The 245,418-nt window shown below is 48.8% G+C and overlaps 6 protein-coding genes across 12 annotated transcripts; 1 reads left to right on the forward strand and 5 right to left on the reverse strand.

Annotated features, from left to right (window-relative positions):
• Positions 1-3,839: 3,839 nt before the first annotated feature.
• HYKK (hydroxylysine kinase) lies at positions 3,840-16,140 on the reverse strand. The gene is made up of 7 exons (XM_078612605.1): positions 15,991-16,140; positions 14,999-15,226; positions 11,628-11,739; positions 9,863-10,005; positions 8,028-8,208; positions 6,297-6,603; positions 3,840-4,056 (listed from the first exon to the last, which is right to left on the reverse strand). Exons 2-7 carry the CDS (start codon positions 15,194-15,196, stop codon positions 3,858-3,860), a joined length of 1,140 nt encoding a protein of 379 aa, XP_078468731.1. The 5' UTR covers positions 15,197-15,226; positions 15,991-16,140; the 3' UTR covers positions 3,840-3,857.
• A 9,912-nt stretch (positions 16,141-26,052) lies between these two features.
• Positions 26,053-30,672, forward strand: LOC144731501 (uncharacterized). The gene has a single exon (XM_078612602.1). The coding sequence runs from the start codon at positions 26,554-26,556 to the stop codon at positions 27,376-27,378; it is 825 nt and encodes a 274-aa protein (XP_078468728.1). The 5' UTR covers positions 26,053-26,553; the 3' UTR covers positions 27,379-30,672.
• Positions 30,673-35,127: 4,455 nt separating this feature from the next.
• MSTO1 (misato mitochondrial distribution and morphology regulator 1) lies at positions 35,128-49,955 on the reverse strand. The gene is made up of 13 exons (XM_078612603.1): positions 49,824-49,955; positions 45,743-45,878; positions 43,493-43,559; positions 41,963-42,038; positions 41,350-41,410; positions 40,095-40,233; positions 39,458-39,713; positions 38,708-38,860; positions 38,283-38,414; positions 37,479-37,687; positions 36,836-36,937; positions 36,349-36,464; positions 35,128-35,561 (listed from the first exon to the last, which is right to left on the reverse strand). The coding sequence occupies exons 1-13, from the start codon at positions 49,905-49,907 to the stop codon at positions 35,323-35,325; spliced, it is 1,770 nt and encodes a 589-aa protein (XP_078468729.1). The 5' UTR covers positions 49,908-49,955; the 3' UTR covers positions 35,128-35,322.
• Positions 49,956-53,202: 3,247 nt separating this feature from the next.
• On the reverse strand, positions 53,203-140,422 carry LOC144731505 (C-myc promoter-binding protein-like). 7 transcript variants are annotated; one of them, XM_078612610.1, is made up of 35 exons: positions 137,621-140,422; positions 101,177-101,511; positions 100,354-100,597; positions 98,747-98,816; positions 96,280-96,449; positions 95,012-95,259; positions 93,715-93,781; positions 92,238-92,296; positions 88,544-88,688; positions 87,175-87,350; positions 84,271-84,371; positions 82,487-82,705; positions 81,800-81,945; positions 80,630-80,763; positions 79,478-79,613; positions 78,449-78,655; positions 76,982-77,110; positions 76,460-76,586; positions 73,948-74,073; positions 73,445-73,594; positions 71,061-71,258; positions 69,349-69,696; positions 68,314-68,967; positions 67,619-67,779; positions 67,106-67,316; positions 66,470-66,585; positions 65,417-65,592; positions 64,899-65,066; positions 64,010-64,193; positions 63,226-63,480; positions 62,201-62,318; positions 61,274-61,300; positions 59,582-59,750; positions 58,888-58,952; positions 53,203-57,962 (listed from the first exon to the last, which is right to left on the reverse strand). In XM_078612610.1, exons 2-35 carry the CDS (start codon positions 101,482-101,484, stop codon positions 57,826-57,828), a joined length of 5,949 nt encoding a protein of 1,982 aa, XP_078468736.1. In that variant the 5' UTR covers positions 101,485-101,511; positions 137,621-140,422; the 3' UTR covers positions 53,203-57,825. The 7 variants fall into 7 exon arrangements, with proteins under 7 accessions (XP_078468736.1, XP_078468734.1, XP_078468733.1 ...); XM_078612608.1 differs by lacking the exon at positions 137,621-140,422 and adding an exon at positions 109,438-109,493 and having other exon boundaries at positions 73,948-74,070; XM_078612607.1 differs by lacking the exon at positions 137,621-140,422 and adding an exon at positions 109,438-109,492 and having other exon boundaries at positions 68,314-68,964.
• Positions 140,423-141,215: 793 nt separating this feature from the next.
• RPS6 (ribosomal protein S6) lies at positions 141,216-150,837 on the reverse strand. The gene is made up of 6 exons (XM_078612613.1): positions 150,631-150,837; positions 149,152-149,283; positions 147,739-147,949; positions 146,999-147,145; positions 144,681-144,838; positions 141,216-141,429 (listed from the first exon to the last, which is right to left on the reverse strand). The coding sequence occupies exons 1-6, from the start codon at positions 150,634-150,636 to the stop codon at positions 141,334-141,336; spliced, it is 750 nt and encodes a 249-aa protein (XP_078468739.1). The 5' UTR covers positions 150,637-150,837; the 3' UTR covers positions 141,216-141,333.
• Positions 150,838-169,878: 19,041 nt separating this feature from the next.
• On the reverse strand, positions 169,879-207,612 carry LOC144731508 (sodium/potassium/calcium exchanger 2-like). The gene is made up of 10 exons (XM_078612615.1): positions 206,692-207,612; positions 186,138-186,197; positions 183,441-183,573; positions 181,210-181,263; positions 179,836-179,910; positions 177,164-177,276; positions 176,069-176,266; positions 173,995-174,084; positions 170,766-170,932; positions 169,879-170,128 (listed from the first exon to the last, which is right to left on the reverse strand). Exons 1-10 carry the CDS (start codon positions 207,610-207,612, stop codon positions 169,879-169,881), a joined length of 2,061 nt encoding a protein of 686 aa, XP_078468741.1.
• Between the last annotated feature and the right edge of the window lie 37,806 nt (positions 207,613-245,418).

Below are 245,418 nucleotides of genomic sequence, written 5' to 3' on the forward strand. Positions count from 1 at the left end.
CCGCCAGAGAGAGAGAGCCCTGCCACACTGGGGGGCTGTGTGTGTGTGGGGGTGCCTCTCATTCACTCAGTCATCCTCTCTCACTCGCAGGCGTGGCCACGTTTATTCTTTCTGTGTCGTGGGGTTTTGTTGTTGTTGTTTAAAGGCTGTCAACTAAAGGTTGGAAGCGTTGCGAGCTTCTGCGGGTTTGATCGCCTGATCTGAACCGGTCCTGGGCCTCGTTCCCCCCCTAGGTCGACTCAGCCTCAAATGAGTACCCGCTGCGGTGTGGAAACGTCGTCACTGGGGAGACAAAGGCGGCCGGGCGTGGTGTTGGCCACCCAGCCCCCTCGTGTGCCATGCCGGCCTTCATAGGTGCTACTCACTAACAGCACTTGCCCCAACAGTCTGTGAAGGCTACACACGGGGGATCTTTGTCCTTTGTATTGTCAGTCAGGCCTCTGTCCAGCGATTGATGTCAAGATATAAAGTGCCGGATTTATCCCAGTAGCACAAGTGTAGCTACACATGTGTAGCTACGTAAATATTAAAACACACATTTTTTACTTGCACATTTGCTATACAGCCACAGATAATTAATACGACAAATCGATAACCTTAAACGCCCAGTCGTTCATAAAAGTTGAAGGCAGTTATAGTACTATTATTTGGGTCTTTTGAAAAATTCACGTAGATAGGTTCAAAGAAAACTAAATAACATCAGGATGACGACCGCTTGTGTTGCGATCGAAATGTCGTAGATTTTTGTTATTTTGTTCTTTTCTTTGAACCTATCTACGCGACTTTACATAAAGACCCAAACAATATGAACCACGTAGATATGTTCAAAGAAAATAACCAAAAACTACGTTTCCTCTTCTGATGACGAACGCCTGTGTTGCGATCGAAACTCTGTAGTTTTTTGTTCTTTTCATTGAACTTATCTACGTGACTTTACAGAAAGACCCAAACAATATGAATTCCTGCAGTCACGAAAGCGTTAAGGCAGTATAGTACTAGCTACACATATGTAGCTACACATGTAGCTACGGGCGCCACACTTTCAAGGGCCCCGCGCTGAATGCTTTCCAGGTTTCAATTCCGGTTCAGTGATTTTGCACTTGCTCTATTACTATAGCACTATACTGCCTTAAAGCTTTCGTGACTGCAGGAATTCATATTGTTTGGGTCTTTCTGTAAAGTCACGTAGATAGGTTAAAAGAAAATAACAAAAAACTACGAAGTTTCGATCGCAACAGGAGCGTTCGTCATCAGAAGAGGAAACGTAGTTTTTGGTTATTTTCTTTGAACATACCTACGTGGTTCATATTCTTTGGGTCTTTCTGTAAAGTCACGGAGATCGGTTCAAAGAAAAGAACAAAATAACAAAAAGCTACGACATTTCGATCGCAACACAAGCGGTCGTCATCCTGATGTTATTTAGTTTTCTTTGAACCTATCTACGTGACTTTACCGAAAGACCCAAAGAATAGTACTATAACTGCCTTCAACTTTAATGAACGACTGGGCGTTTAAGGTTATCGATTTGTCGTATTAATTATCTGTGGCTGTATAGCAAATGAAAAAATACAATTACTTTACTGTGCAAGTAAAACATTTGTGTTTTAATATTTACGTGTTTTTTCCTTATTTAGGGCCCCTTTATAACATATGCTACAGTCCCCGCACTAGCTTCATCCGGCACTGACGATACACCGTTATTGTGTTTTACAGAATCCAGAACGCGTCTGGCTTTTGTAGCGGGCAATCCGCTGCCTCGATTCCGACGTCTCTCCACGTCGCATCTAATCTCAGCAGCATTGGTTGGAACATACTATTTGGTTCTTTTTGGTAAAGTCACGTAGGTATAAAATAAAATAAATCACGACGTTTCGGGCGCAACACAAGCATCCGTCATCAGGTGGGAAAGCGTGGTCTGCTGTTGAGGCAGACTGTTTTAAAACGTGACTTTACCGAGAGAAACAGAGTATGGATTCCTGCAGTCACGAAAACTTCAAATCAAGAATGGTTGGAAGAGGCGAGCAGAAAAAAAAACCCATTGGCGGCCGCTGTTAACATTTCAGGCATCTCATCGGCAAGAGTCGGGCTTCGCTTGAACCAAAATGCTCGTGAACGGCCAAGCAACCAGATTTAGCGAATTAGAAAGCGAGTGAGTGAAATCTTGGCAGGATTACCGTAGTTGTGGTTTTTTTAACTTTCTTCTCGTGAGCAACACATTTTATTCATGAGCTTACAAAACCACATTCCTCATTTACCCAATTACAACGTGAATTCCGCATTGAGCAGGCTTCGCTAGCGAGGTTATAGCGATGAAAAGCCACGCTTGTGCGCGCAGTTTCGTGAACTTATTTCGCGGTGCTCTAAGGCAAGCATTATTGCACAATTACTCAAACTACTCAAATATCTTTGCCACGGGAGAAAAAAACACATTTTTACAGAACGTACATAAATGCGGAAAACCATTTAGCGTACACCATATGCGCGCACACTACATATATCGTAAAAAAAACTCACAACAATCGTCATCACACTGCACACTGACTGACAGCTTCGTATGTATGCCCCCCCCACCTCCGATTAGCACGGTTGGCTACGTACGGTGCGAAAGAAGTTCAAATACCTACATATTGAACTTCTTTTCGCACTTCTAAATAAATTCGTTTTCAATTTACAACATCAGCCGAGCTTTGGAAATAAATCCAAAATGCTTTGTTCGTTTGCAACAAGGACGGCGTATCAGATAAGTCAACCAAACATCCTGGTCTGTCTTCATCTTCTTGGTTCTTTCGGTAAAGTCACGTAGAATGGAAATAATAAAGTAATAAAAATAAAACATAATAAAATAATTCTTTTATTTTATTATTTCCATTCTACGTGACTTTACCGAAAGAACCAAGAAGATGAATCCCTGCAGTCACGAAAGATTTAAATCGAAATCCTGGTCTGTCTTGGACAGTCCCCAGGTTGTCCTCCCAACGATTTTGAACCCACGAAATCACCTTCTGGCTTCACGTGGGGCAAAGGGCGGAGCAACCCGAGCAATAGGAGGGGCTAGTGAGTGAGTGGGCGGGGCTAGTGAGTGAGTGGGCAGGGCTAGTGAGTGAGTGGGCGGGGCTAGTGAGAGAGTGGGTGGGGCTAGTGAGTGAGTGGGTGGGGCTAGTGAGAGTGGGCGGGGCTAGTTAGTGAGTGTGGCTAGTGAGAGGGTAGGAGGGGCTAGTGAGTGAGTGGGCAGGGCTAGTGAGAGAGTGGGTGGGGCTAGTGAGTGAGTGGGTGGGGCTAGTGAGAGAGTGGGAGGGGCTAGTGAGAGAGTGGGTGGGGCTAGCGAGAGAGTGGGTGGGGCTAGTGAGTGAGTGGGGCTAGTGAGAGAGTGGGAGGGGCTAGTGAGAGAGTGGGTGGGGTTAGTGAGAGAGTGGGAGGGGCTAGTGAGAGAATGGGTGGGGCTAGTGAGAGAGTGGGTGGGGCTAGTGAGTGGGTGGAGCTAGTGAGAGAGTGGGTGGGGCTAGTGAGTGGGTGGGGCTAGTGAGAGAGTGAGTGGGGCTAGTAAGTGAGTGGGCGGGGCTAGTGAGAGAGTGGGCGGGGCTAGTGAGTGGGTGGGGCTAGTGAGAGAGTGGGTGGGGCTAGTGAGAGAGTGGGCGGGGCTAGTGATTGAGTGGGCGGGGCTAGTGATTGAGTCGGCGGGGCTCACCGCGTGCGCCGGTTGAGCCTCCCAGAACGTTGGCAGCCTTCGTCCAGAATCGGAGCGACAAGCTTCTCGACCATAGGATGTGCAGTGACCAACCACACTTCACGAGAGACTGGGGGGCCCCTCGCCCACCGCCCGCCCCCCCACCCCGCCCACACCTCCCGGCAGCGTGAAGTTAATTTGTCGGGGCGAGAGAGTCGGTGTTTTCGTGGCGTGCGGCCACGTCTGACCACAGCCGCTGCGTGGCCTCCCGCCCCGTGGACCACAGCCGGCGCAGCCTCTCCCAGCCGGTGCGCGCCGTCGTCAGCAGGTAGTCGTCGTTCTCCGGGTGCTGCAGGATGGTGTAGCGAGCGAGCACCAGCGACTGGCAGAACCTGCGGTGGGCGGCGGGCGGGGGGGGGGGGGGTCGAATGTAAAGGTGCAGCCCTGCAAGTGCTCTCTTGGCGTCGCTGCTGGCCGCAAGGGGCCTCCGCTACACAGAGCCCTGGAGGAGCCCTCCTCTAGGGAGGGTGTTTTGACATTTTGACCGACATACCTGCATGCTGACCAGACGGACTTAGGAAGAGGTGGGTGTCAGCCACACTTTAATTCTAGATTTGAAGCTTTCGTGACTGCAAGGATTCATACTCTTAGTTCTTTCGGTAAAGTCACGTACTTAAAAAAATGAAATTAAAATTAATAAAAAAATCACGACGTTTCAGAGACAACACAAGCTTCCGTCTTCAGGTGAAATTGTCACAGCATTGATACAGATTTTTTGCTGTGACAGTTTCACCTGAAGACGGAAGCTTGTGTTGCCTCCGAAACGTCGTGATTTTTTTATTTTTTATTTTCATTTTTTTATTAATTTTTATTTCATTTTTTTTATTTACGTGATTTTACCGAAAGAACTAAGAGTATGAAGCCACACTTTACCCCACCACGATCGACTAACCCGTGGTGCACTCACACACACCGTAATACTGCTTGCTGGCTGGACAGAGGCGGTAGGGAGGATTTAAGAAGCTCACAGCGTTGCTTCTACTGCAACGCCGGCATATCGAACAAACCCAGCGATCACTGGACTGTAATTCAAATGTGCGAACCATTACACCCCCCCCCCCCCACACACTTTAGCAGCATCCCAAGCCAGCACCAGTTACTGGCAGAACCTACAGGCACCAATAGTTTTGTGGGGAGTGGGGAGGGGGTCCGATGCAAATGATCAACAAGGAAGCATTGGCCGTGGTATGTAGCTCGCATTCTCAGCCACCGTGTGACAAGCACCTTCAAGGATTGTGAAATACCAAATACTGCTGCACTGGGAAAGTGCAGGTAGCCACCTTTCAGCAACAACAGAAGGCCGTTGAGTTACGCTCCCAATGTCGAGCGGCTGAGTCTCAGCCAATCATCTTGGTCGGTCAAAACATAACACCTGGGTCTTTCTCATGACCTCCCACCAGCGAGACTTTAAAGACACTTCACGTGGCCTCGCTGTGCACCTAGCCTGGCATAATTGCACGGTCACGTCACTGCCACTGAGTGGCAAATGGCAGTGTTGATTCATGTATGTGTGTGTAAATGTATGCATGTGTGTGCGTGCGCGTATCTTACGCGGTGGTTAGGAATGATTCGCGTACTCCACTAGGAACCTGGTGACCCAGGTTCGATTCCCACTCACGGCCAACATCAGTGTCGAATATCTGAACCAGTCCTGGGCCTCACCTAGGTCGATTCAGCATTAAATGAGTACCTCATACGGCATGTAAATGTCAGCACTTTTGTGGTGCTGGCCACCCCACCCCCTCGTGCGCCATGCCAGCCTTAATAGGCGCTCGCTAACAGAACTCTGCACTTCCGATTAGCACGAGTAGCTACGTACGGTGTGAAAGAAGGTCAACATATACACTATGAGACCTCCTTTACCAGTGGCAAAATATAGTAGTAGGTTTTTACCCTTTCAACTGGTACAAAAACTGACACCTTTATACAAGGCATCATGTTTGCAATAACCACAACACAAGCAGTCAAAATGCAAACAAAAAGAAACAACTCTGATGATGATAATGATATGCACTGTCCTTGAAGTTGATTGGTCAACACCCGAGACAGCTTTTCTTAGAGCCTAGTCTCCATTGGTGTTGGACCAGATGACGCCAAAAGGCGTACAACTCAAAAACAGCGCACCATCAGAGTATTGAGAGCTCGGGGTAAGCATTTACACTATGAGACCTCCTTTACCAGTGGCAAAATATAGTAATAGGTTTTTACCCTTTCAACTGGTACAAAAACTGACACCTTTATACAAGGTGACACCTTTATACAAGGTGTCAGTTTTTGTACCAGTTGAAACAAGGTGACACCTTTATACAAGGTGTCAGTTTTTGTACCAGTTGAAAGGGTAAAAACCTATTACTAAGGTCAACATACATACATACTGCAGCACTGGAAAAGTGCAGGCATCTTAACGCCTGTTTTGTTGCCAGAAAAAAGGAGAAAAACCTATTATCGTATTTTGGTACTGGCAAAGGAGGTCCCATGATATACATACATGCACACATACTAGCTCCAACAGCCTGTGTAGGCTACGCGGGGGGTCATTGTGTCTGTGTATGTATGTGCACGCGTGCCAAACCTGGACGCCACCAGCCAGTAGACAGCTCCCCTCTCGTCCTCCGTCAGCGGCCGCACGCTCTCGTAGCCGGCCATTATGTGCCCGCCCACGTCCATGGGCCGCGAGCTCTCGATCATCATGTACATGACGGCCATGGCGATGTCGTACACGCAGTAGCCCTGCATCATGTCGTTGAAGTCCAAGACGCCCGACAGCTTGTACTGGGCCCCAGCGACATGCTCGCCCGTCTCCGACGACTGGACTGCGGGGGTCGGCCCCGTTTCTTCCACCAGGATGTTGTGGTCGTTGAGGTCTCCGTGAACGATACCTGGAGGCGGGCAGGCGCTATGTGAGTTAGGCCCCATGGCTTAAGACGTGCCCCAGAATTCTTGATTCTTTTTTTTTTATCTCGCAAGAGTCAAAATACCGACTTTTGAAACTGGTCCTCTCTGCCGCTGATGTTTGTTGTACATGGAACATCGCCACATCTGTCTAAACATTTACAGACAGCGGTGTATGTGTGTATGCCTGTTGAACTTCTTTTGCACTGTACGTAGCCAACTGTGCTAACCGGAGGCGTAGGGGGGAAGGACAACAAACTAAACACAGCGGTTCTCAAGAAATGAGTTTTCAATCTAGATTTAAAAGTGCAAAGCTCCAGTGGCTTCCTCATATCGGAAGGAAGAGCGTTCCAGACGGCCGCACAAGCGCATCTGAAAGCGTGCGATGCGGTGACCGTCTTTGTCCGATGGCTAGCCAACAGCCTCTGCTGTGAGGATGACCGAAGTTCGCGTGATGGTTTAGGCCACTTGCTTTTCAGGTCAGAGACACGGAGCCGGCACCGCTGAGAGCCTGGGTACGAATCGGGGTACCAGCCGCCCGCGATTGAACGGCCTTCTCAAGTGTGGCGAGTTGGTGGTCTCAACTTGCTCACCATCAATGGTTGCACGCAAACAAAAAACATCAAAGTAAATTGGGTTCTACACTTAAACTAGATTCGAAGCTTTCGTGACTGCAGGAATGATTCTTTGGTATTTTCGGTAAAGTCACGTGGAAAGAAATTTAATGAAATAATAATAGAATACGACATTTCGATTGCAACACAACGTTTCGATTGCAACACAAGCAACCATCATCAGGCAAAAATGAATGAGAAAACAAACATAGTAAACTTTAAAATATAATGTAATACAACACAGTCGGCCAACTCAAATTTAGCAATCTTTGGAGGAACGTAATCAACCAGGTGGGGTGTTGTCTGTTGTGTTGGCCGACTCTCTGTGTTGTATTGCATTATATTTCCAAGTTTACTATGTTTGTTTTCTCATTCATTTGTACCTGATGATGGTTGCATGTGTTACAATCGAAACGTCGTATTCTATTATTTAATTTAATTTCTTTCCACGTGACTTTACCGAAAGAACCAAAGAGGAATTCCACACTCAAATTGGCTAAACCCTAACTCGGAGAATTAAAATATCAGTTGGACTATCATGCGACGAACATTACTCTCATACGGTAGACTGAGTGGGCAAGTGCTGCCCCATACTACTACGCAAACCGGGTCACCACTCAGGGCTCTGAGAAGGAGCTCCGTGATATCCACACCTCCGGTGAGCATGGTTGGCTACGTACAGTGCGAAAGAAGTTCAACATACGTGACGACCAATCGGGTTTCAAGGTGGCCTGAACCGCCCCTCGCCCCCTAAGCGATGGGGCTACGTCCCGGGTGAAGCTGCGAGGCAAGCGTACATCTGGTGAACTTGTGCAGGTTGGGCTGGATCTCCTCGCGGAACTTGGCGATGACCTCCCTGACCAGACCCTGGTTGGGGTCGCCATCCAGAACGAACAGGTAGGCCTCGAGCAGGTGGGTGTTGGACAGGTTCCAGATGAAATCGTCTCTTTGCAGGAAGCGCAGGAACGGGTGCTCAAACTGCGCACACGTTTAAAAGACGAAGACGCCAAAATTAATTGAAACAATTCTAGATTTGAAGCTTTCGTGACTGCAAGGATTCATACTCTTAGGTTTTTCGGTAAAGTCACGTAGGTAAAAATGTAATTAAAATTAATCTGGCTGTGACGGTCCCACCTGATGACGGAGACTTGTGTTGCCTCCGAAACGTCGTGATTTTTTAAATCCTTTATATTAAGTTCACTTGCTTGCTTGCTTGCGCGCTTACGACCGTGCAAATCTTTCGGTCGTTTTTTAACCCATTTCCCGTGATCCAATCGAACTGACATTTTGCACACAGACTCGTTGTGCGTGACAATTAATTTTCGTGAAAATTTTTTTCCAAATTTTTACACTTTTTAGGAAATTGTTTTTATATTTAATTACCAATTGCTTAATGGTGGCAGGCAATCATCTGACCCATAGGTGGCAGCCATCTCAAGCCAAAGGACGAGAGGACTCTAGCCGCCACGCATATAAAGGATTTATAGTGAAAAACTTAGTTTTTACGGGTTAATTTTTTATTATTTTATTTTTATTAATTTTAATTTAATTTTTACCTACGTGACTTTACCGAAAAAACTAAGAGTTTAATGGAAACAACATCAACAGCGACAACGACAACGCTCGTGGCTGAAGCTGCATTGATCGATGGGTTAGTGTGTACCAATTTAACCGTGCTAACAACCGTCGGTTCGATGAATTGTCACGATACACGACTCAATAGATTATACTTCGTCTCATTTGTACCGTCTCGTGTTCGCTGTGTTTCTATGCTTTTTTTTACCTGCCTTGGACGCACTGTCCCGTTCCGAGTCTCGTTTGTTTCACCTCGTTTATACCGGGGGTCTCATTTGTCTTACCTGTGTTGTACGTTGTGTCTGCCTCAGTTGTACTCTCGTACGTGTGTAGTGTTTATCCCACTCATACTCTCTCATTTGTACTGCCACCGTGCCGTCTGTTCTGCGCGTTTCGTTTGTACTGCCTTAATTCGTAACTTCTATTCTTCTTACTGTCTCCTGCGTGCTGTTGGCTTCCTACCCCTGTTCAACGCCACGGGATGAACGCCTCTTATTTCAGGGCACGTGGATGAGACGCAATCCAAGTGACTTTAGAACTAGTTCGATGATATTCTTGGTTCTTTCGGTAAAGTCACGTAGAAGGGAAATAAGAAAATAAGAAAAATGTTGTTTTATATTTTTATTATTTTATTGTTTCCCTTCTACGTGACTTTACCAAAAGAACCAAGAAGATGAATCCCTGCAGTCACGAAAGCTTTAAATAAAAATTTAGTTATATGATATCGCCTTCCACGGGCTATTCTTTTCTGTGAGAGTTACGAATAAACACGTCTTCATATGATGACGTGACACCAGTAAACACACAACTGGGATATAACTTATTGTACGTGGCTCCTGCTAAGATTGTCGCAGTATGGGGGGCGACGATCGCTACGCGTTTCCCACCTCCGATTAGCGCCGTTGGCTACGTACGATGCGAAAGAAATTCAACGTACGTACGTACATTCAGGTAACTTGCGAGTCTTTTTTTTGCCTTTTTACTTTGGTGAATATTCTCACGTCACGTGTCAAGAGACGCGTCGTGACGCACCCCCTCAGTGCTCGTGGGCTCGTACCTGCTGCAGGGCTTGGTGGATGCTTGCTGCCAGCTTGCCCACCTGGTAGTACAGGCTGCCGTCAGCCAGCACCGTAGACAGCGGCACGCCGGGCAGGTACGTGAGCAGCCGCACGTTGAACTCCTTCTCACCTTCGCCGCAGTCTGAGAATTCACAATAAGCCGTCGCCACCGAGGTCGATGGGTCAAGAGGTCACCACCTCCTACGCATTTCACAAGTAGTACTAATCACATACCTGCATTTCCCATAAATATGCTAAATTCCTCTTGATATGCAAATTATTTTGTCAAGGCGCCCTTCCCCCCTTCCAACCCAGCTTAAATATACGCTCCAAGCGTGGTGGTGTTTCATTCAGACGCTGTCTCCCCGACAGACCTGGTCTTCACCTGAGGACGGCTGCTTGCGTTGTGGCCGAAACGTCGTGAGAATTATTTTATTATGTTAAATTTTTATTATTTTATCATTTCCCTTCTACGTGACTTTACCGAAAGAACCAAGAAGATGAGTCTGAGAATTCACAATAAGCAGTCGCCACCGAGGTCGAGAGGTCAAGAGGTCACCACGGTTAGTGCAATCTCATCGTTGCTTCCTTTCTCTGGATCCTACAGCTGTTTGGAAGCTCAGATCTGACCCTCCGAGGTCTGGCCCAAGTTTCTTATCTGGATTGAGATATTTTTCTTGCCACGAAGATGACCGGTCCTTACAATCTCACTCATCACCACCACTACCATCTGGCTTTAGATCTTCTCCGTGGTTGCTGACCGATGGGTGCCACTTCCGGATGACTCAGGGCGCTTGGGCCACTGAGATCCTTGTTTGGAGTTCAGGATTCGGCCGCCCGCGATTAAACGGGGCTCTCAAGCGAAGTGAGTCGATGGTCTCGTCCCGGTCACCCACGACTAAAACCCATCGCATTCTATTCGAGTATTCACTTAAGTTGGCTAAATTCTATTCCTGTCAGTTTGATTGTTAGGTGAGAAACATTTTTCCGTGGAGGGTGAGTTCGGAATGAGCTACCGCCCCCCCCCACCCTTCCCCACCTCGTGTGCGGACTCGATGTCACTGGAAGGGATTGCACAAGTAGATCTGCGGACGTCTGCTCCCGTTGTCTAGCGCGGGGCGCATCGCGCCACTCGGCGAGAGTTTCTGAACGGCCAAAAAAATTGCCGAGAACGTAAACGGGACGAAACGCACACAGTAGGAGGTCATCGATTATCTGGCGCCTTCGGGGGGGGGGGGGGGGGGGGGGGGGGCGCCGGATGATCAAAAACTCCGGATAATCGCTGATCATTATTTTAAAAAAAAACTTCTTTTTGCATTTTATTGCATGACGTAATTTTTTTAGGTGTTTTCTGTTTTTATTTGTCTTTTAAATTTGTTTACGATATGAAATCGGCATGAATAAACAAGCAAATAGACAAAGAAGCATCCTACTTTTAAAAGTGACTGTATTTACTGTGCCGTACTTACGACTCCAATCGAGAAGACTCTGCATGGGGTGATGTATATACGTGCACCATTTTCATTGTTTGAGCTGTATGTAGTGTATAACGTACTGTATATATTTAACACTGAAACCAATCGTGGTGCCGATCGCCGGACCTGCTAACAGCCTTTCGAGCGGTTTTGCCGGATCGACCCCAGGACCGGCCCGGATAATGTTGGAAACAGCGGGATAATCAATGGTCACCTATGTGATGATAAAAAACAGTTTGCGTGCGCTTGAGGATAGCATCCACACGTGGGCCGGGTCGTTGCATCTCACCGATGCGCTGCAGGGACATGAGGTCTCCGTGTACGGTGAGTCGAACCGTCTGCGTGGGGAAGCCCCCGTCCCTCAGGAACATCATCACCCGCGTATGCACCTCCAGCACCTCCTGCGGACATTGAGGGTGGCGAGCCGCCGGATGGTGAAGGTGAAACGTCAGCACGGTTGGCTACGTACGGTGCGAAAGAAGTTCAACATACTCCATAAACATAACAGCATACGTACGACACGTACAACGCATTCCAACCCTGTGATAACAGACTCGTCAAGACCGGAAACAAAACAATATAATAACGCACACGGTAGGCTGATGTCTAATCATTCCGATTACTGCTACGCGTGTTTACGCAAGAAAGCCTCACCGAGTCTCAAGACTCCTTTAAACAACAACAGGGTCCTGTTATAGGCGACGTTTCGGGCAATCAACCTTCACAGCAAATCGGCCAGAGATGTAGAGTCCACCAACGAAGTTATTTGATATGAAACTAAACTGAAGCTAAGGGGCCGGCCATAAATGACGTCACGCGATTTTGGACGATTTTTGACCCCCCCCTCGTCACACGGCGTCACAAAAAGTCAGACCCCCTTCAAATATGACGTCACAAAGCTCTGCCCCCCCTCCCAAAAAAAAAACATGCTTCAAATCGCTTTAAACTATTGTCATTGTAGTGCGTATTTAATGTGGCGCTGCACTCTGATGTTGTAGGAGAAAACATTTATTAAAAAGTCTATTTAATTGAGTAGAACGTGTTGTCTATATTTATTTAAAGCTGCGCATTTTGATGTGACGTCATATTTCTCAACCCCCCCCCCCCCCTCAAATGTTTCGATTTAAAGCTTTCGTGACTGCAGGGATTCATCTTCTTGGTTCTTTCGGTAAAGTCACGTAGAAGGGAAATAATAAAATAATAAAAATAAAACATCATTAAATAATTCTCACGACGTTTCGGCCACAACGCAAGCAGCCGTCTTCAGGTGAGAATTATTTTATTATGTTTTATTTTTTTTATTATTTTCCTTCTACGAAAGAACCAAGAAGATGAATCCCTGCAGTCACGAAAGCCCCCCCCCCTCGTCACACATCGTCACAAATGTCTGACCCGCCCCCGCCCCCTAGGTGCGTGACGTCATTTATGGACGGCCCCTAAACTCATTGTTATTTTACCAGGTAAGGCCTCACTTAATCTGTACAGCTCTTTCCGCAGAAGATATTTGCCAACAAATGATAGCTCAACTCAGTGGAAATGTGTAGCAGCCAAAATACTCTAAAGGTGTTATTCTTTGGTTCTTTCGGTTAAGTCACGTCTAAAGATAAAATAATCAATTAAATAATAGCATATTACGACGTTTCGATTGCAACACAAGCAATCGTCATCAGGCATACAAGAAATAGCAACAAAAATCTAACTAGAAAACTATAGACAGACATACAACCAGACAGACATCACAAGGACACACAGAGAGAGAACACATCGGCACAAAGAGAGAGGTCGTTTCTGTGACGGGGCCTTAAATATAGAGAGAGGGAGGGGGCAGATAAAAAATTAGCATATCAATGCTAATTGCTTGTGTTGCAATCGAAACGTCGTAATATGCTATTATTTAAATTATTATTTTATCTTTAGACGTGACTTAACCGAAAGAACCAAAAAATAATTCCTGCAGTCACGAAAGCTCCAAAATTAAGACTCTAAAGGTGTGTTAGAACATGCAAATCTTCAGGGGTCAGGCGAGAGCAGGGGTCGGCAACCAAAATAACAAGAAGAGCCATTCATTTCCAATTCGGTACAAAATTCAGTATTTCAAGAGCCGCAATGCATCTATGTACATACGTACATATCGTCAAGAAGCAGCCCGCAAAGAGCCGCATGCGGCTCCGGAGCCGTAGGCTGCCGACCCCTGGCCGCTAGAGGGATCGAACCCACGACCTCCGGCACACCAGGCGGGGACGTCCACGTGTCCAAAACAATTCAGTTGCGTCCAGCCACGTTGCGCGACGCTTCGCTGTAAGAGCGAAGCAGCGAGAGAGAGTCTCCCCCTTGTGGTCCTGCGTCGTTAATTGCTTTCATTGGTTTCATGGCTTTATTTTGGTGATTTCGAAAAGTGTATTGGTTTAGCCATGATAATTGTTTTTTTTTACCCTTCTATCTGGCAACAAAACTGACACCTTTTTACAAGGAGTCATGTTTGCATAGACCGCAATACCTGCAGTCATAATGCAAACAAAAGACATAACTCTGATAATGTATGCACTGTCCTTGAAGTTGATTGGTCCACACCCGAGACAGCTTTCCTTAGAGCCTAGTCTCACATGGGTTGGACCAGATGACGCCTTTTGGCGTTATCAGAGTTATGTCTTTTGTTTGTATTATGACTGCAGGTATTGCGGTCTATGCAAACATGACTCCTTGTAAAAAGGTGTCAGTTTTGTTGCCAGATAGAAGGGTAAAAAAACAATTATCATATTTTTACTGGCAAATGAGGTTCCTATAGTGTAGATGGTTTGGCCATGTTTGTTTGTTGTAGTACAGAGTTAGACTGATGGCCTTAATCTAAGTTGTCTTGTGGTTGTTGTTGTTTGACTTCCATCCCACTGGGATTTTTGCACACAGCGTTGGTGTACGGTGATTTTTTTCTGCAATATTTTGTTGTCTTTTCTTGGATTTTCAGTTTGCACTCAGTCACATATTCACTTTAAGATGTTTTTTGTTCATGTTTTTGTTTGTTGCGGTTGCACCCGATTCAAGAGCCGAATGGCTCACAGGGCTATACCTAATCAATGAACTTGAGCTTGACAAGCGTACCCCTCCCTCTCTCTCCGCCCCCGCCCCCCTCTCTCTATTTAAGGCCTCGACACAGAGACGTGGTTTCTCTGTGTGCCGATGTACGTGTCTCTCTCTCTATGTATCTCTGTGATATCTGTCTCTGCTTGTGTGTCTGCCTATATGTCTCTGGTTCTGTGTTTGATCTCTCTCTCTCAAATTTAGCATTCTCAGGAAGAACGTAATCAACCAGGTAGGGTGTTGACTGTTATGTTATCCGACTCTCTGTTGTATTACATTACATTTCTAAGTATACTAGATTTGTCTTCTTGGTTCTTTCGGTAAAGTCACGTAGAATGGAAATAATAAAATAATAAAAATAAAACATAATAAAATACAATTCTCACGACGTTTCGGCCACAACGCAAGCAGCCGTTCTCAGGCGGAGAACAGGTCTGTCGAGAAGACAGCGTCTGAATGACACGCCCCAGGCTTGGAGCGACTATTTATATTAATGTTGAACTTCTTTCGCGCCATACGTAGCCAACTGCGCTGCGGTGGTGGTGGTGGTGGTGGAGAGCGACCCCCCCACCACCTCCGCCCCACCTGATTGCGGCTCTCCCTGCTGTTGGTGACCTTGAGGACCCACTCGACGCCGTCGCTCGTAGCGGCGCGGAAGTTCTGGTCGTCGTAGCTGTCCAGGGGCGCCAGGCGCTCCACGCCGAGGCCGTAGAGGCGCGCGATCAGCTCCGTCGCCTGCCCCTCGTCCAGCCTCGGCTTGGCGAGCTCCGCTGTGGAGCTCATGGTGTTCGCCTGCCCCTCTTGCCCACGATGCTGCAGCAGGAGAAGACAGGGGCAGCAGCAGGAGGGGGCAAGGGGCAGCAGCAGCAGCAGGGGACAGATTTCAGCACGGACCGCTCGAGACCACAACTTCCATGCATTCTAGATCTGAAGCTTTCGTGACTGCAAGGATTCATACTCTTAGGTTTTTTCGGTAAAGTCACGTAGGTAAAAAATTAAATTAAAATTAATAAAAGTAATAAAATCACGACGTTTCGGATGCAGAAAATCTGGCTGTGACGGTCCCACCTGATGACGAAGACTTGTGTTGCCTCCGAAACGTCGTGATTTATTATTTTATTTTATTTCCATCATTACGTTCATTAACTTTTAATTGAATTTTTTACCTACGTGACTTTACCGAAACAACCTAAGAGTATGAAGCTGAATTGTGTGGAGTCGCGTCGTGTTATTTCATGGCTGCAGCCGAGGCTTGCCTGGGCCACGATCCCTGGCTCTCTGTTTTTTTACGATCAGTGGAAACAAGAAGATTGCTCGGTGTAGTCGGCACTTTGCTTCGTTCATCATTTCGTAATTTTTTTTTACTTTGCTTTATGTAAACCCCCACCTCTCGCTCACTCTCTCTCTCGGTCACTCTCTCGCTCACTCTTGTTCTGCACGCAGCCCTTTTCGCCGTACGTTAACAAATAAGGGCAGCCAGGGGTACGGTACGTCAGCGGAGGGCTCGAACAATGTGGACTCAACAACGATTACAACGCATTCTGCTGCACCCAACACAAGCATCGTTCATCCTTTACCTGTCGAGATGGGTTTTTGTTTGTGTGTGCGTGTGTCTGTTTGTTGTTCAAGAGATGATGTTCCGCGAGAGAGAGAGACGGCGAGAGAGAGAGAGCGGTTCCGCCGGAAAGGCGCTGGCTGCCTTTGCCTGGGTGGAGGAGGTCAAAGGTCGGAGAGTTGCTAGGTGGGTGGGGGCAGTGCCGGACTAAGCTCGTGCGAGGCCTATAGCACATGTTGTTATAAAGGGGCCATGAATATAAAAAACACATTAATATTAAAACACATTTTTTTTTTACTTGCATAGTAAAGTAATTGTATTTTTTTCATTTGCTATACGCCCAGATAATACGACAAATCGCTCACCTTAAACACGCAGTCGTTCATAAAAGTTTAAGGCAGTATAGTACTATAGTAATAGAGCAAGTGCAGAATCACTGCACCGGAATTGAAATCTTGAAAGCATTCAGCGCGGAACCCTTGAAAGTGCGGGGCCCGTAGCTTCATATGTAGTAGCTACTACTGCTACTACATATGTAGTAGCTACTACTGCTACTACATATGTAGTAGCTACTACTGCTACTACATATGTAGTAGCTACTACTGCTACTACATATGTAGTAGCTACTACTGCCACTACATATGTAGTAGCTACTACTGCTACTACATATGTAGTAGCCAGAGGTGTGGACTCGAGTCATGTGACTTGGACTCGAGTCAGACTCGAGTCATGAATTTGATGACTTGCGACTCGACTTGGACTTGCATAACAATGACTTTGTCCCACCTATGAGATGTGGACTCGAGTCATGTGACTTGGACTCGAGTCAGACTCGAGTCATGAATTTGATGACTTGCGACTCGACTTGGACTTGCATAACAATGACTTTGTCCCACCTCTGGTAGTAGCTACTACTACTACATATGTAGAAGCTACTACTGCTACATATGTAGTAGCTACTACTGCTACATATGTATGAGCTACTCCTGCTACATATGTAGTAGCCACCACTGCTACATATGTAGTAGCTACTACTGCTACATATGTAGTAGCTACTACTGCTACATATGTAGTAGCTACTACTGCTACATATGTAGTAGCTACTACTACTACATATGTAGCTAATTTTTGCTACGAGGATAATCCGGCACTGTGGGTGGGGGTTGAATTCCGGATGAATGATTCGCGGTTGGGAATTGCGTCCGGTGTTGATCCAAAGGATGTTTATAAAACATTCACATCAGTGCTCACAACGTTCATCTTTCAAAGTCTCATCGCAAGGGAGAAACACAAATAGACACTCACCACTAGCACACTCACCACTAGTACACTCACCACTAGCACACGCACCACTACACTCACCACTAGTACACTCACCACCACTACACTCACCACTAGCACACTCACCACTAGCACACTCACCACCACTACACTCACCACTAGCACACTCACCACTAGCACACTCACCACCACTACACTCACCACTAGCACACTCACCACTAGCACACTCACCACCACTACACTCACCACTAGCACACTCACCACTAGCACACTCACCACCACTACACTCACCACTAGCACACTCACCACTAGCACACTCACCACTACACTCACCACTAGCACACTCACCACCACTACACTCACCACTAGCACACTCACCACTAGCACACTCACCACCACTACACTCACCACTAGCACACTCACCACTAGCACACTCACCACTACACTCACCACTAGTACACTCACCACCACTACACTCACCACTAGCACACTCACCACTAGCACACTCACCACTACACTCACCACTAGTACACTCACCACCACTACACTCACCACTAGCACACTCACCACTAGCACACTCACCACTAGCACACTCATCACTAGTACACTCACCACTAGCACACTCATCAGCACACTCGCCACTAGTACACTCACCACTAGTACACTCACCACTAGCACACTCACCACTAGTACACTCACCACTAGCACACTCACCACTAGTACACTCACCACTAGCACACTCACCACTAGTACACTCACCACTAGCACACTCACCACTAGTACACTCACCACTAGCACACTCATCAGCACACTCACCACTAGTACACTCACCACCACTACACTCACCACTAGCACACTCGCCACTAGTACACTCACCACTAGCACACTCACCACTAGTACACTCACCACTAGCACACTCATCAGCACACTCGCCACTAGTACACTCACCACTAGTACACTCACCACTAGCACACTCACCACTAGCACACTCACCACTAGCACACTCACCACTAGCACACTCACCACTAGTACACTCACCACCAGCACACTCACCACTAGCACACTCACCACTAGCACACTCACCACGAGCACACTCACCACTAGCACACTCACCACTAGCACACTCACCACTAGCACACTCACCACTAGTACACTCACTAGTACACTCACCACCAGTACACTCACCACTAGCACACTCACCACCAGCACACTCACCAGTACACTCACCACTAGCACACTCACCACTAGCACACTCATCAGCACACTCACCACTAGTACACTCACCACTAGCACACTCACCACTAGCACACTCACCACTAGCACACTCACCACTAGCACACTCACCACTAGTACACTCACCACTACACTCACCACTACACTCACCACTACACTCACCACTAGCACACTCACCACCAGCACACTCACCACTAGCACACTCACCACTAGTACACTCAGCACCACTACACTCACCACTAGTACACTCACCACTACACTCACCACTAGTACACTCACTAGTACACTCACCACCAGTACACTCATCACTAGCACACTCACCACCAGCACACTCACCACTACACTCACCACTAGCACACTCACCACTAGCACACTCATCAGCACACTCACCACTAGCACACTCACCACTAGCACACTCACCACTAGTACACTCACCATTAGTACACTCACCACCACTACACTCACCACTAGCACACTCACCACTAGTACACTCACCACTACACTCACCACTAGTACACTCACCACCACTACACTCACCACTAGTACACTTACCACTAGTACACTCACCACTAGTACACTCACCACTACACTCACCACTAGTACACTCACCACTAGTACACTCACCACTACACTCACCACCCCTACACTCACCACTAGTACACTCACCATTAGTACACTCACCACCACTACACTCACTACTAGTACACTCACCACTACACTCACCACCACTACACTCACCACTAGTACACTCACCACTACACTCACCACTAGTACACTCACCACTACACTCACCATTAGTACACTCACCACCACTACACTCCGCACTGGTACACTCACCACTAGTACACTCACCACTACACTCACCACTACACTCACCACTAGTACACTCACCACTACACTCACCACTACACTCACCACTAGTACACTCACCACTAGTACACTCACCACTACACTCACCACTAGCACACTCACCACCAGCACACTCACCACTACACTCACCACTAGCACACTCACCACTAGCACACTCATCAGCACACTCACCACTAGTACACTCACCACTAGCACACTCACCACCAGCACACTCACCACTAGCACACTCACCACCACTACACTCACCACTAGCACACTCACCACTACACTCACCACTAGTACACTCACTAGTACACTCACCACCAGTACACTCACCACTAGCACACTCACCACCAGCACACTCACCACTACACTCACCACTAGCACACTCACCACTAGCACACTCATCAGCACACTCACCACTAGTACACTCACCACTAGCACACTCACCACTAGCACACTCACCACTAGTACACTCACCATTAGTACACTCACCACCACTACACTCACCACTAGCACACTCACCACTAGTACACTCAGCACCACTACACTCACCACTAGTACACTCACCACTACACTCACCACTAGTACACTCACCACCACTACACTCACCACTAGTACACTTACCACTAGTACACTCACCACTAGTACACTCACCACTACACTCACCACTAGTACACTCACCACTAGTACACTCACCACTACACTCACCACCCCTACACTCACCACTAGTACACTCACCATTAGTACACTCACCACCACTACACTCACCACTAGTACACTCACCACTACACTCACCACCACTACACTCACCACTAGTACACTCACCACTACACTCACCACTAGTACACTCACCACTACACTCACCATTAGTACACTCACCACCACTACACTCCGCACTGGTACACTCACCACTAGTACACTCACCACTACACTCACCACTACACTCACCACTAGTACACTCACCACTACACTCACCACTACACTCACCACTAGTACACTCACCACTAGTACACTCACCACTACACTCACCACTACACTCACCACTAGCACACTCACCACTACACTCACCACTGGTACACTCACCACTAGTACACTCACCACTAAACTCACCACTAGCACACTCACCACTACACTCACCACTACACTCACCACTAGTACACTCACCACTAAACTCACCACTAGCACACTCACCACTACACTCACCACTACACTCACCACTACACTGGTCGGCAGGGGCTCTACGGGGGCGGTGGGGTAGACGACTGCCCCCACGCTCACCACGCCAAAGCTGTCAACCCCTTATCAGTGCCCTACCTTATTGCAGACCAATGCAGACTTTATTGGTCACCCCGTGCCCTCTTATAAATCTCAACGTTCATCCTACAAAGTCCCATCACAAGGGAGAAACGCAAACAAATATAAAAAAAATGTTGCCCGTATTGAAACAGCTGTACGCCATGTGGACCTGAAAACTCAATTTCCGTTTACAAGAATTTCGGGTAAACCGTTTGGGTTGACACAGTATGCATTTAGAAAGACGCGTTTAGATTATTTAGATCCTTTGGCTGCTATAAATTTGCACCAAAAGCGCACAACGGTGCCGAGATGTTAACTACCTCGCCTGGATTACAGGAGGTCGTGGCTTCGATCCCAACCCTGACGCCTGCTGTATATTTAGAATTCGCATGTTCTTCCCATGGTCGCGAGGATTTTTCTCCGGGTCCTCCGATCTTGCCCTCCACATTTAGAATCAACACGCATTGAGAGTATTTGGCTGCAATACATTTTCCACGTGATAAGCCACTTCATTGAGCTGTCATTTGTGGCCAGGTTGCTTCTGAAAAAGAAGCTAATAGGTCAGTGGGGCCTTACCGGCGAAAATAAAATAGTTTAATTTTACTCTTGGGTTTTTTTCGGTAAAGTCACGTAGTTAAAAGTAAATAACAAAAATAAATAATAAAAATAGAAATAATAATAGAAATAAAATAATAAATCACGAAGTTTCGGAGGCAACACAAGTCTCCGTCATCAGGTGGGACCGTCACAGCTAAAATTTACAGCAGTCACGAAAGCTTAAAATCTAGAATTTAATTTTACTCTTTGGTTGTTTCGGTAAAGTCACGCATAAAGAAAAAATAAATTAAATAATAGCATACGACGTTTCGATCAACACAAGCAATCATCATCAGGTACAAATGAAAGAGAAAACAAAGCTAGTAAACTTAGAAATACAATGCAATACAACACAGAGAGTCAGCTAACACAACAGTCAACACCCGACCTGGTTGTTTAGTTTAGTTTCATTTGTATATATTTTTGGTCAGTGATTTGTTTGTGCATTGCTTCTTGTTGTTACCTTCTCACCCCCCACCCCTACAGGAGATGTATGGCAAAAAGAGCTTCATAGCTCATCGGATTCCTCCAGAATAAATATTCTGATTCCGACATTCGTCGTGTCGGACTGCGCGCACGCACGTGGCAAGCCGATTCGTTCTCGAAGCCAATCCCTCGAACCAACAGCGCGGGTCGCGACAACGCCGCTGCGCGATCAATCACCGCAGCATAAGTCGAGGCCCCAACGGCAGAGAGGTTGGAGGCAGAGGTCGCAACCGGGTACCCGATACCCGTACCCTATCCGATACCCGGCTACCCGTACCCGGCCGTACCCGGCCGGGTACGGGTACCCGTTTGCGACCCTGGTGCGGCCGGGTACGGGTACGGGTAAGGAATCAAAACCCGTTTGCGACCTCTGGTTGGAGGGCCCCCCAAAACAAACAGCCGTGATGTGCAATCAGGAGCTCCGTGCGGTGCACGTACACAATTGGCGTTGTACAGCTGTGTGCTCTGTGTATTTATGAGTCGACAACTCACGTTTAGAGACGCTTATGTAAAGCCGGGCATCTATTAGAGGGAGATGAGCTCAGCTTACACACATTCTCAGCGTTTTATTTGCAAAGGTTGTTTTTTTTTAATATGTGCCACTGCCGATTCTGCAAATACCCAGGTGACATTTAATGAGAGCCAGAGCAGGTGACTGGGCGACTCGGAGATTACGGATAACTGAGCCGCCACTGCTGAGACCTGGGTTTGATACTCTTAGTTCTTTCGGTAAAGTCACGTAGGTAAAAAATGAAATTAAAATTAATAAAAATAAAATAAAAATCACGACGTTTCGGAGGCAACACAAGTCTCCGTCATCAGTTGGGACCGTCACAGCCAGATTTGCTGCATCATTTGATTTCATTTGACTCCAGGTTTTGACCGCCCATGATTCAAGACTACGGGTGCCGCGGTACCGAGATGCTAACTACCTCGCCCGGTATGCAAGAAGTGGTATGTTGAATCCTGACGCCTGTTTTATGTTCTTTCCGTGGTCGCGTGGACTTTTCTCCGGGTGCTCCGGTTTTTTCCCTCCACGTTTAGAAACGTGCATTTCGAGTATTTGGCTGCTATACATTTCCACATGATATAAGGCACTTCAACTGGGCTATCGTTTGTGGCCCGGTCGCTTCTGAAAAAAAGCTAGATAAAAAATAGATTATAGTTTTTTTTGTCATGTACATTATTTAGGGTCTCTCACGTTTCCTTTTAAGGCCACAGCGTTCGTTATCCACGAATGTGTTGCGTTCGTGTTTCGTTATTTGTCTACTTGCACCAATGCCAACGCAGCAACAGCAGCATCGCCAAGATAATTTGTTAAGATTCTTGAAAACGCAAATGAATGTCAATTACCATTGTGTCTGGCCTTCGTATGCTCACGAAAGGGGGCCACTTGAACGGGTGTAATCCGATGCAGGCGTCCCAGCTCTCCTCAAGTGAGGGGTTGATAATTGTTTGCTCACTTCTCGATTTTTATTATAATTATTTTATAATTGAAAAAAATAATTTGTATCGACAGAACAGCTCCACTTCAGATTGCATGAAATGTTCGAATAGAATGAGCAGAGAGCCACGCGAGAATATTCTGCTCTCGCCAAGGTTATTCCCAGCGACGTGAGAATATATTTCTCCAAATTAGGATTGGAGAAAATGTAATGACGACTTGGACGCACTTGTCTTGAGATGGTTTCTTTATTAAGGAGCCACGTGCCCACACTCGGGACAGACGGAGACCCCCACTGCAACAGCCCCGAGTCTCCCGCGCATCTCCCTTTTATATACGGTCCGAGGCCACGCCCCCATTCCCGAACTTTCTCTTTGTTTCTAGACCGCTCGCTCCACCAGCAGACTCCACCGTCCTCTTCCGTCACCTGCCAACACTCCTATTCTCGATCATTTCCGTAGCCACCAGTCCATTCGTACTGCAGGCTGACTCCCCTGTCATTACCTCCCGTGGCCACTAGTCCACTCACACCGCAGGCTGACTCTCTTGTCATTACCTCCCGTGGCCACCAGTCCGCTCGCACCATAGGTTGACTCCCCTGTCGTTATCTCCCGTGTCCACTAGTCCACTCACACCGTAGGCTGACTTCCCTGTCATTACCTCCCGTGGCCACTAGTCCACTCACACCGTAGGCTGACTCCCCTGTCATTACCTCCCGTGGCCACTAGTCCACTCACACCGTAGGCTGACGCCCCTGTCATTACCTCCTGTGGCCACTAGACCACTCACACCGTAGGCTGACGCCCCTGTCATTAAACAAATAAAGGCATAAAATATGAAGGGGGAAGGAGCGATTTGCCCGTTTTAGAGTGGTTGGTTTACACCCCCAGTCGTCGTGGCAACCGCGCGATGCTGACGAACGACAGGAAATTATTGAAGAAGTCAACGACGCGGGAGCTGTCAGGTTGGGCTCAAGATACAAAAACAAATCCACGAGTAACACAAAAGTTGTTGCACAACAAGTTCGCTCAAATTAAGGAAATCGTCGTCGGAGGGACCCAATGTGAAAAAAAGACAAAGATCCCCCGTATAGCCTTTACAGAGTGTTGGGGCAAGTGCTGTTATCGAGTAGCCACTTATAAAGGCGAGAACTGCACACGAGGAGGTGGGTGACCAGCACCACGCCCGGCCGCCTTCGTCTCCCCAGCGGCGATGTTTACACACAGCACCAGCCACTCATTTGAAGCCGAGTCGACCTAGGGGAGGCCCAGGACCGGTACAGATAATCGTCACAAGTGTTGGCCGTGAGCGGGAATCAAACTCGGGTCGCTGGGTTCGTAGCGCAGCGTAGCGCTAATCGCGGTGGGAGGAAGCTCTTCATCCAGCAGTGGATTGACACCCGGATATAAACTATGATCATACGAGATGGGAAATGCAAAGTTTTACTCGCTGGCTGGGTGCCTGGGGTGCGGGGGGGAGGAGCGACGGACGGTCATGTCCAATGAATGTTCAGGATGATAACTTTATCTTCTTGGTTCTTTCGGTAAAGTCACGTAGAAGGGAAGTAATAAAATAAAAAAAATAAAACATAATAAAAATTATATAATAATATAATAATATTTTTATGTTTTATTAAAATAAAAAAAATAAAACAATAAAAATTATATAATAATATAATAATATTATTATGTTTTATTTTTATTATTTTATCACTTCCCTTCTACGTGACTTTACCGAAAGAACCAAGAAGATGAATCCCTGCAGTCACGAAAGCTTTAAATCGAAATGATAACTTTGCTTTAAGAAACGTGATTCTTTAATAATGAACGGCACCTTCGTGGACACACAGCTGAATTAATCGGCTGCCAGAGTAAACGGCGGGTCATCCGCTGCTTTTCTGCCAGCGCCGATGCTGCAGCCCATTGCATCGACTCAACGGACGTCTGGAACGTTCTTCTTGCCCGATATTAGCAGGTGCGTAACTAGCGCTGGGGGGGGGCAGGGGGTGCCTTGCCCCCCCCTTCCCCGCTCCACCCCCCTCTCCCCCTCCCCTCGGTGGCTACGAGACGGGGCCCCCCTTGACAACCGCCATGTGATATGTTTTCAACAACAGTGTCAAAGAAAGAACGCAGACGCATGTAATGATGATGTTAGGCGAGAGGAGGCGCGATGTGGAATCGCGCCTTGGTGCCACCGTGCGAGACAAATGGAATATCGAGGCCCCAGCTGACCGATGATGTCCGCACCCTCTGAGTTGATGTAGTCACTTCGCCACTGGAGCTATGCACTTTGAAAACCTCGATTGAAAACTCATTTCTTCAGAACTGCTGTTCGCGTTTCATTGGCTGTCCTTCCAGCGCACCTCCCATTGGCACGGTCGGCGAGGTACGGCGCGAAAGAAGTTCAACTCGCGACAGACATGGCACCGCTACAAAGACATCGCTACAGAAAGAAGAAAACAAGCAATCAAAGCCACGCGGAGACTGAAGGAGGGACCCCTTTGAAGATCACCTCCGCGTGCTGTGGGCGTTCGAAGGCTCAATATCCCACACGGACGGGCGGATGGACCGACGCGAGACGTTTCCACCCCCCCCCCCCAACCTTTGAGCTCAAACAATGATGCTCAATTGGATGAAACGCGCCTTTCATGTAGAAGCCACGCGCAGCCGCCGGTCACCAAGGGTGCTTCTCCCCCACACACACACACCCCCACACTCCCCCCCACACCCCCCCCCACACTCCCCCCCCACACCCTCCCACACCCCTCCACACCCCCCCACACCCCCCCCCCCACACTCCCCCCCACACCCTCCCACACCCCTCCACACCCCCCCCCCACACCCCCCACTATAAGAGGCAACGGGAGGGCGATCATTGCCACGCGTTTGCCAGGAAGAGTCGGACGCGTGGATCGAAGGCAGCGAGCCGTGCGGTCAAAACAAACACAAAAAAACTCGGAAAAAAGCGACGCGCTCGTCGACTCGACGACGTTCGCCGTCGTCGTCGTTCCGTTTGTCCGACGTTTCGAGAGGCGCGCCTCGCTGCAGCGCGGGACGCACGGCGGTCAGGAGGAGCGAGCGAGCGAGCGAGACGGCCCCGGGGTGAAAACTTTGCACGTCGCGAGAAGTCGACGGAGACGCGCTGTCAGCACCGCGTCCGTTACGCGCTTAGCACATTTGCTAATTATTAGAATTATTATTATTGTTGAATTTTTTTTGTTTTACCAACGGCAATTATTATCATTGTTTTTTTAATAATTTTACCACCGGCAATTATTAATATAATTGTTTAAAAAAAAATTAACAAACGCAAATTATTATTGTTATTTAAACTTTGCGAACCTACGGCAATTTTTCTTATTTTTTTTCTTACAACCGGCAATCAACGTCGACCGCGATGCACGCGAGGACTGCCCCTGCGTCCACCATGGTGGTGACTCCCAACAGCATCCCACAGTTCTTCATCCCGCACGCAGCGAGCCCAGCAGCGAGCCCAGCAGCAGCAACCGAGCAGCGGTCCGAGAATCCGCGCGAACACCCCAACCCCGACCGCACCAGAAGAGCCATCGCCCTCTCCTCCTCCTCCACCCACGACCTCCAGGGCACCCGTCTCACCAACATCACAGAGGGCACGTCCCCGCTCCCGCACCTGCCCCGCATCACCACTCCCTACGGCTTCCAGACGCTGGCGCACAGCCCCAACACGCGGCGCAAGGAGTCGTTGTTTTTCGAGCCGGGCGGTGGTGGTGGCGGTGGCTCTCCCGTTGCAGCGGACGCAGTCCTCCTCCTGCAGTCCATGACGCTGCTGCGTGCCGATGGCTCCCGCGTGCGCAGCCGTTCCACGAGCCCTCGCCCGTCCGCCTCGAGACGCGCTCCCGGTACGGGCCGAGCAGCAGCAGCAGCAGCCGGCGACGACGACGATTGCGGTCACCTCCGAGAGGAGCCGGCGTCGTTGCTGAGCGTGCGCGCGATGTCGTGCGAGGTTCTGCACGCCGACTCCTGCGGGCTTCATTTCGACTCCTCTGCCGGTGGCGCCGGCGCCATGCCACTGATCACCGTGTCCCGGCCGGACGGAGGCCCCCAAGTGGCGGGGCCCGGGGCTAAGAAAGGCGCTGGGAAGATCCACCTGCGGGGAATCATCCGCAGGCACATCCCCGGGCTGAGGCTCTCCAGATCGCCGGACTCGTTCAAGGCGTCGCGCTCCGCCACCGGTGACGCGTGAACGTGGATGCCGCGTCGGTGGATGTCGAATAAGTCATCGTGGCCAAAGGCGTTTCTGCCGCCACCACCAGCACCACCACCAATTGCCACCACCGCATCTCATCGTCAACCGCGTTGGGCCTTCCGCTGCTCCAGGACAAAGGACATCTGCCCCGAGAGTGTCATCCCAGCATCTGGCGTGAGCAGTCGACGTGCAATAAAGAAGGTGGTTCTATTGTAACGACTGCCGCTGCGATGGCTGCTTATTGATTCGTCAATAATCGATCAGTTCGAGTGACTAAAGGCGTTTTATTGACAGTAAACTACCGTAGCTTGCGCGGTGTTTTCTTTGTCAACGACGATTTCAAATGTAAACGCGGGCTCGGATGCACACTCATTACATGCGCGGGTGGTAAGCATTGCGTGTTAAAGCAAATGTAAGGACAACTCCGTCCTGTCTCTCCACGTGCAAATTAAATATGTTATAGTCTATCGCCCTACAAGTACAGGATATGGCTTTCCATTGCAATATTGTGCGGCTGCATTTGTTTAAACAGAGAAAGTCTGAGAGTCAGGCTTGTTTCAACAAAGCCTGTTTCAACAAGCCCGACTTCTGCTGATGAGACCCAGAAAGATTGAAACTGGCCCAGGGTTTTGCTTGCTGAAATAAATCCTGCCGGGTAATGTTGGCCCGGATCAATATGTTGGCAGACTCGAGTACAGGTTAAAATTGTCTTCAAATGATATTTAGCCTTTTGCTAGAGGTGGTTAAATATTGATTCTTAAGCTCATAATTACATGCATCTAAACACGTCCGAATCGATGTTTTTGTTTGTATATATTCGTTGATGTCTGTAATTGGTTCACGTTAACCCTGCAGCCACTTGTGGCCGCTACATTTACCACAATGTAAAGAAAAAAAAACAATTGATTCTTGAATCGAATCACGATACTGAATTGTGGCGATCCATAATATCGCTGGGTAGGCGAATCATCACGTACATTCAGTATGTCACAACAGTCTGAAAATATGATATTAATGCGATGCACAGAATATAATAATTATTATAATAATGTACAGCCACTGTGTTAATCTACTGCTGGATCAAGGTCTCCCCACGGCAGTCAGTCATGGGGGTTGTTTGACCATACTTCACCACGCTGGTGAAGGGAGTGTCAGAACGGCTCGGTATTGCTCGCCACTGATGGTGGCCGTGACTGGGAATTGAACTCGGGTCACGCGGTTCACACCGCAGTGCGTTGCGTGCAAACCACTCCGCACAAAATACAATTATTGAAACGTATCCATGACATTCCGAGAATTATGTGTGCCGCATGAGACGCAAATTGGCTGTTGTTTCAACATTTCAATTGCCAACCAGGCATATTATTGTTATTCTCCGTACATTCAGTTCGCCCCAGAACGTCTCCCACCTTAGATCTTTTGCCCGCGGGTGTATCGTGGGTTGGAGATAATATTAAACAAGTAAACCCGTAAAAACAAAGTTTTTCACTATAAATCCTTTATATGCGTGGCATCGGGGCGGCTAGAGTCCTCTCGTCCTCTGGCTTGAGATGGCTGCCACCTATGGGTCAGATGATTGTCTGGCAGCATTAAACAATTGGTAATTAAATATTTACAAAAATTTCCCTAAACAGTGTAAAATTTTGGAAAACATTTTTCACGAAAATGCATTGTCACGCACAACGAGTATGTGTGCAAAATGTCAGCTCGATTGGATCACGGGAAGTGGGTTAAAAAACGACCGAAAGATTTGCACGGTCCTAAGCAAGCAAGCGAACTTAATATAAAGAATTTTAAAAAAAATTGATCCATTTCCCCCCCCCCAAATCTGATGTCGATTGCGCTCTTGGAATCGCATCACGAGACGGGGAGAGCCCTTTCGCATCTCTCGCAGGACACTGCAACCCTTTCGTTTAAGAAAACGGCCCACGGAAATGGCTATCACGGAGTTACGTCTGAGATCTCCTTTAAGGGCCCTCAGGTCCGCACAGTCGGGGGGGGGCACTTTCCCACCCGCTCTGAAATACGAGCGTGATGTGCGTCACGTGACAGTCAAACCGATATTGGAACTCAAATGAAATGCGGAACCGAATTTGATCTGATGTTTGTTTTTGTTGTGGTCCGGTCGAAAACAACAACTCGCTACACTTGCTGTGCTGCCCCGAAATCGGTCCTCGCAAAATCACTTTGCCCTAACGGCCTGCATTTGCTTTAGTCTCATGTGATATACAGAGTCGTCAAGGGAATCTAGCCAGTGTAATCATAGACGGCTTACCTTCATCTGAACCGACCTTCTGACCTCTGAGCCACCCGGCCACCTTCGTCTTGCCGGCAATGTTTAGCGAACGTGTGTCAACACCCCATGATTATATTTAACAGCGCGGGAAATGTTGTTTACCCATTTAAACAAACCCTTCCGGCAATGGCTGTGCCGGGAGATGGGGTACAAGGTTAGGTTTATTGAAAGGAAAAAAAAACACTTGACTATGGAACACAAGACTAAGCCCCCTCCACACAGCCAGCAGGTGACCCACAATTAACCCGGTGTAGCATTGCTATTCTGAATACTCAAAGAATATCGCACGGAATGTTTTATATATATTTTTTATGTTGGGGATATAGCGTGTTCATCAGACCTTTGTTTCAAAGTCGGCACGTGGTGGCTTACACGATGTGCACGGCTGAAGGATCTCTGGAGTGAAGGAGGGTTGAAACTGGTTGGTGCTTGGATGGGTAATGTAATGATACCACAATCATTACAGATGGGTAACCACCAGCAGGCAGTGCAGGAGATTGCCGGTGCAGCAATTGGGGTTTTGGTCCACAGTTCGTTTCGGTCCAGTGACCTCCCGCATGCCAAAAAGCTCGTTAATTGGATTGGTCAAAGCATCAGACTATAGGAGCCTGCTGAAGCAGTCTTGAGAATCAATGAGGCTTTCCTGGGTGTTATACATTTCATTATTATCAATAGAAAACAACCCATACGTATCTTTCGATTTAAAGCTTTCGTGACTGCAGGGATTCATCGTCTTGGTTCTTTCGGTAAAGTCACGTAGAAGGGAAATAATAAAATAATATGCTAATTCGATTTTAATGATATGCCAATTATAATGACATGACACGCATATTATAATGCGTGTGTACATTGAACCCGATTGAACGAGCGATAGCACCAATTATCCCACGCAAACGAGACCATTAAGAATCGAGTCTTGAATTGTTGTCTGAACTCTGAGATCGGATTCTGCAAGGTGTATTGTAGAGTAAAATACAATTAACATCTTACGGGAGGGAGCGGTGGGACAGCGGTTAGCGCACTGACAATACTAATCCAGCCAGTCTGAGTTGAATTTCAGAATATCGGGCCAGGGATAATGTCAGCGGTGAATAATATCCGAACCAAGTAGTCATCCCCACCCCACCATAAACATGACTCGCAATGACCGGCATAGTGAAGTATGTCATGGGACCTCCTTTGCCAGTACCAACATATGAGAATAGGTTTTCACCTTTATTCTGGCAACAAAACAGCTGTGTTAAGATGTTAAAACACCAAACTGAAATCTTTTACAAGGAATCATGTCTGCATTAACCACAATACTTGTGGTCAGAATGCAAACACAAAAACATACTCTGACAATATATGCATTGTCCTTGAAACTGATTGGTACACACCAGAGACAGCTTTCTTTTGAGCCTCGTCTCAAACGGTGTTAGACCAGAGGCTCGAAAGAAAGCGGTCTCTGGTGTGGACCAATCAGTTTCAAGGACAATGCTTATATTATCAGAGTATGTTTTTGTTTGCATCCTGATCACAATCAGTGGTTAATGCAGACATGATTCCTTGTAAAAGGTTTCAGCTTGGTGTTTAAACATCTTAACACAGCTGTTATGTTTCCAGAAAAAGAGGGGAAAACCGATTCTCATGGTGAAGTATGGTCAAACAATCTCCCACGACCGACCACGGCGTGGGAAGAAGAAGACCTTTCATCCAACAGTAGCCAATGGCTGTAAATTATCATCGTAATTGTTTTCTTTATTATCATGATTATAACGCGCGGTCTGTGCCAAGCTGCTGTGTATATGGCCCCCAGAGCCCGCGTCATTATCATTGCTGCGTTGACTGACGATCGCTCGTTGCTTTGACGGCGAAGGCTTGAGAAACGTAAAACATCACTCGCCGCGAGACATTCGCGAGCGAATTTAATTTGCGGAGGAGACTCGTCGTCGGGACGCCCGTGTTTACCGACCCTGCGTTGCGGGGGCGAGCGCCCTTCATTAGCGCGCCGCCGTGTGATCTTTTGTGTCGCTGTAATTAAGAGCGAACGCCACGCAACCCACATCATCATCATCCATAATATTGATTTTTTTTTCGCGGTTGGATCGCGTAAATATAAATGAGGCACGTTCTGTTCACGTGACAAACATTACTAATTGGCTGTGTCGGGTGGTGGCGGGTTTAACGACACATTTTAATATTTACGCGATCTAACCCAAAAACTCTGTATTATGGATATTGGTCGCGAAAGCCTGCTTCGTGTTAAATCATCATCATCGTCATCATCCACCCTCTTCGTCGCTTTGCTGCCACTGCCGCTGCTGCCCCAATCCCCTCCGTGTGATCTCGATGCTGGTGGTGTCACCCATCCGAGAATCTCACCCAGATCCAGAAGAACGCAGTTGTTGTCGCAATCTCCATTCGAATTTTGCTGCAGCTGCTGCAGCGAAATTGCTGCTGCTGCAGCTGCCACCCATCCTAGAGTCTCACCCAGATCCAGAATTACGTTTCCACTGCAGCTGTCCGTACAGCAGCAAATTGTGACGAGGCAACTTCGACGACTTTCAAGCCGAATATTTCCAGGACGGCTTCCAGAAACTACGGGCCCATTTAGCAATTGGGACACATGGGATATTCACACCCGAACTTCTAGGGAGGATGTAATTAATTAATCCCGCGAACCTGTCGTCCGAACCTCGTATTGTACTGGGCATGTATCAAAAAGAGCCTCATAAGCTCATCGGATTTCTCCAGGATAAATAAAGATTCGAATTCAGAAGAGGGCGGCTGCAGTCAGCGCCCCAACATCATTCCCAGGAACGTCCCGAAAAGACGCAGCAGGCAAGCATGTTCACTGCAATAAAAACTGTATTACTCCGGGTTAACACACAGCAAAAAGCAGGGACATTGATGCGTTGTGAAGTAAATATACAGTAAATATACAGTATACGTGCAAAACTGGCTTTGAATAAAACACTTTTTTTGTTCTTGAAATGTTCCCGCGATGTTCCACGGATCGACGATTCAGAGCCGGAACGTGAAGGACTCTCGGCTGTCCAGCCTGGTGTGCCACGTCGCCACCACCACCACGACCATCGCCATCACCGCCATCACCATCACTGCCATCATCATCACTGCCATTACCACCACCATCATCATCACTGCCATCACCATCACTGCCATCACCACCATCCCCACCACCACCGTCACTGCCATCACTGCCATCACCATCACCACCATCCCCACCACCATCCCCACCACAACCATCACTGCCATCACCACCCCTGGCATCTCCACCACCACCATCGCCATCACTGTCACCACCACGACCACCATCCCCACCACCACCATCACTGCCATCACCACCATCCCCACCACAACCACCCCTGGCATCACCACCACCATCACTACCATCACTGCCATCACCACCATCCCCACCACAACCACCACCACCATCACCACCACCACCACCACGATCACCGTCACCACCACCACCACGACCACCATCCACAGTCATCACCACCATCCCCACCACCACCCCTGGCATCACCACCACTGCCACCACCTCCACACACGCCACCTTGTGTACGTGTGTGTGCGCGTGTCCCGCGCGACGTAGAGCCGCGTTTTAAAGGACAACCGTGCCAACACAACCGTGTTCAAACATTCACCTTCACACCTCTGCCGCCACGCGGGGAACCCAAGTGCCTGACCTGGGGCTTGTGCGCAAAACGCCGAGACCTATAATAGATCGTCTTTTACCCAGTCATGTGACCATCGGCTGCTATCTTGGGCTGCCACCAACTGCTGGGTATTTAACGCCACGCACCGATTCGTCGACTCAAGACCGATTATTTTTGCTCCCGATACGCACGCAAGAATGAGCTACCTATCCATAATTGATATAAATAGAACAAAACAATGTATCTTTTTAAATTATATTGCTCGCGTACATCGAGGCTTATGGAACAAACGAGACAGAAGATGCAACCGACATTGACAATGTAAACGCGATAGTACATGAATGATACAGTGGTTGAAATTCCACATTATTGTGACGGGTGCCAGTAAAGGACATTGTACAAACACTGCTGACTGCACCCCAATGTGGTAAAGTACTCACTTTATTGTCTGTGGAGCGATATTGGGCTGAACTGACCCAGCAACCGGATTCAAACTCACATCCTTCCTATCGTGAGCCAGGCACTCTACCGCTGCACCCACTTAGCCAGATTAAATCCACTGGAGTTGGTCTCTGGGCGCATCTTTGGCACTAAAGGTTCGTGCTGCACATATTTGATTCCGTGCTTTTATCACCTTGATTCACCTGGGAAAGATCAACCTCTGTAGGCCCCGCCCATTCTCATTCAGGCCCCGCCTCCTGTTTAGGCCACACCCCTTGCTCAGGGCACGGCTTGTTTGGGTAGCGGTGGGGGTTGTGGAGGGAGGGGGTGGAGAGGGGAGTGTGAGCAGTCGCAGCTGGGGATGGGGCAAGTTATGGGTGGGCGAGGCTAGGGAAGAAGTGGGCGGGGCTAGAGTAAGAGTGGGCGGGGCTAGGGTAGGAGTGGGCGGGGCCAGGGAAGGATTGGACGGGGCTAGAGTAAGAGTGGGCGGGGCTATGGTAAGAGTGGGCGGGGCCATGGAAGAAGTGGGCGGGGCCAGGGAAGGAGTGGGCGGGGCCAGGGAAGAAGTGGGCGGGGCCATGATAGGGGTGGGCGGGGGTAGTTGGGGTGAGGCTTCTTGGGGAGAACCAGAATTCCTCTGGTTGCGCAAGAGCGCAGATTGTAAATGTTGTGGCTTGGCTCTCCAACACACCGGTGTGTTGCTGTACTGGTAACGAATTGGCCACGTTCTGTTTACGTGACAACCCTTACTAGTTGGCCGTGTCGGGTGGTGGCGGGTTTTAACGACACATTTATATATTTACGCGCTCTAACCCAAAAAACCTCTATTATTGACAATAGAATAGATTAAGCGGCCGTGAACCTAATTGTCCAGAGACATTGGTGGCAATTCCACGTTTCTATGACAGATACGAGTATGTATATAAGCAAACAAACGATTCTGCGCCGCATTCAGCCAGGCTTCCCTGCATAAACGTTGACATCGCCCGCCTCGCAGGAGACACAACGCGCACGCCGGCGGATAGAGACCCAGAGTCAGAGGTCGCAAACGGGTTTTGATTCCTTACCCGTACCTGGCCGCACCAGGGTCGCAAATGGGTACCCGTACCCGTACCCTACCCGATACCCGGCCGGGTACGGTTAGCCGGGTATCGTGTAGGGTACGGATATCGGGTACCCGATTGCGACCTCTGGGATGAAGCCATGTTGCAGGCGTGGGTGGGTTGATTCTAGGAACTTGAATTGTGAGAGACAAGACGTTGGGAAATGAGTGACAAACGGTTACTCACCAGTGACTCACGGCCTACCCGTACCCGGCCGCACCAGGGTCGCAAACGGCTACCCGTACCCAGCCGGGTACGGGTAGCCGAGTATCGGGTAGGGTACAGGTATCGGGTACCCAATTGCGACCTCTGCCCAGAGTCCTCTAACCCCCCCCCACCACACGCCAAAACCACGGTTAAGTGCACAGCGGATGAGAGGAATTCCACCGGACGAACGAATCGGCGCTGCCCGCCGCCGCCGCCGGAGCCGCCGTCCTCAACTGTCGTCGTCGTCGCTGCTGTTCGGCTCGTGGCCGCACCCCGAGTGGAAGGCGTCGGCGAGCGAGCGGAGGCCGTGCAGCGCCTCGGGCAGCTCGCCGGGCTCCGTGCCGGCCGCCAGCAGCCCCGGCAGGCGGCGCTCGTCCACGAGGGACAACTCCCGGCACAGCGCCAGCAGCGACGTGCGCAGCGCGGTCCCCGACTGCGTGGCGGTGAGCACGGGGTAGCTCGCCACGGCTGGGCACGGGCAGCGAGGGAGGCAGGGAGGGAGGAGTGCCGTTAGCGAGCGCCTATTCAGATCGGCGTGGCGAATGCAGGGGGCGGTGTGGCCTGCGCCACGTTCCGGCTGCCTTTGTCTCCCCGGTGCCGATGTTTACACCGTGCGCCGGGTACTCATTTCGAGTTAACCTCGGCGAGGCCTGGGATTGGTTCAGATGATCACCGCTGATGTTGGTCGTGGCCGGGAACAGAAGTGAGGGTCGCCGGGTTCGTAGCGCGGTGCTCTAAACACTACGCCACCGGTTCACCCTACCCTACACACAAAGCCAAAGATCCCCCCACTCCCATATAGCCTACACAGCCTGTTGGGGCAAGTGCTATTCGTGAGCACTTTACACAAAGACAAGGATCCCTCGTCTAGCCTTAGCAGGCTGTTGGGGCGAGTTCTGTTAGCGAGTAGCACCTATGTAGGCTGGAACGACACACGAGGGGGTGGGTGGCCAGAACCACACCTGGGCCGCCTTTGTGCGTGTTTTTTTTCGTGTGGAGCAGTGGTGCAGTGATTAGCGCGCTGCGCTACAAACCCGGCGACCTGAGTTCGATTCCTGCTCATTTTAGTGGACCTAGGGGAGGGCCCATGACCGGCTCAGATATTCGCCACCAATGTCGGCCGTGGCCAGGAATCGAACTCGAGTCGCCGGGCTCGTAAGTTAAGAGCTGCAATACCGCACTTTACACACACGCGCACTTAGGCACGCACGCACGCCTGTGCTGTGCCTGTCCACTCGCCCCCTCACCCGCTCACCTTCCTCCTTCTTCCTCCTGGTGTCGGTGAGGTAGCCGCTCCTGTCCACAGTCGGAGCGAAGATGTCGGGGAACGGAGCGGCGGCGCTCATCGGAGCCTGCAGCAGCTGCACAGCGCTGGGGAGAGAATCGGCGTCATTCCATCGATCAGCCGCGATTATCAGGACCGGGCGCACAGGGTGGCGAGACGTTAACTACCTCGCCTGGTATACACAGGAAGGTCGTGGCTTCGATCCCGTAGATAGTTTTTTTTTCCGGTTCTTTCAGGTTTTTCCCCTCCGCATTGAGAATCAACCTGCGTTTAGAGTATGTGGCCGCTATAAATGTCCACGTAATAAGCCACTTCGTTGGGCTATCATTCGTGGCGAAAAAGAGCTCAGTGGGCCTTGCTAGAAAGAAAAAAATTAGTTTAGTTTAGACTCGCCAACTCAGGTGCCGGGGCCAGTGGAGCCGGGGGGGAGGGGGCGGTGGGGTGCTGGCGGCATTACCTGGGCGCGTGGGGGTACAGCCCGTGCAGGTACGCGGACATCACGTCTTGCCCCGTGGAGCACCTGTACAGCGGCGAGTCCTTTGTGCTCCCTCGCTGCGAGCTGCCGGGAAGAGAAGCGTCGGCGCGATCGGTACGCACGGCGTGCGGCTGCCGGCGCGTACAGACAGGCCCGGCCACGTACGGGCATGCGCAGTTCAACCCAGATGCAGGCAAACTCAAGATAAATGAAAAAGCGGACCCATGCACAGCAGAGATCCAGTCACACAGACCCAAGCATAGGCACATCCATGCACAGCTAGACCTACTGCTGAAGTCAGAAACTCATGGCTAAACCCAGGACCCACGTAGCACACGTAGCACACGTAGCACACGTAGCACACGTGGCACACGCAGCACACGTAGCACACGTGGCACACGCAGCACACGCAGCACACGTAGCACACGTGGCACACGCAGCACACGTAGCACACGTGGCACACGCAGCACACGCAGCACACGTAGCACACGCAGCACACACAGCACACGCGGCACACGCAGCACACGTAGCACACGTAGGACACGTAGGACACGCGGCACACGCAGCACACGCAGCACACGCAGCACACGTAGCACACGCAGGTTCCGGGCGCCGCTCCTCCTACCCGGCGGTGTGCCGCGCGGCGGGCACCCCACGCAGCACCACGGACTGGCCGAAGCAGCACGGCGCGGGCCCCGAGGCCGAGGCCGCCGGCGGCGCCGTGCCCGGCGTGAGCGAGCGCCAGGGCGGAGCGGCGCCCAGCGCCCGCAGGGCGTCGGGGAGGGTCCCGTCGGCGTGCAGCGGGAACGGCAGCGCCAGCGACGTCATCGCCACCTGCGCACGTCGGCACCGCGCGCCACCCGTTAGCGGCGGCCTCGAGAGACGCGGGCGCCGCGTCGAGTAGCCGTGGCGGGTGCAGGTGCGGGTGCGGGCGGGGACAGGTGTGGTGGGGCAGTGTGGCAAGATGGTGTGCTGGGAGCGGTGTGGCGATGTTGCGTGGCGGACCAATTATGGTGACGCGGTGCGGTGGAGCGGCGCGGTGGGGCGGTGTGGCGAGACGGTGTGGCGGGGCGGTGTGGCGAGTTGGTGTGGTGGGCAGCTGCTGCCGCGTAGGCCTGCTACGGACGGGTCAAGCGCTGTGGGCCCGGTTAGGCACGGGCAGCGTTGTGGGGGTGGGGGTGCTGTGTGGGGGGGGAGGGGGATTGGCGGGAGGGGGGGTTGGGGGGAGGGAGGGTTGGGGGGTGAAGGGGGGTTGGGGGGTGGTTGGGGAGAGGGGGGGTAGGGGGGGTTGGGAGAGGGGGGGTTGGGGGAGGGGGGGTTGGGGGGAGGGGGGGTAGGGGGCTGAGGGGGGTTTTGGGGGTGAGGTGGGGTTGGGGGGAGGGGGGAAGAGGGGTTGAGGGGAGGGGGGGTTGGCGGGTGCTCCTCCTGCCTTGCGGCCGCCGCCGCTGAGCGAGTCGGCGAACTCGGAGAGTGACGCGAGGCGAGAGTGCGTGCGGTAGGGCAGGCTGCTCGTGCCCACCGCCGCCGCTAGCACCGCGCTGCTGTGGTAGTGCAGCTCCGCCTGCCGGACAAAGACACAGACCGTTGGGGCAAGTACCGTGAAAGAGTAGCACCAGTGAAGGCCGGCACGGCGCACGAGAGGGTGGCGTGGCCAACGCCACTCCCGGCCACCTTTGTCTCCCCAGTGCTGGTGTTTACGCACGGCACCAGGCGCTCATTTCGGGCCGCGTCAACTTCGGGAAGGCCCGGGATCGGTTCGGATAATTGTCACCGACGTCGGCCCGCCCCGTGCGGGGCGGCGCGTTAAACGCCGCCCCGCAGCGGAACGACGGCCGCAGGGACCCCGCGGCTCACGTTGTAGTGCAGGTTGGGGAAGACGACGGGCGGCGAAGGCCGACGGCTCAGCACCGAGCTCACGGACAGCGGGAGCAGCACGGAGGCGGTGTCCGCGAGGCGAGCCATGCCCAGCGCGTAGTTCACCAGCCGGTAGACGCTCCTCAGCGGGCTCTGCCCGGCGGGCACGAGGGGAAAGAGAGAGGGGGGCACAGCGAGGGGGGGGGGGGTGACAGTGATGTCTGGGATCGAGTCACCGAGGTCCGACGCTCTTCAGAACCGCTTTTTGCGTTGAGTTTTGTTGTCCCTCCGCTTAGCGCGGTTGGCTACGTACGGTGCGAAAGAAGTTCCACAAAAGTACATACACTGGGAACCACAGCGCCAGAGGTCGCGAACGGGTTTTGATTCCTTACCCGTACCCGGCCGCACCAGGGTCGCAAATGGGTACCCGTACCCGTACCCGGCCGGATACGGGTACCCGTTCCCTACCCGTACCCTACCTGAAATGAGTGACAAACGGTTACTCACCAGTGACTCACGGCCTACCCGTACCCGTACCCGGCCGCACCAGGGTCGCAAACGGCTACCCGTACCCGGCCGGGTATCGGGTACCCGGTTGCGACCTCTGCACAGCGCCCTAACCTTCCCCCCTCCCGAGGCGAGCCAGCAGTACGACGGTGGATTATCCCCCAGAATTCTCTATTTCCCCGCCCCGACCGACGCCGGCTCGTCCGCCGGTGGCGGGGTGAGGGCGCCGTCCCGCTCGCTCACCAGCGCGGGCGGGGCCGGCGGCACGAGCCCCCAGACGAGGACGCTCTTGGCGCCGTACTCGTCGCGCAGACGCTCGACGGCGCGAGCTCCGAGCCCCGAGAACCCGTCGTGGAGGTCGCACAGCAGCTGGAAGCCCTGCAGCGAGTCGCACTCCTCCGTGAAAAAGTGCAGCCGGTCCTCCAGGTCGTCCGCCACGGGGGGCGAGCGCAGCAGCAGCGAGTCGCCCAGGCCGAACACGTCAAAGCGGTCCACGTCCCTGGAGGGACGGCACGCGGGGGGGGGAGGGGGGGGGCGAGAGACCGACAATTCGATCGTCGTTATTGTCGTCACCGTCATCTTCAGCCAAGGTCAATCCACTGCTGGATGAAGGGTTAGTGACGCTAATGTTGGCATAAAACTATCACGTGGCCTAACCCAAACACAGATATGATCATTCAAACAATAAATCTAGATTGAAAACTAATTTTTTTCAAACAGATTTTTTTTGTTTAGTTTGTTTTCCTTCCCCCGCACCTCCAATTTAGCACGGATAGAGTCAAATTCTGCTTCCAGTTCGACAAGGTTTAGTAGTGTCCCAGCCATAGAACGGTTTGCGAGCAGCGGAATTGTCTGCGAGCCAAGGAACGTGCGCCCATACCCGTCGCTGGTGTGGTCATTGATGAGCGAGACGGAGCGCGGGTGGAGACGCAGTCGCAGGAAGTCGGACCAGACCTCGACGCTCTCCTCCAGGTGGTACACCTTCTGCGTGGGCGGCTCTGCGCTAACCGCCGGGGCATCTGGGAAACGGAGGAACAGCCGCCGCCGCAGTCAGGGACGAGTTAGAAGCTAACGCACGTGCTTGCGCGCGTATTGGACGAATACGTAATGTACATAGGCATTTTAAGAAATATAAAATCCCGCCAAAAAGCATCTTTGATTTGCATTTGCCGTCCCGTCGTGCTGTGGACATTACATTATTTTTTTATTGCGACAAAACGCGAGCACGCTACAATACGCAGATCGACATTGGAGGTGGAGGGGGGGGGGGGATCAGAAACTCTGAATAAGTTCAAATTCGGCGCGACGGGAGGGGGAGTTGGACCCAACCGAGTGGGGACTATGCGTAAGGCGGGGGGGAGGTGAAGATTTATGAGGGGGAGGGGAATGGTTTCCAGGAGCTCGTGGGTTCGACCCCGACCCCGATACCTGTATATTTGGAGTTTGCGTGTTCTCCCCGTGGTCGGGTGGATTTATCTCCGGGTCCTCTGGTTTTCCCTCCACATTTAGAATCGACATCACGCGTCTAGAGAATTTCGGCTGCTGCTTTAAATTTCCACACAATAAGCCGCTTCGTGAGGCTATCACTTGTGGCCAGGTCGCTTCTGAAAATGATCTACGTAGCTCAGTGGGCCTTGCCTGGTAAAATAAAAATAGGTAACAGATTTAAAATATATATTCTTGGTTCTTTCGGTAAAGTCACGTAGAAGGGAAATAATAAAATAATATAAATATAAAACAATACAAATTATCACGACGTTTCGACTGCAACACAAGCAATCATCATCAGGTGTGAAATCCACAGCAAGAATAAAAAAAAAAAGTGTTTTATATTTATTTTATTATTTCCCTTCTACGTGACTTTACCGAAAGAACCAAGAATATGAATCCCTGCAGTCATGAAAGCTTTAAATCAAGATTTAAAATAGTTTATTTTAGAGGTCGGGGGGAGGATATTAATCAATTTCAAGGTCCTATACTGCATGGGCGGTATCGAATATTCAGACGGAAATCACGCACATGCGTCCTACCGCAGACGGACACACTATCTGTGTCACGCACGTAGACGTGTATCACCACACTGGGAGAGTGCGTGCGCATCACGCAGAGAGGGAGAGAGACAGGGTGTCGCGTACTTTTAGTCTCCGGTTTCGGCGCCGGACAGCGGCTCGTTCTCGTCCGCTTCTCCCACTCCTCCTGCGCCGCACAGCGAGCACAGCGTTTGGTTTTGTTGTTTCATTTCATTCTAATTGCATCCCAAGTTCTTAGAGTAACGTCGCTCGATTCTAGAAACACGTGAACCCAGTCCAATCGCGGCTGCGACGGCGCCGGTTGCTGCTAGTCGCTTGAAGTTTTGGGGCCTTTGGGCCTGCGCTCAGCTCAGTAACCGTCAAGTAAAAAAAATAAAGTGAAAAAAATAAAAAAGCTAAAGCATGCCGTGCCAGCGGTGACGCTGATTGGCGGCGGCCAGACTGATCTTGGCACTCGCCTCGGTTGGCTACGTACGGTGTGAAAGAAGTTCACCAGACATGCGTACACGTGGAGTTTTAGAACGCATCGCGCCGCTTGGATTTTTCTCCGGGTCCTCCGGTTTTTCCCCTCCACATTTATAATCGACGTGCGTTTACAGAGCATTTGGCTTCCATCGATTTCCACACCACGATAAGCCGCATTTGTTGAGCGATCGCTTGCGGGCAGGTCGCATAGCTCAGTGGGCCTTGCCTGGTAAAATATAAAATAGTTGAGTACCTCGATGACATCAAGGTCCTGCAGGAACGTGTTCTTGCTAGCGGGATCCGTCCGGTGCACCGAGACCTTGCCGCCCCTGCACGCGACACACGGCAGAGACGTCAGTCCGAGCGAGACGGTCTAAGGACGGTTAAAACTTCAGTCCCGGTGACTTCGTCGCGACCTCTGTGTCCACGGCGTGCGACGCGTGTTTTATACGCCGTGCTAAGCGCATCAGTCGCACGTCTATCAAACCGAAACGTTTCAATTTTTCAGAGCAGGAATTTTGCCAAATTAATTAAAAAAACAAAACGAACTTCACGCGTTTAGCCATCGATCGGTGACGGTGCTGTGACCATAAACTCGCTGCGAGCGGGAACGTGGTTTAGTCAGGGGGCGACCGAAACCCACATTCGAACACACTGCTTCCGTGTGCCACAACGGTTAGTTCCGTGAGTGAACGATAACAAACGCGATCGAGTGTGTCGCCGCTCATTCATTCGCTACTCTTAGGTTTTTTTCGGTAAAGTCACGAAGGTAAAAAAATACAAATAAATAAAAAATAGAATAGAAATAAAATAATAAATCACGACGTTTCGGAGGCAACACAAGTCTCCGTCTTCAGGTAGGACCGTCACAGCTAAATTTACTCTATCATTCATTCGCTCTCCATTGTCAGCAAACGTGGCGAGGCGCGGGGGAGAGCGCGCGCTCAATCAATCAAACTTTCTTTTAACCCCTTCCCATTCCGATGACGTCCGTGTACGTCATCAGTTTTTTTTATTTTGTACAAAATGTTGCACACTTGAGAAATGGGTCCATATGTTATGTATATGTGTGCACTACATCATCGAAAAAATACCTCAAAGAAAATAACTTTATCGCTACATCTTCAGGTTGGAAGATGTACCGAGGCTCCCACAAGGCCATGCGGGAGGGCGCATGGCAGAGTTTGGCGCCAGCTATGGGTTCGCTCCCGAACCCGACGCCTGTATATTTAGGGTTTGCGTGTCTCTCTCTCTGCGGTCGCGTGGATTTTCTCCGGGTCCCCCGGGTTGTTGACTCCCCATTTAGAATCAACATCGCGCGTTTAAAGTATTTGGCTGCTAGATTTGAAGCTTTCGTGACTGCAAGGATTCATACTCTTAGGTTTTTTCGGTAAAGTCACGTAGGTAAAAATAAATAATAAAAATGATAGAAATAATGGAAATAAAAATTAGAAGCTCACTGGTTACAGTAAATTTAGCTGTGACGGTCCCACCTGATGACGGAGACATGTGTTGCCTCCGAAACGACGTGATTTATAAATTGTATTTCTATTATTATTTCTTTTATTTGTATTATTTATTTTTACCTACGTGACTTTACCGAAAAAAACCTAAGAGTATTTGGCTGCTATAAATTTGCACGCGATAAGCGACTTCATTGAGCTCTATTGAGCTTCTCAAAAAGAGCTGTCATAGCTCAGTGGGCCTTCTTACCTGGTAAAATTAAAAATAAACGTTTCGGTCGAAGTTTAGGTGACCTCCAAACACAGAATGCCGCTCTCACCACGTGGAGGTGTCCTGCTCTGGCTGCTCGTACAGCACGCCCTGTTGCCTCAAGGAGCTTAAGTTGCCTAGACAACAACAACAACACATACACAACATTTAATAATGTAATTCATTATAATTAATTATCAAACAAAGTCTCAATAAATGTTTATTTAAAGCTTTCGTGACTGCAGGGATTCATATTCTTGGTTCTTTCGGTAAAGTCACGTAAAAGGGAAATAATAAAATAATATCAATTACAAACAACAAAAATTATCACGACGTTTCGACTGCAACACAAGCAATCATCATCAGGTGTGAAATCCACAGCAAGAAAATTTGAAGAAAAAAAATTCTTGCTGTGGATTTCTCACCTGATAATGATTGCTTGTGTTGCAGTCGAAACGTCGTGAGAATTGTATTGTTTAATTTTTATTATTTTATTATTTCCCTTCTACGTGACTTTACCGAAAGAACCAATAATATAAAGTCTCAATAAGTCTGAATACTTACAAAATTGAAAGACAATGTATACAACAGGTTCACGCGCGGTCCCAATCGTGGTGGTGGCGATGACCGGACACTTGTGGAAAAGAGCATTAAAGCTCATCGGATTCCTCCTCCAGTATAAATAAATATTTCGATTGATTCACACAATAGCCACTTTGTTGAGCTATCAATTGTGGCCAGGTCGCTTCTGAAAAAGAAGGTAATAAGCTCAGTGGGCTTTAACTGAGAAGATAAAATTTTTTTAGTTATTTTTGCGATTTTCTTACCTTTCCTATACTTTTAACTCCTACCATGTTTTTCTATTGTTTGTCGCTGTAACCTCTTGAGCCCGTGCCCCGAACGGACATCTGTGAAAAAGAGCTTTGCAGCTCATCGGATTCCTCCAGCGTAAATTAATAATAAGTCTGATTAATGAGATGAGTCACCGGCAACCTCATTCACTCGAGCGCAGTGTCGAGCTCAACATGTTAATTCAACCCCTGGAACCTCATTTGCCAGTAAAAAATATGATAATTGTTTTTTTACCCTTCTATCTGGCAAAAAAAAAAAGGACAGTGCACATTATCAGAGTTATGTTTTTTGTTTGCATTATGACTGCAGGTATTGTGGTCTATGCAAACATGACTCCTTGTAAAAAAGGTGTCAGTTTTGTTGCCAGATAGAAGGGTAAAAAAACAATTATCATGTTAATTCACCCTCAACACGTTTTAGAGAACCGCGCTACCTTACAAAAATATTGTGTTTGCCGCCTTTCATGGCAGAATGCTTGAAGAGGAAGCACATTGAACAGACGCGAGCAGCGTTGAATAACGACCTCGCGAACTGGAGCCAGTAACAACACGCCGTTCGCGATGAATAACATTAATCATCATCACGCGCGCTTTATTTATCCACGCAGCTCTCGCCGAGTCTCAACGCTCTTCGGCAGGAAGGCTCCTGCATTGGGATATTCGGCCAAATCGAGTCTTCACGGATGGGAGTTTGGCTTTTTTGGAGAGCAACTGGAGAAAGTTCACTCCACACAAACGGAGGGAGGGGAGAAGGGGGGGAAATGCTCGGACCTCAGGGCTATCACGCAGCCTCGGCACTCACCAGGATTAAGCCTGTTTCTGAGATCCTATAAGAACTTTCTGGAAGGTGACATCATCCCCCGGTTCCCCCCCCCTCCCGAGGCCCCGGGGAATGTGTCCCAGGATCTGTTTGCTCGAGTTTGTCGTTGGCCCCTTTTTGGGCCATGGACATGAGCCCTGGCGTGATGGCGCTTACGCCCCCTATTGACGATAAGGGGAAGCTACCAGCCCACAGAGTGGCGAGTGACGATTACCCCTACACTTTCAAACAACCCCCGTGACCCACATGGCGTTGGGGAGGCATTCATCCAGCAGTGGACTGACAAAAGTGGCACGCGGCTGTCATGACAGCTGCTCCTTGTGCCGGCGGCCCGGCTGTTTCTGCCCGCCGGCTCTCTCTCTGCATCTCCGTCCCTCTCTCTGTCCGTGTCTCTCTCTCCGTGTCTCTCTCTCCATCCGTCTCTCTCTCCATCCGTCTCTCTCTCTGTGTCTCTCTCTCCATCCGTCTTTCTCTCCATCCGTCTCTCTCTCTCTCCATCTCTCTCTCCATCCGTTTCTCTCTCTCCGTCCGTCTCTCTCTCTTTCCATGTCTCTCTCTCTCTGTTTACATTTCTCTCTCTCCGTCTCTCTCTCTCTCATCGAAGCGAGCGAGCAACCGAGCGAGCGAGTGAGCGAGCGAGTGGCGCTACCTTTGAGGTCCATGAGGACGAGCCGGGGCGTGTAGGTCGGCTCGCCCTGGAGCGTGACGCCCTCCCGGAACAGAACATCCGAGTTCACCTCCTGGGCGGCAATCGACAGCCGAGGGTCGGAGTTGAACGCGGCCGACTGGAGGAAGAGAAGCCTTGCGTTAGGAAGAGAGGCCTTGCGTTAGCGGCGCACGACAGGGAACGGCCCCTGACTGGGTGACACTCGGCAGAAGCAAACTCCCAACGGTGACTAGATGTGAACTCCCTCGCCCGGTGTGCACAAGGTCGTGGGTTCGATCCCAACCCTGACGCCTGCTGTATATTTGGAGATCGCGGTGTCTCTCTCCTTGTGGTCGCGTGGATTTTTCTCCGGGTCCTCCGGTTTTTCCCTCCACATTTAGAAACATGCATTTAAAGCATTTGGCTGTTATAAATTTCAACGTGACAAGCCACTTCGCTGAGCAATCATTTGTGGATAGGGCGCTTCTGAAAAAGAGCTGTATAGCGCAGTGGGCCTCGCCTGGTAAAATACAAAATAGTTTAATAGCAGTTTAATAGACATTCTGAAGTTCATTCGATAGCCTGTAACTCTCTTTCCTCGACAACATCCTTCAATCCCTCACCTCCAAACTCCAGGTGATCCACAATGTCACTGCCACAATCCTCGCCCACACACAACCTCCCTCCCGTACGAGGGAACACCTCACTCTAACACGCTTCTACCTCTCCCCTCTCATCCCACTCTACTCCCCTCCACGCACTCTCCTACTTATCCCCTCTCATCTCACTCTACTCCCCTCCACGCGCTCTCCTATCTCTCCCATCTCACTCTACTCCCCTCCACACGCTCTCCTATCTCTCCCCTCTCATCTCACTCTACTCCCCTCCACGCACTCTCCTACCTCTCCCCTCTCATCTCACTCTACTACCGTCCACGCACTCTCCTACTTATCCCCTCTCATCTCACTCTACTCCCCTCTACGCACTCTCCTATTTCTCCCATCTCACTCTACTCCCCTCCACGTGCTCTCCTATCTCTCCCCCCATCATCTCACTCTACTCCCCTCCACGCGCTCTCCTACCTCTCCCATCTCATTCTACTCCCCTCCACGCACTCTACCTCTCCCCGCTCATCTCACTCTACTCATTATTTAGTCTTTAAAAACAAACTCGTAGTCCCATGTTGATATGTATAACAGTCTCTGCGTGGAGGGTAGCTGCGAGTGATCACTGTTACATTGCTTATGGCTTTATTTTGGTGATTTCGAAAAGTTTTTTGGTTTGGCCATGTTTGTTTATTGTAGTACGAAGATAGAATGATGGCTTTAATCTAAGTTGTCTTGTGTTTGTTGTTGTTGTTTGAATTGCATCCCACTGGGACTTTTGCACAGCGTTGGTGTACGGTGCTTTTTTCTGGAAGAATTATCAGTTTTTCCTGGATTTTTCTGTTTGCGCATAGTCACTTTAAGATGTTTTCTTGTTCACGTTTTTGTTTGTTGCGGTTGCACCCGATTCAAGAGCCGAATGGCTCACAGGGAAAAACCAAATAAATGAAACTGAAAAACTGAAACTGAGTGAACCATCCGTTGGGAGGTTCGACGCGACACATCATCGAATCCATCGCTCGGCGGTTGATAAAATTCCTACTGCTTTGCGTCGAGTCAACCGTGATCATTCTGCGAAGATAAAACATAAAACGACAGCACCGCGTTTGGCGGGCGTGGGTCTACAGATCGCTGCGTATTATGCAGTGGTGACATCCGATTCCCCCGTCATAGCAACGTGCCATTTCCACCGACGGCCCGAGACTCGTCCATGCTGGGCATCTGCGGAAAAAAAAGCTTCATATCTCATCAGATTGCTCCAGTCGTAAGTGAAGATTCTGATTAACTCGCTCACTGGAGCTCGCCTCGTCGTGTAGACACTCAATTGATTTTGATAACGTTGAAGTGTTGTGTAAAACTAATTATTACTGGCCAAGACTATGATAATTGGTTTTTTACCCTTCTATCTGGCAACAAAACTGACACCTTTTTGACAAGGAGTCATGTTTGCATAGACCACAATACCTGCAGTCATAAAGCAAACAAAAAACATAACTCTGATAATATATGACGCCAAAAGGCGCCATCTGGTCCAACCCATGTGAGACTAGGCTCTAAGGAAAGCTGTCTCGGGTGTGGACCAATCAACTTCAAGGACAGTGCATACATTATCAGAGTTATGTTTTTTGTTTGCATTATGACTGCAGGTATTGTGGTCTATGCAAACACGACTCCTTGTAAAAAAATGTGTCAGTTTTGTTGCCAGATAGAAGGGTAAAAAAAACAATTATCATATTTGTACTGGCAAATGAGGTTCCAATGGTGGCCAAGACTAATTAGAGAATCCATTGAAATTGAGAGAAACAGAAATAACTTCAATCGCTCTGACAGCTACAGCCTTAGTGCGGCCTGGAAGCGTATTATTAAATACAATACACTTACAATTCCTTATAAGGGAAACACATACCAATGAATAACAATTGAATGATTACCAATCGATATAATTACAATACCATCACTCTCTTTGCCTAGAATCACTGCACCAGATTGAATTAAATGAAGACGTCACCCTGCTCATGCTGATGTATTTAAGACCAGGAACAACAGGAGAGCTTCACCATTCTTGCCCGATGAAGCTGATTGTAATTATCAGCGAAACGTCGTACTACTCAAAGTTTAAAATGCTGTTGATTCTCTTCAACACACCGGTTATCTGGTCCAACACCAATGGAGACTAGGGCTCTAAGGAAAGCTGTCTCGGGTGTGGACCAATCAACTTCAAGGACAGTGCATATCATTACCATTATCAGAGTTGTTTATTTTTGTTTGCATTTTGACTGCTTGTGTTGCGGTTATTGCAAACATGATGCCTTGTATAAAGGTGTCAGTTTTGTACCAGTTTAAAGGATAAAAACCTACTACTATATTTTGCCACTGGTAAAGGAGGTCTCATAGTGTAAACATTTTTTACTGTTTGGCCGTGTCGGGTGGTGGAGGGTTACGACACATTTATAAATAACGCGATCTGACCCAAAAACTTTATAATGAATGGGGGGGGGACTGTTGTGTTGAGCTCAACGCTGTTGCTGCTGCTCAGTTTGAAACGTGGCAGGCTTTCGCGACCCAATATCATCCCTAATAGAGTTTTTTTGGGGGTTAGATCGCGTAAATATATAAATGTGTCGTTAAAACCCACCACAGGCAACGACACATTTATGTATTTACGCGATTTAACCCCCCCAAGAAGCCACCTTTATTGTGATGATGCTGCTACTGCTGCTGCTGTCACCAATGACGAGTCAACAACAGTAACTGCAGCGAGGCAGGGGAGCGGTGGTGCTGCGGTTAGGATTGCTGCGTCACGCACTCAGACACCGTGCGATAGCGGGCCCACGGCTAAAATCAGTGTGTGTATATATTATATACACACACGGCTAAAATCAGTGTGTATGTATGTATATATCCATACACACTGATTATATACACACACATTATATACACATCAGTGTGTGTGGATACGTACACACACACTGATTATACACACATCAGTGTGTGTGTAAACGTACACACACGGCTAAAATCAGTGTCTATGTATGATATATATACACACACTGATTATACACACATCAGTGTGTGTGTAAACGTACACACACGGCTAAAATCAGTGTGTGTATATATACATACACACACATTGATGTTAGCCGTGTGTATATATACACACATTGATGTTAGCCGTGTGTATATATACACACACTGAATGTTGAACTTCTTTCGCACCGTGCAAAGCCAACCGCGCTAATCGGAGATGCGGGGAAAATATCGAACGGGTGGCGATCGACGTTCGAACCATTCCTGTGCCCTTCCACCGCTTCACCCCCGCCCGCAACGACCAGCGTGATGAAGTATGGTCAAAGAGAGAGCGCCTTGCGTGGCCGACCTCACGGCGTGCGGGGCGAGGACTGGGCTGCATCCAGCAGTGGATAGACAACGTCTCGTAGTGGTGGGTGGTGGTGGTCACGATGTCTCGCGGTGCAAAGTACCTGGCCGTTCCACCAGTGCGCGCCCACAAAGCCTGCGTAGTGACCCAACTGCAGGGTGACCACCTCCCCGCGTGAGCTGGCCATGACCAGAGGCCGCTGCTGCTGTTGTTGCTGCTGTTGTTGTTGTTGTTGCTGCTGCTGCTGTTGCTGCTGTTGCTGCTGCTGCTGTTGCTGCTGCTGCTGTTGCTGCTGCTGCTGTTGCTGCTGCTGCTGTTGCTGCTGCTGCTGTTGCTGCTGCTGTTGTTGCTGCTGCTGTTGCTGCTGCTGTTGTTGCTGCTGTTGTTGCTGCTGCTGCTGTTGTTGCTGCTGTTGTTGTTGTTGTTGCCCGCCCCTGGTTGAGCCGCTACTGGCAACGAGGAAGCAGCAACAGCGGCGACTGCGCGTGCCCACGTGCTCCGCTGCGCGCTGCCATTGGCGCCGAAGCACCCTACGGTGGCTCTGCGAGTCAAGCCACGCGAGACGTATTTTTAAAACGCGAAACACGTGTGTTTGTGTCTTTGTGTGTGGGGAGCGGTGGTGCAGCGGTTTGCGCGCTGCGATTCCCGCTCAAGGCCAACACCAGTGGCGATTATCTGAACCGGTCCTGGGCCTCCCGTAGGGGGCCGTCCATAAATGACGTCACGCGATTTTGGACGATTTTTGAGCGCCCCCCCCTCGTCACACGGCGTCACAAAAAGTCAGACCCCCCTCAAATATGACGTCACAAAGCTCTGCCCCCTCCCCCCCCAAACAATAAAACATGCTTCAAATCGCTTTAAACTATTGTCATTGTAGTGCGTATTTAATGTGGCGCTGCACTCTGATGTTGTTGGAGAAAAATGTCTTTAAAAGTCTATTTTATTAAGTAGAACGTCTTGTCTACATTTATTTAAAGTTGCGCATTTTGATGTGACGTCACATTTCTCAACACCCCCCCTCGTCACAAATCGTCACAAATGTCTGACCCCCCAGGTGCGTGACGTCATTTATGGACGGCCCCTTATGGATGAATTAATCTCGCTGCACTGCCATCTGCTGGCTGCCACGTAAACTGAGACAGGCAGCCAGGTGGAGACGACGAGATGACACAGTCAGAGTCTTATCTTTTTTCCTGGAAAAATCCGATGAGCTATGAAGCTCTTTTTAACAGATGCCTAGTTTCAGTTTGGGGACTGCTCAGTGAGCTTGGGGAAGGGGGGGGGGGTCGCTAGAAACTTAAACTAAACTACGTTTTATTTTACAATGTTACCGCCCACTGAACTATATAGACCTTCATCTTCTTGGTTCTTTCGGTAAAGTCACGTAGAAGGGAAGTAATAAAATAATAAAGATAAAACATAATAAAATAATTATCACGACGTTTCGGCCACAACGCAAGCAGCCGTCCTCAGGTAAAACATAATAAAATAATTCTCACGACGTTTCGGCCACAACGCAAGCAGCCGTCCTCAGCCACAACGCCTGCTTGCGTTGTGGCCGAAACGTCGTGAGAATTATTTGATTATATTTTATTTGTATGATTTTATTACTTCCCTTCTACGTGACTTTACAGAAAGAACCAAAAAGATGAATCCCTGCAGTCACGAAAGCTTTAAATCGAAAAATATATAGACCTTTTTCAGAAGCGACCTGGCCATACATGATGGCTGAACGAAGTAAGCTTTATCGTGTGGAAATAAATAGCAGGCAAACACTCGAAACGGGTGATGTTGATTTTAAATGTGGAGGGGGGAAAAAAAACCGGTGGACCCAGAGAAGAATCCACGCGACCACGAAGCGAGATGTCGACCTGCGCCGTTGCTGGAGCGGAGGCTGCTTGCACGGACTGGAGTGGAATGAGATGAGAGGTTGGAAAGGGGTAATGCATATGCTGGGCCCGAGCGCCACGCTGGTGAGATGTTAACTACTTCGCCTGGCGTACAGGAGGTCGGTGGTTCGATCCCTGACCCTGACGCAATATTTGGGATTCTAGATTTGAAGCTTTCGTGACTGCAAGGGTTCATATTCTTAGGTTTTTTCGGTAAAGCCACTTAGGTAAAAAAATATAATTCATGTGTTGCCTCCGAAACGTCGTGATTTTTATTTTATTTTTATTTTACTTTTATTAATTTTATTTTTTTACCTACGTGACTTTACTGAAAAAACCTAAGAATAGCAATATTTGGAGTTTGCGGTGCCTCCCGTTGTGGTCGCGTGGATTTTTCTCCGGGTTCTCCGGTTTTTCCCCTCCACGTTTAGAAACATGCGTTTGGAGTATTAGGCTACTGTAAGTTTCCACATAAGCCACTTCGTTGAGCTATTTGTAACCAGGTCGCTTTGGTAACATAGCTGTCTATGTACGTGGTCAAATAAAAAGTTTAGTTAAAGGTACCGGGAAAGGTGGCTGGGCTCACCACGCTACTCACATAGGTGCAATGGTCAGGAACGTGGTATTTTTAGGGGAAGTGATTTATTGTTTTGAACTCGGAGTCAACTCTCGATTACCGGGGTTAATGCGGGGAAAGAGGTTGCCTCCGCCGACACAAAAGTAGAGGCGATTGCGAACGATGTGTAAATGAGGTTGTGCTTTCCCACCTGATGACGGACGCTTGTGTTGCGCCCGAAACGTCGTGATCTAATTTAGTTTCGATTTAAAGCTTTCGTGACTGCAGGGATTCATCTTCTTGGTTCTTTCGGTAAAGTCACGTAGAAGGGAAATAATAAAATAATAAAAATAAAACATAATAAAAGAATATGATAAAATGTTTTTATTTTTATTTTATTATTTCCCTTCTACGTGACTTTACCGAAAGAACCAAGAAGATTAATTTAGTTGTTTTCATTTATTTTTTTACCTTCGTGACTTTACCGAAACAACCAAAGTGTGTGAAAAACGTGTTTATTGCTCCCCGATGGATAATTTGCATCATTTGCCGAGTGCCGTTTTAAAATTGATCTGGGATGAGATTGGGAGCCAGTGGAACGATTGGAGGATCGGGGCGAGGTCACATTTATGGGTGCGGGGCAATTCAAGCGGCAGCATTTTGGATGAGCTGATGTGTGGTGATGAGAGTTTTACAGAAGGTTTGTTCACTGATACAAGGCGGTGGGGGCTGCTCCCTATGAGAGTTCTGAATGGAAATAATAACCATTGCTAGTCTACATTATAGACTGGAAGTACACTCACCAAACTTAATAACCAGGCTACAGTCTACATTATAGACTGCCAGCACACTCACTCCGATTAAGAACCAGGCTACAGTCAGTCTACATCAGTGTGTTTCTTTATTTGTATTATAATTTTTATATTAACGTGACTTTACCGAAAGAACCAAAGAATGTGGAAATAATGTTTAATGAATGCAGTTTAAATGTGTAAAAAACATCAACGACATAACCACCACTACAAGGGGAAGCCACATTCAATTCACGTTTAATTTTATTTGCATATGCATCATCGGTGCGCCCACGCACTTGATATGCCGAAAAGTTTACAAACGTTACTACGCGTGCAACACAAAAACCGCCCCGGGCAAAAGTGAACATTCCAACTTGCACCCACGCCAACGCGAGTGGGCAGCAGCAACAGCTGCAGCAGCAAATGGTCATTCTGTGCGCCTGGCTTCCATAATCCCCTCCAGTAATAATATTAAAAACCAGTCGCACACATTTTGAGTCCATAGGAGCATTATTAAACTCACGCTCCCATCACCTGACACAAACCACCATCATCATCATCGGAGGGGTAAGCTCGACAAGATCGAGTATCTGCATAATAAATTTAAAACATCAGTTCGATTCTCAGTCGAGGGGAGCGAACTGCATATACGCCTCCCCCCTCGCCACGAATTGACAACAGAGAAACTGTGTCACATGACAGGGACGCGATGTCTGCTGCGGGGACAGATGCCTCGTCGGTTTACAAAAGCGGCTTCTCGCTGGCCGTAGATGTCCCAGTTCAAATGGGCAAAAAAACGGCAACGGGCAGCCGATATTCGTGGCATTGTGGTGTCTTCAAGATGCCATAAAAAAAAAACACGAAGCTTTTTTATGATGTGTCCCTAGGCTCCGTTCCAGGCTGTTCGATAGAGTTTAAAGCTTCGTCAACGAGTGGAAAAAATACTTGAAAGTTGTAGTCAAGTACATCACCAACGCCCTGTGGACCGATATTAGTGCGCCGATTAAGATTGTATGGGAGGCATGAGATGACTGCCATCATGGTGCGCAAATGAAGACATTTCCAAAAAATTTCCCAAAATAATATCGCTTCAATCGTTGGGGCACATTGACCAACTGGTGATATCACTTCCCACGTGTTTTAACAACATCAATGGAGTAGCAACACTCGTGCCTATGACCGAGTTCCTGTCCATAAGTGTAACGTGTTTTTTCCTCTCATTCATGCAACTTCAAACTCGTATCACAGACAAATATCTCCCAAGTGGCCCACAAAGACTGTTGGGTCACGTGATGTTAGCGAGCACCTACGAAGACCAGCACCACACACCACCTCCAAAACACCAGCGCTGATAGAAATACAGAGCCAGGTACTAATTTAAGGCCTAGTAAACTTTGGGGAGGCCCAGGACAGATTCAGGTATCGTCCGCCACTAAGGTCAACCGTGGCTGGGAATTGAACCCAGGTAGCATGGTTCGCAGCGCGCCAACTGCTACACTGCCACTCCCTACGACTGGTATCAGGAAAACGCGGGATATGCAGCCGAGGTGTCTTACCGGCAGCCGCTGTCTCTACGGCTCGCGTGTCCAAGGTTACGTGCATTTCAAATCTGTGGGTGCCACTTTGTGGATGGCGAGGTTCTCTCAGAGAGCAGTTTCGACAGATACCAGATTATTTGAGGTGCTTAAGGCATTCTCTGGGAGGTTAAACTATAACGTGGGACAACCACCCCCCCCCCTTTAGAATTTCACATCCCTCCAACAACACAGCAGTGAGGAGCTGGTAGTGCTGCAATGGGGTGCGTCAACCCTTCAGCTACGATGCAAACTCTAATAAAAAAAAACTAAATACAGTGGTTAAGTTTTGGACTACAAATGGGCAATTCACCTTCAGTATACAATAAAATACACTTTGGACTTATACAGCATCATAATACAATCGTACCTCACTCAAGGATTCTGTACACAACAGATCAATAGTTTTGTTTCTAAGCGGATTCGATAACAAAACGCATCGATATGGAACACGTCGGAACGAAGCGGTCAACATTGCTTGGTTTGTTAATGCTCTCGAAGAGGAAATTATTCTCATCGATACAAACGTTACAAGTGCTCTGTGATGCGTCGTCGGCAAGAAGAGCCCACAAACCATTATTGCAGCGAGTTAGGGTACATTTCAAATCTTGTAAACATCTAATATCATCCAAAACAGCTTGAAATTTAAGTGACCAGAGACAAAAAAAACCCCAAAAAAGGCTCTGAAATATACATTCGTACGTTTAAAGCGAAACAGTGGGGAAGGAACTGTAATCTATATTAAAAACATGGGTTTATTTTTTGTTATCACGACAGTGTAATGCGGCTTGTTTATAAAACAGCGAAAATTATAAAGTGAACAGCACGGGGCTCATTTAACAGCAAATCATGGAATGTTCAACTACAGCTGTGTGTGGGGGGTGGGGAGCCAATGTGTTCTTCTCAAGAGTATGACGAACTCGTCTTCCGATCCAGCTATATTTACCTTGACGGCAACAACAACATCGACCCGACGCACTTCTCTCGAATCGGTAACAGACCCACGTCAAGTTTCTTCAACTTCCAGTTGACGAAAAGCAAAGCGGACGCGTCGATAATATTACGAGGTTTGGGGCGACGATGAAAAGACAACCCCAAGAGAAAGAAAAAAAAGACCCGATGCGAGCATCATATCACAACACGCACAGAGCGGATGAACGCCCGCGACTCGCTCAATTGCTAAACAAAAAATGCACCGTTATTCGTATTTGGCGAGAAACAGGCAGCCGATGACCGCGGCTCAGCTACAGTCCAAATCGATGAAGCCTAAGCGAACGAGCTCATTACACGTAGTTTTATTTCTGAAAATGCTTATAAACGCTTTTCGTTCACGACACCGGCTGGACTGCGAGCAGTCGGGGTGGAACCATTCGCGGGGGTTGATATCGGTTTTCAAGACGCGCGATGAATCGCCTAGACTCGGTGTTCTCCGATGTGCGTACGTTGCAATGGCTTCACGTGTTCCCCCCCCCCCCAACGCAGGCTGCTACATTCACCACAATGTTTGTTTAAAAAAAGATTCGTTTTCTTTCGATCCGATTGTGACCATGAATCGCGAGTGGGTTGAGAATTACCAGACCCCCTTCTCGAGCAGCATGACACAGGGTTACCTCCGATATCAAGTTCACAATGGCCAAGACGTTCAAGCTCTTCGTGAGATCAACAGCAGTGGCAAGCGGCGGAAACAGTTCTGGCCAGGGCTGGATCCTACACCCCATGTGTGCCATCCATCAGCACGTGACCAATAATAACCAGGGAAGGAGAGGCCTCCCCCCCCCCCCTCATGACAGAAGTCCTGGCTTAGAGCCCAGGATGGGTCGAAGGCAGGGACGGTCATCGCAAGGTGAGCGGGGTGGGAAAGCACACGCGAGGTGTCGTCTCGCGTACGACAACTCGCGTGCGTCCGATCGAGCGTTCCTTCACATCACCGTGCGGTCCTTCAACCCAACTCCGCCCCCAACCCAAATTTTCTGAAGCAGGAGGTGTTGTTCACGGACGGTTGGGCAAGTGACGAGCTTGTCGTGCGGAGCGACCGGGCTCTGTAGCGAGTGCCGGGGGGGGGGGGGTTCGGGGTTAGGGACCACGGTTTCGCACAAATCGCCGCCCCCGTGGAACGTACCGCAAAGAAATGGGGACCGATGGCAATGCGGACGCGCTCGCCGGAACGACGCTCACCACACCTCCAGTGTAATGTGTGCATAATGCCGTAGATACATTCTCTAAGAGTACCGTTCACGATACAACTAATTAGTACAAGCACCCCAAGCGCCCTCGCCGCCCCCAAACGTCTGACACGCCGACGACTGAAAGTCCTTGGCATGTCCATCACAGTGTGTAACAAGGTACAGCCGTGTTCAACAGGCAGGTGGAGGAGGGTGGGATGAGGGGGGGGGGTTCTGACGGTCCGCGAATTTCCTTCGTTTGAATAGAGGGCCGCGTGACCTTCATGGGAGTCCCGAGGTATCGGTGGGGTCTCTTGGTGACCCCCCTACAACTCCACAGGGCCTCCACTTGCCGTCACAAGTGCATGGCGGCCGTGTGCGACCGCCGACAGATATGCAGTGAAGGGAGATTTACAAACAAAAATTAAAGTCGCACACCCGCATTCATTATCCTGCCATGGTGCTGGACATGGCGATAACCGAGACGCCGTAAATATTTCCTCACCCCCCCTCCCGCCCCGACGCGCCGAGCGAGTCTTTTACAGATCAGTGATCCAGACGAACTTCTTCGAGGGAAGGTCGTTTTCTCAGCGCTCTGTGTGTTTTATTCACCACTAATTCCCGCTGCGAGGTGTCGTCAAGAGGGCTTCCGTCGGAGTCGTCGTTTCATTCCACGCGCAGGTGCCGAGAGCGCAACTCTTCACACGGGCGGCCATTGATCAGTGCCTGAAAACTCGACCGGAAAAAAAATAACTAAACCTCGAAAACAAAATCGCCGAACAGGCGCGTCAGCCGCTCCACTGTCCTGCGCCCGCAGTCTTCTCTTCTCTTCTATTGCTCAAACAGGTGACGGCAAGAAAACCCCCAAATCGAGGTCGTCGGTGATCGATTCTCCGTGGCGGTTGGCACCGTCGAAGTTTCTCCGTCGCCCGGATCGTGGCCAAACCGGCGAGCGGGGGGGGCCCCCCCCCCCGCCTTGGCTCGGCGTTTCGTGACGCTCGCCGAATGAGAGTGAAAATGCGGCGTTTAAAAATGCAACTCCTCTTCCACAGCCAAAAAAAAACGCTCCCTTTTTCCCCACGGTGCGTGCCGTCGGTGCTGTGCTGTCGACGCCGTCTCTGCCGAGCTCCTCACAGGTGCGGCTCCCCGATGGTCCTGCGGCACATGGAGACGCGGGCGCTGGGCGGCCGGTCGCAGTTGTGCGTCAGCTTCACCTGGTGCGGCTCCAGGCGGTCGTAGGCGCGCTTGTACTCGCGGTCAAATGCGTCTGGCGGGGCGGAACAGTGCGTGACGGATTGTGTGGGGGGGGGGGTGTTGGAGAAATGTGAGCAATGCGAGGATACAGCTGGGACGATTAGTCAATCGTGTCGTGGAATCGACAAAACAAATGGTAATGTACCAATTTTGTTGTGGATGATTACTCGGGTCCCTTGAAATATGGTTGCTGACGGATTCCGTGTAAACAGCGGTAAGACTTTTTTTCCACAATTTTTTTTGCGTCATCCGACAAGTCGGGGTAACGCAATGAGCTCGGATGTTGGACACGAGCATTCAGGCCCTCCGAGTGGAATGTCACCATGTGACAATTCGGTGCGCGACAAAGCGTCGATTTATCGATTCAAGTGGATTCTTACACTCGTGCATCGACGAAATGTACATGCGAGGGTCGATTACCTACGAATCGAGTGAATTGTAAGCATGGCGGGGGGACATTCTCTGTGAAAGAAAACCGCATTTCAACGTACTAATTTTACCAACACAGAATTGCCACGATGGCGAGATGTTAACTGCCTCGCGCGCTATGCAGGAGGTTGTGGGTTCGATCCCGACCCTGATGCCTGCTGTATATTTTGTCATTTGCATGTTCTCCCCGTGGTCGTGTCAATTTTTCCCCGGGTCTTCCGATGTATCCCTCAATATTTAGAATCAACACGCGTTTAAAGAATTTGGTTGCTATAAATTTGCACGTGACGATAAGCCACTTTGTTGAGCTATCATTTGTGGCCAGATTGCTTCTGAAAAAAATCTATAATGCTCAGTGGGCCTTACCTGGTAAAATAAAAAAAATGTTTATAACCATCTAATTGTAAGTGAAGTGCTCTAACATCAGCTAAAAACAGCAGGTGTTCTGGTATTATAACAGCTGGCTGCTTATGCCACCGTTCGCTGACCGACCGTACAAAACGACTCACCAATGTCTACGTTATCTCTGCCCAGTGACACCATGGACAGGAACAGGATTTCCCGGTAGAGGCTCCTGCAACAAGACAGGGGGAGGAACATTTGTCGCACTTCCACCACATGTCTTCCAATGATCAAAATGTTCATTGAAATGCTTCGTATTTTTCCTCGGCGTTATTTTCATCGCGTCGTCGGCATCCTGTCATGAGACTACGCACCCATCTGGAACTCTCACAGCACAGCAGTACACTGCCATGCGTATTAAAGAAAGTCTTGAGAAACCAGACTTAATAGAACTTACACCATTGGTACCTCATTTGCCAGTAAAAAATATGATAATTGGTTTTTTACCCTTTATCTGGCAACAAAACTGACACCTTTTTTACGAGGAGTCATGTTTGCATAGACCACTATGCAAACATGACTCCTCGTAAAAAAGAACTTCTTCTGAGATTCCTTCAAGTGATGTTCATCTGCAAATTCGAGGGTGCACTTTCCAACAGAGACACAGAAATCAATGGGCGGGTGAATAGTTGGGCTTGCGCTTTAGCGGTTCAATAAATGGACACCCGAGCAAATATTTAGTTGGGCGAGTCGGTGAGCGAGCGAGCGAGCGATTGAGCAGCCTGGCAGCTGGATGAGTGGGCAGTTGCGTTAGCGGGAGGACGAGCGAACGAGCGAGCGAGCGAGCCGGCGATCGCCTACCGGTGGCGATGGCGGCGGTGAGCGGGGTGCTTGGCTTGCATCTCGAGCACGTGCGAGAGCGGGCGGTACAGGTCGTTGTGCTGGATGCTCGTCACGATGCTCTGCAGGGTGCCGCGCGGCAGCTGCTGCTCGTCCGTCACCAGCGCGTGCACCAGCGACGACTGTTCACCTGGGAGGAAACGCAGACACGGACGCTGACCGTCAGAGGTGCATGTCGCTTAAATCGCACGGAGGAGCCAGCGTGGAACCACCTTCAGGAGCGAAACAGACCCCAGTGACATCAAGTAACCAAGCAGCATTTGTTTAACAGGCAGTGAACTTTCCAATGTGGCTCAGAGGAGTTAAAACCAAAACAAGTTCGCCTGCTGAAATTCATTCTGTTGGAATACATTGGTCTGGATGGCCTATTGGTTTGATGCACTTAAATAGTATTTCGACAATGGCGAAGATTTTACCCATTTTTAATGATTGAATCTGTTATCTGTTTACGTGTGCCCTGTTTACGTGTGCCAGTCGAATAACGATGATATTTCTAGCATCACTCGACAAGAAAGTAAAATAATTCCCGTTTTATTTATTACACACACTTAACTGGCCTGTGTTCAACTGCTAAACCAGCAGTCATTTAACACACGCACGGCGCACACACACGGCGCACACACACGGCACACGCACACGGCACACACACACGGGGTGCACAGCCTAAGGCTTAAGGCAGTCTCCCAAACTCTGGCGTTCGTGACGCACGGAGGGGAGAACTGCATTCAGCCTTTAATTGCAGAATAAAACAAAAGAGAAAGAGGAACACGATGCTTAAAACAATGAAACGTGAAGATGTCTACTCAAGAGGAAGCATGGATGGATACAGTATCTACCTGCGACTGTGTACACCCTACCTGCGATGGGCAGCCAGAAAGCTTAATGAGTAACAAGGCCAAGAACACATCTAGTTGCTTCTACTTGATACGAGCCTTATTTGTAAACCCCACTTTCATATTCGTGTCATTATTAAAAAAGAGACTCCTCATCTCAATGGGCTCTTCATCATCATCGTCATCGTCAGGAATGATCTATCCACTGCTGGATGAAGGCTTCCCGAAACAAATTAAGGTGTTGACTTGATTATATAGAGGGCTCGCCTGTCAATGTAGGAATTGATACATATTTCGAGGGTGTTGCATATTGATATTGGCGGCTATATTTAAATCGAATGTATTCACACTTGTGCTCGTGTTTTGACATCCACTTGTCGCAACTTTCTGACCACCCATCAAATGCAGTTGCGGCAGGAGTGGACCGATGATGCCTCGATTCATCACGTAATCACAATAGTTACAAGCTCATAGTACGCAAAATGGAATTATAAACTTATAATAATCGGCGTGTTTTTGAAACCGAGATGTTGCAACGTATATAATGGGTTCAAGTCAACCCCGCAGCCACCATTCATGGCAATGTGATTTTAAAAAGTATCGATGAATCGAATTGCATCGCCGGAGGGAGAGGGTCGTGGGGGGGGGGGCATAATCCACTCTACCCTCAATGCCGAGTCTAGAAACGGTGACGAGGAGTAAATGGGAGCCAGCGACACAGACAACGTTGACACGGAGTCGCACGAAGAGACGCGTGACGACACGGCACAGACGCGGGGGGGGGGGGGGAGGGAGCCTTTAGACATCAAAAGGAACTCACGTTCAGACATTAGCGTACAGTTTAGACCTGCAACGACACAGAGGCACCACCCACGTGTACGCACCTCTGATTAACACGGCTGGCTACGTACGGTGCGAAAGAAGTTCAACATACGTACATGTATACGGCAGAGCCGAGGGGACTCGGTCAACCTCACCAGGGGGGTAGGGTGGTAACGGGGGGGGGGGGGGACCCAGGCACCCGTCGACGCTTAAGCATGTGCGATGAACAATTGTGCGGTGCGCATTAGCCGTCGAAAGAAACGGACCCAGTGATGCAAGGGTCTCCCGGGCTGTCGTTTCACATTTGGCCATCTCTTCCCTGTTCGAAAGCAAACCACGACGCCGCAAAGCGTGGGTGGTGAAGAAAAAACGGAAGACGACAATGTGGTGGGTGCCACAGGTAGCAGTGTTTCGGAAGCGCTGGAGAAATGGAAGCCAAAATAAAATACGAAGGGCGATGTTTAGGGATACAATTAGGGACAGCGTTAGCCTTGGGTCAGTCATCCTATTGCTGAGAAACGAATGTCCGTACGCGGATTTTGTGACGAGAGACTTGGGACGTTTACACTAAATGCGTAGTGAGCAGTGGAGCCGTTTATTGACGACAGAAGATGAACAAGGTTCGTCGTCTGAGAACGTTACTTTATTCGGTATTTGTCTGTTGAACGGTAGTGTTAATAATGGTGTTAATGGCGTTGTTAACAACGGTGTTAACAACGGGTGTGATGATGAGCGTCTAGACCTGAACTGTGCCGTGGCATAAAAAAAACGCTCGTCAACCAACATCTCCATTTTTTTGAAAACGCATCCCCCGACTTCATTGAAACATCTGACGATTTGACAACCCGCCCTCCATAGACGATTATCTACGATATAATGGAGGTAACGATGGTGACGGGGGTCGTCTCGTGCCTGCGGAACTCACTCTGCGCGTTCCAGTGGATGTACATGGGCTGCCCGGGATCCTGGTGCAGCTTCAGGTTGTCCCACAGCATCTGCACCAGCACCAGCTTGCTGTCCTGAGAAAGCAGCTTGCGGGGCACCTACACAGACACAAGCACGCAAACAGGGTGCCCAAAAATAAAGATCCCCCGCATAGCCTCAACAGACTGTTGGGGCAAGTGCTGTTAGCGAGTAGCACCGATGAAGGCTGGCACGGCACAAGAGGGGGTGGGTAGCCAGCACCACGCCCGGCCGCCTTTGTCTCCCCAGTGGTGATGTTTACACACCGCACCAGCTACTCATTTGAGGCCGAGTCGACCTAGGGGAGGCCCATGACCGGTTCAGATAATCGTCACTGGCGTTGACCACGAGCGAGAATCGAACTCGGTCACCAAGTTCGTAGCGCAACGCGCTAAACCGTTACGCCACCGCTCCCAACACTCGGCACAACAACCGCCATTCGTCACTAAGTGGCGGTGAAGTCACCACGACGCTTGTGCCAGGCCATGTGCACCTTGAGGCCACGTGAAGTGTCGAACGCCCGCTGGCAGGAGATCACGGGGCAGACCCAGATGCCACGGGTCGACTGACTGAGATGACCGAGATGACTGGCTGATGCACCACCTGTGCCCCCTACTGTATCAACTTGCTGTGCGTTAGCCACCCGGCACTCCGCTCGTTGTTGTGAGCGTCGCTCCTCCGCCCTCCGTTGTTGTTGGAGGGCGACTGCCTCCAACTGCTCAGTAGCGTCCTTCACGAGCCTCCTCCACAGAGGCCGATCTTGACACCGCTGGTACCAGTCATCGGCAAGTCCACTCAGCTCCACGTCCTCCTGTACCACATCACTCCATCTTCTCTAGCCCGTGCCGCGCCCGTTTTGCCCCCTCGATCCGGCCGAACAAAAGCTGTTTAGGCATGCGGTGGCTGGGCATGTGGGCTACATGACCCAGCCACTCGGCACATACACACACACACGTACGTACGGCCAGTCACCTCGCGCGCGTGTACCTGCGTGCCCCGGTTGCAGTGCTCCGACGCGAGCACAAGGCCGGGCAGGCTGCTGGGCAGGCCCAGGCGGCGGAAATACCACACGAGGTTCCAGAAGAGGATGGGGTGCTGGTCGACGAAGGGTGGCGAGCTCACCACCTGCTCGCCCTCGTTCTCCAGCAGCGACTCCAGCTCCTTGCGCAGCACCAGCGGGCTCAGGTAGGGCACCGACACGGGCTCGGGGCTGCTGGCGCGACCCTCTAGGCTCAGGCACTCCTGGGAGGTCACACGCGACGACATGGAGGGGGGGCAGTGAGTGCGTGAGTGCGTGCGCGAGAGCTGGCCGCACAATCATCCGCTCGTGCGTGCCTGCTGGCCTGAATTCGGTGCTCTCAAACAGAACTTTCTTCAAGAGCTTGTATGGTGTACGAGTAAAACAGCGCCGCAGAGGTAAATTGAGATCGAGATGAAGATCCCCCCCCACCCCCCCCCCCATAGCCTTAGCAGATTGTTGAGGCAGGTACAGTTAGCGAGAAGCACCTATGAAGGCTGGCACGGCACATGGGGGGGGGGTGGGTGGCCACACCAGAACCGACCGACCGCCTCTGTCGACTTCAGGGAGGCGCAAGACCGGCTTCGGCTACTCGTCACAGCCATCGGCCGTGAGCGGGAATTCGTATGGCGCGCCAACCACTGCGCCACCACTCCCCACGCATGCAGAACATGGCACCGCGTTGACGGGGTGGGGGGCCGGCGGACACGGAGCGGGGGAGAGGGGGGAGCGGGGGGCGGGGGGGTGCGGTACCAGCGAGCCGTTGAGGTTGTTGGGCAGGCTGCCCGTCATGGTGGAGGTTCCGAGCGGCGCCCGCAAGCCGGGCCCCGCGATGTCGGCGAGCGGACTGCGGGCGCTGGCGCTGCGCGGGATGGGGACGCTCAGCGGCACCGACTCCACCCTCCTTGCCGGCGCCTTGCCGTGCTCGGGGGCAGGGCTGGTGTACACGCGCGTCAAACGCTGATGGAATGAGTTGAATGCCCTTCGATTGGGGTTCGGTGAATGGCGATCATTATCACCACCACAATTCATATTAGTCTGTGTGTCTATATAAATATATGGGTCTATTGTAAGTCTATTGGGCTTATATAAATATATGGGTGCAATGGTAGCTAATAGTCCCAAGTAGGTCTACATGCACAATATAAAAGTTGTATCAGTTTTATAAAAGTAAAGGCACCTATTCAAGTGTATTAATGCTTTACAAGAATGTGTTCTTTATAAGTCTATTTGATCTACGTATAAGGTCTTCGTGGACCAATCATCATCCATCAACAATGTCAGTCGTTTGTCAATCCCATGCTGAAATAAATCCTTGGTCATTAAAACACTGCGCATTCACAATCCACCACCTTTCCTATTTGCGATCCATCCCCAATCGCTCCATCTCCTATAAGCGACCCGACAACATAAATAACCACCAGCCTTTGTGTCACCACCTTAAATGCGCGCCAAATATCAACTCCTAATTACAAGGTCAATAGGTCACTGGCTTTCCGACGTTCGACTCACATCGTGAAATGGTAACCCAAATATTCCCGAATGACAAGGTCAATAGGTCACCTGCTGGCCTATGTAGTTTCCCCATGGTAAACGCACGGCATGGAACCTCTCTGGCGGTACGACGACAGTGTGGGTTCACCTGCTGTCCTGCGAGGGCGTCACGGTGAGCGTGATGAGCGGATCGATCGCCGTGGCCACGGCGGCACGGGGGGTAGGCCTCCCGTGCGAGAGTGGCGCCGCCGCGTGGAAGCCTGCCGCGCCGACGCCCTGCACGCTCTCCATCGACGACGACGGCTTCAGAAAATTCCTGCGGTGACCACGGGGGGAGGGGGCAACGTGGCGTTAACGATGCGTCCCTGGCGCGATCGTGAAAGCGGCAATCGCTACATCCCTGCCGATTGTAATCCAGATCCCGTACTAACTGCAGTCGTAAGCTAATTCTGTAGCGGTCTAAGGTCCTCATCCCAGTTTAATCTGCGTCACTATTCCATAAGAGCCAGGGTTAAAGTTCCTGCTAAGTTGCTGTGCAATTGATGATTCTCTCCCTCTGAAAGCTCATCCCAACACCGGCGGGGCCCACAGTTGACTCAGAATTATTATTTGTTGGTTTTTGTATCCGTCTCCCTCGCCGGCAGAGTGTGTGTGTGGCGGCATTACCTGCCGGGCCCGCGCATGTCCCGGATCTCGATGTTGAGGAAGGGCACGAACGTGGAGCCGCAGAACGGACACGTGGTATTGAGGTTCGAGTCGTCGGCCATCCAACCGGCCATCACCTCCTCGTCGTAGACGAGCGACTCACATGCCCGGCAGCGCGAACAGCTCGAGATGAGGACCTGGGGGGGGGGGGGGGGGGCGTGAGGAGCGGGGAGAACGACAGAACCACGCAGCGCGATGATGGGGCCGTGAAAACAGCAGACGTCACACACCTTGGGCTAGTCAAGATTTGTGCGGTTTACATCACGGAAAGCTGTACGCCTCCGGTTAAAACAATTAAAGTTTTAGAGAAATTGGAAGGCACGTGACAGTTAATCGATGCATCGGTGTTAAAACTAATGACAAATAAGCTAAATCTTGCGGCTGAAAATGTATTACTTACAATGTATGCAAATTGTATCCCCGTGGGCTTTCATACCAAGGATGGGATACCCAATGCCCGCAGTCGTCACGAGGCTGACGAGTTCGAAACGACCCGCAGATTATATTTATCCGTCGAACAATGCGTTTCTAATGAGGGCCTCTTTCAGTGGCAGACGTGGCCGAGGTGTCTGCGTTCATGTGTGGCCCGCCAAAGGTGGTGAACATCCTGTTATTCCCCTTCATTCACGAAATGGTTCCCCCCCCTCCCTCCCTGGCTTCAGAGTAACAAGCGAAAGAGAGCAAGCAAGCAAGCAAGACAACGCAGATGGCGGTACAAACAAGGCCAAAAAAAGCCTTAAATTGTATTTGAGTCACGACCCTACATTAAAAAAACAATTGTCACATAGCCAGAAGGGGCGAGGACTCATGGATACTGGAGTTATGCACTTTTAAATCTAGATTTAAATAAAAAATCTTTTAGAACTACTTTTTGTGTTTAGTTTGTTGTCCTTACCCCGCACCTCCGATTAGCGTGGTTGGCTACGTACGGCGAGAAAGATGTTCAACATACACACGCACGCACACTGTGACTTAAGTCTGGTTTCATTGCGGCTAGAGGATGGAACCGCTCACCTCCATGGCGAAGTTTTGGAAGATGCTGCTGCTGCTGCTGTTGTTGTTGTAGCGTGCGGAAGGCGATTCGGCTCGCCTCTGTGCCGCACCGCCCGTGCCGGCCACCGGTAAGCTGTCTGTACAAAGACGGTGGCGGTGGAGAGGATGGGGCGATGGCTTACAATGGGTTTACATCAATGATTCAAAAATTAAAATAAACTATTTTTTATTTAAACAGGTAAAGGCCCACTGAGCTATTTAGCTTTTTTTCAGAAGTGACCTGGCCACAAATGATTGCACAAACTAAGTGGCTTATTATGCAGAAATATATCCCAGCCAAATACTGTAAATGCACATTTTAAATGTGGAGGCAAAAACCAGAAGACCCGGGAGAAAATCGACGCGACCACGGGGAGAACATGCAAAGGTCCAAATATACAGCAGCAGGCGTCAGGGTTGGGATCGAACCCACGACCTCCTGCATACCGGGCGAGGCAGTTAACATCTCGCCACCGTGGCAATTCTGTGTCGGTAAAATTAGTACGTCGAAATGCGTTTTTCTTTCACAGAGAATCTCGCCACCATGGCGCCCCATTGCGTTTGCAGTCTGGCTCGTTAACACGGAGACTTCCCCGTCACGGCGGCGTCACCACTTGCCGATGTGGAAGCCGGAGGCAGCGACGGCTCCGGGCATCTCGTCGGGAGAGCCGTGCTCCTCCCCCCCAGCGAGTGTCGTCGCCAGGCCAGGGGTCCCCCACGGGCGTGGGGCTGCCGCCATCCCGAAGCCAACGTCCACCCTGCGCTCGTTCTCTGCTGCCCCGTAGTCACTTGGGCTCGCCTCCGAGTGAGGCAGACCCGTCGTCGGATCCTGGACGAGAGGACACGGAAAAAAAAGCCGCCGGTTTGGCCTCAATTTGTCGTGTGTTTATTTATTTAATTTTAATTGTACTAGCATTGTCACCACCACCACGTTTTCATGAGACAAAATGATTTACACGTCGAGCATGCGTTGTTTATGCTTCTTGACGAGATCAGCAAGGCACTGTGGTTCATTTGTGGCAAGCACTGCTGGAGTATCAAACAGAATCTTCTTCACCTTGCCGTAAGTCGACGGCGAGCACGATTCAGGATACAAAAGAGGGGTAAAAAAAACACAAAAGCCGGCCTCACCACGCCGTGCTCGCTGTAGCTGGACGCCAGCTTGTTGTACCACTTGCTGGCGACGCCCACCACGCCCGTGGCCGCCAGCTTCACGCTGCTCTTGAGCACGTCCAGACGCGGCCCCGTCAGCAGCTGGGAGCTCGCCCAGCTCTGGCTCACGAGCGCCCGGTCTGCGGACACGCACGGCGACACGCAGCCAGCGACGTCAGCCAGACCGGCGGCAGCAGCAGCAGCGTGAGCATCACTGTCTGGACTCGCAGGGTAATTAGCATTATCAGCAGCACCAACAGCTAAATTGCCACGAGCAGCCAAAATAAATTTTACTAAACAGTGGCAGCTAGACGAGCGGAGAGCACGAGACAAATCAGCATCACTACCAGCAGAACCAGCAGCTGGGCGAACCTCCCAGCTACAAGGACACCCGGTCTGGAGAAACACGGACACCCGCTGCCAGCACAGTCAAAGCAGCAGCAGCAGCAGCAGCAGGAGCAGCAGCAGGAGCAGCAGCAATAGACAGAGCAACACAAAACAGCAGCACCAGAATCACCAGCAGCACCTTTATCAGCTGGCAGCTCATTCAGCTCGAGCTCACGAGAGCAAAGAAGAAGTCTACAGAGACGCGCAGCCACCCATAGCCGGCAGCACAGTCAGCCAACCCGATAGCAGCGCTCGCCGGCGCACCAACATCGCCAGCCGGCGCACACCTGTGTTGGCCTCCGCGTCGGGCTGCGGGTTGGGGAAGGTGAGCGACCGCGGCACGCCACGCTGCGGGGATCGCGACGGGAGACTCAAGCGGCGCTCCAGACGCGTCGCCCTCACGCCGCGCTTCGGCTCCATGCTGGGCGAGCGGCCGACCTCGGCCGTCGACGTCATGTACGTCTCGATCTCCTCCGCGAGGTTGCGCGGGACCGACGGGACGAGCGACTGCACGGAGCTGGAGCTGTCCAGGGACTTCACGTCCTCCGTCTCGGCCACCAGCAGGGACAGCGGGTCGAAGCCCGCCACCACGCTCTTGCGTTCGGCCGGCCGAGTGCTAACCGGTAGCGACGACCCCGGTTTCGCTTCCGGGTCGTCGACGCAGTCGCCGGCGTCGCCGCTGCCGCCACCCTTGGTCAACAACAGCGGAGCGGAGCTGACCCTGGCTTGTGGCTTCTGCGGAGAACGCGCCTGGGGTAGAGGAGGCGGCGGGGGGGATGTCTTCGTGCCCTGTTGTGACTTGGAGGCGCCGACGAGATTCACGGGCTCCGAGTCCAGGTCGTCAAGGCTGAATATGTCAGCAGAGTCGGACTTCTCCAAGTGGGGCCTTGGTTGTTTCTCGGTGGCGAAGTGCTGTGAGCCCAGGTTGTCCGTGCTGGCTGCTAGGGTGGAGGGTGGGGTGGGTGGTGAGTGTAAAAAGACAATCCGGTTAGTGAAAAACAGTTCTCAAGTATTATCAAGTAAAAAAAATATAATCAGGTTAAATCTGAGTTTCAGCCACCTGTGCAGGCGAGTTGATTGGCCTCGACCTGGCTAAACATTTTGTATCTCTTTTAACTTTGTTAAGCGACGCAGAATAAAACAAACTTGGTTTGATTTAAAAGCGATGAAAACTATACAGAGCGCATCTACAGGTGTGACCCTCATGCAGATATCCAACTCTCATCCACCATATCTCTGGCCCCTCTTCTCATGTGGTATGAAGAAGCGCCATCGACACAAAACATCGCCTATTAAAAATCACACCGAGCGTGACCCCCTACCGGCGTTCGCCTCCACCCCGGCGCCTCCGCCGTCGACTCGGCCTTCGGCTCGCATCGCGGCCGTGAGGATCCTCTCGTCGGCGCCCATGAAGCCCGTAGGCATCGCATCGTCCAGGCCGGGCCGCCCGCCCAGCACGCAGCTCCGCTCGGCGAGCGTCCGCTGCCGCTGGAGGGGGGGCGGCGCCGTCCCGTCGTGGACGCTTCGTTGGCGCCGCCGGCCTGCCGAGCCCTTCCCGCCGCCGCCGCTTCCGCCCCCGCCGCTTCCCGCGCTGGCGGGCAGCGCGCCGTCCAGGAAGGAGGGCTCGTCGTACGAGCCCTGGCTCGTGAACAGCAGCCCGGCCGTGCTGCCTGCGGAGACACGCACGAGGTACATCGCCGCGACTGTGAACGATAAAAGGATTAAGCCGTTCTTCCCGTTCTGTTCCGATGATGTACGTGTACATCACCAAAATGAAACCGGAGTAAAAACTAAAATAACTTGATCGGAGCCGAGGCGTTCCACAAGGCCATGCAGGAGGGCGTGTGGCACAGTTTGGTGCCAGCTATCATAGAGTTTGGTCGTGGCGCTATGGTTCTCTGCGGTGAGTTCAAGGTCTTTAAAAACAACGGCGCTACGCCTCTCTAAATAAATTAACGCTGAGCCGTTTGCGACTTGCAGACGTCTTGGAGCGAGAAAGAGTTAAGTGTACCCACCAGAATAAAAATGAATTCCCCACAGATGTTTTGGAGAAAAGGGAGTTGAACTGATCATTAATTAGTTTGAAATTACTCCATGTATCGGTTCATCATTATTAGTAACTTCGACAAATCCATCGTAACCACAGGATTTGCATCAACCAATCAGAATCATCCTATCCGTTTCCCTAAGTGCCATGTACGTTCTCAAAGGCGTCAGCGATCATATGTAAATGGCAAATAGTTAATTCGTGCATGTATTGTGAAAATATATATCGTTGTTAAATGAGAAATCCTGACAATCCAAGTTATTAGTGTCTATAGATTTGCATTAAAAACCTCTCGGAGAAGTACAAGTTAACTTGTTTATCAATCATTCTTTTCCGTGACCAGGGAGATTCTTTTGAAATTAACTTACAGTTATGTCATTTAATGTAAAGCCAATTTAAGAAACGCAAAATCACGCAAATAACATTTCTAAATAAAAAAATGTTTAAGATCTCTCTTCAAGTGGTTGATCTCACGGTTTCTATCCTTTAGTTTTTCGGGTAGAGAATTCGAATTCTGGCTATTGCCTGATGAAGCTGGTTGTAATCACCAACGAAAAGTCACTGAAATTGTCAATTGTGTGGGTTTACTCTCAAACACTCCGGTGTGCTGAAGTAGTAACTAACTGGCACGTTTTCTTTACGCGACAAACCTTACAAAAAATGGCTGTGTCGGGTGGTGGTGGGTTTAACGACACATTTATATTGAAGTCATCTAACCCAAAAAAGCCTTTATTATAGAGAATTCCCTGCGACAACGCCCGCCTTCTGAAAAGCACGGTATCGTGTACGCAATGCAATATCATACAAGACAACGTGTAATCATACACGTCAACACATCAGGAAGACGAAGAGCACGACGGTACTGGGAGAGCTCTTGGCCGACAGCGTTCCGTGGGTTTATGGCTACGGCAAAGAAAGACGGCCTTGTCGGTCCCACGTTGGCGGCCCGCGCTAGAGGCTCACGGGGGATCACATCCCAGTTCTTACCGGCGCCCCCCATCACGTCACCCATGCTGCCCGAGTTGTCGAAGCTGCCGCACGACATCTTGACGATGCTTCGCACCGAGTGGAAGCTGGGCCGCTTGTGCTCGAGGTCGGCGTGGTCGCCGGCAGCATCCGTGGCATCGCTCGCGTCCGCCTGTGGCAGCTGGTCCCGGCTGCCTTGCCGGCTGTCTCCGTCCGACACTGTGTAGGAAGACAAAGAACCCCCACCCGTGTAGCCTTAACAGACTGTAGGGGAAAGTGCTGTTAGTGAGCAGCGCCTATGAAGGCCGGCATGGCACACGAAGGGGGTGTGTGGCCAGCACCACGCCCGGCCGCCTTTGTCTCCCAAGTGGCGATGTTGACACATCGCACCGGGTACTCGTTTGAGGTTGAAGCCATGACCGGTTCAGATAATCGTCACTGGTGTTGGCCTTGAGCGGGAATCGAACTCAAGTCGCCAGGTTGGTAGCGCGGTGCGCTAACCGCAACACTACCGCTCCCCCCACCGTGTACACATACACACACACAGGCATACATACGGCAGAGCCAAATTAGTCAACTGGGATTACACATAGCTATCATTGCCTCCTGCTCCCAGACCAAGTGATAAGCCACATCCTTGGATGAGATGCTGTGTGATGTAAGTCGCTTTATCACGCGTAAAGCCCTCCAAGATGGCAAAGGAATAAAAGGTACTCTATCAACAACGAATTATTATTTTGTAATGTACACAATAGCAGGGTTGCGCATGCTGCTTCGAGGAATTTACCGATGTAGCAATTTGCCCATCCGCTCCACCTCTGCTACTGTGCGTGACAGGCGTTGGGTCACCGCATGCATCGTGAGCATAAGAATCAATTTGAGCAACTTTACTGTGAATTAAACGCATTCAGATGTTCTTCTGAAAAAACAAGCATCGTCCGATGAGCTCATGCTTGTTAATAAAATTCTCCGTAATCAAATCCCAGCTGTGTTGTGTGTGTGGGAGACTTGACAGGAGGGTCATGACTCACAAAGTTGACATGACATCACTCAGTCGGGGTGACATTTCTCAGGCCGCTTAGCGAACGGTGAGAACGCAAGAGTTTATTTACGGAGGCTCGTGGGCTTGGAATACGATGCCTGCCAGAGTGCTCCTACTTACTCATCCTCCAGCCGAGGTTTCATGGGAAAAAAAAACTGTAAGACCTAGCCCACCAATTGAAACGTGCCCATTCCGTGCCATCCTACGACGAGCTTTTTGAAATTATGAATCCGTGAATGTCGTCTCCGTTGCCACCCGTTCCGCGCCATTCGTTTTTTAAAGTTCGTTCCCATTCCGGTGGGAATCCCACGAGAAGAAGTCCATCGTACTGCAAGATCGGACCGTGTCTGTGTCCAGCGCTTGCCGAGCTGAGATGCATCGGCTTCCGGTTGCCGAACGAATACATTCGAAGTTCGAACTTATTACACACAAAGTGCTTGCCACAATTGAACCACAGTACCTCGCCGATCTCGTCATGGAGCATAAACCATCAAGCGAACTCCGGTCATCCTCGCAGCAGCAGCGGCTTTTGGCTGGCCATCGAACAAAGACAGTCGCCGCATCGCACGGCGCTTTCAGATGCGCTTCTGCGGCCGTCTGGAACGCTCTTCCTTCCGATATCAAGAAGCCACTGGAGCTGTGCACTTTTAAATCATCTAGATTAAAAACTAATTTCTTTAGAACTGCTTTTTGTGATTAGTTTGTCGTCCCCCCACACTTCCGTTCACCACGGTAGGCTACGTATGGTGCGAAAGAAGGGAGAAATGCTACGTGCGTCTGAGAGCTGCCTCTCTCTCACACGACAACCCGGCGGAACTGCTTCTGAGATTCATTCAATTGCATTTCTACCCTCACTCAGAGGTACATGTGTTGACATCGCCTGCCACCACATTCAGCAAAGGTCAATCCACTGGTAGGTGAAGGCCTCTCAGGCAGGTTTCCTCCTGCACATATACAAACAAAAACGAGGATCCTCTTGTATAGCCGGACCAGACTGTAGGAACAAGTGCTATTCGCGAGCACCGATGAAGGCCGGCATGGCACAGGAGGGGGTAAGTGGCCAACACCAGACTCGGCCGCCTTTGTCTCCCCAGTGGCGATGTTTACACATCGCACCAGGTACCCATTTGAGGCCGAGTCAACCGAGGGGAGGCCCAGGACTGGTTCAGATAATCGTCACTGGTATTGGCCATGAGCGAGAATCAAACTCGGACCGCCGGGTTCGCAGCGCAGCGCGCTAACCGCTACACCACCGCTCCCCCACACATAGATATGTACATAGAACATCGCTCTCCAATTCCCAACGAACCACCCCCCCCCCACAACCAGGGAATCCCGCCGAGAACGCGTCGTCGCCTCTTACTTGAGCTACTGTCACTCTCGCGGAGGGCTTCGCCCGGTCGCAGGCCGCCCGGCGCCACGCCCGAGAGGCGGCTCGCCATGGAGAGCAGCGCCTCGCTCTTCTGTGCGTCCTCCTTGGACAGCGAGTTGTAGCCCTGGTCCGAATGGCCTCCTGCAATGCCAAGCCGGCCATCGAACGTCCCCTGTTAAAATCTCCGGGGGTATACCGGAGGACTGGACTTTGGGTCGATGGGGCCTATGTAACTCCATGGGTCTCTACGCAAGTCTATGGGTCTCTGCGAGTCCATGGGTCTCGATGTAATTCTGTGGGTTTCCATGCGAGTTCGTACATCTCTGCACTCGAGTTTATTCGTCTCTGTAAGTCTACGGGGCTCTCTACGCATGTCTATGGGTCTCACCTCAAGTCTGTGGATTTCTATGCAAGTTGACGAATCTCTATGCAAGTTGACGCATCTCTATGCAAGTCTGTGGGTCTCTATGCACGCCCCCCCTCCCCAACCATACCTGTGCTGCTCACATCCTCGGCTGAGCCCACGTGCGTGAGCTCGCTGGTGGAGGGCACGTGCTCAGAGCCGTGCGCGTCCGCGCCGCTCTCCAGGCTCCCGTGGCTGCCCGCGTCGCTGCCGTCTGCTGCACGCGGAGGGTCGAAGGGCACGCGTCACAACCCACGACACACTGCACAAGCCTAATGATTGGTAAACATGTCCCATGTGAATGAGAGAGCACCGATTCAAAGTGTGCAGGTGCCTCAGAGTTAACGGATTTCGTGTGTGTGCGTATGTGTGTCCACGTCCCATGTGATATAGCAAGTGGTGATTGAAATTGTGTGTTTCATGATGGGGAGTGGTGGAAGTCAGTTTAATTTGTAGGCTTTCAGGACCAATATCATCCACCCGTAACCTAAAAAAACCCTCTATTATGGTGGCATAGTGTTCGCGCGGTACTGCCATCCGAACCTGGCGACCAGAGTTCGATTCCTAGCGATGGCTAACATCAGTGATGATAATATGAACTGGTCCTGGGCTTCTGCTAGTTTGACTCGGCCTCAAAAATTAGAAAGTGGTGCTGCATGTAAACATGAGCACGGGAGAGACAAAAATGCTGGCAACACTACCCCCTTGTGGTCCTGCCAAACGGCACTACAAGGTCACAAAGTGCTTGCCACAAATGTGCCACAATGCTTAGCCGATTTCATCAAAGAGCATAAACCATCACGCAAACTCCGGTCATCCTCGCGGCTTTGGGCTCGCCATCGAACAAAGATGGCAGCCGCACCAGATGCACTTCTGCGCCCGTCTGGAACACTCTTCCTACTGACATTAGGAGCTATGCACTTTTAAATTTAAACTGAAAACTAATTTCTTGAGAACTGCTTTGTGTTTAGGTTGTTGTCCTTCCCCCACACCTCCGATTAGAGACCATGGTTGGCTAAGTACAGTGCGAAAGGAGTTCCTTGTTACGTTTTGCCTTTTGGCGTTCTCTGGTCTGACACTGGTGAGAGATGAGGCCATAAAGAAGGCTGTCTCTGGAGTAGGCCAATCAGTTTCAAAGAAAATGCATAAATTTCGATTTGAAGCTTTCGTGACTGCAGGGATTCATCTTCTTGGGTCTTTCGGTAAAGTCACGTAGAAGGGAAATAATAAAATAATATTATGTTTTATTTTTATTATTTCCCTTCTACGTGACTTTACCGAAAGAACCAAGACAATGCATATATTATCAGAGCATGTTTGTTTGCATGTTCACCACAAGTACGCGTGGTTAATGCAGACTTGATTCCTTGCAAAATATTTATATTTGGCGTTTGAACATCTGAGCACCTCCTGTTTTATTTCCAGAAAGGGTAAAACCCATTCTTATTTTTCATACTTGTTCCAACAGTCTGTTTCAAGGATAAACGGGAGATCTTTGTCTTCGGCCTCCGTAGCAAGGGAAGGTAGTGTGTCCGGGACTGTTCTAGGTGAGTATCACTAAGAGCTTTGGGTGTTTTGGATAATTGCGGCTTCCGCTAAGCTCAAGTTAATCGGTGACAATGCTGCTTGGGAGAAAGTCTTGGTTGTACAGTTTGGTGTGGACTGCAACAATGGGGCAAATAATGTTGCATTTGCAGCAAATTTGTCCAAAGGTATTATTCAGCTGATCGTAATATTACTGATCGTCCATTTCATGATGGTCACATGACAGCCAGGGCAAAAAGACAGACTCCTAGACGGTCTGATGACTAGAGAGCCAGACGGCTAAACAACGACATGACCGATCCGAGTATGGCATCCCGGGTTGGGTTGCTTTTTCGAACTGCATTTTGGGCTTTTTCACTCTCTCAAGTTTACAACTACTGAAGATGCCCACGCAGTTGTGCACAGCTGAAAGCTTGAGAGGAGTGATGCTCAACACAATGCCCAACGCGGAAGACCGCACTTGGATTACAAGATGCCGCGAAAACGTCTGTGTTACAGTTATTCTAGGTGACCAGATATGCACCCAAGAGGCAGCCATTCAGATGACACGACTGCCAGAAGGTGCAACCATCAAGCGGCCAGATCACATGGCTGCCAGCAGGCCTGGATACCAGAAAGTCAGACAGTGGCCTGATGACCTGCTTGCTAGAAGGTTTAACTACCAGATAGTCAGATGACCAGATGATCTGCATGCTAGAAGGTTTAACTACCAGATGGCCGGATGATCTGCATGCTGGAAGATTTAACAACCAGATGGCCGGATGGCCTGATGACCTGCTTGCTGGAAGGTTTAACTACCAGATGGCCAGATGATCTGCATGCTGGAAGGTTTAACAACCAGATAGCCAGATGGGCAGATGATCTGCATGCTGGAAGATTTAACAACCAGATGGCCAGATGGCCGGATGATCTGCCTGCGGGAAGGTTTAACAACCAGATGGCCAGATGAACTGATGACCTGACTGCTAGAAGGTTTAACTACCAGATGGCCGGATGATCTGACTGCTAGACACCACCCAGACGGTCCATCATGCCACCTGACAGTGTGGGTGAATCACCGGCCGACGGGAGGCGTTTGCGCAGCGTCTGCCGGAACTGCACCACGCCGTGCACCACATTCCGGACCTTCGTCCACAGGAAGTAGCCGCCCCGGTTTCCGGAGGGCCAAGTGCTCTCAAGGACGGCCTGCGGACGCCACACGAGGAAGGGGGAAACATACGGGGCGCGTCTTAAGACACGTCACTGAAAATCTCCCGCAGCGGTGAATTAAACACGTGTAATGGGACACCCTGCGGAATGAGACATCACAGAACTACCTCCAAGATCCCCTTTACGCGATTTATTTTTGTCCACAGCGGAGTGCTACATTTTCCCATAAGCTTTGCAATCGAGAGAAATGTCTGTCACACAGCAATCAGACTGGATTCTCCTTTTGAGTCTGTGGGTCTCCATGTAGGACAATGGATCTTCCACTTAAGTTACTGGCGACCGGGCTAAGACTATCAACTCGCACTACACTCTATTATATCACTGGTAGCCGAGACTCTGCTTCCGCAGATTTCTAAGCCTCGGCCGCCCACCTTGTTGTAGAAGCCGTACGTGATGGCGTTGGGCTGCACGCCCATCTTCTTCATCTCAAAGAGCACCTTGACGGCGAGTACTGGGTGTCCGTACAGGCCACACAGCTGCATCAGCACGCGATAGCACACCTACAGCGTGCAGAGCGGACACACGGCATGAGAACAACCAACGTGTTTCTATTATTACTATGTTTGTGTGTGTGTGTATATAGTTCGATTCCCGCTCACGGCCAACACCAGTGACGATTATCTAAACAGGTCCTGGGCCTCCCCTAGGTCAACTCAGCCTCAAATGAGTACCTGGTGTGGTGTGCAAACGTCGCCACTATGGAGGCAAAGGCGGCCAGGTGTGGTGCTGGCCACCTACACCGTCGTCGTGTGCCGTGCCAGCCTTCGTAGGTGCTCGCTAACAGCACTTTCCCCAAAAGAATGTTAACGCTACACGGGAGGATCCTTGTTATATACAGATAGTCCCCCGAGTTACGATGGTCCGACTTACGATATCTCGATCGTACGATGGCGATAGCGATACGACAAAATTGTGAAATATCATAAATTTCGCGCGGCAGGAAAACGCAGCAGCGTACGAGGTACGATACTGTATGTTGGGACGCTGCCGGGATTGTTTCCCGAAAAAACTTTCTATTAAATTGCAGTTCATATAGGTGGGCTAATAATTTACATTTTTTTTTACTTTACATTTTACTGTGCAATGCAGTATTGTAATTAATAAACACATACAGTATATAGTTTATACAGTACGGTACTGTCAATTGCTCTATTTTGCTAAATTATCACCATTCTTTAAGACTCCTGGGTAGGCTAGGCCATCTTCGACTTATGATATTTTTGATTTACGATGGGGTCGTCGTAACGCATCTCCATCGTAAGTCGAGGATTACCTGTACTTGTAAAGGCTGATGTGCCACAACTTGTTGTCATGCTATTAGCTTTGTCTACCAACCAGATTCTGGAATCGACGACATAATATTGAATACCTTCATGTCTGAGCATTTGAAAACCTATGAAAAGCCATTTGACTCGGTGGAAACTGATTAAGTCATGGCAAGCACTCAAAATGTATGTTATTATACGGCTAAGCAAACAAAACGAGCGAGAGAGAACAAATGAGGAACCACGGACAAAACAACACAAACGGACAGACGCCGCGCACCCACGCCGCAGACTCAACATGGACACACACACACACAGACACACAGTGCACACACACACACACACATAGCCACACACACACACCGCAGACTCAACACGGACACATGCACACAGCAGAGACTCAACACGGCCACGTACACACACGCACACGGCCACGTGCACACATACACACACGTGCACACACACACACACACGGCTACGTGCACACACACATTCACACACAGCCACGTACACACACACACACACGCGGCCACGTACACACACACACGCGCGCATAGACGAAGCTCGCGTCACCTCGTCGGGCGGCTCCAGCTTGTGCGCCTGCATGCGCAGCAGCACATCGTAGGCGGTGCGCAGGGCGCGGCTCTTGGGGTGCGTGACGCGCACGTACGACGGCAGGCAGATGAACCACAGGCTGTAGCAGTGGCCCAGGAGGCACTTGGCCCACATCTGCGGCATCGCCGAGCACTTGCGCGCCTGCTTCTGCGCCGACTTGATCTCCTGCCGGAGGGCGACGCAAAACATTTTCGCGAGGGGTTTGTTTGCGTGTGACAAGACTCCGCGCCTGCGATGGAACTTTTAGGGGTCGGTGGCGAGGCAAGGCCTCTCTCGCAGACTCTGCAAGGACTCCCGCTGACAGTGTAACGACCCTCCAGTGTCTGTAGTATGTACGTTGAACTTCTTTCGCACCGTACGTAGCCACCAAAGGTGGGATTTTAACCATTCGTAGAACTGGAATTTATTCCGCGTGCTGTGATCGGTGACCGAATTGAGACCACCAACTCACTACGTTTGAGCCACCGACTTCATTACAGGAGGCTGAAACTCCGATACGAACCCAAAATCCCAGCGGTGCTAGCCCAGTGCTCCGACCCCGAGCCGACTCGGCCACCTCCCTCGTCAGTGCAAGCAATTTCATTTCATTGCCCGTTAAGACACTTTCGAGGATTGTGCGGACACAGGCGACAAGTGCTATTAATAGAAAGTTGCATACGTTGGATACGTCACTAACCACCAAAACGCGTGTGAACACACGGCTGGGTAGTTCCGTTCACAGGTGTGTGTGTCCGAGATTTGAAGCTTTCGTGACTGCAAGGATTCATATTCTTAGGTATTTTCGGTAAAGTCACGTAGGTAAAACATAAAAATTAATAAAAGTAAAATAAAATAAAAATCACGACGTTTCGGAGGCAACACAAGCCTCCGTCTTCAGGTGGAACCGTCACAGCCACGACAGCTGTATCAAGTAATGAAAAAACCTAAGAATAGGTGTGTGTGTGTGTATATGTGTGGAAAAGTCGTGCCACTCCGAGGCGTGTGTACCTGCTTGGTACGGCGAGCGAGCGCTGGGGCGGGGCTGTTGGGGCAGCTGTTCTTCTTGGCGCAGCCCTGAGGGACCTTCAAAAGCCCCAGGGGCATCTCGAACAGCGAGTGATTCAGCACCGGGAAACCCGAGTACCTGGGACAACGAAGCCACCGCAGTTTAAACGAGGACGCGACAAAAAACGCACGTTAACGTGATTATTTTTTGCTCCGAAACAAGCGAGGTGGTTTTGATTTTTGGGTTTGGCTAACATCGGCGGAGAGTGATACCTGAACCTGTCGTGTGCCCACACCAAACAAAGACCCCCCGTATAGCCTGAACAGACTGTTGGGGCAAGTGCTGTGAGCAAGCGCCTATTAAGGCTGGCTCGGCACACAATAGAGAGGTGTGGTCAGCATCATGCCCGTGCAAGGTTGTTATTTAAGGCCGAGTCAACCTAAGGGAGGCCCAGGAACCGTTCAGATATCAATCACCACTGATATTAGCAATGGCCGAGATTTGAACTCGAGTAGCCAGGTTCATAGTGAACCACGCCAAGCATTACGCCACCGCTCCCCTCCACGTGACAAACACGAAGCACATGCACAGGGCCTCTTGCATCACACACGTTTAACAATCACGTACGTACGTATGTTGAACTTCTTTCGCACCGCATGTAGCCAGCGTGCAAAGTGCAGTGCGTAACGACCCTGGTGGTGAAACCCTGACTTAACTCTAGATTTGAAGCTTTCGTGACTGCAAGGATTCATATTCTTAGGTTTTTTCGGTAAAGTCACGTAGGTAAAAAAAATTAAAATTAAAATTAATAAAAGTAAAATAAAATAAAAATCACGACGTTTCGGAGGCAACACAAGCTTCCGTCTTCAGGTGGAACCGTCACAGCACGATAGCTGTATCTCACTTGATACAGCCTAAATCAGTGTATCTTGATACAGCAATCGTGCTGTGACGGTTCCACCTGAAGACGGCAGCTTGTGTTGCCTCCGAAACGTCGTGATTTTTATTTTTATTTTATTTTACTTTTATTTATTTTAATTTTTTTACCCGACTTAACAACTCCCAAGGGGCAAGGTTGGCGAGAGCCCTATAACCGCGTGAAGGGGTCCGAGCGTCCGCGCGCACGCGTGTCTGCTCGAGTTGCTGGGCCTCACTTGTACGCGGGCTTAAGCGCGTCGGGCCCCGGGCCTGCGGGCGGCTCGGGAGGAGTGATGAACACGGTGTGCTCGCTGCGATACGACTCGTCCAGCTCGATGAGTCGCACATCGTCGGCCTTCTCCACGTCCACCTGGATGGACACGACGGCACGAAGAGAAACAGGGACGGGGTCGGCAAGCTCGTCACGGGAGCGAATCAGAATCGGAGTGTTTATTTCATACGGGAGGAGGAGCCCGATGAACTATGAATATCTTTTTCGTAGACGTCCAGGAGGTGCCGTCCGCGCTCGGCTGGGCCTAATTGATTTCGCGCGGAGTCGGATTTTTGGCCATGGCCAACATTGGTGGCGAGCGAAAACACCCAACCTGTCCCGGGGCTCCTCTTCCCTTCACAAAACGTGCGCTGACCAGCGTGGTGAAGTATGGTCAACACCCACCGCAACCCCCACCCCCCCGACTGACATGGAGTGGGGAGGCCTTCATCCACCAGCGGATTGAGAAAGAGCTCTAAATTATCTTTAAGATTCAATCAAAATAAGTGTTTAAGAAGAACATTAAACTACGTGGTCCCTTACGTTATGGCAAGCTTCGAGGCCACTTCCTGGAGTCGTGGAGTTCTTCCATTACTCGTACGGTACATTTCATTAAAGCGTGTTTTAAAAAAAGTGTTTTAAATATTACTTATTTGAACCGCATCTACCGCATAAAGCAAGGAAACCTGTATATACATATATTTGGGACCTTTTTACTGGCAAAACGGTCCCAAGATATCGCTGCTCAGCCCGAGCTATAAATACTCTTGATATGTGCATTTTTTTTCGCCTTTTGGCATTCTCTGGTCTGACACTGGTGAGACTAGGCCATAAAGAAGGCTGTCTCTGGAGTAGGCCAATCAGTTTCAAAGACGACACGTATATTATCAGAACATGTTCATCACGAATACGTGTGGTTAACGGAGACTTCGTTCCTTGCAAAAGGTATCTATTTGGTATTTGAACATCTTAACATCTTTTTTATTGGCAGAAAGGGTAAAGCCTATTCTTATTTTTCACACTATACTTTTGCCTTATTTTCACCGTCTCGAACAACTCATGTTTCGTTGGTTCCACGAGACATATGCCGAGTGACAGACGGAGGGGGAGGCGTGGGTGGGCGTGGGGACTCCACCTTCTCCACGCAGTCGTCGAAGAAGGCGAGGCTGGCGTCCTTGTCCGTCACGAAGGAGCACTCCTCGATGAAGCGGATGAACATCTGCGTGCGCATCATCTGCGAGTAGAACTTGTTGTACGCTCGGTCGCGGCTCTTCAGGAAGCCTGCGAGTAACGATCGCATGGTCAACATGAGACTTGGTGCCCGTCTCGAGGCTTTCTCACTGCACTACGGTTCCCATGCCCGTGCGGATTGGCCAATGTCATGAATAACAAGAAACCTGCAGGCGCCAACATTGACATTTAACATCCAAAACCTTATTTCGATTAACGATTTCATCATTATTAATCTGACTGGCGATGCAGCATTGGCGACACTCACACTCGTCAACCAAGCCGCTTTAAAAGAAAAACAAATAAAATTGGCGAGGTTTTGGGCAACGGCCCTTCTTGATAGCACAACGAACACAGTGGTCGAGATGTTAACTACCTCGCCTGGTATACAGGAGGTCGTGGCTGCGATCCGACCCTATCATTTGTGGCCCGGTCACTTATGAAAAAAGAGCTCTATAATTCAGTGAGCCTTACCTGGTAACATAAAAATAGTTTAGTTTATATATTTTTTCTTCCAATGCATCATCACATCCACGGAGGCATCCAAAACTTACGCCACACCCCTCCCCCACCCCCCCCAATCAGCTCCCACCTTGCAGGTCGAAGAGCGAGCGCGCATCCGTGGCCTTCTCGGAGGGCGCCTGCGTGATGGGGCGCAGGTACGTGCGGTAGCCCTTGAGGATGGAGGCCATGAAGCGCAGGAACGCCTCCTGGATCTCCATCTCCAGCTGCTGCTGTCGGGCGCGGCGCTTGAAGTCCAGGTCGAAGATGCCGGACTCGAGCACGGGGTCCTCCATGCTGCGGTGGTTCACTGCGCGGGGTCACACGGCGGTGGAGGAGGGGGGGCAGCAGGCGGCGATGGTGGCATTGGCGGTGAGGTCTGGGACTCGCCGATGTTGAAACCGGAGCGATCGGAGCAGAGGAGGTTACACGTCCGTGTGCACCTTACGCGGCATCTTAGCCATCTAGGTCAGCGGTGGCCAACTGGAGTCTCCCGAGTTGCATGGGACTCTTTAATGAACCACATGCGGAGCTATCTAAGGGTCATAACGTTGAACGTACTAGCAAAGTAGCAAAAAATCATGAATGTCTCCCATGCTGTGCTGAAAACTGTCAATTATATATACACGTATATAATACTTGGCTCTTTGCAGAACTCATGGGTATCTGTTTGCTCTTGGTCCGTTACAGGTTGGACGCCCTGGCCTAGGTGAACATCATATTCATCTGAAAGACATCTAAAAGATGATTTTCTAATCTCATTCTTATGAAGGACACCGCATTAGTGAATAGGTGATGCCTATCATCTATCCAAGGGATACGTGGAAATCGCACGCAACTGGAGAAAATGTTTGTTGAGAGGAAAAGTAATGATGTAATTTGCTTGAAAAAAAAAATCAACATCTCATTTCTCTGCGGGTCACATCAATATTTCATTCATCTTGCTATTATATTCATATAGAATACACATTTCATTTAAACAGATAAGATTTAAATATCTCAATCATTTGGAAGTCACATTTAGATTGCATGCATCATTCATCTGAAATAATGATTAATTATCATTCAAATGTATAATGCGCTTTCCATCCTAGTATCCCAATGCGCAATGCATGAACAGCAGGAAACAAAAACAGAACCAGGGGCAACCGACCCAACTGCAGAGGGGAGGGGGCCACTTTAAAGGGATGGGGTTTGAAAGCAGACAAAGCAGAGACATAATTCAAATTATGATAATTGTTTTTTTACCCTTCTATCTGGCAACAAAACTGACACCTTTTTTTACAAGGAGTCATGTTTGCATAGACCACAATACCTGCAGTCATAATGCAAACAAAAAACATAACTCTGATAATGTATGCACTGTCCTTGAAGTTGATTGGTCCACACCCAAGACAGCTTTCCTTAGAGCCTAGTCTCACATGGGTTGGACCAGATGATGCCAAAAGGCGCACAACTCAAAGACAATGCACCATCATACTCTGATACTCTGATGGTGCATTGTCTTTGAGTTGTGCGCCTTTTGGCGTCATCTGGTCCAACCCATGTGAGACTAGGCTCTAAGGAAAGCTGTCTCAGGTGTGGACCAATCAACTTCAAGGACAGTGCATACATTATCAGAGTTATGTTTTTTGTTTGCATTATGACTGCAGGTATTGTGGTCTATGCAAACATGACTCCTTGTAAAAAAGGTGTCAGTTTTGTTGCCAAATAGAAGGCTAAAAAAACAATTATCATATTGTTTACTGGCAAATGAGGTTCCAATGGTATAATTGAAATACGTTTCGAGAACGCAGTTAATGGACCTGGAGGAGGACAACAACATCATCTGAAGGGACACAGCAAGCGACGGTTGTCCACTGCATCTCCACTTACTCGCCACGATCTGCTGGTGGAGGTTGGTGAGCGTGCTCATCAGGTTCTTGCACGGTTTCTTGGGCAACAGCCGCCAGTTCAGAGACTTCCTCTCCTCCGTCCTGGCAATCGGTCACAACCACAAACCCATCAGACTGTGGATATGAGAGCTCTCCAGTCACTGCCAAAGCAAACGCAAATACCGAGGATGTGGTAGAGTGCACTTAGAGGTTTTTTCGGTAAAGTAACGTAGGTAAAAAATTAAAATTAATAAAAGTAAAATAAAAATCACGACGTTTCGGAGGCAACACAAGCTTCCGTCTTCTGGTGGAACAGTCACAGCACGATAGCTGTATCGCTATTGATAGCTGTATCGCTATCGTGCTGTGACTGTTCCACCTGAAGACGGAAGCTTCTGTTGCCTCCGAAACGTCGTAATTTTTATTTTACTTTTATTGATTTTAATTTTTTACCTACGTGACTTTACCGAAAAAACCTAAGAATATGAATCCTTGCAGTCACGAAAGCTTCAAATCTAGAATGCACTTATGAGATTTACTTAGAACTTCCGAGCATTGTTATTTCGGGAACGCGATTTTAATGGCACACTTTTTAATTAAAAATATTCAACGTGCACGGTTACACATGATGCCGTTTCATTACCATTAATACCCAGCTGCAAATTGGCAGCTGGCATACAACCGGGACACAGCCTGGGGGGGTTTTTTTCCCAATTAAATTTTCATATAAAATTAGAAACTTTTTTTTTATACCAGTTTATATTTCTGAAAGGAAATGGTTGATGGGCTACTTTTTAATACAGTCTCTGTTCCCTGCAACCTATTCCAATTATACCAAGTGTATAATGTCTTGGAAACCCCATCGACCAGTGCGCCCCCACCACCCCCACGACACCCCCCTTCTCCCCGTGTCAGAAATTACTGCGGTAAATATTTTTCAAAGGACCTTCCCATTAAAACAAAAAACATTATAGTGGCCTTTTTTTAATCCTTCATGCGATAAACAAGATTGCACTTTTTCATTCACACCCTGCTATGACAATATCCACAAACTTAATTTGGAGCTTTCGTGACTGCAGGAATTATTCTTTGGTTCTTTCGGTAAAGTCACATATAAAGATAAAATAATAAATTGTGTGCCTATGTTTGTTTTCTCTCTATGTATCTCTGTGATATCTGTCTGCTTATATGTCTGTCTATATGTCTCTGGTTCTGTGTTTTATCTCTCTCTCAAATTTAGCATTCTCAGGAAGAACGTAATTAACCAGGTAGGGTGTTGACTGTTATGTTATCTGACTCTCTGTTGTATTACATTACATTTCTAAGTATACAAGATTTGTGTTTCTATTTAATTTGTACCTGATGATGATTGCTTGTGTTGCAATCGAAACGTCGTATGCTAGTATTTAATTTAATTTATTATTTTATCTTTATACGTGACTTTACCGAAAGAACCAAAGAATAATATCCACAAAACTAGTATTGAGGGAGAGGTCACATCTCAAAACTAGCTCTGTGATATCCGCTTCCGTGAACAGTTCCCTAACGTTCAGCGGGGCTCTCACCATACAGGTGGTTTTTCCATTGGCTATTGCGGAGCCTCAGAAGAACCAAACTGTGAAACGCTGGCCGCACAAGACAAGTCAACGCGGTTTGGGGCCAAGCAGGGCCAAGTGCGATGTTAATGACTATTTCGCTATGTATCTTGGTGATATCTGTCTGCTAATATGTCTGTCTATAGTTTGATGATGATTGCTTGTGTTGCAATCGAAACGTCGTATTCTATTATTTAATTAAATGTATTATTTTATCTTTAGACGTGACTTAACCGAAAGAAACAAATAATATTTCGTCTCATGTCGCGTCACTAATATGTTGTATGTATGCTGAACATCTTTTGCACCGTGCGTAGCCAACCACGTTTTTCGGAGGTGCGGGGAAAGGACAACAAACTAAAACACAAAAAGCAGTGATAAAGAAATTACTTGATAATTGGTTTTTTACCCTTCTATCTGGCAACAAAACTGACACCTTTTTTTACAAGGAGTCATGTTTGCATAGACCACAATACCTGCAGCCATAATGCAAACAAAAAACATAACTCTGATAATGTATGCACTTTCCTTGAAGTTGATTGGTCCACACTCGAGACAGCTTTCCTTAGAGCCTAGTCTCACATGGGTTGGACCAGATGACGCCAAAAGGCGCACAACTCAAAGACAATGCACCATCAGAGTATGAGAGCTCGGGGTAAGCATTTACACCATTGGAACCTCATTTGCCAGAAATTACTTTTCAATCTAGTGTTGCGTCACTTGCAAATCGACTCGTTCACTGCAGTGCGTCATCAGAAGCATGGCTCCGAGGTGTTCTGCAGTGGAAAAACAACCATGGCAGTTTCCCCAAGCTGCTGCTGCAGCACAGCCCCGGCATGGCTCAGTTGCACAGCGGCAAAAGAGGCGTCCGTCCCATGACACAGTTGGGATGGTGTTGGGCACATTGGGTGACACCCTGTGCCGGGTCAAAACCAGTCGAGCGGAGGCCGCCGCGATTCTCATACCAATACCCGCCATTGACGGTGACGTCACCACGGTGTCTTTGTTAGACCAGGTGCACTGAGGTCACGTGAAGTGTCGAAGGCTCGCTGACAGGTCACGGGACAGACGCAGACGCGATAGGTTTGCCGACTGAGATGACCGGTAGATGCACCAGCTGTATCCCCCTACTGCGCCAACTTGCTGCCTTTTAGCCGCCCGGCGCTCCGTTTGTTAGCGTCGCTGCTCTGCCCTCAGATGATGTTGGAGGGTGACTGCCTCCAACTGCCCAGTAGGGTCCTTCACGAGCCTCCTCCGCGGCAATTCCACACAGACACACACGCGCGGGGGGGGGGGAGGGGCCCACTCACTGCGAGATTGTGTTGGTGTCGAGGTCGACGCTCACGACGTCGGGCGGGGGCTCGTAGAGGTCAAAGTATCGCGAGTCGAGGCCCACGATGAAGGGGCATGGCGCGCTCAGTATGTCGGCGAGTGACAGTGGGCACAGCGGGATGTAGGGGCACTGCCAGTGGAACGGGAAGATCATCTGCGGGGGCAAGGAGGAGGGGGTGGTAACGAGGAGGAGGTCACGGTGATGTTGACCCCGTGGAGAGACGAGCACTGGCGTACGTTTGTCTTTTAGATGTTCTCGATAGAATTTACAAGGATTCCGTCCAATATGTTAAACCCACAAGCAAGTTAAGTAGCATTAGTAATAGGTCTTTACCCTTTCAACTGGTACAAAAACTGACACCTTTATACAAGGGATCATGTTTGCAATAACCACAACACAAGCAGTCAAAATGCAAACAAAAAGAAACAACTCTGATGATGATAATGATATGCACTGTCCTTGAATTTGATTGGTCCACACCCGAGACAGCTTTTCTTAGAGCCGAGTCTCACGTGGTGTTGGACCAGATGACGCCAAAAGGCGTAGCATTGTTTACTAACATTCGATTTTATAAGATTCTATCTAGGATTCACAGCTAAAAAAAATATAATAATTGTATTGTTTTTAACACATCCCATCAGCTACATGGGATTGTGGGAAGTGTTTTTTTTTTATATTAGCAGGATGGCTTATATATTTATGCTGAACTTCTTTAGCACCGTACATAGGCAACCATTCTAATTGGAGGTGCATTGAAATACACGCAATATTCAGCGTCTCGTCAGCCGAGTAAGTCTTGCTTAAACGAATGCTCTTGAACTGCTAGATGTTTATGGGTAAGGATCCTCACTGTGAAGATACTGCTCTTCGTACAATGCTCGCTTAGTATACAGGCTGCTTCAAAAAAAATGTTAACACTTATATGGGACTATCGTTTTTAAATGGAAAAAATAACGGATAATTCACTGTAACATGATAAAAAAAAAAATGTATGTTAATAGCTTCAAAAAGTCAACGTCTCCACTTGTTTGCCATCATTATCAACGCGTGCCTGGAATCTCTCCAGGTGGTCTCCAGAGCCCGAAGGCACATTTCTTGTGGTATTGTTACAATTTCTCCGAAGTTAACATTTTTTTGAAGCACTCTGTATAAGGCGTGCGCCTATCCCCAGCTTGTGCAGACTTTTCCCACAAAAGGCCATAGGGCGGCGGTGTTTAAACCTCCCAAGGGGGGGCTGCTGCTGAGCCGAGGGTTGTAGAAGGACCAGAGTTTGTTGTGGCGACCCCGTGGGGTCGCGGAGGAAGGTCACGGGAGGGGGCGGGGGGGGGAGAAGGTGTCCCGCTCACCGCGTTGAGGGCCTCGGCAGCGCTGGTGAGCACGGCAGGTCGCAGCGAATGGATGAGGATCTTGTTCTCCGTGAGGGCGAACAGGAGCAGCGTGGCCGCGTTCTCGGGCCCCAGGTTCTGGAGCAGCGTGCAAAACGACGCGCCACTGCACGGGGCATGACAGAAGGCAACCTTGAGCTCGTTGTGTTTTGCGGTGCATTCACTACTGCGTGGATCGCTGCGTCCCTTCATTAATTGATAAGGGGTCTTATTATAGCCTTACGATCACGTCACCATCATCAGGAGCTATGATCTATCCACTGCTGGATGAAGCAACAATACATTGAGCTTCTACTAAACTATCGGCTACCGTCCCTTCTAGCGAAGTGTCCTGCCCAAAATAAACCTAATCTTCAATGAGGGTCAATATGGTTTATGTAACTTATGAATGTTCTCCGAGTATAATTCCATGCAAGCGCATAGTAGAAGCATTGACTCAGATGTGATAGAATGTTTCTATTTTTTATTCATATGACGTAAATAATGGGTTTACTTGACCTCTGTAGGGGACTAGAGCTGCTATCCTTGACGACAACGTAAAAAATAAAGATTTCGATTTGAATCGCAACCAAGGATCGATAAATAATTCCACTTGTAATATTAACAGCGTACAATATCGCAGTTTTGTTCTGAATGGGTTCCATAGTTTAAGCGGAGTGCTCTTGTCAATAACATTCCGTCAGCAGGGCATCATTCATTCAAGAAACCGCACTGTGCCGATGTTACCAAAGAGATGCGAAACCAGTCATAAGGTTTGTAAAATTAAATGCCGACGCTTGGCCCAAATGCTGCAAAACATGTTTTATTTTCACGTGTACCCATATCTAGCAATTCATTTTGCTCCTTTTAGAAAAGTTCAAAGTGTTATCAGGGCTGAAGATGCCGATAAGAGAAGATCACAACACTGCTCATCTGAGGCAAGAAGCCATTTACTTTTTTTATCTTCAGAGAAGTATTAAAAACATTCACTGTATTGTAACGTGCCTGAAATAACTCTGGTATTGTAGCACAAATCTAAGCTTGCATTGAACTGGGCACAACGCCATAGCCAAACATGCCAATTGGAATGTATCTTGCAAACACACACACCACACACACAGGCTGTGTGTATCCCAGGATATTTTTCAAGAATTTGAAGCTTTGGTAAATGATGAAGAAAAAAACCCACAAAGAGTTGCGCCAGACACGCCGTTATCACATTCCAGTGACGTTATTATGCCAACGCTCCGATTTGTTTGAACGCGTGATTGCGGTGACATCACTGCGAGCGTATTGATGGGGTGTCTGGCAATGATTTTTGAATCTTTTTCTCGTTCACAAAGCTTCAAACTCACGTCAGATAGCCCGGAAACACAGCCTAGGTATGTGTCTATACAATAAGTGGCTAATCTGCAAGTTAAGTCACGTAGAAGGGAAATAATAAAATAATAAAAATATTAAACAATAAAATTCTGACGACGTTTCGACTGCAACACAAGCAATCATCATCAGCTGTGAAATCCACAGTAAGGACATTTCACACCTGATGACGATTGCTTGTGTTGCAGTCGAAACGTCGTGAGAATTTTATTGTTTTATATTTTTTTATTTCATTATTTCCCTTCTACGTGACTTTACCAAAAAAAACAAGAATATGAATCCTTGCAGTCGCGAAAGCATTAAATCAAAATGTAATCTGCAAGTTATTTAAGAATGTATGTGTCTTTGTCCAGAGAGAACTCCTGCTAGCTAGCTCCACCAATTTCAATGAAAGAGGTATGTACGTAGAACTGCTTTCCCTCCAAGGAAAAAAACTGAAGGATTTCTACACAAATCTGGCTGTCGCTTGATGAAGCTGGTTGTAATTACTGGCGAAAGAAACGTCGTACTCAAGATTGTAAATGTTGTTGCTTGGCTCTCCCAACACACCTGTGTGCTGTACTCGTAACGAATCGGCATGTTTTGTTTACGTGACAAAACTACCTAATTGGCTGTGTTCGTTGGTGGCGGGTTTAATGACACATTAATATATTTACGCAATCTAACCCAAAAAACCTATACTATGGATGATATTAGTTTCGAAAGCCGACGTGTTAAACAGAACTTCTTTAGCACCGTACGTAGTCAACCGTGCTAACCGGAGATGTGGGACATCTTGGAAGCCTGTGAAATGTTGTGTATGCTATGAAGGACAACATTCCAATTTAACAATTTATCTTCAACCCAATAATTGATCTTATCGGCCCTCACGCTGCCTATCTACTCTATCATGCAATATAATAAATAGCCTGGCAGGTGAAACGAGCCCCACATCTCCGTTTAAATATCATACGACAGATAGGTGTGTGCTGCTTGACAACAGGGTGTGCGCGTTGGATGGTAGGGTGGAGGTTAAAGATTCATCTCAATGGGCCTCCTACGACTACGGTGTAAAGCTGGCGAGTGGGAGTGTCAGGTGAGCGCTGAATAAATGACGAGGGTCAGGTGAGCGTCACGTCTTATGTGACGCCATCCCTAGGACGGGCCGGGTCCATCAGTCTACAATACAAGCACAATGCTTATTTTGGACCGCTCAATGATTTAGAGAAAAAAATGTCCTTCGTCTCCGAATTATTACGACGGTACCACAAATACGTCTCCGAATAATTACGACGGTACCACAAATACAGTGGTACCTCGGTATACGTCGCTAATTCGTTCCAGAAGGTAGGACTGATACCGAAAATGACGTATACCAAAGAATTTTTCCCATAAGATATAAAGGGAAAGGAAATAATCCGTTCCAGAGTATAAGAAATTATATTTTATATGGCAAATTATACATCAATGGGGTTGTGTAAAATAATTTAGACACTACTTATTACTGAAGTGCATACATAAGTTCGCAAAAAAATCGTGACTGCAGGGATTTATCTTCTTGGTTCTTTTGGTAAAGTCACGTAGAAGCGTCTGAATGGGCCATTCAGACGCTGTCTTTCCGACAGACCTGTTCTTCACCTAAGGACGGCTGCTTGCGTTGTGGCCAAAACGTCGTGAGAATAATTTTATGTTTTATTTTTATTATTTTATTATTTCCCTTCTACGTGACTTTACCGAAAGAACCAAGATGAATTCACAGAGAGTTAGAGCAAGGGTTGTGCACTGACCGAGATCTACAGGCAGACTGAGGTGCCGCGCTTTGTTTCAATCGTGAACGGGGCTCTAACTCTGTGAATTTTCATCCCGACCCATACACGTTCTAGCAAGCGCGCCATATCCCAAGCAAGACGTCGTATCCCAAGACATTTTTTGCTCGTCAAAACACGACGTGTACCAAATTCGACGTATTCCAAAGCGGTCGTATACCGAGGTGTGACTGCATTTGCCAACCGAGAACGGTCGCCTGGTTCTCTCCAAGTCGGTGATTCCCAACCTGTGGCCCACAGACCAACCGATGGTGCCTACAAGGGCATTGGAAGCGGTCTTGTGGATACTAAGAGTTACAGCAGTTTAAATCTTGAAAAGTTATACGTGCAGGGTGTGTCTGCAAATTAATCTTGGGGTGGGGGGGGGGGGTGTTGAGTGGTGGTCCGCAGGTCCAGAAAGATTGGGAATCACTGCTCTCAGCTCAGTTACACACGTTGCCAACATGCTCCGCGGGGAGCCTCGGGCCAAAGGAGCGTGGGGGGGGGGCTACCTGAGAGGTAGAGGTGAGGCGATGGGCTGGGACAGCACCAGGGAGTCCTGCATAGACAGCTGTAGCACAAAACACAAATACCATAGCAGCAGCAGCTGCTGTTAGTACGCAACAAAAGCAAAGATCCCCCCCACTGAGTGCGATAGACTATTTGGGACAAATGCTGTTTTGCGAGCATGCCTGGCCCCAAGCGCTGACGTTTCACACCACATCAAAGTTCATTTTCAAAGTTCATTTCAAAGTTAATTTATTAGGTATAGCCCTGTGAGCCATTCGGCTCTTGAATCGGGTGCAACCGCAACAAACAAAAACATGAACAAGAAAACATCAGGCATTGAGTTATGGGTCAATTAAATCGAGAGGCCGATACCTAGTACCGATAGAATTGATCACTGATCTTAGCTGTGGCGGAGAATTCAAATCAGAATATTTATTTATACCGGAGGAATTCGATGAGCTGTGAAGCTCTCCTTCACAGATGTCCAGTAGTCAACTAGTGCGGCTGGTTATGCAGCGCAGTGGGTTAACCAATGCGCCTTTCGATCTCAACCTGGTAAGCACCATGCACACGTATCTGCAGTATATTCTCAAAATGACAGGCCCCTTTCGGGACGTGGCAATCAAGGGAGTGATTTTCTGGCAATTATCCCACTCCTGAACAGAGACCACAATGTGAAAAGTGTCTGCACACATTGCTCCATTCTCTGAGAGGCTGTCACATGTTCTGGCATGTGACCCGAACCTGGTTTGCTCCCAACAAACCCAGGTAATTGCATCGATCCCAGGATGTAACAAAACAAAAACCACGTGAACTAGAGGCACATTACAACAGGAGCCAGCCCAAATGGCCATTTGGGGTGCGATGAAACCAAATGCTAGTTAACAATACTGACAGTTTATGATTCCCATGATAATCGACATCAGCTATGTTCTATCCACTGCTGGATGAAGGCCTCACCACGCTGTTGCCATCCATCATGGCCCAGGAATACCACGCTCATTTTCGCTCTCGCACATTGAGATGCCCAAATCTTGTCGCGCAATCTCCCCCGGTTTATGATTCTCGAGGAATGTTACAATGGGTTGGCAGGATCGCTCATACAAAGTTCGCTTTGCCAGTTGCAGAGGACGTTCTGTGTTTCTCCACGAACCCGTCTCGCAGGTGACGATCGAATCAACGAGTGAACGAACAAACGCTGTTACTTTGATAGTGCATTGTCTTTGAGCTGTACGCCTTTTGGCGTCCTCTGGTCGAGCACCAATTGGGTCGAGGCTCAAAAGAAAGCCGTCCCTTGGTGTGGAGCAATCAGTTTCAAGGACAATGCACATATTATCAGTGTGTTTTTTGTTTGCATTTTGACTGCAAGTATTGTGGTTAATGCAGACATGAATCCTTGTAAAAAGGTTTCAGTTTTGTTGCCAGAAAAAGGGGGAAAAACCCCTATTATTAAACGAGGTTTAGGTTAAAGAGCCTCACCTGGACAAGGATGCGTGGCCGTTGGGAAGAAGGGAAGGGCACGTGGAACATGAAATGGGAGATGTGCCTTCAAGCAAACACCACGAGGCCAAACACACACGCGACAAAACGGGTCAACATTACCGGAGCGAACGCAATCGCACAAACACCCGAAAAACTAAACAAATATCTAATCGCGTTATTTGCTCACGTCTTAAAGCGCAAACAGCACAATTACCACGGGTGAAAGTGAATAGGCATATGGCCACGTATACACGTACGATGAAAATTAATGAGAGCTCATTAAGGCAGAGACCAACACACGTGGGAGTGGTGAGGCTGGCATTACGCGAGCCAAGCTGTCCATCTCCGTAGTGCGATGCTGACCATACTAGGCACATTGCTCATTTAGGGGTTAAGTTGTCCCGAGGGAAGGGCAATGCCATTTTCATCATCGGCTAAACATGACCAGTCTTGTGCGTAGGCCAGGAATGTTAGCGCAATGCAGACGTTTATGCTGCTGCTTGAAAGATACGTACAAAATCGCCCCGTTTAGCCTTGCAGACTCTTAAGAGTAAAAATATATTTGTGAGCACCTATTAAGGCTGGTATGGTATGCACCACACCCGCCTTTGTCTTCCCAGTGCTGATATTTACACAATATACCAAGGTACTCATTTAAGGCTGCGTCGACCTTGGGGAGACTTACGACCGATTCAGACATCACCTCGCCGCTAATGTAAGCCGTGACCAGGAAGTCAAACTCAGGGCACCGGGTTCGAAGCAGTGCGATAACCACTGTACTACTGCTCCCACAAAAGGCACACGTGCCCAAGTACCATCCACTCACTCACTCACTCGCACACACACAATCACACGCAACTATATACACAAAATAGCTATCCATCCACACTCAACCCCACCGCCACACAAGACAAAGATCCCCCATATAGTCTGTAACAGGCTGTTGGGGCAAGTGCTGTTCGTGAGCACCTATAAAGGCCGGCACGGCACACAAGGGGGTGGGTGGCCAACACCACGCCCGACCGCCTTTGTCTCCCCAGTGGCGATGTTTAGACACTGCACCAGGTACTAACATTTGAAGCAGAGTCGACCTAAGGGAGGCCCAGAACCGGTTCAGATAATCGTCACCGGTGTTGGCTAGGTTCGTAGCACAGCACGCTAACCACTACACTACCGCCACATACACCTACACAAGCACCACACGACAAACGCTCTACGAAGCCAAATCGGATTGAGCCCTGCTCGCAATGACCTGCGGCCACAACGACCGACCACTCACGCGGCCGCCGCTCACTTCTCAATGGGCAGCACGTGCGGCCCGGAGAACGACAGCCGGTAGACGAAGAGCAGGAACTTGCGGAAGGCGTCGAAGAACGGCCAACGCGACAGCAGGCAGATGCACTTGTTGGTGTTGACAGAGAACGGCGGGCCAGGCAGCGGCCGTCGGTCGACTTTGCTGCGCAGGCCCAGCTGCACGGCCTGCTTCTCGCTGAGCCGCTCCGCGGGATAGGGCTCGTAGAACTGCACCGCCGCCCCGTACACCTGGGATGGAGGAACAATGTTGATGATCATGATAATAATAAAGTGACGCCAACGTCAAAGGAAACGCTCGCCGAGTGTTGAGAGCGATCGTAAACGTGCAGCAATGGCGTCGCCTAATTTTACGAATTCCGTTCAGAACCGTTTTATTAGAATTTAAAACTACAGGGACAGCAGAGAATAGAACTGTTAATTTGCCAAGAAAAGCTTTCTAGATTTGAAGCTTTCGTGACTGCAAGGAATCATCTTCTTAGGTTTTTTCGGTAAAGTCACGTAGAAAGTAAAATAAAATAAAAACAAAAATCACGACGTTTCGGAGGCAACACAAGTCTCCGTCATCAGGTGGGACCGTCACAGCCAGATTAGCTGTATCACTTGATACAGCTAATCTGGCAAGTGATACAGCTAATCTGGCTGTGACGGTCCCACCTGATGACGGAGACTTGTGTTGCCTCCGAAACGTCGTGATTTTTGTTTTTATTTTATTTTACTTTCTACGTGACTTTACCGAAAAAACCTAAGAAGAAGAAAAGCTTTGCTTCAGTGAACTCGTACAATAAATATCAGGTGAATTAAAAAAAATCATTACGTATTTTCTGTGTCATTGAGAGGGAAGGTCGACTGACATTGTTCCGAAAGGACACTTTCATCGTTTAAATGATAGCGATTATAAAATTGGAATTGTTGGGCGGGAAGGGGGGCAGGGTGGAGGGGGGAATGTACCATGAGAATTAGGCTATGGGTGTCTTAAACAGAGTCCACCCAGAGCAACAAGACCACCACCCAGAGGTCGCAAACGGGTTTTGATTCCTTACCCGTACCTGGCCGCACCAGGGTCGCAAATGGGTACCCGTACCCAGCCGGGTACGGGTAGCCGGGTATCGGGTAGGGTACGGGTATCGGGTACCCGACTGCGACCTCTGCCACCACCCCAACAACGGCAAGGGTTTGCCATTGGTGCCGCACGCCATGCCCTCCGGCCAAACGGACGAGCGCCGCAGGGTGTAGGAGGAGGGGGGGCACCTTGTCCCCGGAGACGCTGGTGAGGATGAACGTGGAGAAGATGGGTGCTGGGCACTTGGTCTTGGGCGGCCAGCACTCGATGACGGCGCCCATGGGCAGGCAGAACATGGGAACGGCCTCGGGCAGAGGGAACGTTTCGTAGTCCTCGTTCGGGTAGCGGCTCAGCTGGCCTGCGCAAGATCACACGCACGCGTGTGATCAAACGAGCAGGGTGCCGGCGCACGGCGAGATGGACAAGCCGGGGTGATGTGGCAGTGGTGGTTGGATGCATTGCGGTTGAAAGTTTTCCACACTTGAAACGAGTGCAGACACACAACTGAAGGCTGCGGGTGCTCCTGACATTATTTGTATGTATGTTGACCTTCTTTCGCACCGTACGTAGCCGATCGTGCTAATCCTGACAACAGGAATGGGCACAGCAGCATCTTATTTGCCAAGCGTGACGTTGTTACGAAAGCAAAAATAATCAGTCATCCTGAGCAGTGGCCTCCATGCATACATACATACAAACACACATAGGTGCATACAACAGCATAGATACATACACACATAGATACATAAAAATAGCATACATACAAAAGAATACATACATACACATACTTTTGTACAATTTCCTTAGGCCAACGAAACAGATGTGCGGGCGTGACGATCACAACATTCTGCCAACGCCTGACCACTGCCACCGAAGGGGTGACTGCTCGCATGAACAAAAAAACTAAAAAAACTCCCCGGCCTGTTTTACGAGGGCTTTTAGTAATGGTGCCCCTCCACCCGACGACCCCCGCCCAGCCCCCACCATCACCGAGCAGACGGCCAAGGTGAGTGCCAGGCGCTGCTGTAAATAGCGGGCGACTGTACAATGGGCGCACACTTTCGACTCGGTCACCGGCAGCTATTTTAAAACTGCCAACGGCACGCCCGCAGGCCCGATGTGCGTGTTGCAACAGTGGAGTGGCGGCTTTGCTCGTGATAAGTTTAATCCACCCTTTCGATGTGCTTTACTTGAAGTGGTTGAGAGGCCGCCGAGAGCGGAGGGCAGAGGTCGCAAACGGGTTTTGATTCCTTACCCGTACCCGTACCCGGCCGCACCAGGGTCGCAAATGGGTACCGGGTACCCGTACCCGGCCGGGTACGCGTAGCCGGGTATCGGGTAGGGTACGGGTATCGGGTACTCGGTTGCGACCTCTGGCGGAGGGTCAATACGAACACAAGTTAACGTCAGAACATCAGCGAATACGGACTGCATCAAGCAAAACGAGCAGTGGCAATGGTGGTAAATTGCACCGCGCTATGAACCCAGCGACCTGATGATTTTGACTCCCAGCCATCAAGTGGAGTGTAATGCCTAGTCCTGACATTAACTACCCTCCGCTTGAAAACCTACACACACCAGCCAAACGAATGGTCAAATAACTCCCATGACCGGCGTGGCGTGGATGGGTTTTCTCACAAGGCATAATCTAAACGGATAACATTCACACGATCCCTCCGTGCACGCGTTATGAACACGTGCGGCCGAGCATCGACAAACCCAGGCACGGGACCCTAAGCGCGACAACCTCTCTTCCGCCACCTCCACCGCGGTTTACTCATTAACCAGCCGGCGACATTGAACCGGTTGCATAATCGGCGCACGGCAGTAAGTCCCACCCGCGCGCGTGTGGAAAAACACTGCCGAGAAGTGAGTGCGCGAGCACGCGCGAACCGCGGCTGGCACACGCCCACGCGGTCACGCGCAACGACGACAGCCGACTCCCGCACTGCCAGCGCCGGCGAGTGGCATCATCGGCGTGACGCGAATGAGTGGCCGAGCAAAGAGCGTGACGAGAGGAGGAGGTGAAAGAAGGTGACAACCTTCGCGCGGTCTTCCATGTGACGCGTGAAAGAGTAACGAATGTCATCTGTTCCAAGTGCTCATATAAGGTTGAGCTGACCTAGGGGAGACCCAGGACCAGTTCTCATACCCATTTTCCACCGATCCTAGCCATGGGTGGGAAGCAAACGCAGGTAGAGAGGTTTATAGCACAATGCGCGGATTTCTGCGGTGCCACTTGCAATACATGGGCTCCGTAGAAAACTATATCCAAGTGTATAAATCAGCGGTGGGAAAGTTACGGTCCCGAGGGTCGGCCAAACATGGCCCGCTGTTTCAAGTTCATACGACTCATGGCCACATGAGAACCCACCACTTAGAAATGACCCACAAACGATATTTATCTGTTACTACAAACGTCTTAGCCGCAAAGAATGGGATTCTAGAGGGTAATATTTTTGTACTGGCAGCAAAACCATGTTCCTAATGTTCGCATGCTTAGTCACTTTCAACCCTGCGAGGGCCTCTTGCAGTCAGAGAAGTGGTTGAGCTGCATGTTCATGTGTGGCCCATGCCAAAGGTGTTTGAAAGCCCTGTTCAGCACCATGTATGGAAAAGGATCTCCACCCCTGGTTTAGGTGATCGAGTTCTCACCGGCTTTGTACGCGATGGAGTTGGCTCGAACCACAGACTTCTTGTAGCACAGGAACACAGAGGCACCCCACTGAGCAAACAAAAACAACGACCATGGATTTAACTTAACACATAGCAGGTTTTCACAGTCAACAGGTACGATTCAAAATTACATTTTGGGTTTGGTCAAGGAACAATTCAGCCGAATTTATGTTCCGAGTATCCTTTGACCACCCGACACAGCCAAACAACATCAAATTATCAGGTGAATGAGTGTTTGAGGAGCCAAGTATTATTGTTTAAATTGGCCGGTTAAGTTGAAGAATTCTCACGACCGAATTTAGGAGTTGGATGCGGCGTTTCGCTTGAAACTGCGTCAAGCGTCATCACGACAACGGAATTTTTAGGCATTCCGCAGCAAAACAGCAACAGAATCCATGAACTGGTGAGCGCTGTTACGATTTCAGAGCCAAGAGTAATATGCGCGCATCTCAAAGTCCGAGTTTTTATTATTTTAGTTTTTATTTGACCAGGTAAAGGCTCACTGAGCTATACGGCTCTTTAAGCTACCTGGCCGCAGACGATAGCTCAACCAAGTGGCTTATCGTGTAGAAATTTATAGCAGCCAAATACTCTAAACACAAATGTGCAGGGAAAAACCGGAGGTCCTGGAGAGAAATCCACATGACCACGGTTGAGAAGATCCAAACTCCAAATATCCAAAGGCTTGAGGGTTGGGATTGAACCCACGACCTCCTGCATACCCAGCGAGGTACTTACCATCTCGCCACCAGGTTTGTTCACCAATGGGGGGGTTGTGGTGCTCTTAAACAGCATCCCAAAGGAGATGACAACGATTTTCTGACCGTATAACAGTGAGCAATGGCTCTTAATCTTATTTACAATTACAATGCGGATTTACAGGGCGCCCAAATGCAACGGCACCTCAGGGTGCTGTAAAGGAACAGTGGGGGCATATTTAAAAGGCGAATGAGTCTTGTTACAGCCTAGTATTTAATGTTCAACAGCAACGCAGAAGGTGTCTCTGTGTACGGTATTGATTTTCACGTCAAACAGGGGTTTCCCAGATTTTTTTGCAGAGTGCTGTTGCCAATAAAATGTGGAAATCCGGGAGTTTAGTTTAACGAGCCTCACTCAGCTGCCAAAGGCCCAGAAAGTCAGAGCGGTCCAGAGTTTGCTTAATAATTCATCAATCCTGGATTTGAACTCGCAACACCTTCCGATGGCGGGCAACTCGCTCCACCGCTGTGCCACCCTGGCTGGTAAAGTATGGAACCAGTGGGTGGTATCCATACACAGATCGCCCTGGATGTGTGTATGTTGAACTTTTATCGCACCGTAGGTAGCCATCCGTGTGAATCGGAGGAGCTGAGTGAGGACGAAACAACTAAACACAAAAATCAGTTCCAAGGAAATTATTTAAAAGTGCATAGCTCCAGTGGCTTTCTAACATCGGAAGGAAGAGCGTTCCAGACGGCCGCAGAAGCGCATCTGAAAGCGCGTGCGATGCGGCGACCTCCTTTCTTCGACAGCCAGCCAGAAATCGCCGCCGCGAGGATGACCCGGAGTTTGGCGCGCGATTGGTTCACACGCTCCTTGACGCTCACCATGCCGGAGTTGAGGTTCTTGTTGACCTTGCAGAAGGTGTGCGGCGGCGTCTCGCCCTTGCTGGCGACGATGATGCAGATGTCGGTGACGGCGAGTGCGTTCTGGCTCGCGGACTCGTGCGCGCGCCGGTACGTCACGAAGATGTGCTGCGCGCTGTTGTTCACGTTGGCCGGGCGGCCGTACGGCGTAGTGCGGATTGTCTCGCAGCCCTGCATCAGGCGCTCCTTCCACTCGTATAGAACCCTGACCAGCACCAGCAGCAGCAGTAATAGGAGTAGCAGTTGCAGTAATAGAAGCAGCAGTAGCGGCAACAACAGCAAGAACATTTAATCATAATACAAAAGTCTGAAAATAATGCCGCTTATAAATGTCATTGCCCTCATTATTTATCACTTGGCAAGTTTGCAGAAGTTTTCACTTACAATTGCAACAGTTGTCAGGCTGTCACCAAAACAATAACAGAGCCAGACGAGTCAAGATGTCTATTAGTACGCATCCAACTCGCTCACCTTCCCTTAAATGCACAGCAACATATTAAAATGTAACATGTATATTATTTATCCACGTAAGACTCACCGAATCTCAAGGTGCTTTTTCATCAGGGTCCCGCTTTGGGATGTTTGACCAGTACCACTTTAACTTTTCAATGCAGCCCTGGCTACAGGGCCGACTGACCAACCGACGGCCGGCCGGACTTAGACGAACGGACGTACTGACTGAGCGAGCGAACGAGCAATCGAGTGATCGAGCGAGCGAGCGAGCGATCGAGTGATCGAGCGAGCGAGCGAACGAGCAATCGAGTGATCGAGCACGTGCCCTTACCCCAGATCAGTGAGCGGCGGCTTGTCACGGCCACGCCGATAGCACAGGTAGAGCTGGGGGCTGCTGAGGCTGCCGTGGTTGAGGTCGGCATCCAGGTTCGTCGGGGTCACTTCGATGCACGTGTAGCCCTGTGGCGGCTCCTCGCCCTGCGAGCGGCACACCACCGCCACGTCCGTGATGGGGTCGCGCCGCCGCACCGCCTTCTGCCGCCCCTCGGCGAACGCCATGTCCTCTTCCAGGGGCTTGGACTCCTCCGTCAGGCCGGCCACCACGAAGTAGTCGGCCACGCGTGGGCCTTTCTCCTCCATGGCTGGGCGCGCCTGCTCCTGCTCGCTCTGCGCGACAGAAAGCGTACGGGAGAGACAACGGGAGAGACGGCGGAACGGTTGGCTACGTACGGTGCGAAAGAAGTTCAGATTACGTACAAGGTAAACGCGAACAACACGGAAACTTTCGATTTAAAGCAGCCGTCCTCAGGTGAAGAACAGGTCTTTCCGACAGATGGGCCATTCAGACGTTGTCTTTCCGACAGACCTGTTCTTCACCTGAGGACGGCTGCTTGCGTTGTGGCCGAAACGTCGTGAGAATTATTTTATTATGTTTGATTTTTATTATTTTAATATTTCCCTTCTACGGGACTTTACCGAAAGAACCAAGAAGATAAACACGGAAACTGTTAATAAAGCCCTTTGTGCGGATCCCTATATTCTGTGGACTGCTGCATCGCACGACGGCTTTGGCAGACCTTTATCCAGCAGTGGACGAATCATGGCTAATGATGCGGATGATTATTAAAATCCAGCCAGGTTTGCTCAGGGATCAAAGCACTGATCTGGAAGCCACCGAGACCATGGATTAAATCTGGGTTTCAGCCAACTGGGATTAAACCGAGCTCTCAAATGTAGCGAGTTGGTGGTCTTAGCTCGGTCACTAATGACTGCACAAAAAAAGCCCTATCATATAAAGTTAGGTGTTTCACCTAATTTCACACCTAATTTGGGTATTTCACCTGTCACACAAATTCCAGCTCAGAATGACAAGTACGGAAAGGCCTCGAAATCCGTGAGGGTTTCTGTTCTTTGAAAATCTGCGTGAAAGTAGAATTCGCGAATTTAATAGACAATGTTTATCTGGGGAAAATGGGGTTATAGGCTCCCGTGTCCGCTTGGACATATGGGAGAAAATGAAAATGTTTCATAATATTAATCCTGTACGCAAAAATGTCATCCACATTATTTAGTAATATGTACAATAATACAACAAAAATAGAAGACAATCAAATACACCCGAATCTTCAGAATCGGAGTCTTTATTTATCCTGGAGAAAATCCGATGAGCTATGAAGCAATTTTTCACAGATGTCCAGTAGTTTTACAGATGTCCAATACATTATACTGTACATTTGGAAGCTTTATTTACCTCGGATTATGATGGGGGTGTGATGATGATGATGGTCAGCAGATGCACTATCACAAGCTAGTCTATCAACAACTCTCCTTTTTCAGCTGAACTCATAACTTATTTCTGTCTTTAACTCTCACTCTTACTTCCTCGCTCGACGCTTGCACCCCACGATCGAAATCCAAAAAGCACCACTTAGTGAGTGGATTCTTAAAATACATTTGTAATATAATTATTTTTTCCCGAGTGTCTGCTGCTGCGTCCTGCACGGCGCGCGTTGGGATCCTTGATGAAAAGCCGCTAAATAAATGGAATTGTTATGACTGAACTGCACAAGGAACCTTTCTCCATGACACAATGTTGCCAAATCGTGAACAGCTGGAGGAGAAAAAGGCGCGAAACGTAAACCATGGACAAATATAAAATCGCGAATAATCTAATTTCACGAAAGAAAAATCCGCGAATGAAGGTTTGTTTTTTAACTGTATTGTCTTGACATCCAAGCGACTAACCGTCTCTACAGCAGGACACGAGGTTAAGTGCCGCCAGCACTCCTCATGTGGATGAGAGGTCACTTGAAGTGGGGGCTTCAGAAGTGAGGGTGAATCACTGCTCTGTAACAGTTTTTAAAAAAACATTTTTTGCAACAAAACAAAAGCCCAGTATAAAGACACAGACCTGTTCTGTAAAAAGTTTATAAAATGGGCCCCTGCGTGTCGCGAAACGGACGCATGACGTGGGCAGCACGGTTTGAAGAAAACTCCAATGGAAAATGCCAAAAAAAACTTTTAGAAAGAGAAGAGGAAAGGCTGCCACACTTCCACGCCTGAGTTGGGTTGGAAGGCCATGATCCCTCCAAGGTCGATAAATTAATGACCACGTTGTGAGACGCTGATGGTGGATCTTATGGAGAGATTGGCCCAAAAATGGCCATTCCAAATATCATCACAACCAGTACTGAATATCTCTCAATGCCCCTAGCGTGCAATAAATAATAATCTTGAGTGGATTTATCCAGAAAGGCCTCAATGCCAGGCAAGACATTATCAGTACGGTACAGCTGTGTATACTTGTTATGTTCCAAGATACTGAGTGGGTATAGAAGAGTACACATGGGTTTTTATAGATTAAAATTGATTATTTTACTCTCACTAATCATGCATAAACCTGCACATATAAGGAGGAGAATAATTAGATGTCCATGCAGACAAGGTGAGCAGCCGACTTTCTGTACTGCCACCTCCTGACCAGGTAACCAACCAACAGCCAAGTAGTTAACGCACATTGAGATCCATTAAGAGTATCGTAGTTAATACACGCAAGAGGTGATTTCTAGACAGCAAAATGTGCGATTGCGATCATAGGATTGATCTTCCTATCGTGCCTTGCACGCCGTGTGACATCATCGCGCTGCGCGTGTAACGCACGCAGACTTGCTTAAGACCGCCATCTCCAAAGAGTCAAAACCGTGGCACATTATTTTATGCAGCTCAAAAGATGTCGAATTATTTCACGGATATATTTTTGCCTGAGCCACCAAACCACTGCCTGCAAAGTGATGGGACTGCAGGCAGCAGCCGCAACACCCAGCGCAATGAACATGACCATGCCAATGACATTAGTGGCAGATGGTATTTTTTGTGTTTATTATACAACTTGCTATTATGGTGTGCGGGTGTGCGCGCGCGTGTCCATGTCTCCATTACAAAAGAAGCATTATGGCTTTGTGAAATGGCCATTCATGTGATAATTTTCTCACCCACGATATCAATTGCTATGCAACGTATATATGAAAAGACTCGTACACGATGTATGTTATGTTCGTAAGAATGCATTGTATTGGAAGCCACTGGCGCTACGAACTATTAAATCGAGATTGAAAACTCACTTTTTGCGTTTAGTTTGTGGTCCTTCCCCGCACCTCCGATTAGCGCGGTATGGTGCGAAAGAAGTTCGACATACAGTAAATGTATCGATTCACCCTGTGACTGATTCTGTGAACATCCGCTTCTGGGGGAAGGGGTCACGATTCTAACCAAACATTTATTTAGCTTGTGTCTCGTCTCAACCGCAATGTTTATATTTATTTCAGTTGCTTGTTTGGTTCCTCCACCAGCATATCATTTGCATTAATAATTGACAGTCAACACACAGAGGTTGATGCATGTACTGTACTGTGAAAGTAAAAAAAGGGTTGTCACGGCTTGATGCATCGTTACACGCATATCAGAAAGTGAATTAAATAAAATGGAAATAATATTTTAAAAACAGAAGTGTTTAAACGGAAATTAATTATTATTCTGGCAACAGCACACACATACACACGTGTAGAATGCAAATACACACCTTTAATACAAAAGGCATGTAACAAATATGACTGTACCATCTTAACTACCAAGCTAACACTGAAATATTTATCTGGTGGCAAGTCACAAGCTCTTGACAAAAACCCACATAAGCCAAATCCGGTTTGCTCACAGTACTTCAAAGCAGAGGCGTGCCATCCATTGTCATCACGATGGTGCGTCGAGATTTCAGCAGCCGTGAACTTTGCAGTCAATGACATCATTCCTTTGCAAACCACCGAGCAGAACTGGAGCGGTGAGTTTTTTTAAAAATGTAAGTCTTTCAATTTCACACATTCATTTCATTCGAAGCGCGTACACTGTGCATGGAAGTCCGTTGCACCGAGAATGTGCAGCAGAAGCAGCAACGACCACGACAAAATATTCGGGAAAGTAAAAAAAATTCTAGATTTGAAGCTTTCGTGACTGCAAGGATTCATACTCTTAGGTTTTTTCGGTAAAGTCACGTAGGTAAAAAATAAGTAATAAAAATAATAGAAATGAAACAATAATTCCATTTATTATTTTATTTCTATTAATTTTATTATTTATAAATAATAAATAATAAAAATAATAGAAAAAATGATAGAAATAAATCATAAATCCTTTTATTATTTTATTTCTACTATTTATTATTTTTATTATTTATTTTTTACCTGCGTGACTTTACCGAAAAAACCTAAGAGTATAAAAAATAAAACTCCTCTGTGCTGCACGCGAACCCGGCGGCCGTGGCTTCCGCGGGTTTCCCAAGACGTTTGCCGAAAGCCCTTCGCGGCACGAGAGAACTCACGAAATGACACGGCGATTATTGCCAACTCGCGAAAAACCCCATCGGGCGCACACAAACTCACTTCACGATGTCGCACACGGTTAGAAAAATTCTCTCGAGCGCTCATTGCATGAGATGGGTTGCACTGGAGCATGGAGGGAGGCGCGGGGTGGGTGGTGTGGGAGGAGATGGCAGCAGCTGTTTTCAAGCCCCCATATGCCTCTTCACGACGCGCACGTAAAGCTTCCGCGTCCCACAGCACGGGCGGTAGATGACACCTGTATGAAGTCACGGCACGTGACACTCCGTGACTTCCTCCGTGTTACCAACAAATAAAAAAAACACTCCAGGGGAAGGCTGTAAAATTTTTATCTGGGTGAAAACTCAAAAAGCGAATTCCGGCCCGGATAAGCAATGGATGGGGGTGGTCGCGCACCATCTTTTGTTTACAGCCTCTGGAGCCAGTGATGGAAATTCCACATTCCTATGGCGCGCGGGGACGGGACGAGTGTATCCATAGGACAAAGCACTGCTGATAAAGCTACTTTGCCCCACCTCCCGAGCGGGAGCTGACATCTGTACGAAGTCACGGCACGTGAGACTTCGCGACATCCTCCGTGTTACCAAAAAAAAAAACACACTCCAGGGGAAGGCTGTACAATTGAAATCTGGCTCCAAAACTCAAAAAGCGATTTTCTGCCCGGATAAGCAATGGATGGGGGTGGTCGCGCTCCATCTTCTGTTTACAGCCTCTGGAGCCAGTGATGGAAATCCCACATACCTACGGCACTGCTGAATTTTCCCACGAAGTGGTGCTCGTTTCTATTGTTATTAACCCCGGGAGGGATGATGAGCCGTATCAATCCCCTACCGGCGTCATCTGGTCGAACACCATATGAGACTAGGCTCTAAAGAAAGCTGTCTCTGGTGTGGACCAATCAGTTTCAAGGACAATGCATAAATTATCAGAGTATTGTTTTGTGTTTGCATTTGACTGCAAGTATTGTGCTTAATGTAAACATGATTCCTTGCAAAAGGTGTCAGTTTTGCTGCCAGAAAAAAGGGGAAAAACCCTATTAGGATTTTTAACTCGCTAACCGCTGAGCTACCTGACCAGATTACGGATGTAAACGTGTGCCGTGCCAATTCATTAAGATCGATACTAATGCGCGTCATAAAACGCATTGAATCGTGTGTGTAAGAATAAAAAAAACATTTCAATTCGTACGCGTTGTTTTCGATGAGTGACCTCTCCATTATGTATTATTTTTTTATTTACACGTGTTTACTCGGGAAAGCCTCGTTCAGTCAAAATACTCCTTTTCAGGAATGTCCTGCCCAGTTCTCAGTAGGTGGTGATATTGCTGCTGCTGTATGTGTAATCCCAAAGGAGTGATTAAACACGTCATTTTTCAGCCAAGGGATGTTTGGCCAATACCAAGCATTATTGTACGTTTTTTTTAGATTTCGTAGAAAACCGGACATCTTGGAGGAAGCCCCCCCCCCACTTCGCACCCAAATGCGATCGGTCAGCAGTGGCCATCATCGCAATCCGAATATTTATTCATACTGGAGGAATCCGATCAGCTATAAAGCTCTTTTTCACAGATGTACAGCAGGAGCAGGTCTAGGGCACCAGGCTTGCAGAGCTGATATGTCACCGCATGGCACGTCCCATCACGCACACTCACGCATGGGGGGGGCAGTTAGATATATTGATCGTGAGAAATGTCGAAATCGGCGCATAACCGATAAACAGACCTCTTCACCGTTGTATTCTTCGTTTCCGCGCGCGATTACCGATGAAGCTCCAACTGGAGAAATGAACAACTATCGTCCGACGGGTGTTCAAAGCAACCAAGCGGGAATGTTGACCGTGACAGCGACGAAATGAAACGCCGGGTCAAAGAAACAACGGCACGGCTCGGGGGGGGGGGGGGGTCACGGGGGGGGGGGGTCCCACAGATTGTGAAAATGTAATTTGCGCAACAATCTGCTCAGGGAGAGCTGGCGGAGGCTTTGTTCGAGTCAAAGACTTGAAAAGGGACCTCTCTTTCTCTCTCTCACCAGTGCCATGCACGTGGACTAAGGAGCTGCTCAAGCGGATGGCGATTTATGCCGAGGGGGGTGGCGCCTTGTGGGCTGTGCGTAAAGAGCTACAGGGGGGAGAAAGAAAGCGTGGAGGGACGGCTCGGTTGCTGTCGACCCGAAGCTGCACACACAGCAAGCAGAAGCGCCGAATGAGTCAGCTAGCTCCGGGCCATTTGAATGAAATGTCGCAATCCAGAGCCCTGCGATATCCACGCAGTTTTGCACCGTCTCGTTCATCATCTTGATCTGTATGGGGGGCTCTGTAAAGTTCTGTTCGCTCCACGAGCTTAAGTCTGAAACGTTCAATTTACGATTTGCATGCAAACTAACGAATGTATTACGTACACAGTCATTTCGCAATCAAATGGTGGAAATAAGTAGGAAACTCTTGGTCAAGTCAATGACACGCTGCAACATTTCGGCGAGATTAACATCTCTGCTATTCTAGATTTGAAGCTTTCGTGACTGCAAGGATTCATACTTTTAGTTCTTTCGGTAAAGTCACGTAGGTAAAAAATTAAATTAAAATGAATAAAAAATAAAATGCCTCCGAAACGTCTTGATTTTATTTTTTATTAATTTTAATTTAATTTTTACCTACGTGACTTTACCGAAAGAACTAAGAGTATCTCTGCTGTTGCCCGCGAGCCGGGCAACGCATTGTCTGGTAACCGATGATTTATTATTAATGCGAATTACATTCTAATTATTATTATGCATGTAGCAGTAACATGGCTCATGAAACGTTGATTGAATTCCAGTTGGGGAATGTATTCATGCTTAATATGCTAATTATATACACGCGTTACACGCAGGCTAATGAGCTGACAAAAACTGTAACGAAGACGGCAAACTACGGAACGGCAAGATGAATGAAGTTGTCACAGAGATGACACAGAGGTAATCGGTGGGTGAAGTGAATCATGACAATTCCTTGAATCGCCTAAAACAAATGGGACGCTAATTTACATGAAGACAGGGGGGCTTTCGCGCTCCCCACGTCCCATCCCCCCACTACCAAACCCTTTCCCCTGCTCTGCGTAAGAATTAAATGTATCGTTCATTATAAAGTTCATGTAGTGGCCTGCACGGGATGATGTTCAATGCTTACATAGCGTGTGTTTGACCACCGTATGAATCATTCCGATGCTAATTTACCTTGCCACAGGGCAGAATAAAGGAGGACAAAACGCATACGATAGCCAATCCAAAGGCGATAGTAAAAACACAAAAACATAAAATTTTGGGGATCAAATAATGAGGACCAAATCGTGACGAATCATCGAATCGCTGTGGTGGAGCGACTTTGCCAAACCCCTGAAAACGAGCTGCTAAAGTATGTTTAGGCAACTGGGAACAGAACCAGACATGACTGGTGGACAGACAACAATAACAGCCGATAAACTGCAGACGGCACCAAACGAGATACGATTCTGGAATGAAATGACGGTCACGAAATCTTGACAACTCATCAAAATCGCTCACTGGGCGTGGTGGAGTTGCCACATGCCGACACATCACGTGGCGGATGGCACCTGGAGGCAACTGGGAGAAAACAAGACGGAGCAAAACACGATAAACACTCCAAGCAAGGCAAACACACGCAACTAGACTCTTGAATAAGAAAAAAAAAGTTCATCCAACCACCCCACCCCAAATCGTGACCAGTCATCGATGTTCATGTGGCGATGAATCATTGCCACTGCTTGAAAACTACTGTAAGACTCCCCTTCCAACGCCACCCACCCACCTACCCCCACCGCTGCTGTGTTAAACTGCGAGCTTTGTGTGCCCAGGCGAACACTGCTGGGGGTACAAACGCAGAACCGGTCGGACCGCATCGGGGGCTTGCGTCAAACGCCCCGCGCTGCTGCTGCTGCTGCGGTGGTGGTGTGTGCGTGCGTTACGGAGTCGAGTTGCGTCTCATTTTCACCTCGCCCCAACCCTCTGAGCCCCCCCCCCACGTCTCTCTTTCGCCGTCCGACTGACCTCACCTCGCGAGCATCCACAGCCACGGATGTCGCACCCCCCCCCCCCACTAGCTCCCCCCAACCAGCCCCCACCAGCCCCCTCCCCAACCAGCCCCCACCACTAGCCCCCACCACCAGCCCCCACCACCAGCCCCCACCAGCTCCCCCCCAACCAACCTCCCCACCAGCCCCCACCACCAGCCCCCCAACCCCCCCCAACCAGCCCCCCCCACAAGCCCCCAATCACCACCCCCACCCCCAACCAGCCTCCCCCAACCAGACCCCCCAATCAGCCCCCACCAGCCCCCCCCAACCAGCTCCCCCACAAGCCCCCAACCACCACCCCCTCCCCGCAACCAGCCCCCACCACCAGCCCTCCAACCATCCCACCCCGCCCCCGCCCCCCCTGTTATCGCACTCCCTGAGATCAATCCCCACGGCTCCCTCCTCCTCCTCCCTTCACCTTCGTCTTACTTAGCCGGCCGAGACCTCATTGCTATTCCCGACGACTTCTGCGTGTGCTCACCGCGGCGGTCGCTGCTAGCGTTGCGCGTGTAGGCACACACGCGTGTTCTCGCGAGTACACGTGTTTAATGTACTTGACCCCCTCTCGTCTCTTCAATCCACTGCTGGATGAAAGCGTACTAACCATGACGCCCGCCCTACGGCAGATGACAGCGTCACGATCGCGGTTCGTGATTTGACTCAATACTGTAATCGATTATTTTAAAAATGGTTTCGTTTTGACCGTAACCTTTGTATTATTTACGATTTTAAATTGTCTGGTTCGTGACGTTTTGTTTTACCCCATTAGCTCATGCCTTGCATATAACTATAAGTTCATCGATGTACATCCACTGCTGGATGAAGGCTTTGCCATAGTGCGTCAGTTACGGGGGTTGTTTGACCATACTTCACCACTCCCGTCAGTGCGAGGGGTACCAGGGCGGGATCAGATATCCCTCGCCACCCGTGCCATTCGTGGCCAGGATTTAACCTGGTTCGCATAAAACTACCCGTCATAAGCTTCCAAAGGACACCTTACTCATTGAAATGTGTGGAGAGGTCCAAATAAAATTCCCCAGACATATGTAGTGACATAGAATCGGTCACTTAACAGCACAGCGCTGGCTGCTGGCAGGGGATGTGCAGCCACAGCAGGCCTGACTGACAGCAGGCCACGTGATAGACCAGATAGAGGGATGTAGGGGAAAGGTCACGGAAGGGTCACATCGAGAAGCCGCTCGTAGGTTCCAGAAGGGGGCGTGGTCGGGGGCGGGGCCAGGCCACGCTGACGGTATAAAAGGGGCCCCCCGGGAGGGGAGCTCGGTGCTGTCGTGTGGAGTGGGGCCCCCGTCGTGCTGCTGCTGGGGTCTTCACCACCTCGGCGTCGTCAGTCAGGCAGTCTGCCAGCTGCCCTGACTGGGAACCGTAGTTACTAAATGTTAACTCTCAGGCCGTGTTAATAAACAGTGCCTCCTACTCTTTGTGTCTCCGAGTCAGTCACTACACATACGTAATACATATTGGCGGCTTAGTCAGGAAATTAAGAGCGCTTGTGATGATACATACAGCGGTTGCAATAGCAGGGGCAAATGCCTACCGGTGTTGTGCCATAAAAGTAAAAGCAATCGTTCCCTTGCTCTCGTGAGCCGTGGGGTGGGGCACGTGTGATTTTGGCTGACGGTGATGGAACAAAACTCATCCCAATAGGCGATTGAGATTAATTCTCGTGACTCGGGGTGAATGTGGCACCATCACCTATTCCCGGAGGATGCGAGCTCATTACAAGCAGCATATACAAAATGAAAAACACCAATTCCTTCTCGCGCGATGCACATCATGTATCATTAGCTTAAGAATCAATACTGTATAAATATTAATTATATATGCATCGATGCAGCGTTCCACCCCCAGTGGGTATGAGGTATGGTTGCGGCTTGGTCACCCATTCATTCCGTGACCCTAGCACAGGAATTGCCCCTAATGAGTGTAATAAGGTCAATGACACGTTGTCTTGTGACCCCTAGCACCTGAATTGACCGCAATGAGTCGAGTCAACCTAATGAGCCCTTATCTAGTGACCCTAACGCCAGAATGACCCGAACGAGCCTATTAAACGTAGCGGAACGCCTTTGTGTTCATACATTAAAATCGAGCGGCATTCGTTCGTCAAGAGCACGCGTTTGCTGGGACGCGTTCATTCACAGCCCCCACCGACAACACATCACCCCCTTCTCGGAGGAGTCTACAGTTATTATGAGAGAGAGTGGTGTGTGTGTGTGTGCTGTCTCACACCATCTACTCAGGAATGCCACGAATGTCGCGGCCACAGTAATACACACTGCTCTGCTAGCTGTTGTTTTATGAGCCGTGTCTTATAGTGGGGGTGACGGAGGGGGGGGGGTTACACCACGCGCCGCATGAAGAGGGTAAGAGGTAAGGATGTCTGCGACCACTGTCGGATAGATAGGGTGGGGTTTGATTGATGGGTCAGCAGATTGAAAAGACTGAGAGATGGACAGTTAAACTGATAGACTGATGTTCACAACGAAGGTTTTTTTTGGGGGGGTTATATCACGTGAGTATAAATGTGTCGTTAACCCGCCACCACCCGACACAGCCAATTATTAAGGTTTGTCACGTAAATAATACGTGTCAATTCGTTACTAATTCAGCCGACGGTGTGTTGGAGAGTCAAGCTACAACATGATCAATTTTAGTACCGTGGAGTTTCGCTGGTGATCGCATCCAGCACCATCGTTGCGATATTGCCGGAATTGCGATCAAACCCCCCAAAAAAACCTTTATTATACATAATAAGCGTCGCAAAAGCCTACGACGTGTCAAACTGATAAGACTAATGGTTGGGTGAATATATTGAAAGTGAGAGGTAGATTTCTATAATATAGTGGAGGCGGATCTAGAAACCTCCCAAGGGGGGTAGGGAGGGAGCTGGCCTGATATTTCAAGATTTCTAAATCGAGATCCCGACATCAATAAAAAAGAGACTCAATCAATGTATTTTCTCTAATGAATACCAACACATTAACAATGTTCATCAGGGTCTCAATGCCAGGGCCATCACACCCAACGCTGCGTCATACAGATGGGTTAGGTCACAAGATTTTAACGATACATTAAGGTGGAAAATTATTTCCATCTCTTAATTACAGTCCCAATGGAGTTGATACTCCGCCGAAGTAAAAAAACTACTTTGTAAATCTACAACTGATTACACACATCTTTAAAGTATCTCAAATGTGCAAAGTCAATATTCTTTGGCTTAAGGGTTCACAATTGAGGCATAAATGGTCAATGTAAATAATTAGGGAACGTGTCTTGAGAACAAAAGCACACGTGCACACATACTGCACGAATACACCGTATCGACAGGGATCAGAGGTGCAGTAATGGTGCAATGGTTAGCACAACGCACCATGAATCCGACGAACTGAATTCGATTCCCGGCCACAGCTAAACATCAGTGGCGAGTGATATCAGGAACAGGTCCTGGGCCCACCCCCCGCTAACCCTTCCCGCTTACCCCAACCAGGGTGACGAAGTATGGTCAAACAACTCCCCAAGACTGACACTGCACGGAGAGTTCTTCATTCATCCAGCAGTGGATCGACACGGGTTTCCCGAAACAGAAAAACATGCGCGGCATCATCAGTTCTACTCTCCCAAGCTTTTGCCGTCACGAGCGGCGGCGGGGGGGGGGTGAATTACCGCAGCGCCGCGGTGTCTTTGGTCGAGTGACCCCATGCCAGGTCTCAAAATAAACCACGTCCATCACAGGCCGTTGGCTTCTGCTGAGAGTTAAAAACAAACAAGGCCCCGCGGGGAAAACCTCCCGCTCGTATGAAAAAAAAAATTCTAAGATGTAAACGGGAACCGTGGAAAAACAATCCGCACAAGGGAAATGGCATTAAAAAAAAAACTTCCAAAACATGCAGCCAATATAGAAGCATGGGGCCTGGGCGAACGAGGGGCGAGGGTCACAGAGACAGGCACCGCTCAGATCTTGGCCTCAAGTCCCGTGTTTTGGCGGCACGTGACGAGATCGGAGATGGCTGGACAGCGTCAAGGGAAGGCGCCACCTGCTTTGAATACGACGCGGGCACCGGACACTTGACGATCAGAATCGGCTTTTGAAGTCATCCGAGTTGTTGGTGTGAGGGTCCGGGTCCTCTCCGATGACCGCAATGTAAAATCCCCGACACGAGCAAACCGTGCGCCAATGCGGCGTGGTGAAATATGGCCAAATATAACCCCTCACCCTCCCCCCCACACCACGACCTGTACAGCCTGGGAAGTTAGTTCCTCGTCCAACAATGCGTTGACAACAGAGCTGTATGTGCAAGTGGACGCCCGGTCACCTGGCTAACAAATGTAAACCTGGCGCCTACTGCAGCAGCGTGAACAAGCAGCGCACCACCGCACGCGCATTGATCCCTTGCGAGTGAACAAGCTGTGCTCACCAGAGCCCACAGCGGCGACGACGAGTGGACGGTGGTTTTGGGTTTCCCGAAGCTGGAAACCTCTTGCGCAATTCGAATCCCACCCCCCCGCACCGCCCCCGCTCGGCCGTTTGCTTGAGAACATTAACAATGAACATCTTCGGTTGCGGGATAACTTACGGAAAAATACGATCTAGAACCGGGGACGCGGCGGTGCCGTGTTTAGTACGACACACTGTGGACCTGGCGACCCGAGTACGATAACCAACGACAGCTAACGTCAGCGGCAGTGACATCTGAACCGGTAATGTGCACCCCGTCCATCTACTGACCTGACTAGTGTGGTGAAATATGGTCAAGCAACCCTCCTACGTGGCATGGGGAGGCCTTCATCCAGCTGTAGATTGAGAATGGGCTACAAGATAGAAATGAGTGGAGCAGTGGTGCATTGGTCAGTGCACTGCTTTGAACCCAGCGACCAGAGTTCGATTCTGATCACAGCTACCACACATACGGCAGGTGATATCGGAATCAGTCCTGCCCCCCGCCCCCCACCATTCCACCCCCACCATCACCACCATTATCAACCTGCACTGACCAGTGTGGTAAAGTATGTACTGAAGAAGGTAGTGGATTGGCGATGGTTGAAGATTACCTTGATGAGCTCAGCTCATAGGCAGGTGCCAGTTGTATTCATCATTATATCGTAGCACCGTGAGGGATCACAAAGGCCTGGAGAAGCCTTCCCTCCAGCAGTGCATAGACCATGACTGGCTGCCGATGATGATGGTCACTGACAATTTATGCTTCATAATAATTGCAGTTGCAATTTAACGTTTGACAAGTTGTACGGTACCGTGAATGTGCTCACACATCCCGTGTCCTAACAAACCCCAAGCGCTCATTTAACAAATTGTGACGCCTTCCAAGGACTCCCCGTCTGCCCTGCCCTCGACAGCCAATCCAATTGCACTGTGGTCCAACTCGGAGGGGAAACTGTGAAGATAGTGAAATGTTGCACAACAGGTTTTTCATGCATTATTGTTTTAACATTGCGGTGAATTTAGTGGCGACTAGTGGCTGTAGGGTTCATGTGAATCCATCTGCACCTTCTTCGTTCATAATAAAATAATATAAAATAATTATATTGTTTTTTATGGGTTTTTTTTTCCCTTCTACGTGACTTTACCGAAAGAACCAAGAAGATGAATCCCTGCAGTCACGAAAGCTTTAAATCGAAACCATCTGCACCTCCCGATAATCACGGTTGGCACGTACGGTGCGCGAAAGGAGCTCGACATACATGTAATCTTTTATTTTAATTATCAACAATGATGAATACACTGATGGATGAAGGCCTGCCCCCCCCCCCCCCCAGTCGTCGCCACGTCTCACGGCCCTGCAATGTCAAAATCTACCTCGCACCTGCACACGAGCGGATTTCATTGCTCCATCTCTACGATGGATGTGCTCCGAATGAAAAAGCATCGACTCTTCCGCGAGCTAAATTCAACGGGCGCATGCATCCTGAGCTTAAGCATTGATAATATAACCTTCGGATGGATTGACAAATTCTTACATACCCAGTGTCAAAAATTCGTTGAATCACAGCCCACACCAACATCTCAGCTCTTACCACATAGATTGCCCAATGCCTTGGGGTGTGAACATCAATTAAGCGAAACAAACCGCACGTTCCACGTGCTGGGAATGGCCCGCATCGGCATTTCTGTGCCGAGCCCCTCTTATCGCCTCCACTTGCACCACAGGAAACGACAGTGTTTACTCACCTGCTCTCAAACCACCCCACCACCCCACCTCTCCACCGAACGTTCACAGAGGTTTTTCTCCCGGTTCGTCACGCACGGTGAATATGACAGGAAGCGAAACTGCCCCCCTCCTGCAGCATTGTCTCATCGCCCCACACAGAATAACAAGAAGAAGAAAAAGGTGCAGCTCGTGACAGCGCCTGCACCGCTCACTTACGAGCGCTACAAACCCTGCCCCGTCGTTCTGTCCGCCGGGACGTGGCAACACACCCAGGATCATTAGCCAAAGCCCCCTCTCGCCCCAGGAGGGAGTGCGGAAAGTGAACGAACGCAGACACTACCACAGTACTCGAATTGTAAACGTCGTGGGTTTACTCTCCAACACAACCGGAGTTGCGTTACTAGCAACGAATTGGCACATTTCGTTTACGTGGGACCATGCACCTTTCCAATTTCCTCTACCTCCAACCCCCCTCCCCTACCTGCCCTCCAATATAGCCTGGCGGCTGGGCTGGCCTTCTCCACCTCATTCATGGGCTATTTGACAAAACTGTGACTGCAACTCGTTGGTCAGTACAAGTTGAAGATCGTGGTGGTGGTGGTGGGTTTCCCAGGACTGGCTCAGATAATAACTCGCCATTGATATTTTAGCCGTGGCCGGGAATGGGTAATTCCCGGGATTGCCGCGATAAGTCGATTTTAACATCTAGTTTAGATTCCTGCCTTCGTGTTACACGCTTCCAAAACCGTGCATGTGAAAATCGTGCGTTTACATTTCGTGCAAAACATACGCTAATTATATTCTCATGTTACATTTGAACAAGAAAAAAACAATTCCAACACGAATGTATGAACTCAGAAACAACGCAACGAAGGCGGCAAAAATGAAATGTAAAAATTAATTGGCCGTGTAATTAATTCACGACCCCAAATTCGTGACAAGCCATCGATATCCCTGGGAGGCGGAGGGAGGGAGGGAGGGATGAATCATTGCATGTTGAAGAAACTCGGCAGGCGAAGGAAGATGCAAGCAATTTTGGGAGTCAGCGCAGTGCGCAGAACCTCCGCCTCGGCTGTTACAACACAGCGTAGATCAAACAAATTGTGCTCAGAATTGCGCCGAGTGTGTCTTGACATTTGGCACGAACATTCACATTTTCCTTAATGCATTCATTTAAAAGTCCTCCCTCTCACTTCCCGCTCACTGGTCACATCCTCAAAGGCTCATCCCTCCAGGGCCATAACTCAGCCCGTAGATCTATAAAGGCACGGACCGAGTGGGGAATATACATCTCGTTTCAAGGCTGGTGGAGCAGGGGTGGAGGGATGAGGGAGGGGGGGTGCATGAATACATGTGGAATTGCTCAAGAGTCATCTTTGATATGGCAATCTTAGGGTCTGTGGGTTTTGCCACGAGGTCACATTTACCACTGGCCAAATGTGGCTTGAGTTTGTGGGTTTCGGTTGAACGATTGGGGCGTAGAACGACTCCACCGAGTGAAATCGATTCTCACACTCGCGATACAAACGTCGCAAACACTGCGTCTACGAATCGAATTAGTTGATATAGTTTATGCAACATGTATGGCCGCCTGTGCCTGCTATAGTACTCTGATGGCATACTGCCGGTTCAAACCAGGCGTTCTAGGCTTGTGCTGCGAGGTGGTCGGATGGAAGCTGGCAGCACAACAGATTCTTGAAGCCATCTGTACAGAGCTTCCCGGATGTTATCCCCTGGTCCGTGTGCGTTTTCTGGATATTCTCCCCGTATCCTCCTACGTGCCAAACACTCATTAACCAACGCAAATGACCACACATCTCAAAGCAGGACCCGTAAAAAATAGACTTGAGACTCGATGACGCTGTCCTGGATGTAAAACATAAATTATACACTGTAACAAAAAAAATGTGTTCCTGGGTAGTAAGTGTCATTTCCTAATTGCTTATGCCTCAAAAGTACAGAAAATGGCGATTATTCCCCACAAACTTTGCTTGTGACCAGGACAGTGATATTTTTAAATGTACCTATTTTCAATGAAAAAACGTGGTGTGCATGTGTATTTCTTTCACGTAAAGTCCTGGTCACAAAAGCAAAGTTTGTGAGGAATAATAGCCATTTTCTATACTTTGTAGGCATAAGCAATAAAAAAAATAACATTTAGTACCCAGGAACAAAAATTGTGTTGCATCGTGAATTATCCGCTGCACATAATAATCATCACCGCTTAAGACAGTTTCCTTCTTGGTTCTTTCGGTAAAGTCACGTAGAAGGGAAATAATAAAATAATAAAAATAAAACATAATAAAATACAATTCTCACGACGTTTCGGCCACAACGCAAGAAGCCGTCCTCAGGTGAAGAACAGGTCTACGTTACCTTCTGTGTTAACTGTGCGTTGTTTTTAAATGGCTTTGATAATCATAATTAACGTGTTTCTTTCTTTGTATTTAGACCTTGGTTTGTAAGAGCTTGGAGGATTTCATCAGTTTACACTCTCAAATGCCCCTTTGATTGTCTACATAAAGTCAGGCACAATGGTACTTAATATTCATTTCCATTCTAGGATATGATTCATAGGAGTGGAGCCACTCTTTGCTAAAACCAGTGCAGCCTCCGTGATTGGTCGGTCTCTAAATCAACCATTTATTCGGTGTTTTACGATCTCCGTGAACAGATGATATACGTGGGGCAAAGGCTAATGGGGTCTGTCAATCTTAACATCGGCTCCCGGTGAGACCACAAGACTCTTTCGCTTGCGGAATAGGGGGCGTCGCTGCCTTCGGGTTAGATTTACAATTAATACTTTGGGGTCACGGTTGATGGGGGTGGTTTAGGATTAGGTATGGCTAATAGTATTGTTCAGATGGGTCAGTATGCCTTCATATTGAGTGGTTAAGCTCATATTCATTTCATGTTCATTTAGACAGTGTAAAGCGTGGCTATAACTGGGGCTGTAATTAAGATATTAAGGTCACGCCATATTAAGGCCAAGCAATAGTTAGGGATTATCACAGTGCGAGTGGCTAGGTTATGATTCTAATTAGCTATAAAGATAGGTGCCACGGTGGCGAGATGTTAACTACCTCGCTTGGTATACAGGAAGTCGTGGGTTTTATCCTGTCCCTGACACTTGCGTATTTGGAGTTTGCATGTTTCCTCCACGTGGTCATGTGGATTTTTCTCCGGGTCCTCTTGATTTTTCCTCCACATTTACAATCAACGTGCGTTTAGAGGATTTGGCTGCTGTAAATTTCCACACGATAAGCCACTTCCTTGAGATGTAATTTGTGGCCAGGTCGTTTCTGAACAAGAGCTACACAACTCAGTGGGCCTTACACCTGGCAAAATAAAACAAAGTTGAAATAGTTATAATTTAGTTTGCGTTAAGTTAACGACTGTTCGAGATGAGTTGTGTTCTTTGTTTGCATTCCGACCGCAGGTATTGTGGTCAATGCAAACATGACTCCTTGCAAAAAAAAAGTGTCAGTTTTGTTGCCAGATAAAAGGGTAACAAAAAAACAATTATCTTAACGTGATTCACCACTGAGTTTAGGCAAGAGATGATGAACCCTCGGCCCACAACTTCATATAATCACACGGCCCATTTCCACACGAGGCGTAACATTTCGAAACGGCCCACAAGCAATATCCACATGGGACTGCAGCTACATTAATTGGGTAGTAGAAGGGAATATTATCTACCAGTCAACAATGTTGTGTTTATAGTTTAAGCACTGTCCCTCAGTCACTTATGTAACTGCAAGGGCCTCTTGCAGGCACAGAAATCATTGTATGCTAATGTCTGTCTCATCATAAAGTATTTGAAAGTCCTATTTGGCCCTCAGTTGTAGATTTTCTCTCCAACACACCGGTGTGCTGTACTAGTAACGAAATGACACGTTCCGTTTACGTGACAGACCTTACTAATTTGGCTGCACCGGGTGGCGGCGGGTTTAACTGGGTTTAACGACACATTTATATCTACGCGATCTAACCCCCAAAAACCTCTATGATGGGTCTGTTCTGTTCGGGGTCCCCAAGAAAAAATTCCACAGCTGGCATGCCAAATCCAGAATACATCTCACCGTGGCTCGCTCAGGGGTCGGTAATCAAAGTAACAAGACGAGAATTTTTTTTTCAAATTCAGCAAAAATAAAACCTCAACATTTGAAGAGCCGCAATGCAATGTGAATGCCAGGGGGCGGTCATTAATAAGTGACGTCACGAAGCAGCAGTCCTTAAAGAAATTAAAATGAATAAAAGTAAAATAAAAATAAAAATCACGACGTTACGGAGGCAACACAAGCTTCCGTCTTCAGGTGGAACCGTCACAGCACGATAGCTGTATCAAGTAAGAGGAATTCCAAGAAAACAGTCCTTGTATATATACTGGTTGAGGGTGGGAGGAGCCAAGGTGGGCCCTGAATATTATTTTTGTGAGGTTCGGTGCGGCTGAAGCACGCTGTTAGGAATGAGCCTTTGTTGTGTAAACTAGGTGCGGCTCCTCCCACCCTCAACCAGTATATATACAAGGACTGTTTTCTTGGAATTTCTCTTACTTGATACAGCAAGCGTGCTGTGACGGTTCCACCTGAAGATGGAAGCTTGTGTTGCCTCCGAAACGTCGTGATTTTTATTTTATTTTTATTTTACTTTTATTAATTACATTTTTTAAATCTCCGTGACTTTACCGAAAAAACCTAAGAATATGAATCCTTGCAGTCACGAAAGCTTCAAATCTAGAAGTCCTTAAAGAGCCACACGCGGCTCCAGAGCGAGCTGGTGGAGCGCCCACTCCAGTCCACTCGCGGACCCGGAAAATAATCCATTGAACAATCGCGCTGCGCGCTTATTAATCAACACCTGTGCAAGCTGATAGCCGATCAATATTGAACAGGATTTATCTCTACAACTGTCATTGCGTTACCGGATTAAGAAGGGGCAGAACAAAGGGACCGTGTTTCGGAAACGATTGCCTCCGAAGGCAGCGCGCGCAAGCCAGCCTGAGCTTTCCACAACACGGGCTTTTGACCCCACACCCCCTCTGTCCGTCAAAAAAACCACGCATTTTTCCGTAGCGGCCGAAGACCGACACGACAACCGAGGGCACTCTGAATTAATGTGGCCTTTCTTGAGCGGACCGACAGGGCACACTGCAGGCATGAATGTCAGCCGTGTAGCAACAAGGCAATGATTACCACAATACACGCCACGTCAAGCCGACTTGGCGCAACTCGTGAGCGATGTGCCACGTAGCGAGTTATTTTCATCTTCTTCTCGTAGTGAAGCAAACTGTCGGTTGCCCGAACGCAGAGCAATTCGCGCAATTCCTGCAGTTCCTAGCCCAGAAACGTAATGCCAGTCGAATGTGATTTTATTCTTACTTTATTTCCCCAATTTACTGCAAATGTGCGCACGGTGTTAAGTCACGAAGTGGAGACTCCATCCTCGAATCTCGACAGATCAGTGCACTTTGCATGTTGGAATGGCCGTGCGACATTTGGTCCACCTTGACTGCTCCCGAATGATCTGACAAGTCACATTTTTATTGTTCACACTGCAGTGGTCACACTTTTCCAAAAGCCTGCTATAACATTGTTTGTTGCATCACGGTCAAAGCTATATTTTACACTGCTCAGAACTGAAATTTGGCCAACAAAAAATGTGCGTAGTCAATGTTGACCAAGCCGAGACCCTCAACTTACTACACTTGAGAATTTGGTTTAATCACACGTGGCTAACAGAATCGCAGCAGTGCTGACCTGTCTGAGCCACTGACCTCTGTGTGACCTCTGTCTGAGCCACTGATCCACCTCTCCAATCCGATTCGATGTAAATTACCAAAGTGTGCAGGGCTATCGGCGATCCCGTTATTTGAACGGAGAGCCGTTGAAATAAACAAATGGGGGATTCTATGGACGAGAGAGATGGAAACATCTCTAGATAAATTAATGGGATTTACAAATTCAACTCAGGACTCCCTTGCAAAAAACACAATGCATCTCAACATTCACTCTCTCTCTCTTCTGGTGAAATCAATCACATCAATCAACGGTTGCTATTGTTCAATAACCGAAAAGTTAATTCTATCGTAAAAAAATAACTGCACAAGACAAATAACTTAATAATCACACATTTCAACCTCTGTATTGTTTGGAGTTATACAGTCTGAATGTGCTAACACGTTAGTGAGCAGCTGTACGAGGGCTGACCCAAACGTAATGCCCCCTTTTTTTGTTCTGAAATACACAAAGTATATAAATATTCTGTGGTTCTTTTGGTAAAGTAACATAGATAGAAAAGTAATAATAAAAAATAAAGTGAATAAAAAATAATTAAAAAAACCACTAATGTAGACTGTAGCCTGGTTATTAAGTTTGGCGAGTGTACCGAGTGTACTGGCAGTCTACAGTCTACATTATAGACTGCCAGTACGCTCACCGAGGTTAAAAACCAGGCTACAGTCTACATTATAGACTGCCAGTACACTCACCAAACTTAATAACCAGGCTACAGTCTACATTATAGACTGCCAGTACACTCACCAAACTTAATAACCAGGCTACAGTCTACATTATAGACTGCCAGTACACTCAGTACACTCACCAAACTTGATAACCAGGCTACAGTCTACATTAGTGGTTTTTTGTTGTTTATTATTTTATTTTAATGTTTATTATTAATATTCACTTAATTTATTATTATTTTTCTTCTATCTACATGACTTTACCGAAAGAACCAAAGAATATGAATTCCTGCAGTCACGAAAGTTTTAAGTCAAAACAAAGTATATAATTTGTATTTAATTTACACCAGATTTGAGATATTAATTTGTGGGAATGTCCCACACCTCCGATTAGCACGGTTGGCTATGTACGGTGCGAAAGAAGCTCAACGTGCATGCAACATTCGGCTCTTTTTCAATGCAGTCTCTATCCTCTTCTACACTTGCACAGAAGTAGAACGAGGGCCAGCATTCATCACTGTGAAAGGATTCACCAGCATCGTATAACCACCTGCGATCATGTGCAGCAGCGTCATTCCCTAAATTTTGGCAATCCTTCACTGGGTTCGAACGCACAAAAATCTGACCGTGCCAGATCTGATCGTCCCGCACCCCCGAAATTAGCCTGGTTGGCAACGTACGGTGCCTAATACGTTCATCATACGTACATACTCATCTGGGCTGTACTATGTATCAGAGGTCGCAAACGGGTTTTGATTCCTTACCCGTACCCGGCCGCACCAGGGTCGCAAATGGGTACCCGTACCCGGCCGGATACGGGTACCCGTTCCCTACCCGTACCCTACCTGAAATGAGTGACAAACGGTGACTCACCAGTGACTCACGGCTTACCTGTACCCGGCCGCACCATGGTCGCAAACGGATACCCGTACCTGTACCCGGCTGGGTACGGGTAGCTGGGTATCGGGTAGGGTACGGGTATCGGGTACCCGGTTGCGACCTCTGCTATGTATTTAATAGCACAGTACACCAAAGCTGTAATGTGTGGATTGGCAGTCAGATAAAAAATGTGAGGGTACCAGATCTGGGCTGTCGTGGTGGATGGGGCAGCATTTCCACCGCGAACGCACACAACGGCTTCTCACGTTTCAGGCTCGTGTGTATTTTAACATTCTAATATTGGAAGAGGGCTTATTACCATTTGACAAATGTTAAACAAAGATTATTATTATTAATAATAATAAAATATTCATGACATTCATGACATATCTGTGAATTAATATACGTAATAATAATAATAAAAAAATAATTTTATAAAGGTATTCAGAATGCAATAAGAAAAATTACTATGGGGCATAATGCAAATATTTGTATAAAGATTTGGATATTCATGGTTTGTGCGTGTAATCCCATTACTGTTTCACAGAACCGCAGTGAAATCACACAGCACGAGCGTGTTATTTTTGGCCATTCCTGAATGTACGATCGTGACTCTTGACAAATATGTGGCTATGTAATAAAAGCGTTTGGTATACGACTTAACCGTTCGCGTGGTTCAAAACAAAGTTTGCGGACCGACTTCTCAAACAACGCAACCGAAAGACATTTAAATTTTTAGGGCAGGTTCAAACTGGTGCTTTAATAGGCGCGGGGGTTGGTGGACCACGCCAATCGATGCGCAAAAGCATCTGGAAGAGGTAGGAAAACAAGGCTGATCTTTGCAGAGTTGGAGTGTTTTCCCCGAGGGTGGGTGGGTGGGTATTCTCCCAGCTCTCCGATTTCTTGAGACGCATTAAAACCCACAATGTTGAAGGGTCAAACGTCTCAAACAGAACTTTTTTTTTTGGTCAGAAACTCAAAAGTTTTCCACGGGGGAAAAATAAATAATTACTTAGAGGTGGAATGATGCATCATTTCGTCACTTAAAATCGATGGTTACATGGGTGATATATGCTTCAAATCGAGGGCGTAAGAGTAAATGTTTTCCGATTTCTATGTGTTGTATGTAATAGGCTAACATTATCCCTGTAGCTACTGGGGGCGCTACAATGTCACAACAAAGTTAAAAACTTAAACGATTCTTTCATAGAAACACTGATCCAGATTGTGACGATTCCTCGAATCTTAAATGCATGCAGGCGAATTTTCAAAGGCCCATTATCATTACATACAAACTCTTTGTTTTTTTCGGTAAAGGCACGTAGGTAAAAAGAAATAAATGATTTAATTTAGTTATTTTCTCATTTATTTATTTTTACCTACGTGACTTGACCGAAAAAACGAAAGAGTATGAATCCTTGCAGTCACGAAAACTTCAAATCCAGCATTACATACGTGTCAAGGAACAGAGTGGAGTTCGATTCCTGGACCACCGTTAACATCAGTGGCAATTGACACCTAAACCAGTCACGGGCCCTATCCTCACCAACCTGTACTCAACGGCATGGTGAAATATGGTCAAACAAACCTCACGGGATGGAGAGGCCTTCATCCAGCGGTGGACCGGCAAAAAGAGGTTGGCATCTAATTTTTTAACAAGGAATCCAGGAGTCCCAACAGTAAAGCTTCCGTCTGGAGACCAAGACAATTGCATCTCTCTCCGAGCAAGGAACTTCCGAGACTGCCGGGTGGTGGCGGCGGCGGTCGTCTGTCAGCCAGCACTGTGGATCGCGCACACATATTGTGGGAACTCCCTTCCCATGCGAGCGTCGAGGTTTCCATAACCGTGGCTCGCCAGAAGGCGAGTGGGCGGGTGGGCGGAAAGTGGACTAGCCGTCATCCCTTTTCGATCTTGACGTGGGATCGAGCGTTGCCCCCTCGCGCGCGTGGGTTTCCATCGGGCGCTCCGGTTTTCTCCCACGTGTACATGACAATAATACTGGTAGGAACCTCCTGGTTCCACCAGCCCACAGGGGATTATTGTGTCCGTCCATCGTGCATCCAAAAATGGGAGGGGTGGGGGGAGAGAGGGGTGGGGCTGGGTGGGGAGGGGCTGGTCACCCCGTGGTGCCCTTATAAAACTCAACGTTTAACCTACTCACGCCGGCTTGTGCCCGCCCTCACAGTCGGGCATATTTGCGGAATACACCACGCCGCCGTTGACCCTGGCCATTGACCGAGCAACCCAACGTTCCTACCAGCTCCCTCCGCAGGAATGTGTTAATTTGGCCGAAGATGGCTTAAAATAAGAAACTCAAAACAGGGCCCTCCTGAACAGAGTCCGATGACTCGGCCGTGGCTTTCGTGGATTAAAACAAAAGTTAGTTATCAATATTACGTGTTAAAACTTGCCGATTATAAAGGCTTACAAGACGGATATATTCAGAAGCCAAGGCACATGGGGCTGGATCCACACACAACATACACGTGCACACGCATGTACACACGCGAATCCCAAACTGGAGTACAGTGTTGTGCTCCATAAGAGTGACAACATCAAACGAAAAATAAAATACTGTACGCATAGAATAAACCCTCTCTCACACCCCCCCACGGTTGTGTACACAGCTTGTAAACGCTGCGGGCAACCTTTGCAACAAGGTCTAATATTTGAATTGCAGAAGACGGGCCTTGAAAATGCAAAGTAAATGTAAGCGATTACTCTACTGTATTTCACCAGTGCACACAACTCTGGAAGGGGGGGGTGTGGGGGAGGGTCAAAGGTCGCAATGCCAGAGCGGTCTCAAGTTGTTATGAATTAATGCCTCCGAGAACACCTGGATGGCAAACGAAGCTGCGTTCACCTGCGTCGAAAGCACACACACCAGTCTCCCAGCATGTGAGCAAATACGGCTGCGTAAAAATGTCACGGCGCGCGTTTTGCGCAACGGGTGCCACCACAGCCTTCTGATGAGATGGAGCTCACCGTGACATCGCCATAGTGTGCCGCTGCGAAGCGCGTGACGTAGCCTCAACATTGTATTCTCATTAACGAGCTCGAGAAAACGTGGCCTAGATGGGTAAACTGCAAGACGAGAGAGTTCCTGTGTTTGGGTTACAGATTTAATCATTCGTGATTCACAGCTTTTTTGTCAATCCCCTGCTGGATGAAGAATCCCTCACCCCCCCACACACACACACCATGTATGTCATTGGGAGTATTGACAATACTTTTTGGGCTTGCGAAGTCTGGGGAGGGAAGTGGGCCCGGGAACCTTTTCAGATGATCATTTGCATCCGACGTGAACAGTGGCCGGGAATCGAACTCAGGCGGGCAGGTTCGCAGCGAAGAGCACTCATCACGGTTTCAGCACCACCACCACCCCCCTTCCTTGAATTGCAGGCACCACGAACAGCAAACTCCTCTCCTGTAGCCCACCCTCCCTGCCCTTCTGCATCGGCCCTTTTCACTGCTTGGCTGCACCTTTGTGCCTGCCCTTTTAGCGGCACCGCATCCACTGCGCAAACCACGAGCAGTCCATGCGGATTCCTGATGCACGAACGGAGAATAAAAACGTTGCAGCAGTGTGCACCTGTGTTCGTCCAGAACGGACCGCACAACGTATAAACGACGCAACGCCCCCCGATCCACAAATACGATGAGAAATCGCAGCGTTTACACTCCGCTTCCCCCGCAACGTGGTTATCTGTGGCTTGACCACTTGGATGCGAAATTGAATTCGTTGCTCTGCATCCACATCAGCAGCCCATACGAAAGAAGAAGCAGCAGCAGCACGGGCTGGCACTCGGTCACTCTTTGCCGCAACAGGCAAGCGTAGCCACCAACACCGCCACCATCTACTACTACTACTGCCGCCCGAGTCTATTTTCGGTGCTGGCCTATTGCCGTGTCCCAATGGAGAGGGAAGATACGGTGTCGCCATCAAAGCAAACTGAGGCGAAGGGGGGGTGGGGGGCAGAAAAAACTGGCCACCCTTTGCGCTGCTAAGCGATGATACCTTGAGCTGTCCTGAACTTTAGAGTGCTGTTGAAAAAAAACTGGCTTTGGGGGCATCGGTTCAGCTTTGCAGTGCGTCCCCGAGGGCTGGCTTGTAACACGCGCATCAGAAACGTGATCATTAACGAGAAAGAGGAACGAAATTTAGATACAATTGTCTAAAAAGAGTGCAGACACGTGCATGTTTGGGATCTACGTTGCGAGACAAAAAGAGGAACACATGGAGTAAGAAACACACATGTAGCTTAAAATACACAATTAGAACTGTTAACATGCAGTTCGTGCGAATGGGCAGGATTATATTTGTGCATATGGGCGAGTAGGGATGATGGTCAAGAATATTGATGGAGTAGCAGCCAAGGACGTATGTAAGCCGAACTTCTTTTGCACCATACGTGGCCCAACCGTGATAATCGGAGGTATGGGGGAAGGACAACAAACTAAAGACAAAAAGCACTTCTAAAGAAATTAGTTTTCAATCGAGATTGAAAACTCAAGAGCGTTCCAGACGGCCGCAGAAGCGGATCTGAAAGCGCGCGCGCGATGCAGTCGACCGTCTTTGTTTTCACTATAAATCCTTTATATGCGTGGCATCGGCTTTATTTTTTTTATTAATTTCTGTTTTTCTTGAGTAAGAGTTTCATTTCTATAGTGTGTTGACACACATCCAGAATAATTTTCTGTGTTTAGGAAAAATATGATTGTGTTAGTGAAATTTTTTTTTCCCTAAAAAGTGGAAAATTTTGGAAAAACATTTTCACGAAAATAAATTGTCACGCACAACGAGTCTGTGTGCAAAATGTCAGCTCGATTGGATCACGGGAAGTTGGTTAAAAAACGACCGAAAGATTTGCACGGTCGTAAGCACGCAAGCAAGCAAGTGAACTTAATATAAAGGATTTAAAAACCGGAACGTCTCAGAGAGGAGATCGACAGAGTAGATGGAAGAAGAATGACATCAGCGCGTGTGAAGGTGTTACATGAGGGGGGTGCTGACCCCCCCCCCCTCTTCTCACGAGTCGAGGGGTTATGCGGTAAGGAAATTCCCGTAAGCACGCACTCCTTCTTTGACAAATAAAGTTTAAATTTGGATTTAAAGCTTTCGTGACTGCAGGGATTCATATTCTTGGTTCTTTCGGTGAAGTCACGTAGAAGGGAAATAATAAAATAATATAAATATAAAACAATAAAAATTCTCACGTTTCGACTGCAACACAAGCAATTATCATCAGGTGTGAAATCAACAGCAAAAAAACATTTATTACCATTTAATATCTTGAATAAGGACGAGTTTCCAACTAGCGCATATATATATAGCATCCACATACAGTATCAAGAGCTGGCAGAATTAATGAACTTTAAAGTGGTGGGTACCGTCTACAGAGTGACAGGTAACATTCTCTCAAGAACGTGACGCAACAGCACACGTCTGAACCTTTCTGACGCAACCTCACATTAGCTGGTACTCGATGTACTGACCTCGCTGATGGGAAGATGCTCATGGCTCTGATGACGATGTGTCTGGTTGGACCATGACCACGGTTTGAACTCATCCACTTTAGGTCAAAGCCGCCTGTTGCTCAACAAACCCCCCCACCCTCCTCCCACCTGGCCATTACTTACCGTGGAGGTCTCGATATTTCACGGTTAAAACCGTGCAGCCCTGTTGGCGAATCGATAAATAATAGATTTTTGTTTAAATGCGATGGCAACATTTACAGTGATTCCATGGTGATGTCAACACATCACGTCGCATATACAAATCGAAAATAATCGATTCTCGCACCTAAATTCGCAGGCGTGTGTGTATCATTATCTCATTATCTCAAGCAGTCGTTTCCAACCTACGTTCTCTGCAAGGCTGTAAGAAATGTTCCGTGGAACTGTCGCAGATGCCATTATTTCCACAACGCACTGGATTCTATTACTGCGATGGTGATCCTTCAACATGTTTAGAGAGTTAAAACAGTGAGTCTACGGGCCCAAAAGGCACGGGAACCGCCGATTTAAAGAAACGATCTTAACGGGTTCAATTATGCAACGTGTTAAAACAACCCTTATTGACTACGCAAAATATGACATACGCTACGTTTCGGGGATAGCATATTTGTCCCGACTATTAAAGATAAGGGCTTGATTGATGTGGGAAAAGTAGCATCGTATATTAAACGGCCCCCAGTGAATCCAGGACTCATGTCCAGTCTGCCCTGGACAATTAAAACAACTGCAAAACCACAGTGTGCCATGCAGCAAAAACACACAATTCTGTAAATGAAAGAAAAAAATATCCCTGGCTCTGTTAGAGCCTTTGACGAAATATTTACAGAGTCACACGCTTAGAACTCGGGCCACCAAGGCAGATTAACCAATCTGCAACGAGCAGACTTTCTAAAAACAGCCAGCAAACGCCCACTTTAATTTACATATTAACAAAAATATTCCCAAAGACAGACATTATTGCACCACATTTTTCAATTGAACGTACGCAAAAAATTGGGCTCGGTTTCCAACATCCATTGAAACCTTCATGCCTCTCATCAATCCACTGCTGGATGAACGCCTCCCCGGTGCCGCGCCAGTCACCGCACTTCACCACGTTGGCCGGGAGGCAGTCCAGAACTAGGTAAGATATCACTCGTCGCTGATGTTGGCCGCGGGTTATCGTATGCTGCGCTATGAACCTGGCCACCCGAGTTTGATTCCTGGCCACGGCTGATATCCATGGAAAGTGATACTGGGCCAAGTTCCGCTCTCCCTCCCACGCCTTCGTCAAATTGCACAAGTGGTGAAATTTGGTCATAAAACCCCCACACAAATGCTTGGGGGAGGCCTTCATCCATTTGGTTGACTGAGAATCGTGGACATTTCTTATTAACATAATTTTTTGTACTACTGTTATTTTAGTAAATCACGGTTGCTGAACGCAAGGCCCAAACGCCCCAAAAAACGTCAAGGCAGCCAGTACCAAACGGCACCGTGGAAGGCGTCGCAGTTGAGAGTCAATGTGTTTCTTTCATTGAGCAAGGTTGTAAGAGAATGCTTCCCACGCTCAAAGCACTGAACAGCACACAGTATTCAATACTATAACAAACAATTACATGAACATAACAATGGCATATGTATACAACATAAGAGCAGCATAGAGAGCTTTCATGGGTCAGAATGTACGAGGTGGTAGAGTGGAGACCCAACGCAGAAGACCCCTTGGTTTGATATCCCACATGGTCCACCCTAAATCGTATCCACTGCACAAACATTGGCAGTAGATGGCGGACACCTGATGCACAAATGGAAAATTAAAAAAACTCTCCAGGCGTGTGAGACTGTGGTCATCCAGAAGAGACCGTGCAACATGGAACGACGCAATGCGCCTCGATCCACAAATACCAAGGAAACATCTCAGCGCGATTCCACTCCCACTGCGGTTATCCGACTTGACCCACCTAAATGTGAAATTGTCAACGTTGCTCTGTATCTACATAAGCAGCCGTACGACAAGAATCAGAAGAACAAGGCAGAGAGCTTTAATAATCATCGTGCACTTCATCAGACGGGCGGACAGACGGCGGCTCCGTGCAAGAAACCTCACTCGCCGACCTTGCCGCCGTGGCTGGCACACGGGGGACTGTTGAATTGTCACGCAATCTCACACGCCATAGCGGCTGGTCAAAGGCTGCTGGCGCTGAGCACACCTGCGATGTTAAAGAGGGCACGAGGCGGGCAGATCGCCGAGGTGTGGGGGAAGAGATGATGGTGGTGGGCACCCCACCCACTGACCCAACCAGCAGGAAGTGAATGGAGGGGAGGGATGTAAAATGAGCTGCTTCGCTTGTCACCCCGGACAACGCCAACGCAATGGTGTGGTGGGTGGGTGGGGGGCTCACTGCTTGAGATGCGTTGTGTGCTGGTTTTTTCCTCTGCTCTCGACGCGTCCATATGTTGGTTTTTTTCTCTCTCTCTCACCGGAATGCCCGCGAATGTTCTCTAATCGTCTCAGTCACGAGCGGTCTAACGAGGGTTGGTGCACAGGTTAGTCATCACACTGCGATAAGTACAGCACTGCAAACCGGGCCACCGGAGTCCAATTCTTCCGAAGCTATCGGTGGCGAGTGATGCCAGTACCGTACTGTACTGGTCCTCCGGGTCTTGAATCTCGCACCGCACATCCATCCCCTTGTCACCGAACCCCACACTGACCAGCGTGGTATACTTAATCAAGCCCCATTACCACTTCGGTGTGGGGACACTTGCATCCAGCAGTGGAGTGACAAAGAGCTGTTAATGATTCATGAGGTCGAACAATTTCCACCCATAGCCAAACGACAAAAATTGGCAATTCAATGAATTGTCATAATTCGGAATCGATGTTTTTTTTTTACATCGTGGTGGAATTGAGCAGACGCTCGTTGCCGTAGAGGGTTACGTGAATGCACCGAGCAGAACATACGTGAATCGAAAATCAGCGATGCTTACAGGCCACAAACGAACCGATAAATGTACCGTGAGCGAAACGTTCAATACGAGTCGATGCATCGCTGCAACACGAAAGATGCAGACTAACCTTAACTGTAAAATCATACTGGTGCTGGAAAGACCCAGGTGTCTGGGTCTGTGAGTACATGTAGAAAATGGTAGACCTGGGTTCAATAATCTATCCATGGATAATTTAAGTGGCAAGTTGTATCTAAACTCATCATGGCCCTCGTCTAGGTCAACTCGGCCTCAAACAAATTCTTGGCCGTGATGAAAAACATCAACAAAGGCGGTCCAAGCATGTGGGTCCCCCCCCTTGCACCCCATGAAATGCCACCCCAGTCCTTAACAGGTGCTCGCTGACAGCGCTTGCCCCAAACAATTGGAAGGACTAAACTTTGCTTTGTACGATGCGCGATGCTTGACCCCACCACTTCATCACGTGAGTGGTCCTCCTGCCACTATCAGTCGGAGCTCGTAAACAACACTTGCCCTGGACAGTACCAACCAGGCTGCGTATAAGAGAGCCCTCTGTGTCTTTAAATAAAATAAAATAAAAGCACGGGGTTGGTGAATTAAAAAAAATGGTGACAAGGCAGCGCTCTGGTTTGCATTACAATGCACTTGCCTGGTGTAAGTATAGAAACAGGACGTAATTCGGCGTGCTGGCTAGCCGTTCTTCCACGCAAAAACCTGTCTTTGCGGTCTCTCTCAACACTCCTGATGTGCACCCGCGGTTTGGCATTACGCGCCCTAGGCTGACAGAGCGTGGGGCGAAAGTATCTTCGCTTTCGGGAATTCATCCATTGTGAATGACACGTCAGTGGCAGAGACTTAACCTCCCGAGCACCTGGACGGACACACTTTGCCGGTGCGTGTTGCAGTTTTTTTGGTTCAAATCTACATGGATTTTGTCATGTTACTGCACATTCACGTGTTTGGCAGCAGATCTGGAGGGTACGTAGCGAGATATCTTACCAAGGACGCGATTGTGCCTTTGAAAGAGACGCGCGGTGTTTACAGAAAGCGTCTGCAAAACAATTGCCCTGTGTGGTCAATATTTAAAAAAACATTTCCAGGCCACGCGTACAGACTGTTCTGTGACGTACTCCGAAAGTTGTCAACAAGGGAGCAATTCAGAATAGTTTTGGACGATTCCCCCCCGCAACTATTAGGGTATGTATGTTGAACTTCTTTCGCCCCGTACGTAGGTGTGGGGGGGGGGGAAGGACAACACATGAAGCACGAAAAGCAGTTGCAAAGAAATGAGTTTTCAATCCAGATTTAAACGTGCATTGCTCTGGTGGCTTTGATATGTTGAGAATTTTGTCTGGCTGCAAGTGGTGTATCACTCGACTCTTACACTGTAAATTCAGAATTCACTTAAAATCCCACGTAGGTCGACTCGTGGTGGCTGTGCTACTACAACCGAGTTTCTGGGAGAACAAAGTTCAATTGCCGGTTTGGTTGCGTAAAAAAATAAAGCGAGCGAGGAAAGTTTCGTACAAAATATCTGCTCCGGCAACCGTTTTGCTCCACGTGGCGCTCTCCACGCGTGGAGGTCCTCATCGCTCGGTCGACTATGAGCAGCAACGAGAAGATGGGGAGGGAGGGAGGGAGGGTGGTGTGTGAGACCGAAAAGGTGAGCGAAGGATTCTTCAAAGAAGCGCACATTCGGCAGGGAGGGGGAGGGCATTTACAACCCCCTAGAAGGCGGAAGTCACGCAACACGTTCAGTGTAACATTGAGAAAAACACCTTACTCACTTCTGTAGTTTGTCAAATCGAAGCCAGACCGTGGAGCCCACCTCTTAACCACAGGGCCAAACCCACCCCTCTCCTGCCAAGTCTATTGTTGTTGCAAAATAAATAAGACTAGGTTTTACCCTTTCTGGCAATAAAACAGGTGTTAAGATATTCAAACACCAAATAGAAACCTTTTGCAAGAAATCAAGTCTGCATTAACCACACGTACCTGTGGTGAACATGCAAACACAACATGCTCAGATAATATAAATACATATTATCTTTGAAACGGATTGGTCTATACCGGAGACAGCCTTCTTTATGGCCTAGTCTCACCAGTGCCAGACCAGAGAAGGCCAAAAAGTGAACAGTAGAAAGCCAATGCGCGTATCAGAGCATTTATAGCTTAGTGTGAGCCAGCTATATCATGGGATACATGTTTTGCCAGTATCGGATACTGGCAATAAAAGGTATCCCATTATCCATCGTTGTTGTCTACATCCATCCAGACTAAAGATCAATTTTAACACACACGCACACAACCAGACATTCGCCATCCTACAACCAAATCACAACGAATGCGCCAAATATCATTGGGTCTCGCAAGAATAAGGATTAATCTGGTGAGTACTTACATTTGATAATGCCTGTGCATAGCAGGTGTTGTACGCTTGAGCTGTGAGGTGGTCATTAAATGGTTGACCAGCAATGGATTCTTAAATCTATCACTGTGCAGTTTAAGAGAGTTATCCCATCGTGAAAAAAGTGTTGGTTTTCTCTGGGAAAAGCGGTTTCCTCCCACAATGGAATTTGGCAAATGTCCGAATACAAGACCCTCCTGATACAAGTTACGACTCTGATAGGCTTCCTCGCTCCACGACATGCATTCTATAATTATACTTCGGCCAGATAAAAAGTGTATTCACATACTATCTAAAGCCACATACCAAGCAAGGACTGTTTGACTCACTCCCCAACCCTTAATACTTCCTGAAGAAAGCCAGGGAGTCAAAATGTCAACATCTTTCTTTCCTCCCAAGTGACAAGTGAAAGAAAACCAGTTATTATTTTTACGTAACCAGTTATTTTAGTGCAGATTCCTTAAAACAAGCAACTTGATAACTTACGATTGATTAATCCACTGCTGGATCTCAATAAAACAATTCATGGGGCCAAGCTGACATTGACCGGGACTTGAACTCATTACCAGTGCGTCATCATCCCACAGAATTCTGGCAAGCCGAGTGGTCCTGACTGTTAATAATGGGCTTTTTCAGCTTGTCGTAAACAAAAGGCTGGCATTTACTGGATGCAGGTCTCTCTCGTTAAACAGAAACCATCTCCCAACGGGGCTCTCGGGTGGAAATAAAAAACGGGTTTAATTTATTTAGGGGTCCTTGGGATGTGGTTTGCACGCAGCCGCCCCCCCGCCCCCCCGACCCCCGGAGTGATGCCGTCCACCAACGCCGCTTTCCTTTTGTAACAATAAATTCGCTTCTCCGCATGAATTTCCGCGCATGAAAAGCCAACATCGCGCAACCAGCACATGGCGCGTGCGGTGGTGGTGGTTGGGGAGCGGTAGTGTAGTGGTAAGCATGCTCCGCTACGGATCCGGTGACCCGAATTCGATTCCCGCTCACAGCCAACACAAGCGAAGATTATCTGAACCGGTCCTGGGCCTCCCCTAGGTCGACTTGGCCTAAAATTGGTACCTGGTGCGGTGTGTAAAATCATCACCACTGCAGAGACAAAGGCGGCCGGGCGTGGTGCTGGCCACCCCACCCCCTTGTGTCGTGTCGGCCTTCATAGGTGCTTGCTAACAGCACTTGCCCCAAGTCTGTTCAGGCTATACGGGGGATCTTTGTCATTGTTTTTTGGTGGTGGTGGTGGTGGAGTGAGACATAGCAACAATTATCACCAGGAACACTGACACACAACATTAAGCATTAACAATTAAATATAACCACACACATGAATTATCAGATGACCGATTACACGCGCAATAGCTCACACTGAATAATAACCCACGCTCAGGATAATTTGTTTAATAATTGAGGAGCAATTTAGTCATTTTCAAAAGGCAGTATACTACCGTAGTAAGTGCTGGGATGATGTGAAAGGAAAACCGGGATAGAGTGGTCCGTGATTTGCAGAGGATCAGTTAAGATTCTTGCTGCAGCTGCCGAGTAAATTTCTACGTAGCAATATCGAACCGTGCCACCTGATGAAAGGTGTATGCTAACGACCCTGGGGGTGATGTCATAGGTTTATTTGACCTTACTTCACCATACTGGTCAGTGCGGCGGGGAGTATATACATGGCAGCATTGTACTGAGCAATGAGAGGTAATGGGAGAGAGAACGGTGGCACAAAGAGCCACTAATTCCATGTTGCACACAAATAAATATCCGTCTTCATCCACTGCTGGATGAGCGCCCCCCAACGCCCGCTTGGTATAAAGTCAAGTCTGCCTGCCCAATCAGACACATTCCACATTGCCATGACCGGGTTCAGTCCATCTCGCAACATACCTGGTAGGTACATCCAAAGGACAACCACCGCTGCTGTGTACACGCAGTGCGTGTGCACATCGATCAGGGTTCGTATATTTCGAGGGGGCTAAACGGGCGCGGCACGGGCTAGAGAAGAGATGGAGTGATGTGGTACAGAAGGACGTGGAGCTGAGTGGACTTGCCGATGACTGGTACCAGCGGTGTCAAGATCGGCCTCTGTGGAGGAGGAGGCTCGTGAAGGACGCTACTGGGCAGTTGGAGGCAGTCGCCGTCCAACAACAACGGAGGGCGGGGGAGCGACGCTCACAACAACGAGCGGAGCGCCGGGTAGATAAAGCACAGCAAGATGGCACAGTAGGGGGGCACAGGTGGTGCATCAGCCACTCATCTCGGTCATCTCAGTCAGCCGACCTGTGACACCTGCTGGGTCTGCCCCGTGACCTCCTGCCAGCGGGCTTTCGACACTTCACGTGGCCTCAAGGTGCACGTGGCCTGGCACAAGCGTCGTGGTGACGTCACCGCCACTAAGGTTGTTGTATATTTCGCGACGCCTGTACATTGCAACACGTTAAAGTGCCGCTGCTACACGCACAAGTGCCATGCCGCACAAAGGCATTTTAATAACATAATGTACAATCCCTTATCAATGCCCCCTGCCTTATTACGGACAGATTCAGACCTTAATGGTCACCCAGTGGCCCTTGTAAATATCAACGTTCATCCTACAAAATCCCATCACGAGGTAGAAACACAAATAGACCCAAAAAACCACCAATATTTAGCACGCATTGAATGTTTAGCACGCATTGAAAGGGCTGAAACGCCGTGTGGACTCAATGCCCCAGCACAATAATACTGGGTGAACCGTATGGGTTGACAAGTTTGATCATTATAACGTGTTAAACTTAACCTATTACTTCTAGATTTGAAGCTTTCGTGACTGCAAGGATTCATACTCTGAGGTTTTTTTTCGGTAAAGTCAGGTAGGTAAAAAAAAATACAATTTATAGAAATAATAATAGAAATAAAATAGTATTATTTCTATATTTTTTATAAATAATATAAATAAAATATTCTATTTTTACCTACGTGACTTTACCGAAAAAAACTAAGAGTATTAACCTATTAAGACACACGCTGCTATAAGATGACGGGTGAGGTGGTGGGGAGGGGGGGTCACATCACGCCGTGAGGGCCCAGGTGAGGGCGGTAATTTGACCATACTTCACCACGCCGGTCATTAGTGCGTGCTTGTTGAAGGCTGTAAGAGCCCCCCATAGACCTCCAAGCAATCAATGTGTCGCTTTCACCGCTCTCTTGCAACAACTTTGCTTGTGTTTTCCCTTTTCACCGTGTACGCACAATGCGACACGCTAACGATGAACAATGCGTCGCCACGCTGAACGCGACGAACGCCAAAGCAGCACAACACGTAAGTAAGTAAAGTAGTAAGGGAACATCATCAGCCTTATAACAACAACACCCACAGCTCCACTAGAGCAGATACAAACAAAACACACAAAAATCCACGCACTCACCGACAGTCGTGAAGCTGGAAGCTCGTCCTCACTCGCTCGGTGTTTGAACGAAGCGTCAAATAAATAAAAAAACCCTCCCCACGAAACTTTTCTCGTTCTTTAATGTTTAATCGCAAATGTTGCGTTTACAAGGAGACCCCCACCCCCCCATGCGAATCAAGTGCGCACGCGGCGCAGCGACACAGAAGTAAGCGCGCGACTGTGAAGCGGCGCCATGAGGTGGGGGTGGGGGGGTGCCGCTTTACTTTGTTCGCTCGGAGGGGCCTATGGGGAACGTATCACTCCGCCAACAGCCCAACCCCCCACGACCCACGCGCCACGCCCACTCCCGGAATCGACCTATCACAAGGCAAGGGTTACGGCCCGGACGTCACTTCCGCCGGCGTATAAAGAGGCCACGCCCACAAAATCAATGTGCGTCTTCCCGCACGTGCGGGCACGTGTTTACTGGGACATTCTAGATTTGAAGCTTTCGTGACTGCAAGGATTCATATTCTTAGATTTTTTTCGGGGATCATGTTTGCAATAACCACAACACAAGCAGTCAAATGCAAACAAAAAGAAACAACTCTGATAATGATATGCAAGGTAATGACTTATCAGAGTTGTTTATTTTTGTTTGCATTTTGACTGCTTGTGTTGTGGTTATTGCAAACATGAGCCCTTGTATAAAGGTGTCAGTTTTGTACCAGTTCAAAGGGTAAAAACCTATTACTATATTCATCGTGTCGTCATAATATACAACAACATACATACACTCTACAATGTAACAGGACGCGCATGGTTAATCCGCCGCTGAATGAAGGTCGCCGAAGCCACCAACTTTAAACCATCCTACGATACAATTCACCCAGCGGGTGCACACGATCCGTCTGCTCAGATGAGTTCAATTCCTTGGCTGCCACTCCCATCATTGTGTATTATAACACCCCCCCTCCCCTTCTAGCAACGTGTCTAGTCGATGCCCACTTGCTTTTAACGTAACGCAACGATTCCATACCAGTGGTCTCTGCACATAACCATAGTTTGACAACTCATCGGTCACACCTTCCAGGAGACAGATCTGGGAAGGTAGGCGTTATCTTGACATTCTCTGTAACGAAGCTTAATTACTGTGGGTTATCTTCTTGGTTCTTTCGGTAAAGTCACGTAGAAGGAAAATAATAAAAATAAAACATAATAAAATAATTCTCACGACGTTTCAGCCACAACGCAAGCAGCCGTCTTCAGGTGGAGAACAAGTCTGTCGAGAAGGCAGAGTCTGAATATTATTATTATTTTCCTTCTACGTGACTTTACCGAAAGAACCAAGAAGATGAATCCCTGCAGTCACGAAATACTGTGGGTTACTTTCCCTGATTTAGAATCGTCATGAACCTCTAATCCACGTTCCCTTTGTGTGTCAAGTGTAATGCCCTGGCATGCATCTCCCCAACGCTTCGTTGCACTTTACAATTGTTCCGTTTTCGTTAACGACCATGCTTCAGTAGGTAGTCGGGTTTCTTTCAGCACATTGCAACACCACTTAGTAACAGTACATAACGTACCTAATATACAGACACTTCACACAGTAACAGGGGGCTTATTCTTGAGGGTGAGAAATGACTGACTCACTCTAGAACGTGGGGGCTTTTGTTCTTTCGTATGGCTGCTGATGTAGATGCAGGGCAACGACGATAATGTCACATTCAGGTGGTCAGGCCACCACCTATGTCTCCGTGTAGCGTTGTGGGGATGCAATTGCATGACGCTATATCAAATATTATACTGGTAGAAACCTCCTGGTTACACCAGCCCACAGGGGATTATTGTGTCCGTCGTGCAGGGAGGGGCTGGGAGGGTGGGGAGGGGCTGGTCACCCTGTGGTGCCCTTATAAAACTCAACGTTTAACCTACTCACGCCGGCTTGTGCCCGCCCTCAGTCGGGCATATTTGCGGAATACACCACGCCGCCGTTGACCCTGGCCAGTGACCGAGCAACCCAACGTTCCTACCAGCTCCCTCCGCAGGAATGTGTTTATTTGTGGGGCATTGCACCGTGATGTTGGGTCTGTTCTGGAGGCCCTCATACAATACGGGTGTACGCACATGCGTGGCCTGTAGTTGTGCTGTATAATTAGGCAGACCCCCATTAAGGAAACCCAGCTTGCATTACGGATATATAGTTTTGGTCCTCCCCTTAAGTACCCTGTTGATCATTTTAAGCGCAGACATTGCGCAATTCTCCTTTTTGCTTGTACTGCGTTGACGTTTAAAGTGTCAGTGAGAAGATATGCATTGTTCACGTCGTAGTGCACTTAACAGAAACGCAGCTGTTCTTGCATGCAAACATGTACATCAAGTGCGTTTGCCCATATACTGTACATACAAATCATAGACCCGCATAAGCTTATCCCTTATGCCCGACAACACACCCAACCCAACAACCCGATCAAACTCATCAATGCATTGCAACTGATACTGCCTTGCTCACGCATTACTTCTCACTTTAAAAAACGATGCAACTCGTCCGAGCCATGCGTAATTGGCTCTGGCACAACTCCACATCTCCCTCTTCTGACGTGGTTAACCCCCGAGTCATAAGATTATATTTTCAACGAGAATACTGCATTGGGATATTTTTTTTGTAAATTACATGGTAAGGAGTGTTCTGGATGCCAGGAAGCCACAGTGCGCAAACATAAATCCCAAGCTTTCAGCTTTCCAAGGAAAATCCTGCATTCTAATGTCCGGCTAAGTCTTCACAAAAATGCGTGGGTGGAATACCTCGAGAAAATAAGCTAAAGATCGCTTAGTTCCCAAACCAACTTGGCGTACTGCCATTTATTGGCTGTCACAGCCCAGCGTTTTTTAAGTGGGTGACTTGATGAATCCTGATTCAATGTTACAAATGGATTAAAATGTTGAGATATTCATCACTGCTGCATGAAGACTTCCCCATGCCATGTCAATCATGGGAATTGTTTGACCATACTTTACCACTGGTCAGGTTCAGATCACTTACTAATGTAAGCCCCAACAGGGAAAACACTCAAGGCACCAGGTTCAGTGCAGTATGCGAACCACCGTTCCACTGCTGTGAATCAGGATTCATTCATGAGAATGTGATAAACAGTTGCACCTGTAGAGGCTGTATGATGCGAAGACTATACTCTTTGGTTCTTTCGGTATAGTCACGTAGGTATAAAATAAAATCACGTTTCGGGCGCAACACACCTGATGACGGACGCTTGTGTTGCACGTGAAACGTCGTGATTTTATACCTACGTGACTTTACCGAAAGAACGCAATCACGAAAGCTTCAAATCATGCGAAGACTACTTGAAAACCTTGTTTTTTTAGATGTGTTCATACATTGTGTGCTTAAGAATCGAAATTTAGAGAGATGTATCAATCCACCCCTACCACCTCCTCATCTCCAAAGCGTGATGGGCTGACAGGGATGCATCACCATGCACAATTAATATCAAAACTAAACGACAGTATAAAACTGCAAAGGCTTCGTTCAATTACAACCCCAATCCTTTAAAGCCGCAACACATTTTTACGCGCATCGAGTAACAACAAAATTAAGCACAAGACGCACAGGCGGTGCTCAATTTTCCGACGTCGATTTATTGTGGCAAACGACATGTTACAGAGCTGCGCGGGTGCTGACATGACCGCAGCTCCGCAGCCAAGCCTCGCGCCGACAAGGGAGCATGGGGAGCGCTTCACTTCTGGCTCGACTCGGACTTGGAGGTGGAGGCACGCAGCGAGGAGATGCGACGGCGCTTGGCGATTTGCTCCTGCCGTTTCTCCTTCGCCTCCTGCAGATGAACAGTGAATGAGGGGGAGGGGTGATTAAACCGCTGTTGCAGCAATCGCACGTCATCCAGTGCGACGAGTGGCGTATCGACTTCTAGATTTGAAGCTTTCGTGACTGCAAGGATTAATATTCTTAGGTTTTTTTCGGTATTTACTTGATACAGCTGTCGTGGCTGTGACGGTTCCACCTGAAGACGAAAGCTTGTGTTGCCTCCGAAACGTCGTGATTTTTATTTTACTTTTATTAATTTTAATGTTTTACCTACGTGACTTTACCGAAAAAAACCTAAGAATATGAGTATCGACTTGTCAGGGCAACTGGTACAGAGGGATCCCTGTGACCAGCTCGGCAGAGGGGAATCAAGAACAGTAATGCACGGGTGCCATGAACATGTACTTTGAAGAGCTCAGCTGCAAGCACAGTTAGGCTTCCAATCAAGAGATCGTTTCGGTGTTTTAAGATTGTACAGCATCTTGTTCAATTGCACAACACACAGCTCAACTGGAAAACACATATGTGAGTTATTAGACAACAGTTGAAACTTAGGCATAGGGGATAATTTGTTTAAATTCCAGACATTCATCACTCGAGGGTCGATAAAATAAGGACCAAAATCTCAACATCACTTGTTGGAACAGTGGCTGTTCTATTAACTCAACGGTTCTGAGCACAGGAAGAGGTCATTTCTATCACTGGCTCAAGGCCTGGAACACAAATGACCACTGCTCAAATAACCGTTTTGATTTTGCAATGGTGTCAAATTCAGATACGGGAAAAAAACTCTAACATATTTTCGCATATAATTTTCTTACGAAAACGATGTTTACTAGGTTTTAAAAATATACATGTTCGTTGGGAGAAATTAATACCAACGGCTTGGATTTATGATGCCAAAAATGGTGCAATGACTCCATATGACCCAACCAAGCCACACGCTTGGAGTGTCAAACCCAATTTCCTATCGCTTGCTGTGCCTCTCCTTGAAACAAAACTTGCAACTGCTTGCAGTGCTGGGTTCAATTTGATTTTTGGTTTTCACAAAGTTCGTATTTTTTTGTATCAGTTCCAACTATTTTCCCGTTTCACGAGAGCACAGGACACGGGCGGGATGCAGATTGCGGAAGGCACTTTGAGTGAGACTGATTGTACATTTCTCCATCGCGAGCAAAAAAAATTACTTCAGTTTCCCACCTTTTCCAGGACTCGAGTTTGTTAAAGCATTATAGCACAATTACAGGGCCTTCATCATTTACTGTGCACACTAACTTTTTAAGTCGAATACGTTTGATACATCGACATCAAAAGCACTCTACTGCCATGAATATTTATTGCAATCTAGAGGGAGCGAGGGAGATGGTGTTCTCGTGTAAAAGTTAGGCGACAGGCCAGGTGTAAAAATGTGTCATTACTGCCGTTGAATACCCCCTGCACTATGTCAATAGCATTTAAAAGCTTCTAACATTTCTCATTATGGGAGACGTTGAGAATGCAATGGGAGTACTGCGGTGACCCCTTGTGGTTATGTAGGGGTTATTGTTTGGCACAAAATTTATAGTTTATTGCTCTCTAACACGTCATGCATAGCCGAGCAAAACCCATCTACACCGTGACCTGTGCAAGAGCATGACCAAAGTATCACCACTCACGAGATGCACACAACCAGTGCAAAGCCAAGGTCACACAGTTAAGGCAGAGTCGAGCAAACAAAGCATAAGCCACGGAATCCAAGGCACAGTAACCCAGTAAATACTCTGGCATGATACAGGATGGAGGCTTTTAACTAGAGGCATAGAACAAAAATGCTTAAAGTGACGGTAGCCTCTGATCACGAAAACATGACAGCTCCAGACGGAAATCGTATTGAGTGCCATGGTCAATTGGCTGAGCTGCTTCACCATGCTATGATCTGCCCGCTCCACTCAAATGTTTTAGTTTAAATATGAACCATGCGGAGATAGTACAATTACACAGAAGTGATTACGTAATGCCGAACTGTTTGGAAACGGTGTGTTTGGTTCGCACAAGCCATTTCACTCTCCGTATTAAAATCCGTGTGCTTATTTTGCCACCCAATAACTGAAAAGTGGTGCTCTTGTTCACGAAATGGCAGTGTCGTGGCTTTATGCTAACAAGTAAAAGTCCTACATTCTTTGAGCCATCAAGAGTGAAAAAAATTGACTGGAAAAAATGTGCAGAACTCCCATAATCTAGACTGGCACATTATTCCCTCATACGAGTATCTACTGTCAATGTAGAAAAGCAATCTTAGAGTTCGTACATAAAACCTGGCTCTTCATTAGACATTTCTGCCATGACCAATCATTACAGAGCCCTTTAGATAAAAGAGGGATTGAAACACGAATGCCAATTGAATAGAATTCAAAGAAAGATTGCGGTGTTAAAAGTCTCCTCGCTCGCAATTTTTGAATTGTAATTCATCATTCAGGGTCGTGATTCGATAACAAAATTGGGTTAACTATGGTGAAATGTAACCCCTCAAGTAGCTTAGGGGACAAATTAATCCATTACATACCACATATACGAATCACAAATGTTATTGACATCACAGGGTGGATTTTGTATGCATTATATAGTAATACTCTAATTTAAAGATGAATCCATGCATATTTACATGCCTATAGTAGACTATAAAAGCTATAATGAAACTGTGATTGGCCCAACATCAAGCATTGCACATGTATAGACAGCCCAGTTGTCAATACACTATTAGAAAAGGGGTTTTCCCATGCTGTGGATCGTGGAAGTCGACTAAACTTCACCACGCTAGTTAGGGTTGAACACAGGAAACTATTGAACTAAACTATTTCACTATTTTTCCAGATAAAGCCCAGAGCTATAGAGCTCTTTTTCAGAAGCGACCTGGCCACAAATGATAGCTCAACTTAGTGGCTTATCACGTGGAAATTTACAGCAGCCAAATACTCAAGTACAGTACAGCAAATTGACTGCTGCACTGCCCCCTGCTGCCTGCAACAGAGCTCTCCTGTAGCAGCCCGCGATACGTGTTGTACGCATGCTTGTCGCCCACACCCAAGCACAATCGAGGCTCGACTGCTTTGTTGCTTAAGAAACCGACGAGATCGGGGGCACATTCCGGGCGAATTGCTCGAAAGGCTTGAAAAAGAAGCGAGCACGACTGACCCTCGGCAAACTAAACCACCTGGCCCCTCCGTATGGAGCACCCAGCACACACGGTGGGGGCGCGATGCGGCCGGCCCGGGCCCTTCTCACCTTGAGCCTCTTGGCGAGCAGGCGTGCGTAGTCAGCCGCCTGCTCCTTGTTCTTGAGCGTGCGTCGCTTCTTGAGGGCGATGCGGCGGCGCTTGTGCTGCAGTACGCGCGGCGTCACCAGCCGCTGGATCTTGGGCGCCTTGGAGCGCGGCTTCTTGCCTGCGTGGTCAACGATCGCAAACAGCCCCGGTCCATAAATGCACGCCCGAGATTTATTTTAACGAGCTGGCCGCCACTCGTTGCTGTATAAGCTTATGTGGCCCATCTTCTTGGTTCTTTCGGTAAAGTCACGTAGAAGGGAAATAATAAAATTAAAACATAATAAAATAATTCTCACGACGTTTCGGCCACAACGCAAGCAGCCTTCCTCAGGTGAAGAACAGGTCCGTCGGAAAGACAGCGTCTGAACGCTGTCTGAACGCTGTCTTTCCGACACACCTGTTCTTCACCTGAGGACGGCTGCTTGCGTTGTGGCCGAAACGTCGTGAGAATTATTATATTATGTTTTATTATTTGATTATTTCCCTTCTATGTGACTTTACCGAAAGAACCAAGATGAATCCCTGCAGTCACGAAAGCGTTAAATCGAAACTCATGTGGCCCGTGAGAGACAAGACTGTTCGATGTGTGAAGTTTTGTAAACGGAAAATGAAGAAGACCGCCCTTTTGTTAAACCACTGCCTGGCCAAGGGCCATGCTGTGTAATGACAGGGGTTGTTTGATGATTGGTGAAAGGGCAAAGGGGGGGGGGGGGTACTGCTGAGGGGACACACCATTGTCACACATCTAAAGCAAACAGCTACTATTTTTATTTAATCTTTCTTCACCCAATGCATGCATGCACTTATAGATGCATTTAGTAGTCTTGCATGAGACACACAGCAGGCAGTCAATATTTTATTTAGTCGCAGGTAATCAATTTTTGGATGGTGGCTGATATGAGTGCACAATGGCTCTATTAGACCGACATTGAAATCTTGTGAGATAAAATATCAAATTCTCACTTTAGCCTAAGGATTACATGAGTTTGGTCACAGCAATGCCATTTCAAACATTTACAAATGACATGCTCGTACCAATCAATTAATGCGCGGGGCCAGTTCAATACAAACAAAAACCTATAGAGCCTGCACAGAAAAATACGCACTGAGAGCAAATTTACTGCACAAATGATATTGGAGCAATTCATTCAGAAGCTCATAAAAGCAGACCCCTAGTGACCTTGCCACTGGAAGCTGCCTCACTCGAAGGAAACAAAACAAATCCAAGCGAATGCATTCCAAAGGCACTGCAACCACTTGTGAATCATTAAGCATTCAGCAGGGCTTCCCACCAACAATTCTCTGGATGTTTTTTGAGTTATCGAGCCCGCCTGTTTAATCGTACCAAATGGACGCTGGTTTTTTTTGCCCTTGTCAAGAGAGTGGATGTTTATCTCTAAGAGACGTGTTCATTTAAAAGCGTGCCATTGAAAAACGCTGCATGCTATTGTTAAAACATGAGCGTTTGGTAAATAGATGAAAACGCATTTTATATACAAAAAACTACCAAAATATAGCGGCACATTTTACATGTCCAACCAACTGGGATTTTTACAATTTTATTTACTAAAACGATGCCTCTCCAGCGTATTGATTCAGCAATTTATCAAACCACTCAGATAATATTTTTACAAGCCCCAATACCATGGCGAACCTATATGTTATCAGCTGTGGCTATTGAACCCACGACATATTTCACCCGAGGTACTTCTATAGCATTCTGACCCATCACAGTGCAGTGTTGGCTCCATGCCATTGTGGTTCGGCACATCACGATTCGATGCAGTGTCACAATTCGGGGTTACCACTCGTGGATACAGGGACCACGTGGTACCAATTACACAAACAATTATACAAAAAAATAATTCATACTTAAACAGTCCAATACATGACAGGTGTCATCGACAATGATTGTATAATGAATGTAACAATTAAAATCACATTCAATGTCTTCACAATCCTCCATTAACTCGCCCCTGCTTAATTGAAGCCCCCATTGAACCTAGGCTGTGGAAAGTCACCGTTTCTCCTCTGCTGCCCCCATTCTGAAATTCCCCACAGCCATCTGTGTCGTTAACTCCCTGTCCAAGTGCAGGATAAAGACCTTCCTTTTTTGCTCTCGATATGACCAACTGCTTCCATGTACAATATAAATATCCACGACATCTGTACAGGACCTTGAGGTGCAGTCACATTTAGATGCTATATTGACCCAATTTGTCCTGCATTATATGCATGTCTAATACCATTCACCGCTCCCAAGCACCAAACCACGCACCTTCCTTGGTGAGTGGTCTCCTGACCACGTATTTCCTCACGTCGTCCTCCTTGGAGAGGTTGAAGAGCTTGCGGATCTTGCTGGCACGCTTGGGTCCCAGGCGGCGAGGGATGGTGGTGTCGGTCAGGCCGGGGATGTCCTTCTCGCCTTCGCAACACCAAAATAAACAAAAGTTACACCTCAACCTCTGCATGAGCCACACACTCAACCTTCAAGCCGATGGGTCAATCGCAATGCAAATACACATGGTGGTGAAATTCTGATGCCACCAATGTTAGCCAAGGCCTGGAATTTAAACCGAGGCCGCCAGGTTCACAGCACATCGCCCTAACCACTGCAACGCAATTCCCATGGCACTCCAGCCATGCTCTCGAGGTCAGTGATGACACGAGTAAGGGACTCATCCGTTTTATTTACAAGATCCCAGTACAGAGCACGAGCGAGAAAACTATCTATTTTACCAGGTAAGACCCGCTGAGCTATATCGCTCTTTGTCAGAAGCGAACTGGCCACAAATGATAGCTCAACAAAGTGGCTTATAATGTGGGAATGTATAGCAACCAAATGCTCTCAAAGCACGTTTCTAAATGTGGAGCGAAAAACCGGAGGACCTGGAGAAAAATCCACGCAACCACAAGGAGATAAAAATGGATGGGGGCACATAAATTCCGCGGACAAAAACCCAAGGCGCGGTGCTGACAGGGCAGGGGAAAATGGGGAAGGTGGGCTTGAGGACTCACCCTTCTTGACGATCACCAAGTTGAGCACGCTCAGGTTGGCGTCGACGATGCAACCGCGCACCGATTTGCGCTTGCGCTCGCCCGTGCGACGCGGGCGGTAGCACGAGTGGCCCTTGCTAAGCAGCAGGCGCACGCGCCCGTTGGTGAGCACGCCCTGCTTCATGGGGAAGCCCTGCTTGTCGTTGCCTCCACTGATGCGCACAACGTAGCCCTGGGGGTGGCAGCAGCAAGAGGGGGCGAGACCCGCCATAACGTGAGTGTGGCAATCGCCAAACGTCAGAGGCGAACAGACGATCTCCCGTGGGGGAAGGAAAAGAGAATAAACGCTACACGAGGGCAAATAATATCAAGCATTTACCCAAAAATGGCAGCTCATATCTCAAGACTTTGCAGGAAGGTGTTGTCTTGAGAAATTAGATATCCAACATATATCCAGCTAAAAGCCAAAATATAAAACTAGTTCCCTTTATCTAACCAGGAAAGGATCGGTCTTTTTAACTTTTTCAGGAAAATTCTGCATTGTGAGTTTTGGTAAATTTCAGGTGGTAGGAAACGCAAGTAAAAACCCATAGAAATGCATGCACACATTAATAAACGTGCACACACTGATATCACCTGGGCAGAGCATCAAACAGACACTACTGACACTGTTCAAATCAAGCCAAATATTAAACAGCGGACTCAATTATAGCCAATAGATGTCTACCCAATCACTGATGACTGTACTAAAACCATCATAATTAGTTTTCACTTCAATTGGGCGAATTAAAGCGATGTGAACTAAAAATTACAATTTGACTTGCATGCACCATTTATCTGTAACAAGGCGTGCTAAGAAGGGCACCACTTCGTGTGGATAAAAGTCACTTCCAAGGGATTTCAAAGCACTTCTGTAAAACACAGGCTGTTGGTTCTCCAACACACAGGATTGGACGGTTCTGCCAGTTCTAAATGAGGTCACCATGTTCACAGCGCAGCGAGCCAACCACTCTGCCACCACTGCCCTCGGCCAAATACATCCAAATCTTGAGAAGCACTGCACTAAAACCATGTCTTGCAGCTTTATGACATCGGTTGCTGGTTCTGGGATTGACCCTGCGCTAAGCATGTGGTTCAGGTTAAAAAGAGTCTGATCCCAGACTTCACGAATTTTCAGAGGGCCCACTTTCACATTTGTGTATTGTCAGGGGCCACACGTCATGGGCAACAAACTAAAGACCGCCAGTGGCCCACGGGCCTTGCAATTAAGAACAGTGTCCCAGAGATTCTGGAACCGCAATAATCTAATAAGTTTGGCCAGACCGAAGTGCTGTGTGAACCCAGGCTATTTGACCCAGCCCTGTGCCGGCATATTTCTCCGCTGGTTATAGTAGCACGAACACAAGGGCCTTGCGAACCCACCCCCCCTCTCACCTTCCACTCGTCGCCCAGGCAGTCAGCGGACACCTCCGTGGCCATGCGCTTCTCGTAGAAGCTGCGAAGCTTTCGTTCATCGTCCACCTCGATGAGCTTCTGGCAGCCCGTGGCTGGGAATGAGATGTTGAGCTGCTCGCACAGGACAGGGAGAATGTGTTTAAAGCAGCGTAAGCCTTCGCATGTCAACAGGCGTCAACAGGTAACTGGATAGCTCTAAAGGATCAATATTGGGTTCTCATTCTGAACCAGTACCACGAAGGTCCATGGTTCAAGCCCTGGTGCTGGGTGCTAATCTAGTGCAGCCAACATTAATGTATACTGTATAATCCTCATAGCAATATATATAATGTGCAAACATTTGTCCAGTCCACTATGGGATAAAAACCTCTGCCATGTGGGTTGTTTGACCATACTTCACCACGCATTGAAATGTGGGCGGTGAAGGGAGAGGCAAGGGAAAGAACGGTTCGATTATCATGGCAGTGCATAAACCACCGCGCCACAAATTCACACGAACTTTCCAATGAAGCCCCCCCCCCAGTACACACCACATTGGCTCTTCGACCAAACTTCTTGAAGGCGCAGAGCATGGCGACGTGGGAGTACCGTACAACACAATGGATTTTTTTGCCCTACCCTATGCTGCGCACAAAGTAGCCTCCATCAGCAGCCTAGAACACCGGTTATGCACGGTGGTCGCTCATCCAAGCAACTTTCAAATCGAATTGAGCAACAGAGCTTTAACAAGCCGAATAATGAATCAAAGTTGTAGCGTACATGACTGCATTTCAGTTTCCCAGCACAGTGCAGCAGTGCTTGTTGTTCTAAGCACAGGAATTGTCGGGACTACAATAATCACGATTTTAAAAAAATCAAGTTAAACGTGGCGATGGTATCTTGAGATAGTGGTGGGAATTCAACATTCCAATGATATGGGCCAGTATACCTACAAAGCGGTTCGTCTCTCAGGAAACATAATTAGTTTCCAGATACATAAAACAAATTCCCTGTGGTGGTATAAGGTTAGACTTTGAAATATACATTATACCCATTACAGGACTCGACTAGAAAATTCACACTAACTTTCCAATGAAGGCCTCAATGAAACCACTGTACGATCACTGTACGGCCGCAATATTAATAACACAATTTACCGTCTGCAAATGTAGCAAAAAACGCGTGAATTAATGCGAGCGTTCAGAAAGACACGTGTTTTAAAGTCTCTTAAGCGGCGATTCGAGTGCAGCAGAGGCCCACGAGCGAGGCTACCATGCCCACACACCGCCATGTTACACCAACCACCAAAACCCACCCGAGCCGATCGCAAACAAAATCCACCACCATCGGCACCCATCGCCTCATCGCGGCGACGCGCAACGCAACTCGGTTCGTAGTCGAGCTTCCCAAGTACCCGCCCGTAGCGCTATTTGCGCCCCATCATCCTGCTTGGGCGAAATTAGAGAAATATAACTTTACCTTCATGGTAAGGCCGCACCAACCCGGAGGGCCTGTGGAGAGAGAGAGGGAGAGGCGTTCTGCGCATGCGCGGGGTAAGGTGGTGGGAGAAGGGGGCGGGTGAAAGGGGGCGGAGTCAAAGGGGTTAGTGGGAGGAGCATGGAAATCTCGCGATAGCTTGCGCCGGACGATCGCGGTGTTATCGCGAGAAGTCGCGGGTGCGCGCGTAACTGCAAATCTAGCAATAGGAGAGCGCTCAACGTTATTTTTGTTAGGATTACAGGATAACCAACCCCCTGTATTATGGAGGATTACAGTATATAACTACTTGTTCACAAAGAGGGCCGTCCATAAATGACGTCACGCGATTTTGGACGATTTTTTACCCCCCCCTTCGTCACACGGCGTCACAAAAAGTCGGACCCCCCCCTCAAATATGACGTCACAAAGCTCTGCCCCCCCCAAAAAAAATAAAAGATGCTTCAAATCGCTTTAAACTATTGTCATTGTAGTGCGTATTTAATGTGGCGCTGCACTCTGATGTTGTAGGAGAAAGCATTTATTAAAAAGTATATTGAATTAAGTAGAACGTGTTGTCCATATTTATTTTAAGTTGCGCATTTTGATGTGACGTCACATTTTTCAAACCCCCCCCAGGTGCGTGACGTCATTTATGGACGTGAAGGGCTCACAAGTGACGTCATCACATCTATCCCCCTATGCAAGGAACGAAACGGCGGAGATTTCTCCACAAATCTGGCTGCCGCCTGATGATGCCGGTTGTGATTACTGGCGAAACGTAGTACTCAGATTGTAAATGTTGTGGCTTGGCTCTCCAACACACCGGTGTTGCTGTACTAGTAACTAATTGTCATGTTCTATTTACGTGACAGACCCCTTACTAATCGGCTGTGTCGGGTGGTGGCGGGGTTAACGACACATATTTACGCGATCTAATCCAAGAAACCTGTATTATAGACGCAAACATAGTTGACCACTTGGTTCGACATCTTATATTTAAAGACGTACCCATCGGAAACCGCTCGATTTAAAGATTCCGTTCCTTTTTATTAGAAAGAACTAAACTAAATGAACTTAATACTGTACGAAGGGAAACACTTATACTTTACCGTTTTCGAATTATTCAGATTTGAACATCATAAAATGCGTAATGTTTCGTTCAAAATTGCTTTAATTTGAAACACGTCAAAAACTATGAAAAAAATACAATGGTTCTCGATCGAATTGTATTTGCCGTTTGACGCTCTATTAAATGGAAAAAAACGCAATCTTCAATTTTTAACGGTTTCTGAATGAGACACACAAACATATTGATAGGGAACTTAAAATCGAGATTTGGAGGTCTTAATATGAAAATAAAATCGGAATTTCAGATTTCTCACTGTTGTTTGTGTCCTAAAAGCTACCTATGTAGCAAATGTCAGCTTTCTAATTCTGGATTTGAAGCTTTCGTGACTGCAAGGATTCATACTCTTAGGTTTTTTCGGTAAAGTAACGTATTATCATTTTTTACCTACGTTACTTTACCAAAGAAACCTAAGAGTCAGCTTTCTACCTCGTCGGAAAAGTACCTTAGAGGTGTTTGAGACATATATACAGATTAAGGTCTTTATTTATACAGATTCCTATTTCATAGTTAAATATTGTAGAATAAATATTAATGGCAATGTCTCGCTCAGTCGAGCATTGCAGCGGCTCTCATCTCTTGTTTCACATCCCAGAGGCAGTGGTGGAAATTCCACGTTGCTATGACGAGGACAGGTCTATCTAGAGGACAACCACTGTTGATTTACCCCCCAAAGTGATATTTTACCTACACTAGAGGCATAATGGGTTGAGTCGAAACCATCCGAACAACAACAAACCTTGATTTAAGAGGACACAAATGCCTGATTGAGGACTCCATTGGCGTTGATGTCCTGACTTTAAATCCAGTGAACGTCCCATTAAACACGCCAATTGTTGGCGCAAAACGTGTTCGGCGTTCCACCGGCATTTTCCACGTGTCAAGCACTGAACCGTGACCAATTTAGCTTAAGAAACATTTTAGTTTTTCACAAGTAATTCTGCTTCTGCCCCGTGTGTTTTATTTATTGAGACACACGGCCCAGAATCCCGTCTCTCTCTCTCTCTCTTTACTGCTGCCAATTACTTTATACGAGCCCACCGTGGCTGCAGTGTGTCTGTAATAAAGGGGCATCCTTTTGGTTTACAAATGATGGTTTTGGCTCGAAATAGGACGCAGTAATGGCGCATTGATTAAGCAATTAAAATCGATTCTTTCTCTCAAAATACAAGCGTAAAATGTCGTGTTCGAAATATAAAATTTGCAATGGGTACTCGATGCGGTTTCGGGTTGTACCGCTGTGTGTTGTTCGACACGATGTCCGACGTTTTACTGCACGTGCTGGGGAGAGCTTCTGCTGTTTGTTCCCTGAGATTCAGTTCCTGAAGCTCGATCGCAACGCGTGGTGCGAAACGTCGGACATGGTACCGAGCAACGTATAGCGGAACGACCCGAAAACACACTGGAGAGGCGCTCAGCACCAACTATCAAAACCTGGGCTGTAATAAATTCAGAGGTCATTAAAATTGTAAGCGAATCATAAGGCTAATTTTACCTTTAGACTAATGCAAATCAAATCATACAAACTATAGATATAAAAGCCAGCAAAACAGGACAAATGATAGCAATGAATATTATTGAATGATTTAATTCAATTGTGAGCTTAAATCGTTGCAATGGCATCGCATTGCTGGGATAGAGTGTTGTGATCGCCCTTGTATTTGGAAAACCCAGCCACCCTCTTGAGTTCTGTCTGTTGAAAATATTATGGACGCAGTACCTGGAATGAACACATGCTGTCACCCATGCCGTACCACAGAGGCGAGATAGCCTGCGCCCTTAGTATTATCTGCGGATGATATCATTCCACTGTGTTTCACAGTGTCGACAATTCGAGACGCCGCCCACACTATGTGGGTTGACGGCGGAGTGCCGTTGGTTGGCACTTTCCCATGCTGGAGTGTGAAATATGTATGCGCCCAAGGTTCTCCCTGAGCAGGTGGCAGGCACATCCAGTTCACGTAATAATCCTGGGAAAGTCTCCCAGCCTCGGTGTAAATGCGAGCACACGCGCGCGCGCGCAATGAATTAATGACGACGCCACTCCGCTCACACTTTTCCGAGTAAATCTCCACGCAAGCGATTTGATGCAATAGGTAATGTCTCGTTTATTTGTTTACTCGGCAACGTACGCGTTTCATTTCATCGCATGCAACTACAGTATAACAAGTATGTCGTATAAATGCACGCTTCTCTCAAAACTGCTGTTGCATCTCCGTAGTGATTTTTTACGTGTCGTCATCCGTATGTTGACCGCGGCATAAAAAAAACAAACGACAACAATAACAAACAGAAACCCAACAACATTTCGCGATGAAGTGAGCATTCGCACGCCGACACGTATTTATTAACCTTCGGCCAGTGAGGAGAGGCAGGAAGCTCTCAAATCTCACAGGCAGCGCCATTTCCCCATCTCCCCTTTGTCCTCCTTGCACATCATCAGTTGAGTGGCTGGCGACTGGAGACGAGACGAGCCTGGCCCGTGAGACTGGTAATCACTCAAGCGCTGGACCGCGCAGAGCTCACAAATGTACAGCAGATGTATTGTGAATGGGTTTGTAAGGCGGAGAAGAAGAATAGCGCTCTCTCTCTCTCTCTTTCTCTCTCGATTGTACCGCAGCTTGTTGGACATCATGTCCAGCGTGTCGCATCCACGCACTCCCAGAGGGAACTGTCCAGCGTTCAGCAACTGAACAACTCAAAGCAACTGAACGCTGGGCACTAACCTCGAACAGCACGCGGTACAACCCGGGAAGAAAAAAAAATACACACACCTCGGAGAGGTCCATGCGTCCCATCAGTGAAAAAACAAAAACTTAAGCAGTGGTGAGGGTGGGGAATCATTCCCGGAGACGTTTAGGAGAGGGGAAAAAAAAGTTGTAAATAAAAAAATATATAACAACAGTGACGTCATTTTCTTGGTTCTTTCGGTAAAGTCACGTAGAAGGGAAATAATAAAATAATAAAAATAAAACATAATAAAATTATATGCTTAATTTTTATTATTTTATTATTTCCCTTCTACGTGAATAATAAAATTATATGTTTAATTTTTATTATTTTATTATTTCCCTTCTACGTGACTTTACCGAAAGAACCAAGAAGATGAATCCCTGCAGTCACGAAAGCATTAAATCGAAAAGTAACGTCATTATTTGATAACGCAGCAATAAATTATAAAAACTCGCCGTTCTCTTGGAGATTTCACAGCTGCTGTTCTCCCTTACTCTGGGGTGAAAATAAATGTCACATACACACGTGTCACGTCTTCGTTCCACAACAAAACAGTGCCATTTTCCCACCCAGAGTAGTCAAACGAAGGTGGATACATTTTACAAGGTGTGGGGAGAGGGGGTGGGGAGACAAGGACAATGATTTCCACGTCGTAAAATTTCACAACGTGCTTCGTATTGCAACCGTCTCGAAAAGCACATCGCACCTATTATTATTGTATCAGTAAGGGTGCAAAACTTTAACAACGCAGCGGGGAAAATGTCAAAGGGGCCGTTCATAAATGACGTCACACGATTTTGGACGATTTTTGACCCCCCCCCTATCGTCACACGGCGTCACAAAAACGTCAGACCCCCCCTCAAATATGACGTCACAAAGCTCTGCCCCCCCCCCCCCCCCAAAAAAGAACATGCTTCAAATCGCTTTTAAATATTGTCATTGTAGCGCGTATTTACGGTGGCGCTACACTGTGATGTTGTAGGAGAAAACAATTATTAAAAAATCTATTTAATTAAGTAGAACGTGTTGTCTATATTTATTTAAAGTTGCACATTTTTACGTGACGTCACATTACTCGTCACATCGTCACAAATGTCTGACCCCCTCCCCCCCTAGGTGCGTGACGTCATTTATGGACGGCCCCTAAATACAATCACGTTTTCAATATATTTGTGTAAATTTGCATAAAAAAGCGCGCGAACATAATGTCACAAAATGATGGCCTCAATGAGAACAGAGAAACGTGGCATGGCCTGTGGGTAGGCAGGGCTTTTGGGACGAGTGCTGTTAACGAGCACCTACGAAGGCCGGCACTGAACACGAAGGGGTGGGTGGCCAGCGCCACGCACGCCACAGCAGTGACTCAATTTAAGACTGAGTCGACCTAAGGGAGGCCCAGCAGCGGCGTTCGGACAATCGTCGCTGGTGTTGGTGGCCGTGAGCGGCAATCGAACTCGGCTCGTCTGCTCCGTAGCGCAGCGCGCTAACTGCTGCACTTGCTGCTCATTCCCACGCACCAATCATAGCACTTCTGCAGACCGGTGTGTGTGGGCATGTAAAATCACCTCCACAAACAGCGTGGTGTGAGCGTGTGCGTGCGTGGGACGGGCTACATCCAGCAAAATATTCTAGCATACCACGCATTGGCATGTTCTGTTAACGTGACAACCCCTACTAGTTGGCCGTTTCGGGTGGTGGCGGGTTTTAACGACACTTTTATATTTTTATACACGATCTAACCCCAAACAAAACTCTATTATGGATACCACGAAGATTTTTTTTAATGTACGCTGGGTTTTATACGATAGGACCGAGAGTTCACGCTGGCAATGCTGCCAATGGGGGCCTCTATTCTCTTTTCGCATTCGGAATTCAAGCCAAGCAGAAGCATTGACCTCTTTGGCAGCACATGGGCGACGTCGTTCGTTGGAGCGCGCACACACGCGCGCGCTTGCGCAGAGAGGGAGGGAGGGGACTGACAGCTTTTTGAACACCGAAGCTTTGAACCCCGTGCCCTTGGTCTCAGAAATCAATCGCTGGGCGAAATATTGCGCTAACCCAGCACAGCCTTGAGACTTTCCATCAATATCGGCCAATCGGGCCAATAGATACTGAACGAGGTCGCGAGGAACCCGATCGGAATGGAAGCAGCTGCCCTCTCTGACCGCCAAAACCCGCGGTGGACCGCATTTGATGGATTGCGAAGGAAATTGATTGTAAAATTACAACTTTTAAAAAAAAAAATCAAGCCGTCTATTAATTGATCCGTGGCACAACCTGCCGCTTGCGGAAGAAGGTCGACAATGTTTTTTTTTATTTTTCGGGGGGAGGCGGGGATGGGGGGGGGATGTTCAAACTGCACGCGGGATTACAATCATCGATCTGTCCGTCAATATTCAACGGCGACATCGCCTCGCCTTCCCTTCGTGGCACGCGATTCCCGAAAAGCACCGAGGGACACGTGACGCACGCAACGCACGCACGCACGCAACTTCAGGCTGAGTGCAATTTCGCGTTATTGTTTTATGTTGTTGTTGTTGTTGTCGTAACATTCTGAAATATACGAGCGGAGTCGGTGGTGGATGCCTTGCCGCACCGCGATCTTGGTAACCCCGCATTCAATTGCCGTCCACGCGCGTCACAAAGTAGCAACCGGTGACTGCATTTTGCCCGCAGCCTCCTCAATCGGAGGCTGTCACTGGGGAGACAAAGGCAGCCGGGAGTGCATGGTGCAGGCCCACATTAGCCTCGGAGTGCCGAGTTGAATTTGACAGGTGCTCGCTGAGCATATAGAAATGCTGGATTTTGTCTTTTACATAGTTTGGTTTGTACTGCTGAAATGCAAGAATATAACACAGGTTGCATGTACAAAGCTTATTATTGCAGAATGGCTCCTCCGGAAGGACCCTGCAAGTCTTTTTGTGCCCATCCTCCTGAAGTCCACCTACCCCATATCGGTAGAGCCACATCACAGCGTCACACAAGAGTTAAATTAAACAATGTTTTCAGACTCCCTCCCCCCCCCCATTGCCTCATGGATTTGTCCCAATTGAATTGATCAACTCCTTAATTTTCTACAATTTATATGCGTTTTACATTAATAATTAAGCCAGCCACGTCTGGGTAATCGCCTGTGTCGCAGCACATTAACTCTACCTTTGCCACAAAGTGAGAGCCCATCCTGAATGTTGTGATAACATGCGTCGATATACATATACACCGCTGTCCGAGCGCGTTCCTGGCATCGACAGGAAGCAAATTGTGAGTTTTACGGATGAAAAGCAAACGCACGGGAACAACACGGAGCAGCCGGAAGGCCAAAACCAAATCAAACACGTGGCCACGAGCGTGCGGTGCCGCGCGCGGGGGCAGCCTCGTCGGATGCGTCACGTCTGTCACGTGACGTCCGTCATGTCACGTCTGTCATGCCACGTCTGTCGAACCCGCAAACGTCCCGCGGTGGTCACGGCGCTGCGTCGTCACGTCACAACCGGGCACCGCCGCATCGATCCGACGTAACGCGAGAAGACACGTTTGCAAAAAAAAAATATGGGGGAGAGGAAACGATGCTGACGACGATGATAATGGTACAACATAAACAGGTAGTTTACGTTCGCAGCTGCCCTGACCTTGTTTTCGCCAAGGTGAGTGCAGTGATCAAGGGGGGCGATCCTGAGCTGCTGCGCCCGCAGCGCGATGGGGGGCTGGGGGGGGGGGGGTGGTGGTGGAGGGCTGGCTGGAGACATGCTCTAACAAACACGTGCTTTCCGGCGATTTCAGATTTCATATTAAAGCGATCAATCATGACGCGAGCCACGCGACGCGTAACGAACGAACGCTTGGTGCACAACGCGCGCACACACACACACAACACGCACGTGGCGAGACACCGGTGCCTTGCAGGATGCGCAACGGTCCTCGTGCTCAAGGAATAAAGCATGCCACACGACGCGCGTGCTCGCACGCACTCACGGGCACGCGCGCACCGATTATTCATCACTGTGCAGGCAGAGCACGCAAAACCGACGAATGGGAGACACTGGAACGTGCATGCAGAGGCAAGGGCGAGACCAATCTTGGGAGGCAGCAGTTCGATCCGCTCCGCGATGCCGTGATGAAGGATCAGTTCGCCTCGGCTGGACTCCTGGACTCGGTCCTCTCTGACAGAATTCTTTTCCCCGAGATTGCACCACCTCCTACGGTCACATTCGGGAGGAATCTCCCCGGAGAAAATCGCCAACGGGCGATTGTTGCCACGTGAATGATGGCCTTTTGACCGAATCGCCCACAATGCGCCCGATCTCGTCGGATCTAGGAAGTTAAGGCAGCGTTCAGGCTCACACGGTGCTCGGACGGGCGATCACCGTGCACAGCTGACAACAGCGCCGCGCATTAAAGATGTGTTGCACAGACCCGCTGGTGCGTTCGTGAAAACAGGGCGGGGAGCTTCGATGTTGCTCATCAAGTTTTCAAAAATGGTGGGGTTTTTCTCGGGGTGCTCCGGTTTCAATCCCGCAATGCCAAATATCCGACGGACAGATATTGACCAAATATCGCAATGCAAGGGGCTCCCCTCCTTGTGTGAAAGAGCATCTCGGGAGAGTCCGTGTGATGGGCCCTTCTCAATAACTCAACGACACTTTGCTGAATTTGTTTAGCTTTTAACCTCGCGACGATCGGAGCGTGGGCGCCAACATGAATCGGAGCGGACAGAACTGTCTCCCTCAACCGCCGGCCTCGACACCGAGCCGCTGAAATAACAATGACAGAGTTCACATCTAGGGCACGGTGCACACGACACGATACATTATTTCAAGTAAGAAAGCGTAAACAGGCAGAGACATTAAAACAAACAAACAAACAACCAACACGCAATGTACTAAATTACTAATACTCAGGACTTGCGTTACTCGAGTTGAGCGAGAGAGACACAAATTAACTAGGAACGTTGGTTGATTAACCGAGCAAGAGCGTGAATGATTTATGAGCTCTGTTCATCCATGAAATGTGTGGTGACGCAAAAACAACAGTGGGCGGACATTTCTCTAAGTTTACATTTATAATGGGAAGCAAAGGAACATGTTTCAATTAAGAAAGATGGTCTTATGTAACCAACCTCCTGGCGCATTTATTTAGTTTTGTAAATCAGCAAAACTTCCGATGGTGCATTCAAATCCCACGCAGTATCCGCTTAACGTTCTCAACATTGTCATTATCATCATCATCATCATCCCACTGGGATTAGTTTAATGAGTACCAGCTGGTGAGGCTGTGCCACTTGGTGGGATATCAACAGTAGCTGTTCTATGGATGACATGGTCTCTGTCAAAGAAATGTGAAAAATGACTCGCTTAGAACCACTAAGCGGAGTCGAACGCTCGTTTAATGGATACTCCGTTGGTCAATGAGACATTTTGAGATAAACTTTTTTTTTTAACAAAAGACATAATTCTTATTCAAGTGTGCAGGGCACCAACACTGTGGTCCAGGAATTTCGATTGGTCTGTTAACCCATCTAGGGGGACACGTTGTATGTGACCTGCTAAAGAATGCGTGTTGCAAGTCAACCAAACTGAAATCAAAGATCTGAAAGATGCCACATTAAGTGCAAACCCAAATTGAATACGATGGTTATTGAGCAGTCATTGTCGATCAGGCTGTGACCATCAACTAACTCAAGACGGCCACAGCATTGCGCGCTTTCAGATGCGTTTCTACGGCCGTCTGGAACGCTCTTCCTTCCCCTATTAGAAAAGCCACTGGAGCTGTGCACTTTTAACTCATCTCGATTTGAAAGCTAATTTCATTAGAACTGCTTTTTGTGTTTAGTTTGTTGTCCTTCCCTTGCACCTCCGCATACGTACGGTGCGAGAGAAGTTCAACATACATACACAACTACACTTGAGAACTCGGTTAAATCGCCGGCGGATTTAAACCGATGATCCTAGCAGTGCTGCTCAAGCGTTTCGGGACTCCTGGGCCACGCGTGCACCTTGTGAGGCAAGATGTAATGCAACGGAATAAAGTGAACAACAACAACAAAAACACGGACACAGAAATGAAAAAAATAAACGCACGACCGTCCGGTTGAATAAAGAAAACCTGTATCAGACGGAAATCAAAGCCTTCAAACGGAGGTCACTGCTGTTTGCTGATGTGGTGACGACAAGTTGTATACAGCGGGGAATGCGTTTTGATGCTGTGGAACATACACAACGCGTCACTCGATGAGCCGCAGACGTCGAAAGAACCACATCGAGGCCCAGGGATATCGTGGACTCTCTAGCAAAGCTTCGGGGGCAACATCGGAGTGTCAGCGACACGAACTAAAACAGAGACAATGTAATGCTCAATAACCCAAATGCGTTGACCAGAATGCAGCATGAACAGGCAAACCTATTTACAAATCCTACGACTACCGGCTAAGATACATCGTGAATAGCATTCGCTTTTTTTCGTATATATTTATATCCGTTTCTTTACGCGAGGCATAGCAGATTACGATTGTTGTTTTTTTTCTTCCCCGACGGTCACACGTCACACGGCAAAAAACTCAAAAACAAAATTGCGCGCAGCATTATACGACGACGAGTCGGGCAGCAGTCAACTCTGACACGGCGACGCGCGCCACGTGCGGCTACTACTCCTTCTTCTTCACAGAACCAACCGTAACTGTTTCGGAATCGCACATTTTTTTGTTCTCTTGACAGGAGACCTTTTCCTCCTCTCCCTCTTTACTCGTGGGGAGAGGCGGGGGGGCCCCCTAACCACCCCGCTGTGTTGCTCTCGTCACGCTCGTAGGCTCGGACCCCCCCCCCCACCTCGTCCCCAAACCCCGCTGATAAAAGAGCATGCGTGCCGGAGGGACTTTGTAATTATGAAACGGGCAATAGAGCCGAATGAAATGTTCAGACCCGAAGGGCGCCGCACAAAGTAGGTCACTGGTTTCGCATGCCGGTGGTGCGCGCGCGCTCGCTCGCTCTCTCTCTCTCTGTTCGGGTTTCTTTTTTCGCGAATGATTTGGTTGTCCCTGCCAAAATGCGTTGCCAAAAATATGCGCACGCGCGCTCTCCTGTTGTCATGTAAGCAACAACAACAACAAAAAACATTCAGTCGATTTAGCACCACGGCCTTTAAAGGGATAAAAGGATGTGATAGGTGACGCGGCCAACGGCACTTCGCCATCTTCTTGGTTCTTTCGGCAAAGTCACGTAGAAGGGAAATAATAAAATAATAAAAATAAAACATAATAAAATAATTCTCACGACGTTTCGGCCACAACGCAAGCAGCCGTCCTCAGGTGAAGAATTAAACACCACCAAGATTGGAGCGTATATTTAAGCTGGGTTGGAGGGGGGAAGAAGAGCGCCTTGACAAAAGAATTTGCATATGAAGAGGAATTTAGCATGTTTATGGAAAATGCGTAGAAGGTGGGCGGGGGGTTTCAAAGTCATATTATGCCCGTGAATTATGCAGGATTAGCAGCATCAAAGGGAGGGGATGGGGGTAGCATTAACAAAGGGAAGGAATGTTAATAGTATGTAGCTGCAGTTACTAAACCACCACGTAAAAAACTAAAGTATAAACTACATAGTATCATCAGTATACTAAATATACTCTCCAATAAGCTTCGTCACTTGTAAAGATAATCGAGAGGCCAGGAGAGACGGAGTGAACAATAAGAGTCGGAGACTGACTTTAACGCCATGGGGACCTGGTGAGAATTCAGATGTTTCAATGGTTGCCAGATGAACAAGCCTTTTAAATTGGCAAGTGAATAGTTAGCTATGAGTAAGAGACACACTCTTCGATAATCAAATATGTAACAACTAAATAAACTCATTTTTATTCAAAGTTTAATTATATAATTTTGTTGGCCCATTGCATTGTGGGTAGTACAGCACGGTGTAATTGACGAAAGTGTGGGGCTTTTGTTATTTGTGCACCGTTGCGAATGCATGCAGTATCACAAAATTATTTATGTCATATTAGGAGGAATATCCGTGGACAAAACTGCCACCGGGCAACGCTTGCCACGTGAATGATGGCCGATGACAAAATCACCCAGAATTCTCCCAATATCGTCAGATCTCTGAAGCTAAGCAGGCTGGAGCCTGGACAGTGTTTGGATGGGCAACCACCGTGTACAGCTGCGTACAAACACCACGCATTAAACAGATGTTGCAGACCGCTGCAGGACGATGTGTTGTACCGTACTATGCTCCAAAGTCTATGCGCAACGCCTTCGCCAAAACCACACTGACCAGCGTGGTGAAGCATGATCAAATAACTCCCACTACCGCAGAGGTCGCAATCGGGTACCCGATACCCGTACCCTACCCGATACCCAGCTACCCTTACCCAGCCGGGTACGGGTAGCCGTTTGCGACCCTGGTGCGGCCGGGTACGGGTACGGGTAAGAAATCAAAACCCTCGTGACTGCAGGAATTAGTATTATTTTAGACGTGACTTAACCGAAAGAACCAAATAATAAATCAAAACCCGTTTGCGACCTCTGCACTACCGGCACTGGCGAGGCCCTCCTCCTCCTCCAGCACTGGACTGACAGAGGAGCCGTGCGCGGACGTGGGAAGAATGACCGTAACGGGTTTTGAATGTTGGGAAGGTCCTGCAGGAGGATTTAGAATCAAGCATTGTTTTGTTTTGTTGTTTTAGCTATCGGCATTGGTGGCTCGTATTCCTGTAATCCAGCACTCTTGAGAGGCAAGGGTTGGTGGATCAAAAAGCTTTGTGAGTTTTGACAAACTTGGCCTTGGCTGCGAAGCAGTGGCGTAGCAACGACATCATCAGCTCAGGGGGTGCGGCAATCGGCCAGGCGGAGGCCCCCGATGCCGCTCTAATTAAATGAAAACGAAAACGTGGAACGGAAAAATGGCCACATTTTCATGAAAACAAAAACGAATGAAACCGCGATTTGAATGAGGCTGTGTTATTTTACACTGTTGTTGACAAACATATGTCATGGTGGTTGTCAAGGGAGGCCTCTCCCAACTCATAGCTTTGGCCACGGGGGTGGGGGCAAGGTACCCCCTGCAACCCACGCTAGTTACGCTACTGTTGCCAAGTCACCGTCAGATGAAAATGCGGATGTTGAAACACCTACTGGTGCGACAGGGGGGCCACCTGTAATTGAGTGTCAATGCTCCTGGTGGATTTTCTCCACCCCCCCACCCCTACCACACACACACATGACACAACAGAGCATCTCGCAAATTGGATTTTCCAAAAGAGAGTCACGTGAGAGTCGCGGTTGAGCATTCCAGGAATGGGACGCGTGGACATCGACGCACCGCCGTCGCTGTCACGTGCAACGTCTCCGTTCACAACGACGAGAGAAAATATTTAAGAAAAAAGAGTCTTTGGTCAAAAAAATGTAGAGACCGGTACAGTTACGATTGCAACGAAGTGAGAGAGAGAAAGAGACAGCGAGGGTGACTGACTCCTTCGCCCAGAGTTGTGTAGTGCACTCACAAACCATGGTGGTGGTGGAGATAAATAAAATACCCACCCCCCCCCCCCCAGTAACTCTTGCCTTGCATAATTATAATTCCCAACAGAACCCATCTTTCAAATGACATGTCATATTCAGAGGGGAATAGGTGCGGCCCTGGTGGATGCTCGCTCATGCCACACTTAACCCCCCCCCCCACAACCGAAACCACACGCTCGACCTGCCGATGGTATTCACTTTGTGACGAACCCAGTGGTTCTGTACCACTGGGTGGATATAGGTGCGGGGGGGGGGGAGATGGGGGGGGGGTGCGGAGGAGGAGAGGGGGGGGGGACATCGTTTCAACCGCCGCGCCAGGAGATCGAACCGACGACCTTTCAATTGCGAGTCCCAGTGTGTGATTGCTATCACACCACGGCAGACATCGTATTACTTATGTTACTATTTGGCAAAAAAGTTGCATTAAAAAAAAACAGATACTCCCCCACCCAGCCCACAACAATGGCAATGCAAATACAGTGGTACGGTATAACCAATCACAAACATATGTTGATAAAAACTGGCCTCTGCAATACTGGTAATTAGTAAAACATTAAACAGTTTAGTGCATTATATTGCATCTTCTTCACTCGTACAAATCAAATAGTAATACGTCTTATTTCTGGGATTTGATTCAAATAATAACGTACACCCACACAAATATCACTCTCCTATTCCCTACAGATCATTTGGCTGCATCTGCGGACTGCTGCCATTGGCTCATTTATGAAATTTCCGTTGAGTAACAGGAAGCTAGATTTGAAGCTTTCGTGACTGCAAGGATTCATACTCTTAGGTTTTTTTGGTAAAGTCATGTAGGTAAAAAAAAAAATAATACATGAAAATAACTCAATTAAATCACGACGTTTCGGAGGCAACACAAGTCTCCGTCTTCAGGTGGGACCGTCACAGCTAAATTTAATGTATCAAGTGAAGAGAAATCCAAGAGACAAGATCTTAAATACTGGTTAAGGGGAGGGAGGAGGAGCGTATCTAAATGTGGCAGTCAGAGACTAGGAGGGTGGGGGGGGCTAGAAGGGAAGGTACAAGTGAAGAACCTCCACATTCTTTAATTGAGTTATTTTAATTTATTTTTATTCTATTATGATTTTTTTACCTACGTGACTTTACCGAAAAAACCTAAGAGTATAACAGGAAGCTGATTGACTGCCAACTGTCGTTAGAAATTCAAACTGCACCCCACTGGTAGCCAATCAGCCACCTAAACGTCACAACAAACGGGCCAATGGGCATGCACCAATCAGCCCACGAGACGCCACAACAAACGGGCCAATGGGCATGCACCAATCAGCCCACGAGACGGCCCAAACAAACGGGCCAACGGGGCATGCACTTTGAAAATTCTCCAAACGCAACTTTAACTAATGTGGCAATCGTGCCTATAACCCTCCTATGGTTTACTGGCTCAGAAGAATGCTAGAAAATAAACCCCCCCCAAAAAATATTCTTGCAAATGTAAATATGCTTTCATATACAGTCTTTTTTTTTTTTTTACAAAATTGTATAAGCTGTATACGCGGTATAACGTCGCATATCCGACCATCAACATATCCGCCCCGACCAATTTTAACCGCCATTTCCTGTAGACGTTCACAAATCCCACTTTGCGCAAACAAAATCCGCGGCCATGCGTTCGTAACCTCCCGCACATTCGCTCACTTCTAAAAGCACGGTCAAGCCATGTTTACTTACTCTTTGTTCACCAACTGATTTGAGCGCGGTGGTGTAACTGTCATCGTATATACAGGTAGTCCCCGACTTACGATGGAGATGCGTTACGACGACCCCATCGTAAGTCGAAAATATCGTAAGTCGAAGATGGCCTAGCCTACCCAGGAGTCTTAAAGAATGGTGATAATTTAGCAATTTACAGTACCGTACTGTATAAACTATATACTGTATGTATTTATTACTTACAATACTGTATTGCACAGTAAAATGTAAAGTAAGAAAACAAGGTAAATTCTTAGCCTACCTATATGTACTGCGATTTCATAAAAAGTTTTTTCAGGAAACAATCCTATCTGCTATAAAAACTTTTAACATGCATTGAACGTATCGTATCGTGGTGACCTTAAAATGAAATCGCTAAAGCTACGTATCATACATGCATTGAACGTATCGTAACGTATCATATTGTATTGTACTCACCAAGATTCTGTCCGTCGTCTGCATACTTGAACGATGTTAGGTTGTTGATGGCAATTTTGTCGTATCGCTATCGCCATCGTAAGATCGAAATATCGTAAGTCGGACCATCGTAACTCCTGTACATGTTCACATGTCTGCGCTTAGCCGAGGGTCGGATGTGTGACGCTGTACCGTAACGTTTCCTCAGCAGCTATTCTGTCGACGACACACATCAAGTACACTTTTAAAATGGAAGACTAATTTAAAGTCATTGGTTATTGACCCTACTGAATCATTAAATACTTTTTACAACGTTTTCATCCAATAAATTACTTTTATATAATGTATGTGTATATATATTAATGTATATTTTTGCACGAATAAATCAGCTGATAAACACCGGACAGGCCGCTGCCCCGTGTCCAATAGAGCAGAGGGGGTAGGGTTTAGGGGCCCTCGCCTCTGTGGATGGGGATATTTTATTAAAAGTGTTGACATTTTTCAACGCTAAACGAAATCGTATAAATATTGTATTTACGCCGCACATGTGCACACGCGCTGCATTAACAGTATAAATACGGGTTCATTATTTATTTCTGGCTTCATTTATTAATTATCACTCGGCTAAAGCGCTAAATCTCGTTTTATACATAAATACTGATTATGTGTGCAGGTGCGCGTGTATATATATGAGCCGCTTTGGTGAACTTATGCAATGCATACCGGACGAATACAAATTATGGGGATGGTTTTACTCGCTGTCGCTGGGATGACAGTAGTATCTCAATGTTTCAGGCAACTGGCCTTCTTCAGGACGTACTGAGGTTTTAAAGTGACGGTGTCTTATACCGCGCCTCCAGGAGTCGCACGACGCAAGTCGGTCGCCGTATCTGGCTGAAGGACCGAATCCCTCGGACCGAATTTCACTTCAGGGGTTGTTGGCCTGCATCCTTCACCTCAGAATTCAGGCCCAGTGGAAATGCATTGCAGAAATACGTCGTGACGATCGGTAGCTTGTACGTGGCAGAAATATGTCGATTTCCCGTCGAAATGTTAATTATACAGTAGAACCCCTCTTAACAATGACCCCTGTTAACGACTAATTGCTGACCGACGGGCCTCCACAAAGGCCAATGTGTTCGCTTACCGACCATCCCCCTTTTAAGGACGAGCTGCTGTAGGTACAGCAAATTCGAATTAATGTATTGATTAACCACGTTTCTTTTAATGTTATGTGTTCATGATGTTGTCGGTATCTTTACGTATTAATATGCATTTTTGAAATATATGAAGTAGGTTTTTTTGGCTGAAAAAGGGCAACTTTCGATGCTGTCAGAACGAATTAAGCCTTTAACGTGTATTTCCTATACTCGCTTAACGACCAAATCACTTAACGAGCGGTTTCGTGGAACCGATTACCGTCGTTAAGAGGAGGAGGAGGCCTTCTGCTGTATCAGCGACGCGTCCGCGACCGTTGGCTCTCGCGAGCCTTTTTTTCTTGAGAAGAACAAAAATCAAAACTAAAACCATTCGCCACGTTCGACGAAGCCTCGCTTCTCGAAGAAAGCAGCGGCCCCGGCTCGCGCGATAGCAGCTACGTGTCTCCTGGGAAATCACGGAAAGCACAAAAAGCCGTGCCTAAGTCGCTCCACTCAAAACTCGAGTTCGGCTTTGGGTTGCTCTCAAAGTCGACTCGAATAGATGAGGTCAGTCTCACCGAGGGGCCAATGAGACCTCAGAGGTTGAACAATTCCAAAGGTAAAACCAGGAGATAATGACGGTGGAAGATCGTCTCGGTGAGTTTGCGGCTGTGTGAGACACTGAGATGCCACGGTAAAAACAAAACTCTTGTAATTAACTTTTTTTTTTCCAATAAATCTGCACAATGTGTCTACATCAGGCATGCATGCCATAATTAATTGACCGCAATTAATTCTTACGCCCACGATACGTGTGTAAGAACCTATTAAATGGGTTCACCGTTCATTGAAAGTTGGATTCTAATTATTTGCAAATAAGAATGATTCGCAATTAGAAAATGGAGCGCACAGAACTGCACATAAAAGACAAAATAAACGGTAATTAACCCTCACGAGTTTTCCAAAATGAGGCGAACAAGAAATCAATTCTCGAATGAATTCGCGACGCTGATTCGTGATAATTCAGGGGGGATCGCTGGGCGGAGTTGGCGGCATTGGGTTAATCTTTTCACGCCTAGCGTTTACAGCCTATAACCACCGTGTCTCTGTTATATACTGCATACACAACAACGTGCACACACCCCGACTATGCACCAAGTCACCACCGAGTCCTGGAGTGGCCTGAATGTCGGTCCAGGCTTTGCCGTGGCCACGTAGGCCATAGGGTTAACAATGAGGCCCTCATGCTATCGTAGCCTCTTCCCCGCATGCCATTAACATTCTTGCTACTCCCCTGGACGTATTTTTTATGCCCAAGCGAATGTTAGCACTCTCCACAGTTCTACGGGACACGTTTAACAAAAGGCTCCTTCAGGCACCGAACAGATTCATGATTTTTGCCGACCCAAAATAAATGGAGATCCTGATCTTAATTTGGAGGAGCGCTCTGTTCCACCGTGCGAGACCTGTCCACCAATCGTCAGGTCCGTGCAGCATGCAGTGGCTTCATTTGTGTACTTGAACGGTTGGAAAGTGTTTGCAAATACGGACGCCAGACTGTGGTGACGGGGTTTCGCGAGGACTGGAACGGGGGAAACTCCCATGGTCAGGTGTGTAGCTGTCACTGGCAGCCTCTGTCAGATCGATTCGAATTGGGTTCCCGGGATGATTTTCATCTTCTTTATCCCGTTCAATCCCCGATCGAGCTATCGGCATCAGCGAGACAGAGTGCGTATTCAGATCTCGCGCAGAGCAGTGCATCTCCGTGATTAAGTCGAGTAACCCAAATGGTAATCGGCAGACTCATCGATTACTTCAATAATGGAATACCCCAGCTCCCCCCCCCCCCCCACAAAATAACCCCTAAGATTGTTATCGTTCATTACAATTGACACCGCATCTTTACTAAACTATTTATCTTACCAGGTAAGGCCCACTCAGCTATATTGCTCTTTATTCAGAAGCCACCTGGTCACAAATGATTCACAAATGAAGTAGCTTATCACGTGGAAATTTATAGCAGCCAAATACTCTAAATGCGTGATGTTCATGAAGAATTTGGAGGGAAAATCCGCACGACCACGGGGAGGACATTCAAACTCCAAATATACAGCAGACGTCAGGGTCAGGATCGAACCTACGAACCTTCTGCATACCAGGCGAGGTAGTTAACATCTCGCCACCGCGACGGCCTTTAACCCAGCCTGGCCCACTCCGCTGTCACGCTCAGAACCAGTGACGACACCACCCATGGACGCTCCGGCCATGGGGGCCACCTTGCGCAACAACCGAGGGGGGGGGGGGGGGGCGCCCCGCGCTGACATCGTCACATCACCTAGATGGATAACCCTTCTCGGCCAAAGCAATGACATCGCTCCCCACGACGCCGCCGCAGTTACGCGCGACATCATCAGGGAGGGGGGGGGGGGGAGGTTGGTGGTCCCTGCGTGGGTGTCAGTCCGCAGCTGCCACCACCGTCTCCGCGAGGGCGCAGCGGTGAATCCGATCCACGACCGATTCCACCGGAGGTAGCGGTGGCGGCGGCGGCGTGAGTTGGGGGGGGGGGCGGGGTGGAGGTGGGGACGTCGTCAAATGGTGATGGGGCAGGACAGGACCTGCAACTCGAGCAGGACACTGAGCACCAGGAAGACGAAGTAGAGCAGGAACATGGAGAGGCCGAGCAGCTTGCTCATGCGCCAGCGGCACGCGGCGATGGTGCCGATGACCAGCACCAGCATCATGAAGAGCAGCAGGATGGCGCAGAAGAGGCCGTTGCTGCTGACGGTGACGGGCGCCAGCCCATTGATCAGCGAAAAGAGGAGCCACGGCAGGGGAAGGCTGTGGGGGGGGGGGGGGGGGGGGGGAGCGTGGGTTTGTGCACGCAGACACGCACGCGCGTGCATGTTTTGTAAAAGGAAAAATGTGTTTTGATGTTGTTGTTGCTAATTTTGATTGTGTTTGCTCGTCGCCGCGTGACTTTCTGTTCTCGAGTTATAAGCGGAATGACTGAGAAACAAAGACGTCTGTCCATGAAACGGTAGCGGGAGGGTTGGCGATGTGCAAACACTTTTTTATCGCGCGCAATTTTAGTTTTTATAAACTTGACAAAGCGGCAGTGATCGACTTTGAAAATCAATGTGTAGTAAAATAGTACTAAAAAAATCGGTATCTTACCACGTGAATTATGGTGAGCGATTATGTTGTGAAGTAGTACAACGACGACGATGATGATGGTAATGACGACGACGATGATGATGATGATAGTAATGATGGTAATGACGATGATGATGATGATGGTGACGACAACGATGACGATGATGATGATGGTAATGACGATGACGATGATGGTGGTGACGACGACGACGATGATGATGATGGTAATGATGATGATGGTGGTGACGACGACGATGACGACGATGATGATGATGATGGTAATGACGATGATGACGAGGATGATGATGGTGATTGGCCTCACCCGACGGTGATGTCGAAGATGTTGCTGCCGACCGAGCTGGACACTGCCATGTCCCCCAGGCCCTTGCGAGCGACGATCACGCTGGTGATGAGGTCAGGGATGGACGTCCCGGCAGCCAGGATCGTGAGCCCCATGATCTCCTCCGTGATGCCAATTGTCTCACCGACCTGGTCACAGCAGCAAGGGGGTGGGAGTGGCGACGTGGGTAGACACAACGAGACATGGGTGGGGGTGGGGGGGGAGACGTGGGAAGATATTTGGGGACATGAGACATGCGGAGTGCAGAAACGTGGGGAGACGTGTGTAGAGACACGGTGATACACAAGGAGGGAGAGACATGGGGTGACAGGGAGAGACATGGGGAGACACAGGGAGACATGGAAAGATGCAGAGAGAAACCGGGAGGCATGGGGATACACGGGGAGACATGGGGAGACAGAAGGTTAGAGACACACGCAATAGCAGTGGAAACTCAGATTCAAACCCACGATCTCAGCAGTGCTGGGTTCTGACCCCTGACCTCTAAGCCAAACTGCAAATGAACCTCATGGTGGGACCCCAGGGTCCCAGAAGTCCCCAGCTCTTGCATGAACTGCATTGCGATGTCATTTTATGTCTGTTGAAGGCGAACGATACGGCAATCTATTCCTCTCGACGAGCTCTACACGATGTGCTAATGAAAGTTTAAAAGTTTTGTTTCTTCTGCGCATTCGTTCAAGCGCAGCGAGGACAACATGACAACAGAATGATCCGCGCCAGGTGGGTCCCGGCGTTAATGTGCGCGGTGGGACGGAGTCGCCAAAATGTAGTTTATTTGGGACCTCGGGGTCCTGCCATAAGATTCATTTTTATTATATATACATTATATAAATTAATACCGTGGAAGTAATTGTCGTGGGTTTGTGCGAATCAGACATTTGTGAATTCAGAACACCTCAAAATTCACAACGGCTAGAAAACCTACATCTAATTTATTTAGTTTTTTTATATATAAAAGGTGCCTAAATTAATATTTAGCCCCTTTAAAACGAGCAATTAATCATAAATAAAGTACCTGACACCTCCACTCCATTTGCATTACATTTGGCACAGATCATTAATCAATGAACGAACCCAACGGGCTAAGTCTCGAAGGAATGGCTTCCCTGATGATGTGATAAATTGTTACCATTCAGGGTCTCGTACGTGATTCGAAAATATACAAAAAAATGTCATTCTGGTGAATGTAGCGGCCTCTAGTGGCTGAAGCGGTCACGTGAACCAATTTAATACAATTTATATATATCATTTTTTTTTTAATATCGATTCCTTACGCGAATAATTTACATCTATCCAGGAATTAATTTCTCACTGAATATTTGCCTGGTCACTGGTACAGACTGGAGCAGGCGGCATGTGACCAGTATCCACCACATCGATAGCGCGAGGTATATACTGGATGTGGTGTGCCGGGTCGCTGACCTAGACAGCCCTGGCTAAAGCAGCGCAGCACCAGGGCAAAACAATACGATGTGGGTTTAACACAGCTTCTCAAATTAGACCTGTCACTATTTGGACACATGGAGGATGGACAACAGAGGCCAACTACGTTCACCAGAAATAGAAGAAAGGCCTCATCGAGAATGGCTTGCCTGAGCGTATTGGCACAAGGCAGAGAGGAAAGTGGAAACAGATGACGAAATGTGCAGGGGACACCTAAGGGGCTATCTGCCCATGGACCGTGATGATGATGAAATCCGACTTCATCTCAAGACTAAGTGCCCACTGTAGAGAAAGAGTGGGCATATTTAATGTATGGAGAGAAAAAAACCCAGGGGGGAGGGGGGGGAGTCAGTCAGAGGCAGGGACAAATCTAAACTCTTCAGCTTGAAATTCAACAGGGGGCAGGGTTGTCGACAGCACGGATGGCTGGGTGAAGATCATTTCATGCAGCAGCGTGGCCATCCGCACACCTCCAATTAGCAGGGGTTTGGCAACGTACGGTGCCAAAGAAGTCTAACATTCATACTCAACTACACTTGAGAACTCGGTTAAATCGCAGCTGGCTGAAGTCCGGATTTAACCTGAGGACCTCAGCAGTTCCACTTGCGTGTCGCGGACACTTGAGCTACGCCTCCACTCCGTAAGGTAAAATGTAATGCAACGGAGCGAAGTGAAGAATGCACGGAGAGAGAAACAAAATAAATCTCATCTTATCGAGGATTTTGACAAAAGCGCTATCACTTGATACAGCAAATCTGGCTGTGACGGTCCAACCTGATGACGGAGACTTGTGTTGCCTCCGAAACGTCGTGATTTGTATTATTTTATTTTTATTAATTTTAATTTCATTTTTTTACCTACGTGATATTACTGAAAAAACTAAAAGTACAGTAATCCCTCGCCACTTCGCGGTTCAAGTTTCGCGGCCTCAGTGCATCGTGGATTTTTCGAACTGATTTAAAGGCCTCATTATACCTGTGCAGTAACACCATCATCATCATCATTCATCATCACGTTCATCGAACTGCACAGGTCTGTCATCGTCGTCATTGTCATCGTCGTCATTACTGGAGTCAAGTTTCAAGATACTACTGTCATTGGTGAGTGTAGAACACCATAATACGTATCGTATGAGAGAGAGAGAGAGAGTGAATGTATAATATTAAGGTTTTATAATTAAATAGATTTACGTAAAATATATATATATATATAAAGTATAAATATTCATATTTTAAACATTCTGGTACCCACACACACACATATACGGAAATTCCTAGGGGGCCAATCCTACTTCGCGGATTTTCACCTATCGCGAGGGGTTCCGGTCCCCATTAACCGCGATAAACGAGGGATCACTGTATTAAAAAATGTACGTTGGTTATTGGCTGATTGTGGGGGAAAGGGAGGCGTTTGAGTGTTGGGGACAGGAACGTGTGGGCAGGAAGGGGGATGAGGTTAGGAAGGGGGAAGTATGGTGACGGTTTTAAGGACGAGAACAGGAAGTAGTAGAGGGATACGCTATTGACAAAACGAGTCTTAAGGGAGGCACTAAAGATGGTGAAGTTGCGTGTTTGATGTGGAGCGGCAGTTTATTCCAATGGAGGGGGAACCGCGAGGGAGAAGGAGCGGAAACGCGAACGAGCACAGGGAGGGGGGATAAGTTAAATGAATAGACGCACGACTGCACGTCCGTCAGCAGAGTGTTGCACAGTGCGTCACGCTGCCTGCGATGTCACGTGTTGCTCACCTGGTGGGCCCACCACACCATCAGGTAGGAGAACATGGCGATCCAGAGGATGGACCCGAAGAAGGCGATGATGAAGAACTTTTTGGCCTCCTGAATCGCACACGGGGGGGAGACGCCGCGGTTGCCACAGCTCGCTGTCCACGCGGGATAATAAACACTACGCAGCAACAACAACACCACCACCACCGCCACGACCAGCCCACTCCTCTCAGTGGTCTAGCGACGAAATTACACTGGTCACACTTTTTCTCGAATAAGGTATTCCAACGGTTTTAAGGTAATTTTGGGGTGCTGATTCCAAATCTGGCATCAGTTTTTGTCTATCACATCAGGTTTTTGAGATATCAAATATTGCATTTTCAATAAAAACTGCAGAAGAAAAATATTAAATAAATGTGGATATCTACATAAAATTATATTATAAACACAGTATCCTAAAAATACAGCACCATATTTTAACACTAAAGCAGTCACTGACTCGCAACAACTTGCAATCATAAGTGACAGAGTTAACTTCGGGTAAAATCAATGAAAATGGGGTATGCCGATAGCATACAAATGATGTGATAGAGCAAATCTGAGATCAGATTTGGAATCAGCACCCTGAAATTAGTCTAAAACAGCTGCAAAAGTCCAGGCCAGAAAAAAATGTGTTTTTGTTGTTGACCAGTGTTATCAGCTCAGGCGGTGCGGCAATCGGTCAGGTGGGGCCTCAATATTCGATTTGTCTCGCATCGAGGCTATTTTGCAGGGTGCTTCAAAAACATGTTAGCACTTACGTGGGACTATCGTTTTTAATGGGAAAAGAACGGATAATACACTGTTGTAGCATTATAGCAAATGTAATGTTAATAGCTTCAAAAAGTTAAAGAGCCTCCACTTGTTCGCCATCATTGTCAACACATTGCCTGGAATCATCTCCAGGTGATCTCCAGAGCTCGGAGGCACATTTATTGCGTTTTTTTTGCAAATTCTCGGAAGTGTTCACATTTTTTTTTAAGCACTCTGTATATCGCGGCTCCTATTTTCCTAATAACATCGCTACACAAGTCTATGTTCCTTTACACTTAAACAAATCTCATGGTGTTTATATTCTTGGTTCTTTCGGTAAAGTCACGTAGAAGGGAAATAATAAAATAAAAAAATATAAACCAATTAAATTATCACGACGTTTCGATTGCAACACAAGCAATCATCATCAAGTGTGAAAACCACAGCAAGATTTTTTTTAAAAACCGCCACTTTTTTCCAATTTTCTTGCTGTGGTTTTCACACCTGATGATGATTGCTTCTGTTGCAATCGAAACGTCGTGATAATTTAATTATTTTATTATCATTATTTTATTATTTCCATTCTACGTGACTTTACCGAAAGAACCAAGAATATGAATTCCTGCAGTCACGAAAGCTTTAAATCGAAATCCCATGGTGTTTGTTAAGGGGGCTCCAACTCGGAGGGGCGGGCAAGGAAGCCAACCACTACCCCCACACTCGTTACGCTACCGACTCCCCCCTATAGCCTGAACAGACTGTTGGGGCAAGGGCTGTTAGCGAGCACCTATGAAGGCCGACACGGCACACGAGAGGGGTGGGTGGCCAGCACCATGCCCGGCCGCCTTTGTATCCGCAGTGCTGATGTTTAGACGCCACAGCAGGTACTAATTTAAGGCTGAGTCGACCTAGGGGAGGCCCATGACCGGTTCAGATAATCGTAGCTGACCGCAACACTACCGCTATAACGGCAACAAAGACAAAGATCCTCCGTATAGCCTTAACAGACTAGAGGGGCAAGTGCTGTAAGCGAGCACCTATGAAGGCCCGGAACGGTACACGAGGAAGTGGGTGGCCAACACCACGCCCGACCGCCTTTGTCTCCCCAGTGGCGATGTTTGCACACCGCACCAGGTACTCATTAGAGGCTGAGTCGACCTAGGGGAGGCCCGGGACCGTTTGAGATAATCGTCGCCGGCGTTGGCCGTGAGCGAGGAATCGAACCCGGCCCGCCGGGTTCGTAGCGCAGCACGCCGCTAACCGCTCCACCGCCGCTCCCCCGCACCGCACGCGCTCCCCCCACCGGCTTGCGGACGTCGGGCAGCGTGGCCCAGAGGGGCAGCACGATGGGCAGCAGCAGGAGATAGGAGAGACGCTTCCTCCACGTGGTCGGCCACTTGAGGCTCATGGGAATCTCGGAGTCCTCCTCCTCCTCTGCGCCCAGCGCCCCGTCCGCCTTGCGGCGACTCAGGGTGCCCACCTCCGAAGCCGCCGCCGGCTGCTGGGACACGGCCACTGTGATTGTCACTGGCGTCATCGACGAAGTCATCAGCAGCAGCGGCGGCAGCAGAGGCGGCAGCAGCGGCAGCGGCAGCAGCGGCAGCGGCAGCAGCGGCAGCGGCAGCAGCGGCAGCAGCGCAATCATCGGCCAATTATCAAACATCATCACGACGTTGTCGCAGTCATCGTCATCATTAATGATCAACACATCATCATCATCATCAGGATAGCCATAGTCATCATCAGTAGTGGACACAGTATCAACAGCAGCATGAGCTACAGTAAGCAGAACCATTATCATCGGCACCGGTATCTTCATCGGCAGCAGCATCATCATCATCCATGGTATCATCATCAGCAACAGCAGGACCAGAACATTTGTTATCATCAACAGCAGTCGCGCCACGTGTACTTGCGCGCTTCCCATCGGAGTTGCGATCACCATTTACGGGCGACTCACAGCTTAGCGCCACAGCGCGTGGATGCTTCGTGTTTGTTATTTGTTTGCTGGTATTTCGTATCAGAATCGCCTCCAGTGATGTTGCTGCTGGCTGCACTAAAAAGTTGTTTAAAAAGTGTGCCTCTATCACACGCTATCTCTCTCCCTCTCTCACCGCCTCTCTCACTCTCTCACCCCTACTCTCTCTCTCACTCTCTCACCCCCTCTCTCTCACTCTCTCACCCCCACTCTCTCTCACCCCCACTCTCTCTCACTCTCTCCCTCTCTCACCGCCTCTCTCACTCTCTCACCCCCTCTCTCTCACTCTCTCTCTCACCCCCTCTCTCTCATTCTCTCACCCCCACTCTCTCTCTCTCACCCCCTCTCTCTCACTCTCTCACCCCCACTCTCTCTCACTCTCTCTCACTCTCTCTCCGAGGAGGAGGAAGAGCATCGCACCTGCCCGTCAGCGGCGAGGACGGTGCCCCCGTTGGTCTTGTCATCGGCGGCGGCGTTCAACTCCCCGTCCTTCAGCACCTTGGCCGTCGCCTCCGGGGCTCCGCTGCAGCCGTCTGGCAGCCGAAGTTTTGGGCAGAGCGCAAGCCAGATTACAAATCGCCGGAGCATCGGACCGTAATACGGATTACCAGCCGCAGTCTGTTCTCCTTCAACGCGGCAGGAGTTGCGTTCCTGAAGGACACCGCATAACGGAAACATCGCGACATAGCATGCAATATGGGGTGAGGGCTCAGTCCTCGATAAGGCGTGAGAAGCGCACGCACGCCGGATAAAGGCCGGGAAGCATCCAGCAGCATCCCACTGTCTCGTGCGACGCTACGCCGAGGCGGCCGTACGCTCGATTGCGTTATATCCAATTCGTATTCCGCGTAAAAAAAATGCGTTCCCTAATACATTCATCATCGCGTTATAGCCAATTCGCGTTATGAAAACACGTGGCGTTGTAGGAGAACAGACTCTACTTTGAGGTGTGTGATTTAGTTGCCGCTTACAAGTGAGGGACGATTACATTGCAGGTGTCCCTCGCTTTGCGCGGTGGAGGATGCGGTCCAAAAAGAATGGGCGCAACAAAGCGAATTCGCGAAGCGTGGACCTGACAGTCACCCGACTAAACAATACCCGTGGCTGAGAATTGAGCACAGCTTGCTGGACACGTGCACTGCTACAGAGAATCGTTTTGCCACGTGACAATGGAACGAACATTTAGGTTCATCAAAGCTGGAATTTTGGCGAAAATAAGTGCAAAACTACATTTTAAAAACGGGTGGCAGTTGCAATCGTTTGGTGATCCTGGCTGAGACCACACAATTCACCGCACTTGAGACCCCACCGAAATTTTGACAATGGGCCGGCTGCCCCCAGTTCACAAGCCGGAACCTCAGCAGTGCCGGCTCAGGTTCTCTGACACCGCACTCGAGTAAGTGGGCACCACCGCCTCTCTCGAATGAAGTGCACTGCAGAAGCAACACCGAATGTGCTGCACGCAGCCAGCGATGACGGGGCAACGCCAGACCTGGCCTCGTGGGAAACGCTGCGTAGATCCCACGAGAGGTCGTCTTGTTCATGAAAAATAAAATGACCGATGATGCCACCGCCGCCGCCGCGATTGCATTCCAGTCTCACGTTTAAAGAACACCAAAAGCGATTCGTTCATTGGTTCCTGCCTGGGTGAGGTCATCAAAATCAGTGCGCCGTAAAACCCTCCGCTACCCGACAGCCGATTTTATAAAAAGTGTCACGGGAATCAAACGTGAGCAATTGTATCACAGCACCTCGTCCCCCCCCCCCCCGCTGTTGTTGAACAAAGACCAGGCTTTTTACCCTTCAAGATGTTCAAACACCAAATAGACACCTATAGCAAGACATATAAAGTCTGCATCAACTGCACGTGCTTGTGATAAAACTTTCAAACAAACATGGCTCTGATTATAATTATAATGAATGCATTGTCCTTGAAACCCATTGTCCTACACCAGAGACATACTCCTTTATATGGCCCTGTCTCACCGGTGTTAGACCAGAGAACGCCAAAAGGTGAACTTGCACAAAGGCAGTGCTGACATCAAAACATGAACAGCAGCTTGGGTTGAGCGGTCGTGTCTATTTGATGTTTGAACATCTGAACACCGTTCTCGTACCGGTAAGGGTAGAGCCAAGTTTTGTTATTATTTTCGAGAATAATAATTCACCATCTTGATACTGTTGTTGTCTTGGAGAGTAACCTCAAGACATTTAAGTGAAGAGCGTTAAAAGACCAGAAGTGGATTTTCGCAGGCCCCTAGAAGTGGAGCAAGGAGCCACCACAAAAAAGCAACTAAAAAAATCAATCAAGGTTTTTATTGGGGTTAGATCGCGCAAATATAAATGTGTCGTGAACTCACCACCACCCGACGCAGACAATGATTAAGTGTTGTTAAGTAAACAAAAAGGGCCAATTAGTGATTGCTTCAGCACACCGTTATGTTGGAGAGTAAACTCACAACATTTACAACTTTACAAGACAGAGAAGAACGCTGGGAGAGGAGAGAGAGGATGAGGAGAGGAGAGAGGGGATGAGGAGAGAGAGGATAAGAGGAGAGAGAGAAGAGGAGAGGGGAGAGAGAGGAGGGCTGCGTGCAGAACGAGAGAGAGAGAGCGAGAGAGAGAGCGAGAGAGAGAGCGAGCGAGAGAGCGAGCGAGAGAGCGAGCGAGAGTGCGAGAGAGCGAGTGAGAGAGTGAGCTAGAGGGGGGGGGGGGTTTATATAAAGCCAAGTTTTTAAATTTAAAATTTAAAATGTTTTAAATTAAGAAATGATGAACGAAGCAAAGTGCCGAATACACCGAGCATCTTCTTGTTTCAACTGATCGTAAAAAAAAGGAGAGGTGAGAGAGAGAGAGGAAGAGGAGAGAGAGAGAGAGAAAGGATGAGAGAGAGAGAGGAGGAGGTGGAGGAGTGGGGAGGAGGAGAGGGGAGAGAGAGGAGGAGAAGGAGAGAGAGGAGGGGGAGAGGAGAGAGAGAGAAAGGATGAGAGGAGAGAGAGGAGGAGGAAGAGAGGGGAGAGAGAGGAGGAGGAGAGAGAGGAGAGAGAGGAGAAAGCGAGCACACGCGGAGAAAGGAGAGTGCCTCGTCGTACCGGCCGTGGCCACGCAGGTCTGCGCGGGGGAGAACGCCGCTTCGGATGTCTGGTAGAGCTGCTCCTGCAGGTGCGCTGTCAAGGAGACGCACGATCACCAGGTTCATGGCTAAGACGCCACTGCTGCTATTTCTAAAACTATTTCTAAAAGTCGGTGAGGATTTTGAGATCGACGCGGCGGATAAACGAATTTTTTTTTTAATAGTTGAGCAGACTTCTGCAAACACGACCGCGAAGCTCGGGGTGAACAGAGAGCGGCGGCTTCTGAGCTCGCTCCGCCAGTTCACTCTGCCACGGCCCCTTTCTCTGCGCTTTTAAATCTCTCCACAAAACTTCCTTCTTATCCCTCGTGCCCAGTGGCGCAACGGGCGTGGGGGGGGGGGGGGGCAGGGGGGTGCCTTGTCCCCCCCCCCCCCACCCCCTCGGTGGCCAAAGTTCCGAGATGGGACCCCGTTGACAACCAGCATGAGATTTGTTTTCAACAACAGCGTCAAAGAAACAAAAAAAATGATTGAAAACGCCGTTAAATTTGTTTTATAATGAAAATGCTTTCATTTACGTGCCGCGTTTTATTTTAATTGTAAATCAGAGCGGTCACGTTTGGCTTCCGCAAATTGCGCAAATCAAACATTGGGGCCCCACATTGACGACTGGTGCCACCACCGCAGCTGCCAATGTCGTTACTACGTCACAACTTCGTGCCTTCGGATTTCCCCATTCACTGCTTCCTTTCCTCGCCTTCCCCTTTGCTCGCTCCCTCCCGTTCCCTCCGGCTCCCCCAGGCTCCCCCAGGCTCACCACGCGACCCTGCGCTCAGGAGACGTTCTTTACACTCTGGGGGGGGGCGCGTGGCCGAATGTGAATTGCCTTTTTAGTTTCGTCGTCAGCCAAACATCGTAAACCCAGCACTGCGCAGTTATCATCCCTATGCCCACGTACGCTGCGAAAGAGGCTCAACACACATGCAAACGGCGAGTCTTGACTTAAAGCTTTCGTGACTGCAGGAATTCATATTCTTTGGGTCTTTCGGTAAAGTCGCGTAGATAGGTTCAAAGAAAAAAACAAAAAAACTAGGACGTTTCGATCACAACACAAGCGATCGTCATCCTGATGAAAATATAAAAAAACTACGACGTTTCGATCACAACACAAGCGATCGTCATCCTGATGAAAATATAAAAAAAACTACGACGTTTCGATCACAACACAAGCGATCGTCATCAGGACGATTCTTTGAACCATCCACGTGACTTTACCGAAAGACCCAAACGATATGTCAATCCACTGCTGGGCAGAAAGGGCAGCCGTGTAATTGCCATACCGGGTGAGTGTCAATGCCCGGTGCATGTGGCCGCATCTCACGGTCGTTCTTACCTTCTTTTGTGATCGTTTCGTAGAACTTCTGGTTGGATCCGACTCCGTGAATCTCTGAAAAGCACGCACCGGAGTTTCCAATCATCCCGCTGAGAATCCTTGTCGGCTGAAGGACCGGCCTTGTACAGGTCACATGGGCACACGGATCACTTAATTCCATATTTAGCCACAACTCGGTATCACTCAGGGGGTCTATCTTGCGGTCATTACTTAACACACGAAAGCATCAACCACAAACCAACACTCTCAAGCCCAGAAAACGTGGACACTGGGTCAGAAAACGGAGGCAAATCTGATCAGCGTGCTAAGAAGCAGAGAGGAGGTGCACGCTTGGAAGATACAACGAGCGGCACGGAGAGAAAGACGTGGATCAGAGAACGATTCACCGCTGGATGAGGGAATTCCCAGGCCACGTGGGTCATTGATGGATATTTGACCATACTTCATCACGTTAGGCAGTCTGGGTTGACAGAGTGCGAGGGAGAACGGATGCTGGGGGCATAGACGTACAGTACAACATTCGATTTTGCTGTACTTTTAATAACAGTCAAATGTGAGCTCTCTAAGCTGCGTATATCCTCTAATCCACGAGTTCCTCGTTCTGTCTCTCAAGATAATTCCCAGTGTGCGTCTCTATTGATGTTTGTTGCAAATTCGTAAAATTGTCAAGGTGGCTCAGCCGGTGGAAGGGAACAGCTCGTGAGTTGAAGGTTGCGAGTTCAAATCCTGGTTGGGGTCGGGTGGGTTGGGGGGCCTGAAGTTGATTCAGCCCATCATCCCTCCGGGGTCGATAAAATTAAAAAGGTACCACTTTGTAGGGAAGTCACATAGCAATGAGAAACCGCTGGCTCGGCAGGGCAGTCGACGGTACACGGACAGGGCCCCCAGTGCTCACTCGCGCAGGAAATAACTCTGACTCCTGACATCGAGTAACATCGAGGGAAAAATTCTAAACTTCTGCACGCTTACGAAATTTTCAGGCCCTCCTCTCGGGGCGAGCTTTGTGCCTGTGCGCGGCCGCAACAACAGGGGAGCCATAATGAAGTAAAAAAATATCAACTATATATACAGGGTGATAATTGGTTTTTTACCATTTTATCTGGCAACAAAACTGACACCTTTTTTTACGAGGAGTCATGTTTGCATTGACCACAATACCTGCAGGCATAATACAAACAAAAAACACAACTCTGATAATGTGTGCACTGTCCTTGAAATTGATTGGTCCACACCCGAGACAGCTTTCTTTAGAGCCTAGTCTCACATGTCTCACAGTGCATACATTATCAGAGTTGTGTTTTTTGTTTGCATTCCGACTGCAGGTATTGTGGTCAATGCAAACATAACTCCTTGTAAAAAAGGTGTCAGTTTTGTTGCCAGATAAGAGGGTAAAAAACCAATTATCATATTTTGTTACTGGCAAATGAGGTTCCAATGGTATATATACAGGGTGTTTCAAAGAGATGGACCCGATTTGAAATCGCTATGTCTTTGAAATTGGGTCCATCTGTTTGAAACACCTTGTCCTCTTGGGTCTTTTGGTTAAGTTACGTAAATAAAAAATAATAGATCACGACGTTTCGATCGCAACACAAGCAATCGTCTTCAGGTGAGAGAGACTTGACCGAATAACCAAAGAGTATGAATTCCTGCAGTCACGAAAGGTTTAAATCAAGATTTAAACACTCAACGGTTTCTATTTTACTAGGTAAGGCTCACTGACCTATGCAGCTCTTTTTCAGAAGCGACCTGGCCATCATAAATGATAGCTCAACCGAAGTAGCTTATCACGTGGTAATATATAGTAGCCAAATACTCTAAAATGCACATTGATTCTAAATGTGGAGGGGAAAACCGGATGGATCCGGATAAAAAGCCACGTGACCACGGGGAGAGAGAGAGAGAGAACACACAAATTAGAAATATACAGATGTCAGTGTTGCAATCAAACCCACGACCTCCCGTATACCAGGCGAGGCAGTTAACATCTCGCCACCGTGGCGCCCAAACATACAGCATCAGGCGTCAGGGTTGGGATCGAACGCACGACATCCTGTATACCAGGCGAGGCAGTTAACATCTCGCCATCGTGGCGCCTGAATATACAGCAGCAGGCATCAGGGTTGCGATTAAACCCACGACCTCCTGTGTACCAGGCGAGGCAGTTAACATCCCCGAGCCACCGAGGGGAGATGCCAACAGGACCGGCTCGTCGTGGCATCGTGGCTCACCTTCGCCCAGCGGCTCCAGCGAGTAGATCATGAGCTGGAAGAGGCTGTTCCTCATGATCTTGCTTGCGCGAGTCGGCGGCGCCCGCTCCCCCACGCCGCGCGCCGCCTTAGTGGCCCGGTCGGAGCCCGCGACCTGGGCACGCGGGCGGACACCACGCAGGGACAGGGACGACGGCGGAGGGAGGAGAGACGAAGACAGAGAGACAGAGACAGAGGGAGAGAGATAGAGAGACAGAGTCAGGGGGAGACAGAGACGGGGGAGAGAGACGACAGAGAGACAGAGTCAGAGGGAAAGACACAGAGAGACAGAGTCAGAGGGAGAGAGACAGAGACGGGGGAGAGAGACGACAGAGAGACAGAGACAGAGGGAGAGACACAGAGAGACAGAGTCAAAGGGAGAGAGACAGAGACGGGGGAGAGAGTCAGAGGGAGAGAGACAGAGACGGGGGAGAGACACAGAGACAGAGGGAGGAGACGACATATTGGGAGAGATACAGAAACAGAGAGACAGATGGAGAGAGACAGAGACAGAGAGACAGAGGGAGAGAGACAGAGACAGAGAGACAGAGGGAGAGAGACAGAGACAGAGAGACAGAGGGAGAGAGACAGAGACAGAGAGACAGAGGGAGAGAGACAGAGGGAGAGAGACAAAGACAGAGAGACAGAGACAGAGAGAGATGACAGATTGGGAGAGGACGACAGAGAGACAGAGAGACAGAGAGACAGTAAGAGAGACAGAGAGAGACACGCAAACGGGTGGAGTCCGTTTCAATCGGCGAGCCGGGGAAATATTTCCACACCCGGGGCACCACGTCATGTATAGCTGTCCCTATGGCTGTGGCCACGACTGGTCACGTGACACCTCCTGCGGCCGGCTGATGTGAGCCGTCTTCCACCGTGTGTGAGCGTGTGAGCGTGTGTGGCTTAATTTACACGTGGACACCGTTTTTGTTTTGGTCGTTTGTAAAGTGGTGACTTGTACGTTTGTTGCGGTAATCCTTTCTTGCCCAGGAATTCCGGCTCTGTGAGGTTTTACTGCGCCGTACATAGCAGGGCCCCGATGATCAGTGTCAACATGTCCTTACGGCATCGCGGCTCGAAAGACGCAAAAGTGAATGGTGGCAGGACGATTGTGACAGGACCCTGATAAAAATGAAATATTGAGAGTTGGGCGATGCTTCCCTGCGCAAACAAAGCGGCGTAATTACAACAATTACCATAATAGTCGTCACTCGCGTGGACCTGGGCCAGCGGAGGTCCGTTCCAAACGCATTTCGCCTGCGCGGAGCTGGCACGCAGAGGGCGTGCAATTGCGGATTTACCGCGTCTGAATTTTAAACTCTGGGTTTACGAGCACACGGCATGACAGCGGAAGGTTCAAGGCTCCCCCCCCCTACCCGACTCAGAAATAGTTTTTTTTATTTATCCTGGAGAAATCTGATGAGCTATGAAGCTCATTGTCCCGGATGTCCAGTAGGGGCGGCTCCGAGAGTTACAACAGGGCCCATGCACAGCGATCCCCGTGCGTTCTGGGGCTCGAGCTGCGTGGGTTGTTTGTTGTTTTCCTTTCTCCGCCATCATTTACCACGATTAACTCCGCTGTTGCTGGGAGCTTCTTGAGGAATTCAATTCCAGGTGATTATTCGGTCTCCTCTGGACGGAAACGTCGGATGTCATGTGGCAGCAAAAAATAAATAAAACTGCGCGCTAACGACCTGGGCACGTCGGAGAGCTGTGTGGCGGCATGGCTGCAAATAGCCTACGCAGCGACGAAATAAACTATTAAATAAACAAACCCAGCACGTTAATCCCAAGCACGCTTAACCCCTTTCTCGTTCCGATGACATACGTCATCAGTTTATCTTCCGAGTCTATTCCGATTATGTACGTGTACGTCGTCGGAACCGGACGGAAAAAAATAATATCTATCTAGATTTGAAGTTTTGCCCGCTTCAGCAATTGTTTCTTGCCGTGGTTGTCCCACCTGATGACGGAAGGTTGTGTTGCGCCCGAAACGTCCTGATTTAATTTCTTTTATTTTATACCTTAGTGACTTTACCGAAAGAACCAAAGAGTAAAAATAAAATATCTTTATCGGTACCGAGGCTCCCACAAGGTCATGCAGGAGGGCATCATAGAATGCGGTTGTGTCACTACAGTTCACTGCGGTGAGTACAATGTATTTAAATACAATGGCACTATGCCTCTGAATAAAATGAATGCTGAAACGCTTGCACGTTCTACGATTCAGCAGCGAAGGGGACCCACCCTGCAACTTGCAGACGTCTTGGACTGGGAAAGGGTTCATTGTCTGAACAACGTGATGCCTCTGACGTGGAAAAAAACCTGGAAGTTGCTTAAAAATATCACATAGAGGAACTTGAAATTTCCCTGGTCCACATTTATCCCAAGCTCGGTATGCTGCGAGGGGTTTTCTTCCACTCATGAATTAATAACACTTCAAAGCATCAACACTCTCAATCCACCATAATGAGCTGTGCTATTCATAGTAAAAATAAACCGCTGGAATTAGTTTTTCTGTGCAGCCGCTGGTTGCACGACCGTCGATGCGGCTAACGCACGCGAACTTGGCGCTTTATCTCGGCGAGAGGCCCTGGGAGTCGAAACCCAGGCGCTCTGAGAGCCGGCTCCGTGCCGCGCGGCAGCCCGGCGCGTCATTCGCGATGCGAGCCCCACCTCCAGCTGAGTCTCCATCGTCTTCATCACGTCCAGGGGGTCCGACGAGCTCCCGCTCGCCTGCGGCGAAAACATCAACGACGGCGAATGAAGCTCGCGGAAGCCGAGCCGGTGAGCGCGGCCGCGGTGCCGTGTCGCGATTCCACGGCCGTCTGGAACGCTCTCCCTTCCGGGAGTGGAAGTGGACTTGAAAAAAGTGTAGCGATGTTTACGTTGAAATTTTAATGTCTCCGTGTGTGTGTGTGTTCGCGTTTTTGTCGTAAATCATTGCCGACGTGACTACCAAACATCCCCACGTCCACGTGAGTGTCCTGCTTGTCGTCGTGGGGACAGAGTCAATGATTTGGAAAAGCGACGTCAAGCCAGGGAATCCTCGCAGCAGCAGTAGCAGCAGCGGCTTTTGGCTGGCCATCAAACAAAGACGGTCACTGCATCGCGCACTTTCAGATGCGCTTCTGTGGCCGTCTGGAACGCTCTTCCTTTCGATATTAGGAAGCCACTGGAGCTGTGCACGTTTACATCAAAATTGAAAATGCATTTCATGAAAAGTGCTTTTTGTGTTTAGTTTGTTGTCCTTCCCCCGCGCATCTGATGAGCACGGTTGGCTACGTATAGTGGGAAAAATGTCAACATACATACATATACATGCCGATTATGCATTCGGCATCACATCGCCAAGTGTCCCGCGGAAGGAGATACCGCAGAACTACCTCTGAGATCCGTTCACGTGACCTCTCATCCACATTAAAGTCTGTGTGCTCTGTAGCCCGCACACCTACTGAGAAGTTAATCACAGAACAGTTTCAATATTTTATTATGCTCACAGCTGCTGGACATTACACGAATGAAATGAAAAACCAAAATACATCAGAATTTTTTGTTTGTCTGTGTGTCTGTGTGCAGCTATTGGCGATTGGGCTAAGAGCATCGCCTAGCTTTACTTGCGGTTTAATCGGCGGCTGAAAAACCTGGATTTACTTCCTACCAATGCCGGCACGGCGCTAGACCTACCCGTGGATGGCGAGGTTTGGGTAAATGCGAAACGATGAATTTCACCTGCCACACGGAGCACACGAACACGGAGCCGGTGAATGAAACACGTGTCAATCAAAAGGACAGGGGGGGGGGGCAAGCGGTAGGTTAAACTAAAATAAATATATCAATACGGGGACCGCGTTAGCTAGGGTGTACAGGCGCGGCAAAAAGACGCCACATTAAACACGGAGAGATGCCCTATCGAGGCACACAAACAAAAACAAAGAGAAAGATCCCCCGTATAGCCTGAACACATTGTTGCGGCAAGTGCTGTTAGCGAGCACCTTTGAAGGCAGGCACGGCACACGAGGGGGTAGGTGGCCAAAACCACGCCCGGCCGCCTTTGTCTCCCCAGTGGTAATGTTTACACACCGCTGCAGTTGACCTACGGGAGGCCCAAAAACGGTTCAGATAATGTAATCGTCACTGGTGTTTGTCGACTTGGGTCGTTGCCGTTCTCGCGGTAGTGAAGCCAACCGCAACACTACCACTGTAATGGCAACACAAAGACAAAGATCCCCCGTATAGCCTTAACAGACTGAAGGGCCAAGTGCTGTTAGCGAGCACCTATGAAGGCCAGAATGGTACACGAGGGGGTGGGTGGGCCAGCACCACGCCCGATCGCCTTTGTCTCCCCAGTGGCGATGTTTACACACCGCACCGGGTACTCATTTGAGGCTGAGTCAACCTAGGGGAGGCCCAGAACCGGTTCAAATAATCGTCACTGGTGTTGGCCGTGAGCGGGAATCGAACCCGGGTCGCCGGGTTCATAGCGCAGCGCGCTAACCGCTACACTACCGCTCCCCATTACACACAGACACACACACAGACACACACACAGACACACACACAGACACACACACAGACACACACACAGACACACACACAGACACACACAGACACACGCGTTAATCTTTATACGCAGTGGGTTCACGTGTTGGCCAATGGCTCTTCTCCAGAGCAGAGCAGAGAGCGAAGGGATTTGCTGCCAAACGAACAGATTTGACTTGACGCGTGAACGAGTTTTCAATCGTGGACGACGGAGTAGCAGACAGGACCGTTGCGGTTTGTGGTGAGGTTTAGTTTTATTTTTATTCTTCTTTTTATTTTAATTTTCATTCTTCTTATTTTTATCCTTCTTTTTATTATTCTTTTTATGATTTATTCTTCTTTTTATTCTTCTTTAAATTTGTATCCTTCTTTTTACGATTTATTCTTCTTAAAATTTTTATCCTCTTTTTATTCTTCTTTTTATGATTTATGCTTATTCTTTTCATTCTTCTTTTTATTGTTATTCTACTTCTCCTCCTCTTCCTCCTCCTGCCACGAAACGACGCGGTGCCGGTTGTTGGCAATTGTGGACGACTATCGCGATGTCCAGGTCCCGCACAGCTATCCAAAGTGCGTTTTTGCAAAACAACACGTTCGGATCGCCGAGATGATTTCGCCGCTCTTAATCGGCACACGATGGGCCGCTTTGTCGAGCGATCGTTTGCGGCCGGTTCGCTTCGGGAAAAAGAAGTCAACGCCTCTGTGAGCTTTGCCTGGTGGTATGGGGACGGTTTAATTTGATTTGTCTCTATGTTTAAGTGATGTGTTTGCCTTTCCTTTACTTTGCACTAATACCACGTGTTTCTGTCGTTAGTTGTCGTAACGTTCTTACCCCGTGCCCCTCCTGGACATCTTTGAAAAAGAGCTTTATATAGCTCATCGGATTCCTCCAGTAAAAATACATCCGATTCACATTTTTCTCGTTTCTTTTTTCTTCCCGTGAATTTTTTTCCCCTGCTGTGCCCCTCTTCGACCGCAGCTCACAAGCCCGCCGCGAATCTCCCAATCACCGCGACTGTACGATCTGCGACACGCTCGCGACACGGACGTGACACGCGTGTCTCCGCCTCTCTCTCTCTCTCCCCGTGTGCCGTGTCCTTCCTCAAAGACGCTGCCGATCATGGCTTTCCATCTAGCTCTTTCCATGATACTTACTCAAGGACTTCCTCGTTACATACTCCTGGTTGCCTACAATTGTTCAGATTGCTTGTGTGCATGATTCACGGTCTTCCCCGGTTTCTTGCACCGATCATTTTCCCGGTCATCACAAATGAAAATGCATTCTCTTGGTTTTTTTTCACTGCATGTCCAACAAACATGACTTGCCTTTCTGCAATGGTCCAGGCGTATACTTTGACTTCGGGTACGGCATAACACAATAATGTTTAATTTCGGAGCAGATATTTATTTCGAACTTTAATTGCTGCTGTTCGCTATTTCACGAACAATTTGTTTAGGAAATAACAGAAATGCGCAACGCATTCGTCAACACTGTGACCCTTAAAGCAATAAATATAAATATATAATAATAGGTGTTGGTTTGGGCAATCGGCCTTCTTCACAGCGTATATATCAATTTGCAATGCAGAAGGGCCACTGCTTGAAACGTTGCCTATTATATATATTTAAAATTAAAGGGAGTGAAGATTGGCGAATGCGTTGAGTCTTACAAAATGACGACGTGTTGCTTGCGCGCTGCTGTCCACATGGGATCATACAGAAGCACGTGGCTAATGATAGTGATGACGACGACGATGACTTTGGCATTCAAATTATGAAATGTGACAACACGGACTGCATCATGGGAATAGCCCCACGATACGCACAGCGAATCACGCACATCACACCACGTGAATGTCAACGTCTGCGGTGTGTGTAAGTGACACGCTAATGATATGCCAATGCGTCGTTAGACTAACGGGTTAAACAAAACTGTGCAAACGAGACTGAGAAAAAACGCAGCAATAACACAAACGAGGCAGTAAGAATTAGACGTGGGGTTGGGGGGTAATGACTCACTACCTCCCACCTCCTAGCCGCCCACTTCAGGGTGATTTTGTGATATTCTCGCAATTCAGGGCGCCGATTTTACAATTTGATTCCAAACTTGTAGATGTTTCGTTTTCAAATTGTGCTGATTTGTAGCGCCCAAGATATACGTCCGCAGCGGAGATGGAGCAATTTAATCAGCTCTTGCGCGGACGCTGGCTAGATTGCATCGCATGATCACCGCCGACCTTCATCCAGCAGCGGATTGACCACGGCTGTTGCTGCTGCTGATGAAGACGACGATGATGACGATGATGATGACGACGACGATGATGACGATGATGATGACGATGATGACGATGACGATGAAGACGACGACGACGACGACGATGACGACGACGATGACGACGACGATGACGACGACGACGATGACGATGACGATGAAGACGATGACGACGATGACGACGATGATGATGATGATGACGATGATGGCTGTGCCTCTCGTTGTTGCAGGGAAGGCACGATCCCGTTATGTTCCAAAAGGGAACCGCGAATCAACGAAACGACGTTTCGAGTGATGGGTCGTCGTTCCACCACCACCACCCCCCCCCCCCCCATTTCGTATGCATGTACTGTACGTTGGACTTCTTTCGCAACGTGCGGGGGAAGGACAACAAACTAAACACAACAAGCAGTTCTGAAGAAATGAGTTTTCAATCGAGATGAATGTGAAGTGCATAGCTCCACTATGGGAAGCTCATTTGCCAGTAAAAATATGATAATTAGTTTTTTACCCTCATATTTTTACTGGCAAATGAGGTTCCCATAGTGTAGATGCTTGCCCCGAGCTCTCATACTCTGATGGTGCATTGTCTTTGAGTTGTGCGCCTTTGGCGTCATCTGGTCCAACCCATGTGAGACTAGGCTCTAAGGAAAGCTGTCTCGGGTGTGGACCAATCAACTTCAGGGATAGTGCACATTATCAGAGTTATGTCTTTTGTTTGTATTATGACTGCAGGTATTGCGGTCTATGCAAACATGACTCCTTGTAAAAAGGTGTCAGTTTTGTTGCCAGCTAGAAGGGTAAAAAACCAATTGCATAGCTCCAGTGGCTTCCTAATAATCAGAAGCACATCTAGAAGCGCGTGATGTGGTGGTCGGCGTCTTTGTTCAATGGTTCGCCAAAAGCCGCTGCCGCTGCGAGAATGAGCGGACAATTTCGCGGGTGAAGTCAAACCCGCCGGGGAATCTTGCCTGTCCGTCTAAACAAGGCGCACACTTTGCTCCCGCCGCTCCTGATTCACCTCGATAAACCGGCGGAGATGTCAGCTGATACCCACGCGGGTTCAAAATGATTACTTTTTAGCACATCCTGAAAAGTTGTTCTTGACACCTCTCGCCAAAAAAAATTAAATATATTCTGCTGGGATCTTGACAACGCTGGATTCCGCACAGACATCACCGACAGGGCTTAGGAAGTCACAGAAATCGTTTATGTCCGCGCTACTCCCAGAAATTGCAATTGCAAAGATTTAGAATGGAAAATAAAGATTCCAAGATTTTTTTTCTTTCTGGGCAATAGATCATAAAAAAAGAAAACCCCCAGCAATTTAGAGTTTTAAATGCAGAGATTGTATACCCATCTGTGCAGCCACGGTCAGTTTGTATTTCTTGCGGTTATATTTATGAAGGTTTCTGCCAGGTAAGCCGGGTGGTCGCCAAGACTCTAATGCCCCTACGGTCGAGCCACCTCTCAATGTTTCCGATTTCGCCACATCTCAGAAGCTGAGCTGTTTCGAGCCTGGTGACCACCCAGGATTTGTCACCCACGCCCCTAAAACGCGTGGGGATTCTCCAAGTCCTGCAGTTTCCTCCCACATGGTATTGGTCAAACATCTCAATACTGGGGACCCTCCTGATGATAATGGCTAATTAATTGGCTGAAAATCGCCAATACCGGTAGCACACGCAAGCGTTTATGCATCGATTAATTAAGATTTTTACGGTACGTGGTACAAACGTCCAGTCGTGCGTGGAATAATCGATTTTTTTTCTTCACCGATTTTTGGACAAAAGTACGTGCAAACGAGATGCGAACGTCGCATTCGGGCTAAAAGAGCGAATACAGCCGTGACAATGATACACTGACATAAAAAAAACCACAACGAGAAACAAGACAAAGGGGATGGTTAAAACAAGACGCAATTTTGTGGATTGTTAAAACGACTCGTAGGGCTCTGAATCGCGATAGTCCATCCAACTCCCGGTGCGCGCGGGAGAGGGGGTCATGTAGTGAAACGTGGTCTACCTTCAAAAGGTTCAGGACTGGTCACGGTCCATGCCTCGGCAAACATTCACCAATGAGGCATAAGCGCAAGCCCCCCCCCCCCCCCCCCATGTGCCTGTGGAGATGTAGCAAACCGTGCACCACATCCTAGCAGACTGCCCAATCCACAGACTCAGCGGAGGGCGACTCACCCTCAACACGGCAGCATGGGAAGTCACCGCTTGGCTTCGGGATTCTGCATTCGCTAAGTAAATTAATTAATCGTCACGATCGCTGCTAGCCGTGATCTATCCACTGCTGGATTAAGGTCTTCCCCGGCCGTCGCTATCGATTGTCATTGCCCGAGGTATGGCCAAAAGGGTCTGCCATACAAATGCGACGTTGAGGACAATGCAGAGGTCGCAATCGGGTACCTGATACCCGTACCCTACCCGATGCCCGGCTACCCGTACCCGGCCGGGTACCCGTTTGTGACCCTGGTGCGGCCGGGTACGGGTACGGGTAGACCGTGAGTCACTGGTGAGTAACCGTTTGTCACTCATTTCCCAACGTCTTGTCTCTTCTCACAATTCAAGTTCCTGGAATCAACCCACCCGCGCCTGCAACATGGCTTCATCCCAGAGGTCGCAATCGGGTACCCGTACCCGTACCCTACCCGATACCCGGCCGGGTACGGGTAGCCGGGTATCGGGTAGGGTACGGGTACGGGTACCCGTTTGCGACCCTGGTGCGGCCGGGTACGGGTACGGGTAAGGAATCAAAACCCGTTTGCAACCTCTGGGACAATGTGAGCTCATTCTCAAGATGTGGCCATTATGTTCCATCGCCGTAGTCTAAATCTACCTAAACAATTACCAACGATGATGAATATTAACTTGGGTCCCTTTGATGGGGAAGTTTAAGGCCCGCATGAAGAGCTATGGGAACATTAGCTTGAACGACACATTACTATCACACAATAATAATGTTGCAAATAATTGTAAAAAATAGGTGCATAAGTTAACCGTATGTACACTAACATTGCAACATATTGCGACTTATTTATCTCAAAACAATGGCACGGTGGGACAGAGTGTGGCTTGCGTGAGTTCAAGTCCTGGTTACGATTCAACACAGCCCATCATTCTCCGAGGGTCGATAAAATTGATAGCAGTTCGTATGGGTGTCAACAGTGGCTTGTCTTGTGGAAGGACCTGACCCTGCCATAGGAATGTGGAATTTACAGCACTGGCTCAGGGCTCTGAACGGCATATAAGCAGAACCGCACACAAACAAATAAACCTGATTGAGTCTCATGACTTTCTCACGAGTATCCTGCTCGGAATATGTGAGGCCAGTCCCTTAGGTGTCGTTGCACGTGAGAAAACAATTCCCGAAAGAAAACAAGCGCAACGCGATGTGATAGCCGTGTAATCACCAGCTCTAAAGTAAAACGTACGCACGCGCACAGACACATTGTCTCAGTGGACTTTAACTGCGCAACAAGCCCGTAACATTATTTAACTCCGCAATAACAACCTGACGAGCATCGCTCTCGCCGCACAACGATCATCGCGGCAATGGGTAGGGCGACGCTCACGACGACGGCGGTGACGAAGAGATTCGGCCGCTTTTTTCGGTTCAGCGCCGACTGACAAATTCCAACGCGAAATCGCAGCCGGATTCACTCCCCGCGGCCGGCCAGCCCCCCGCCGCCACCGCCGCCCCGGTGACTTACGCATCTCTGCGGCGCGTGAGCCGGACAAACGGGCGTTTTCTTATTTGGGAGCTGCCAGGCCGAGCGCCGTTATTATAATTCACGGCCAGACCTCTGCGCCTCCGCATTGAAATTCAGCACCACGGACAGCGCAACTCAACGCAGCCCCCCACCACCCCCGCGCCTCCACGCGTGCCCCGCCCGCTCGCTCGCCCACTCGCCTGCCCTCTTACCCGCACGCTCACCCACCCGCTCACGCACCCGCCCGCTCGCCCACTCGCTCGCCCACCCGCTCGCCCGCTTACCCACACGCTCACGCACCCGCTCGCCCACCCGCTCGCCCTCCCGCTCGCCCACTCGCCTGCCCTCTTACCCGCACGCTCACCCACCCGCTCACCCACCCGCCCGCTCGCCCACTCGCTCACCCACCCGCTCACCCACCTGCTCGCCCACCCGCTTACCCACCCGCTCACCCACCCGCTCGCCCACTCGCCTGCCCGCTTACCCACACGCTCACCCACCTGCTCAACCACTCGCTCGCCCACCCGCTCACCCACCCGCTCACCCACCCGCTCGCCCACTCGCCTGCCCGCTTACCCGCACGCTCACCCACCCGCTTACCCACCTGCTCGCCCACCCGCTCGCCCACTCGCCTGCCCGCTCACCCACCCGCTCGCCCACCCGCTCACCCACCTGCTTACCCACCCGCTCGCCCACTCGCCTGCCCGCTCGCCCACTCGATCACCTGCCTGCACACTTGCCCCTAGCTAGCTCACTCAGGACAAGCATTTCCACCCGAGGTTTCCTCCTCGCTCGACACTCCGTCTTGATCTTGCAGCAGGTTCCGTAGCCAGTTGCATACAATTCCTGTGGTCAAATATATCCACCCCCCCTCCCCCAGCGCCTCAGTTGACACTGCACACTCAGGGGAAAATATCACTGAAGATGTTTTAATGTAACTGACCGCTGGAGTTTCGGGTCGAATCTGTTGCGGGGAATTTGTCACAACAATAATAATAACAGCATTCGCTCGCACGTAGACAAGGAATAACTCAGAGCACGAGGAACCCCCGGTGATCACGGTTGGCTACGTACAGTTGGTTTACGTACGGTGTGAAAGAAGTACAACATACACACACAGAGAAGCAAGAAGGCAGCCACGCAATGAGCCGGTGCCAACAATTGCCTCAGTTCTGCGGTCCTCTACGTATTAAGGTGTTATTGGTCAATTAATGCGTGTTTACATATGGAAGGAACCCATCGCACCTGGAGAAAAGCCACGCATGCGAGGGGAAAACACTCTATCCCATTCAGACGGAGTTCACATTTTTTGGCAAATTTCACAACAGATTTGTGCGATCTACCAACCCTCCAAAATGCTGGATAACAGGCGTGTGACACCTCCACCCTGGCTACTGCCAGGCCAACAATTTCCCAAGCTCTGCGGTCCTCTATATCTGAAGGTGTGGTCGGCTCAACGAATGAGCGTTGTGTGTTACACACGTGGGAGGAAACCGGTGACGCGCGGAGAAAACCAACGCGCGCGAAGGTAAAACACTCGATCCCGCAAAGACGGAACAGGTAGAGTCCATATTCTTAGGTTTTTTCGGTAAAGTCACGTAGGTAAAAAATTAAAATTTATAAAAGTAAAATAAAAAATAAAATAAAAATCACGAACCTTTCGGAAGCAACACAAGCTTCCGTCTTCAGGTGGAACAGTCACAGCACGATAGCTGTATCAAGTGAGAGAAACGTCGTGATTTTTATTTTATTTTTTATTTTACTTTTATTAATTTTAATTTTTTACCTACGTGACTTTACCGAAAAAACCTAAGAATAGGAATCCTTGTAGTCACGAAAGCTTCAAATCTAGGTAGAGTCCACACTTGCTGCACCGCCTTCTCCTGGCGAGCCCAGGGTACGGCTCTGACTCAACGCCGCTCACGCGGGAAGGGAGTTTCACAACAACATCGATGTGTGATTCCACCAACCCTCGATGCTGCTGCTGCTGCCTCTACGGGTGCTGGCTTGCAGGCCTACTGAACATCTTCAGTAACAAAATATGATAATTGTTTTTTTTACCCTTTTATCTGGCAACAAAACTGACACCTTTTTTTACAAGGAGTCATGTTTGCATTGACCACAATACCTGCGGTCGGAATGCAAACAAAAAACACAAAAAGGTGTTAGTTTTGTTGCCAGATAAAAGGGTAAAAAAAACAATTATCATATTTTGCTACTGGCAAAGGAGGTTCCAATGGTGTAAATTCTTACCCCGAGCTCTCATACTCTGATGGTGCATTGTCTTTGAGTTGTGCGCCTTTTGGCGTCATCTGGTCCAACACCATGTGAGACTAGGCTCTAAGAAAAGCTGGCTCGGGTGTGGACCAATCAATTTCAAGGACAGTGCATACATTATCAGAGTTGTGGTTTTTTTGTTTGCATTCCGACCGCAGGTATTGTGGTCAATGCAAACATGACTCCTTGTAAAAAAAAGGTGTCAGTTTTGTTGCCAGATAAAAGGGTAAAAAAAAAATTCTCATATTTTCATACTGGCAAAGGAGGTTCCAATGGTGTAAATGCTTACTCCGAGCTCTCATACTCTGATGGTTCATTGTCTTTGAGTTGTGCGCCTTTTGGCGTCATCTGGTCCAACACCATGTGAGACTAGGCTCTAAGAAAAGCTGGCTCGGGGGTGGACCAATCAATTTCAAGGACAGTGCATACATTATCAGAGTTGTGTTTTTTTTGTTTGCATTCCGACCGCAGGTATTGTGGTCTATGCAATCATGACTCCTTGTAAAAAAAAGGTGTCAGTTTTGTTGCCAGATAAAAGGGTAAAAAAAAACAATTACCGAACATCTGTGAAAAATAACCTTAATAGCTCATCGGATTTCTCCAAAATAAATACATTTCTTCTCCTCCTTCTCATTCTTCTTCTTCTGTCACTAAAAACTGTGGCCGCGTGTCGCCATGGCTCTGGACTCTTCACGGAAACTCAACGTGCCACAGACGTGGTCGCATCAAGCCCGATCGATGGGCCAATGCACCCCGAGAGCCAACGGAGCAATCGTCTCACACCAGGGGGTGGATGCCCACGCAATCATCCCCGCGGATAGCAGTCCCGTAGACAGGCTTACCACCTGTCCTGTTCTGTGTTTCTTTTCCCAGTTCCACCCTCTCTTTTTGCCCAAACTGTCCTGAGAAATCTACAAGTCAAAAAACAAAGATTCTGATTACACGTTTTTGTGAGCTGTGCAATAATAATAATGATGATCATGATGACGCGCCGCTCTGTGGGATATTCCTGCTCCCACGGTATATCCCAGGTGTTTCACCCCCTCAAGAGGTAGCAACCTCACCGATAACATCACTGTCCCGCGGGGGACACCCCCACCCCCCCCGCTACCTCTCCCAATCGACCCGCGCGCGTTCGAGCAGATCGGCGCTGCTTTCTAACGCGGCGAAACGACGAGTGCCCGACGGGCGTCGCAAACGAGGGTTAGCGGCGCCCCGGAGGATCGAGACCCCCCGCTCGCCGGCGCCTCCGCTGAGCCAGCAGCTGTGGACATCGCTGAAAAGGCGCTCGACTCAGCTCGCTGGCAGGGAATCGCGTTACGATGCAATTTTTGATTTATATTGCGGCTAAATGCGGCCGCGTCTCAAGGGAGGGGGGAGGGCCCTGCGTGGGAAACGGTGGAGGCGTTTGTGTTTGTTTTATTTTGTGTGCAGAGAGAGAGAGAGAGGCGGGCGGTCACAGGCGGAGAGAGAGGGAGGTTCTTGAGCCTGGACTTTGAGGAAGGGACAGGGAGCCGACTGCACGGATGGTTGGGGGGGGGGCTGCACGGATTTCCAGACGGTGTGGGGGCAGCAGTGGAGGGAGGAGACGTGACCTCACGCTGAGAGAAGGTTGAGCGGGGGCGATAGTGAACCTCGGTTACTGTGGTGGAGATTGCCCGGAGGGCAATGGAGTGAGATGAGAGGTAGGAGATTGCGTAGAGGTAAGTAGAGTGAGATGAGGGGGGAGAGGTAGGTGAGTGCGTGGAGGGGAGTAGAGTGAGATGAGAGGGAGAGGTAGGTGAGTGCGTGGAGGGGAGTGGAGTGATATGAGAGGGGAGAGGAGAGGCAGGAGAGTACTTGGAGGGGAGTAGAGTGAGATGAGAGGGGAGAGGTAGGTGATTGCGTGGAGGGGAGTAGAGTGAGATGAGAGGGGAGAGGCAGGAGAGTACTTGGAGGGGAGTAGAGTGAGATGAGAGGGGAGAGGCAGGAGAGTGCGTGGAGTAGAGTGAGATGAGAGGGGAGAGGTAGGAGAGTGCGTGGAGGGGAGTAGAGTGAGATGATGGGGGGGGATAGGTGAGCGCGTGTAGGGGAGTAGAGTGAGATGAGAGGGAAGAGGTAGGAGAGTGCGTGGGGGGGAGTAGGCAGGAGCTAGTCTATGGAGAATTTTGAAATTGGTTCGAGATTGGACTGGGGACCAGTGGAGTGATTTGGTTGAGTGCGGTGACGTGGTTTCGTTTACGGGCTGTGGGTGTGGAAGTCTGCCAGCGGTATTTTGTATCATCTGAAGGCTTACAGGCACGCAGGCGGTCGGGCGTGTGAAAGTGAGCCTAATGAAAGTTTACTTAAATGCTACATTTCCACAACCACTGCCAAGCGTGCTTGGGCGGCCCGGGAACGGTCCCGGGCCAAGCCCAACACGGCTCAGATCTTGTTCCCAGACTCTCTGAGCCATGCAGCTCAACGGGCCCTCTGTAGTTGAAGGACATCAATTGTAAAAACGTAACGATAATGTTTTAACAGTGCTAAATGTAGGGTTGCGTTTGACTAAGTTGTCGTCGCGGTGGTGAAATGTTCACGACCTCGCCTGGTATAGAGGAGATCGTGGGTTCGATCCCGACCCTGACGATTCCTGTATATTTGGAGTTTGCATGTTCACCCCGTGTCCGCGTGTTGTTTTCCGGGTTCACCGGTTTTTCCCTCCACACTCAGAATCAACATCACGCGTTTAGAGTATGTGGCTGCAATACATTTCCACTTTATGATAAACTACTTCATTGAGCTATCATTTGTGACCAGGTCGTTTCTGAAAATAAATTTTTATTTTTTATAAAGCTCAGTGGGTTTTACCTGGTAAAATAAAAAAATGGTTGAGTTTTTTTTTATTGTTAGAAATTCATTCATTTCGTGTTTCGAACAATTTCCACTAATTGCCGGAGAGCGGGTCGTGCTGTGGCCACGTGGCTCACGTAAACGTTCGGCTTCTTCCGCTCCATTCATCCGGTGGCCCAGCGGCATCGATAAAAACGAGCCGGGCTCTGCTGACAAGACCCAAAAGGTGGAAAGCGGCCCACAGTTTGCTCCCCGGATGAAGAAGCCGGGAGACTGATGGGCTGAACCACACTTGGATAAATATGTGCAGATGCTGATGGAAATTCTGCTTCTGTTTTAGTTAGACAAGTTCCACTCATTCACAATGCAACGCATTCAACATATTCACACCGCTATATATTCTAACAATTCCACACCGCTATAGAGTCCAGAGATTCACATGGCAATAGAATCCACAGATCCACACGGCTATACATTCCACAGACTCGATCCATTGCACAGCACAAATTGTACGTTTTCCAACAATTCATGGCTTCAAGTTTTGGCAATTCATGGAAAGGAAGAGAGGCCGAATCTTTCCCATCCGTAGCGTGTTTACGTAACTTGAGAGATGTTAGCTCACATTACCATAATACGCACGCTGCCCCCAAAGACAAAGATCCCCCGTATAGCCTTAACAGACTGTTGGGGTCAAGTGCTGTTAGCGAGCACCTATGAAGGCCGGCACGGCACACGAAGGATTGGTTGGCCAGAAACCACGCTCGGCCGCCTTTGTATCCCAAGTTGCGATGTTTACACACCGCACCAGGTACTAATTTGAGGATGAGTCGACCTAGGGGAGGTCCAAGACCGGTTCAGATAATCGTCACTGGGTGTTGGCCGTGAGCGGGAATCGAACTCGGGTGGCCGGGTTCGTAGCGCAGCGCGCTAACCGCTACACCACTGCTCCCCCTTCGTATACACACACACACCCATGTGTGGATGTGTGTGTGTATACCAGAGGTGGGACAAAGTCATTGTTATGCAAGTCCAAGTCGAGTCGCAAGTCATCAAATTCATGACTCGAGTCTGACTCGAGTCCAAGTCACATGACTCGAGTCCACACCTCTGGTGTATACGTGTTCGTATGCACACACGTGTGTGTGTGTGTGTGTATACACGTGTCCGTTTGCACACATGGGTGTGTGTATACGTGTTCGTATACACACATGGGTGTGTGTATACGTGTTCGTATGCACACACGTGTGTGTGTGTGTGTATATACACGTGTTCGTATGCACACACGTGTGTGTGTGTGTGTGTATACACGTGTCCGTTTGCACACATGGGTGTGTGTATACGTGTTCGTATACACACATGGGTGTGTGTATACGTGTTCGTATGCACACACGTGTGTGTGTGTGTGTATATACACGTGTTCGTATGCACACACGTGTGTGTGTGTGTATACACGTGTTCGTTTGCACACATGGGTGTGTGTATACGTGTTCGTATGCACACACACGTGTGTGTGTGTATACACGTGTTCGTATACACACACGGGTGTGTGTGCATACACGTGTTCGTATGCACACACACACGTGTTCGTATGCACACACACACACACGCGTGTATGTGTATACACACATACACGCGTGTGCGCACACGTCGACGCACACGCGTGCGTGCATTCGCAGGATGAGCTCGCCGCGCCGCTCGTTAGGAACACCGCAGCCCTCATTTGCATCATCACGGCGGCGAAGGAGTCCGAGGCGGCGGTGCAGCGGAGTGGAGGAGGCTGCGGGTGACCTTGAGCCTCCATCGCGGGACCAGCGTCACAGCCACGCGTCGCCCGGCTCGCTCCGAGCCATCAACACAAACGACGACCCCCCCCACTCCCCCCCGGCTATAGCCTCGTCGTGTGCTCACGCCACGTGTACTCACGCCACGTGTACTCACACCGAGGGCGTTTGTTTTGTGGGTACTCACCACTCACCTGACACTCACCACTCACCTGACACTCACCACTCACCAGACACTCACCACTCACCACTTACCAGACACTCACCACCCAACACTCACCAGACACTCACCACCCAACACTCACTACTCACCACCCAACACTCACCACTCACCAGACACTCACCACCCAACACTCACCACTCACCACTCACCAGACACTCACCACTCACCACCCAACACTCACCACTCACCACTCACCAGACACTCACCACCCAACACTCACCACTCACCACCCAACACTCACCACTCAACACTCACCACTCACTCACCACTCACCAGACACTCACCACTCACCACCCAACACTCACCACTCACCACCCAACACTCACCACCCACCAATCAACACTCACCACTCACCACCCAACACTCACCACTCACCACCCACTCACCACTCACCACCCAACACTCACCACTCACCAGACACTCACCACCCACCAGACACTCACCACTAAGACACTCACCACTCACTTTGCACCGCACACTCAGTGCCGACGGAGCGACTCAGCGTCGTGATGACCGACCCACACTCTTTGACTGACACGGCGATAATGCAACACACACTGTCCACGTTTACAATGCCAATCACAGATGGTGCCTTCGTCTGGCTCTGCGAGCTGATTGAACCTTAAGAGGCCGAGGGGTGCTGTCGTTTGGCCCTCTGAGCCTCCAGAATCGACATTGAACAATCCCGAAAGGTGACTTCGACACGTGCGTTCGGAGCGTTGGGCTGGCGCAAATGTCCACGTGGTGATTAGCCACGAGCCGAGCCGTCATTTGTGATCGCCCACGGTGGCTTCTGAAAGACAGAGCTACGTGGCGGCTCAGTGGGGTCTTACCTTGTACAATATAAGTAATATTTAAAAAAAACATTTTTTTTAAACACGTGGCCCCGAAGCTTGCCATAACGTAAGGGGCCGTGGCCAATTACAGCCAACGTCAGTTGAGCGTGGGCAATTAGACCCAAGCCGAAACATAACATATAAAAAATATAATGTTTAAAAATATATTTTTTTATGATAGAGTATAGTATTGTCATCAGTATGACATAAGTATACCAACTTTTTAGTCGATACCACATTGGGAAGTGGCTTAAAATTGAGTTACAAGATTTGAGGATACAACAACAACGACAACAACAGAGAGAGTGAGTTAAAAGAAATCGTGTAAAAGAGAAGAGTTTACTTTGGGTTTTAGTCTGGCTTCCTCCTTACAAGGTGACACGGCCTCTCCGCTCGTTGTTGGAAGGGGTTCGTGGTTTGAATCAAGCGGCCGCCCTGATTATCACTGCGGCTCGAATTACAGTGCCATGATGATGATGATAATGATGATACTCTACGAGCTGTCTGCTTCACAGCAAACGGTGCAGATCCCCTGACATCATTTGGAAGAGGAGGCCATTTGTGTGCCACCAGCGCCAGAGATCAAATGTTGGCTAATTCGAAAATGACACGGCAAATTACGGTACTCAATTTAAATCAAAGACAAAGATCCCCCATATAGCCTTCATAGACTGTTAGCAAGCACCTATGAAGGCCGACACGGCATATGGGTGGGTGGGCCAGCACAACACCCGGCCGCCTTTGTCTCCCCAGTGGCGATGTTTAAGAAACCACACCAGGTACTCATTTGAGGCTGAGTCGACCTAGGTGAGGCCTAGGACCGGTTCAGATAATCGTCACTGGGTGTTGGCCGTGAGCGGGAATCGAACTCGGATCGCCGGGGTTCGTAGCGCAGCGCGCTAATCGCTGCCCCACCGCTCTCCACAACAAGCTACTAAATTGAGATCACACACACACAGGAGAGAACATCGCTGCTGACTGGCAGAGAAATGCCCCGGGTCACTGTTGTAGATGAGACTCTATCCTGGTCTCGGGAGTTCCCACCTCGTTACACAAAATAAACTTGAAATGTACAACAGCAATGAGCCCCTTCAAGTTCCTGAAGGTGCCTTTGGTTGTGCGTGAATTATTTGATAAATCGGTGCGAGCATGTGGCTGTGTGTGGGTGGGTGAGCCGAGTTCGATTCCCGCTCACGGTCAACGCCAGTGACGATTATCGGAACAGGTGCTGGGTCTCCCCCAGATCGACTCAGCATCAAACGAGAAACTGTTGCGGTGCGTAAAAAAAGAAAAGCATCGCCACTGGGGAGACAAAGGCGGTCTGGCGTGGTGCTGGCCACCCACCCCCTTGTGTACCGTGTCGGCCTTCATAGGTGCACTTACCCCAACAGTCTGTTAAGGCTATACGGGTGATTTTTGTTTTTGTTTATGTCGGCTATTTTTCTAATTATTATTATCAATTGCATGTCATTATCACGGACCATTACCGTAATGATCACGTTCACGTGGATGCTGAGTGTGAGGAATCGTCAACACGATCGGTTATTGCCCCGAAGAGATCTCGAGAATGAGAAGGGAGACGGTCATTCACGAACACCCCACGTGACCGCCACCACACCCACGTGACCGCCACCACACCCACGTGACCGCCACGACACGCACGTGACCAACACGAACACCCCACGTGACCAACACGACACCCACGTGACCGCCACGACACAGTGTGACCGCCACGACACCCATGTGACCGCCGCGAACACCCCACGTGACCGCCACGACACCCATGTGACCGCCACGACACCCACGTGACCAACACGACACCCACGTGACCAACACAACACAGCGTGACCGCCACGAACACCCCACGTGACCGCCGCGACACCCCGCGTGATGGCATCGCATTGAACGCCGCCCCACAATCTCGACGTGAATCGTGTGGAATTGCGTGGCGCTACGTGGGGGCCCAGGGCTCCAACACCCCCCCAGCCCCCCCCAGCGTCTGTTGCTGCAGAGCAGCGCCAGTCTCGGTGGTGGCGGCGGGGCAATGAAGTTCGCTGTTGCGGGTGCCACGCGGGGACTTCCATTGCAGCCGAGTCGGGGACCCGTAGATCATTTTACACCTCGTCCAGCCTCTACCAGCGAGCACGACAAAATAACCGCGCCCGGCACACCACGTCCAGTAAAGCTCTCTCGCCATGGCAGTGGCTATGAGTGATCTTCCACCTACCCGGGTCAACGCGCGACCCAGAAACGTACCGCACGACGTTCCCCCATACAATGTGCGTGCTCGTGGCGTGGGCCTCGAGATATCATCGAACGAATGGATTATTGAATCCATCTGTGCGGACCTTTGGGTGTTGGATTCTCTCCGGTTTCTCTGGTTTTCGATGCTAAACCGAGCGGCGCAACACTCCGTGTGTTGGAGAACGACCTCGAAAATCCGGGCACTGGAGGGCAGCGCTCTCCCACCCGCTCGTCGCATGACGGTCAAACCGAACAAATGTAAAAAAATTCTCAGATCTGGAATTTGGCCAAATTAAACGCAGAAGCAAATGCAAATGCGACGGCTTGTTTTCCTTGCACTCATTGACGACCGGGCTCAGAGCACCAATTCACTACAACTTGAGAACCCGCGTTAATGGCAACTCGATCTCCGCGCGCAAATCTACGGGACTCCACACGAGTGAAATGGTGACCGAGCCAAGACCATCGGACCCCCCCCCCCCCCGAACAGCGCTTGAGAACGCCGACTCATTACTGAACGGCTGAAATTCGGATTCGAACCCGGGGATTTCAGTGGTTGCAGCTCATTGCTCTGACCCCCTCGCCCCACCCCCCCGCCGAAGCCACCGATCGTTCTCGACGTTTGGCACGAACGAGGCGGTTCAGACCGCTTCGTGTGATCGCTCGCAAATGCTGCCCCCCCCCTCCCCCACGTGACCACGATGAATGGACACACGCGTGCAAGTGGCAGCAAGGAGGAAAATTAATGACCGGCCTCTGGAGCACAATCCGATATTCCGCTGTATCACCACCACCACCAACAACAACAATGACGAAACTTCCATGCAAATCTACGCCCCAAATCCCCCTCTTTTGTCTGCTCCGTAACGGGAGTTTAAATCCCCTCGGCAGCGAGGGTGACATCATTGCTGCTGGCTCTCAGCCCGCGCAGCGACATCAAAAAAAATGAACGTGAGTGTGGCTTTCCTTTGTTTTGGTATAATCCGGGTAGCGTCCCGTATCCTCTGCCTCAGCAATTTCTGGTGGCCTCGTAGTGGTATGTGGGGGGGCTGGGGGGGGGGGGGGGGGCTGGGGGGGGGGGCTGGGGGGGGGGGGCTGAGGGGTAGACCCCCCCCCCGCTTGTTTAGGCCCCACCCTTCGGAATCCTTGCAGTCAAAATGAGCACCATGGCGTCTCGTCAACGTCTCTATAACATCTCTTTAACGCCTCTTCAACACCACCGACTGCGCCGTGCCACACACACACACTGGTTGTGTGCATTCCCCATCCCCCGATCCCGTTAAGCGATGTTCCCTGCTGCCAGACTAAGCCGAGGTCACATGTTTATTAGACCCCAGGGCAAGCTCCACGGGATGGGATGTCGACCCGTGTCCCCTGCAGCTCGCCGGGCAGTTTGCAGCTCGCTGCTTCTGACCCTCCGCTCGGCCGCTGACTTCTCCCGGGTGCAAACCCATACCCTCAGGAGGGCGGGTCCCTCACGCGACCCGGCGATGGCCTTGTGCGTGTGCGTACGTTGAACTTCTTTCGCACCGTACGTAGCCAACCGTGCTAGTCGGAGGTGCGGGGGATGGACAACAAACTAAACGCAAAAAAATCAGTTCTAAAGAAATGAGTTTGTCAATATAGATGATTTTTAAAGTGCAAAGCTCCAGTGGCTTCCTTATGATTGGAAGGAAGAGCTTTCCAGACGGCAGCCGAGGCGCATCTGAAAGCGCCGTGCGATGTGGTGACCGTCTTTGTTCGATGGCCAGCCAGAAGCCTCAGCGAGGATGAGCGGATTGACGTCACTTTTACAAATCACTGACTCTGTCCACACGGTGGACACTCACCGCGATGTTTGGTAGTCACGTCGACAATGATTTACGACAAACACACACACAGACATTTACTTTTCAACGGAACATCATTTAACTTCTTCAAGTTGATTCCATCATCGTTCAAAAAAGTTCCTACTGTATTGTGACACGTGCGCCACCCGTTTCCGCTAAACTTTTACTATTAATATAAAAAATGTATTTCTTAAAAGAAACCACTTCAGTATTTAAATTCGAGGATTGCGATGGTGGCGGTGGTGGTAGCGATGGTGGTAGCGGTGGCAGCAATGGCAGTATTGGGGGTAGTGGTAGCAGTGGTGGTGGTGGTGATGACAGCGATGGCGGTGGCGGTAGCAGTAGCGGTGGTGGTGGTGGTAGTGGTGGTGGTGGTAGCGTTGGTAGCAGTGTTAGCAGTGGCAGTGTTGGGGGTGGTGGTGGCAGTGGTGGTGGTGCTAGTGGTGGTAGTGGTGGTGGAGGTGGTGGCGGTAGCGGTGTCATTGTTGGGGGTGGTGGTGGTGGTGGTAGCAGTGGTGGTGGTAGCGTTGGTAGCAGCGTTAGCGGTGTCATTGTTGGGGGTGGTGGTGGTAGCAGTGGTGGTGGCGATGGCGGTAGCAGTAGCGGTGGTGGTAGTGGTGGTGGTGGTAGCGTTGGTAGCAGTGTTAGTAGTGGCAGTGTTGGCGGTGCTAGTGGCGGTGGCGGCGCGCCTTGCCTTGTCGCCGTTGGCGTTGCTCCGCGTCGCCTTGCTGCGGGGCAGCCTCGACTTCACCCAGGCCTCGATGTGCGCGTTGTACTTCATGAAGATGACGTAGGAGGCGTACCCGCCCAACAGCAGCGTGCTCTCCCACCACGCGATGGTGTTGTCGAGGAAGAAGATGATGAGCATGAGCAGGTCGAGCACGTAGAAGGAGACGTCGCGGAAGATTGGCCACCAGGTGAGCGTGAGCAGCTCGCGCGAGAACACGGCGCACATGCCGATGACGAAGAGGATGTTGAAGACGGCCGAGCCCACGATGGTGCCGATGCCCACGTTGCTGTGCGAGATGAAGACGCCGATCATCGACGTAAAGAGCTCCGGCGCCGAGCCGCCCGCCGCCATGAAGGTGGCGCCGGCGACGTCGTCCGAGATGGCCAGCTTGTCGGTGATGACGCCGAGCGCGGGCACGAAGAACTCGTCGCACACGATGGCGAGCGCCATGAACATGTACATCATGCCGAGCATGTGGAGCGCCACGGCGCCGCGCCGCCGCTCCTCCAGCGAGAAGATGTCTTGCGGGTACTCGCCCTGCTGGTGTTCGCCGTCGCTGCCATTGCCGACGCCGCCTCCGTGCCCGCCCTCTCCCCGCGACGAATTCGCGCGCGAGCCGTGCTCCCACTCCACGGACAGGACCCTCCGGCGCGGCGCAGACTCCGCGTCCCGCCGCTCGCCCTCCGGATCCGGAGACGAGCCGCCGGGGTGACCGTCGGTCGGCGGGGACGCCGGTCGACGGGGGGCGCCAGCGACGTCCGAGCGGGAGGCGAGCGCCAGCGAGAGCGCGGAGGCGCCCGCGATAGCGACCGCCAGGAAGAGGAGCCGGCGCAGGCGGAACTGGAGACGCCGGCGGAGGCTGCGGTGGCAGCCGCGCGCCGCCATGGGGGCGACCGGCGCGGGGGGCGGCACTGCGAGCGCGGCACGCGAGGGCGCGCGCCGATCACCACCGCCGCTGGTAGCGGCGGGACCGGCACCAGCTCGGAACAATGAGCTCGTGGCGTGACCTCGCTTAAAGCGGGGGAGGGGGAGGGTGGGCACGGCACAGTGAATGTTAAACAAACTTTAAACACAACGCGAAACTTTTAACAGAATTCGCGACGGCACGGTTGGTCTGCTTTTGTCCACCATGTACTCCGCTCTGGCTGTCCGCACCCCCCCCCACCGCCCATCGCGTCGTTGCGCTCGATTTGTCTAGACTGTAAGAATCTAGCATGAACCTCTTTCGCACCGTACGAAGTCAACCATGCTAGCAGGGGAGTATGAGGCCCCCATCCACCCCCCCACTCCCCCCACCTTCACCCCTTCCCTCCAGCCCCCCCACCCCCCCAGAAATTTATCAGGGGCTGGAACACAAGTTAACGGTCTCACAGTTGCATGACAGATGGGGGAAACAAAATTCCCGTCGACTTGAGGTCATTCCGCTGGTGGGAGGAAGTGTGGCTCTGTCACCTCGTACGGATATCGCTAAAAAGCTCACAACTCCGTCAGCTACTGCTGCTTCTGGGCGGTTTTCGATGATGCTCAAGTCGGTCACATCACACAGAGAACTTTAAATGTGATTTGGAGTGAGGGCAATGAAATTGGATTTATTTTTTTCCACGTGCAATGTAGCTCTCAGAGACACCGTCTTGTTCAGTCATATGTATATTTATTATGAATAAAGTCCGCCGACTCAATGATAAATTAACGAGTGACTATATACACTTGGGTAACTTAGAAAGCTCTATTCTGAGACAACATAACTCTAGCTATCCAAGACTACAAGGTGCCCACTGCAGGACGATGAAGACGACCCGCTCCAAGGTGACGACGGCGACGGCAGTTCCCCAATAACAGCAGCCCAGAGCCCCGGTTCACGCCGGCTTTTATCCCACTCACGACCCGGCCACGCCCCTATTCCCGAACCCTCTCTCACCGCGCCTGGCCCTGTATGTCTCTGCCCTTATAACAATTTACGCCCGTTAGGTCCCGTGCTTCCCCTCATGCTACCCTGGCAAAGCTTGTCGCATGAATCAAAATTAGCGACCACTTAGTTCCCGTTACGTTAATTAGTAACCATGGCCACAGGGAGCCGTACTGTCCCTACATCGCCCCGTACTGTCCTTACACACGTAACAAAACACGACCGTTTAATATGTGCCGGTATTTATTTATTCCTTTTTCAATGCGCTTGTGTTCCATTAACCATTTATTGTAGGAGGGATGGAAATTTTAATCGGTTGTCTACAAATACGTTGATGGTGACAGTAATGATGATTTTTTAAAAATGTAAAGCTCTTTGTCAGCTCCATTGCTGGATGGAGGCCTCCCCATGCCGTGTCGGCCATGATGGTTATTTGAGCAAACTTCACCACTTGGGCATGGGCGCGAACCAGGACCGCCTCAGATATCACTCGTCGCTGACGTTAGCTGTGGCCAGGAATTGAACTCAGGTCCGCCAGGTTCACAGCGAAGCGTGCAAAACCCCTGTGCCACTCTCGTTCTTCTCCGCACTTCCAATTAGCACGGTTGGCTACGTACAGTGCAAAAGTTCAAATACGTAGGCTTTCGTGACCAATATTATCCATAGAGGCTTTTGGGTAAGATCGCATAAATATAAACGTGTCATTAAACCCGCCAATTAGTAATGTTTGTCACGTAATTCGTTTTGGTATGTAACGAATTGGCATGTTTTGTTCACGTGACAAACCTTACTAATTGGCTGTGTCAGTTGGTGGCGGGTTTAACGACACATTTATATATTTACGCGATATATCCCAAAAACACCTCTATTATAGATGTATCAAGACAGCGATAAAAAAATCGTGATTATTCCATTCAGTTACGCAGGAAAGCCTCACTGAGTCCCAGAACCCTTTTTCAGGAGGGTCCTGCATTTAGGATGCTTGGCCCAATTCCATCAAAGGAGCAATTTGCACGTGGGAGGGAAACCGGAGAACCCGGAAGATACTCCTCGCACGCGAGGGTGAAGTAACGGCTTCTCCCTTCACGGCCGGAGCAATCTTCGTGGTCGAGGCCTCGCGCCCCCGGCAAGCGCTCGCTCGCTTGCCTCTCTCGCTAAAGGAGCAAATCAGTTAATGGACGGGGATGGGCGCATTCATTGACGAGCACAACTTGGCTCTCGGTAAATAAGTCGCGCCTGATTGAGATGTTCACTCCCGCTGCTCGGACGAGGAATGCGGTGATGATGTGCTGGCAAGCGGACGACGCCGTAAAATGCAGATTAACGCCCCGGTAAAAAAAAAATAATTCCTCCAAGAGAAAGAGAGAGAGAGACCGCTTCGGAAATGTTTCAAAGTGCGCAAAAGCCGGGAGGAAAACAAATAGCAACAACGTACGGAGGCCCCAGCGGTGATTGCTATGCACGGCGTTGATCTGCCAAGAAAACTGTGGTGCTCCGTCAACCGCTTCAGAACAGCAATAGGTCGCTGCGCACACCTCCTCCACAAGCGGAGAATTAAAGACAACCCACGGTGCGACTGCGGGCACCCAAACCAGACAATGGACCACATCACAAACAACCGCACTCTATGCCCGCTCTCCGGAGAGACTGAGCAGTATTAAACGCGCCACTCCTGAAGCTATCGCATGGCTCACAGACTTCAGCTTGCACGTGCGATTTGCACAGACTTGCCATACGCTCGAGAGAAAGAGTGGTGAGCAGAGAGAGGTGGCTCAAAAAAGTGTTGGGGGGGGGGGGGGCGGGATACGCATCGTGATCACGGCGGCATGTGAGATGCCGCCCAAGTGCAGCGCATCGCCAGGACGTCTGTGCAAAAGAGCTTCACAGCTCCTCGGGTTCCTCCAGTCTAAATAAATATTCTGATGATTCTGAATGGCCATGAAGGGAAGGCACTTTTTGTTTAATGCGCATTCGCAGTTGACTATTGGGCTCCATTACATCCTTCAGAGAGTGTGTGGTACATGCACGAGGAAGGCAAGCTGGTGTATAATGTCCATCAAATACGATGGAATGTCGTCCACTATATAATGCAGTTTAAATACACGAGATTACATCGTGTCGCATAGAATGCAAATTGAATGCGCGAAATTATATTGTATCGTACATTTGTAGTGTGCTAATTCAGAGACACGAGTAGGAGGCACTCTCTCTTGTTTATTTCGGCCTTCACAGCCATAGGGGAGAACTACATACCGGGTCAGGACAGCCAACATGCTTCCAGACCCACAGCTCGAAGAGGTGAAGACCACGACGACGGCAGCACGACGAATTCCACTCCAGATGGCAGCAGCCCCGACTGTGAGTCGGAGCTCGCCTTTTATCCTCCCCAGCGTGGCCAGGCTCCGCCCTCGGCCACGCCCCCTTCTGGATCCCCCAGAAGGCTCCGGGCCTCGCCCGCGGGTCCAACTGGTAGAACGAGCTGCTACCCCAAATCCCATTGGCTAGCAATCTCCCAGCGTCACACGCTACAGTGACTCATTCAATGTCACTACACATTCATAGTGCTTATATGAAATGCACTAGAATACGTTGTGTCATATATAATGTATATTAAATGCACGAGACTATATTGCGTGGTATACAATGTATGTTAAATGCACGCAAATACATTGTGTAGTATATAATGTATATCAAATGCACTAGAATCCATTGTGTAGTATATAATGTATGTTAAATGCACGAGACTATATTGCATGGTATATAATGTATATTAAATGCACGAGACTAAATTGCGTAGTATATAATGTATGTTAAATGCTCTATAACACCGTTGTGTAGAACAATAACGTTCCAGTGCATGAAGATATTTTTTTCAGACGACTTTAAACACCGAGTGAAAGTGGCAGCACACAATCGGAGCCATCGGTTTCCCCCCACGGCGAAGATTGTTTGCCCCCCTCCCCACCAACAACAACAACAATAAGTGCATTTTCTAAAATAATAGAAACAGTCCACCAATCACACCTCATTAAACTCCGCCGGTCCAGTTGCAGCAAGCGTCCGATGAACGGGTGTTGGAGGTTTTTTTTTAAACTAAACAATTTTTTTATGTTAATACGGCTTTCCCCTTTTATCTGGCAACAAAACAGGTGTAAACATGTTAAAGGAGGTCCCATGAAAATGTTTTTATTCTACCAGGCAAGGCCCCACTGAGCCACGTAGATCCCTTTAAGAAGCGACCTGGCCCTGACAAATGATAGCTCCACGAAGTGACTTATCATCACGTGGACATTCATTGCAGCCAAATGCTCTAAACGCGTGACGTTGATTCTGAATGTGGAGGGAAAACCCGGAGGATTCGGCAAAAAAAACCCACGCGACCACGGGGGAGAGAGACACGCAAACTCCAAATATACAACAGGCGTCAGGGTCGGGATCGAACCCATGAGCTCCTACATACCATGCAGTGAATGCGACGCAAGGCCAGGGACATCGATCGTTCAACTAATCGCGGAATCAGCAACTGTTGACCCCCCTCCCGTACGCCCTCGGTAAAAAGAAGTCCTCCCAGTAGCCCAATCATCGCGAGGTGTATTCGGACGCGCTCGCTTTGTTTACAATACGGTGCAAGTGTTCCCGCGTGTGCGTCTGTGCGATTATTGATGACTTTACTCGATGCACTCAAAACGCTGATGTTTTGGATTATGAAATATTCTCCTTTCGTCTGGGTGTCTCGGTAGCGGAACTGTGTAGCAGAGTGCTTCCCAACAATTACGTATAAACCACAAATAAATAAACACGTACTCTGCATGCATTTGATTCGGGGGGGTGGGGGACCGGGTGGGGGAGCGGGTGGGTAAGCAACCTGAACTTTGAGGACGTACCAATACAGTGGTTGTACGCACGGTGGCATTTTGAAATTTATAATCACAGCCGCCGGTGAAAATGCATTATAGTTTTGTTTCCCCTACTTTCGTAAATCACCGTCTCGTCGCCACAAAGCCCCCCCCACCCCGCCTTCCCCCGGGTTAAGGCCATATTTACGAGCCATGCCTCGCCCTCGACAAGAACGCCAAAGCATTGCCACGCGGCAGGGAAGGAAAACAAAGCACATGTTTACGGAATTTACGGCAAAGTAACAAAAAACATCTTGCTCCAGGATTAATGTTACAGCGGTTGTAAAACATTGCGATAATGTGGGGCAGCTAAGTCCAAGCATTTGCTCCGGCCCACTGGACCAGCAATCATTGAAGTTAGGGTTCCATTCCTGACCCAGATACCTTGACATTTTTACATGGAAATGACCAAAGCGAGGATTTACAAAAACCTGTGATTTATTTTCTTATCCCTACTGGGCCAGCAAGCATTGAAGTTAGGGTTCCATTCCTGACCCAGATACCTTGACATTTTTACATGGAAATGACCAAAGCGAGGATTTACAAAAATCTGTGATTTATTTTCTCATCCCTACTGGGCCAGCAAGCATTGCAGTTAGGGTTCCATTCCTGACCCAGATACCTTGACATTTTTACATGGATATGACCAAAGCGAGGATTTACAAAAACCTGTGATATATTTTCTCATCCCTACTGGGCCAGCAAGCATTGCAGTTAGGGTTCCATTCCTGACCCAGATACCTTGACATTTTTACATGGAAAGACCAAAGTGAGGATTTACAAAAACCTGTGATATAGAAGTCGCCGAGTGGACCAGAGGTTATAGTTTGACCAATCCGGGCAACCGCCAGCGACTAAACTGGGTTCTCAGGTGCTGTAGTCTGGAACTCGCTTCTCCCAGCCACCAATTGCTCTTGTCGCCCTGTCCCTGCAGTGTGCAACAACTTAATTTGGCCCAAAACACCGTGTCTTAAATGTTACAGGGAAATTCACTGCTGGATGAAACCCTCCACACACATTGTTGACGATGAGGATTGTTGGATCAAAGCTCATCTCACCGATCAGTGGTATCACTCGCCGCTGATGTTAGCCGTAGTTGGCAATTACGGCCTCCTTCGTTTCCACTGTAGACCTCTGATTAGTACGTTTGGCTACGCACGGTGCGAAAGACGTTCAACATACATACATACAGACCAAACCCAGCCATGTCTCTCAGTCTGCCTAGCTCAGTGTTCGTCACTAATTCTCATAGTGGGGGCCACTTTCGCTGACAAGACATCATCAGTGTGAGGACCGCCACAAATTTTAAACCACTGTTGGCTTTGACGGCAGCACGACGATGATGACGGGGGGTGATTTAACTCGTTGTGTTTTGTCGTGTGGCCACACGCCAGGGGTTCGCACTAAAGGCCACCAGGGGCCCGCCTGTGGCCTGCGGGGCCTTGCAATGAAGGACACTGGCCCAGGCCTATTAGCAATCACCACTACATGCGCGGTGTCCCGTATTAAAGTTCAACACAACACCGGTTACTAGATCTCTGTCCAACGAACTCCTGCCACCCGAACAGAGATGCCAAATTTTCGGACTGAGCTAAATCCAGACACGTGGCGACCGTCCTGGGAAATCGAACTTCGGGCCCCAGGCTCATTGCTCAGCGTGAGAACCGCCGCACCACTGCTCTCCCCGAAACCGATCTCAACTCATCAAACGTACCCACGCCTAAGTTATCAGCCGCCCGGTGGTGGTTACGCACGCCTGCAATCCAGCACTGGTGTGGCAGCAGCGAGGGTGGGTGGATCGCACAGACTTTGTGAAACTCCCTTCCCGTGGGCAATGGGGAGCAGCCGTGCCCTGCCTGGCTCGCCAGGAGAAGGCGGTGCAGAAGACGTCGACTGATCTCCCACCCATTCTGTCTGTACGGGATAGAGCGTTTCCCCCTCGCACACGTAGGGGGTTCCTCCGGGTGGCGCTGGTTGCCTCCCGCATGTATAAACAACTCATCAATTGCCTGAAACCATCTTGCCATATCGAGGGCCGCAGAGCTTGCGAGGCATTCTCTCGCTTTTGAGAGCGAGCGAAGTAGACATTAGGATTATAGCCGTCGTCGTTTTGACTATTCCTAAATAACCGCATGCAGTCGCGCAGTTCGCCCCCGTGGAGGAGACGATGCGTCGGGATGGGTGGTGCCCCCCCCCCCCCCGGTTTTCGATTTTTTGTTGTTGTTTTTTTGTACCGAACTCCGCCTTCAAAAACGCTACGACCGGCGAACGAATCCAGGTGGCTCGTGCTGAGAAGCCAGGAGGTTGTGTTTTGTTGACTGCTGCTGCAGTACTCGGATATACTGTCCTGTACAAGGGTGGTCCGGTCCAGATGTCTTGTGACACCCCCCCCCCCCCCCCATTTAATTTAATAAAACTTATAGATTTTTTTGAAGTAAGGTGTTTTTAAAAAGACAAATTTATACGGAAAGGAAAAACATTTTAGGGGTCAATTCATTGGGGGTGGGATGGGGGTCACGAGACATCTGGACCACCCTGTACATACGCTAAGGGGTGTGTGTGTGTGGGGAGATAAAGGCGGCCGGGCGTGGTGCTGGCCACCCACCCCCTCGTATGTCGTGGCACTTGCCCCCAACAGTCTGTTCAGGCTATACGGGGGATCTTTATATTTGTCGTTGTGTGTGTTATTCGGGGGGGGGGGGGGGGGTAGCGGGTAGCGCTACGAACCTGGCGACCCGAATTCGATTCCCGCTCACGGCCAACACCCAGTGACGATTATCTGAAACCAGTCCTGGGCATCTATTAACAGACTGCAGGGACAAGTGCTGTTAGCGAGCACCTATGAAGACCGGAACGGTACACGAGGGGGTGGGTGGCCAGCACCACGCCCGACCGCCTTTGTCTCCCCAGTGGCGATGTTTACACACCGCACCAGGTACTAATTTGAGGCTGAGTCGACCTAGAGGAGGCCCAGGACCGGTTCAGATAATCGTCACTGGGTGTTGGCCGTGAGCGGGAATCGAACTCGGGTCGCCGGGTTCGTAGCGCAGCGCGCTAACCGCTGCACCACCGCTCTCCACACCACACACGCACACGTGGACACGTGCATGTGTAGCGAATTGTGAAGGTCTCGCCATAGTGTGGCCAGCAATCGATGAGCTCAATTCACAAGTGGAGATGTGCGCGAGTGACACCTGCACCGCGGCAGATGATTCCCCAACGTGTCGCGTCTCTTGACGCGTAACGAACGCGGCAGGTGCCGTAACGACGCGAGAAATTACCCGTCGAAGGGAGAATGTCCTCCGTATTGAATATGTTAAAGATGTTAATTGTTTTTTTACCCTTTTATCTGACAACAAAACTGACACCTTTTTTTTACGAGGAGTCATGTTTGCATAGACCACAATACCTGCAGTCATAATGCAAACAAAAAACACAACTCTGATAATGTATGCACTGTCCTTGAAATTGATTGGTCCACACCCGAGACAGCTTTCCTTAGACCCTAGTCTCACATGGTGTTGGACCAGATGACGCCAAAAGGAAAGCTGTCTCGGGTGTGGACCAATCAACTTCAAGGACAGTGCATACATTATCAGAGTTGTGTTTTTTGTTTGCATTATGACTGCAGGTATTGTGGTCTATGCAAACATGACTCCTCGTAAAAAAGGTGTCAGTTTTGTTGCCAGATAAAAGGGTAAAAAACCAATTATCATATTTTTTACTGGCAAATGAGGTACCAATGGTATGTTAAAGATGTTAAGCCGCGACCGCCTCTCTCTCGCTCTCTTTTTTTTTGGGGGGGGGGGGGGCGCCGTGAGCATTTTTGTGCACGCAACACATTTTCTTGCACAAATGACAAATTCACCACTCTTCAGTGGGAGTGGTGCGACTGCGGTGGTCCAGAACAGACCCGGAGCGCAACCGCGTGCCGACGCAATTCCCCGAGATCCACACAATACGAAGGAGACATCGTCACGGGGATTTACACCCGGGGCCGCTGCTGACCCACCTGAGCGTGACGGTGTAGCCTACAGCAGCAGCAGCCACACGCCGACCAGAGGTGGCGTGGTAAGTCGTGAACCAGAGCGCCACGACGATGAGATTTACCGTCGCGCTCACGTCCCCAGATCGTGTCGCGATCGCTGGAAGGGGGACCCCCGTTATCGGTGCCGCGTCCGGAGAGCGGAGAGCCCGCGGCAGAAGTGGCTGTCGCAGAGCCACCACCGAATGTGTCGCCACGGGGCCTCTGCCTTTACACAGTGGGGGGCACGCAGCGCTTTGTCAACCCCCCACGCTCTGCCACTTGAGAGTGACGTTCGCACGGCGGTCAAACCCCCCCCCCTGCCCCCCCGAACATTGTTAAGCGATTAGAGAGATGCGACGTGAAGTCACTCACGGCAATGGAGAACCCGGTCGAATCCTGGGCAGCTGCCTGGATTCGAACTCGGGGTTTTTCTTTGTTTTTGTTACATCGGTGGCGGCTCGCAGAGGTCTCTGCAGCCACCCAGCCACTTGAGCCTCAACCTCGTTGAAATCACCTCGTTAAAATCACCTCGTTAAAATCACCTCGTTAAAATCAGCTCGCCAAAATCACCTCGTTAAAATCACCTCGCTAAAATCACCTAGTTAAAATCACCTCGTTAAGATCACCTCGTTAAAATCACCTCGATAAAATCACCTCGGTAAAATCACCTTGCTAAAATCACCTCGTTAAAATCACCTCGTTAAAATCACCTCGCTAAAATCACCTCGTTAAAATCACCTCGCTAAAATCACCTCGCTAAAATCACCTCGTTAAAATCACCTCGGTAAAATCACCTCGTTAAAATCACCTCGCTAAAATCACCTCGCTAAAATCACCTCGCTAAAATCACCTCGTTAAAATCACCTCGCTAAAATCACCTCGTTAAAATCACCTCGTTAAAATCACCTCGCTAAAATCACCTCGTTAAAATCACCTCGCTAAAATCACCTCGCTAAAATCACCTCGTTAAAATCACCTCAGTAAAATCACCTCGTTAAAATCACCTCGCTAAAATCACCTCGCTAAAATCACCTCGTTAAAATCACCTCGCTAAAATCACCTCGCTAAAATCACCTAAGTAAAATCACCTCGTTAAAATCACCTCGCTAAAATCACCTCGCTAAAATCACCTCGTTAAAATCACCTCAGTAAAATCACCTCGCTAAAATCACCTCGGTAAAATCACCTCGGTAAAATCACCTCGGTAAAATCACCTCGTTAAAATCACCTCGCTAAAATCACCTCGCTAAAATCACCTCGATAAAATCACCTCGTTAAAATCACCTCGGTAAAATCACCTCGTTAAAATCACCTCGCTAAAATCACCTCGTTAAAATCACCTCGTTAAAATCACCTCGATAAAATCACCTCGTTAAAATCTCCTCGTTAGAATCACCTCGTTAAAATCACCTCGATAAAATCACCTCGTTAAAATCACCTCGCTAAAATCACCTCGATAAAATCACCTCGTTAAAATCACCTCGTTAAAATCACCTCGATAAAATCACCTCGTTAAAATCTCCTCGTTAAAATCACCTCGATAAAATCACCTCGCTAAAATCACCTCGATAAAATCTCCTCGTTAAAATCACCTCGATAAAATCACCTCGTTAAAATCTCCTCGTTAAAATCACCTCGATAAAATCACCTCGCTAAAATCACCTCGCTAAAATCACCTCGATAAAATCACCTCGTTAAAATCACCTCGCTAAAATCACCTCGATAAAATCACCTCGTTAAAATCTCCTCGTTAAAATCACCTCGTTAAAATCACCTCGATAAAATCACCTCGTTAAAATCACCTCGCTAAAATCACCTCGATAAAATCACCTCGTTAAAATCTCCTCGTTAAAATCACCTCGATAAAATCACCTCGCTAAAATCACCTCGATAAAATCTCCTCGTTAAAATCACCTCGATAAAATCACCTCGTTAAAATCTCCTCGTTAAAATCACCTCGATAAAATCACCTCGCTAAAATCACCTCGCTAAAATCACCTCGATAAAATCACCTCGTTAAAATCACCTCGCTAAAATCACCTCGATAAAATCACCTCGTTAAAATCTCCTCGTTAAAATCACCTCGTTAAAATCACCTCGATAAAATCACCTCGTTAAAATCACCTCGCTAAAATCACCTCGATAAAATCACCTCGTTAAAATCACCTCGCTAAAATCACCTCTTCAGCAATCATCGTGAGAACCACCTCGCGGTCACGTGGCACGTCCGCGCTGCGCCGCGTGTATTCGCATGCGCGGCGCATGCCACGAGGCAAAGACAAAGGTCACCCGTGTAGCCTCTTCACAGACTGTTGGGGCAAGTGCTGTCAGCGAAGCAGCACACGCCTACGAGGGCCGGCACGGCGCACGAGGTGGGACGGGTGGCCAGGAACCACCACGCCCGGCCGCCTTTGTCTTCCCCGAGTGGCGATGTTCACACACCGACATAAGCCACGCGCACGCGCGCACTGACGGATGGACATCGTCAAGCATCCCAATGCAGGAAGGGGACCCCCACCTCTCTCTCCTACGTGAGATGCTCAGTCCGGCTTTCCCTGCTCAATTAAAGGGCATCGCTGCGATCGTGCTTTAAGTTCGATGTGAGTATCGCAGCGTAGCGAATCTACGGTCAAAATTTGGCGCCGCCGATGTACGCGTGAATGTGTACGCGCGTTGAACTTCTTTCGCACCGTACGTAGACAAGCCGTGCACATCGGAGGTGCGTGGGAAAGACACCGACGCAGCGCACCGCGCGGGCGGGGGGTGATGGGTGCCCTCATCCAGCAGTGGATTTACGAAGGGGCTCAGATTACACGTGGTTGTGTGCAAGGGCGTACAAATACAAAGATCCCCCGTATAGCCTGAACAGACTGTTGGGGCAAGTGCTGTTCGCGAGCACCTTTGAAGGCCGGCACGGCACACGAGGGGGTGGGTGGCCAGCACCACGCCCGGCCGCCTTTGTCTCCCCAGTGGCGATGTTTACTACACACTGCACCAGATACTCATTTGAGGCTGAGTCGAGAGCGTACATAAAAGGCAAAGATCCCCCGTATAGCCTGAACAGACTGTTGGGGCAAGCGCTGTTATCGAGCACCTATGAAGGCCGGCACGGCGAACGAGGGGGTGGGTGGCCAGCACCACGCCCGGCCGCCTTTGTCTCCCCAGTGGCGATTCTTTACTACACACCGCACCAGGCACTCATTTGAGGCCGAGTCGATCTAGCGGAGGCCCCCAGGACCGGTTCAAATAATCGTCACTGGGTGTTTGCCGTGAGCGGGAATCGAACCCGGGTCGCCGGTTTCGTCGCGCGGCGTAGCGCTAACCGCTGCACCACCGCTCCCCACACGCGCACGTGCAGTATACACATCACTGTACGGCAAATTCGCACGCGCGTAGCTCGTGTGTACGTGCGCGCGCGCGTGGATCTCTAACCCCCACCCCCCCTTACATCTTGGCGTGAGGTTCTCAACGCGAGAGAGAGGAGGAGGAGAGAGGAGGAGGTGGTGGAGACGGAGACGCGGAAATCGCAAACGCGCGATTTGTGTACCTGGAGCAAAGGTGCGTGGCGGGCTCACAGCGGGGATAGCAGACGCCGTCGCAGCAGACTTCAAGGGCAGAGGGAGTGGGGAGTGGGAGGTGGGGGGGGGTGTCCAGGGGGTCAGGGCAACTCCCTCCTCGTCAGGTGCCACGCGTCTCCTCTCTCACGTTGGACGCATGAGGCAAGCGGATTCGCAGAGTCCCTTTTGGTAGCGAGGGGGAGTTCTCCCTTTTTCTTCCCCCGATGACCGTGTCGATGTGGAGGGAGGGAGGGATGACCGGTGGGATGGGAGGGTAATAACTACGTCAAGGCAAACGAGAGGGACGATGATGACGACGCTGATGGTGGTATGATGATGATGTACGGGGCAGGACAGCACGGGACGGGAGCCACTGCAACCACGGCGCTCTCACCTCCTGATCTCTCCCCCCCTCTTCCTCTCCCCCCTGTTCCTCTCCCCCCTCTCCCTCTCTCTCCTCTCTCTCCTCTCTCCCCGCGTGAGGTCGAGGGATCGCGATCACAGAGGGCCCAGGACTCTGCAAGCACCACCCCCCCACTCCACTCTCTTTCTGTCTCCTCCGCCGGGTTGATTGAGCGCTGCTGCTGCTGGTGGTGGTGGTGCTGGTGGTGGTGCTGCTGGTGGTGGTGGTGCTGGTGGTGCTGGTGGTGCTGGTGGTGGTGCTGCTGGTGCTGGTGCTGGTGCTGCTGGTGGTGGTGCTGGTGGTGGTGGTGCTGGTGGTGCTGGTGGTGGTGCTGGTGGTGGTGCTGGTGGTGCTGGTGGTGCTGGTGGTGGTGCTGGTGGTGGTGCTGGTGGTGCTGGTGGTGGTGGTGCTGGTGGTGCTGGTGGTGGTGGTGCTGGTGGTGGTGGTGCTGGTGGTGGTGGTGCTGGTGGTGCTGTTGGTGGTGCTGGTGGTGGTGCTGGTGGTGCTGGTGGTGGTGCTGCTGGTGCTGGTGGTGGTGCTGCTGGTGGTGGTGCTGGTGGTGGTGGTGCTGGTGGTGCTGGTGGTGGTGCTGGTGGTGGTGCTGGTGGTGCTGGTGGTGCTGGTGGTGGTGCTGGTGGTGGTGCTGGTGGTGCTGGTGGTGGTGGTGCTGGTGGTGGTGCTGGTGGTGCTGATGGTGCTGGTGGTGGTGCTGGTGGTGGTGCTGCTGGTGCTGGTGGTGGTGCTGCTGGTGGTGGTGCTGGTGGTGGTGGTGCTGGTGGTGCTGGTGGTGGTGCTGCTGGTGGTGGTGCTGGTGGTGCTGGTGGTGGTGGTGCTGGTGCTGGTGGTGGTGGTGGTGCTGGTGCTGGTGGTGCTGGTAGTGCTGCTGGTGCTGTTGGTGGTGCTGCTGGTGTCCCTCTTGCTGGTCGAGTCGCGCAGCCTGTGTCCCGTCTGAGCTTCAGTCTCCGCCTGGCTGCCTTCACCTTGCCGTCACCTTGCCTTCGTGTGTGCTGTCCCTGACACCCCGTGTCCGCCTCTGCCCGCTGCCTGCTCGTGTCGGTATCTCTCTGTCTCTGCGTGTGCGTCTCGCTCTCGTGTCGCCGTGTCTCTCACTCTCCTCGTCTGTCCGTGTCCACGTCCCCTACACTCTGCACGCCTCTGTCTCTCCCCCCCTCCCTCCTCCCTCCTCTCTGCTGTCTACCTCGAAGCCGTGTGTTGTCCACGACTCCCCGTCTCCTGCACTGCAAGCAGCAGCGGTGGTGGCGGCGATCTTAGCTGTCCTTCACACTCCCGCAGTGATGACGGCGGCGGCGGCGGCGATGATGATGAGTGTGCGATGCCATGAATTCACGATCAACGCTGCTTACCTCTCAATGATCGCCGCCTCAAGGTTCACCCTCCACGCGAATACAGCAGAGCACAGAAAACGTCCTGCTCAAGCCTTGCACCCAACTATTACCCCCCAAAGTGAATGTCTTCTGTGCCCAGAGCACTTCTTTGCGGGTTCGTCAGTGGAGCTGCTGTGAAAACTGAACGTCATTTACACGCGAAACTCTGATTGCTTTTACTCGATCCGATAAAAAAAAAATTAACGTCGCGATTTTACATTTGCTGTGGGGTAGGTGTGCGATTTTTTGTTGTTGTTACATTATTATTATTATTTATTAACTAACATTTCGCGTGAAAAAAAACCCAACGTCGCTCTGTTTGACATCGTGTGACAATTAGCACCTGCGCCGACCGAGCCAGCCGATGCCGTCCCGCGATTCTTTTCATAAGTTACGAGGACGAAGCCGACCCACGGACGATGATATATTTTAGAAATTAATTACGACGATGCGAACCAATTATCGAATAACTCTGCTCGTGGAACAACAACAAAAAAAAACATCAAATCCTATACGCTCGGTGCTGCTGGACAAGCGGAATCCGCGACACGGGACGAGCTCCCGTCTCTGCACCTACGCAGACGTGGGACGTGAACGACGATCAAGGGAGCCCGCGAGCTTCCGAAGCCATTTGCTGATGTCGCTGATGCCGCTGCTGCTGTTAGTGGTGGTGGTGGTTGTGGTTACTAAGCTAGGCACGCGCGCGGATCCACCACGCGGCGGCAGCGGCTATGCGCACAGGGGTGGGTGGGTGGGGGGTGGTGGTGCTGGAGAGGCGGGGTGATGCGTCTGTGTACGAGGAAGATGGGGAGGATGAGAGAGAAGAGAGATGGGGGGGAGGAGGTGGTGGCGGCGGTGGGGTGGGCTTGCCGGGTGTTAGGATCAAACAAACAGTGGTGGCGCTGCTGGAGGAGTCTCGGGGTAGGGCCAAGAGCGAGGAGGGAGGGAGGGAGGCAGGAGGAGGAGGAGCGAGGGAGATGGAGGAGTTTAGAGGTGATGGCGATGTTTGGGGGTGCAAGGGGGGTGGGTGGGGGTGGGGCGCGTCACGCGCGGCACGTGACGGGGATTTCCCTCCAGCGAGAAGCAGCAGCAGCACGCGGCCGCGTCATTGCGAGCGGCAATAGCAGCAGCAGCAGGAGGAAGAGTTTACCATTTGTCTTCGGGACAGCCCCCCCCCTCCCTTCGCTCTACCCTCCGCCCCCCATTCATTCCGCCAAGGCTGTTGGCATTTCGAGATGAGGGCGCAAACGCACTACTCCTTTTGAGTGCAAGCACCGATGGCCGCCTCTCGTTCCGGCAGCGGGAAAAAAAACAATCCCCGTTCCTCCGGTGAGGAATATATCATAAAAATCATCGTTGTCAGCTAGGGGCCGTCCATAAATGACGTCACGCGATTTTGGACGATGTTTGACCCCCCCCCCCCGTCGTCACACGTCGTCATAAAAAGTCAGACCCCCCCTCAAATATGACGTCACAAAGCTCTGCCCCCCCCTCAAAATAAAACATGCTTCAAATCGCTTTAAACTATTGTCATTGTAGTGCGTATTTAATGTGACGCTGCATTCTGATGTTGTAGGAGAAAACATTTATTAAGAAGTCTATTTAATTAAGTAGAACGTGTTGTCTATATTTATTTAAAGTTGTGCGTTTTGATGTGACTCCACATTTCTCAAACCCCACCCCCCTCGTCACACATCGTCACAAATGTCAGACCCCACCCCCCCAGGTGCGTGACGTCATTTATGGACGGCCCCCTATTATCAATCCACCGCTGGATAAAACCGTAACCAAACCGTCGATCTTGCGACCCGACAATACATCCACACGGAGCGATCCCACCGCTCCATCTCCTCGACGCGCGTCCGTCCCCTCGGACGCGTTCCATCCCTCGGCTGCTATTCCGTGATGGTTCTTGACCGTCGGTCACCGTCCCTTCGAGCGCCGCGTCCTGCCCAAGCCGACTTGGCTTAAGAGCACGGTTGGCTAGGCACGGCGCTAAAGAAGTTCAACACACACTTACACACACACACTTACACACACTTACACACACACACTTACACACACACACTTACACACACACACTTACACACACTTACACACACACACTTACACACTTACAAGTAACACAAAACAAATGGCCAAAGCACTGCGGTCCCCGAAATAGTCAGGAGTTATCGGCCAATTTTCGAGTGTTTCCATGATAATGATGATGGTGATAATGATTACGATAATACTGGTAGGAACCTCCTGGTTACACCAGCCCACAGGGGATTATTGTGTCCGTCGTGCAGGGAGGGGCTGGGTGGGGAGGGAGGGGCTGGGTGGGGAGGGAAGGGTGGGGAGGGGCTGGGTGGGGAGGGTGGGGAGGGGCTGGGGTGGGGCTGGGTGGGGAGGGCTGGTCACCCCGTGGTGCCCTTATCAACGTTTAACCTACTCACGCCGGCTTGTGCCCGCCCTCACAGTCGGGCATATTTGCGGAATACACCACGCCGCCGTTGACCCTGGCTATTGACCGAGCAACCCAACGTTCCTACCAGCTCCCTCCGCAGGAATGTGTTGATGGCAAACACAGTGACCGTGATGACAACGACAATGATGATGATGACATCATCATTGTCATCGTCAATGCTATTGTTTCCGTCACACTTCAATCACAATGAAGTGTGGCGACAACAATAACATTGACGCTAACGACAAGTATGATGACAATGATGATGGTGATAATTAAGACAATGCCGACGATGCCATCTCAACTGTGGAATCCAATCTACGATCTCGCCACTCGGGAGCCCAGCTGCACTAGAACAACAACAACAACAACCGGTCCCAGCATCCCCACCACCACCACCATCATCATCATCGATGCACCGTACAATAAATACCCGCTCGCACCGCACGGAGGGTGGAGGAGAGGGCGCGCTTGTGGGAATATTTCTGTAAACGTGACAGACGGCTCGGGCAGCAGCAGCAGCAGTTCGGCGGAGACACAACGCTCCCCCCCCCCCCCACCGTTTGCACGTGTTTCACCATCCCGGCACCTCGACGCTTTCCCCTGCTCGCTGCACGCCCGTTACTGCGTCCACGGCATCATTAGCGGCTGCTTCGCGTTGCGCGGCGGCAATTGTCTCCGAGGCCCGCGACGTAGGGATGGTACTTCATTACCGGCGCTGAGTGATGGTGATGATGGCTTTATCGCTGCGGCTGAGCCCGCAGCCCGCACTCAGCGTGGACCACGAAACGAAACTGCCCCGATTGGTCAGCTCCTGCTGCTGCTGCTCCTGCTGCTGCTGCTGCTTCAGCGGTGAACAAAACAAAAACAAACTGTCAACTCCCTCGCCTGGTATGCAGGAGGTCGTGGGTGCGATCCCGACCCTGACGATGCCCGCTGTATATCTACCACCTGAAGACGGAGGCTTGTGTTGCCTCCGAAACGTCGTGATTTTTATTTTATTTTATTTTTATTTTACTTTTATTAATTTAAATTTAATTTTTTTACCTACGTGACTTTACCGAAAAAACCCAAGAATATGAATCCTTTCAGTCACGAAAGCTTCAAATCTAGATTGTATATCTGGGCTTTGCGTGTCTCTCGGTGATTTACGAAAGTCGGGACAGCAAAACAAAAAATGTATTTTCGCCGGCGGTTATGATGAATATATTTTAAAATGCCACCGTGCGTACAGCCACTGTATTTTCACGTCCTCAAAGTTCAAATTGTTTGCTACCCATCATCCCCCCACCCCTCAGGCCTCCGAATCAAATGCATGCAGAGTACTTGTTTAGTTATTTGTGGCTTCTACGCAATTATTAGGAAGCACTCTGCTACACAGTTCCGCTACTGAGACGCCCAGACGAAAGGAGAATATCTCGTCATCCAAAACATGAGCGTTTTGAGTGCATCGAGAAAAGTCATCAATAATCGCACGGACGCACATGCGGAAACACTTGCACCGTATTGTAAACAAAGCGAGTGCGTCCGAATACACCTCGCGATGATTGGGGGCACTGGGAGGGCTTCTTTTTGCCGAGGACGTACATGGGGGGAGGGGTCAACAGTTGCTGATTCCGCGATTAATTAAACGATCGATGACCCTGGCCGTGCGACACTTTCACCGTACGTGGCCAAGACGCATTCCGGGCACGGGGGTTTAGTGTGACCTCGCCTGGTATACAGGAGGTCGTGGGTTCGATTCCGACCCTGACGATTGCTGTATATTTGGAGTTTGCGTGTCTCTCTCTCTCGTTATCACCACCACGGTGGTTAGGGGATGTTAACTACCTCACCTGGTATACAGGCGGTCGTGGGTTCGATCCTGACCCTGACGCTTGCTGTATATTTGGAGTTTGCGTGTCTCTCTCTCATCATCACGACCACGGTGGCGAGTAGATGTTAACTACCTCGCCTGGTATGCAGGAGGTAGTGGGTTCGATCCCGACCCTGACGCTTGCTGTATATTTGGAGTTTGCGGGTCTCTCTCTCTCATTATCACCACCACGGTGGCTAGGGGATGTTAACTACCTCGCCTGGTATACAGGCGGTCGTGGGTTCGATCCTGACCCTGACGCTTGCTGTATATTTTGAGTTTGCGTCTCTCTCTCTCTCTCATTATCACCACCACGGTGGCTAGTAGATGTTAACTACTTCGCCTGGTATGGAGGAGGTCGTGGGTTCGATCCCGACCCTGACGCTTGCTGTATATTTGGAGTTTGCGTGTCTCTCTCTCATCATCACCACCACGGTGGCTAGTAGATGTTAACTACCTCGCCTGGTATGCAGGAGGTAGTGGGTTCGATCCCGACCCTGAGGCCTGCTGTATATTTGTAGTTTGTGTGTGTGTCTCTCTTTCTCTCCATGGTGACGTGGATTTTTCTCCAGGTCCTCCGGGGTTTTCCCGTCCAAATTTTTAATCAACACGCGTTTCGAGTATTTGGCTGCTATAAATTTCCATATTATAAGCCACTGCGTCGAGCCATCATTTGTGGCCAGGTCGCTTCTGAATAAGAGTTATACAGCTCAGTGGGCCTTACAACATCAAACAACAAATAGTTAATCGTCCTGTTGAATGAATTCGCAGTACGCGCATATGCTCTGGTTTGTGTCTCCAAGTTTTGGGCAACCCCTTTTAATCAGTGTGGCTGCGTTTCAACTTTCAATCGGTCGAGTCCCCAATAGCAGCGCTAGCGGACGCTCAAGTTTCGTTCATATTGCGTCATCGCTCCGAGAGCTATCTTGACCCCCAGAGCTAATGGCATTAATGCTCTCAAACTTAGTTTGCAAGCTCTAAAGACAGGGATTTGTCCTAGATTTGAAGCTTTCGTGACTGCAAGGATTCATACTCTTAGGTTTTTTTCGGTAAAGTCACGTAGGTAAAAAAAATTAAAATCACATTATTTTATTTCTATTATTATTTCTATTATTTATTTATATTTTACCTACGTGACTTTACCGACAAAACCTAAGAGTAGGGATTTGTCCATCTGGAAGATAAGATCAAGTATTTTATGTTTTAGCTTATAACTGACCGCATTCATGGGGAAAAGCAAATCATTTCTGAACAAGTTTAGGTGGCTAACCTTCTCAATAATAATCGTAATAATAATAATTGCGATTATTTTCAGCTTTTCGTCAATCCACCGCTGGATGATGGACTCTGCAAGCCATTGTCACCTCTCACGATCCCTGCGACGGAATCAATTATTCACCCGGCACCTGCGCGCGAGAATATTTCATTGCTCAGAGATGATCTCTGCACTCGTTTCGTTGTACTCTGGGCAAATATACAGACTGTCCTCGAGTTACGAACACCCGACTAACGAACACCCGCACTTACGAACCAGCTTCCATTAAACTCTCTCACTTGCAAATTGAACGGCGGCGCTATTTTTGTTCAGCTGAGCGATCTCCCGCGAGATGTAAATGGGTCAGCCTCGTGCTGGGAGTGAGTGTTTGTGTGTGTGGGCATTTAAATATACGGTATATTACTGTGTTCCGACTTACGAGCAGTTCGACCTACGAACGTGCCCCAGGAAATATGTGTGTTTGTAAGTCGAGGATGACCCGTGTAATGAGAATCGTTAAACTGCTGGACATTATTCGATTGAAAGCTTTCGTGACTGCAGGGATTCATCTTCTTGGTTCTTTCGGTAAAGTCACGTAGAAGGGAAATAATAAAATAATATTTTTTTAAATTATGTTTTCTTTTTAAATCCTTTATATTAAGTTCGCTTGCTTGCTTGCGCGCTTACGACCGTGCAAATCTTTGGGTCGTTTTTTAACCCACTTCGCGTGATCCAATCGAGCTGACATTTTGCACACAGACTTGTTGTGCGTGACAATTTATTTTCGTGAAAATTTTGGTTCCAAAATTTTACACTTTTTAGGAAAAAATAAATTATATTTAATTACCAATTGCTTAATGGTGGCAGGCAATCATCTGACCCATAGGTGGCAGTCATCTCAAGCCAGAGGACGAGAGGACTCTAGCCGCCACGCATATAAAGGATTTATAGTGAAAAACTTTGTTTTTACGGGTTAATTTTGTATTATTTCCTTTCTACGTGACTTTACCGAAAGAACCAAGAAGATGCTGGACATCTATTAAAAATAGCTTCATAGTTCATCAGATGTCTCCAATATAAAAAATTCTTATTCTTCAACCAATCCGAGCCGACATTCACATTCCTTCGGCCCTGAGATGGACCTCTGCTGCTGTTGCTTCGCAAGCCAATATGCCTTTTGTGGGGCATTCGGCCGCCAATTTGCCGACATCCGTTGTGCTTTTCGCACGTAGCAGGCAAGACCGCGAGCAGGTTATCATCTTCTCCGCCAACATCGTCCGTCTTTTATCGTTATCCATCGCCTCCCCCTCCCCTCCCCGTAAATCGCTTTGATCTTACGCCGTTTCGATATTCGTCGACGCATCTTTCCGGAGCGAATCCCCGACGTAGTACCACCCCGGGGTGGTGGTACTCTATTCGGTATGATTGTTGTAAAGTGAGATGTCCCTGGCAGTCAGCGCACTCATCACCTAGAACGGTTTGCATCAGAGTTACGGTTCAATTCCCTCCGCAGCTGTCTGCTAATTTGGTCAATTTCTACGGCAAACACCCTGCGGTGTTCAGAATGCTGCACAGTGGCCATTAAAGACCCCGTGACGATGTTCCCCAAAAAAAGACAAAGTCATTGCCGGTGTCATTGTCCCAAATGTGAAAATGTATCATTATCGGGATGAATCCTCGTTATCGGTGTCGGACAATTCATTACTGGACGAAGGCCTCCTCCACGAGCCGATTGTCACCTCTCACGATCCTACGATGGAACAATCCACTCGGCACATGCGCGCGCGAGCTGATTTCATTTCTCCAGTTCCTTAAATGGCCGTCATTTCGGAAGTGGTAATACATTTCACGGTTGCTGCATTTGAATTCTTATTCTCACCTGGGTAATAAATTGCGATTTTTTTTAAATCTCTCTCTCTCTCGCCTATTCGTATAACGCACGCTGTGAATACCGCTGATGCGTTCGCTGGCGGTGTTTTCATTGTCACCCTTGCAGCCGCTAGAGGCGCTATCACTTACCGGAATGTATAAAAAGACGAAAATCAATTCAAGCGATCGGGGAGGGGTGGGGGCTTAGGATAGGGGGGGGGGGGAAGGGGGGAATAATGACGCCTCTAATGTGGTGTCATGGCTAAGATTTGAACCCTGGGTCACGGCTATAACAGAACAGCGCATGAACACCACGAAGCAACAGCTGAACCGCTGAGCAATAGCTGAACCAGAATGATTTTCTTTTGGGAGGGGGGGGGGGTGTCAGCGAGCACCTATTAATGCCGACATGGCGCACGGCAAGTGGGTGGTGTGGCCAGCCATCGCCCGTCCGCCTTTGTCTCCCCAACGCTGATGTTTTTTCGCAAGCACACCAACTCGCCATTTAAGGCTGAGTCTACCGAGGGGAGAGCCCAGGAACTGGTTCAGACATTCACCGGCAATGCTAAATAAACACAAAATTGCGATACTGCGTTGGCAGTGGCGTATATAAAGCACAAACAACAACAACAACAGCAACAACCCTAAACGGGTTTGCGATACTACTGCCCTGAACGATGTGTACAGTGCTGGGTGACCTTTCTGGCAGAGTACTTGTGTGTGCGTGTGTGGCCGTTTCTCGAAATTAGTCCGACTCTTCATTCTGTGTGTGTGTGTTATTTCGGGGCAGTGTTATCGACCAATGGTGTTAGCCGTGGCCGGGAATCGAACTCGTAGCGCGATGCGCTAACCTCTGCACCCCCGTCGTCACGCACACACACACACACGCGGCCTGGCACACACGCAGGCACTGATATGCTAATAGCAAGGAGGAGCTCAGTGGCCGTCTCATTATGCGTCAATGGCTCACGAGGCGCGCATAAGCACCGAGGCGACCTTGAGCGGGACGCAGGGTCAAATCGGCGCGTCTCCCCCTCTCCCCCTCCTCCTCCCTCTCCTCCTCCCCCTCTCCTCCTCCTCCTCCCTCCTCCTCCCTCTCCTCCTGCCCTCCCCTTCTCCTCCTGCTCCTCCGTACCTCACCGCTCAAGTCCACAGCCAATACGCAGGGCCTTGCCCTGTCCCTCGCTGTTCGATCGCTGTGGTCGATCGGTGACTTTTTTTCGCGTGTGTGTGTATGCACGCACGCACGTGCGAACTTCTTTCGCACCGTACGTAGCCAAACGTGCGAATCGGAGGTGCAGGGGAAGGACAGCAAACTAAATACAACAACAAGCCGTTCTAAAGAAATTCGTATTTTTTTTTATCGAGGTGCGAAACCCACGTCTCAGCTGGTGTCGGCCCTATTCCCTTATTACCGCAAACAAAGGGAGAAAAATCGTACACACGCGCGGATGCGTTTTTATTTTATTTTTTAGTTTTTTTAATTTTGGTTTTCTCGGACGTACGCGTATATTGATTTAGTTTTTACCGCGACACGCGGACGAAACGCGTGGACACTGCAGATTTGCGCAAAGAACCACAGAGAGGCCTCGTGCGTGATAGCTAGCACAAGTCCTCGATCTATACGACCTTAAAAGGACTAAACCACCCCACGTTAATCTCGTCGGGAACGAATACATTTATATATTCCACCAAGGGTCCTTCAGAGCTTCTGATCCATCTTCTTGGTTCTTTCGGTAAAGTCACGTAGAAGGGAAGTAATAAAATAATAAAAATAAAACATAATAAAATAATTCTCACGTCGTTTCGGCTACAACGCAAGCAGCCGTCTTCAGGTGAAGAAGAAGCTTCTGATCCCCCAACTGCTCAGCACGCCTGGGCCTAGGATTGCGCTCTTTTTGGTGATCCGTACTTTTCTCAGCGTGGCGCCGCCACAAACTATGGGACGGCGAGCCACTTGAAATCAGGGCAATCGGAGCCGGTAGATTTATACTCTTAGGTTTTTTCGGTAAAGTCACGTAGGTAAAAAAAAAACAATTAATAAAAGTAAAATAAAAATCACGACGTTTCGGAGGCAACACAAGCTTCCGTCTTCAGGTGGAACCGTCACAGCACGCTTGCTGATACGAAACGTCGTGATTTTTATTTTACTTTTATTAATTTTAATTTATTATTTTATTTTTTACCTACGTGACTTTACCGAAAAAAGCTAAGAGAATGAATCCTTGCAGTCACGAAAGCTTCAAATCTAGAATCAGTAGATGTATTTAACTATAATAGAGGGTTTGGGATTGTATATATTTTAAAGTCTGCTTTGAAAACCTCATCTCTTTTAAAGTAGCCTTCCCCTCTTTAGTTGGGTCGGTTGCCCCATGGTTCTGTTGTTGTTTGACTTGCATCCCACTGGGAATTTTGCACACAGTGTTGGTGTACGGTGTTTTTTTCTGCAATATTTTGCTGTCTTTTCTTGGATTTTCTGTTTGCACTTAGTCACATATTCACTTTAAGATGTTTTCTTGTTCATGTTTTTGTTTTTTGTTTTTTGCGGTTGCACCCGATTCAAGAGCCGAATGGCTCACAGGGCTATACCTAATAAATGAATTTGAACTTTAACTTGTTTTTTTGTTGTTTTCTGCTTTTCACGCATTTGTGCATTGAGATCCTCGGATGGAATGGCGCATTATAGATTTGAATTATAATGATCGTTTTTATTATTAAAGCAATATAGACATTTAGGGCTGACTCTGCCCTGCGCGTGGAACTAATCGACCTCTGCGGCTATCGCTTTTGCGGGCCCAAAATCCAAACATTATTGATCCATTGGGGTCAAAGTATGATGTCACAGCTAAATACATCACGCATCGCGTCACTGCTCTGCTGTTGGCGTCAAAGCGGGTGCATGATAGAGGGGGGTTTTGGGGAGGTTTAGATCGCGTAAATATATAAATGTGTCGTTAAACCCGCCACCACCCGACACAGCCAATTAGTAAGGTTTGTCACGTAAACAGAACGTGGTCAATTCGTTACCAGTACAGCAACACACCGGTTGTGTTGGAGACCAAATCCACAACATTTACAATTCGAGTACTTTTGTAATTTGGTGTCAGGTGGCAAGACGTGACGTCACGGCCGTGATCACGACGACGTTTTTTTTTTAATAGCGACCACGGATTGTAATCGATATGAGAATTAGATAATCGGAAATGTCCTTCGAAATCTTCAACATCGAATTCAAAACTCATCCCGAATGCGTGTACACGCGGGATGACCTTCAGGTTTAAAAACAAAACAATATGATCCCATTTTCAGAACTTTAAGGACAATTCCGCATGGCTATTTTCAGGCGGTTTACGTCAATTAAAAATATAAAACGGAAATTTGTGATTATGTGTGTCTGTTCGAAATGTTTAGCGTACTTCCCGACATGCAACAAACTTGAAATTTGGCATGTGGGTAGCTTCCAGACTATACACAATGCAAAAAGTATAAAAATATACTTTTATATTTTGGGGGGGGAGGGAGGGGGGGCGCAATAATGGATATATTTTGCACGGCAAGTGAGCGGTGACGTCACATCTGTGATGTCACCCGCATGCGGCAGCGTCACGCAGTGTGCCAGCTGACGTCACGCAGTGTGCCTGCTGACGTCACGCATCCAAGTCTCGGGCGAAGCCGGGTAGTGAAGAAGCTCGTCTCATTGTGAAGTGTCCCTTCGTGACGTCGCCCGATGCCTCGTGACGTCACGTTCGACGGAAGTGACGCAGTGTTAACGGAATGTCTTGGTACACACTGGCACAAAGCTGCATAATGTAAATTAGAATCATCATAGTTATACATTTTGTATAATAGTCATGGTAATAATAATTATGATAAATAAGAAGATAATAAGTATTATGATAAATTAATGTTATAGTATTTATTCACATAATTAGTTTAACACGTAGGCTTTCGCGACCAATATTGTTCATAATCAACGATTTTTGGGTTTAGATCGCGTTATTTATAAATGTGTCGTAACCCTCCACCACCCGACACGGCCAATCAGTAAAAAAAAAAAGTGTCACGTTGACAAAAGACAAATAGTTCACTGCTTTAGCCCACCGGTGTGTTGAAGCGTGGAACCACAACATTTACAATTTGAGTACGACGTTTCGCTGGTAATTGCATCCAGCATCATCGGGCAATTCGCCAGAATGGTGAGGCTCTGCTGTGTCTCCCGTTCTTATATAGAGCAGCAGCAGGGTGACGTCATCATTAACTCATTAACTCATCAGGTGCAAAGATTTGAGGGGGGGGTTATTGTAATTATATACTTGATTAGTAATAAGGCTATTGTTACGATGCGAGTTGTAGATTAGTAATCATTTGGAATGTGTTCTATTGTGATTATGCTACATTAATAATCAGTTAGTGCTTGTCTCCCTTATAAGGAATTGTAATGCATCTTATTTAATAATACGCTTCCAGGCCGCACTAAGCCTGTAGCTGTCTGAGCGATTAAAGTTATTTCTGTTTCTCTCAATCTCAATGGATTCTCTAATTAGTCTTTGCCAGTAGTAACTAGTTTTACACAACACTTCAACGTTGTCAAAATCAATTGAGTGTCCCTGTTGGCAAGCATGTTCTGCCACTGCCGACAGTTGTGTTTGCGATAGTTTAATATTTCTCTGGTGTTCTTTTAGTCTTACACAGGGCGTAACGTTAGTGTAAGACTAAAAGAACACCAGAGAAATATTAAACTATCGCAAACACAACTGTCGGCAGTGGCAGAACATGCTTGCCAACAGGGACACTCAATTGATTTTGACAACGTTGAAGTGTTGTGTAAAACTAGTTACTACTGGCAAAGACTAATTAGAGAATCCATTGAGATTAAGAGAAACAGAAATAACTTTAATCGCTCAGACAGCTACAGGCTTAGTGCGGCCTGGAAGCGTATTATTAAATAAGATGCATTACAATTCCTTATAAGGGAGACAAGCACTAACTGATTATTAATGTAGCATAATCACAATAGAACACATTCCAAATGATTACTAATCTACAACTCGCATCGTAACAATAGCCTTATTACTAATCAAGTATATAATTACAATAACCCCCCCCTCAAATCTTTGCACCTGATGAGTTAATGAGTTAATGATGACGTCACCCTGCTGCTGCTCTATATAAGAACGGGAGACACAGCAGAGCCTCACCATTCTGGCGAATTGCCCGATGATGCTGGATGCAATTACCAGCGAAACGTCGTACTCAAATTGTAAATGTTGTGGTTCCACGCTTCAACACACCGGTGGGCTAAAGCAGTGAACTATTTGTCTTTTGTCAACGTGACACTTTTTTTACTGATTGGCCGTGTCGGGTGGTGGAGGGTTACGACACATTTATAAATAACGCGATCTAAACCCAAAAATCGTTGATTATATTCACATAATTATCATAATTATGAATAATTATCTGCGTAATGTAAATAATAACTATTATCATAATTGCGTATAGTTTATATCACTATTCTAGATTTGAAGTTTTCGTGACTGCAATGATCCCATACTCTTTAGTCCTTTCGGTAAAGTCACGTGGGTGAAACAAACAAATTAATAACACGCCACTTCTTATTTTTATCTTTCACCTACGTGACTTTACCGAAAGAACCAAAGAGTATGTATCACTATTATCATAATTATTGGAAAAAAATAATATAACTATTATCCTGCTCACTCGTTGCTTATGCTGCTTATCTCAGGAGTTGTCAACCTGCAGTTTCAGAGGCCACACGCAGCTCTTGAAGGACGTCTTGTTCGTGAAGTTGTTTATTTAAGGGGACTACCACCGTCCCGTATTCACCGGGCGCATTGCGTCTCTTGAAATGTTGAGGGGTGGTTTTTTGGTTTTCGGTGTTTTTAAATCCTTTATATTAAGTTCACTTGCTTGCTTGCTTGCGCGCTTACGACCGTGCAAATCTTTCGGTCGTTTTTTAACCCACTTCCCGTGATCCAATCGAGCTGACATTTTGCACACAGACTCGTTGTGCGTGAAAATTTATTTTCGTGGAAGAAAAATTCCAAAATTTTCCACTTTTTAGGAAAAATAAATAAATTCATATTTAATTTAAAATACCAATGTGATAAAAATGAAACTCTTACTCAAGAAAAACAAATGAATAATAAAATAAAACCGATGCCACGCATATAAAGGATTTATAGTGAAAAACTTTGTTTTTACGGGTTCATTTTTTTCTTATTGAACCTGCCGACTCCCTGGACTAGCCGCACAGATCAAGTCCACGGTGGCCGAGAGATGATTGCGTTCCAAAGCAGTCATTGATGACTAGCCTATTGCTCGCTCACAACCTACTCATGCCAACGCCAATTTAATTACTATATAGTTTATTGCGTAGAAGAAAACTCACTTTCATGATAACGGGGGGGAGGGGTGGGTGGGAAATCAGAATTACGACGAAGATTATTAATTAATTTTGGATGAAAACTATGCCGGCGATGACTCATTAATTTACGATGTAAAAAAATGAAACACATTCTTTGCGACGCCAATTAACTCTTGATTAAAACTATTTCTGAGCGCTTGTTCCACGACCCTTTAATAAGAGGGGGTTTTTTAAATCCGGGGGAAACACGAAAAAAGCTGTCCACAAATGTGTTAATTAATAGAACAATAATGATTATTTCTAGATTTGAAGTTTTCGTGACTGCAAGGATCCATACAAAATAAAAATAAAACAACTAAATTAAATCACGACGTTTCGGAAGCAACACAAGCATCCTTTATCAGGTGTGACTGCTCCAGCAAAATTACTGTAGCGTATGAAGAGAGCAATTTAGAGACACGTGTTTATATCGTGTACTAAGGGGGGGGGGAGCTCCTCCCCCACCTCCGTGACTTTACCGAAAACCCCAAAGAATAATTTTCATGTACAGCCCTCTGTCACTCAATTGCTGTGTAAAGACGGCCCCATGCTGTGTTGCTAATTGGGAGAGGGGGTTGTTTGACCATACTTCGCCATTCTGGTCATTGCGTGTTGGTGAAGGGTGGCGGGGTTCCATGCAAAAGTGGTTTTCCGCACCTGCGATCAGTACGGTTGTTTACGTATGGTGCGAAAGAAGTTCAACACACACACACATACAGACATCACTCGCCTCTGATATGTTAGTCGTGGCTGGGAACGACAATCAGGTTGTCATGTTCAACGCCGCGTGCTAACCGATGTGCCACCACTCTCCCCCACACATATGTTGGGTGTATGTACATATACAGCACATGTTCAACTGGAGTTTACCAATGAAATGTCGTGGCGCTGTGCATGACTACGGATAGAGGCGTGCACGTTGACATGTAGGGCACGATGTGCTTAAATAGCTCTGGCATAGTTTGGGGTTGTGACCGCGTGTTGCTCAGAATGATGTCCGACGTTTCGCTCCACGCACCACGTGGAGGGCAAGGGGAGTGCGTGGACCGGGGAAGATACCCCGGTTCAGGGCGCCACTCGAAGCGCTCACAGAAGCAAACGGGCCTAAGGCAGCGCACCAACTCATCCAGATGGGACGATATCCGAACGGCGAAGAGTAACGAGAGAGTGGCAGCTAGGGGATGGAACGAGTCCCAGGAAGACTGCGGGCACCGAGGAGACGGAGCGATGGAATCGGCTCGCGTGCCGAGAAGCTCGATTGAGTCATTTACACGGCAGGGATCGCGAGATGCGGCAGCGGCTTGGGGAGACCGTCGCCCAGCAGTGCAAAACAAAATGATGATGACGATGATGAATATTTTTAAATCCTTTATATTAAGTTCGCTTGCTTGCTTGCTTGCGTGCTTGCTTGCTTGCGTGCTTGCTTGCGCGCTTATGACCGTGCAAATCTTTCGGTCGTTTTTTAACACACTTCCCGTGATCCAATCGAGCTGACATTTTCCACGCAGACTCGTTGTGCGTGACAATTAATTTTCGTGAAATTTTTTTCTCCAAAATTTGACACTGTTTAGGGAATTTTTAAAAAATATTTAATTACCAATTGCTTAATGCTGGCAGACAATCATCTGACCCATAGGTGGCAGCCATCTCAAGCTAGAGGACGAGAGGACTCTAGCCGCCACGCATATAAAGGATTTAGAGTGAAAAACTTTGTTTTTACGGGTTAATTTTTTCTTATACTCGAAGAGCAGCTTCCTTGTCCCCATTCAAACCGCCCTGGATTGTTCGTCGAGTGAATAAGGCACGCGTCAAAACCAATCCCTGCAATATGAAAGACAAAAGGGCACTCATTTAAACATTGACACGCTCTCACGCTCTAGATATTTAAACACGCCACTTCTGTGTAGCTGTCATTCCGAGATTTTTTTTTATAAAAACCCTCTGTTTATATATGTGTGTGTATATTTAATGAAATACTAACAAGAAAGGCACGAGAATGCACCGTTGCGGTTGCATGATTGTTTCACAATTACCCAGATCTGTTGTTGCTGCCGCTGCTGCTGTTGTTGTTGTTGTGCAAAAAAGAATTCGATAACATTATTTATCGCGATAAAGCGTTTGTGTCATTGCCGCACGCACAACATTTGGCACGCGCGCGCCTCGTACACGCGCGCGTCTCGTGCACGCGCGCGTCTCGTGCACGCGCGCGTCTCGTGCACGCGCGCGCATCGTGCACGCGTGCGCCACGTGCACGCGCGCGCCACGTGCACGCGCGCGGTGACACTAAAACAATGCCCGTCACGCACACGCAGGGCTGAGCTCCGCAGTTCAATTCGAGGTGGAGACATTCTATCATCTATCTCCCAATCTAGAAATGTAACAATCGGTGCCGTCGCCAATTAACTTCATAGACGTCGCTGTCGTCACATTTTACGACATTTCAATGGATTTTTTTTTCCAATTTTGTTTTACCAATTAAAAACTGATGCCATTAACGAACAATCTCATCTAGCAAAAAAAAAGAAAACTCCTCCTCAATCGTGCTACATATCCGCCGAAGCAGAAAGGATATATTTATAGTAACGGTTTAATTTGCGCATGGTTATGAAAAATTCTTACCTGTACAGCCGCACAGATCACGGGCCCAGCGGCTGTTAGGGAGCACCAATTAAGGCTGTAACGGTGTCCGGCGTCACGTGGTCAGCACAAGGAACTCTGAGCCACATTTGTCACGCCACATGCAAACTGCAGTGCGCGAACTTTATTGGGTCTATGCTGAGTCAGCTGCGGGGTGAACCAGGGACATTGCGATCGGAGCGTAAGTGTGTGTTTATGTCACGAGCCGAACCAGTACCCATATCAACCCATACGCACACAGGTCGGAAAGTCTACCTCATGTTATGGACGTGCTATGTTATGGTGTGGCGATGAAGTGGTAACAGGACTTTCGCTCTTAAACCCAGCGACCCCAGTTCGATTCCCGGCCACGGCTGGCTTCAGCGGCGAGCTATGTCCAAAGCGAGGTCACGAAACAAAATCCACGTGATCGACATCCATCCAGCAGTGGATTGATGATGACAATGATTGTCATTGCAATAGGGGTGAAGGAGCCTAACCTCTGAAAGTCAGCAAACCGTTCGCAGTTCGTGTGAAAAGGGCTGAGGAATGTCGAGTTGGGGCGCCATGGTGGCGGGATGTTAATTACCTCGCCTGGTATTCAGGAGGTTTTCGGTTCAATCCCGTGCCTGACGCCTGTTGTATATTTCAAATTTGCATGTCTCTCTCCCCGTGGTGGCGTGGATTTTTGCTTCGGATCCTCTGGGTTTTCCCCCTCTACATTTAGAAACACGCGTTTAGAGTATTTGGCTGCTATAAATTTCCACTTGATAAGCCACTTCGTTGAGCTATGATTTGTGGCCGGGTCGCTTTTGAAAAAGAGATATATAATAGCTCAGTAGGCCTTACCTGGTAAAATAAAAAATTAGTTTAAAGTAAAAAAAAAAAAATTGCATTATAGGGTAAAGGTGCAGCCCTGCAATTTCTTGCTCACACCGCTGCTGGCAGTAGGGTCTCGACTTGAGCAAACTACAAACAGCCCGTCGAGAGCAGTGTTCTTCATTACGCTTCAGAGGGGGGAGGGGGGAGAGGGACACTTTTGCCGACAACACATCATCAGTGTGTGGGCCGCCACACATTTGAAACCATTGGGGGTTTCACAGCAGCACGATGATCATGATGATAATGGGGGGGGGGGGGAGTGTTTTCTCATCTGTTTTCTATTGTCGGGGGCCCCACTAAAGGCCACCAGGGGCCGCCAGTCGCCCGCAGGCCTTGCAATGAACAACACCGCTCTACGCGTACGTACGCACTCCCACTGGTTTGCCAACTTTTATTAAAATGAAATATAAAAAAAGTAAAATATGTATAAATGCCCGAAACAAAATGCCATCAACTTATTTCCTTCTGAATCGACCTGCATTTGCATCACAGCCCTCGGCTCACCGGGAGGGCCTTAGCGGACCACCGGTCGTGCGGGCAACGCCACTTCGAGTACCACAGAGAGAGGACTCAATGACGCTGTCTTTCCGACAGACCTGTTCTTCACCTGAAGAACAGCGTCTTTCCGACAGACCTGTTCTTCACCTGAGGACGGCTGCTTGCGTTGTGGCCGAAACGTCGTGAGAATTATTTTATTAAGTTTTATTTTTATTATTTCCCTTCTACGTGACTTTACCGAAAGAACCAAGAAGAAGAGGACTCAATGTGATGATTCATCGTGGATGAATGTGGACACTTGGGGCTCTGTGTCGTGGGGCTCTGTGTCGTGGGATCACAAACCTCTTGCTCGTGAATGGCCGCACGCCGCCATCAGAAGGAAAAAAAAAAACAAGAAAATGCGACAAAGCTCAACGGGGGGAATGCAAGAAAAACCAGACAGCATGGCAGCGACAAATGTGGAAGAAAAACCTCCCATAAAATTACTGTAATAACACGAACGCCTCCAGGCCTTCACGTCGTTTCTCATCGGAAGCGGCGAGAGAAATACTCTAGAGAGGTCGCCGTCTAATTAAAACAAAACCTCCGAAATTTTTATCCCACCCCCCCCTCCCAGAGTCGCGAACAGATTTGATAAAAAAATAAAGTGTTTTCACTTATCTCCGGCAAAATATCCACGCTGTCGTTTTCCCACTCGCTTCTTTGGTTTGCGTTGCGATCTTTATAATGCTATAATGAATAAAAACACCCCCACGGAAATATTGGTTGTGTTTAGCGGCTCCGGAGCACACGAGCGCGTCTGTGGATGTCTCTTACCGACCCCCACCCACCACCCATTGCAATCTCCCGTGCCCCATGGCTCATGAGCTTCTTGATCACAACCATGAGCGTCATTAAAGGCGCTGCAGTTGAATTACATTCCGCGTGGCCATTCTCACACCAACACCCCAACGTGAAAGTGCCCTCGCATCTTCTGCCCACGTTCCCCTGACCTTTGCCCTGCGTTGACTTTGTTTATTCCCCCTTTGTTAAGACCCACCCCCCCCCCCACGTCTATTCCGTTCCCTGCGTAACGCCTGCATCCGAATCGCCCGCAATGCACCCCCGCCTCCACCACCAGACAAAGATCCCCCATATAGCCTCGGCAGACTCTCGGGGCAAGTGCTGTTGGCGAGTAGCAGCACCTCGGAAGGCTGGTACGGCACACGATGAGGTGGGGTGGCCAGCACTACGCCCGGCCGCCTTTGTCTCCCCAGTGACGATGTTTACACACCGCACCAGGTACTCATTTGAGGCTGAGTCGACCTAGGGGAGGCCCAGGACCGGTTCAGATAATAATTATCACTGGTGTTGGGTGAGCGGGAATAGAACCCGGGTCGCCGGGTTCATAGCGCAGCGCGCTAACCGCTACACCACCACTCCGCACACACACACTCGCACACACACACTCGCACACACACACTCGCACACACACACTCGCACACACACACTCGCACACACACACTCGCACACACACACTCGCACACACACACATACACGAGTACACACTCACACACCAGCACACACACGAGCACACACACACACCAGCACACAAACACACTAGCACACACACACTCGCACACACACACACTCGCACACACACTCGCGTACGCGCATCAACACGAGTACACACACTCACACACCAGCACACACGAGCACACACACACACACACCAGCACACACACACACCAGCACACACACCAGCACACACACACACCAGCACACACACGAGCACACACACTCGCGTACGCGCATCAACACGCGTGCACACACTCGCGGGGTTGTTCTTATAATTTGTGGAGCCTTCAAATCACTCACTTAGAAAAATGACTCACGTTGAAGGTGACTTTACATCATTCCCTACTCAAGAAATTGCCCCGTGGCTTCATGAAATGCGGTCCGCGGTACATGCCTAATACAATGTCACGCGTGTCACGCGATTTTTGCCTAAATTGTGGATATAACATTTATGAAATGTTTAAATAAAATTACAGTACTATTTTTTTGGTCAAATGCCCCATAACACGCGAAAAAAGACTGCATTTAGCGCCAATTATTTATTTTTAAAATACAAAACCACAAACTTTAACTAAGGAAAACAAGCGAGATAAAATAATCGTGAGAACGTTGGATAACTCGTGTTATTTCGGAAAGGCTTTCATCACTTGAATACTAATCCCTCAAGGTGCCAATTTAACACAAATCAATTTACATATTCTAATTTATTACCACTACGGGAGCGGAATCTTTATTTTTGCCTTTCACAATTGCAACTTCACAAGGTACAATAATTGTGAGCCGTCTTTCAATCTGCTCACCCCAAACCTCGCTCCAATCACACGCTCTCTGAAGACCGTTTACAGCACTTCAACCGGACACCGATTAATTACCACCACCACCACTCAGCTGACTGCAGCCTCTGACCGACCGACCGACAGTTTTCGGATGAGCAATCACAACGCACACACGAGTTGTCAAACTCTGGGGCTAAGTGGTGGGGCAGCAGAGCTCAACAACAGCACAAGACCCATCGTTGTACAGTACTATCGTACACCTATGCCCCCACGCAATCGCCAACTCGTACTGACCAGCGTGGTGAAGTATGGTCAAACAGGCGCGACAACCTTCGCAGCCTGGGGGAGGCCCTCTATGAGAAGTGGACTGGTAAATAAGGCTGAATTCGGTGCCGGATTATCCTCGTAGCAAAAGTTTGCACATGTAGCTACACGTGTAGCTACGGGCACCGCACTGTCAAGGGTCCCACGCTGAATGCTTTCAAGCTATCTATTCCGGTTCAGTGATTCTGCACTTGCTCTATTACTATAGTACTATACCGCCTTCAACTGTTATGAACGACTGGGTGTTTAAGGTTAGCGATTTGTCGTATTATCTGTGGCTGTATAGCAAATGAAAATATACAATTGCTTTACTGTGCAAGTACAAAATTTGTGTTTAAATATTGAGGTATTTTATTTATTTATTTAGGGCATCTTCATGACAACATATGCTACGAGCTTAATCTGGTCAGTACGGGTTGGCCACGTTTGCTGTGGACTACAGTGAGTGGCTGGAAGTGCAGGCGTCAGGAGTGAAACGTGGCCAATCGTGGGTTAAAGCCACAAAGGGTGAGAGTCATCTTGGTTTTTTCGGCAAAGTCGTCACGTAGAAGGGAAATAATAAAATAATAAAAATAAAACATAATAAAATAATTATCACGACGTTTCGGCTACAACGCAAGCAGCCGTCCTCAGGTGAAGAATGAAACACCACCAAGCTTGGAGCGTATATTTAAGCTGGGTTGGAGGGAGAAGAAGAGCGCCTTGACAAAATAATTTACATATCAAAAGGAATTTAGCATGTTTATGGGAAATGCGTAGGAGGTGGGCGGGGGTTTCAAAGTCATATTATGCCCGTGCATTATGCAGGATTAGCAGCATCAAAGGGAGGGGATAGGGGGTAGCATTAACAAAGGGAAGGAATGTTAATAGTATGTAGCTGCAGTTACGAAACCACCACGTTGAAAAACTAAAGGATAAACTACATAGTATCATCAGTATACTAAATATACTCTCCAATAAGCTGAGCTACTAACAGTAAGTAAGCTGAGCTACTAACAATGTATTACTTACTTAATAAATTACAATTCTATGTCGCTAAAAAAAGGTAATAAGAGAAGACATGGCACGAGGTGGGCACGTGTCTCAGCGAACTCATGCCGCCAAGGGCGACGAATCAGCACAGCTGATTTCATGGGTTCAAATCCAGGTTTCTCAGCCACTCGAAATTAAGCTGGGTTCTCAAGTGCAATGGAGTTGCTGGTCTCAGTCTGGTCGCTAATGACTGCATAACCTCATTCAGTAAAATTTGCTTTCGCACACTGGATACGTTCCAGGTATGCGTAGAATAATTACTAGCTTGTTTGCCCGTCCAAGGACGGGTGTATATTGCGGTAAATGTGACATTTTCAATAGAAAAATTGTTCAGCTCATGATTATTAATGAGGGGGGGGGGGGGGTGTTCCATGTGGAGTGACGTCACCCGCTCATGGTTATTGTGGAGGGGTGCGGCATGTGGAGTGACGTCACCCCTCATGGTTATTGTGGAGGGGTGCGGCATATGGAGTGACGTCACCCGCTCATGATTATTAATGAGGGGAGGGGTGCGGCATGTGGAGTGCATGACCTTGTGCGTTCGTGTTAATTTCTATGCCGGCATGAATATTAATGATGGGGGGGGGGGCTCTTTTGCAGTGACGTCACGCACGGATGTAGCACTGTGCTGCTTAGATGTATTTTTTACCGTCACTTTCTGTAAAGAAACGTCAAGATTTAACCGCCTCTACGGGGAGGGGTTCCACACAACTATTAGATCTTTTAACAGACTTCGAGACAAGAAGGCTCATCTGATCGAGTCGCTCACTTTTCTGAAGAGATGCCGGAACACCAAGGTTGTACCGATCGCCTTGACACTCACATCTGCTGCGGATCCTGTTCAGGGCCGACTTAGCCCTGATCTCAGAGAGAATAAGAATGCTCCGATTTGAACTAGACAATTTAGACAATACTCTCTTGCAATCACACTTAACAGTGACAGAAAAAATGCCTGTATCTGATTGGGAACATGTAGATAACATGACAGCCTCTTCAGCCGCATCAATGTCAGCTAAATGCAAAGATAACCTGATTTCCAAGTTCAACCAGAAGTCAGATCCACACGTTAAAAAGTTAGACGGTGACAAGAATGTTATCAATCAGAGTAACAGCCACATTTCCGACAGCTTAAAATCAGTTCTAGCTAAAGGGTTGAATTTCGCAGTCACCCATAAACACATCCCAGTTGATGATATCATTGCCCAGGTCGACGTCGCCCTAAAGGGGTTGGGACACATACCTGCAGACGTGGCAAGATCGGAAATCGCTGCAGTCCTCAAAAACGCTAAGACACCTATTAGCAACATCAGCAAGGATGAGCGCTTTGAGCTTTCTCAACTAAAAAAAGAGAGATGACGAAGTCATCCTCTAAGCCGATAAGGGCAATGCCACTGTCATCATAAACAAAACCACATACAATAACAAAATTCAGGACCTACTTAATGATGGCAGCTATACCAAAATCAATAGAGATCCTACCAACCGCCTGGTTACGAAAAGCAACAATATCATCAGTCTTGATTTTAAGCTTTCGTGACTGCAGGAATCCATACTCTTTGGTTCTTTCGGTAAAGTCACGTAGGTAGAAAAATAATAGATCACGACGTTTCGATCGCAACACAACCACAGCAAAAAAACAGCAGTTTTTTCTTGCTGTGGTTGTCTCACCTGATGACGATTGCTTGTGTTGCGATCGAAACATGGTGATCTATTATTTTTCAACCTACGTGACTTTACCGAAAGAACTAAAGAGTCATATCATAACTGATTCGACATCTTTAATCGAACCAACCAAGCGGCTATCCTTTAAACCCTCTGCTGCTAGACCACCCAGATTGTATGACTTACCAAAATTCATAAAGAGGGTACACCCCTTCGTCCCATCTTCTCCACCATTGACTCACCCACCTACAAACTGGCCCGATTTCTGTCTTCGACCCTACAACCATTCACTGGTAAGACCACGTCAGCTGTACCATG

The sequence above is a fragment of the Lampetra planeri genome, chromosome 39 (genome assembly GCF_965212315.1).
Source record: "Lampetra planeri chromosome 39, kcLamPlan1.2.h2, whole genome shotgun sequence".
NCBI lineage: Eukaryota > Metazoa > Chordata > Hyperoartia > Petromyzontiformes > Petromyzontidae > Lampetra > Lampetra planeri.

Coding starts and splice junctions, on each gene's coding strand:
- HYKK (XM_078612605.1), bottom strand. CDS start 15,196: ATGAGCTCCACAGCGGAGCTCGCCAAGCCGAGGCTGGACGAGGGGCAG. Junction 11,740..14,998: donor GCAGGGAGAGCCGCAATCAG/GTGGGGCGGAGG, acceptor CAATGTCCGCAG/GAGGTGCTGGAGGTGCATAC. Junction 6,604..8,027: donor CCTGCACAAGTTCACCAGAT/GTACGCTTGCCT, acceptor GCCCGCCTCCAG/GTATCGTTCACGGAGACCTC.
- MSTO1 (XM_078612603.1), bottom strand. CDS start 49,907: ATGGCCAGCTCACGCGGGGAGGTGGTCACCCTGCAGTTGGGTCACTAC. Junction 41,411..41,962: donor AGGACCTTGATGTCATCGAG/GTACTCAACTAT, acceptor TGTGCGGCGCAG/GAGGAGTGGGAGAAGCGGAC. Junction 36,938..37,478: donor GCCGCGCGGCACACCGCCGG/GTAGGAGGAGCG, acceptor TCTTCCCGGCAG/CTCGCAGCGAGGGAGCACAA.
- RPS6 (XM_078612613.1), bottom strand. Junction 147,146..147,738: donor CTTGGTGATCGTCAAGAAGG/GTGAGTCCTCAA, acceptor GGTGTTGCGAAG/GCGAGAAGGACATCCCCGGC. Junction 141,430..144,680: donor TGCTCGCCAAGAGGCTCAAG/GTGAGAAGGGCC, acceptor GTTCATCTGCAG/GAGGCGAAGGAGAAACGGCA.
- LOC144731501 (XM_078612602.1), top strand. CDS start 26,554: ATGCACGCGAGGACTGCCCCTGCGTCCACCATGGTGGTGACTCCCAAC.
- LOC144731505 (XM_078612606.1), bottom strand. CDS start 109,482: ATGATTCATCGCCACATGAACATCGATGACTGGTCACGATTTGGG. Junction 66,586..67,105: donor TGCCTCCGGCTTCCACATCG/GCAAGTGGTGAC, acceptor GTCTTTGTACAG/ACAGCTTACCGGTGGCCGGC. Junction 63,481..64,009: donor ACAACCTCAACGGCTCGCTG/GTACCGCACCCC, acceptor GTGACCTCCCAG/GAGTGCCTGAGCCTAGAGGG.
- LOC144731508 (XM_078612615.1), bottom strand. CDS start 207,612: ATGGCGGCGCGCGGCTGCCACCGCAGCCTCCGCCGGCGTCTCCAGTTC. Junction 176,267..177,163: donor TCCTCGCCGCTGACGGGCAG/GTGCGATGCTCT, acceptor GCCGTGTCCCAG/CAGCCGGCGGCGGCTTCGGA. Junction 174,085..176,068: donor TGCCCGACGTCCGCAAGCCG/GTGGGGGGAGCG, acceptor TGTGCGATTCAG/GAGGCCAAAAAGTTCTTCAT.